Source organism: Pseudonaja textilis, chromosome 5, assembly GCF_049901715.1.
Source record: "Pseudonaja textilis isolate UNSWEBS1 chromosome 5, rPseTex1.2, whole genome shotgun sequence".
NCBI lineage: Eukaryota > Metazoa > Chordata > Lepidosauria > Squamata > Elapidae > Pseudonaja > Pseudonaja textilis.
In genome coordinates, this window is record NC_141994.1 from 46,084,101 (window position 1) to 46,302,716 (window position 218,616).

At 37.3% G+C, this 218,616-nt stretch overlaps 6 protein-coding genes and 1 long non-coding RNA gene across 25 annotated transcripts in view; 3 read left to right on the forward strand and 4 right to left on the reverse strand.

Moving 5' to 3' along the window:
* Positions 1-6,862, forward strand: part of TOB2 (transducer of ERBB2, 2) — a 13,312-nt gene extending 6,450 nt beyond the window's left edge. For all 6 annotated transcript variants that reach the window (XM_087934736.1, XM_087934739.1, XM_087934737.1 and 3 more), the window contains one exon: positions 2,498-6,862. In XM_087934736.1, coding sequence (XP_087790862.1) covers positions 2,584-3,603 — 1,020 coding nt within the window. In that variant the 5' untranslated portion in view covers positions 2,498-2,583 and the 3' untranslated portion in view covers positions 3,604-6,862. The remainder of the gene's footprint in view (positions 1-2,497) is intronic.
* Positions 6,863-13,103: 6,241 nt separating this feature from the next.
* Positions 13,104-57,860, reverse strand: TEF (TEF transcription factor, PAR bZIP family member). Of its 4 annotated transcripts, none has more exons than XM_087934743.1 (5): positions 57,579-57,848; positions 45,538-45,858; positions 44,723-44,946; positions 42,593-42,804; positions 13,104-14,555 (listed from the first exon to the last, which is right to left on the reverse strand). In XM_087934743.1, the coding sequence occupies exons 1-5, from the start codon at positions 57,676-57,678 to the stop codon at positions 14,498-14,500; spliced, it is 915 nt and encodes a 304-aa protein (XP_087790869.1). In that variant the 5' UTR covers positions 57,679-57,848; the 3' UTR covers positions 13,104-14,497. The 4 variants fall into 4 exon arrangements, with proteins under 4 accessions (XP_087790869.1, XP_026552812.2, XP_026552821.1 ...); XM_026697027.2 differs by lacking the exon at positions 57,579-57,848 and adding an exon at positions 47,515-47,908; XM_026697036.2 differs by lacking the exon at positions 13,104-14,555 and adding an exon at positions 38,277-40,919 and having other exon boundaries at positions 57,579-57,860.
* An 18,913-nt stretch (positions 57,861-76,773) lies between these two features.
* Positions 76,774-127,621, reverse strand: ZC3H7B (zinc finger CCCH-type containing 7B). 7 transcript variants are annotated; one of them, XM_087934750.1, is made up of 23 exons: positions 127,512-127,621; positions 117,812-117,871; positions 116,971-117,004; positions 114,384-114,581; positions 109,444-109,602; positions 104,612-104,692; positions 104,280-104,336; positions 102,153-102,189; positions 101,192-101,451; positions 99,190-99,538; positions 98,183-98,241; positions 97,171-97,336; positions 96,933-97,094; positions 95,211-95,416; positions 93,691-93,791; positions 92,629-92,810; positions 91,441-91,526; positions 86,870-87,003; positions 86,378-86,483; positions 81,669-81,777; positions 80,613-80,743; positions 79,419-79,582; positions 76,774-78,618 (listed from the first exon to the last, which is right to left on the reverse strand). In XM_087934750.1, the coding sequence occupies exons 2-23, from the start codon at positions 117,862-117,864 to the stop codon at positions 78,426-78,428; spliced, it is 3,027 nt and encodes a 1,008-aa protein (XP_087790876.1). In that variant the 5' UTR covers positions 117,865-117,871; positions 127,512-127,621; the 3' UTR covers positions 76,774-78,425. The 7 variants fall into 7 exon arrangements, with proteins under 7 accessions (XP_087790876.1, XP_087790870.1, XP_087790872.1 ...); XM_087934744.1 differs by lacking the exon at positions 127,512-127,621 and adding an exon at positions 127,409-127,475; XM_087934746.1 differs by lacking the exon at positions 127,512-127,621 and adding an exon at positions 127,409-127,474 and having other exon boundaries at positions 101,192-101,307.
* On the forward strand, positions 127,611-146,115 carry RANGAP1 (Ran GTPase activating protein 1). 4 transcript variants are annotated; one of them, XM_026696918.2, is made up of 16 exons: positions 127,611-127,712; positions 129,994-130,149; positions 130,699-130,826; positions 131,317-131,376; positions 132,260-132,439; positions 132,888-133,022; positions 134,352-134,510; positions 135,015-135,128; positions 136,392-136,491; positions 137,328-137,412; positions 138,465-138,639; positions 139,756-139,875; positions 140,959-141,061; positions 141,655-141,743; positions 143,347-143,468; positions 145,332-146,115. In XM_026696918.2, the coding sequence occupies exons 2-16, from the start codon at positions 130,038-130,040 to the stop codon at positions 145,399-145,401; spliced, it is 1,752 nt and encodes a 583-aa protein (XP_026552703.1). In that variant the 5' UTR covers positions 127,611-127,712; positions 129,994-130,037; the 3' UTR covers positions 145,402-146,115. The 4 variants fall into 4 exon arrangements, with proteins under 4 accessions (XP_026552703.1, XP_087790878.1, XP_087790877.1 ...); XM_087934752.1 differs by having other exon boundaries at positions 137,328-137,407; positions 138,472-138,639; XM_087934751.1 differs by lacking the exon at positions 127,611-127,712 and adding an exon at positions 127,716-128,222.
* Positions 146,116-156,754: 10,639 nt separating this feature from the next.
* CHADL (chondroadherin like) lies at positions 156,755-163,456 on the forward strand. Its single transcript, XM_026703458.2, is given in 7 exon segments — positions 156,755-156,997; positions 157,270-157,344; positions 157,346-157,506; positions 157,508-157,668; positions 157,671-158,873; positions 158,983-159,109; positions 163,279-163,456. Coding segments are annotated over 7 exon segments (2,097 nt in total). The 5' UTR covers positions 156,755-156,805.
* Positions 163,457-163,833: 377 nt separating this feature from the next.
* Positions 163,834-164,752, reverse strand: LOC148125631 (uncharacterized). The gene is made up of 2 exons (XR_015743872.1): positions 164,643-164,752; positions 163,834-164,019 (listed from the first exon to the last, which is right to left on the reverse strand). It is a non-coding gene; the product is annotated as an uncharacterized LOC148125631 (long non-coding RNA).
* Positions 164,753-165,369: 617 nt separating this feature from the next.
* L3MBTL2 (L3MBTL histone methyl-lysine binding protein 2) lies at positions 165,370-212,802 on the reverse strand. 2 transcript variants are annotated; one of them, XM_026696894.2, is made up of 17 exons: positions 212,643-212,802; positions 196,261-196,519; positions 193,721-193,854; positions 191,974-192,097; positions 190,474-190,553; positions 189,910-190,027; positions 185,367-185,501; positions 184,344-184,432; positions 181,856-182,087; positions 181,245-181,321; positions 179,720-179,824; positions 178,771-178,918; positions 175,742-175,824; positions 174,862-175,096; positions 170,893-170,958; positions 167,744-167,935; positions 165,370-166,767 (listed from the first exon to the last, which is right to left on the reverse strand). In XM_026696894.2, exons 1-17 carry the CDS (start codon positions 212,661-212,663, stop codon positions 166,388-166,390), a joined length of 2,478 nt encoding a protein of 825 aa, XP_026552679.1. In that variant the 5' UTR covers positions 212,664-212,802; the 3' UTR covers positions 165,370-166,387. The 2 variants fall into 2 exon arrangements, with proteins under 2 accessions (XP_026552679.1, XP_087790879.1); XM_087934753.1 differs by having other exon boundaries at positions 175,742-175,848.
* Positions 212,803-218,616: the final 5,814 nt, after the last annotated feature.

Below are 218,616 nucleotides of genomic sequence, written 5' to 3' on the forward strand. Positions count from 1 at the left end.
TCTGGGGAACAGGCGGGCCAGTCCATAGCATCAATGCCTTCATCTTACAGGAACTGCTGACACATTCCAGCCACATGAGGTCCAGCATTGTCTTGCATTAGGAGGAACCCAGGGCCAACTGCACTAGCATATGGTCTTACAAGTGGTCTGAGGATCTCATCTCAGTACCTCATGACAATCAGGCTACCATTGGCGAGCACATGGAGGGCTGTGCGGCCCCCTAAAGAAATGCCACCCCACCATTACTGACCCACTGCCAAACCGGTCATGCTGGAGGATGTTGCAGGCAGCAGAACATTCTCCACGGCGTCTCCAAACCCTGTCACATCTGTCACGTGTTCAGTGTGAACCTGCTTTCATCTGTGAAGAGCACAGGGCACCAGTGGCGAATTTACCAATCTTGGTGTTCTTTGGCAAATGCCAAACATCCTGCATAGTGTTGGGCTGTAAGCACAACGCCCACCTGTGGACGTCAGGCCCTCATACCACCCTCATGGAGTCTGTTTCTGACCGTTTGAGCAGCCACATGCACATTTGTGGCCCGCTGGAGGTCATTTTGCAGGGCTCTGGCAGTGCTCCTCTTGTCCCTCCCTCCTTGCACAAAGGCGGAGGTAGCGGTCCTGATGCTGGGTTGTTGCCCTCCTACGGCCTCCTCCACGTCTCCTGATGTACTGGCCTGTCTCCTGGTAGCGCCTCCATGCTCTGGACAGTACGTTGACAGACACAGCAAACCTTGCCACAGCTCGCATTGATGTGCCATCCTGGATGAGCTGTACTACCTGAGCCACTTGTGTGGGTTGTAGACTCCGTCTCATGCTGCCACTAGAATGAAAGCACCGCCAGCATTCAAAAGTGACCAAACCATCAGCCAGAAAGCATAGGAACTGAGAAGTGGTCTGTGGTCACCACCTGCAGAACCACTCCTTTATTGGGGATGTCTTGCTAACTGCCTCTGCTTTCCACCTGTTGTCTATTCCATTTGCACAACAGCATGTGAAATTGATTGTCAATCAGTGTTGCTACCTAAGTGGACAGTTTGATTTCACAGAAGTGTGATTGACTTGGAGTTGCATAGTGTTGTTTAAGTGTTCCCTTTATTTTTTTGAGCAGTGTATATCATTTGTATCTGTACAGAACATACTGTTCCAATGTTAAATACCGTGAGTGTCTGAAGATACCAAGTTGATAGATAGACAGACGAGTGGGGAGCGCAGTGTGTCGGTGTAATCATTTGGTGTTGTGACATACAAGTTTAATGTTTAGATCGATTGATGCGGTCATTGGGTGTCATGTGACACAAGTTTAATGTTTTATTGTTGTTATAAAACAAAAATGTTTCCATGCTATTTTGAAGAAAAAGAAATTGGGTAACAACTTTACAAAATGAAATTAAGCAGTTCAGAATTTATATTTCTTATTTCCCTAACTGCTCATCTCTTAGACAAGCTCAGGGCAGTGTACAATGTAATAAATAAACGCAGACCAAATATAGCATGTATATAGACTAAGATACATATTTTTTGGAAGCAATAATAGTACTCAGATCCAGATTGAGTTATTTATTTATAAGATTTATATGGCCGCCCATTCACTCTTAATGACTCTGGGCGGTTTACAAATAACAGTGATTACATGACTAGAGCTATAGTTTTCAGATCAGGAGAAACAGTATTCCCAATTCTTTTCTGTGCAAATCAGCTCTTACCTGGAAAACTTGCATTTAGTTTTTGAAGCTGCATTTTAAGAAGTACACAGATAAACTGGAATGTGTTCAAATGAAGTAAAACAATACAATTAATGTGGAAAACGAGTCATCAAAATTATGACACAGGTTTAGCCAGTGGATCATAGATTTGAATTAAATCACTTAAAAATGCTCTTTTCAGTATAGTAACATTATATATCCACACATGCATATGTAAATATATAATTTGCATCTATATAATGTGCAGGCACTATAAAGCTTTACTGAGTATAATGTGCTATGTTAAAAGACATGACAATATTGTACATTATAATCAGCACATTTTATTCTTTTCCAGATACCCTGGCTTTCAAAATCTCAGATAAATAACACTTGGCACATGAGAAAAAGTAACCTGAATTTTTTTATTAATTTTGGAGACAGCCCAATAGAAAAAAGAAATGTAGTGCCAGTTTATACACTCAAGACAGTAATGCCTATTTTCTGATTTCTAAATCACTTTTATGTCCCAGTTCACAAAATCCATAAAATTATTTAAACAAAGTTGTATATTTTGATTGAAAAATCAATTTCTTAATATCATGATATCATTCTTAATATAATATCAATATAATATCATGTATGAACTTGAAATCCCATGTAAGAACCATAACAATAGCTCTGAAATTACATACCATTTAAGACATAGCAATTGCTTTAGCTAATTTTTGAATGGTTTTAAAACGGAACTATTGCTCTAATAATATTAAATATACCATACTTAGTCCTTTTCTTCCTTTTCTCTTTTTCCAGGATTGTTTGGCGCCAAAATCCATTTATGGTTGTATCCTTTGTCTATTTTTAATATACTGCCCTAATTTGCTTGCTGTAAAGGGAGTATGCATCTGGAGATCAAAGTTGCTCTGAACTTCATCATCTCATATCTGTACAACAAGCTTCCACGGAGGCGAGCTGACCTGTTTGGTGAAGAGCTAGAGAGGCTGCTGAAAAAGAAATATGAAGGTCACTGGTATCCAGAGAAACCTCTGAAAGGTTCTGGCTACCGTTGTGTTCACATTGGAGAAACTGTAGACCCCGTAGTGGAAATGGCAGCCAAGCGGAGTGGACTTGCTGTAGAGGATGTGCGAGCCAATGTCCCTGAAGAACTCAGCGTTTGGATTGATCCCTTTGAGGTCTCTTACCAAATTGGTGAGAAAGGGTCAGTCAAGGTCCTTTATCTAGATGACAGCGAGGGCTGCAGTGCAGCGGAGTTGGACAAGGAGATCAAGAGCAGTTTCAATCCTGATGCACAAGTGTTTGTACCTATTGGAAGCCAGGACAATTCCTTGTCTAATTCTCCATCACCATCTTTTGGTCAGTCACCTAGCCCTACATTCATCCCACGATCTGCTCAACCAATTACTTTTACCACTGCTACATTTGCTGCCACAAAGTTTGGCTCAACTAAGATGAAGAAAGGTGGAGGAGCTGGAGCAAGCACCAATGGTACAGGGGTTCCACAGCAGCCACAACGTTTGGTCCGTTCACCCACCAATAGCTTGCTGAAGCACAAAGGCCTTTCCCTGTCTATGCATTCTCTGAACTTCATCGGGGGCAGCCCAGCCCCTCAGTCTCAACTCTCTCCCAATGCCAAGGAGTTTGTTTACAATGGTGGATCACCAGGAGCCAGCAGCCTCTTCTTCGATAGTGCAGCCACTGAAAACCAGGCTGGTGCCATTCCTCCGGCATCACAATTCAGCGCCAGTAGTGGCAGCAGCTTTGACATGGCTCAGGTTTTTGGTGGAAGCACCAACAGCCTTTTTCTGGAGAAGACACCCTTTGTGGAAGGACTCAGCTACAATCTGAATGCCATGCAGTATCCCAATCAGTCGTTCCAGCCAGTGGTTTTGGCCAACTGACCATCCTATGAGTATTCTGGGGAAAACCACTTCCAAAAAAAAAAAAAAAATCCTGAGAGAAAATAATTAAGAAATATTTGAAATCTTATAAATATAACTTCTTGGAAAGAGATGAACCTTAACTTGTTGTGTCATGCCAGGGAGCGCTGCTGAAGCACTGATTCTTTTTAAAACTTGTATTCTGTGCTCTTTCCTACCTATTGTATGTTCAATGAAAGAGGCTATCCTTGGCCCAGCAGTGGTTGGAACCAGAGTTACTTTATTTAATCTCCCATGCTGCTTATTGAAACTGGTCCTCAAATATGCTTGCTGTAAGGATGGCCTTGTTCAGGTGCTGTCATGTTCTTCATACCCAGATGTCTTGAATTTTCTCTGTTTTTCAGGTGGCCTAGGGTAGGGATGGGGAATGATTAAATACCTCTGGTTGTGTAACATCTCAAGCAGTTCCCAGGGAGACTTTTGGTTTGTTTTCATACATACATACATACACGTGTGTGTGTGTGTGTGTGTGTGTGTGTATGAGAGACATAGATGGTGGGTTAAATTAGTTAAATTTCTTAGAACTCTCCGATTTTATAATCCTAGAGCAGAAAACAAAGTTTCTCTTATGCTAACTGGTGATGACAGGGTTTTGTAGTGAAAATATTATTTCCCTGGAAATTCTTCTTATCTAGAGGATAATGTGACATCTGGGACAGTATTTTGCCTCATGCTTCCTATAAGCCTCTTTTCTTCTCTAGTCTTAAAAGCTAGATTGTGGTGGTTTTAGGGAAGTTCAGTCCTGTTTGCTAATAATATGACAAATAGAACTCTTATGAAAATTCTTCTGACCTGCAAAAAAGAATTATCCTTGTATATTGCACTCATTCAAGAGTAAAGGTGAATGTTGTTTTTTTTGGTGTTTGTGCCTGAGCAACATCTGTTGATGTTTCTCTGGGTTAATCAGTTGGAAATTTTGCCAGGTTCTATGCTCTTCTGATTAGTAGCTGATCATTTAGTTACTAGTTCTCATGGAAAACATGGTTCTCCTACTTTCAAATATTATAAGCACTACTTTTGACAGGGATGAAGGAGTTATTGTGTAGGCAATTCTCTGAAGGAATGGTTAGAGAGTTTGCACTTTGAATTTCACATCTCCTAGGACTTTTGACCAAAAATGTTACATTTTTCATTAGAAAGGAATCAGGTATTCTTGTATAGAAGAGTACCTCACATACCTGTTCCAGCTTGAAGTTGTTCCATCTTAAGGCTCTGCATCAGGGATGAAGTGGGCTTGCCATAGAATATCCAAGTGATTTGAATGTGAAGAAAACGTTCACTGATAGAAATATAAAGTCTGTCATTATTGTTGGTGAGCTAGCAATCCCAATCCGTATTTCTCCTTTTTTCAACGGGAGAGGATGGCAGGAAGAAATAGACGATAGTGGCCTTCTAATGTTGGTTTTTTTGCAAACTAATTGACAGAATTTGCCTTAGATAGGAAACCTTCCCCATCTATGCCTTATGGAATGATTATGAGTCCCAGAATTTACCTGGCTATGGTAATAAGCAATCTTTTTAAGGAGTTAAATGAGTGAGCAGTGAAGATAGGAAGAGGAAACTGGCTGTGGAATCCTATTTAGGCAGTTTTACATCCTCCATTTTATGCTCTCTTCTATAGCTCAGTTTGGGTTGTATTAAATCTTGCTTCTGCAATTTCTCTGGCAAAGTCTTGTCAAATGAATAAGCTAAAATATGTTCTTCTAGAGCTTGACTTTTTAAGTTTCCCTTCCCCCACTCCCTCAACCTAAATTAAGGGTTCCTTGCTAGAATATATATGAGCCTTAACTTCCAGATGCACCTATCTTCCAGAGAAGGGTAACTATTTTTAATGTGTTCAGTATCATGGGTGTAGTTATGGGAAATGTTTCCTACCTAGGCACATTGTGGGATATGTAGGATATTTTAATATTCCCCTAAAGTGAGACCTTTCTTTGTTTCCTCCCCGTTCATGGGATGAGGAAAGAAGACACTAAAAGTATATTGAGCACTCTGCCTGTTTTCTGATGCACTTAGTGGATGAAGAGGGAAAGTACACAGAAATGGAAAGGCAAAACTGCATAGGGCTGAAACTTAAAACCTGAACAAGACTGACAAACTGTTCAGCTTTCCCCTTGTTCATGCTTTCCCCTTAAAGCACCACTGCCACCCACTTGCCCCTGTGGAGTGTATTGTAATGTAGACTGCCTAGTTATTACACTGGACTTGAACCACATCTTCCTCCCTGATAGAGACTATCCACCCAGCCTAATCTCCTCTGTTAATTTATTCCTGTAGCAGAGAAAGATGCATACCCTTCTAAGGCTTAGAATAATAGGGAGGAAGTCTCACTTAGCACCTGCAATTTGCGATGTTTGACACTGCTTTATTATACCTATTGCTTTTGGGAAAGAAGTCTACATGCACAAGGAAGAAGGGGGAAGGGACCAACCTCTATTTCTAAAGGAACACTTAATGAACACATAACTGTGCTTCAGAAGCATTTCCAGTGCTGACAACAATAAAACTCACGGCCTCTTTTTTGGTCTTGTCTCAAGAGTTAGATGTTTGGCTTCAATTTTACTTTTAAGACCTGCACTAATTTACCTGGTTTCATAGGAAGAAAAAAGAATTTTTTTTTATTTTTATTTTTATGGGTTTGTGTTAATTTTTTGTTGTCTGTTTATATTGAATAATTTGCTACATTTGTAAAATGTAAGAGGTATATATAATATATGTATATTTCTAACGTACAAAATGAAACTTTTCTTTTCAAAATTTTTTCTTAGAGGAGAGAAAAATATTTTTTCAGGAAAATTTTAAAAAAGTAGTGAAAGCTCCTTTTTCCCTTGCTTCCCTCCTTCCTGACCCTTTTTGAAGAGTGAATCAACAACATGTGATCTAAAGTGGACAGATGAACACAAAGAGGACATAATTATGTATGTTTTTTAATGCAGAGGTCCATGCTGTTCTTGTTCGTCTCTTTGGTTTTCTTGTTTTTGTTTTGTTTTTTACAGGCAGAGGGCCATTGAGTAGGGATTCAGAGGGGGTGGGGTTCTTTTTTTCTCTAGCAAAGAAGGAATACAATCAGCGTTTTGTATTCAGAATGTTGTGCAATATTTTGGAACAGGACATTGGCATGTCTAAAGATATAGTTAAAACAACAAAGGTTGATCAAATCTGTACAGTTTCTATTGTTCCAGATTTTTTTAAGTTTGTATTAAAAGCATGATACATAATAGCTTCTTGTCCTGTTGTTTGTACAAGCACATAATGTTTAAGGATGAAGAACAAAACTTTCTTTTTGGATTTGAAAATAGACATGATTCCACATAGTACTGTGGTATACAGGATTGCGGAAAGCCTGGAGGAAAAAAAATTGGCTCTTTCTCTGGGATGTTCCCCAGAATAAATGAGGTCTAGTTTTAATATCCCCAAATTGGGCTTGTTTCTGTTAATTAGGATAAAATCAATAAGTCTGAAGTAAAACTAATTTATGACAATTTAAAGTTTTACAATTGCATAGTTTATAAAAGGTCGTCAAAACGTATACATAACCTATATTTGTCTCAAATATGTCTTTTTTAACAGCAACGCTTTGTTTATATGCAACTACGCTCCACCAAGTTCAGCAGAGTAAAAATTCACACTTTGTGTGTTTTCATGTGATCTTTTATAAAGAGTTCATTATGTTGTTGAAAGCTTTGTTCTCTGGACCAGATTTTCTTTTTTAAGATTTCTCCACTTAACATTGTGGTACTTTTACTTGCCACATTAAAACTATCCTGTTACGAGAGTAGAATGAAAACCTTAATTCTGTCCTATGCCAGGATATACTTTTTCCCTATGGAGGACCACTAGAAGATGAATAGTGGGCATGGATATCCCCAAACACATGGGGATATCTTCCTGGCTTGACACACACTTTTTTTCTTTGACAGTCTTCTCCCATGCAGTAGGTTACTGAACAAGATAGTTCAGTACTTACTGGTTACATAACATCTTACTGAACAGAGTAGGTCTTGGGCAAATTCAGCTACAGCAAAGTGATGCCTGGTGTAGCCTGATGCTGCATAATCTGGGGCTTCGTAGGTAACAATTCATAAATTCAGCCTGGAAATTTGGCAGGGTTGTCCCACAAGCAATCTGGCTCCTGACCACTTGTGATTTCTGAGTTATCTCCAAGAATGCATTCTAATGTTCTTTGGGAATTTCTTTCTCCCAAGACAGGTTATGGAATGGTATAGACATCAATTCTGATGGATGCTCTTAGTAAGGAAGGACCTTCAAAGTCTGCTACTGGAATAGATAATAGTATAATCAAGTCAATGCCATTGCTTCTCAGGACAGCAATAACTTTTTTTAAAAAAAGGCAATTGATGTGGCAGCATTCAGCCTATAAAATATTAGGTAAATTGAAATAGGTAGACTGCTGAAGATATCAATTTAAATTTTTAATTAACATGACAGGTTTAGCAGAGGTTGCATTTCCCACATAGGGAAACAAATATCAAATACCTAACATAGTTTATAATTGGACAAGTATGTTTCTATATGCGTATTTAAGGAATTTTTACTTCACTATTGGGGCACTGGCCTCAGGAAGGATCTCATCAGTATCATTTTGATTAGCGCAATATGCTCTTCTAGGGTCAGTTGATTTTGATTGCTAGCATCTCATTTTTCTTCTGCCTGATATATAGTATCCTCCTCAGTTCCAGCTTTTGTAATTCAATCAGCATCTTCAGAAGTGTACATCTTATTGGCTTCTATGCTTTTATGAAATAATTGCTACATTTTATGCCTTTCGTGGGGAGCAGAGATTGACATTCTTACTTCTGTGCAGGATCCACATTCTGTAACCTCCTTCTCTAAGGTGCAGCATGTTATCTTCTGCCTTAACTCTACCCGATTGTTCAGAAGTTAAAGAATGGGGGGAAAAGGACATCTGGCTCTGCTGTTTTCCCCATTTTTGTGCTACTTCAGAAAAAAAACCCTATCCAGTTCCAACTTTAAAGAAAGGTATTAAAAAACTTCCACAGCAAGAAACAAAATCCTTAACATTTAGGCTTGCTTTTTATATTGAAATCATTGTTTTCTACAGCAATCTCTCCCACACAGGTTTTTTTTTTTTTGCATGTGTGCAGACTCATACATAGGTATGTGTAAATAAAATAGTCCCTAGGCACAGAGCCGTTTATACAAGTTTCTAAATAAACCAAAGAATTATAATTCCATCTAGCTCCATATTTTTTTTTTTTAGACTAGGAGTGTCAAACTTATGGCATCATGGTATTGTCTCGTGATGTATCGGGAGGTTTTTTCCCCTTTGCTAAACCGGCCATGGCCAGCCAGCACATGATTTATTCGGCTCACCGGCCAGGTATTTGACAGCCCTATTCTAGACTAACTACATCCAATTTACCAATCTACATTCCAGGTATGGGGTGGCTGTCCTAACATGGCAGAAGCCAATCGGGAATTATTTCCCTCTGCTGTGATGGAAGATACAGAATAAAAGTCAAGCAAGCCACCTTTTTAAAGTCCCCCTGAGTGACAGAACAACTGACTACTTCTGATTTGTGATGGCTGTCCAGAGTTTGAATTTCTGGGTTTTCTTCATTGCATCTTTTCTCTTAGAGTGTCTTTCATACGTGACTGAGCACATTTTCTCTTACGTTACAACCCCACCACCACCACTTAAAACCCAGGGAGAAAAAAAGCATTTGCTTACTGCATGAAATTAGGGCTGGCTCTTTTTGAATCCTAGCAAAAAAAACAAAAAGTATAACAATACGCTTTAAGAAAAGGGAAGACAGAGCAATTCCCCTCCCCCTCTAATATCGGATTCCAGCACATCAACTTTTCAGTGGTGCATTACTAGCACTGCCGGTAATGTCCTTCAGAATGTAAACATTTGTTTTCAGGAATTGCCCAAGGAAATTATTAATATGTTGCTTAAATGCATAACTAGGTAATGGGTTCTATCATCTCTATTGGGACTAGCATTTCTCCAATGCCTACAGCAGTGTGTCAAACTCGAAGTGCGCAGGCCAGATCCATCCCGTAGGGTGCTTAGATCTGGCCCACGAGGCTGACCTGGAAACAGCAAATGATCTACCCGCGGTGCCTCTGCTAGCAAAAACAGAAGGGACAGGAAAGGAGAAAGGGAAAGAGAAAAGACAGAAAAAAAGAAGGAAACGTGGGAAGAGAGCAAGGAAGGAAAAAGAAGGAAAGGGAAAGGAAGGAAAATGGAGAATGAAGAGGGAAGGAAGGAAGATTATAATGATAGTGAGGAAGGGTCTTGGGAAAGTCCTGCATTGGCATTTGGCCAGCACAGTGCCCCCAACACGAGTCCCATGCCACGTCCACCCCAGCCATGCTCACCATGGCCACGCCCATCTCCCTGCCCTCCAAGGTCAAACACAACCTTGATGTGGCCATCAGTGGAATAGAGTTCAACACCCCTGGTCTACAGTATTCAAAGGCTGCTTGATGTTCCTCCTCCCACTTAGCTGGTTGGGGTTTTTAACTTTTAATGGAAAAGTTAATGGCTGTTCTGCTGTTGTCAGGATAAACGTTTATGAAAATATCTCACCATTCCTAGAGATGATTCCACCTGCCTCTGTCTTGGAAATTGGCTATTTCACTTGTCTACCTTGTGACATGACTGCTTAAAGTCAGATTGATAGTTCTTGGCCTTAATAATCCACCTGTCTCATGCATTGCAACACTCCCTTGAGAAGTTTAATATGTTCCTTCCGTGTAATTGGAAAAAATGGCCATAACATCAATTTATGGAACTATAAAGTCCTCTAGGCCAGGGTTCCCCAAACTCCTGGGCCATAGCCCACTACCAGGCCTTGAGCCCCTGGAAATTAGGCCACGGAATTGGCAGGTGAGTGCATGTGCATGTGTGCACATTCCTACTTGCACATCCCCACTTGCAGGAGTTCACATGGAACATTCCCACTTGCATGAGCTCATGCAGAACCATCCCCACCCCCAAACAATCCGCAAAGCCAGAAAGTTTGGGGAACTCTGCTCTAGCCCCCTGAGAATTTGATTTACAGCCTTTGGAAGATGACAGTTAAAGATCTTTAACCTCGAAAATAAAATATTAATGTTGTATAGACCTTGTGGAGTGATTCTGGTAGAAGATTTCCGGATCTTGTTATTTCAGGAACACCAGTCAGTTCTAATATAGCAATAAACTCTCCCCTTTTCAACTGCTCCAAAAATTTACCCATCTGAGACATCAAACAGGTCTCTGGAATTTCTTGTTTAATTCTGTATACTCTCTCCACCAACCTTGTTTGTGGGAATCATGACTAACTTCCAAGGTTTCTGAAAAAGTTTTATGATTCCTAAGAGGCTGGGCAGCTCATTGGCTTAATAGATGCCAAGAGAACGTCTATTTTCAGATGGTTCAAGTTCTACTACCACATGATGGAGTCAGCTCCTGTCACTTGCCTCATCTCCTGCCAATCTAGCAGTTTGAATGCATGTAAAATGCAAGTAGATAAGTAGGTACTACTTCAGTGGGAAAAGCTGGCAGTGTTTGGTGTTTCACCATAAGCTCTGTGCTGTGCTATGACATCATGCTGGCCGTATGACTACAAGATTGTTTTTGGACAACACTGGCTCAATGGCTTACAGAAATGGAGATGAGCACCACCCCCTGAAGTTGGCTAAAACTAATGGAGTAAAACTTGCAGGGACACCTTTACCTTTATCTTATTATTCCCATCCTTAACATCTCTCTAGTTTCCTCTTCCATGATTTTGTGCCAAAAGTTGAGCACTTTATAAAGTCCCTGGAAAGTGTGGATATTTCACCTGTTTCAATAGCTTAGCTGAGTTCTAAGTTGCAAACTGGTAGCATACTTGCTCAGTCTTGACTCTCTGCTTCACTATTAGAATAAAGCACCATGAAATGTCTTCCATCCTTCTCATTTGATAGTCTCCAAACAGTGGTATCTCTCTTTGCCTTTAGTTCAATGTATGTAAAACATATGGGACAGACTCTAAAACAAATGTTGTACCTGGGATTTCAACTAAATAGACCCCAGTTGTTCTTAGACATGGTACAGCTGTGCTGTTTGTCCTGTTCATGTTGGGAGCCCAATACTTAAAAGTTTTCTCCCATAAGTAACAGATCTGTAATAGTCATAGAGAGTGCTAAACAATAAACAATGATTTGTAAACACTCAATGAGCCTGATAGGACATTTTCTGATCAACACATTTTATTAAAAAGCATACACATGTTGAGTTACAAGTATAATTCATATAACCTTATTCCTTTTAATTCAATGTGTTGAAATACGCTTGCATAATCCTTATCACAAAACACATTGAACCATTAACTGATTAGCCTTGCATAACATACTAAATAAGAGACAATAAAGTTGTAGCCTAACATGCTGTGCAACTCCAGTCAGTAGGGTGTGTGGGACTGGTGAACCTAGTAATCGTTCATCAGCATTTTCTGAATTAGGCATTTATCTTGAGGAAACTAAGCTGAGCTCTCAGTCCTTCTGCATACAAATTCACATCTGATTACTCATGTTTTTATTTCTGCATCCTACTTTAGGTAGAATAATATTTAGCTGTTGGGAATGGTAACACTTACCAATCTACTGAAAATCACTTGAGAGTCATATCAGAAAATCACAGTCTGTAGCTTTCTAAAACAGCATATGGAACTTATCTGAAATTAGAAATGGCTTCCAAAAGATGTATCAATCTTTGTGGATGGACTTCGCTGCTACACTGGATACAGAATAGAATGGTAGGGGAAGTGTTAGTCAACAGAGCTGTAGTTTTAAATGTTTATTTGTTCTGTTTTGCTGTCCTATATAGCACTAAGGTGGCTGGCCAGCATCGGTCACTTAAATTAGTTGTTCTGCTCCTACTATTTCACTCATCAATATTTTTAAAAATGCAGGTACATTGAGGATTCACTCACAAAACAAATGAGAAAGCTGTGTTCCAGCATACATAATAAATGGTTCATGCTCATTTTGACCCTCCATCAGCAGACTTGCAGGAATTCTATTCTCTCTCCACCTCATTAAAAGGCATGCCTCAAGAATTCAGTGCCTAAAAATGTTTTTAGTTTTCTTTTTCACACCACCATAACAATATAGGAATGTAATAACTCTAATATTGCACTTCTAACCAAATAAAACCAGAATAATTTATAAGTGAGACACAATTAAACATAGGTCACAGTACTAAAATGCTGATTCTTTTTATCTGCAGAGGTCACTGATTTTAAAAAGATCAAAGTAGTTGAAAAACAAAACATTGTATTTTTTGGCTAAAATAATTTATTTATTTTATTGGCTAAAATAATAATTTATTTCAAAGTTATGGATAAAGAAAAAAACTGAACACACACAGAAATTTTGCATCTAATTACACTACTGATGTAACACAGTTAAAACAGGTTTTGTTTTGATTGTTCTATTTTTGAAGATGGAAGTGTAGCATCACCATTTTTGGGCTAGCTCAATAAGTAGTTTGAGGTTGTTTTTTTGTATATATATGATTGTTTTGGGAATAGACAGCATTTCAGGATAACTTCAGTGGATAGCTTGTGTTAAACTCAATAATTATAATAGTTTTGAAGCAGAAGGCCTTAAATTACTGAAGATGAAGATATTGAATATTTTTGATATTAGATATATTGTCAATAGGAGCAGTCCTTAATAAGGAAAACCACTGATTGTAATCAAATGGGGACAGATTGATGCAGCTCAGTATAATTTATAACAGCATGTTATCTGCATCATGGATTGCTCAAAGTTACTATATTTTCCTGTATATCCTAAAGGTGCTTCCATATGTGACCTATTTTTTTTCATATTATACCATCATGCAAAATGTGCTTATCCAAATAATCTAAAATCTGAATATAACATAGTAATGTTTCAATATAGGTATATTCAAGCTTACATATACAGACATAAATCCTTAGTTATGTATTATTGGAATGAAAGGAAGGAAAATAATACCTCTTTGGTATTACCCCTATGCATGATCTCCCCTACCATAATTTCATTCCACTAAGCAGAGGTAGCATAAGTCCAGTAGATAATATTTTTATTGTATGTTTTTAGCCTTAAATATTTGTCTTAGTTTCCTAGTCAAATATTTAAGTTAATCTTACTAAATGCAAATAGTGAATTGTGCTTAGATCATTATTTTATGGGACGGATACCATGTTACTGCTAGATTTTTTTTTTATATTTAGCCAATTGTAGGAGTTTAGGCTTAAACCTAATGACCCCGGATATTTACATTATCACAAATATACGTCATGCAGGAAGGCAATAGTGCAGATAAAAAATAAGGGGGTATTATATACAAAATAAATATTGGGATACACAGGCTTCGGTTAAAATGCTTAGCAAAGCATTTTTAAATCATTTCTTCTTCAAGCTATGCTTGTTTTGTACTTCTTACCTATAATCTAGAGGACAATAGTAATTTAATATCTCTTTCTCCATAACATGCTCTTTCATTTGTCATCCAACTGCAAAGTTTTTTTTTAATGAGAAAAACAATTGGTGACTGGACAGAAGGCCTTTTCAAGCTTTGGTTGGGTTTACATACAAGTTAGAATGTAACCATTGTCATTTATTCTTTTGATTTTTAACTTGCACATCAAAATAGCATAGTCAGAAAACTATGAATAAAAATGAAAGATGACTTGAAATGCCTGTCAACCTTTGGAATATCTTGTGGTTTCTCATCTAAGTATTAAGCAGATTCAGAATAATAGAAGGAACCTTGGAGGTCTTCTAGTGAGTCCAACTCTTGTTCAAGGAGAAGATCCTATTCCATTATAAATGGCTGTCCAATGTCTTCTTAAAAATCTCCAGCACCCACAACATCTGAGGGCAAGCTATTCCCTTGATTGGTTGTTCTAAAAAAGAAAAGAAAAGAAAAGGACCTATACATTGACTACAGAGCTGATTGTATCAAAAGTAAGTCACACAACCCACAACTCCGCATCCAACCCCACCCCATCCAATCCAACATCACTCAAAACTAGGCATGCACGCCCCTAACTACCTCTATTCCGACCACAACTGGCCTTAAATGCAAGCTACTCAATGCAAGAAGCCTTGTAAATAAAATAGCTGAATTCCTCCTCTTACTAAATACAGCTAAATCCGACATTATATTTGTCTGTGAAACATGGCTCAATGCATCTCTCCCTGACTCCATTACCACAGTAAGAGACTATCATGTTTACTGATCAGATCGTGAAATCCATAGAGGAGGTGGTGTTGCTATCTTCTATAAAAAGTCCCTACATCTAAAAAACATCCAAGTTACCCAGGAGCTTGCTATTCCAGAGACCATCGTCTGTGAACTGTCCTTAAATATCACATTTCGGTTCTTACTATGTTACAGAGCCCCTGATTATGACATCTAATGCAAACAAGCTAAATACACTACTAACATGGGCAGCATCCTGCCCACACGCTTTTATCTTTCCTGGTGACTTCAATCTACCTCATATTAACTGGACCCTTAATGAATGTACCGACAACACTAGATTTAACAACTACCTCGATCTCATCTTCTGCAATAGTTTGAATTCAATTTACGGAATACAAATTAAAGAACCCTTTTCCAACAGTGACCACAACATGATTGACTTTTGTCTCAACATACGTCCACACAAAAATCATCACAATGATGGAATTCCCAATTATAACTTCAAAAAAGGTAACTACGATCTTATAAACAACGATTTCTCATCCCTTGATTGGCAATTTCTATTCTCTGGATGCAATACTGTAGAAGACCATTACAACATATTTTTACTTGAAGTCAAAAGAGTCATCAAACTATATGTACCATTAACAACTCCCAAAACCAAAAAAAACCAAATTACCCAAAACAATAAGGAAGCTTCAATCCAAAAAGAAATCACTTTGGCGGAAAAACAAATCTGGTCACATTGCCAACTTCAAAAGCCGATACAAAAATTTATGCCACCAGATAAAAACTGAATGCACCAATTATCACATTAAACAAGAAGAAAACCTTCTACACACCAATTCCACCGACACTTTCTACAATTTTATAAACAACAAACTAAAAGACTCAAGGGCCATCCCACCCCTGAAAGGACCTAATGGTAAAGACTGCAACAACGACACTATTAAAGCCAACCTCTTTAACACATTCTTTGGCTCAGTATTTGTAAACAGCAATGGATCATGCCCAGTATTTTCTAGTCGAATCACAGACAAATACAATGATCTAATACATATCGATTTTACAGAAGACATGGTTGAAAAAGCACTACGCAATCAAAAAACCATCTCTATCTATTGGACCAGATTAAATATATGCCTACTTCTTAAAAAAGCTACCCACTGCCATAGCCGAACCTCTAAGCATAAACTTTGAAAAATCTTTCAGGACCAACTCCTTGACAAAACTATGGTCACAAGCCATGGTCATCCCCATCTTCAAAAAGGGAGACCCCAGCCTAGTTGAAAATTACAGACCAATCTCTTTATGCTGTGTCACCTGTAAAGTCATGGAATCAATTATTAAACAATCCATCATAGTCCACTTAGAAACAAACCAAACAATTTGGTTTTAGGAAAAAAACTATCATGTAATCTGCAACTCTTACACTGCAAAAACATATGGACTATACAACTCAATCAGGGCAAAGCAATAGACACAATCTACATAGACTTCTGTAAAGCCTTTGATTCAGTGGTACATGACAAACTACTCCTAAAACTAAAATCTTACAGTGTCTCTGGACAGCTGCATAACTGGATAGAAGCATTCCTGTCAAACAGACAACAAATGGTCAAAATTGGGAGCGTCCTATCAAATTCTGTACCTGTCAACAGTGGGGTCCCCCAAGGCAGTGTTCATACTCTACATAAATGACCTCTGTGATCATATCAAGAGCAACTGCGTTCTCTTCGCTGATGATGTAAAAGTATTCAACACCACAGACACTACTACCCTTCAAAAAGATCTTGACTATGTATCAGAATGGTCAAGCAAATGGCAACTTCAAATCTCAGCAAATAAATGCTCTGTCCTACATATTGGCAAAAAAAATCAGAAAATAAAATACAGGCTGAATAGTCAAGACCTTGTTGAGGATCCAAACTCTGTCAAAGATCTTGGAGTACTCATCTCAAATGACCTAAGTGCTAGAGCCCACTGTAACTATATAGCCAAAAAGGCATTAAGAGTTGTTAACCTAATCTTACGTAGCTTTTTCTCTGGTAATATTACACTAATAACTAGAGCATACAAAACATACAAAACACCAATACTCAAATATAGCTCATCAGTCTGGAACCCACATTGCGTATCTGATATTAACATAGTTGAGAAAGTCCAGAAATATTTCACAAGAAGAGTTCTCCACTCCTCTACTCATTGCAGAATACCTTATGCCACCAGACTCGAAATTCTAGACCTAGAAAATCTAGAACTACACCGCCTTCAGTCCGATCTAAGAATAGTATATAAAATCATACATTGCAATGTCCTATCAATGAATACTTCAGCTTCAACCATAACTACACTAGAGCAAACAATAGATACAAACTCAAGGTTAATCGCACCAAACTTGATTGCAGGAAATAAGACTTCAGCAACAGAGTGGTCAATGTTTGGAATACTCTACCTGACTCTGTGTTTTTTTCCCCCCAATCCCAAAAACTTTAACCTTAGACTGTCTACTATTGACCTCACCCCTTTCCTAAGAGGTCTGTAGGAGGCGTGCATAAGCGCACCAACGTGCCTACTGTCCCTGTCCTATTGTTTCTTTTATATATTTTTTTAATTTTTCTTAAATGAATCCATGTATTCTTAACTATGTTTTTACTTATACCTATTATCTTGTAAGCAATTCACAAATAAAATAATAATAAAATAAATAAATAATTGTAAGGAAATTTCTTATTTCTAGGTTGGATCTTTCCTTGATTAGTTTCCATCCATTGCTTTTTATCTTGCTTTCAACCGCTATGGAAAATAAAGTTGAATCCCTCTTGTTTGTGGCAGCCCCTTAGATATTAGAAGACTGCTATCATGTCACCCTTAGTTCTTCTTTCATTAGACGAGATATACCCAGTTCCTGCACCTGTTCTTCATAAGTTTTAATCTCCAGTCCCCTAATTGTTTTTGTTGCTCTTCTCCGTACTCTTTCCAGAGTCTCAACATATTTTTTATATCATGGCAATCAAAACTGTATGCAATATTCCAAGTGTGGTTTTACCAAGGCATTTAAAGCAGTACTAACACTTCACATGATCTTGACTCTATCCCTTTGTTGATGCAGCCTAGGACAGCATTGTTGTTTTTTTGGTGGCTACAGGACATTGCTAGTTCAAATTTAGGTGATTGTTCAGCGGAAGTCACAAATCCCTCTCAGAATCTGTTGTTAAGCCAGCTACCACTAATTCTATACTATGCATTTGGGGTTATTTTGCCTGTGTAAAACCTTAGTTTCTCATCATTTAATTTCATTTTGTTGGATAGGGTCCAATGTACAAATCTCTTTAAGATCCTTTTGGATCTTGAGCCTACCTTCTGGAGTGATGGCTATTCTTACCAGCTTGGTGTTGTCTGCAGTTTTGATGAGTTCCCCTTCTTTCCTCTCATCTAAATAATGTATGAAGATGTTAAAGACAATTGGACCTTTCTTTCTGCACCAACTCAGAAAGCTCAAACTGCCCAAGGAGCTGCTGATACAGTTCTACAGAGGAATTATTGAGTCTATCATCTGCACCTCTATAACTGTCTGGTTTGGTTCTGCAACCCAACAAGACAGACTCCAGAGAGTAATTAGGACTGCAGAAAAAACAATTACTACCAACCTGCCTTCAATTGAGGACCTGTATACTGCATGAGTCAAAAAGAGGGCTGTGAAAATATTTACAGACCCCCTCACATCCTGGACATAAACTATTTCAACTCCTACCCAGAGGTGGTATTCAGCAGGTTCTGACAGGTTCTGGAGAACCGGTAGCATTAATTTTGAATAGTTCGGAGAACCAGCAAATACCACTTCTGACTGGCCTCGCCCCCATCTCTTCTCTGCCTCCTGAGTCCCAGCTGATTGGCTGGTTCTTCTTTGGTTGCCCTGTACAGGAGACCGGAGCTGGAAAGCAGATTAGTGGGGTGGGGAGGGAATGGGGACTTTGCAGTATCTTTCCCCGGCCATGCCCACCAACCACACCCACCAAGCCACGCCATGCCCACCAAGTCACACCTACAGAACCTGTAATAAATTTTTTTTAATCCCACCACTGTTCCTACCCTCAAAACGACTCTATAGAGCACTGCATATCAGAACAACTAGACACAAGGACGTTTTTCCTGAACGTTATCACTCTGCTAAACAAATAATTCCTTCAACATTGTCCAACTATTTACAAAGTCTGCACTACTATTACTGTTAACCTTCTCATCACTCCTTATCACCCATCCCCTCCCACTTGTGACTGTATGACTGTAACTTTGTCGCTTGTATCCTTACGATTTATATTGACTGATTTAACTGCTTATTGTACCCCATGACTATTATTAAATGTTGTACCTGATGACTTGACAAATGTATCTTTTCTTTTATGTACATTGAAAGCATTTGCACCAAGACAAATTTCTTGTGTGTCCAATCACACTTGGCCAATAAAGAATTCTATTCTATTCTATTCTAAGACAGAATCTTGAAGTACTCCACTGTATACTTCCCTCCATGTAGATGCAGTTCTGTTAAGGACATGTTGTGTGCGATTGATTATCTAGTTATTAATCCATCTGCTGGTGATGCTGTTTAACCCATATTTTTTCTGTCTTTGTACAACAGTCAACTTATAGAGGTTGTGGGTTCTCTGTTCTTGGACATTTTTAAGAAAAGACTGGGCAGCCACCTGTCATGGATAGTTTAAAAATTTTCCTGCATATTCCAGAAGGAAGAGCTAGATAATCCTTGTAGTTCCAAATTGATTATGAGTTACAACCATCAATGCCACCACAAAATTAGAATTGTGAAAAGGCATTTGCTGATGCTTCAATATTTCAAAGGATAGACCTGGTAACTAAGATAAACAATGGTAATATGATATTAGAGGCATTTTACTTTTCTACAAATTATGTAATTTTGAGTGAAGGATCATAAATGCACAGGAACTGCTTTTAATGCCATCCTTCTTTGTTTCAAAAAACTTACCAGAGATTGTGCTAACAAAAAAACACCCGACAACAAAACCCAGAAAATATTTTTCAGTTTATGTGCATATCCTGATCTGACCATAAACCAGAAGAGTTTCTTCCTCTCATAATTTGTTTTAAGGCCTGTACCACAGCCTGGAACATAAGCAGAGTGCCATTCCCCTCTTGCTGACTTCCATGCACTTGGGATTGAAGGGTAATGCTTTGGAATTGTATGACATAAATTAATAATTTAGTATAAAGCTACATAATGTGTTTTCTGATTCTCAGGAGTACCTGTACTATGCGTTAAAGAAACTATACTGGTACCAGGGACAGTTTATAGACAGAGGAAGGTGCGCCATTTAGTGGAAATATGGAGGCAGTAAAGCTGAGGGAATGGGGTAAAATGAGGAAGAGTCCAAAGACAATTGGTACAAGTGAGCTGGCTCCAGTGGTGAGACAGTTATTTTCCCCATTAAAAACAAAGAAAATTTTGCAAGCACAAGGGACCAAGCAGCCACTTTGTGCAGCTTTTATTCTATTTGGAACAGACCTATAAATAGAGTCCTCTATTTTGGCCTGCTTGACGTCACACTTCAAAACTCTCTGCTAGTCTCCAGAATCTGCAGCAGGAAGAATCCTGAGCTGCATGAAGGAAGAGAGGAAGAAGTCCTTTCTCTCTACAGCTGATTTTTTTATTGGTCTTTCTTTGAAGCATACTGCTGTTTGTTATTTTTCAAGTGCAACTGCTGAAGATTCTAAATAGAATGACTCCATAAATAGGCTACTGATATTTATAAACAATCTAGTAATTTTAGCAAGGAAGAGAGTTTGAAGGTTAACAAAGCCTGGTTTTCAGCTCTAACATCAAAATAAAACAACCCTTAACAAAACAGCATGTAGATAGAATCAGTTGCCAGCCACAGCTGCTGGCAAAATGTCAGGGTACCAGATAAAGAGAACCAGCCTATTAACTCAGAAGCTCATAACTCCATACTGTTGTACTGGATTGATGCTGACTGTGAAAGCCTTCACCAATATAATCTGAAGTATATTCGTGTTAAATAAACATATATAAGAAACCCAAGGTAGATCCAAAAGGGTGCATTCTGAATGCAAACTACTTTGAAACTGCAATTATACACAGATTGTGTATAAGAAATGCAGATTGTTAAGAAATGCAGATTCAGAAGCTTTCTGACCTAGGATATCAGATGGGAGTTGTGAAATAAATAGCTTGAGAAGTCTTCAATTAGTTATGGATAAGGGCATATAAAGATCTCCTGTATTTATAATGTCAGCAGGAAGAGGAGTCTGACTTTCACTGTTATGAGGCCAGCTGAGGTTAATTTTTGTTTTCATATTGTAGTCTGAGACAATTCCATGGGCAGGAAGGAAAAGGGATTTTTTTGCCTTAGTAAAATTGACTGATGGGAATAGAATTTTCTATTTTTTCTTGCAATTGACAACAGAGTTCTAAGTTCAGCATATTATTATCTTACTTTTCAACCTATCCATCAGACATTTTAGTAAGTTGCATGTTCATATACACTGTAAACTAGATAGCTTGTTAATATAAACTACAAACTTGTTTCAGCTCCTTCACCCTCTTTAGCTTTGCAGAACAAGCAAAATCAAAACCGTACATTCAGTTTTATGCAAAAGTTTAGATTAGGGTGTACAAATTGCATGCTTCAGTGAACCTCTGAATGAAAGGAAGCTATCACAATCTCTTCATGGTACAAAATTAAAAATATTTTTCTGTAGATCTAAAAGCATAACGACTATTTATGTGCAGCCTGCTAGAGTTTTGCAAGCTGCAGCAGTTTAAGAAAAGCTGATAAAGGACAACCTTTGCTCTTTTCCTTTCTTCTGACTTTAATGAATGAGATGTCTTTCAAATGAAATGAAATGATACAAAATGATGCAAAAGTAAACCACCTTGTCCTTTCCATTAAAAAAGTGGTTTAATATTTTTTTCCCTTATTTCAAATGGCTTTATTTATAACGTTTCAAGTGTAGAACCTAGTATAGGATCATCCAAGGACCATGGTGTATGCAAACCACACTTCTACAGGTCAAGAGAAAATATCTTCCATGGATCCTAAGGCAGGAGTCCAGCTTAGCTATAGAGCAGCTTATTTAGTCCATTTGGCTCAATCTTTTCAACTTGTCTTCCCTCTCTTGCTTAGGAGATGGGACCCATAGCATTCCCTACCTCCCTGCTCTGATGGGTTGGGTTTAATTAGGAAAATACAGCTCTTCAAATAGCCTGGTGCCAAGCCATGAAGGGCTTTGAAAGTAACAACCAGTACCTTGAATTGGATCTGGAAGGAAGTCAGCAGCCAATGAAACACCCACAGGAGAGTTAACACATGAGCAAATCTGGGCCTGCACAAAACCAGCAGTCTGCCTCATATTGAACTAATTGAAACCTCCAGATACTTTTTAAGGACAGCCCCATTGCAATAGTCAAAATGAGAGGTGACATGGGTGTGGCTAGGTGTGAGCAGGAATTGGTGGTCCAGGAAAGGGTGTAAACTTTGTACAACCTGAAATTGTGAAAAGGCCCCCCTGGCCATGTCTGCTACCTGTTCCTCCTGTGATCTGACCATGACAGGGGGACCAAAGATAGGGCCATCAATTCCATGTCACATTGTCACTGCTTCGACAAGAACACCAAAACAGGTGTGTGACCACTATTCCTAATTGGGTCATGGTCAGGCACATAGAAGTCACTGTGTCCATGAAATCCTGACCTACCTTCCACCCCCATGAATGGAAGACTGAGGGCCCTCAGAACAATAAGCCTGGGGAACACCACTGTAAATCCTGCAGTGAGTTCAAGGAATCCGGGTAGGGAAGCTGCCACTGATCCCTCAAGCCCAACAATAGAAAAAGGATCTCACAACCAAGCACTTGTGGATCCTTGCTCTGGAGGCTGCCAAAGATACTCTGATGACAACAACCGTACCCTCTCCCTGGCCATGTAGTCTAGGTTGGTGCCATACTTGATAATCAGCTGGGCCCATTTCTGAGAGAGCAATGCTTCCTTCCAGGCCCAGCCAGATCTTAGTGATAAAAGAAATATTGTTCTTACCACTCTATGCATCTGATAAGCTGCAGCTCACAGAAGCTTATGCTTTGTAATAAAATTTGTTAGTTGAAAAGGCTGCTACCACACTCCTTATTTTTGGCCACCATGGACTGACATGACCCTTTTTTTCCTGCAATGCCCATAATATATAACAAAGCATTTTAGTACATGTAGTTATGTTTCTCATAGTCTGATTGTCATTCAAATTTACCAAAAGTCATTCCTGACTTTTCTGTGTCCCACTCAAAGGAAAACTCTTGCACATGATTCAAAATTTTTTAAAAATGGAAAGAAGCAAAAAAAGAGAGGAAATAATAAAACGCTAAACACATAAGCTGAGGAAGCCTTCTGTGGGTAACTGTCTCCCTCGCCATTAAGGTATCTTCTTGGAAATTAGATCATTCTTACTAGAAATGCTTTATGAACAATTAACAACCAAGATACTGAGAATGTTATTTATAAATCCAGCGAGGCAAAGATATTCCTGAGGGACTAAAAATTCCACCTCATCCCAGTTCTCTTCTCTTGGGTCTCATCAAAGCTCTCTCTGAGGCAATTGTGTCAGCCAAGCGAACTCTGCTGCTTACAGCAAAACCTAGTTGCTTGTAATACATGTAAGGTCATTTTTTGAAAATTAATGGGAACATGCTAGGTGGAAAATGGTCTGTACAACATCTTGGGGCAATTTGATTCATTAAGTTATAAAGACAATCCTCAACAACAACAAAAACTAGCCTTAACTTTACAGAATTGGTTTCTCCAATTTAGTACCCCCAGGTACATTGAGGCTAACTTCTCAAAATATTGATGTTCTATGTTTTAATTTTATGTTAATTTTAAGCCATTCTCAAAAAAAGTGATATAAACTGAAATAATGCTAAATAAATAACTCATAATTTCAGAGGGAGAGGTCCCACAATCAATGCACCTTCCTGTAAATAAAAAAAAGGGGGGGGGAGAGAATGGTTAAGGGGAAATAAATTGCATAGCTACTCTTGGCCCTTTAACGTAGGAGCAAAGAGAATAGGACCTCTCCCTATAATTAGCTCTTCCTCTTCCTCCTCCTCTTCCTCCTCCTCCTTTGTGCAAAGAAAGACCAATTTCATACAATGGAATTTTATTTTTTAAAAGTAAAGAAAAATATTTTACAACATAGCTTTTAATTTTAAATAGTGAGATGGAAAACAATCAATGACTGAGGGAATAAAAATATCAGGCTGCTCAAATTTACAGACAGCATTCGGAAGAATTTCCAAATAAAAATAAACAAAGGTTAACAAAAAATATACAACAAAACCAAAGGTTCTGAGCAGATCTCAATATGGCATAACAACTTTGATCTAAAGAGGTGCCAGTCTATATTAAATCCACAAGGACTGACCATGCAACAAGAAAAATAATTACCAGAGAGTTAAATACATAGAAAAAGAAACAAAATTTAATGCAAATGCTTACTCTTCCAGAGAACAGACAACCCTTAGAACAGATGTAACTTCTATGCTGGTTTGTTATCTGGAAAATTCTCCCTGAAAATTATAATGTACTGTATATCAAGTTTGGAGAGAAATCTTAGCTCTTTCTTTACAGTCTTAAATTCTGGATTCTCAATTTATGAATCACAATCTGATTTAAGCTGAATCATGACAATAGTAATATTTGTACTATATATCTACTTGATAAACAGTTAAGAAGTAGGCATCCTCACTCCTGTTTGGATTAAAAGCTGGATCAAAAGAATGAAAAGATTGAAATTAGTACTATATTTAATACTAATCTCTCTAAATTAAAAGCCATCATAAATTTCTGCATAACTGCTTAGAATAAAAAGGCCCAGCTTAACACTATGATCTGATTTTCAATCTGCCCAGTATCCCAACCCTGCAGTAGGATGATTAGCAGGGGATAGCAAAAAGAAGAAGAAGGAATATATAGACATTACAGAAGTCAGAATTAAGATACACAGAAGAAACCACTCTTTACTTCATCACAGAGATACTATGAACCCGAAAACAATTCCACATATTTAATATATACCCAAATATCAGAAAATCCTTCTTGTTTTTTCTTACAAAGACATCCATTTTACAAAGATAGGTTTATTTTGAGAAAATACCAGCCCTTGATCATATAGCTACTTCCTAAGTTAAACCCAAACTAATCTTTGGTTCTTTGTCGTGGTGTGATTTCCCCACTACAACGTTTCTAACCAGAAAGCTTAGTTCTGACTTTGTGTTTTCATACACTACATCTACTACATCCATTCTCTCAAACAATTTTGTTTTACTGCCAGTCCATCCAAGCACATTTCACAGCTGCCACTTTTAGATGCAGGAAAGCAGACACTGATGCTTCACACTCATGCTGGGGTCCTATCAGCCTTTTAGAAACAGAACTCTCGTATCCCTGCTTCTTTATTCCAAAGCTGACACGATGCTCAAGTGGGAATCAGGATGGAACAGGAAAACCTACACACATTGAGTGAAAGAACCATAGCAATCTAAGAAAGATGAAAGAGACAGAGACAGACATTACTAAAACTCTCTTTCCCAAACTTTTTAACTGGGCAAAACAGTGCACCATAGGACAAAACCAGAGGTGGTATTCAGCAGGTTCTGACCAGTTCTGGAGAACCGGTAGCAGAAATTTTGAGTAGTTTGGAGAACCGGCAAATTCCACCTCTGACTGGCCTCGTCCCCATCAATTATCTGCCTCCCAAGTCCCAGCTGATCGGCTGGCTCTTCTTTTGTTGCCCTGCACAGGAGAACGGAGGTGGAAAGCAGGTTAGTGGGGTGCGGAGGGAATGGGATTTTGCAGTATATCCTTTCCCTGCCACGCCCACCAAGCCATGCCCACTAAGCCACGCCCACAGAACCGATAGTAAAACTTTTTGAATCCCACCACTGGACAAAACATTTTGAACCAAGGTACTTCCTATGAGCTAACTTACAGAACATGTTCAAAATCCAGGACCCATAACTCCCATGGAACTGAAATATAAAACATGTTATGACATAAAAATTATCATAAAACAATATAGGACATGATACAAAATGTCATAAAAGATTTCCTGAAGTTTGAGTGCTGTACTGTTCAACAGGGGCTATTTTCAACGCAAATACATCTTTTGATTGTATCCCAACTTTTCCAGGGAAGGAATACATTAGAAGTTATGTCATTGTTAAAGGCATTGAGAAATTGGCTTTGTGATTGAGATGCCTGTGCCTTTGTAAGAATGTGTCCTTTAACATTTTAATGATTGTTGCCAGATTCTTATGGGGTCATGTAGAGAGCATGGCTGGCTCTACAGGCAAAAGAGCAAATACAAATCCTAAGTATTTGTCTGAGCGAATCTTGTCAGCTTTGACTTGCCTAATTGTATTGCTTATTTGGAGTCTCTTTGTTTATGAATAGATTGGCTCAGTCTTTCTGAATGGATACAAAATCTCAATTTTCTCTTCAAGCTTCTGCTTGAGGCTGATTCCTATGACAGGAAGATTGGGACTGCTTTCTGCCTTTGTTAAGATTTTTTTTCTCCTCTTTTCATTTAGGCAAAATACTCTATCCTGCCACTTTTTAATATTAAGAATAAATAATATTTGAATCTGGGGAGGGGCTTCCTACACATGCTCATTAATCATATTAATTTCCACTTGTAAATGGATATCATTATAAGTAGATGACCATGCTTAAATATAGAAATGGGGCCTACTGTTTCCTAGGGTCTTGGTGCACTGCAGGGAGTCTTTCTAAAAGTATAATTTTACTATAAAAATAACAAATAATAGTTGGTGATTATTGATTTAACTATATTTAATTTGATGTTATGTTAATTAATAACATTGAAATCAAAATTTAGCTTTTATTCTCGCTGTACTCACATTTTAAAAATTAAGCACATTACTAAAGTATAACCCTTTAGATCGGTGAAATCTCCCATGTAAAGCCTGTTAGAAAAGAAACCTTTAAAATAAGTAAAATATGTAAATGAACAACTACAAGAAAAAGATGAGAATCTAATTTTTTAAAAGCATACCAAATTACTACAAGTGGGGTGGGTGCAAGTGTATCTTTTCCCATAATGATCAAACACACAGTAGTTTTGAAATGTGGTACACGTAGTTTAAAAAGGAGGAAATTGCCCAGCATATTTACTGAACATATCAGCCCACCCTTTTTCATCCTGATTAAAAAATGAAGAATATTGGAAAGATAATCCTATCTGTTGTTCTTTAAACAAGCAACTATCTCTGTTGCTCAGTGACAACAGGAACACTGTTGGAAACTTGAAGGACCAGGTTGAGAACAGACCTACCTAGACAAAATATCTGCGTGGTTGCTGAGTTTTGATGTGAAGACATCATCATTATCATCTTATCATCTCTTTGCTACCCTAAAGTATGCTGTTAGGAAACACAGTTGTAGCCAAAGTTTGTATTGCTTCTTAGTGAAAATTGATACAAAATGCTGTATAAAGAGCTGAGAGATAATATTTCTAAAGAAAATAAATATTATTCTGGATAAATCAGTGCAAATCAGGTTTGAAAAATTGTCTCTGAATTTAAATCATTAGGGCAATAAATCACCTAACATAATATATCCATATGTTTTTCAATGTCAGTAAGAATGTATTATAGAACTATATTTCCCCATATTCTTTTTTCTGCCATTTATCGTAGCATCTTAATAATGGTGTCTATAAAAAGCAATGAGATGTAAATGCTTTACAGTAAAAACAGCACTGGCAGAAAAATAAAAAACCAAAAGTTTTATTATTGATTAAAAGTAATCAATCTTAAAAAAACAAAGCTGAATAGCCAATGAATTACAATACCTAAAAATATATAAAGAGAGCATTCCAGGGAAAATATTCCAGAGTTGGAATCTATATCCAAAAAAGGGCTCCACATGATAAAGATTTATTATATGGGTAGTTTTTTAAATGCTTTTTATTTTAAGGGCTTTTTGTGTCATTAGCTTTTATCCTGTTTTATTTTATCCTATTTTAATAATAAGCAGTTTGGAAATACCTTAAAGAATAGATAATTGTCTTATAATGCCTATAAACAGTCTGCATAAGTCTGCCAGGGCTAGTGCCAGTTAAGAATTTCTCGGTTAATTCTAAATCAATTAACACTGATAAGACCCCTCAAAGGTAACATATATAAAACATTGCAAAAATCTTATCTTCTCTTTATTCTAATGCAAAAGGGATCCATTATGGCCAAGCTACATCTGTTTCAAAAGAGCCACTGTAGCAGGTAGTATATACAGAGATTAAATACAATGAATGCTACAAGTATCACAAGGTATTTTCGACCCGTAAGGAAACTAGAATAATTGGTACTCCTGAATAAGAGCCTAATCCTTTAATTTCTAATCTTGTTGACATTTAAATATTCTATGGATATAATTACTCCTTCTCCTTAATTGGTATTTGGGCTGCGCTGGAGCCTTGGGGCTTCAGAAGAATTCCTGTTGTAATCCAGTGCAGTTTAAGGTACTTTTGATATATAGTACAACTTATGAACCAACATGGTTTTTTTTTCCCAGTTAAAGTAAAAAAAAAAGCACCGTCCAAAATCAGCTCTTTATATAGTCAATACTATGGCATAATACAAAAATGATGGGAAGTAACATTTTGTACAAAGATGTGATTCCTGTCTTGTGACATGAGAATGAAAAAGATAACCCTGTGAAGCTGTCATACAGCTATAAACAGAATTTAGTAAAAGATAGGAGGAGCAGATCGGAAATGAAAGTGGTGGATTATAATAAGCAAGGCCAGGCAGCTTGATCTCCAGATGCTATAGAATCGTGATGGTGAACCAATGGCATGTGGAGAAGTTGCCCAAAAGAGCTCCACTGAGCATGCATGCATGCCGCCTGGCCACCAGCTGATTGTTGGGTGCGCATGCGTGAGGGGCAGGGGTGTGCAGATGTACATGCATGCGCAGACGTGCACGGCACATGCGGGGGTCACGCACGCATGCACAAGGGGCATGGGGGGGTCCGCATGCATTGTCTTGTGGGTGCTGGCACGCAAGCACAAGTGCAATTTTCGGCACATGATCCCAAAAAGATTAGCCACCACTGCTATAGAATATAACTATAGTATGAATTAACGCTGCATGTTATTTGATATTTTCAGAGTTCATAATCCAACATTTCTGGAGGATATCAGGCTACCATTGGAACCTTTTGTACTGGAAAGGATTAGACTAACATTAGCAACTAGAGAGCAAGAAGAAAAAGAGTATTATAAGATATGGGATTTGTTCTACCAATGGCTAGATAGAAAAGTAGGAAATCGAAGTATAATACAATAGCAATGATATGTTACAACTATTTTGGAATAAATTACAAATGAACAAAAATTAGTAAGAATTGAGATTTGCTCTAAAGGATAATATGGATTTGAAACTAAAGTCTGAGGATGGTGTAACAATAATATAATATGATATGGAAAGTTGATTAATGTTATATGAATGTAAATCTAAGAGGAAAAGACTATAGATATTGTGCACAAGAAATATGCACCAACTGACACACTGTATAACTAAAAGAAGGTTTTATTTGTTGCTTTGTTTATGTTTGTTGTTTAAAAAATTTAAAAATTGTTAAAAATAAAAAAACTTTTTATAAAAAAAAAGAACAGGTATACAATCTGTTATAAACCCATTTTGTTTTCTCACAATAGCCAAGGTAAAGATAAATGAAGACGCTTAGAAAATGTGTATCTGTTTCTTTACTGACAATCCTCAGGCTCTTAAGATATCACATTTTTTCTCTGAGGGCTCTATCCTGTTCCCCAAAGAGATATGACCTAACAGAATACAGGTCACCTTGAGAGCCCTTTTTTTTCCTTGTAAATCAAAGCATTTTTCATGTATTCACTTTCCTCAAAGCTGTTCATTTATCCAAATAAAACTCACCAAGAATGTGTAGTTTGCCAGAATCTTGGCCTGATAATGTAGCCAATCAGGCTGTTGGTTTGAGCCCCGAGCTTGGCAATTTGATTGCAAATGTTTCATCATCATTCGTGGAGACATAGTCAATGCCATATGTAGCCAATGTCGCCAAACTGCATTTAGGCTGGATTGATGGCACCAAATAAAGCAACTTGCTTATCTCATGTCCTCCTAAATTTCATATGTATAACTTTGGTTTCCTGAATTCCACAGGGTATCTCATTTAAATCTAAAGCAATAAGGAACACAAATGTTAAACAGGAGAGGTTTTACTGGACAGTCCCATCTTTCTTTAAAGCAGGGGACTCCAACCTTGGCACCTTTAAGACTTGTGGACCAACTCCCAGAGCTCTGCTGACTGAGGATCTCTGGGGGTTGAAGTCCACAAGTCTTAAAATTTCCAAGGTTGGAGATCCCTGCTTTAAAGGATAGTTCCACCCTTCTCCACATAGAAGCTACAGATAGAAGGCATAAGGGACAATCTTTTCTGCCACACACACCCAGCCTTGGCATCAAATTGCCACGGCTGAGTAGAAGCAGAATATGCAGAAACAAGTGATAGGCATTGGAGAAGAAGTTCACTCAGTATCTTTTGGCAACTTTGGGAGCTACACTTTAGCACTGAAAAACACTTGACATGTTGCTTTTCAGCTTGGTTGAGGGGCTTTGGCAAACCTTGGGAGGCAGTTCTTTTCATCTTCGCTTTTAGCTGTGAGGGGCGAGGATACAGTCTCCAATCCTGAGGAACAGAGCCATTTGACAAGAGACCTGGTAGATAAAAAGAATCTCTCCCATAATATTCTGCAGATGGAAATCTGATAGGTAAATGTATGTAAATAAATGTTAATATTTAAATGTAATATTAACTTTTAACAGGGCTGTGGGTGCGGGGGAAGAAACTTTGCCCTCAAATGGCAGTGAGAAAGCTGGCTGGATGTGGCAGGTCTCTGAGCCAAAAGATTGCTCAATCCTGATGCGTATAAGGGAAAAATAGAAAGAAGTGGACTCTCCAATTTCCAGAAACAGAATGGCTCTGGAGGACAATGGCCAGGGACTGGAGGAAGGCAGCAGCTTAAAGTGACCAATAGGAGTTGACAAATCCCATCCTCTTACCTGCATCACCAATGACATCATCTGTGAGGCATCCTAAATTGGATTAGGTCCATGGCAAACGTTGTGTCAGGAGGAGAGGGAGAATAATAATTGAAAGCTGAAACTGCAAAAGAGGACTTGAAGCTGATTCTGCTAAGGACTATGGATGAGAAGAGGCAAAGCCATCCAGACATGTCACAGGAAAATATTTACTGGAGCATCTTTATGCAGTGATTAGGGGGAAACACAAGGATGAACACTTGTTTTGTTGCAATATTGCCATCTAGTGTCAGGCTATTAGAAATAAAAAAGGGCACATATTATTCATGTTCATTTCATTTGTATAGAACTGAAAGTACGGATTAAATGATTTTACAAGAGGAGAAATGTGTATATGTGGAGGTGGAGGGAGAACAGAGTCCTTCCTTGTCTTATCTATCTGTACTGTAGCTCATAAGAAAAACTCTGTGCCTGGAAAATGATTCTACTGTAGGTGCTCAAGGGTAAAAATGGCCAAAGGCTAATTATCTTTAAAAAAAATAGCAGGGGAAACAGATTCAAGTCAGGCAAAGGAGTGAGCCTGTGTGTTTCCTCAGGCTGGTTATTCTATTTATTTTCTATCCCAATTTTCTACCTGAAAAGCACCTAAAATGTATAGCAAATACAAGCATGTAAATAAAAAATAATTCAAATTCTTACTATTTGCAACTTGGCAGGTATAGTTAAAGGAAGGTTTTAATTGCTTTCCTGGGGATGGATAAAGTAGGGGTGTAATAATCTTAGTTGGGAATAGTGTATGAAAAGCTTGTCCGAGCCCTTTCATGCCAATCTTATTGCCTTATCAATGCCACCCTGAAATAGACAGAATTGTCCCTCAAATAATTAGGCCCCAAAGAATAAATTTCCATTGTTATTTACTGCATTATTATTCTTAACACAGAATACCATAAAACTGTTTTAAGAATTGCATTATTATTCGTTATATAGAATCTCATAAAATTATCAAAGTCAATGCTTTTTCCTCAAAATCACAAGTCGTAAGTGTTCGTTGTCTTTGAACTTTAATTGCATTAAAGAGTATTTGGAAGCACTATGAGTAGCTGAAATTGTCCACAACTGACAGCCACATAAATCATAAATATGTTCAATTCTTGAGAGAAAATATCTTGTGTAAAGATATCGGATCACACCTTGATAACCATGCCGGAACTACTGCCAGTACCTTTACTCTGAAACTCCCATCTACCCACTCAATTGCACAAGCTTAGCTTTCCGGGCAAGTCTCCTTTCAGAAAAGGAGAAATCTGCAAGGACAACTCTTTAAAAACCATTTTCTAGAGCTCTTTTTTTTTAAGGTAACAAATAAAAGTGTTGTTATTTCTATGAAGGAATGAAGATGAACAATTCTAGTAAATTCTAAACAAGAACTGCTTTGGTCCTATTGTTTGAGGTAGCTTACAGTTTTATTGGAAACTCACCAAATAATTATCATAATGAAAATTGACTCTTGGTATTCTCTCCTGCTTCAAGAGCAGTTGGACATTTAGCCTTCTCTTTGCAGACACATACAGTTCTCGATTTACATGACTGGCATCCAAGTTCCTTCATATTTTAAACAATTTTGTTTGATACTTAAGATTAATGCACTATTGATTACTGATACTTTAGAGAAAGTGAATAAATCCTTCATAATCAGAAACTGTATAATTTATACAAAATATTAATATACTATTTTCTACATTGTTTTAAATGATGATTCAAATATGAAATATTTGTTGTAAATTGCTTCAGTATTTGAGAGAGGGGCATAAACTGCAGCATTGTGCATCTGTGCTGTTCACATGTTTCAAGGAGAGTATTGGATTTTTTAAAATTCCCAGGAGTAGTAGTTATTGTGCTTATATTTCTTGTGTACTCATGCTATATATAAATGTGAAGAAAGGCAAAATGAATGAAATCTTTGTATCATAGCCTACTTAAAATTCTAGCAACAGATCAAAACATTACTTTCAGTTGGTGGATTAGGCATACTACATATTGGTAGTCACAATATTTAAATTTAGTAGAATATACTTTTAGTTTATTTTTTTGAGAAGGAAAAATATACTGACATAATTCAATACAATCAAAATGTTACATTTTAAACAAAAACATTACAAAAAACACTTTAGCAGAGACTTTAATATATTCAGAAAATCCAGCCCTATTTCACACTCAGAAAATTCATAATCTTAATTGCATCCTTTAAAAAAGAAACAAATAAAAATGGATATCATATATACTTTGATCACTGAAATGTTACTTCCTTTCCAGAACAGTTTAAATCAGAGGTAGGCAATCTATATTTTCTACATAATTAAACATTTCCATAATCAAAATCTCTATGTATAGTGTTATGATTTATGAGAATTATATTACCTGAATGATATTAGACTGCCTACCTATGCTTTAAACTTTTTCACTTGCCATTCATTAAGCTTTTGCATATTTTGTTTAAAAAAATAGGATTAGACTATTTGCAGAAATAACAAATATAGCAAGATATAATTTATCTCAGCTTTTTAATGGTAATAATCTTGTTGTGGTGCTTTTATTCAGAATTCAATGTTTACATACGCATGTAAATATATATATATATATATATATATATATATATATATATATATGGATATATATGGATATATATGGATATATATATGGATATACATACATATATATACATATATATATACATACATACAGAAATTGCTCTTCATTCACTACAAACTAGACATACGAAAGAGAAATGCAGATGTTGAAAGTATACAGCAACACAAGTACACAATTTTAATATTAAAATTATTCATTTTTATAGTTTGTCTAATTTCCCCCTGATGATACATGGGACTAAACATATTCTATTAGAAAATAGGAAGAATTTAAACTAAATGAATTAAAAAAACAACATCCTCTACCCACGATACATAATTTCATGTTATTACATTAAAGATAGCTGATTACTAGCAACATTGTGAAATTTTGAAATTTCCTTAAAAACTTCTTACCTCCACTAAATTGTTTTTTTTTATTGTTCTTTCAAATCATGGAGTTTGCATGCAACTGTTTTCAGTACAAAATATTAATGTAGGACAAACTGAGTTTTCAAATCTATATTATATTCTGCCCAAGTTTCCAAAATAGTCAATTAGGTGGTAAAGCATTTTGAAATACTATTCTGCCATGAAAAATCGGGCAACTTTTCCATTTATTAAAATGTGATCAGAGCAGGAATATAAGTGCCCAAAATGCGAGGCATAAGTCCAATTTCTTATACTTAAATGTTAGCAATTTAATTCAAGATATAATACATGGTAATTTGCTGCATATTGATGAAAGGTGCAAATTAAGGCAAAATGCAGAGGTTCTTTGATTTTGAAATCACCATATATGTTTGTCAATGAGATTTAATATGTGAGAAAACTGCCAGTTAACTTTTGCTCTCAAACGAGTTTGCTTTCAGTACTATGTTACTATGAATAAATTCAGTAATCAAAGAAATAACTTTCATCACAATTCTTAACCCTAGAGATTTAATTAAATGTTTTTAAATAAAGAGCATTACAATCCAAACTCAACATTTAATTTTGTTTTGATATTTAACGTGTAAAAAAATTACCTTAAGCCATGCTACATTAAAACTTATTACACAAGTTTGCAGAGATTGTAATGGAAGCACCTATTACTCCATGAGGACTGAGATTTAATATTAAAGTGTATTTACATATTTGTAATACAAATGCAATATTCCAATAATGTTAATTAACCACCATATTTCCGACACTAATATAACATTCATTTTTGGCTATTTTGAAATCTACTAAGTGTTTTTTCAATTAAGGTTTCAAAGCTCAAGTAAATGATCCCAGTTCAGCCAAAATAAAGTAAAATAAAGCTACCTTTCTTCCAGCTTCATTTGTCTTATTTATGAATTTAGATAAGATTCATAATTAATAAAGCCGCATAGCAAGAAAGATGTACCTAATAGACCAAACATGGAAGGAAATAGTGTCTTTTTTGTTATTGGATTCTAAATGTTCACAAGAAATATGATAAAAAAATTTAAACTTTCGCATCAAAAGCCATAAATGAATCCAAACTAATAAAATTAGGATTCCTAAGAATGGCTATAGCATGTTAACATACCTATGTTCTCATTTTTATCGTTTGTTATCTGTTTCACCTATGACTACACATAAACATAATTTTTACGATGCATTTATATTGCAAAGGAAAGGAGGCAGAAACATGAAGGATGTCCATGCCTCACAAAGTCATTTAGGCTATGAGCGCCTATTCCATTAAAATTACCTGAAATTTTATTAATTTCAGTAATCTCTTAACTGCATTTGACATTATGATGTTGGTATTTTTAAGATACTACAGGTCTCAACATCTGCAGATAAAAACATTTCTTCAGCAACCATTTAAAATTACAATGGCACTGAATGCAAGAGCACATGACCCATGCCTGAAGTTATATAACCGTTGAAGTGCCCCCATGGTCATAAGGTCAAAGTTTGGGTCTTTTGCAGTCCAGCCACACTTACGACTGCAGGGGCGCTGCAACTACCAGCAAGCACTTCTCTCTTCTCCCTTTAGGCCCACTGCCGCCCTGTTTCGCTGCCTTGGCTGATCTTCACCACCATCTTCTTGCTCCTACTGCTCAGGAGGCATGCCTGGCCTCACTGCTGGGCCATATGGGGCTAATTTTGTGCTGCAAAAAAGAAAGGGAAGCAGAAAGCACCTTTGTCTAGAGCTCAAAGCCAGCCCCAATCCTGCCCACAGCTCTATGAAACTGAGCTGTAAGACAAAAAGGTGTCGTTTGTTTTCTTTTTCTCAGTGCAAAGCAAACCCCAAGTGCTCCTAAATGGGGCTGGAGCTGACTTTGTGCTGGGAAAAAATGCTTTCACCTTTTTTTTTCTTTTTTCCCTGTGCAATACCATCTCCCAAATAGCTTCTGGGATGAGAATTCAGAAGCGTCTCTGCTCTGGGGTTGAAAACCCTGCCTGGATTTTGACACAGACGATTTTCAGCTCCACTACAGAACATTTTGGAGGAGGGATTCCAAAAGATCGCGAGACTAGCGCTAGCTTGGAAAACAGCACGAGGAAGCCTCTGTAAGAAGGCTGCATCTCACATAAGGTGGGCACACCTGTCAGCATCTGGAGGAAAAATGGCAAAGGTAAGTGGGGCACTTTGCATGCACTGGTGGGCTATATGGGCAATAAGGCTTCCCAAATCTCACGGCTTTGCCTGGGCTTGTGGGCCAGGTGAGTAGTGAGGTTTTCATGGATGGCTGCCACTCAGTGTCACTGCTGCACCCCCCCAAACTCATGGTTTGCCTGGGCCTCGCAGGGTTTCCTCACAGGGTTTCCAAGGCAACCTGCATTCCTTACCTGGGAGTGATTAACAACTGCAACTGGGAATGCTAGCATCTCAGTCATTGAGCAAAGCTGTCATGCTTAATGACAGCTGCATTCAATGACCAAAATTCCAATTGTGGTTGTAAGTCAAGGGTTACCTGTATGGGGAATGCCAGAAGCTTCTATGCCTACAAGTGCAGACCTCTGACTGTTGATAAATGTTTGATTGATAGTTGTGGATGCAGAGCTAAGAAGCAATTTTGTATCTTTCTTCTACTTTCTGCTTTAGGCAAACTGCTTGTATAACTTGTCTTTAGAGTTACGACTAGAACAGGGAATAAAAAAATCATCATTAAGTGATACACTCATTAAGAGATGTATCATGTGACTGCACCTGATTTTACAACCTTTGTTGCTGTGGTTGTTAAAGCAAGACAACACGTGACTGTGACTTGTGACCTTTCCTGCTGGTTTCCCCAATGACTTTCCTTATCAGAAGTCAGCTGGAAGGGATCACATGACTTTGGGATGCCATGAATGTTGAAAGTGTGACACAGTTGCCAAGCACCCTGGATTGCAATCATATGACTAAGGGAACAATTGTTAAGTGCAGGGACCAGTCATAAGTCACTTTTTTCAATTGCAATTTTAAATGAATGGTCATGTCAAAGACTACCTGTACTGTAATTAAAAACTGTAAAGGATTTGGATGTAAATGCATTTCACTTGTGCATTGAAGAAAAGAACTGTTAAAATGCAATTTGATTTGATTAATTTGAAGCTAAAATTTGGGGATTGTATATCAAAAACAAGCAAACAAAGGAAAAATATTATGAGTATTAAAGTGCAGCATCAGTTACTTTTGGTTATTCAAAAAATATTTTTCTAAAAATTTCAAAATATATTTGCAAGCTTTCCTGCTCATTCTCTTCCACTTTCTACATCTAAATATTTGATTATTCCAGACAGCAAAATACAATATAGCTCAAAATGGACATGGAAAAATGCCAATAAATATATACTGTACTTTTAAAAAGCTACCGATTTCGCTGATTTTTTGCAATCATACAAAATGTCAACAAAGATAGCATAGATTAAATATCAAAGCTTCGAGAAGCTTCAGAATTCACTATAAGATAAATGTCTCATCAACTATTTCTTGAATCAATTATACCAAACTGAGAGACTATCAAAATTTTACACAAAATCTGTACAGAGATCACAGAAAACTGCAAAATCTCCTTTAAGACAAACCAAAGTAGAAGGTTCACACAAATATTCAATATTTTTTTTAAAAAAAAAATACTATGCTATGCCTTCTCAAAAGAATTATTTAGGAATATTAGTTTATAATTTTTAAAAATGTTAAAATAGGTATATGGATAAAATTGAATTAAAAGGGATATGTTATTCTCCACTGTTATGAGATACCGCTTGATGGTATCAAATTATTATTATGTATCTGGTTGTCATTGAAATGATAAATATAGACAAAATGGTAAAATATTGTTTTTGAATTGATACTGAATGTAAAAAAGCAAAGGGAAACCAATGGCTAAACTGGCTAAATAAAATGACTAAAACTCCCAGTATCACTAAACCTCTTTTTTCAAGAAACTCAAATATTTGGTAGCTGGTATTTAGCAAAGAGTGCAAATTTTTTTTATCTGTAATGGCAATGTTTTATATAGAAAGAACCCTATGACATACGTTGTTTTAAATATTTTTAAAATATTTTCTTCTTACAGTGTTTCATTTGAAATCATAAAGGAAAACTGAGGAAAAAAGATAATGCATGGCAGGCATGGTAAACTCTAAAAACACCCATTTCCTACCAAACAAGTAAAACAACGCTAGTAGACTTTTCTCTCTATTTTGTGAATTCAAATTTATTTAAGAAATGTTTTGCAATTTTGTCTAGAATGCCATGAAAATCACTTATTCCTATATTATTTCATGAATTTTTCACCCCAGTACTTAGAATAAATTTCATAACATGTGGCTATTCAGTGGCAGGTGAATAAAACCTGAATACCCATATAAAACTCATTGTTGCCTACAAATTTTTCCTATTGTCTACCGTAGATCATACCAGTTTGTAAAGGAACTGGTAACAAAAGAGTTTTCACATCTGCTATACTGGCTTCATTTTCCATTACTTATTTGGATATATAATACTAAGAATTACATCAAATGAAGAATATATTTCTCTGCCACAGTGGAATTACCAAGAAACAGTTACAAAAGATGGTGGGCCTATTTGTGCTTATAATCTATACCTTTTCTCTTAATTTACTTTCTCTTCATTTTCCTAAATTTGTTTTTGAATTGGGATAATGTCATTTCTAACAAAATTCAGAAATGTTATATAATTTCACATAATTTTGTAGTTAAATATAAAGTGATTATAAGACTTCCAAGCAACTAACAAGCAAGTCAAATACTGCAATTTTCCTGCTGTATAGATACTTTTATAGCATGGTATTCAAACATAGTATGTTACACTACTGAAGGCTTATATGTGCAGGCCATAAACAATTAATAGTATTTCTGCTACTGAAGATTTTTAGTGACATAAATATATACAATATCATTTGACATATTCCTACAGCCTTTGCTAGATTGTATTATATTGTTCATTCATGAAATCTTCACAAACTATAGCCAAAGAATGTAATGAATATCTTAACACATAGATTATTATAAGCTGCATTTGTATGATAGTAAGTAAAGTTATTAGAAATCTGGCACCAAATGCAAGTTATAAGAATTTGCAGCACAGTCTTTAGAAAAGCATGAGATAAGATTGATATTATGATTACTTGGTTCTAATTTATATAAATTTTCTCAGATTTTTACAGTCCACTTTCATAGAATTTGAAACAGCATCTTTATTTTCTTACTAATTGGAAACAATCAAACCTGCATTTTAGGAAAGACGTTCTAGCCTACCTTGGTTGTCCTGGAAAGCTAAGCAGGATCTTGTTAGGATCAGAACTGCAAATTACCAAGGAATACGAAGTCTAAGCTAGCCTGAGAAGTAGAAAAAATATTCTGTATTGCTACCATGAAAACTGTGGATATGTCCATGAAATCGCCAGGAGGTGGGCTCAATCTGAATAAGCTTTTACTTTACCTTTTGAAATATACTAGAAACAGCAATGTTCATCTCTTATATGCTTTTTAAATAACTTAAACTGAGTGATCACCATTAATAAATCCAACTATGTATTATTTTGACATACCACAACTTAATGTAGATTACAACTCTAATTTCCACAGAGTTGTAATTCCCATATCATCATTCGACGTTTGCTATGTGGTTTATCAACTATTTCTACAACTTCACAGGCATGTGTCAGAATTACATTTCATTATTCTGTATGATATTATTATAATTCTAAATTAAACTTTTATGAAGGTCACAAATTCTTTAGGAAATATAAAGAAAGATGACAAGTAATTCCATTATTATTATTATTATTATTATTTGCAGTTCAGAAATCCAAAAAACTACTTCTCCTTTGATGAGCTAGTACAAACTGATTCACTGAATAAAGAAAATTAGACACTGAGTTCTCATCTCTCTCCATCTCCATTTAAAATAGAGAAAACGTGGACCAAAATTATTGCATCTTGCATCTTTTAATCTGTCCTTTATTAATTATAATACTAGTTTTTTTATTAAATAGCTATAAGCTAAAAGTATGTTTAGAAAAACAAGGACAAACTGCACTACATTTATTACAAAGAGCATACTGTGAAAATGCATCAGCTCATCAGCACAATAATCTCACAAGAGTGTAATCAGATGTCAGGAAGGAAAAATGCTAACTTAGAAACCATGGGATGCTTGCACAAATCTATCTTATCTCTCCTATCCGCGGCTCTCATGATTGAAAGAAGACCTAATGTCAATGTTTATGAATGACAAAAACAGCTACCAACATTTGATAATATGCAGTGCATTTCAGGTGCTTGTTTTTTTCACTGATTGGATATTGATATTGGATATATTCTGGTCCATTTCTTATATTTTCTGTTTCAACAGTATTATTACTTAGCAATGTTTAGAGGCAATATCAATACCCCTTTTCTAGACTAAAACAGAATGTTCAATTTTTTTAATTTAGTGAAGTGATTTTCAATTAAAACTTGTTCTTTCCTCCTAAGAGTTACCTTGCAAAGCTATGGCTTGCTCAGGCTATTTTCCGAATCACAAGCACCATATGTGGTTGAAAAGAAATAAACAATGTACTGCAAATTGCCTCAACAAGGAAAAGAGCAGTACAAAGGGAAGTGTAGAACTAGAGACCTTCGTCTTTTCATCATGCTCAGCCCTTAGGTAGTTCAAGGAGATACTTGCAGGGAAGCAGTCATCAGATGATTTTTTTGTAGAATACCTCATATGTCTCACTGTTCACTTTGATGGCAGGTGGTTTCATATGTAGTTTTTAGTTTCTTTGTGATTTTAAGAGTCTTTAAAGATGCATCATTCGGAATCGGATAAGTCACTTTAAACAAAGCAAAGCAAGAATATGACTATTTATAAGACAGTACTTTGTTACATTGCACTTCCAGTGATGTCACCTACTATTTTATAGTATCTTTTCATTTATTGAAGGAATTTTAAACTAACAATGAAGTGCAACCAATTGCACCAAGAAAAAGATAATAAAAAAGAACAATTTCTCATAATTGCATAAAATCAAACATTCACTTCTATTGAGGAACAGTATTAAAATTTAAAATAATTGTTGATCCATATCTGACACTAGCTATTGGTATGAGAATTGTAGATTTTTCTATGAAACAGACTGAAAAATAATACGTACATCAGAAGATAACCACTGGCACATGCAGATTAGATTATTCTAAAATAAAGGTAATAACCCAAACATTATCTTTCATTATGTCTAAAAGCCAATTCAAACATTTAGCTTCCTTCTCTCCTTGATGCTGCATTATAAAGAGGAACTCTAAAAAAGGGGTTGCTTTTTAATAAATACAATTATATCTATATTTGCTATACAGGTAGTCCTCAACTTACAACCACAATTGAGCCCAAAATTTATGTTGCTGAGAAGTTTGTTAAGTGAGTTTTGCCCCATTTTATGACTTTTCTTGCCAGTTGTTAAGTGAATTGCTGCAGTTGTTAAATTAATAACATGGTTGTAAAGTGAATCTGGTTTTCATATTGACTGTCTGAAGATCGCAAAAAGGGATTACTATCAAACTACTTGCAAGAAGGTGGAACTTTTTCTTATATTGAACAATAAACCCTTTGTAAAGAATCGCTTTAAAAGATTTAAAATAATTTCTATACTCGTGCTACTTTCACAGTATAGTTTACAAATCATTATCTTTTTAAACTTTTAATTAAAGTAACAAAACTGAACTCTTTGAAAAATGAAGTAAGTATTTTTGCTATATCATATGTATCTGGTATTCAAGAGCCTTGGAATCATATATCCATCATTTATGTTACCTTAAAAAAACTAGCACAAATGGATAAGAGGTAATTATTGTGAGTTGAGATAAATATCCAGGTTTTCCAACTTCCAAAGGTACTTTTAATATCCAAAATAAAATCTCAATAGCATTGTTCCTATAGAGCAGGGATCTTTCAAACTTGACAGCTTTAAGACTTGTGGACTTCAACTCCAGTCATGTTAGCTCAGGAATTCTGGGAGTAAACTATAGAGACTAAAAATAAATAACTTGGGTCTGAAATATATACTTTCCTCAATATAGTATTAGAAATTGTGTTAATTATTTCAGATTGCTTTATACTTCTTTTGTTAATGAATAAGGGAACAATTCTCACGCATCATTTATTCCACATTAAACAATATGTTATAAAGCAAAATAAAATAACTGTTGCATTAAGTATTTTCTTTCCAATACCAGAATCAGTTTAGCAAACGCAGACAAGCTTGATTCATCAAATTAGCCTGTTTTATTACAAATGTCAAGCTCTGTAAATGTGTTGCTGTTTAAAAATATTAAAAGTGACATATTACAAAATGACATATTCCAACACAAAAATAAAATCTGATCAAGTTGTGTTAGCAGATGCATAGATTTGGTTAAATTACAACAAAAGTGTCTTATTATTTCTATAAATCTTTATAGAAAACTAAATAATTCACAGGACTAAACACAGTAAGGGAAAGAGTTTGCTTACAAGGATCCATATCTGCTCTCATATTTAGAGACAATAGTCTTGCATTTTCCCACTTCCTTCCGTAGTTCTGCAACTTCGGTCCTCAAGGCTGTGTTCTCCTTCTCCAGAAAAGCAGCTCGGATTGTGATCTGATTCTCTTTTAGGCGCCGAGCATCCCGAGATCGCTTGGCTGCCACATTGTTTTTCTTTCGCCTTGTCCAATATTTTTCATCCTATGTGGAAACAATCAGGTTGACAGTTTAGTATTTAGCAGATATTTCATTGATTTGTAATTTATTATTTTGTTTTTCTTATGACCAAATATGACTGGACTTTTTGCAAATTACTACCCACAGTTGTTGTTATCCATGCTAGAGTAACCTTCAGATTAGGCTACCACAATGAAGTGCAGAAAGCTACATACAAGTGAAGATTACTCAGAAATATGGTCCAGAATATTATGATGTAACTGATATGGAAAAATGGGAATAGGAACTGACTAAAAATACTATGGTTGACCATAAGTAGTCAGGCAAAAATACCACACCAATTTTTAAATTAAAATGAAAGTTTTAATTTTCTGACTACCTTTCAACTAATGGCAACTTTTGTTCATCTACATGAGAAGACACTAATTCTAGTATAGCATCACAATGCTCTCAAAGTCAATTTATAAATCAACTGAATTGAATTGATAAAAATCAGATTGTGCCTTTATTTGATTTTTATCCCACCTTTATTACTTTATAAGTAACTCAAGGCAGTGAACCTAACCAGTGTGCCTTCCTCCTTCTGTTTTTCTCACAACAACCCAGTGAGGTGGATTGGACTGAGGAAGAGTGACTGGCCCAAAGTCACCTATCTCATTCCTAAGATGGGAATAGAACTTGTACCTCCTGGTTTCCAAGCCAGCACTGTAACCACAATACCAAACTAGTTCTTGCCTTTTAATTCCATCAAGGACCTTTATGAAGGTGAATTTAATTTCTGATTAAATATCTAGCTACTGGTAAAGCTTAGATATACAAATTGAATATTGTCCTTAATTTGGGAAAGGAACAGTCACTTCCCTCAAAGAGGTTGGCTTTCATATTGATTCATTCAATAAACTGGTAAGCTTTGCTTAGAACAGAGAAGAAAGAAGAAAAGCAAAAGGAACAAGATGGATTCTATGAATTTCTAAGCAAGAAACCCACATGATTTTTCTTCATCTTGTCCACAAGTTTATTCACTAAAACCCAAAAACTTATTCAGAGGTAATACTCAGTGGAGAATCAGCTTGATGCAGTAATTAAAAGTACTGGGTTAGAAACCGGGAGACTGGTCCTGTCTTAGACATAAGTGCAACTAGGTGACTCTGGGTCACTCTGTCTCAGCCCAAGGAAAAAGACAACTGGAAACTTGCAAAAATTGTTGCAAAGGAAACTGCTAGAACTCATTCATGTAGGTGCTAAGAGTCAAAACAAACTTGGGTAGGTAAGTAAATAAATACATTAACTAGGTTGACTGCATTGATTTTAATTCATTTTTGTATCAAAAGATTTAGCTTAATTAATATAAGGAAGTTTTCATTATAATCTTCCCTATATACACTATACATCTTGTGCTTCAGGTTGTATACAAGATTGGTAAACCTTTTATAGTTGTGGAAATTACTATTCTTTTTTTATTTTTCCAGACCCATCCCCCCCCCTCTATTTTCTTGAAGCTGAACTGCAGCAGAAAATCCTGGATAGAAAAGCAAAGAATTCTTCAGAAGGATAGATCAAGGGACAACAGGAGGTTCAGCTTGACTAGTTGCAGTTTATAATAATTATCTTTTACTGGGGAAGCCTTAGAAAATGTTTTATATTATTCTCCTTCTGGATTTCAACAATCTGAAACAAATGAAACAAAGTATCCTTGAGTAAATCCTAGCAATGTTATTAAATTACACTCTGGGGACAAGAAGATGGTAAATTGCCATTCCTCAAGAAATTCACACTAAATCCACCAGAATTTTACAACAAAGAATCTGCTGATGAAAAAGACTCAATTGTGGGAAACTCCAGTGGCATACTTGAAAATGTACTTTGCAGCCAACAAACATGATTTCAAATACTTCTGAAATGCGATCACCCATCTACACAACAACAGAATAAACAGAATTACCTTTTGATTTTCTGGGACAAAGACTTTCTTGGCTTTTTTAATCATAGGCTGTGGTTTCAAGTCCTCTTCAGCAAACTTGTGCTTTCTAGGATTAAAGAGCTCTCCACCAGGCACACTGGACAGCACTAAATCAGCAGGGTCAGGGTTGAAATTCACATCAACCTCAACACAATCTGGATCAACAGGGCTAGGAGTCAATCTTTCCTCCTCACCTGGAGAAGACTCTGAAAAAAGGAAGACAAATTTAATAGTGAGCAGCATGAAGAAGATAACTACTATTAAACAGAAATATTAAAAGGGCCCCTTATTCAATGTATCATAAGTAGGAAAGAAGGAAACTGGTAAAATATTTTCCTCTCCTTCACTATTCAGTCTGAAACCCAGTGATAAAAGCCTTTAATATAGCAGCATATAAGGCAACATATATTAATACTAATCAAACAAGACAGATTTGACAATCGTTCTTCATTCTACATTCTTCACTTATTTGAATTAAAACAATATATTGCCAGCAAAAAGTAGCATACATAGTGCTACCACTTGTTTACATAATATTAATAGAATCAATAATGGGAACCAGTGAAATATTAGTTGTTCTTCCTTGTAACTTGCTGTGAATTTATGTGTTGTTAGATTGTGTATTACTGACCTTCCCATTTCTAAATTCAGGTTTAATTTTGCATGACAAGCAAATTGCTCATTCTAACCATTTCATTATTTTTCTGATTTCTGCATTGCAATTAAACTAAGAACCCAGTTAGGCAATGTGGGCAACCTTTTTTTTGTACAGCATCCTTTATAACCCCTTAACATACCTGAATTTTTGGTAGTTTCTGATAGATTGAAAACCACTGTGGAAGATGATGCAGATGGAGTGGTAGCAACAGTGGCAGATTCTTTTCCTTCCAGTTCAGCCACAGGCAGGAGGGGATTCTGATTCAGATCTAGATGAGCAGGACTGGAAGGGATTCCATTTTCCAACAGAAATTCATCAAGATCCATATACTCCAGATGAAAAGACTCCCCATCATAAGGAATAGTTTTATCCCAAATGGGAGGCATGAGGGAGGCAGAGACTGCCATTGTACTTGCAGCTGCTGCTTCATCTTCTTCAAGTTTTTCCTTCTTCTCTTTATCTAGAAGAAAATAGAATGATATTAGTCTAATGCAGAACTATATTTAACCATTTCTTTTTATATGATGATCCAAGAACTGGAACCATTTGCTGTATCAATCTTACAGATGAGAGCACCTTGCTGACCATGGCCAATTCCCCCAAAAGATAGTAGACTCTGTACTGGTGCCAAAACAACTTACATGGAGATTAGCCAATTTGAACTTGCTGAAGGAATCTGATCAGTCACCTTTGAGTATATGAACCAACAGAAAATAAAGTTGAAAAAATTTTCTATATTAAATAGCTCATTTAATATATATCCCTTTCACATGCAAATAATATAATAATGTATGAAATATGTGATAAAATGTTCATTTCTAAGTACTAATTTTAAGATGTAAAAATACAAAGATGCATAAAAGTTGCAAATCAGTACCAAAGGTCAGTTATCCCTCTGTGTTCAACTAATTGTATTCTTAGTTAAGTAGATATAGGATTGGCTCAATAAAAAAAGGCATATCTTAATTTAACAGAATATTTTTTCTGCATTATTAGCCCCAGAATTTAGTTCTTAATACGCTATAATAGCAAGAGCACTTAGACTTATATACCACTTTATAGTGCTTTATAGCCTGTCTAAGAGGTTTACAGAGTCAGCATAATACCCCCAACAATTTGGGTCCTCATTTTACCCACCACGAAAGGATGGGAGGCTGAGCCAACCTTGAGACTGGTGAAGCTTGGGAAAATGTAAAATAAACTATAAATGTTAAGATATTAATTCAAAAGAATATGAATTTCAAAAATGTAATCTTATTTCAAACACATATATCAAAACAGAAATGAGCAATAAGATAAAACATTATATTTTCAATATCAAATCCACAATGCTGCTGTTTTTTTAGAAGAGGGTATCAGAGCTACTTTCATATAAATGAATATTTAAAACAAAGATTTGGTTATTGATGAACAAAATGTTGACAATTAAATCACCCACTAACGTTTGCTGCTGAGTTTAGCTATTACTTACTACTTTCTTCTCTTGGTTAAAAAAAAAGACTAATTCAAAGCATTTAAAAAGAAAATACATGTTAGCATGCAAAAGTCAGCAAAGCACTCCCCTGACAGATAAGGGAAAGAGATATATGACACTACACATCCAGAATCAAAGAGAAAGAAATCCCCTTCCACACGTACGTGTGTGTGTGTGTGTGTGTGTGTGTGTGTTTTCGCGCCTATACTTTGCTGTGGGTAAAGTGCAACAGTCGATCCGGCGCCTGAAATCCAACTGCTTCCCCAAAGGAAGATGCTCTATGTGCCGATCGTCCTATTCGCTGTTATCACAAGGAAGCCCCGCTCCGTTAAGAGGAGATTACTTCCAAGAAAACAATTCACGGACTCGCCGCCTTACGCGCTGAGAGCTTCAAAAACAGCTCCGGGTAAACGGCAATAAGCGCCGGGGGCTGCGGGTACCGGGCGATGAAGGGCTCCGCGGCAACAACCAGGAGCAACCCCAGCGCCCGCCAGGCCACACGGCAAAATGGATGCGACGTGCCCGTCCGAACTGAGGCACTAGCCGCCGCCGCAATTCCCTCCCCACCGCCTCCCTCCCGTCCATCGCGCATTTCCTTCTGCGGAGGCAGAGTCCAACCCGAGACGCTCCCGCCACCCTCACCCAGGGGTGCGTCCCGCGGAGGATTTTCCATCAGTCTCTTCAGCACCAAAGGAAAAGCGCCCGTCGGGCCCCGTTCTTGCTGCACGGCTCCCGCGGTCCCCGCCGCCGCCGCCGCCGCCGCTGCTGCTACCTCCTGAGGCGCGGCACGGCTGGACATGCTATTGATGCGTAGGGGGCCGACCAGCGGACCTCGAGCCCCCCTCCAGAGGCCCAGAGGGAAGAAGGAGGCGAGAAGCGACGCCAGCGGAACGGGCGCCGCGGAAAAGAAAAAAATAATTAAATCTACCGTTGCCCCCCCCTCGAAGCTAAGGAGAGCGCATGCGCCACTTCCCTCGGCGCGCCTCCGTCGGCCCTGGAGACATTTATTGTTCATGACCGCCTTTAAGTTGCTCGTGCGCTGATTGGCTGGGCCCGGCGACAGACGAAACTGGCTTGGTCCCGCAGCCACTCCGCGAGAAGCTTGAACGGAGGCCTGGCACGTGCCGCGGAGCGAGGAGCGTTCCGCGAGAATGTGGGCGCCGCCCCTTTCCCTCCGCTGGCGTCAGTAGCTCCACCGAGACTCCCATCGTTTAAAACGCGGCGAGCGCCTCCAGCGCTAAACCTCAAATGACCTCAGAGCCAACCATCGGAGAAACAGCGGCAAGGCGGAGCTGTTGATCTGCAAGGAACTCTGAGGCGGGGCGAAGTGGGAAAAGGAGCAGATAGACTTTCATACTTCAGCGGTTGTCAGGACGCTCCGTAGGCCTCCGCTTCAAAAGCAAAGCCAGGCGTGGAAAAGCCCGGGGTGAAGGAGAGAGGAAGGCGCTGGTTGAGCAGGCTATTCCAACCTGTGACCCGCCAGTTGGGTTCTAATATATTTCTTCATCTGGGGTGGTCAAAAGCCGTGATTGGCTGGCAATTAAAATTAATTAAAATTAAGAGTTGTTAACCTAATCCTACGTAGCTTTTTCTGGTAATATCACACTACTAACTAGAGCATACAAAACATTTGCTAGACCAATACTTGAATACAGCTCATCAGTCTGGAACCGACATTACGTATCTGATACTAACACAGTAGAGAAAGTCCAGAAATATTTCACAAGAAGAGTTCTCCACTGCTCTACTTGTTGCAGAATACCTTATGCCACCAGGCTTGAAATTCTAGACCTAGAAAACCTACAACTACGCCGCCTTTGGTCTGATCTAAATGTATAGTACACTGCTCAAAAAAATAAAGGGAAGACTTAAACAACACTATGTAACTCGATTTTAACTTTGATTTCACTTCTGTGAAATCAAACTGTCCACTTAGGTAGCAACACTGATTGACAATAAATTTCACATGCTGTTGTGCAAATGGAATAGACAACAGGTGGAAAGCAGGGGCAGTTAGCAAGACATCCCCAATAAAGGAGTGGTTCTGCAGGTGGTGACCACAGACCACTTCTCAGTTCCTATGCTTTCTGGCTGATCATTTGGTCACTTTTGAATGCTGGCGGTGCTGTCACTCTAGTGGTAACATGAGACGGAGTCTACAACCCACACAAGTGGCTCAGGTAGTGCAGCTCATCCAGGATGGCACATCAATGCGAGCTATGGCAAGGTTTCCTGTGTCTGTCAACGTAGTGTCCAGAGCATGGAGGTGCTACCAGGAGACAGGCCAGTACATCAGGAGATGTGGAGGAGGCCGTACAAAGGCAACAACCCAGCATCAGAACCGCTACCTGCACCTTTGTGCAAGGAGGGACAGGAGGAGCACTGCCAGAGCCCTGCAACATGACCTCCAGCGGGCCACAAATGTGCATGTGGCTGCTCAAATGGTCAGAAACAGACTCCATGAGGGTGGTATGAGGGCCCGATGTCCACAGGTGGGGGTTGTGCTTACAGCCCAACACCATGCAGGATGTTTGGCATTTTCTGGAGAACACCAAGATTGGCAAATTTGCCACTGGTGCCCTGTGCTCTTCACAGATGAAAGCAGGTTCACACTGAACACATGTGACAGACGTGACAGGGTCTGGAGACGCCGTAGAGAATGTTCTGCTGCCTGCAACATTCTCCAGCATGACCGGTTTGGCAGTGGATCAATAATGGTGTGGCATGGCATTTCTTTAGGGGGCCGCACAGCCCTCCATGTGCTTGCCAGAGGTAGCCTGACTGCCATTAGGTACTGAGATGAGATCCTCAGACCCCCTGTGAGACCATATGCTGGTGCGGTTGGCCCTGGGTTCCTCCTAATGCATGACAATGCTAGACCTCATGTGGCTAGAGTATGTCAGCAGTTCCTGCAAGATGAAGGCATTGATGCTATGGACTGGCCCGCCCATTTCCCAGACCTGAATCCAATTGAGCACATCTGGGACACCATGTCTCGCTCCATCCACCAACGCCACGTTGCACTACAGACTGTCTAGGAGTTAAGGGATGCTTTAGTCCAGGTGTGGGAGGAGATTCCTCAGGAGACCATCCGCCACCTCATCAGGAGCATGCCTAGGCGTTGTAGGGAGGTCATATAGGCACGTGGAGGCCACACACACTACTGAGCCTCATTTTGACTTGTTTTAAGGACATTACATCAAAGTTGGATAAGCCTGTAGTGTTTTTTTCTACATTAATTTTGAGTGTAACTCCAAATCCAGACCTCCATGGGTTGCTAAATTTGACTTCCATTGATAATTTTTGTGTGATTTTGTTGTCAGCACATTCAACTATGTAATGAACAAAGTATTTAATAAGACTATTTCATTCATTCAGATCTAGGATGTTTTATTTTTGTGTTCCCTTTATTTTTTTGAGCAATGCATATAAAATCACACATTGCAATGTCCTACCTGTCAATGAATACTTCAGCTTCAACCATAACAATACAAGAGCACACAATAGATACAAACTCAAGGTAAACCGCACCAAATTTGATTGCAGGAAATACGACTTCAGCAACAGAGTGGTCAATGTCTGGAATACTCTACCTAATTCTGTGATTTCTTCCCCAAACCCCAAAAACTTTAACCTTAGACTGTCTACTATTGACCTCACCCCTTTCCTAAGAGGTCTGTAGGGGGCGTGCCTAAGCGCACCAACGTGCCTACCATCCCTGTCCTATTGTTTCTTTTTATTTTTCTTATATGTATCCATTTCATGTATTCATAACTGTTTATACTTATACCTGTTATCTTATAATCACTTGACAAAATAAAATAATTTTTTTAAAAATGAAGTTGATCTGTGAATATTACAGTAGATAGAATCCTTCTGCTTATATTCCTTCCAGCTTAGGCTAACAAGAAAAACCCCAGGGTGGTTTGTGTTGTGTGTGATCAACAAATTGTATTCAGCCATGTTTTTTTCTTGTTAATGACACACACACACACACACACACACACACACACACACGTTTTAGCAGAATTGTCTTCCTAAACTTGTACACGGTGCCATTTTTTCCTTTCCAATCCTTTTGAAGCTTGTTTATCTATATTGGTCTCAGCAGATGGCAGTGTGCGACCAGCCTTGTCAAAATTCAGAGGCTGAGCAGGGTCAGTCAGGTTCACATTTGGATGGGCTTCTGGGGACCCCAGGGCTCTAGAACATTACAGAAGAAAGCAATTGCAATCCTCTTCTGTATTGCTGTTAAAATCCTTCTCCATCCTTAATAGATGTGTCAATAAAGACAACACCAACTGAATTTGGCATACAGGAGACCATGCCGTATGTTTTCCCTTTCTATGTCAGAGCCAACCTTATTATTAGGCAGGATGAGGTGGCTAGGTCAGGCAAGTGGTCTGCCCATAGGCCCAGTGAAGATGCTATGCCTTTGAACACATCAAAAGAATGCTCTGTTGGCCATCCAACTGACTTAGTAAATGGGCTAGGAGGGAAAACACGGTCTTATCCTTCAAACAGCAAAATATCTTGAGCAACTGTACACTCTTGGGATGGAACCTTCAAAAAATAGTGAAAATAATGAAATACAAAAGAAAAGGGCCTGCATATGCACTCACACCAGTTACCCTTTCACTGATTGTTCTTGTCTTTCTTATTGCCCATTTTGAATATAATTTCCTTGGGAACAAAAAGCGGTCAATTTCCCTAGATTGATAAATGTTGCAGAAACAGTAATTCATTGACATGTGATTGTTTAAAATGCTCTTTTAAATAAATATTAAACATTACAGGTCACAGCAAGTAACTGAGCTATAGGATCAAATCTGGCTAGTCCTTGAAAAGCAAGTCACCAGGAAATTATCATATGATAAACTGGAACTTGAAAAAAACATTCCAAAAGAAGATAATTACATACTCTTTCTATATTATTGCCAAGAAAAATATGTGTGGTCACTAGGAATTAAATTCAGTTTAAGGGAAATTTTAAAATTAAATATTACAAGTGAGCAGAACATTCCATTATTTTAGCACATGGGTTATTTTGATTGGCATTAGTATTCATATTCTCTTACCCTACTATAATAATTCAACAAGTATTAATAAAGCTTTTAAAGAAACTGAGAGGCAGACTAGTTTTCTAGAATACTAGTCAAGTCAGCACAAAACAATCTATACTAATTCATTTTGATTTTAATTCCTTTTGATGTAAGCTTCAGGCTTGCCTTGACTGCACTGATTGGAATCTTTTCTAAGATACATCTGCAGACTTGGATGAACTCACAGATACTGTAATATCATATGTCAGTTTTTGTGAAGACCTATGTGTGCCAACCAGAAACCTGCAAATATATACTAACAAGAAGCCTTGGTTTACAGCTAAACTTAAGCAGCTATGTGGTGCCAAAGAAGAAGCCTAGAGAATGCTTCCTATAGCAGGGATCTCCAACCCTGGCAACTTTAAGACTTGTGGGAATTCTGGGAGTTGAAGTCCACAAGTCTTAAAGTTGCCCTCTCCTATAGGCTATATAGGCTATATTCTAAAGGAAGGTGATAGAATGCTGTACAATCAGGCTAGAAACCAGAAGTGGTATTCAGCAGGTTCTGACCAGTTCTGGAGAACTGGTAGTGGAAATTTTGAATAGTTCGGAGAACTGGCAAATACCACCTCTGACTGAAGATTTTACAGTATCCTTCCGCTGCCACACCCACCAAGCCACACCCATAGAACCGGTAGTAAAAAAATTTGAATCTCACCACTGCTAGAAACGTATTAACAAGGGAGATCAGAGCAGCAAAAAGAAGCTACTCTGAAAAGCTAAGGAATCAATTTCTCAAAAAATGAAACAGCAAACGTGGAAAACTCTTAAAAATATCACTGGTTACAGCAAACGTCCTTCCCATGCTAAAGGAAATCAACAAGTGACAGATGACCTGAATATGTTTTACTGAAGGTTTGAGAGGAAACTACTGCCATCTATTCCATAATTCCCATCTCAGATACACCAACAACAGTCAAGCTTTCTACAAACTAACCTATCTCCTTGTACTTATGACTATAACCTTGTTGCTTGTATTTTTACGATTATATTGTTTTATTTAGTTTCCTAGTATGATTTTGATTGCTTATTTAATATCCTATGACTATCATTGTGTTGTATCTTATTATTCTGGATGAATTTATTTTTTATGTACACTGAGAGCTTATGAACCAAAGACAAATTCCTTATGTGTCCAATCACACTTGGCCAATAAAGAATTCTATTTTTTTATAATTAATTCCAACATCAGCTGTTTCCATATTTTTGAAAAATTCATCTGCATATTGCATGTTCAGTCCCACTGAAAACTCTTTCTTGTCAGATAATAATAGTAACACCACCTCCAACAATACTTTTAAAAACTTATCTAGAGCCTATGTAAACAAAATTAAACTTTCTCTGAGCAAGAAATTTGGATCTCAGAATAATACAATTAGTCATAAGATTTCTAAATATAGAAATATATCCTCAGCAGAAAAATGACATGATAATCAAAATATGTGCCTTCTTGAGATTTTGGCTGAAACTGTTATTATTACTATACAGATGACACCCAATTTTTATTTATTTATTTATTTATTTATTTATTTATTTATGTCAATTGCTTACAAGATAATAGGTATAAGTAAAAACATAGTTATGAATACATGGATACATATAAGAAAAATAAACAAAAATAAAAGAAACGATAGGACAGGAATGGCAGGCACGTTGGTGCACTTATGCATGCCCCCTACAGACCTCTTAGGAAAGGGGTGAGGTCAATAGTCTAAGGTTAAAGTTGTTTAACTTTAACCTGTTAGTCTTAACAAACAAACAAAAAAGCCTAGAAGTTATAGGCCCGGCATATTTATAGCCTATATCTTCCAAGTTACTTTAACCAGACTATTTATTGTGAGGGATTGAAATGAGGAGTCCTTGGTTCTCTTTCAGGTTGGTTTTCTTGCAGACATTTCATTACATTGATGCTACCTAATTTGGGTAATGAAATATTTGCATGAACACAACCAGGCTCAACCCATCAAGGGCTCCTCATTGCAACCATGAACTACAGAAATTCTCCTCTAATGGTACTATGTGTTGTGCTTGAGAGAATGACCTGGTTAATCTCAGTTTGAAAGATGAAGGGTACAAGACCAGAGAAGCAATTTTCTCCATTATTGCCCTGATCTACTGGATTAAAATGCTTATCCCCTCCCCAAGATATCTAGTTGGCTTCAGTCTCTACTTGAGTCATCTTTTGGAAAGCTGTCAAAACCTAGCTGTTCTGACAAGTCTTTGGAGATCAATATCTGTTCTTTGCCTGCCATCTGTTTGGCAGTACTGTATGCTATCTTAAATTTACATTGTTTTAATGAATGTTACATTTTGGCTCTACGGTTTTATTACTGAAAACAGGTTTTAAGATATTTTCAATTATGGTAGTATACATACAAATTAAGGAAGGCAGAGATGACAGATGATAGATAGATAGATAGATAGATAGATAGATAGATAGATAGATAGATAGATAGATAGATAATAGACAGACAGAGAGAGACATGGAATCAATGACAACCTGAATTTGAGCCAAAGGAATCTTAATATATCTAGGAAATTTTATATGATGGTCTTATATGATCTGATTTATGTTAACTGTCTAGTTCAGGCAGGGTTGGGATTCAACCGGTGTTACTACTGGTTCAGTGACTATGTTTTGCGTGTGCATGCATGCTTTGCACACGCACACGCATGATGTACGCTGTGCGCACATGTAAAAAACCTTAGGCTGTGCTGCCCAGATAGCTGAAAAATGCTGTGCACAGGTGTGCAGCATTTGAAAAGCCACTTTTTTCCTGCTTTTTCAACCTCAGCTGTGCCGCACAAAGCAGCTGAGGTTGAAAAAGCAGGAAATAAAGGACAGGTAAGAGCCCAGGCGCAGTAGGACAAACAGCAGCAAACAGAGAACCAGTTCAGTGTCTGCTGCTCTTCAGAGCTATCTGTTCTATAGAGCTAGGCAGAACCGGTAGCATCCCACCCCTGGGTCCAGGGTCACAGTATTAGGAAGTAGGGTGTTTCTTGACTTTATTTTTAAATGAAATATGTAAATAGTTATAGAATAGAATAGAATACTTTATTGGCCAAGTGTGATTGGACACAAAAGGAATTTGTCTTGGTGTAAATACTCTCAGTATACATAAAGAAAGGGTACATGCGTTAAGAATCAAGAATCATAACGCACAACACTTAATGATAATCATAGGGTACAATCAATAATCAAATCATACTAGGAAACAGTCAATATAAATCGTACTGATACAAGCAACAAAGTTACAGTCCTACAATCACAAGTGGGAGGGGATGGGTGATAAAGAGTGATGAGAAGATTAACAGTGATAGTAGTGTACACTTTGTAAATAGTTGAACAGTGTTGAGGGAATTATTTATTTAGCAGAGTGATGGCTTTCGGGGGAAAAAACTGTTCTTGTGTCTAGTTGTTCTGGTGTGCAGTGCTCTATAGCGTCGTTTTGAGGGAAGGAGTTGAAACAGTTTATGTCCGGGATGTGAGGGGTCTGTAAATATTTTCATAGCCCTCTTTATGACTTGTGCAGTATACAGGTCCTCAATTGAAGGCAGAATTCTATTCTATTCTATTCTATTCTATTCTATTCTATTCTATTCTATTCTATTCTATTCTATTCAAGTGTCACCATAAATTTTTCTTTCCCCTTTGTATCCATCCCCTTTTAATCCTTCCTGCTTCTATCTCAGATTTCTGATTTCCCTTCTCTTCATATGTTTCTGTCACTCCCAATTTTTTTTTTCATCTCCTACAGCTTTCTAGACGTTCACTTCTCTTTTTACTTTGCCAGTCGCCATCTTTTCTCTTCCATATTTTATTTTGTAATATAACAATATAGTTCATTTTTGTATGCAAGCAATTCATATACATACACACAGGTAGTTTGAAAGAGAAAATGGATCCTTTTGTGTGAATAATTGATATAAAACAGAATTGCATTTCCACTTGGTGTCCCTTGAATCCAAGGACAAAGATAATCACTGCTTTCCCCTGTGATCTGAATAGTTGAACAAATTCCCAATAAAAATATTTGGAATTCATCCAAGATATAAGAAATAATCAAAAATGGCTCATAAGCACATGAACCTTATGTGCTGCAGACTTTCTCAAGGCAAAGAAAAAAAAAACAGGTAATCTCACTGACTGAAAGAAAAAGCAGAAACCTATTATGCACTTATAAAACTGTAATAGTAGTAACAGGAAAATGAAAAAAAGTTCAAAGAATTTACCCAACACGACAATCTTAATAACTTTGACGATCTTAGGGAACAAGACTTTTGTGGATATTCTCAACTAAGCAATTTATCTACACATCAAGCACTCTCTAAAGCTTAATCAGAATAGTTAAATAAATATCAAATATAGAAAAATTCTATATAGCAGGGGACAATAATGCACAGTGCCCCAGAGTACTGGACAAAAATGTCCAGTGCAAAAGAAACCTCTTTCTTGCATGCATAGTTTAATTGTTCCCATAGGTATTACACGTGCCATGTTAGCTTTATTTCTCACCTGCCAATAAAAGCAGCTCTATTATTAGAAGCTGAGGGGTGATTATCTTAGAAAGAGGCCTTGATATGAAAATATATTTGAATGGAATAGCCAGGATCCCAAAGCATCATATTCAGTACGTCAGTAAAGATGAAAATTATTTCTTTATGAGATAGGATGACCACCCTTAAAGAGTGCTGCCATGGCATCATAATCTGAAAATGAAATTTCAAATAGTCTAAATAGATACTTTTAGAGTTCTCACAATTTCCCTAATCCCTGATTCCATAGGATAAATTCCTTCAGATCTATTTTACCAGAGAACAGATACTTGGTTTCATGTAACAGTCAGGACAGACTGTTCTGCAAGGAAGAAAACAGACTTATCATGATTAAATATATATATATGCAAAGGGATCCCTAAACAATAACTATTGCCCATTTCTTCTGTTTTCATCATGACATAAAATATCCATTCAATGTCATCAGCCTCATATTGAAAAAGAGGTGGAGACTGGAGCAATCTCTTTCAATATTTCTGTTACATTGTTATGGAGTATTCTTATTCAAATTCAGTACCTTAAATTTATAACTAGCTTAGACAAGTATTAGCCCGGTATTCAGGAATGCAGGAAGTGAGCAAAATTGTTACTGTACCCTCATCAGAAAAAGAGAACTTCCATAAATGAACGAGTGTTTCAAAACTTGTAACTCTCACCAGAAATTCATTGTTATAACACTTTTAAAGAAAGTTTCTCTGGAAAAGAGAATAGAAAAAGAGAGTAGCTGAACTGCTCTCAAAGTACATAGCAAGCCTGAGGATTGAAATAGGTCAGCAGCGGCCCACAATCCTGCACCTCGCCGTCTTCCTCTCCACCCTTTCTTACATCTTTTTCGACTCCTATCCCGCTCCCCAGGCTCCCTAGACCTTATATTGCTGTTAAACTGCATATTACGCCTCGCATCACCTGCCGTTTCCCTGATCGCGGGAAATTCCCGAATTGTCAGGCGCTCAAACTATCGTAACAGAAATCAGATACAATTCACCCCTTCCCTCCTTACAGCCTCGAGAACAGTTAGGCGTGGGGTTGGAGGTGTCTTTTTCCTACCTTTCAGAGCGCCCGTCCAGGGTAAATGGTATTCCAGAAGCGATTTCAGGACCTCGGGTAAGTCCACAGGACCGGCCCCGCTATTGTGGTAGCTAGTCATGGCCAATCGCGGGACCGGCGGGAGAGGGAAGAATTGCCTGAAAGGACCCCCGGGTTGCTGACTGAGCCCCTGAATGCAAAGAACTTTTTTTTTTAACCTGTAACAAAAGTAACTCGAAAGCTTGAGCTATCTTTAACTACATTGCTAAAATCTGTAATCTGAAAATGAGGGAGGAGTTTGAGAAAGGGAAAGCCAATCAGAGGTGAAGCAGCATTCTTTCACCGAATTTCAACCCCCCCTCCTTTTAATCAATCGGCCAATGATAAAAGAGGATTGGCTGAGCCGCCTGAGCTGCTTTATAAGGCCCGCCTCAGCCAATCAGAATACAAAGAATTGGGACAGTTACCTAACTAAGGAGTGGAAACCGTTTGGTCGTAAGAAAGGCATTATACCAAGCGCGAGAGGACAAGCAACGTTAGCAAATGAAGATCTGAAAGGATAATAAGCTTATTGCAATAGATCGATGAATCAAATCTGAGGTCCAGCCTCTTTTATAATAAAATCAGTGCTGGCAAACAAAGAATATTAATGTATTAATATAAAAGCCCAATTTCTTTGAGGCTCTGAAAAGGCTTTAGTAATTACTGACCAGCCAGTGTATTTTTAGTTTATCTCACAACATTAAAAAAAAATCAGCTACTTTGTGGGAAGATCATAACTTGAAAGATCAATATTTGGAGTCTAAAATTAGACAATTCTGAATACGAAAAGTAACATTTTGTTATAATCTGTTGCTGAATAAGTCAGTACTTATTACACAGTGGTGGGTTTCAAAAAAATTTACTACCAGTTCTGTGGGCCTGGTGTGGCTTGATGGGCATGGCAGGGGAAGGTTACTGCAAAATCCCATTCCCTCCCCACCCCACTAACCTGTTTTCCAGCTCCGTTCTCCTGTGCAGGGCAACAAAAGAAGCTGGGGACTCGGGAGGCAGAGAATAGATGGGGGCAGGGCCAGTCAGAGATGGTATTTGCCGGTTCTTCGAACTACTCAAAATTTCCTCTACCGTTTCTCCAGAACTGATTAGAATGTGATGAATACCATCTCTACTTTTACAGTACCTATTACAGACTGATACAATAGAAGACACAGGTATTTGGGGAGATGCTGAATGCCCCACAGAGTATTCTAACTAGATTGGTCTGCCTGCTGTTTAATATATTTGGTTATTATTGTTGTTGTTGTTATATGCTTATGGTTCATTGCACAGTCAGCCAGATTCAGACTGGATTTGGCATTTTTGTCTACCTATCAAGTCCTTTCCAAAGATCAGGGATAGGCAGATGTAAAAGTTTGATGGTGTTACAAATATTGTTGCAGGATGTTATTATTATTTTTTGTGCTAACTGTGGATATATTAAATTGTTTTTGATAGCATGTCAAACATTTGTAGTTGAATAAATAAATAGTAAAATAAGGATACAGCAGTACTAAGTTTCAAATGGATTAACACAAATTGATTACTTCCAGACCAGTTTGTATTTTGGAAACCTAACTGAAAGTCAAATCAACCAAACTGACCAGTCACATGTAAATACAGGGACCTTGGGATGCATCACATAACATTATAATGGTTTATAGACAGTACTTATTCCAGGCAAAATGTCCTATCACATATCCCCAAGGGAATATTTCAGTTATCCGCAATTTCATTACTCACACTGTACAAGTTGTTTTTTAATCAATAGTTGTTATTTGAATATTTCATTTTTTTAATCATGGTAGCTAAAGATGGGCTAGAATTATTTTCTTCCTAAGGCTTTACATATTTATCTAATATTTGTCTAATATTTATCTAATATTTGAATGTTTGTGCACTTTAATGTTCATTAACAGAATGTACATAAAGAATATCCACAGAAATAAAAGAAATTATTATATAACAGCATTTTTAAACATAGAGAACAATTAAATACAATACAAATGTCAGAAAGGAGGGAGGAAAAAAACTGATAGTCACATCCAAGAACATCCATGGGTTAACTTGGCTATGACATCACTTCTTATTGAAAAGCTGGGTAGCAATCCATTGCTTCACAGAAATCATGTCTGTTGGGAAAGGGTTTGATGACCCTGCACAATGCATGCAGAAACAAAACCACAAAAATCCCACAATTACATTAATCTTTCTGAACTGGCATACATTCTGATTAATCCATTGGTGAAATTGACTGTGCTAAAGTTGGATGAGTGCACAAAATAATTAATAATTTCCAGCTAAGAGAGAAAAGTAAGCTGTATCCAATTGCAACTATTTGTGTTGGTGGGCATGAGCCTGATATCCTTCATTAGAATCAGAGAATCATAGAGCTGAAAGTAACCTTGGTGGTCATCTAGTCCAGAGGTCCCCAACCTTTATTGCTTGGTGGCCCAGCAGAGGGGAGAAGGGAATTGGCCAGTGCAAGCGGTGCGCTAGTGTGTGCATGTATGCACATGCCGGTCTGCCAGTCATGGGAGTCAAGCTGCATGCCACCAGCCTGCACGTTGCATGTGCTAGCCCACCACTTGCGTAGCCCACTTCCGAACCAGCCACAGTCTGGAAGTGAGCCACAGCCCAGGGGTTAGGGACCCCTGTTCTAGTCCAGCCTCTGCTCAAGGCAGGAGTCCTTATATCATCCCAGACAAATGGCTGTCCTCCTTCAAAACTTCCAGTGATTGAGTACCCAAACCTGTGGGAGGCAAGCTGTTCCATTGACTAATCATTCTCACTGTCAGAAAATTCCTCCTTATTTCCAGGTTGGATCTCCTTCTGACAAGCAAGGTTCCACCCATTGTTTCTTGTCCTACCCTCAGGTACTACGTAGAATAAAACAACCCTTCTTCCCTGTGACTATTCTTCAAATATTGGAAGATTGCTATCATGTCTCCCCTAAGACTTCACTTCATTAGGCTAAGCACGTCTAGTTCCCGTAGCTGTTTAACCTCCAGATCTTTGTTGCTCTTCTCTGATTTTTTTCTAGGAACTCAGCATCTTTTTTTGTATCATGGAAACCAGGCCCATGGACACAATATTCAAAACGTGGCCTCTTTAGTGCAATATAGAGCAGTACTATAACTTCCTGTGATCTTGATGTTATTACCCTTTTGATGCAGCCTAGGACTGCATTTACTTTTTTTTAGCAGCTGCAGCATACTGCTGACTCATATTTAAATGATGGTCCACTAGGACACCTAAATGCCTCTCACGGGCACTAATATTGATCCAGGTGCTGACTATCATATACTTGTGTATTTGGTTTCTCCTGCCTAATTGCAGGATCTTAACCTTTTCAGACTGAACTGCATTCTGTTGGATAGGGTCCAATGGTTAAGTCTGTCAAGATACTTCTGAATTTGTAATTCTCTCCAGCTTGGAGTCACCCACAAATTTGATGAGTACCCCTTCAATCTCCTCATATAAGTTATTTGTGGAAAATATTGAACAGCACTGCACCCAAGACTCTTCAATGTCTTCATTAATGACATAGATGAGGGAGTAGAAGGGGAACTTACCAAACTTGCAGATGACATTAAGCTGGCAGGAATGGCTGATACCCAAGAAGATAGGCTCAAGATCAAGATGGATCTCAACAGACTTGAACACTGGACCCTATCTAACAAAATTAAATTCAATGTAGAGAAAAGTGAAGTCTTACACTTAGGTAAGAAAAACCAAAAGTACACATATAGACTGGGTGAAACCAGGCTTAATAGCAGTAACTGTGAGAGCGATCTTGGAGTCTTAGTGGACAGCCTGCTAAATATGAGCCAGCAGTGTGCAGCAGCCACCCAAAAAGCTAATGTAATCCTAAATTGCATTAACAGAGGGATACAATCGAGATCAAGTGAGATACTAATACCACTCTATAAAGCCTTAGTAAGACCACACCTAGAGTACTGCATCCAGTTTTGGTCACCACACTATAAAAAGATGTTAAGACTCTAGAAAGAGTACAGAGAAGAGCAACCAGGATGGTTAGGGGACTGGAGACTAAAACATATGAAGAACGGTTACAGGAACTTGAGTGTCTGCCACAAGGAGGAAGGGGTCAAGCTATTTTCTAAAGCACCTGAAGGCCAGACAAGGAATAATGAATGGCAACTGAACAAGGAGAGATTTAACCTGGAAATAAGGAGAAACTTTCTGACAGTGAGAACAATCAACCAATGGAATAGCTTGCCCTCGGAAGTTGTGGGAGCGCCATCACATGAGACTTTCAAGAAGAGATTGCACTTCCATCTGCCAGAAATGGTGTAGGGTCTCCTGCTTGGGCAGGCTGTGTGTGGACTAGATGACCTACAAGGTCCCTTCCAACTCTGATTTTCTGTTATCTGGTAATCACTCCACTGCATATTTTCCTCCACATAGCGCTAGTTCCATTGAGGGCTACACACTGAGTATTGTTGATCAGCCAACTGCAAATCCATCTGGTGGTGATACTGTCTATCCCACATTGTTCTATCTTATCAAGAAGTATGATAAGTTGTGGTTTACTTTATCAAATGCCATACTGAAGTCTAAATATATTATATCCATAGCATTGTCTTGGTCCATTAATTTCTTTATCATAACCTGTTTTTACAAACTGATGCGAGCTTCTAGTAATCACCTACTGCTTGATTATCTTCCAGATGTTCTAGGTATTGATATCAGGCTTGATTGATATGTAGTTTCCTGGTTCCTCTTTTGCCATTTCTTGAAGATTGGCATCACATCAGCTCTTTTCTAGTCCTCTGATGTTGCCCCATGTTCCAGGAGTTCCTCAGTCCCCTAGGTTTTAAGCCATCTGGTCCCGGATTTTTGAACTCATCCAAAGTAGATAGGTATTCTCAGTAGTGTATTAACCATTAAGCAGACTAAGCACGTGCTTAGGGCACCAGGCCCAAAGGGGGCACCACAAAAACTTTTATGTAGCCTAAGCTTGGCTTCATTTGTACAGTATCTGCAAAGGAGAGGGGCACCAAGATTTGTCAGTGTTTAGGGCATCAATGAGCCTTAATCTGCCACTGGGTATTCTCTTACCAATTGCTTGCCTATCTTGACTGGCATTCCTGTTCTATCTCCCATGGGACTGCTTTTTGATAAGCTAAATTATTTTTTCATTTTGCACGGGCAAGAGGGTTAGATTTTTCATGCACTGCAGAGTTTGTTTTGCAGTTGATGTCAAGGTAGTTAAAGCCCCCCATTACTATAGAGGCTTATTTCTTGCACAGAGCTAACTGATTAGCAAAAAGTTAGTATATTTCCTTGGCTTGGATGGATAGCTTGTAGTTCCTTCACACCTATAGCAATTTCCCCTTTTAACTGAAGGTTAGTTTAGAAGCTAATCAAGCAAATAATTTATAACAATCCATCTTTCCTGTTAAAATAATTTCTATATTATTTCACCCAACATATGGTCTTTGAAACTCTGGAGGAGGTAAAACCAGCCTTACAGACATATCCAAAGAACCTTATCATTAATATCTAATCTTGCATTGAAGTGTTCTGCCAAAATCCATTTATCATTAGGGAATTAATTAATTGTTCTCACTGATTTGGAATAATAGCTATCCACATGTAGAGAGATAAGCATTTATTAATTTAAAAAACTGATTCTTTATCTGCTAATTAATAGCAATAGTCTCTTGGTCATAGATTACAAGAATAAAAGTGGTTGAGCATAATTTGACAGAAATTAAGATGCTGTGGTAGATTAATTTAGAATAATTTAATAATTTAGAATAATTTAGTAGTAGACAAACTACTCCTAAAACTAAAATCTTATGGTATCTCTGGACATCTGCATAACTGGATAGAAGCATTCCTGTCAAACAGACAACAAATGGTCAAAATTGGGAGTGTCCTAACAAATTCTGTACCTGTCAACAGTGGTGTCCCCCAAGGCAGTGTTCTAGGACCAACTCTCTTCATACTCTACATAAATGACCTCTGTGATCATATTAAGAGTAACTGCATTCTCTTCACTGATGATGTGAAGCTATTCAACACCACAGACAATACTGCTACTCTTCAAAAAGACCTTGACTATGTATCAGAATGGTCAAACAAATGGCACCTTCAAATCTCAACAAATAAGTGCTCTGTCTTACATATTGGCAAAATAACCTTGTTGAGGATGCAAACTCTGTCAAGGACCTTGGAGTACTCATCTCTAATGATCTAAGTGCTAGAGCCCACTGTAACTTACATAGCCAAAAAGGCATTAAGAGTTGTTAACCTAACCCTACATAGCTTTTTCTCTGGTAATATCACACTACCAACAAGAGCATACAAAACATTTGCTAGACCAATACTTGAATACAGCTCATCAGTTTGGAACCCACATTAAATATCTGATATTAACACAGTTGAGAAAGTCCAGAAATATTTCACAAGAAAAGTTCTTCACTCCTCTAATCATTGCAGAATACCTTATGCCACCAGACACGAAATGCTAGACCTAGAAAACCTAGAACTATGCCACCTTTGGTCCAATCTAAGTATAGTATATAAAATAATACATTACAATGTCCTACCTGTCAATGAATACTTCAGCTTCAACCATAACAATACAAGAGCACACAATAGATAGCACACAATAGATATAAAGTCAAGGTTAATCGCACCAAACTTGATTGCAGGAACTACGACCTCAGCAACAGAGTGGTCAATGTCTGGAATACTCTACCTGACTCTGTGGTTTCTTCCCCAAACCCCAAAAACTTTAACCTTAGACTGTCTACTATTGACCTCACCCCTTTCCTAAGAGGTCTGTAGGGGGCGTGCATAAGCACACAAACGTGCCTCCCGTCCCTGTCCTATTGTTTCTTTTTATGTTTCTTATATGTATCCATTTCATGTATTCATAATTATGTTTATACTTAAACCTATTATCTTGTAAGTGAATGACAAATCAAATAAATAAATAAATAAATAAGTATGTAAATAAATAAATAAATAATATCTAATAGATCCTGGGGACAAGAAGAAGGGAGCAAGACTGTTCTTGGAGGAGTAAGATCAATACAGAAAATATTATTTAGTTTAGGAAGGAAATGTGAGAAAAAGACATAACCCTACCTTAGTTACACTTAATATAAGTTGATCTGGAGAACTGCTTTGCCAGGGTTTCAAGTTTCGGTTACATGCCCCTACTAGTAGTAATAAAGATCATCCAGAAATCTAAGTGGTTTTTGTTTCCTGAATTGCCAGTCTCAAAGCACTTGACATTAATATTGAAAGCTTCCAAAGTAACAAGATAATTATTTTGTGTCTTACACCTTCAGATAATAGGCCTTAGATATCTTCATATTCAAAGAGTTTTATTATAACCTTCTTCATAATAGTTCTCTCAATCATTCCTTGTGGGGTTTAGTTTACAGCCCCTTTATTGTCATAATTTTCCTCTGAAACTCTTACAATTTCTCTGAATGTTTCTTGAAACGTAATGACTGGACACATTACTTGATACAGGCTATGACTAACAAAACAATGACACAACTATTGGTATTACTTTCAATTACAAGGATGTTCTCCTTCTATTAATACAATCTGATACCTTGTTTACCATTTTGGAAGATTCATATTCAGCTAGTAATCAATTAATAGCTTCATATGTTTATGAATTGATGTGGTTAATGTGCTTGAGTTCTAGTAGCAGTTACCAAGAGGAACAGTTTATGCCTGATTATTTTTGGCATGGCATGGTTTTAACTGGTTTCATCGTTTTATGGATATGGATATGGAAGTAAATCTTAAACTAAACCACCAGAGTGGTTTATAATTCCATGTAGAATTAATGGTATCTTAAATTCACAAATAAATAAATACTAATACTAAATCAGGCACATTGTGTTTCATGTCTATGCATTTTTATTTTTTTCTTAAGCGAAGCACTTTGCATGTGATTCTTTAAAAATTCATTATACAATTTTCAAGTCACTTCTCTAACCCTCAGGCTCATTTAGAACTTTGATTTATTTTTTAAAGTATTAATTGTGCTGCAATTTAAAAAAAAATATCAAAGTTTTTATCGTCAGAATAAAATGAAAAGAGAAGGAAAAAAGAATAAATGGAAGATCCAAAAAATAATTTATATAAGTTTTTACAAAATTTAAAAAGAAAAAGTAAAAACATTTCACTGTTATTAACATTGAATTGGAATAGCTATAATCATTTGCTTGGCATTTTAAGAACTATTAGAAATCAAAACTAGCAAAACTAGCCATGTTTACTTTTATAATCAACTTAATAAAACATAAGAATTAATAGGAATTTCTAATTAATCTGAAGTAACCCATATAAGTTGATCAAAAATTTTAAATTTTTGTTAAAAGAAACCTGAAATTTTAAATTGGCAGAAATCTCTGTCTAGTATTATGGTCCATAAATAATTTTGAATTTAAGTTAGTATCAGGTTTATCTTTTTAATCATCAAATTATTTTTACACTGATAGCACATTCCCCAAATTTAATCTGCCAGCCCTTTAATGAAGAAATTGAATATAAGTAATTTGAATGAATAAAAAGCTTTTAATACTTAAAGAGAAAAATAACTGCCATGAAGAGGAAATAATTGCTCAAAATTTGCTTCATCCTTTGGTGAATTATCTTCTAGCTGTGTTACACTGCCACAGACTTGAAATACTGTAATTATCTGAATTATTATTACATTTCTACCAGGATTTTGAATATGTATTATCCATTTTAGCAATCAATACTGGACTAATATATTAATGAAAAACATGCCAGTTTTCTCTGAATGGATTTGATATTTATCTTCTTTTGATATTCCCATTTACCTCAATAGTCCTGTAAAATTTCTAATTCATTTAATGATGCAATCTTTGATTAGCTGAATTTCTTAATCACATTTCATAGAACCTTATCACAATATATACTGTATAACCTAATGTTACAGATGATCCAATCTGTAATCCAGTTCAAAATTATTTTAAATTGTTTAGCTTAAAATTTCATATAGTAAATAGATTTTGTTCTGCATCTTATAGAATTTTGAGTTTGATCTTCAGTATTTTATCTGAACAAATAAACTTATTGTCTTTGTCATTCATTAACAATGTTTTCTTCCATTCTTATTGGGGCCATTTGATTATAGAAATAATGCTTGCTAAGATAATTCATTTTTACTATTGATATTTTTTCTAACCTTTTCCATCATATCAGCCATTATATTTTTCCAGATTGATGATGATGATGATGATAATGATGATGATGATAGGTGAATAAAAATGCTAGATTCAGTCTAAACATCTGGCTGATTATGTGATGAGCCATAATAAAAGTTAAATAATAGTGAAGTCCTAAACTAAAGTTGAATCTGTTACCGGAACCTATCACAAGACTGAAACCAGTCTTGAGACTGGATGAAACCCCTTACCACTATAGACTGGGTGGGAGAGAATTCACCGATTGTGGTGAGAGACAAGAATAATAACTAAATAAGTCTTTTTTTGTTTTTTGTAAATTTTATTTGAGTTTTCACAAAAAAAAATACAAATAAAACATCTTTTTTGAAAGTAGCGTAATCCCGGATTACATTTCTTCGTACAGACACAAATTCAGTTTCATGCTTGTTTTTAAGTTCTATTCCATATCTTATTACTGTTTTTCATTTTCTGCATAGCTTCTCCCCTCTTTTAATTTTCTCAATTTTATTTTAATTATCTTATCTCAATTCAAATCATTATATTTATATTTTTTGTCTGTCCTGTTTCAATTATCTATTATCTTTTCTCATTAAACAAAGTTTCTCCTGTAGTTACTGACTGGAGTATGACACCTTTATATCTTTTAAGTTTATCCATTTAACTCTTATTTAGGCTTCAATATATAACCTAAAGTTATAACATTCAATATAATACATAACTTCCATTTGGATTCTGCTTGGTACATTCTTAAAATACACACTATATTCTTAAAAAAATAAAAAAAAATAAATATATGTAATTAAAACAACACATTCCATTCCAATTCAATTCTATCATTAATGTTAATATTAATTAAAATCTTAACTTCTTTAACATTACTTTTCAATTAAATATCATACTTCTATGGGAACAATTATAAGCTTTCCATAATTAATTCCCACCCTTCACTTATATTTTATAAAACATTAACTAATTAAAATGTTCCCGTCCCTTCCTAATTCAATTTTCTCATTTATTTTATTTCACATTTTATTAACAAATATTTCACTAAATTACACTAACTTTTTTATCCTTCATTTTAATCATACATTGTTTCCAATTTTATAAAGTTATTTCTATTACTAATATAACAATACAATCTTATGTACCTTTACAGAATCCCTTTTTCAGTTAAATTTTCACCCATTATCTTGAAATAGGTCCTGTTTCTCTATATCTTGTTACGGTCCTCTGTAACTTCTTTTCCTTTCCTTCTTCCCTCTCTTCTTCTCTCTCCCCTTTTTACCCCCTTGTCTCTCTACTTCTGTTTCTCTCTTCTGTATTCCACTCTTCTATTGCTTTCCAGCATTATACTTATTTTTTGAATTATTTTTCTTTTCTTTGGTTGTTTTTTTAAGTCTTAAATTCTCCATTCTCTTTCCCCGTTTCCTTTTTCTTCCGCACATAGAATTACTTGTTCATTAAAGATAGCTTCTTCTTTGTCCCAGTCTTCTTGTTTTGCAGACATTTCTTGTTGTTTCTCATAGTTCCAAATCTCCATTTCTAAGAATTGAAAAACGAAGCCAAAAGAACCCCTCCCTTCTTGTGCATCTTTTTTATACTTTTTAAGTTCCATTTTCAATTCATCCAGAAGTAGTGCTTGTATAAATTTTTAAACAACCACCCAATTAATTTTAGCCATTCAAATGCAATAACCAAAGATCACCAAGTAATCCAAATACAAGCAAGCTGTTTCTTTTTGCTCTTTTTTTTTTCACTTTCTCTTCCTGGGGTTCTACTGTTTAGTTACAAAGTTTCAGTTAAAATGTATCTTTTAGAAGTCTTGTTGAAGTTTTACTGTAGATTCTTTTTAATTCCAGGAAGTGTCCTCCCTCTTTCCCGATCCTGCCCTTTTATTTCTTTTTCTCTCCCTTCCCACTTATGAAAAAAATTTTTGGTGTCTAGAAATCTTTATTATCCCTTTGACATTTTGTTTTATTTTCAGCTTAATTGCCTGTTGATGTCAAAGCGGATTTTTCCGATTTCTTATTTAAGTTCTTAGTTGTCAGTATAGGGAAAGGGAGAGAAGAAAAAAAACCCAAACCTTTCCCTTTTCACTTTCCTTTGCTGCTTCCGACTCTTCTTCGGGAGCGATGTTATTTTTTCTAAGTTTAAATTCCAGGGTACCTTAGTTGTTGCTTTTGCAATTTAACCCAATCAGCCAAAACTTTCACTTCTTATCTTCCTCCTGCACATTCTTTTCCGGTCAAGTTCTTCTTTGAGGTGGCCATTTCTGACCACCACTGCAACCGCCTTCAGGAAAGGGAGTAATGGCCAGCTGAGGAGGAGAGATGAGGCTCTCTTCAACCCTCCTGGCAGTCTCTCCCCTCTTCACAACCTCTACAGAGTGTCTTAGCCCCGAAACCAGCCGGCTCGGGGCGCTCCAGCGGCAAGCCCAGACCGAAACCACGCACGATCGCGGATTTCTGTCTGTTGCCGAAGGAACTCAAACCGGAAGCTCAATAACTAAATAAGTCTTGCATTATGCTTTCAAACAGAAAAATACATTAGGAAATGTATTTTTCATTACAGAAATATCTGTAGCTCTAAATTTAGTCTTGCTGTCAGAATTATGGCTCTATTCCAAAAGTTATCTTAGTATACAATAAACATTGATCACTTAAACCTACTAATTTTAACTATTTTTGTCTCTGAATTTTAAAATGGACAATGCTTTGTAGTTGAAAATACCATTTAGAATTACAGACAAAACATCTTAAGTAGGTTGCAATCTCATCCTGAGTTTGCATGCAAGTTACTCAGAATCAATGCAAACAAGCCTGAGCTTCTCCTTGGCATCTCTCCTCTAAGTCTTTTCCATAATCTTTCTTTAGCCTGGAGGCCTTATGTATAAAATCACTGCCCTACCTCTCTTATTCCTTTCACATTTGTGGGTGTGCCACTTCAAAATAGCCTTGCTTCAAAAATGAAGAAATATATTGTCTCCAGAGAATAAACAAAAGAACTGCCCAGTTGTTCCTACAATGGCTAAATATATGATTATTTAATTGATATATCGCAGAGACAAGAGAGAGGGACAGAAACAATTACTAGGGTGGTGGTGAGGAGAGAGGTTCTTAATGAAAGATATTGAAAAACTAAGGCTGTCTTTTGAAGAAGACTAGACTTGTTCTATAGCAGAGTACCTGTGATGAAATATTTATCACAACCAGGCTATCCCAAGCTCAAGGAATTTTAATTTTTCCCAAACTCTTTTGTAAAATACAGTGACAATAAAAATAACCTAGGTGACTATGGGAACAAAACAGAAAAAAAGAGAAAGTTCCTAATTTTAAAAAGATTCTATTGCTATTATAACAGTCAAGTAATTTTGAAAAAAAGAATTGAATTTTATAAGATATGAAACAATAATTTATGTACTTCCAAATATATTTAGAATACCTTTATGTAGCCAAATCTGATATTTGGCATCAGGTGGCAGGCCAGACCTGATCTCTATTAACGTTTGTTTAAATAAACACATTTCTTTTTGTAGAAAATGTGAAGTGGGATTGACTCAAAGCATACTGACTTGCTTAAGCTAGCACCAAATGTTTGTGTCTGAATAGAGATTTAAACTTGGATTTTTATTTCTCATGTATTTAAAACTATATTTTATCTTTGCACTCACTAGAATGATTGCCAATTTTTTCTGAGTGTGTTTTGCATGATATACAAGTAGTCCTTGACTTACAACCACAATTGAGCTCATTTCTGTTGCTAAGTGAAACATTTGTTAAGTGAGTTTTGTCCCATTTTATGACCTTTCTTGCCACAGTTGTTAAGCGAATCACTGCAGTTCTTAAGTTAGTAACAGGGTTCCCCACTGACTTTGCTTGTCAGGTCAAAAAAATGTGATCATATGATACCAGGACTCTGCAGCCATGATAAATACGAGTCAGTTGCCAAACATCTGTATTTTGATCATGTGACCATGGGGATACTACAACAGTCATAAGTGTGAAAACAGTCATAAGTCACTTTTTTCAGTGCCATTGTAACTTTAAATGGTCACTAAATGAACTGAGCTATTTTTGAGCAGATAGATGTTAAGGTTAGAAAAAAAGCAAAATTATTACCAAAGTCACATAACAAAGGGAAGCTAGTGGTAACATTTTGCATTAAATAAAAATAAAAAACAGACAGCAAGAGACTCTGAGAGTGTTAACCAGCATGAAAACTATTGTTTTATAAATCTAAAACGCAACTGAAAGAAAAAAGAAAGTACAGCTGCTAGAGACTTGGATACATTGCCAAATATGATACTTCATTATTAAATTAAGCAATTGGATCAGGTTAGAAATACATAGTTGCCTGCCAATTAATTTAGAGACTGAAAAGCACAAAAACATACATTTTCTCATGGAGCTTTTACACAGTTCCATCATCTATCTGCCAGTTGTGACCTCTTCTGGAATGGAAGGGTTTGCTCATGGCCACTCATGCTTTAGTTAGTTGGACTACAATAGTGATACTGTGTGCTGCATACAGGGCTGCCCTTGAGAAGCATTTGGAAGCTACCTTTAGACCAAAAGAAAGCACGTCTTCTTTGTTCCAGCCTTCCTCCCTGGAACAGTGTCTACCCTCAAACACATTTGAATGGTCTTCCCCTAAGCGGCATTAGTGTAACTCAGAGGTCTCCAAACTTGGCAACTTTAAGACATGTGGACTTCAATTCCCAGAATACCTCAGCCAGCCATGCTGGTTGGAGAATTCTGGGAGTTGAAGTCCACAAGTTTCAAAGTTGCCAAGTTTGGAGGTCCCTGGTGTAGCTGTCCATACAACTAGAAGATTAAGTAAGATTAAGTTCTTCTACTAGCAAAAAAAAAAAAAAAAAGTGGGGTGGGTGGGAGAGAAGAGATTGCAATTAGCTCCGAGTCTTATACTGTGATTTGTATGGTTTGATTTTTCAGTTGTATTTTACTTTGATCTGAATTACAAAGGGAGAACTGAATGTTGCTCACAACCAATTACGACTAGAGTAACATATAAACCCTGTAAGTCAATAAATCCTTTTGTATGGATAAAACGTCCCTTGGATCTCTGACTGATGATAGTTCATTTTCATGATTACTTTTTGCAGCTGACTGAGAAGCCTTATGTCATGAGGGAAGAGCATGTGGCAGCATGAGACTTCTCAGCAAGGCTTGGCAATGTGGCTACTGACTAAGACTGGATTGTTTATCTTCCACTTCAATACTCTTTTCTGAGTGGGATGTGAGGAATGCGATTGCATGATTGTTGCAAGTACCCTTCAGCAGTACATGTGACAAGTAATCAACAAGCATCACTTCCCATATCTGTATCAGTGTAACCCTGTAATTTCCCTTCTTGAAAGAGGAAGAATTTTTGAAAGCCTTGTACATCTGGACAGAGAGGCTAATGGAGTTGGTGAGATGGCAACATTGATTGCTCTGATCAAACAAAAGACGTTGTCTAGCTTTGGAAACCACTTGTGGATTTTTTTTGCTTGAAACTGAAAGAAATTAAATTTTAACTTTGGGATTTGATGATTAGAATTGTTCATGATTATTGAAGAAAGAGGTGTTATGGTTAATTTTAGAGGAAAACGTTACTGTATTTCGTATTTGCATCTATATTAAAAAAAGTTGGAAATTTCTTTTTGATTGCCCCCACACTGCACTCCCAATCTAGTTTTCCACGAGCTTCCCATTTTTTTCTTAATTTTTTCTTTATCTTCTTGTTTGTATTTCATCTGTTGAAATTTAATAAAATATTTATGAAAAACATACACGTCTTGTACTTCTTCCACTTCAGCAATGGACTAAATGGATTATATCCATATCTGATGGTTGAAAGAAACAGGGGTCCTTCCCTCCCACCCTATTATAATATCACTCAATCTCTCCACTGTTAACCAAATACTCATCACTCTTCTTTCAGACATAAAAAATGAAATTGAGAAAGAACATTTTATATTGTCAGTTGTCATTGAGGGAGGGGATTAAGAACGAAAAATGGGGGTGGGGGTGTTGCAAAAAAATTAAAGGTAAATAAATGCAGCACTGGCCATCTTTATATCCTAGTTAGGTTACATCTGCTCATATTTCATATTATTTAATACATGTAAGGTTCGTGCCTGCTTTTATGGTCGCTTAGCAAGGGAGCAATCCTCCTTCTTTATCCAGATTTGGGTTCAGCATTAGTTGCGGGCAGATAAGACTCGCATTTCTCTTGCTGTTCAACATTGTGATCAATGCAGTCATATGAAAAATTTTCGCTACTCACTTATGGGGTCAAATTTGGACCAGATGAATTCATCACAGATCTAATGTTTGCTGAAGGCAGCATGACTTTGGCAGACAGTGAAAGAGAGGACTGTGACACCCTACTTAAAATAAATAAAATAAAAACAACCACCACTTATCCAATGGCTTAATCATCAATATCAACAAGACCAAAATAATCGCAACTGAAATCTCTTGGACAACCGTCTACTTTGATGGAGTTAGGCTTGAAGAAGTTCAACTATTTCAATAATGGCTAAATTATCCAGGAACAACAATCAAAATAAAAAGCTGCCTCAGCTTTCAGAACAAAAAAACAGCGGAAATACTGCAATTAAAATGTGTATCAGTAATTAAGATTCTCAATGCTGTTATCTGATGAAGAATATTACTAGAGAGTCCTTGTCCCTTGTATTCTTCTTTCAGAGATAATTCCTTACTAGATTCCTCAATGCTTTCAACAATGACAGAATTTCTAATGTACTGCTTTCTCTGTAAACATTGGGATATATTCAGATATGTTTCTGCCTTGGAAATAGCCTATGTTGGAACTGTATATCACAAACACCGGTACAGGTATAATATTTTATTACATTTTGTATTATGTCATAAACTGTTTTCTAGTAAATTTTATCATAAAATATTTTATAAAATTTGCCCAGTTTCAATTCAATTGGAATTATGAGTTCTGAATTTTGAACACATTCCATAAGTTTCACGCTACCCTTGAATAGCATTCGGAAATTACAACTGGTGCAGAGTATAGGTAATTCTTGGGACGCCTAGAGTGGCCCATGTTACACTATTGCTCTGCAGGCTGTATTGGTTGCCAGTTTGCTTCTGGGTGCAATTCAGTATGTTGGTTATCACCTTTAAAGCCATGCATGGCATGGACCAAGGTTACTTGAGGAACCATCTCACCCCCATGGGACTGGCCCACCCACCCCACTGGCAGAGGGGGCATGCCGCGGGCCCCATCAATCAGAGAATTTTGGCTGGCAAGGTCCAGAAGATCCTTCTCTACCATGGTTCCTGTCTTTGGAACATCCTAACCCCCTAAGGTGAAAGTGGCTTCCACCTTTCCAAACTTCCGTAAGGCTCTGAAGACCGGGCTTTGCTAGTCTATTTCCCCAAAAATAAGACCGGGTCTTATTTTCTTTTGGGTTCCAAAATAAGCACTAGGGCTTATTTTTCAGTTGTGTCTCCCCACCCCCACCCCATGTACAGGAGGCCCACTTCTGCTATGTTCAATAAGAAGAGACGGAGGGCAAAGTTAATATTTTTACTTGAAGGGTAACATCAGTATACAAAGCACAGGATGATGGTTTAAAGTGCACACTTTTATTTTCTATTACAAAGGCTAAAAGAAACAAATTTATTAACAAGAATGTTATTTGGACATCTATAGTATTATTTGATTACTGGACTTTGTGAAAGATATTATTACTCTTTAATAGTAAAGTGTGGTATTCTTAAAATATATTAATAGATATTTTGAAGGACTCTCGAGCTTATTACAAACCCAGCTTAGAAATAAAGCATCTCTCTTCATTCGCTTTCCTCTATTGTCACATTTCTAAGGGACAATCTGGTAAAAAGCTTGGTTAACCAGCATCCCATTCAAATTTATCTAGCTCCATTTTTAGGTCAAGGAAAGGAGCATATCAGCTTTTTTTTTTCTCCTGGCATCTTCTATGAAATCACTTTTATATATAGAATAGGACATTCCAAGATTTCAGAAGCACATTTTGTATTTATTAATAAATACAATAAATTCCATCATTCTCAAATCCTTTCCTTGTCAATCTATCAAATGTTAGTTAATTATAGCCTGTTTTATAGCTTTAATTCAGCTGTTCAAAGTACTGGATTTAAATGCTGCAGGATATAGCAAGATGTAATAATAGCAGAAACTGATGATCCCTGTCACCTCTGAGTTGACAAAAGAAAAGGAAACAAAATGTCAAAGGAGAACCCCTACTCCTGTCTGGTATCTCCTTCCTCAAAACAATAAACAGATTTTACTTCCTCATTAGCTGAATATTTACTTCGGTGAATAAGATTTACAGGCTTTTACAAAACAGTACATTTGTGACTGATGGGGATAATAATGCTCTACTGAATCCCAGATAAATATTCATCCTCTCCCCAACTTCTTTCTTTCAATGAGAGATGCTATATTCCTTGACTTGAGTCCTTTTCCTTAACTCTCAATAAAGATTCCTTATACCACACACATATATATTATATAAAGTGATATATTTAATACCTGTGTATATATGTCTTATGAAAGGAGTACATATATACACACTAGAACAAGTCTGGTAACAAAATACTGCAACACCACATACCAGATTATCATATCAGGAAATAAAATGAAAATTTCCACTGCAATGCCCGGAATACGTGCACCCACCGTGCTCTAACATTATAATCCACAAGCCTTTTTTCCCTCCAGCACAGCTGTACTGAAGAAGGTATAAAAAGGCTACAACTAATTTTAATTACTTTTTCAGGAAACATATTATTTAGCTCTATAATCTAAATAAATGCACATATCTTGGGTTGACACAGTATATGGTTATATTTCTAGATTCAACAGACAGTTTAGTATGTTAAGCATCCCATCTTTTCTTTACCTCCATTTTTCTTTACCTCATTTTCAACAAATTGAACAGATAATAGTGTATTGTGTAACATACTCAACACATCTATGCATGGGAAGAAGGAATGCATCTAGCTCATTTAATTGCAACTGGAGTCCTGTGACTTCATTTAATCCAGAAACAATAATTAAGACTACAGTATTTAATTAGTGAGGCAAGAGACAAAAATGTACTCTTTTTATAAAAATAACGTCTAGGATAATGGAAAGCGTATAACAGAATCTGAAAAGTCTTGTTGCAAGTTCTATAACAATCAAACTGAGGAGAGGCTGGTTTAGACAATTTTTAACCCTGATGTGTATGGGTTCCACAACAGGATGACAATTTGAGAATTTAAGTACTTCAAAACGATTTAGAAATACAAAGATTCTCTACCCCATACACAAATTTCCCTGCTCAGGCACCCTCTAGATGAACAATTTATTTCATTGAAGGTCAGCACAGTCAATTACCATGTTCAGTATTTATGATGGAGGTAGCAATTTAACACATTTGGAGGGCATCAGGTGCATGATGCTAAGATATTCTTCTTCAAAATTTAGAAAAAAGCATCCAAACTTTTTTCAGGAAAGGCTGATCTTTACATCATAAAAATAAACCCCAAATACTTGCTTTTATTAAGGGAACAGATTATTTTAGACCAAAATTTGTGATGGGTGGAAATGAGTAATTAAAGTTATCAGACAAGTGTGAGTTAATAATCCATCTATGTAATTAATAGCAGAAAAAGAGACTGACATGTTCTTCCTACTAACTGCATTTCCTTTATAATTATTATACATTTTATAATTATAATTTTTCTTCTTCATATGAATAAGGGTAGATCATCTTGACTGATATTACTTCAAAAGAAGAAAGTATAACATTCTATAGCATTCACACTTAAGAGATAAGCATTTTGTAAGCAAGCCCATAGATTCTAGATAGATATCTTTACATGAAACCTTGACATCCAGGTTACACCATGCCTTCATCCACTTTGCAAAAGTATAAAAGCCAATTTTGTAGCACCATATATCCAAAACATACATGTACTTCCCTATCAGACCAATAAAGATAATTGCACTAAAAATGCTGGGTTTTTTTTGGTTACAGTTGCAAAATCCATACACTGTGAATCATTTGTTTCCTCCTATCACATCAAACAATGTAACTTTTTTTCCTACAATCTGTTATAATAATTATGTGAAATGTTACTATCATATTTTTCTGACTTTATTACTCAATTGACCACTAAGTTAGTAGAACTTAATTCCTAGTAAAGATGCTTTAAATTACAGCCTCTTGAAGTTCTTTTCACATATACATTAAATATTGGAAATTTAATGTAAGGAAATTTTCTTGTTCGTATTTAAGAAAAGGGAAAGAAAGTTAATGTTCTAGTCTTATATTTAACTTCTATTGGTTTGAGATACAAAACATTCAATTGCAAGTCTCTTATTTGCAATTTAAACACATGAATTTTTATAATTTATTTTGAAAATGTTTAATTTCTTTTCCTCCTTGAAATCAAAATTATCAAGATACTTTTATAATTAGTGCTAAATTATTAATGCCAAAGAAAGTTTACAAACCTGATTCTTTGGCACATTCAGATTTATAAAATCCACTCCTGGATAACAAACTAAATCCTTTCATCTCATTTCCATCATTACTGTTTTTTCACAGCTACCAGAACTGTACCTACTAAAGACAAGACTATATGTATAGTGGGTAACTATTCTTTTTCAACAAGCAGGTTCTCTGCAGAAACCCAAACATATTAACATGTTCCTGAACATGAAAATTCTCAGATATCTTTAAAGTTCTCTCTAAAGAAGCAAAAATTAACGGTTGTGATTGCTGACATATCTTCAGAAATAAAAGTTATCTTTGACTTATGTATATTCATACAAGGCCTAAATCAATCAAATATCTATTGTATTTTCAATAATCTTTAATATGAAAAAAACTAATTGCTTCCAAAGGCAGCCAATGGCCTTTCTAATGTCATGTGACAGGATTAAAATTCTTTGCTTTCATCTGTGATGGAATTCTGGCTATAAGGAGAAAAAGACATAATGTATTCTTTACTAGTATTTCTTTAATTACCACTTAGTAGTATTAAATAGTAAATACTTTACTACTATTATTTAAAAGCAACCACCAGAATAATCTGAACGTTTTAGAACCAGATTGAAGTGGGGGAAGCTTATATCTTATTCATATTTAACATTTTGTATTGTTAATTTCAACACTATGGTTTGTGACCAGAAAGACCCAACACAAATGTTTAGCTTGAACAAAACCCTGAATCTTTGACATATCTCCTTGCTCTATGCTTGCTTCTGTAATACCACAATATCCCATCAAAAATTAAATGCTCAAAATAAGAATCTGGTTGGAAAATTAAAAAAAGAAAAAAATCTTCTCTTTTATGAAAGAAAAAGAGAAAAGGAAGCTGGTAATTGACCAAAAAAAAATTGGAAAACGAAATGATAGAAGCATTGTGTCCACTGGCTACGGATGATTCAATCCTTAATTTCTTTCAACACTAGTGAATCATTTTGATTATCTTAAAATCAAAGCCACGGTATTGGAACAATTTTCAGGCTCTTTGTAACCGCCCAAGCTTTATCTTGCTCCAGTTCTGAAAAGTCTGCTCATTTCCACCACAACCCAGAATTATATACTATCACGTAATAGAAAGCTGTATTTGCCAAAGTCATCATCTCGAGGGCACAACAGCATATCTTTTCGAGCTTTGGCCAGTTTCTGCTTCATTACTTCCCTCCGATCAAGCCATTCTGTCAACTCATCTTGTCCATGAGCAAAGTTACATTTCTCTCCTTCAGGACAGCCTTTTGTTTTCTGGAACCTGTAGGAGGGCAGTACACAATTGTCAATATTTTAAATAGGAATTTCTCTTCTTTAATTTTCTAGTATTTGAACTCAGAAAGTTAATTTTAAATTACAGAAAGATCTTTCTCTAAAGTCTCAGGGCCCACACATGAAAGGGACAGATGTTTCAGCAAACAATCCAGGTTCTAGCACATGGGAATCTAGATCAGTTAACAAAATGTTCTGCTGACAAAGTGGCTACTTTCAAATGAACCACATGAAAACTGGTATAATCAATTATGAAGATTAACTATAGAATCAATATTAGAAGAGAGAAACTATAAATCAAGATTTTAAGAGCTTCTGAAATCATCAGCCCAGTGGTAAACACAGTTCCTATATCTATTGTAAGAATATAAGGTACTAATTTGCTTTAAAAACACTATTTCTTTCGTTGGTAAACAAGGACATGAGTATATTATATCTGAATGCATATTTAATCCTATCTTTGCAAGAAAAATTCTGCATTTAAGTTAACGTTTCTCAACCTTGGCATACAACCATAAAATCTTGTATGGATTTCAACTCCCAGAATTCCCTAGCCAGCATACTGGGGAATTCTGGGGGTTGCCATCCATATATCTTTAAATTGCCAAGACTGAGAAATACTGATTTAAAGACTTATCTGCAGCCATGAAAGATATCTCAATGTGAGTCACAGACTTAGCGGAGATAATTTCCTTTAAACTGTAGTTAAACTACAGCAAAACATTCACATACTCCCTCTACTCTGCAGGAGTACATGACCTAAAAAAGGGAAAATATTATGGGTTGTACCTTTCACACAGCCGGAACTCTCCCATTGGGAAACGGTAATTCCAGCAGCTAGAATCATTGTCAGATGTAAAGACTTTCTCTTTATGCTTCTCAGACTGGATGTGCTGCTGCCACTGTTTCTTACTGTTGCTGTTCTTCCCACAAAGCCAGCAATGGTAACCCATCTAGCCAGCAGAAAAACAAGAGAACACAGTCCTATGCCTTTACTAGGTTGCACTGATAACTGCTCTAAAAATGGCTGATGAGTCCTTTAATGTTGAATAAAACTACTTTTCCATGGCTAAATCCATTGTTCTTTTGAGGATTCATATTGATTTGTTAACAGAACTATCAACAAAAGATTTTCTACCATTAAAATAGTCAAGTTTCCTAGGGATTGAAAAATACTTAGGAGCCCAAGATAATGATTCTGCCAAAAGTGGCACATATTTTTCTGTTTCCAGTTGGTTACTTGACAGAGCAAGACCTGCTGGATGGATCACCAAAAGTATGAATTATTAAGTATTTTCTAGGTTCATGCTGCAATTGATATGTTGATTGATGGAACAGGGAGGATTTGTTCTGCAAAAAAAAATCCTACGAGTGTGATCCTCATCTAAATATAATCAATAAATGTAGAATGACCTAACTCTGTATCTTACTGGTGAACAAATCTTATGTTAGTAAAATGTATATACTGAATGGCTTCTGAGATCTCCAGAGCTTCTTAGGAAAACATGTAATTTATTAAGGGGCCATCAGCCTTCTATTCCAGCATAAACAATCATTCTAGCTGTGATAATGCATAATGTGACAGTCTAAACTTCCTTCCCTGTGTAATGAGATCAGAGCATCATTATCTCCAGCAGAGCACATGGGGAAGAGCCATGATTTAAAGCAAGAGTATACAAGATAGGGAGGATTTTTTTCTTCGCATTGCTTTCATAAGTTGATGAGCTGACAACCACCTCATCACATCATCAAGTAGCTGTGTGTGGGCGTTAGAGATAATGAGAACGGCTCTTGGGGATGACGCTTGTGATGTGCCATCTTATTTTGCAAAATGATGGCAAAACCAGCAGCAGCTGAACATGTATAAAGCTTCCCTGAAGATGCAAATTGCTGACATGGTTTTCCTTTTGTAGCACTTTTATCATAAAAATATTCATGTGCAAAATAAAAATAAGTATCGCATTATCTAGAATATGGCACTACCATATCCGCATAGTCAGTGGGCATCTGGATCTGCTTTTCTCCTTCTCGTGATGTTAGAGGTGTTCCCTCTCCAGGCTTTCCAGGGTTGTGCTTTTTCAGCCACATGTCGTAAGTCTGCTGCATATCCAAAACTGCAACAATACACCAGATGGATCAGCTAAAGAGACTTTTGCATCCTACCAACACAATAGTTCTAAACAGGAATGTTTGGCTGCCAACATCAAAAGCTTTTTATTACCAAGTCAGATCTTACTCAATTTCACACAGCACTCTTCAAGAGGTCGGACAAACAGCCTTCCTCGGCCCTGCTTCAGGATTCCAGGGACTGAACTTTGGATCTTTTCCATGCAAGGTACGCATGCTGTCATTCAGCTACAGTATCTGAAGACTGGCCTAGAATAGGTGCCGGTCTAGTATATTTGATCAATGAAGTAGAAGGAGTGTAGCTCCTTTTGAACATTGAAACCTGCTGCTATGAAACAGTTGCACAATTCAGCCCAGATCCTGCTTCAACCAAGCCCTTTTCAGGTCCTGGATCTGGCCTAATCCCCATATCATGGGACATTTTCAAAGGCAGCCACTATTGAAAAGGTAGAGCTATCTTTCCTTTTCATTACATTGCCAACTTCCACTCTAATGTAATGAAGTTCAAATACCTTTCATTAATATCAGTGGAAGCTAATTTAAAACTGCATTGTAGCACCTGGACATTTTCAAGAGGGTATTTATTCTGGTGATAATCATGAATTCAGGAAACCAGAATCTGCATATTCATTCCAAAACATAAATCCCCAACTTGAGATTATAATGACTTACTAAATACTTAATATTCATATAATGTTAAATCTTAGTTAAACTTTGTCAGCTTGCACACTATATTTTACCAGAAGCCAGTTATATTGACACTGAGCGTTTCTTATTGTCAGTGAGTACTTGGAGATGGGGACGAGAGGGAGAAACCAGAAGGCAGGCAGGCAGACAGGCAAACAAACACATGAATAAATCTGTAGCTCCAAAAAATATATGTAAAGATACATATTTAAATATTCCACTCACTCTTATTTTCTTTCATGAAGGTCCACATCTCTCTCTCTTCAGGGCTATGGGCAAAGGAGCAATTTCCAACATACTGGCATTTCCTACCATTTTGGGCATGAATACAGAGCTGGGAAGAGACAGCAAAATTTATAGCCTTCAGAAATTTCTCTCTCATGAGAATTAAGCTGGCAAAAATCAAATAAGGAAAAGATATGCCAAGTTTTATGAATTCATTACACATTCAGTATTGCTTCTATGGGGGCAACCTACTACCCATATATAGTTTCTTGGAGGAGTGCAAGGTACAAGTTTCAAAGCTGCTGCTACTCTGTTTGCCACTTTGAACAAGAGTCACTGGAAAACACAACAAACGGCATCAGCATCCCATTTCCCATTAGATTACTGTACATTACATTCAGCTCTCCAACTGCTTGCTTATGCAGGCAGGTAGGAGATTTAACAATCTCAACACCTCTTCCTTTTTCCCGCCTACATACTTGTAGATGAATGCAAGAGAAGAATAATGTTCTTCAGCACACCGGATGGGAAAATGTAAGCTTCCTCAGCCCTATGTACTGCGGTGATGGAAGCACATTTTCATGCCAGAAAAGAGGGGGGAAAGGTGATAAAAGTAATACCCTTGGTCATATGCATAGCCAGTTATTGCAAATCTTCAAGATGGCATCTAGAAAATCTCATGCGGAAGTATTTCTGCACCATGTGCTAAAATTCTCTTATTTTCCTGAGGTTGGTTTTTGTTAAGGGCTTTTAGCTGGAGGCTTTACCACATGGAGTACACATATTCAATGTGTGCCTGATATCCACATGCCTCAGGTCTCAGCCAATCTCAACATTCTGATCATTAACAGATACAAAAGATATACAGGTAGTCCTCAACTTACAACTACAATTGAGCCTAAAATTTCTGTTGCTAAGTGAGACATTTGTTAAGTGAGTTTTGCCCCATTTTATGACTTCTCTTGCCGTAGTTATTAAGTGAATCACTGTAGTTCTTAAGTTAGTAACAAGGTTGTTAAGTGAATCTGCCTTCTCCACTGACTTTGCTTATCAAAAGGTCGCAAAAGGGGATCACATGACCTCGGGATGCTGTAAACATCATAAATATGAGCCAGCTGTCAAGCACCTGAATTCTGATCACTACCAAGGAGATGCTGCAATGGTCGTGTGAAAAATGGTCATAAGTCACTTTTTTCAGTGCCGTTGTAACTGTGAATGGTTACGAAGCCAACTGTTGTTAAGTTGTGGGCTACCTGTACAGGGAATAACAGGATTAATATGGCACAAAGTGTGCAAAAAAACCTATTATAGTGCAGAATACAATGGCATACTCCCTGCATTATAAAGGAGCCTCTGTGGCGCAGTGGTTAGAGGGCAGTACTGCAAGCTACTTCTGCAGCTGGCTGCCTACAATTTGGCAGATCGAATCCCACCAGGCTCAAGGTTGACTCAGCCTTCCATCCTTCCGGGGTGGGTAAAATGAGGACCCAGATTGTTGGGGCCAATATGCTGACTCTGTAAATTGCTTAGAGAGGGCTGTAAAACATTGTAAAGTGGTATATAAGTCTAAGTGGTTTTGCTATTATAGGGCTTGAATCTATGGACAGTTTCCTGCCTTCTTCTCTTCCAGAGTAACAGAACCACATTCTACCTTCAAAAATATGCAAGAATGACTCTCAAGGATGAAGGCAAATATACCTGTCCCAGGATAATGCTGTAGGATCCAAACAGAGTCAGTCATTGGGAACAGAGGTTTAGTTTTCCAAATTTTCAGACTCATGCTAGACCCCATCCACAGGGAACTTCTCTCTCTCAGAATATGTCAAAGAAGTTCCCTAAAGTTTGGCACAAGTCTGAAAGCTCAGAATACTGGTGGCCGACCCAGATTGGATCCTGCAGGGATGACTCTTTTCTTTATAAGTTGTTAGAAATAAATAATATGCAGCAGTCTCCAGAACAATCGATATCACTAAGCTCTTCTCTTTTTCTCCATAGCATCTGCTTTTCCTTTATCTCTGGCTATGCAGATCACCTGTTTGCCTTTACCTTTCCTTGAGTCGTCTTCTGCTTAAAGAAAGCCAAAATAAGGGAAACTTGCTTGTCCTTTAAGCTCCATTGCCTTATAGCCATGACAAATCCCTTTTCCTGTCTCCTGAAAGTTTGCTATCTCTGAAGGCCATGCCTCCATCAATGTGTCACTCTCCCACCCCACTTGAGGCTTTCAAGAAGAGACTGGACTGCCCTTTGTCAGAAATGGTGTAGGGTCTCCCGCTTGGCCAGTGGGTTGGACTAGATGACCTGCAAGGTCCCTTCCAACTCTGATTATCTGATAAAATCTCACCGGCAATGCAAAGCTGGATCTGTCATGCAGATGCTTGAAACCAGCAGTATGACAGTTATAATCTTCAGTTTCACCTATAAGATTAACATAGGGATCTGGCTGGCCACTACAGAGATATTAAACTAATTTGGCAACATTTTTCTTATATTAATTAGATAATATTTCTATGGTCCTGCATTGCCTCAACATTATGTTCCCCTTACGCAGTACTCAATCATCTAGGTAAGGTCTTCAAACTTTAATGTTTTACCCTCCTTTCCATATATTATCTTTAAAATGAAACAGAAAAAAACCTGATCAGGGTATTTCAGGGTGTGGATCTATTGTATCAGCCTCAAAATGCTATGGTCATTGTTTAAGAAAAAACATCCATGACAAAGTTTAGATAAAGGTTCTGAAGGCCCATTTGCCAACTCTCTTGTCATATCAGAAAGTAGCTCTGTACCAAATCACATCTCTCTTCAGGAAATGGATACCAATAAGGCTAGATTCCCAAAGCGGATCTAATCCAGCCTCATATACCAGTCCTACCTTTTGAGAATTGCATCTACAGCTGAGAAGAATAAGTAACAAGCCATTGTCACTTAACATCTGTTGTATTGAAACTTGCCATTACATAACAGCTTCTTAATTCGCTTAAGTGCTTCTTTTCCCTTAAAATTAAATTAATGCTCACTAAAATAAATATTCAAAATGCAGAGTTGCCACGTCATCTCCAAGCAATCATATTATTTATTTTCCAAGGCAAGGAAGACACTATTTTGATTGGAACATGAAATACGACTATGAAACCTTGCAAAAAACACAGTTGTGTAGTATGAAGGTGAAGGTTTTAAGCCCAAATGGTTCCTATGTTTTTAGAAAGCTTTTTACATAAGTTTTCATATAAGTTTTAGACTTCATGGATTGGATACAACTCCTCAGCAGAAATTACTTGATCAATTAACAATGAATATATACTACATAAGGACATTGTCTCTGATTAATATATAGTACATAAGCTGCAGCTTTGCAGCTATTCCAAAATAAAATGCATCTTCTGATTGCTTTTTCAAATTCAGAAAACCTTATGTGGCATAGAATCCAGACATGTTAAGGGCTAACTTCTTTTACATAAGCCAGCCAAATTTTTAAGATCAATCTCAGAGATCTTTTTCCAAGTCCCACTGCAACTAACATGAGTTGGGCAGATAGATAGTGCCTGGAGATAGGATATTCAGAAATGGCATCCTGACTTTGGAATTCTCTCCCCAGAGATTCCCTTAAAGTTTGACCTCTTTGGGCACAAAATGTAATCACACATCCTAAGAGAACTTGAAGAAAGATTTCTGTGAAAAAAATCTTTTACAGTTCTTTAAAGACCATGCCCTATATTGGAGTTTCCAATTTCCATTCTATAATTAAAACCATTCATGTATATTAGAAGAATGATCTGTTTATATCTCCCTCCCTTGTTCTTACTCATCACTCACATATGCAAACAAAATATATTGGCTTTTTGTTCAAAGGAAAGAGGCAGACATTCCAATTAGAAACAGATTGAGCTGATATTTCCAAAAATACCAAAAAATCTGCACATAATTCTACCAATCAACAAAGACACAATTAGGTGGAATAACATTTCCTTTCATACCAGACTTAAATTTTGTGATTTTTTTTTCCCAAAGAAAATAGAGCATATTAGAATTCTCGGGAAGCATTTGCTCAAGGATATACATAAAGTTTATGCAAATACATATCTCACTGCATGCATCAACGTGTACTTTTTCATCTATTTATATAAAATGTTATTTCTAGTCCTATTCGCCTTCAAAAAAGTGATCCCCAAAGGCAATAGTTTCAATTGTGACTGTGTTGTTTTCATTTTTAAGTGTTGTATTTATTTTTTTAAACTTCCTTTTAAAACAAATGTTTGACTAACTATTCAGCTTTTCAAATGACAGAATACGTTACATCTTTTCTAGAAGAATATCAAGCTTTTTATACCTGTTGCTCTACCTATAGTCTGCATAAAAGAAAGAAAGAAATGTAAGATATATTTGTCACTTTTGGAACCAAACAATTCCGAAACACTACAATCAAAGTGAGTTGAATGCATATGTCAATAGGTATCAAATATTCACTCAATATTGAATGGCAGATACCTTTGAATTTCACTACTGACTACTGAGCATCTCCTTCACCATATGAGCTCTTGCTCCCATTTTCCTGCATGGAGACCCTCAAGCAATAGCAATAGCGTTTAGACTTATTTACCACTTTACAGTGCTTACAGCACTGTACAATCTGGGTCCTCATTTTACCAACCTCGGCAGGATGGAAGGCAAGATAGGATAGGCAGTGTTGTGCAAAGGAGAGCATTACTTACATCATATTGCTGAGGGAAATTGCGGATAGACGGCAGGGGTCGAACAGATACCCACTTTTTTTTTGCTTTGGACATCACTAGCAGGACACGGCGCTCCTTGGTCCAACTGGAGGAAGCATGTTGCAAAAAAATAGGCAGGCAAAAAACAAATGCTATAAAAACACATCACAATAATGGAACATTAAAAATGATAATTCTTACTAAGTTCAGTTTTCATGGCAACCAAGGAAGGGTCCAAACAGATGAACCATAACCATAATCCCACCAAGGAAAAAGCTATGACAATGGAACGTGCATTTTTCATCAATATTAACTGAGAAACAAAACTGCAGGAGCACATAAGCTGTCAGCAGCATATCTAGTCATGAATATTTATAGACTGCACTAAAAATAAAACTGATCAGTTATTTCAATACAAGATACCAAAATAATCACAGGAGGAAGTTCTACATCACAGGGAGAAGAGGAAACAGATAAGGGAAAGATGCCTACCAATGGTGTGCTTTGGCACTACAGTATTTGAGGTCTTTGTCTGGTTCCACAACTTGTCCATTTCTCCAACATTGGCCACACACAAATTTCATCTGGAGGTCAAAAGTATTGGAAATGGGAGTTCTGACAGATGCCTAAAATCAGGAAGGAGAAAACGAAGTTAACAGTGAAACCTGTGCTGTGTTCTAAGATATATTATTTTATGGAAAAAGCAAACAACAAAACACAGCTATAAAAACATCCAATAAGATAAGAATCCTTGTTGCTAATTTCCCATCATCGCCAAATGAGAAGCTGAAAGAGACTGTACATATAGGACTGAAAATAAACATTCACAGTATCATGTACTGTGTATGTGCGCACGCACACACACACACGCACATACAAAGCAAAGCTATTCTCTTTAGGATACTTAATGCACAAAATGCTCTTTGTATCAATAGCATTTCCTGACACAAGAGGTCTCTTTTTTTGTTTTTTAAATTTTTATTGAAAATTAGATTTTAAAAACATTGAATGTGGTGATCTTTTTGACATATATATCTCAGTCTTTTCATTGTTATATGAGCGAAATATCATTAAACAGTATAAACATTTATATAAATATATACAGCTATATATTTACATTGTAATCTTTGTATCAATTTCTATCTTAGATATTATGTTGCAATATAATCTTAAATTCTATTTCACATTTTTAGACTTCCTTCCATATCCCTCCATTTATATTTCCCATATTGCATAGAATTCTGAAGTGTCTCACTCCTTCAGTTCTAACGTCATACTATTTAACTCAGCGCACTGAAATTTTTTTTTCTATTATTGCTTCATCGTTTGGTATTCCTCTTAACTTCCATGTTTGGGTAATTGATAATCTTGCAGCTGTAATAACATGAATGATTAGGTATGTATCTGCTTTTCTGAAATTCTCATTTATTCTTCCCAATAAAAACATTTCTGGTATATAATTTATTTTTAGGTCCAACATTTCTTCTAACCATTGCCATATTTTGTGCCAAAATTCTTGTATTTTCTTGCATCCCATCACATGTGATAATAGGTGCCCCATTCTTTCAGACATTTCCAGCATATAGGCTATACATTTTGGCTAACCTGGTAGGTGGAAGATGCCATCTATAAAACATCTTGAACAGGCTTTGTTTGCACGATGTGGCTAATGTAATCTTTTTATTCCGATCCCAAATTTGCTGCCATTGATCCAAATTTATGTTATGGCCGAAATTTCTAGCCCAAGTTAACATTGGTTCTTTCACTTGCTCCTCATACATCTTATAATCTAATAAAGTTATACAATTTCTTTATTTGTTTCTTCTCTGATCCTAATAATATTTTATCTAGTATTGTATTTTGATAATTTATTCCCCATTCTTTTTTATCCCTTTCATATCTGGATTGTACTTGGAGATATGCCCACCATTCCAACGTTAAGCCCTGCTGGTTAAGTTCCAGTCTTTGTTTTAATCTTCCTTCATCTGTTAGGATATCTTTATATGTGATTGCCTTTTTCTGGTTGTAGAGATTCGGATATGATATAGTTTCTAAGGGGGAAAGCCAACTTGGAATTTCCATATAGTTTTGCGATCTTATTTTATTCCAAACTGAGATTAAGGCTTCTCTGATTTTATGTCTCAAAAAATATTGGTGTGTCATATGTCTACTGGGCACAGATATGCATGCCAGCTTTGTTATAGATCGTGCCCTTCTAAAAGTAAGTGTTTTATTTTCCAAGTTTATTCTATCCTTAATCCATGTTAAAGCGGCCGCTTGATAATACAGTTCCCAATACGGAAAACCTAATCCCCCTCTTTCTTTTGCATCTTGTAAATGTTTTAATTTGATTCTTGGTCTTTTACCCTGTCACACAAAATTTAACATTATTTTATTCAGATCTTTAAAGAATTTTTTTCCTAATTTAATAGGTATATTTTGGAATAAAAACAAAATTTTGGGTACTATGTTCATTTTAATTGCTGAAATTCTGCCTATTAATGATAGTTGAAGATTATTCCAATTTTCTAAATCTGTTTTAATTTGTCTCAATAGATTCTCATAATTATCCTCCTTAATTGTTGAACAGTGTGCCAAAATATTAATTCCTAGGTATTTTATTTTTTGTACTATTTGAATATCTAATAGCTTAACAAGGTTTTCTCTTTGTTTGCTGGTCATATTCTTAGTTATGATTTTTGTTTTTTCTTTATTTATTTTCAAACCAGCTACTTCTCTGTATTCTTCAAGTTTTTCTAATAATATCGGATCTGTTTGTTCAGGGTCTTCCAAGAAAAATACTAAGTCATCGGCATATGCTTGTAATTTAAAATTTTCTTTTTTAATTTCCAATCTTTTGATCTGTGCTTCTTGCCTAATTATTCTCGTTAGAACCTCTAATGTATATATGAATAGTAACAGGGACAGAGGGCAGCTGTGATGACCCAGAGCATAACACAAACATAACAAAATCCAAAACATAAATAAATGTCCTTTAATGCCTCCAACTTGGCCCCACTGTTCAATAATTCTCAGTTGGAGATAAAACGTACTCAAAAATAGTCTTCAAAGGAAAACAATACAGTCCGAATTTAATGAGCAGATAGAGGGGAAATAAAAAAACCAAACTACAATGACGAAATTTCACAATGGACCAGGATAAGTAATTACCAAATTCAAGGAGATAACAAGGCAGAGTTTGTTGGAAGGACGCCAACCAAGATAACTTCAGCCCAAAATAACACACGCTTTGTTTCTGGCAACGCTGTGTTATCGTCTCTCTTATATACTAGTCTCCCCAGCTGCAACCAATGAGGAGAATCATGGCTGCTTCCTCTCTCATAAGCCAAGTTGTTGCCTTCTCCGTTCCTCCCTGTGTGTCCTAGGATGCATAGGGGATGGCCTGGTTCTTCCTCTGACTGCCCAGCCAGCCTCTGCCCTTCTCTAGCCTCCTCCTCAGCCTCCGGAGCCATACTTCCACTCCCTGTCAGCTGTTCCTCCTCTACCTCAGAGCCCGACTCTACCAAGGACATGACAGCAGCCTTGTCTTGTACCTTTTTGTATGTAGACATTATTTGACAATTCTCCATTTATTATTATTTTTGCTTCTTGTTGTATATATATTAACATAATTATCTTTAAAAACTTTTCACCAATATCCATGTGTTTTAACTGTTTCATTAGAAAGGGCCAATTTATGTTGTCGAAGGCTTTCTGGGCATCTAGAAATAATAAGGCTGCCTGTCGATTGTTATGTTCTTCATAGAATTCAAGAGCGTCTAAGACTATTCTCACAATATATTTTGTTTGTCTATTTGGGAGGAAGCCATTTGAATCACTATGTATGAATTCATTTAAATAATTTTTAAATCTTTCAACAATAATTATTGAAAATATTTTATAATCTGTATTTAAGAGAGATATTGGCCTGTAATTTTGAATTCTTGTCTGGTCTGTACCTTTCTTTTTATTCAACACTATATTGGCCTAGAAGATGTAAGCTTTCTAGAGAGATATGAGGCAGCTTTATTTAGATATAAGGACATATAAAGTTCTTGTAATCTTCTCCTGTCTTTGTTTTAGCCAATCTCCATCAGAATTTGCCAATGTACTCCCACTGATGACTATTTTCAGATACGCTTATTTGCAAGAAATTCTCAAAGCACAACAACTAACACATGACTAGCAGTTGAAGGGAAGCTAACCACAAGGAACATTTGTTGAAAATACATCCAGAAATTATTTTCAGAATTAATCCAGTTTTTGAAAACATGCATTGTGTGCTGCTACCTCATATAAAAAGCAGAAAAAAAGCAGAGTTGTCCAAGACAAGCTTTTTCTCTCACTCCAATTCTGAAGACAACTTTTTCAACACCTTTTGGAAGAACACATTCCCACACACTAGATAAGGGCAGGGCCCTCTCTACTAGGGATCAGAAAGTACTTGAAACTCCAGGCCTGCAGTTAATGTATTCCTGTTTTTGCCGGGGGGGGGGGGTATTGGGTTTTATATCAGATGACAAATAGAATCTCTAATACAAGCACTTCTCACCTATCACTTGAGTTACAAACTAAGCAATCTGTGAAGATGGTTCAGAATTTTAGTTAATCCAAAAGAGGCTCTATCTCAGTTATGGGATTGATTACTACAATTGTGTCATCCTAAAAATTCTTTTTCAGCCATACTGGTTGCCATTCCATTTCCAGATCAAATTCAAACAGTGATTAATGTTAAACTCTTGGTTGGCTTGGAGCCAGATTACATAAAATATTTTTTGTCCCTTACTTGAATAGCGTAAGGGGAAGGGACTACTCAGTTGGAACACCTTTCCACAGGGAATACCCTGATACTTCCTTTAGGCACCACATATACACTACTGTTCCCTGAAGTACTTTAGATTTTGATAGTTTATTTTTAAGCTTTCACTAGAATAATGTCTTTTACATAGGCTTCTTATATTTTTATGTCCTGACTATTTTATTCATTTAAAACTTTTAACTTCTTTAATTTATTCATGTAATTCTGCTTTATATGAGGATTAAAATATAACTAGATAGGTTACCATATTGTTGTTTGCTTTGCCAGCATGCGCCTCCATTTGCTGCCAAAATTTTTTAGATTCTTGTACAATATCTTCATGGGTCATTCCTAGGATGACAAAAGCAGCTCCAGAGATTTAACAGAATATTATAACATAGTAAAAACTCTCTCATTGCTTTGTCCTATCAGTGAGGAAGCAAGTATTTCTGAGATACTCCTTTTCCTGAATTTAATCAGAATCCACTGTATATTTGCAAATATTGAAGAAAGTGACACTTCATAGTAACAAAATGTTCAGAAGTGTACGTAAAAGGTTGTACAATATATCTTCCACCTAAAATTTAAAAATAAACATTTAATATTGGAATTATTGCCCTTAGCGAGTAACTGGATGAGCATTGTCTCACTATAGTAAAGGATGCTAACAATTCAGTTCAAACGAATTCCCCAAACACATTCTACAATGTTCTACAGAAGACACAAATTAGTCAAGGATTATGTTTATTATTACTTATAATAATTGTTCTAAAGTCCTACTACTTTTGTGTGCAAATTCAAGAACTGAAATAAAGTCTACCTTCCCTTTTACTACATACACAAATTCATTCAAAGCCACTGTCTGCAACTGTTGATTTCTACATCCAGAGAGGACTGGATGGAATACTAAAGGTTTGCACTCTTCATTCAACAATGGCCAAAATATTGTGTGTTCAAGGCTACAAACCTAGGGTGAGGAAAATGGTTCTGTTACTTATTCATTTCTGCACAATTGTTGCAAAAGGGTTATTGCAAGGCACACAAGCCAAATGTCCCAAACACAGTCTTACTCTCAGCCTTCCCTCTTGATCTTCGATCCCCAGTTATTCTCATCAGGGACCCAATTTAGAGCAAATACTTTTTGCAAAGTTTGCAATATTCATAACTAAAACTCTTCCTTCAAATCCTCCTCATTATATAATCATGCATGTAGGACATTAATTAAGGTTGCCCCATTGGACCCAATCAATTTTGCTAGAGGAAACAGGCAGTTCTATAACCAAGAGTATTATACATATAATTTTTACAACATATTTTATTTTATTTTATTTTTCCTTTCTTCAATTTCCAGATGACATTCTCAGTGGGAGCTCAGAGAAACAGTGCACACATTGAAGCCTGAAACTAACCTCCCTGCAGTCCTCTACACAGTCCCAAGCAAGTGACTACTTACCAGAATACTGCTGCAGCAGCCAAACTTTAAGCTCTATAAAGCTATGAGCAAAATGGCAACTATCTTCACGTAAGCAGCCATAACGCACTTCATGCCTGCAGACATCAAACTGAAAATGCTCCTGAAACTGGCGGATTTTAGAGTATTTTAGAGAGGTGGAACGAACAATGTGAACCAGACACCTGCAAAAAGAGAGATTCTTTCATGTTAATCTTCATTAAAAAGACAGTTACTAAGAACAATGGTAGACTGAGACAAAACCAGCCATTTTTCAGTTTGTATCTTTCACTCATCAGATACTTATGGTGGGCATAGTGATGGATGAGTAGGTTAATTCAATCTTAATAGCTATCATCCAGATGCTGTGAATTGACTCTTGCTCCCTACGCCATCTCTTCAGAAATTAATTCCTTGTATACATCTTTAAACCAGGTTATATTATACTTGTATTTGTATTAAGTTCTCCAAGTGTTATGATTGGTATTAGCATAATAACATTTACATTATTAATACAAAGAAAAAAGATGCTTTAAATGTTGGCCTGGTACCTCTCAACTCCACTCCCAGCCCTGTAATTGCCGGTTTTGTTTCAATTATATTATACATCGAGACTTATTTTTTTAGAGTTGCTGTTGGTTTTACTCCCTTAAACAAAAAGACAATTTAAACTACAAATTATTTGTTTCAGGGTACTAAAAAATAGATGGTGAGAAAATGCTCTGGAAGCAAATGAAATACATCTTAATAAGTTAGTAAGATGCTTAAGGATTAGTAGCCTCCTGGAAACAGCATTTCAGCCGAATCAAAACTGTTTAGTGTGATGATTAAAATAGGCATAGCTGTATGGAGCTACTTCAAACTACCAGCTAGTAATGAGAGCAGCTCAATATAACCATTGAATAATGCCTGTGGGATCAGGAATGAGTAATCTTTTCAACATTCCTACAAAGTAGCATAACACGGTTCTTTTTATAGAAGAAATATAATTGTGACTTTGTGGCTCAGTTTGCCTTTTATAAATAGTTACATATTACTGGCTGAAGACAGGTCCAAACCACTTACTTATTATCATAAAAACTATGTTTTGCAGCTAGGTTGGAGCACACTGCTGGAGAGTCCTTGAGCCCTTTGCTGATTATTCGAGGTTTGCTATCAAAGCAGATCTGCAAACACACACACACATATATATAAATATAATAAAGTAATATAAGTAAATATAATGTATATATAAAAATAGCAGTTTAGACTTATTTGCTCTGACATTTATAAGAAAGACAATGACATTTTCTTTCAATATACTTCCATTTCTGCCTACAAGAATATACATTTCCCTCCAATTCTTGATTATAGATTATTTTACATACAAAAATTTACACTTGGAAGCTCCAGCTCAGAATCAGAGTCACTCGTCATTGACAGTAGATTCTGCTCAGCATCTCTGAGAGATGTCTACCTTCTACTTACTTGAACACATCCAAAAGGAAATTTCATCCCTTCTCTCTTTTCTAAGTCAAAATTTGCTTTTCTATCACTTTAGTCTATTATTTTATATTTTGAATTCCAGAATAATTTATACATGTCTTGACCCTTTTTGTATGTGACCTCTTTTAAGATATTTGAAGAGCACCCCCTGATCCTTTTCCACATTTCTCTTTCCAAGGTTAAGCATTCTGAATTCTTACTCTTTTCATATGTCTTATAAGCTTTTGTTCTTTCTCATTGCTGCTATCTGAACCTCTCCCGTTTTGTCTAAATCCTTTAAAATGCAATAACTAGAATTATCATAATACAGGAGGTAAGGTTTGATGAATACCAAATAGCAGAACCATTTATTACTTTGGAAATTGGGGCTTCAGGAATTTTTCAAAAGTACTATTACTAACCCAAATATCCTTTTTTTATACTGATACATTTTTTTTATTTTCTAAGCAAAATACTTTGCATTTGATTCTACCAAATATCATTATTTTAAATCAATTTATCTATTATTTTGATTGTTATTCCTATCTTCTCAGTATTAGCTATATCCTTTCTAATTGTGTCATCTGCAAACATGATAGCTCAAAACAGCTTCACAATAAAAAAACAACAAGTCTTATGAAGCCAAATATAACACTCAATTTCAAGGCATTATTTGTTTGGGATTTAGTAATGTGTTACGTGTGTTGTGAAAATACAGCTATATCACGTAGTATGTTTTTCCAACCGGTTTATTCAGCAAGCTGTAATTTATTGCAATGCATGAACTACTTAATGATTCTCTGACCAATTACTTAAAAAACAAATACATGCTTGTTCCATGTGGAAACTAAAAAAGTTTTCAACTGATTGCTTTTCTAGGCTGCCCATAAACTTTTATGGAAAGAAATAACGTCACTCATTCTCATATCAGCATTTTCTGTTCGTAGCTCAATTGATATGTGACAGTGAGTGAGTTTGTGATGATTATCTTCAAAACCCAAATGTCGAAAACTAGCATTGGACAGTTTTCCTATGATGTGATCCAGCAAACAAATAGTAAAGGGACAGTGGACAATATCATGAAAATACAATCTTGCAGGCCTGCATTGCCTATTTCATACCTCACAAAGAAAGGTGAATATGCCCTGGTGTTCTTTCAAGATCTTGGTAATAGTCAGGCTACCTCGCTTGATCCCACCCAGGGGATCAAACAAGAGGTCACGATTGAGTGTCCCCTTTCGCTCCTCTGTCCACACATCGATCTCCTCCTGGTGATACGCGAAGGTGCAGTTATCCCCATACTTACAATCCTGCTTGTTAAGCATATCTACAAAGCAACAAACATCAGAACACCATACATGGAGTGGATGCTAGAATCAGAACTCTTGCTACCCCTTATACTGTTTCCTTCTCTCCCTCCCAAGCTTCACAAATAGATAAAGAGAAATTGAAAAGTTCATGAACGAGGACCCTGATGAAATTTACTGAAGATATTACTACAGATAATCCTCAATTTACGATCACAACTGGGCCCAGAATTTCTATCGTTAAGCAAGATAGATGTCATAGTTGTTAAGTGAATCATTGCAGTTGTTATTAACATGGTTCTTAAGTGAATCTGGCTTCCGCATTGACTTTGCTTGATCACATGATAATGGGAATGCTGCAAGTCATAAGTTTGTAAAATGGTCATGTCTTTTTTTTTCAATGTCGTTGTAACTTTGGATGGTCACTAAACAAATGGTTGTAAGTCGAGGTCTACCTGTATTCAGTTTGATTAAGCAAGAACGGATTTAATGGTAACAGAGCCTGCCCTACACTGAGACATACTAATTGGCTGCTTCAGGCAAATGTAGATCTCATATCAACCACAGGAATAAACCTTTGTTCTCCTGGAACTCAATCTTGCACTGAGTAGCTGCTAACAGCAGAAGCTGACTTCACCCATGCAGAGAAGCTGTTTCACTGCAAACAAGAAATACATTTTATACAAACAGATGATCTGTACAGTAGAACTAGTTGGGTCTAATGATTAAGGCACCAGACTAGAAACTGGAAGACCATGCGTTCAAATCCGATCTTAGCCATGAAACACAGCTGGGTGACCTTGGGTTGGTCATTTTCTCTCAGCTCAACCCGCCTCACAGGGCTGTTGCTGTGGAGGCAAATAGGAAGAGGGAGGGATATTGTGTTTTCCACCTTGAGTTATTTGTAAAAATATTAAAGGCAGGATACAAATAAATAAATTCAAAATACCACAGAACACAGAAATCAAGTCCTAAACATATGTGTCAGACCTTAGGGTTTAAATCCTAATACTTTTCCTCTCATCTTTTGAGTCAGACTTTTGGTCGTTCTTTTCCTAGTCTTTTGATTGGGAGGTCCCTGTTCAACACTTACAATGGTTCTGTCAGACCTAAGAATTATTGGTTTCCACTTCACCAATGTCAGTCCTTGCATCATCATGCAAGGGCAACAAAGTATTGACTATTTATTATTGTTTGCATTTACTTTCAGTGGGAAGAAAATCTCACCATGATCATTAGATGAACGGTCAGTTGAATATTTCCCAAATGTTCTCATTATGCATGTTTCAATTTTACCACTAGCATGAATATTTTTTTTGCTTTCAAATTTAAGTTTTAAATGTTTTAATACCTGGAAATTTTAAGGGAGTTTTATAAATTCTCTACAATCAGTAAACATAGTGATTAAGTAAGTAGACAAGAATTAACAATGTTGACTGTTAATTCCCCACATTCTTCAGCCCACCCTGTACAGAACTTTTCTTCCTTCATGAAACAGTCTTCATTTTATTACATTTCCCTCTTTCTTCAATTCACCTTTGCATAGATAATAGGATCCCACAAAGTTTGTCTTGGTTGGACGTGGGCGAATTCTCTTCCAGGTTTTATCTTCTGATACACGACGCCTGCCCAGCAGTATATCTCGCTTGCACTTATGTTCCATGCCTTCTCGATAAGTATAATCACCAGCTTTGGGACCTATAAAAGAGGACAATATTAACAAGAGTCCAATTTTGCTAAATATTTGAGGCCATCTTCATCATAAGCAGATGACCTGTTTTGGGATAGCAGATGTGACAGGCCTGTTTGAAGATGTGAGTGGACGCCAAGGGATTCTTCACAAGCAGAGTTGTGTTGGACATCACCAATTCTGGCTGAGACATAAGCAGCTCTACAACTTTGGGTACTGGGGTGTAGGTGCTTGGCCCAGTTTGGTTTGCCTGAAAAAGACAATAAAATAAGCTTCCTTAGAGATCAGCAACATCTACTACATTTACCATTCCTCAGAATTCTTCATTTTTCAAATGAACAAAAATATAGGTAATCTTTGACTTACGATTGCAATTGAACCCAAAATTTCTGTTGCTAAACAAGACAGTTAAGTTTTGCCTCAATTTACACCTTTCTTGCCATGGTTATTAAGTGAATCACAGCAGTTGTTGTTAGTAACACGATTAAGTGAATCTATCTTCCCCATTCAATTTGCTTGTCAGAATGTCATAAAATGTGATCACATGGCCCTGAGACACTGCAACCTTAATATGAACCAGTTGCCAAGCATCTGAATTTTGATCATATGACCACAGGGATGCTGCAACGATTGTAAGTGTGAAAAATTGTTATAAGTCGTTTTTTCAATGCTGTTGTAACTTCAAATGGTTAGTAAATGAACTGTTGTAAGTCAAAGACTGCCTGTAGCAATAATGAGCAACTTAACCTGCTTCATTTTCAACATGTAGTATGTCACAAAAAAGGAGCTTTTATTTATTATGAAAGTATTAGCAACTACTAAGTAGCAAGAGATATACATTCCCCTTCTGCAAGGTTTCGAAGTTCATTTGTTTAGTCATAAAATGGTTTAGACCCAAAAGGAAATTGTTCCTTTACTGAGCCAATGTCAAATCACTCAAGACAATTTATGATCATTCCAACACATTTTGAATAGATTGGGAAGTGACTTAAAAAAATGGAAGTATAGCAATATTTTGCTAATCAAATTGAGGACCTGGATATAAACAGTTAATAGGCATTTCTCTTCTTCTCAATTAAGTTAAAAGGTTACTCACCAATGGTAGTGACTTTTGAATTCCAGCAGGTTGGTGTGGTTCTTGGGTGCTGGTTTCTTCTAAAGAGTGGGAGGAAAAAAAAACAATTTAAGATTTATGTGAATGTCAATTATGCAATGTCCTATTAATTATGGAAGCAGTACTACACACAAGCCCTTTCTTTGTACTTCTCAAATTTCACATATTTTAGGGCTGAAATCCAATTCTGGAATCCAACAGCATGAAACTAGAAGGGACCACAATGAAAAGAATGCAATGACTTTCATATCCAAGTCCAAAAAGTGAATGGCAGGAAATCTATTTCCACGTAACAGTGGGGGTAGGAGTTGTAATATTTAAATTTTCTCACATACAATGGGGTGGACTGTTAGAATCATCAATGGCTTATCTTCATTATTAGGCTTTCTTTTATCTGACAGAAGAACAATTTATTTATCCAAGTTTTGGCCTTGATTCTTCTACTGTTGGTGGCTCAGTTCTATAGAGAAATTTATTGCCATGCTTTGAGTGAAACTGCTGAACAACAACTAGCATTCTAGTCAGCATGGTCAATGGCAAACAATCCTGGGAGATACAGCCTGCCTTAAATATTAATGTTTCCAGGACAATTCATTCCTGCTATAAACCATGCATTTTTTTCAGATTTGTCTATAAATATAAAGCAAGGGTTCCAAACCCCCAATCCTCAGCCCATTGGGAACTGGGTTGTGCAGCAGCAGGCAGGCATGAAGCTCCATTTGTCTTACCTCAGAGGTCTCCAACCCTGGTCTGTGGAACTGGTGGGCAAGTGCTGCACTTGTGAAAGCAGTGTGTGAACGCACACTAAACCCTCTTCCCCTCTCCCCCCACACCCCCGCACGCTGGTCCACAAAGCCAGAAAGGTAGGAGACCTCTGCCATACATGAATTCAGAGTTTCCTGGTTTCTAGGCAAGCACTTTAATCACTACACCGAACTGGCTTTTCCTGTGTCACAAGCTAACATTACTTAAATAGTCTCCATACCTACCAACAATAAAGGTATCTAAAGCATCCAATGATCCCCTGCTGGTTCCAAAAGCATCTAACATATCCAGCCGAGACTCTGTGTAAGGGAGCAGATCTAGTGAATCCAGGGAATCCAAAGGAGACATGCCACTGCCCCCCACTGGTGCTTCAAAGGTATCCAAAACAGATGAAGAAGAGAGTTGCTTTGTAGCCTCCATCACTAGGCCAAAGGAAGCAGGTGGCAGCGGGGTGGAGACTGGAATGTTAGTGGTCACCACAGGAGGAAGAAGTGGAGTACCCCCTGGAAACACAGGGATGAGCTGGGGCACCTCACTCGGCAGATTGGTAGGAATGGCACCACGGACAAGAGACTTTGGGGAAAAATAAAATGTGTTATGATTAAAGGGAAGAAGTAAAAACATTGTTTCAAACTTTCCTACTCCACTTTTCCAGACACACTGAACATTATGACAGATTCACCTCTACATACCATCTCTGTGAAGCAAGATAAGATGTAGCCAGATAGACAAAATGTCACAGGGAACCAGTTTGCTCTAAAATTAGTCCACATATTACTTTTTCCAATGTGGCAGGAACATCAAGCACTGACTAAGCAAATGCTTCTGAAATGCTATTTAAGACTTAGGGTGTGCAACCAACACTTTGGACTCAAGGCAAAAGCATGTTTCAGAATATATGAGCATAACCTGCTTGTAACTCCTTATCCAGCCGTATCTTTTTCTAAGGATGGAGAAACAACTATGAAGGGTTGTTATTCAATTTAAAAAAGTGCAGCTGCTTTTAAGAATTGCAGACTAATGCTACATTCATGATCCTGCACAGTCTGAAATCTCTTTTGTCTCTGAATACAAAGTGCAGTTCTACAAAAGGTTATGCTTATACTGGCATTAATTTTAACCATGATTAAAGCTAACTAGGTATTCAGAGCAACCTTGAAATAAGTAGCATAACTGAACAAAGGGAACCAAGTACACAATAGCCCAACTATCCCAGTGGGAACAGAGCTCTGGAAAATCATAGTAAAGCAAGCAAAAGACCAGCAGAAAAATAATTAGCCTGAACATTTATCCAACCAGTAAGCTACTCCAGATCATTTTTATAAGAACTGCAATAGCCTGGAGACAGATCAGCTCTAATGAAGAAGTATGTAAGGAAAAGAATCACTATTATGGCTGCCTTTTTGGCTATGAGACAAAAACTGTTGAGATTGAGCTCCAAAAGACTTAGCTAACTAACCTATTACATTTGTCCAAAGTTTACTGCTTTTAATAATGGCTGAGATGCCTTAGGGACCGAAACATGCAATTTGTGTATGCAAATGGAGGTGCGCTCTATCATTAAGTGATTATTTTCCCTATCCCAGACATCAGAGCTCCCCTTTAAATACAATTTGGGAAATGGGGAAAATGTTACGAGGAAGCCCTAGTAACCTTTAACCAGCTATGTCCATTCTTTTACAGTCTCATGAATGACACTGCATTGCAGCTCAGGGACTTCTTACAAGAGCCACAGCATGCCAAAAAGCTCCTTTGTGCTTCCTGGGTGGGGCTAGTTAGCACTGTGCTGCTGAGACTTCCCAGGGTGTGGCAGCCAAGAAGCATATTCTTTCCCCAGCCTCTCACACCCTCTTTCTCAGGTCTCGCTGAGGTTGTACCAGTTAGCGATAGAAGCTCTGGGGCCAATTGTGATCATAAGATTAATTGTATACTCAAAAAAGTGGGAGCTAAGGAGAGGAACTATATAATCTTAAAAGTCTTCAATTGTTTATCCTTTTTAGACTATTGCAAATATTAAGATTGTAGTAGTTCTTTCTCTGAGATAACAAACAATTCATTACATAACACATATCACAAATGTCCTTCATTACTTAGAAGGGAGAAGTTTAAAAAGCAGTGATGGAGGGTTGAGCATGGAATGTACTAAATAAACCCTGTAATTATTAAGATGAAGAGGTAAGAGAGCAGTGACTGAAACAGAGGAGCATCTACAAAAGTCACTCTTACTAGCGGGTACTGGGATCCATCTGCAATAGAATCCAGGAATGAGTCTAGTTCATCTCCAAGAACTTCTCCTTCTGTGAAGTCGTCTACATTGTCAGACTCTGGTATAGATGCCACATCTGTAGAAGGGAGCAGGTTAGTTGCAGGGAGTGATGTTGGCAGGCTTTTCGTATCCAAGTCAATTGATGGAAAGGCATTGGCTTCGTTGGCAGTGACAGAAGGAACACTAGGAGTGACGATGCACTGAAGGACCACAGAGCTATCTGGAAGATGACGTATGGGATTACAGCTAACGGTTACCCTTACATGCATTGCATTCAAGAGAGAAAATACAAAGCAAGTGTAAAATAGTAATATATTTGCATATCTTAGCATTGACTATTCGGAGTAGTAGCTCTCTCCAGAGTCTGAGAGAGAGATGCTTGTATCATCTTTTTTAAAAAAAGCCAAAGAGCCCAGAGTCAGAACACAGAACATTCTGAATGCAGAGTATTTCCTCTACTGCTCAACTAATAATCTCTCTCATCCTCAAAACAAGCTGTTCATCTTTGTGAAAAGATTCTTCATTAGCCTATTTGCTAGAATTATACTCTTAGAAACTGCCTCACAACGTCCAATTCAAACACACTTTTCAGAATTACAAACCATTCTTATATGGATGTGATCAGGGTGGTCAGATGTTTCTAGCAGTGGCTTTATCATTGTCACTATTCACATTTATAAACTTCAGCCTGTATTGGTTGCATCAGTGAGAACAATTGAAAGAACTGCGTTGACTTCTCAAAAAGAAAGGATTTGTCTTTTCCCAGGTATTTCCTGCTATTCCTGTTAGATGCCTTAGTGACAAATTAAACTGACAACCAAATATTTTGAAGATTTATTTCTGAAAGTATAACCTCTTGTTCTGTTTGAGGATGGTGGTGGGAATAACTATGAATTGAAGAAGCATAAATGCATTCATTACCTGTTTCAATGTCATCTATAGAGCCTAATCCATTGGTCTGCAACAGGAAAAAAAATAATCAATTCTGTTGATCAAATTCAGTTTCTTTTTCCAATTTTTACAAAGAACTAATCTAGATCTATAGAAATGCAAAATTGGATGCCCTATGAAAAATACTTCAGAATGAGAATTGTACCATTGTGATTGGCTGCATCTTATGCTAATTAATAATTCTGCAGAACTGATTTTTTTTATTGTAATAATAGTCAGCTGTCACCATTCCATGTAACCACCTTCTTCTGAAAATAGCAATAATTACTTACTCTTAACCTCTCTGGAGGAAGTTTATATGTCCACCTAATAGATGTGGGCTTTCATAGGTTCTTAACACTTGAATTATGTTTGCTGAGATATATCCTTTGTTATCTTTTCATTTCGATTACCCACAAAAAAATTATTTTGTTTTTAATATATGAGGCTGCCAACTTTCAAATAGGGCAGGGCTGTATGCTTTCAATCACTGACATTTAGGTCACTCTCAGCCCTAGGAAGAAGGCAGTAGCCAATCAACTCTGAAAATATTACCTAGAAAACCACAGGAATTTGTTCTGACTGTCACCAGTAGTCAATAATTCTTAGAAAGCAGAAAATCTTTTCTCTCTTACAAAATTTATTTCTCTCTCAAAGAAAAGAACAGCCAAACACTAATTGTATGCTTTTATGCTAAAAGGGCAAAGATTACACTACATAAATTATTTAATTATTTCCATTTTTAACCCTAATTTACCAGAAACGACAATCACATGGAAGGCCCCTCTCTTTTACACATTAATATTATGGGAATGAACACGTTCTGGAAGACTGGTGGCAGTGAAATCTACCAAGCTACTACCCAAGGGACAATAGATAGAGCCATGTTGTATAAACTAAGTGGGTTTTTAAAAAGCCAGATCTGAAACTTCCACCTTTTCAAGGTAAGCTTATTGTTACAAAGTTAAGTCTATTTTACTATTTCATTTTATCCAGCTTTCATTTAGGACAGCAGATACTCAGTTCTCAAAGATTTCCCATTTGCATCTCAATTAAACTCAAATCTATTTAACTGCTATTCATGTATTCTAGACTTTGCCTTGAAAACAAGCCTTTAGTAATCATAACAAATTCTCATTAAAAACAATAGAATTCTTCCCAATTTACTCTATTGCTGTAAGATCTACAGGTAGTCCTCAACTTATGACCACACATGGGACCAGAACTTCAGTTGCTAAGTAATGCAGTCATTCCGCAAGTCACTTCTGATCTACACCCTTTTTTTTGTTATGGTTGTTAATCAAATCACCATGGTCATTATGTGAATCTGGCTTCTCTCAATGTATTTGTTTGCTGTAAGCCCCCTGGAAAGGTTGCAATTCACAATCATGTTACCCTAGGACACCTGAATTTTGGTCATGTGACCACAGGGTTGTTGTGACAGTTGTTAAGTGCAAGGATGAGTCATAAGTCACTTTTTCAGTGCCAGCTGAATGGTCATAAGTCAAGAACTCCCTACAGTAAACAAGAACTGTACTTGGGCCTGAAGCTTTAGTTATTTTTAGTGAAAAAGTTTTATTTATCATTTTAGTGAAAAGCAAAAAGCCAGCTCTTACAAGGATTTTTTTTGTTCAAATCATATAAGACAGAGTTAATCTTATAAAGACTGAGATGGTGTTATCCATCTCTTAAATATCTTTACTTTTAATAACTTTAAAAAATTTAAAAATCTTCAGAAATTATTTAGAAAATTAAAATGCAGATATACACAGTTATATATATTTGGTTGAGTTTCCTTGAGACTACTTTTAAAATGAGTGGATGTAATTGTTTTAAATAAAAAAAATAAACATAGCTCACTCTCCCTCTGAGATTTTTGTCCACAAGGATGTCTGGAAATTTTGGCTAGCTGCATAGTTATAAATGGGGAACATTAAGATGCTCATCAGGTGGATGGTGCAGCACTTCATAAACACAACATTTTGCTATAGCTACCTCTTGCCCTTTTTAAACCACATTTTAAAGAACTTTACATAACAAATTATGTTCACATAAGCAGGAAAACATGTTATCCATTACATCAATTCTATTGAAACTGTTTAAACAATAAAGATATACCTGATTTGGTAAGGCAGATGTCAGGCCATTACTCAGTACAGAAAATGTTTCTGAATCCTGATGCAAAGAGAGAGGAAGTAGCAGACATTTAAGACACTTAAAAGAATAAGTGACACATTTTCAAAGAAAGATCACCTTTAAGAAGGAAAAACTATATAATATATACAGATAGTCTAGTTTGGCTGTACCCATAAATAATGCCGACAAACCAAATACTTTCAGCTAATATTGGACTATGTAGGTATAAAATGATATAAAAGATTCAAGCTCCAGGATTGGAGGGAAAATAAAGTATGTGTACTGTCCTGAGAAGTAGGATGCAAATATCATACCTGAGGCCTCTTATATGCTTTCCGGACTCTTAATCCTAACTTCTGTGCAAGGTCCTGACCCAACTGGACCACACTTTCATCCTTCAGTAGAGAAAACAATTACAGATTACAGATAGTCCTCAACTTGCAATTATTCGTTTTGCAACTAAAATTACAAGGGCATCAGCTTACAACCAGTAAGTGACTTGGACCAGTCCTCATAACCATCGCAGCATTTCTAAGGATGTGTGATCAAATTTCAGGTGCTTGGCAAGCAGCATATATTCACAATGACTGAAGTGTCCTGTGGTTATATTATTGCCATTTGCAACTTTACCAGTAAGGTTTCGACAAAGAGAGTCAACAGAGGACGGGAGAGCTGGATTTGGTTAACAAATGCATTATTCACTTAACAACCATAGCAAAATAGGTGTGACTTATTAGCTGCCTTGCTTAGCAGTGAAATTCTGATCCCAATGGTGGTTGTAAGTTGAGGATTACCATTATTTCCAGATATGGTGGTCACAGATAATACGAAACTGATGTCATCTATTTTATTGGCAGTGAAAAGTACAAAAAGTAAATAATTTAATCTTGTATTATTTGCAATAATTATGATTGTTTTTTTTAAACAAAGCCCATAGCATACACAGTGAAACAAGTTTTACCTAATTTTGAATTGTTCTATCCTTTGTTCTTTTAATTCAACTGAACTTTTAGGTAGCTCCTATTAACATTTTTTATCACCATAAAAAAAACCTTTGCATTCTTATGAAATGAATTTCTGACACACTGTAAAATTAATTAGAAATTGTAATAGGTACAAAAGTTATAATGCTTGAAAAAGCACTATGCAATCTAAAACCACCTCTATCTATTGGACTGTACGGAATATGTGCCTACTTCTTAAAAAAGCTATCCACTGCCATAGCAGAACCTCTAAGCATAATCTTTGAAAAATCTTTCAGGACCAGCTCCTTGCCTAACCTATGGTCACAAGCCACGGTCATCCCCATCTTCAAAAAGGGAGACCCCAGCCTAGTTGAAAATTACAGACCAATCTCTTTATGCTGCGTCAGCTGTAAAGTCATGGAATCAATTATTAACCAATCCATTATCCTCCACTTAGAGACAAACAACCTACTTTCCAATAAACAATTTGGTTTCAGAAAAAAACTATCATGTAATCTGCAACTCTTACATTGCAAAAACATATGGACTACACAACTCGATCAGGGCAAAACAATAGACGCAATCTACAGACTTCTGTAAAGCTTTTGACTCAGTGGTACATGACAAACTACTCCTATAACTAAAATCTTATGGTATCTCTGGACAACTGAACAACTGGATAGAAGCATTCCAGTCAAACAGACAACAAGTGATCAAAATTGGGAGTGTCCTATCAAATTCTGTACCTGTCAATAGTGGTGTCCTCCAAGGCAGTGTTCTAGGACCAACTCTCTTCATACTCTACATAAATGACCACTGTGATCATATTAAGAGCAACTGCGTTTTCTTCGCTGATGATGTAAAGCTGTTCAATACCACAGACAATACTGCTACCCTTCAAAAAGATCTTGACTATGTATCAGAATGGTCAAACAAATGGCAACAACTTCAAATCTCAACAAATAAAAGCTCTGTCTTACATATTGGCAAAAAAAAACCAGAAAATAAAATACAAGCTGAATAGTCAAGACCTTGTTGATGATCCAAGCTCTGTAAAGGACCTTGGAATACTCATCTCTAATGATCTAAGTGCTAGAGTCCACTGTAACTACATAGCTAAAAAGGCATTAAGAGTTTTAGCCTAATCCTACATAGCTTTTTCTCTGGTAGTATCACACTACTAACTAGAGCATACGAAACATTTGCTAGACCAATACTCGAATACAGCTCATCAGTTTGGAACCCACATTACGCATCTGATATTAGCACAGTTGAGAAAGTCCAGAAATATTTTACAAGAAGAGTTCTCCACTCCTCTAATCGTTGCAGAATACCTTATGCCACCAGACACGAAATGCTAGACCTAGAAAACCTAGAACTACGCAGCCTTTGGTCCGATCTAAGTATAGAATATAAAGTCATACACTGCAATGTCCTACCTGTCAATGAATACTTCAGCTTCAACCAAAATAATACAAGAGCACACAATAGATACAAACTCAAGGTTAATCGCACGAAACTTCATTGCAGGAAATACGACTTCAGCAACAGAGTGGTCAATGTCTGGAATACTCTACCTGACTCTGTGGTTTCTTCCCCAAACCCCAAAACTTTAACCTTAGACTTTCTACTATTGACCTCACCCCTTTCCTAAGAGGTCTGTAGGGGTGTGCATAAGCGCACCAATGTGCCTACTGTCCCTGTCCTATTGTTTCTTTTATTTTTCTTATATGTACCCATTTCATGTATTCATAACTATGTATATACTTATACCTATTATCTTGTAAGCGATTGACAAATCAAATAAATAAATAAATAAAGTATGTCATCAACAGATTTTTTTTTGCTCCAAATATTTCATTATCTGAAAACCATCCCAGATCCTGTTAGACCCTTACAATTTGCCTACTGAGCAAATAGATCGGCAGATGATGCTGTTTATATGGCTTTTCACAACATCATATAGCATCTTGAATTTCCAAAGACCTATGTAAGGGTCCACTTTGTAGACTTCAGCTCAGCATTTAATACCATCATTCCAGACATTCTTTTAACTAAACTAAATCAGCTAGCTGTACCTGACCACACTTGTAAATGGATCATAAGCTTCCTAACAGATAGGAAGCAGCAAAGTAAAAGTACTGTTAAAGTACTGAAGTTTTCAGATAATACAACAGTGATTGGTCTCATTCCAGACAATGATGAATCTGCATACAGACACGGGTTGTTGTTGTTGTTGTTGAACAACTAGCCTAGTGGTGTGACTGGAACAATCTTGAACTAAACATACTCAAAACCGTAGAAACGGTGGTAGATTTTAGGAGAAAACCTCCTATACTACTGCCTCTTACAATACCTGACAACACAGTATCAACAGTAGAGACCTTCAAGTTTCTAGGTTCTACCATATCTCAAAACTTAAAATGGACATCATCAAAAAAGCACAACAAAGAATGTTCTTTCTGCACCAACTCAGAAAGCTCAAACTGGCCAAGGAGCTGCTGATTCAGTTTTACAGAAGAATTATTGAGTCTGTCATCTGCACCTTTATTAACTGTCTGGTTTGGTTTTGCAAGCAAACAAGACAGACACAGACTTCAACGGATAATTAGAGCTACAGAAAAAACAATTGCTACCAACCAACCTACCTTCAATTAAGGACCTGTATATACTGCACAAGCCAAAAAGAGGGCTATTGAAAATATCTACAGTCCCCTCACATCCTGGACAAAAATTGTTTCTCATCCTTCCTATTACCTATCTCCTTCCACTTATGACTATAACCTTTTTGCTTGTATCTCTATGATTTATATTGTTTCATTTGTTTCCGAGTATGATTTGACTGCTTATTTATTACTAACCTATGATTATCAGTGTGTTGTATCTTATGATTCTTGATGAATGTATTTTTTTTCTTCTTATATACACTGGGAGCATATGCACCAAAGACAAATTCCTTGTGTGTCAAATCACACTTTGCAATAAAGAATTCTATTCTATTCTATTCTATTCTATTCTATTCTATTCTATTCTATTCTATTCTATTCTATTCTATTCTATTCTATTCTAATTTCATTATCAATATAGAGTGTAATTGTAATAACAGAGTTTATTCATTGGAACCAGATTTCAGACTTTTTAAAATTTAATACTGCAGGCATAAAAGATATAACATTGTTATAAATATTTACAATACATTTGCTAACGCAACAGTAATTGGGACCAGAAACTCCATTGCTAAGTAATGCAGTTACATGGCATGATGTTTCATAACTGCAGTTCCAGCAGTCCCAGTCGCCATCATTTGGTGAAGACTACCCAGATGTAGCATAAGTGGGGACCTTACAATCTCCTGCCAACTTCCCCACTGACTTTGCTTATTGGCAGCTGGCAGTGAAGGCTACAAATCATGATCACATTACCACTGAACAAAAACATATCAAAGTTCTAGCTGTTGCAGTGCATCAGCAGTCTTGTGAACAAAGTTCAAACACTTGATAAACAATGCGCACTTGTGACTGCTTGCAGCATCCTACAGTCCTGTGATAGCCATTGCCAACATTCTGGTTTTCCGCAATAAAAGTCAATGGGGAAGGCAGAGGAAATATTACCAGTCACTCAGGTAAGTCTTCCCACCAGCCTTTCACATTCACATACTGCCACCCTTCTTCCCTCTGCACCCACTTGTGCCCTCCTTCTCTAGTCTCCCTGTGTTCATGCATAGGCACCCACCCACCAGTGACCTCCATCTGCCTCCACAGGCTCATACATAAGACATGGGGCCACCAGCACCTTCCTTCCCTATGGCTCCCTGCATTTGCATACAGGCACATGCCCCACACCCTCTTTCCCAGCCTCTCTGAGTTCACCCAGCCTGACTGGGCCTACCCTCCCACACTCCTTGTCTGAGACTCCCTCCCTCCTTCTCACTTAATGACCCATATGTTTTTTGGTTACAACGACAAATGAGATGACCCAGAGTGTCACTGTTAGTGAGGCAGTCACATGATATTGTGCTTTACAACCACATCACTCAGTAATGGCAATTCTGGTCGTAAACGCTGTTGAAACTAAAGGACTACCTGTAAAATATGCTATAATCATTTTAGTCATTTAAAACATTCACCTGTTTTTCTATTAATAATACAAAATTATTTAGAAAAGAGGAAATTACTACTTACATGTGGGAGTGAGAGCAAACAGCGGCTGTTACATTCATAAGCTTCCTTGTGTCTTCCTAGCTCACTTAAGCAGTGGGCCTTCCGAAAGAGAGCACGGATGTTCTCCTTGTTGAATCCCAGAGCCTTCTCACTATCTTCTAAAGCTTTTTCATATAAACCCTTTTAGATAATTAATAAATGTGATCATGAGAACTTTAACACAAACAGAACTCTCATACCCACCCAAAAAAGTGAATTAATTCACTATTCTTATGGACTCTTGGTAAGGGGAAAAAGGAGCAAAGAAAATCCTAAATAGATGAGGGTTCTATCAGAAGCATCTAACAATATGGCTTTCAGGTAGGGAACTCCCGGCTGATGTCACAGTGAGACTGGACACAAAGAGTGGGTTTCCGCGCTCCCATGCCAAATTCTCCCCGTTGGTAGGCTCCAAAAGAAGCCAAAGCCGCCCTGTAGGGGAGGCAAAGCAAAGAGGGGCGGCCTAGGAGACCACAGAGAGTTGCAACTCTTCTGCTGGACCCAAGGTTTTCCTTCCCTCTCAGCCACGATGAGGAGAAGAGGCAGTCTAAAGATGGCTGCCACAAAGTTGGGGCAGCCAAGGAACACCTAAGACTGGTGCTGGAGTGGAGTTAGTGAACAGTGTCTGCAACTGGGTGAGATGATTCTTTTCTATTTAAAACTCAACCCCAAAAGGAAAAAAATCCAGGAAAAGAGAGGCTCACAACTATTTGCTAAAAGCAGTGACCAAGCACTTTGAGAAAAACTTCAGAATTGAAAGAAAAAAATCAAGGGGAGAAAAGCCAAAAAAAAAAAAAAACCTGTTAAAAGTACAGAAAATTGGACTTTTAAACTGAGCAGGTGTTGTTTTGGAAAGGCTTTTAAAAAATATTGGAATTAAAACTAAAAAACTAACTTTGTTTCTAAATGTTGACTTATTATTTGACTAAACCTAGTTAACATTGAAATCTAAACTGAGAGTGCCATCTGCTGATGAAAGGAAAGTATAACATATTCTTAAATCCTAGAAAATTTTGACAAGGATATGTTTTATGCATCTAGGACATGGCTACGGGAGATTTAAATAAGATAATAAGGAAGATATCTTCATTAAAGACATCCCTGAATGGCATAATACAAGACTGAATGCATAAAGGGGATTTAAGGAGGTTCTGGAAAGCTTCTGGGACTTTCTAAAGGAACAGATTGATTAACTATGGAATACAAAATTTGTGAACATTGAATTTTTTTGGGGGGAGTAACTTTAATCTTGAATATATGGTTTTTGGATCACTGGACAAGAGCAGGACTTATTAAAATAAGACAAGATGCTCCATCAGGAGGAATTAAGTGGAACTTGGGAAGAAATGTCATCAATGTTTCAAAGCATCAAGGACATTCTGATAAGAAACCACAAGGAGATTAAGAGCTTAATGCACGGCATAGACAAAAAACTGGTAGATATTATACAATGGACAATGGTGACCAAGACGCCCAGGAAAAGGAGGAAGGAGGAATTGAAAGAGCAGATGAAAAAGCAGAACAGATTAACCAGCAAACAAAACAAGACGATAAGGAGACAATAACAAAAACAACTATGACTGATGAAATAAACCAGGAGGAAAACATTTTAAGAGATTTAAAAAGATAGGGGCATGGGTAGATATTTTAAAAGCTAGACAATGGAAAAGGGCAGAGATGGGAGAAATGTTTAAAATGAATAGTCAAGACGTAGATGCAGATAGGAATAAAGATCCAAGAGAGAATACGGGAGGCAAGTTAAAAAATGAACAATTAAAGCTTTAAAGCAAAAAAGAGATGACGGATAGAAAGGATTTGTTTTTAAATATAATGGTGAAATGATTAAAAGTTAGAATAGGGTTAGAAATAAGACAGGGGGATATTAGTATACACATTTTTATACAATAAGACAAAACTAATGATAAAGAGAAGATTAGAAATTGAATGATGGTATTATTATGTATGTTTAAACAATATTGTGTTTGGCATTGGAATAACTTATTGAAATATTGAATAACTAAATAATGAAACTATAATTTAATACAAATATGTGTATTAACACTAGCACTACATAAGCTTGAGTAATGTAAATATGATTAATATCGCTATTTTTATTTGTACTAAAATGTATGACACCCAGGTGCCACACTGTTCACACATTGATGTGGATATATTACAAAATAAAATAAAAAACTTGAAACCAGGTAATAGACAGTAATTGATAGTATGTCTATGGAGATTCTCAGTCATCTAGGTCATGGTTTTCCCAAAGGTGCTTTTTCAAGAGGCAACTGGACTTTCTTGTTTTTCTTTGAAGACGTTTCATATCTCATTTTTCAGCTCTGACTGGATAGTGGAGAATGGAAGGATTTATATTCCTTGCAGATAGCTGGTCATTTGCATTCTTTTAGAAAGTAGATTTTTTTCTAGAAATCCATTCTTATTCCTGCACCATTTGATGGGTGTTCATCCCAAAGTACATAGCTAAATATCAATGGAGATTCTCAGTCATCCAGGTCATGGTTGTCCCATTGCCTCCTGAAAAACACCTTTGGGACAGCCATGACCTGGAAGACTGAGAACTCCATAGACATTTAGCTAGGCACTTTGGGATGAACATCCTTCAAATCGTGCGGGAGTATGAACAGATTTCCAGAAAAATTGCAGACTGCAGGTACCATTTGTGCTTCAGTTTGAGAGATGCAAACAACACCAACTCATCCCAACAGCCTGTGCCTGTCTTCAACAGGAAAGGGACACAGGGCAGAAAACATCCTACAGCCAAGAAGGCTCCACACCCATTTGCACTACTCAGGTGACCCTGAGGACATAGATAAAGTTCCAAGTGACCTCAAGGTCTCTCTAAAAGAATGCACATGACAGCTGTCTGCAATGAATATAAATCCTTCCATTCCCCACTATCCTGTCAGAGCTGAAGAGTTTCGTGGATGAGAAGTGAAAAGTCTTCAAAGAAAACAAGAAAGCCCAGTTGCCTCCTGGAAAAGCAGCTGGAAATTTATACCAGCTATTAGAATGAATTTGAATAATTATTTTGCTTATTAATAGTAAATAATTTATAAGATAAAACTGTATGGCTATCCAATAGTATGCTTATTAACAGTTAAGTAATAATGAAGGAGGGAAACATTTCAATTGTTCTCAAAGATTGATAGATATTGAAAAGAAACGTGAAAGATTTACAAGGTTCATACCAGTACTAGAATGATTTTGAATAACTATTTTGTTTACTAATGTTGTTTTTGCTATGTTTTTAGAATTTTTCTTTTTACATTTTCAAGGGGAAGTACCAAGCAGAGTCTGAATGATGAGATCTACATGATATAAAATAGGTATTAGAAATTTGAATGTTATAATTTGGAATGCACAAATTCAATGTTTAATGAGATTTCATATGACAATAACAAAGGTGTTGCACTTCGATTGGCAATCATAGGGGGATTTTTGCTTCTTAAGAATGTTGGAAGAGAACATATGAAATTGCAAACAAGACAGACGAAAGTATAAGTACAATGAATAAAAAGATATAGAAATTTAGATAAAAGAAATACAATAGAATAAGAAGAAAATGAGATAACCATTAAAGAAAATTAAGAGAAGTAAAGGGAGAAATAGTGAGAAGTTGGAAAAAGAGTAATAAGATATGAAGTTGAATACATAAGATGAATATGCATATAAAATTGTGTCTGTATGGAAATATGATAACCCGGAACGATGCTGTACTCAAATAAGATGTTTTATTTGTTTTGTTAAAACTCAATAAAACTTTATTAAATAAAAAAAGAAAAGCAGCTTTGGCATAGTAGCTGTATATTTCTCTCACAAACACAGTACAGTACATGTAAGTATATGTAGTCCTCGACTGATGACAACTGAGCCCAAAATTGCTGTTGGTAAGCGAGACAATTGCAAAGTGAGTTTTGTGCTATTTTATTACCTTTCTTGCCACAGTTGTTAAGTGAATCACTGCAGTTGTTAAGTTAGAAACTTGGTCATTAAGTAAATCTGGCTTCCCCATTTACTTTGCTGGTCAGAAGGTTGCAATAGGTGAACACATGACACGGCATGACACTGTTCATAAATAAGAACCAGTGGCCAAACATCCAAATTTTGATTATGTGATCATGGGGATGCTGTAACAGTTAAGTGTAAAAAATGGTCAAAAGCCACTTTTTTTGATTGCCATTATTAACTTCAAATGATCACTAAATAAATGGTTGTAAGTCGAGGTCTGTATAGACCTTTCATCTTACAAAGACCCAAGAGAAAAATTAACGATGTCACCTTGCCATTTGCTTTGATCAAATTATCTTCCTCTTTGCTTTCAAGTTTTGTGGCTTTGACTATAAATGTGCAAAAGTGGCCTCCCCTTCTTCTATCTTCTAAAGGTCCAAATCATGCATGCACTAATTTTCTCTGTGACATTCTATGGATGTGAAAGTTGGATTTATCAAGTTATTAAGTACCCCTTGCTTACCGACCACTCATTCAGTGACCACTTGATGTACATAATTTGTCCTCAAAATTACAGCTTCTGCAGCTTCCCTGTGGTCATGTGATTACACTTTGGACGCTTGTTAATGGGTACACATTTGCAATGTTTGCAGAGTCTCAGGGTCACCTGATTGCCATTTGCAATCTTCACTGTTTCTGATAAGCAGAGTCAATGGGGAAATCGAGAGTAAGTCACAAATCAGTCACTTGATACTGCACTTAATGATCCCCAGTGATTCACTTAATAACCACAACTAGAACTGACAAACTGATGTTGTATGTCAGGTGCAGTCACATGACATTTTATTTTATAATGGTGTTGCTTAGTATCAGAGTTGATGGTTCCAATTGCAGTCAGTAAGCCACAAGTATCTGTGACATAGATATATGACAGTCAAAGGGGTACTCACCATAGCAAAATAGCAGGCAGCTCGATTGACATGTAGTTTGCATAAAAGATCCGCAGGAATGTTCACTTCATCTGAAGCTGCATATTCAGACACATTCAACCCTTCAACATACTGCACCAGTGCCAACTTATAATCCTTCTCTCTGAATAAATCATTGCCCTCTGCAAGTAAGTTTTGCACCAATTTTTGTAAAAAAGCCTACAGAGAAGAATGTGAAGAGTAGGACTCAAAACTTAATAATTACTTTCAATTTTCACTTATGGTTCCCTCCACAACATTTTAACATATTATTCTTTGGAGTAATGGCTCAATAGCACTAAATAATAAATTATACTATTGAAGTCTGTTGTAGATCTATCTTCTTTTTGTAACATGATGCTCTTTTTACACAATAAAGACCAGATGTAACAAATCCTAATTTTTAATATGGCACACTACTGCTATTAAAATCATTTCATAAACCATCTACATCCTGAGAGATATGATTAGACAGAAATCACTTTGGTTGTTCAAAAAGCCTCTTGATTTTTTTTTTTAAACATGGTAAAGTGGTTGAAAACTAGTTGATATACATGTCACTTGAACCTCAGGGCCATTAGGAAAATGGGTTCCTCTAACAAATTTCTGACTTAAAAACTGGAGTATTTTGCTTGACTGATTGAAGCACCGAGCAGTCTCCATACTGCATATCGGGGTGTCAAACTCAAGTCATCACGGTGGCGTCACATGACATATTGGGACTTTTTCTCCCTTCGCTAAACCAGGCGTGGGCATGGCCAACATGTGATGCATCCAGCCTGTGGGCCTTGAGCTTGACAGCCCTGCTGCAGATACTGGGTTTCAATTATTCTTCACGTTTTATAAAAGGATGAGGACAGTGCTTAAGAGAAAGGAAGAAAAACAAGGAAGGGGCAGGAATACATAGGGTCTGCCTAACAATATCCAAACAGAAGGCTCAGGTGAAACCATCTTCTCTGCATTGAGCATTCAGCTTATAACATATACTGAACTCAATGTTTTCTTCAACCGATAGGAACTTGTTTGCTTTAGTTGATGGATTTGATTTTTCAAAATACTGGCTGTTTGATAGTTGTCTTATTTTCCAAATATAATAGTCTTACCCAGTGACCCCCAACCTTTTGAGCACCAGGGACCAGTTCCATGGAGAGAGGTTTTTCCATGGACTGGAGGGGGTCTTGTTTCATCTGCTGCCCACCGATGGGGCTTCACTTGTTTCCATGGCCCAGTTTCTGGCATGTTACAGACCAGTGCCGGTCCATGGACTGGGGGTTAACCCTAATCCTACAACCATTTGAAGTTACGATGGTGTTGAACAAATCGTAGTTATGACAAATTCTTGGAACTCCAGCTGTCCTAGCATTACTTCATCCCACATCGTAATCTGGTGCTTGGCAATCAGCTTGCACTTACCACCATGGTTACAACCACCATCATTTGTGACCTTCCCTGCTGGATTGCTGTCACTTTAAAACCATATCACTTTGTAATGGAAATTCCAGTCCCAACTGCCATTCTAAGTCGAGGGTTGCTTGTATTTAAAGTGGCATCATTGGTTTAAAAATGGAAATTCTCATTAAAATCATCCAATAGAAGATAATATGTATAGCTCAGGGATGAATCAAGCAGAAAATCTAATCAAGAAGCCACACTGGCAGGGCAAGCTACTGTATATAAGCACGGAACAAACCTGACACTCACTAGCATTGAAGTTATTTAATCAGGTAACAAAACACTGCAAGCAAACAACTAAGATCAAACAGCACGAAAGATTCCACATTAAAACCATCTTCATTCTGATCTTTTTCATTTCAGGGATGGGCACAATAATTGCTACATTCTAAATTGCTGACTTTGAATAGGAAGATCCAAAGCTTCCTTTTCTATTTTTCCTACTAGGCTGAATGAAAAAAATCCTTGTCAGAAAAGTTAACAATTCTCAGTTCAGGTAAGCCAGAGGATCCAATCCAGTTAATAATAACTTAACCCAAACAGCAAGCAATTCTTAGTATCGGCCTCTATATTTTAATGCTTCTTCCTGAGAGGTCTATACAGTCTTTTCTCTGCTGTATTTCCAAAAATGCATAAACTTTTCTTCAGCGGGGCCATCTCATTACTGATCCTACACTTCATATCTGCTTCACTACTGTGTATTTTTTTGTTCTGCAGTTAAGATAGTTGTGTTTAACAATATATTTTAATTCATTGTTATTTCTGTAGATGTTGTAATAATGAGTAAGCCTGAATAAAATATTTATAATAAATAAAATATACAAACATGGTCTCCTGTAAAAATAAAGTGCAAGGCCAGTTTGGAGATTATTTTTATGATAATCAAAAGCTGCAAAATGTTATAAATAAACACAACTTTCCTTAGTGAAACACTGCTGAAGATTCAAATAGAGCTGAGGATTGCTGATTTTTCCATATAAAACTATGCTCACCTAACCACTCTAGAAAACTAATACTACTCTTCTGTTCCCCAACATTATCTATGACAACAGGTTAAGTTGAATTTACATAATACCATTAAATACTTTAAAATAAGAATGTGAAATCTTAAAATTACCTCATAATCTTCTTGGCTTAAAGGTAATGTAGACCTAGAATGAAGAATAAATGAAACAGTTAAGAAAGAATAAAACAGTCATGAAATGTGTACATCGATCTAACATGCATAAAGACATGTATATTACATGTATAATTTAATCAGAGATAGGAAATTTCCACAGTAAAATAGATATCCCAGTTTTCCAGAAGGACAGTATTATTAGGTACCAACATTATAGGCTGACTGATACATTGGTGTTTGTCTAGAACTTTGAGCAATTTTAATAGGAAAAAAATTCAGTAAACTCTCCCCAAATGGAAGAAGGAAAATTTGTGGCTAGTATCCATGGCCCACATGTATAGGAAAGTTTGTACGACAAAGTTCAACTCCTCTGGAAAATTATAGTCATATAAAGCTGAAGCCAACAAAAATTAAATATAAGCCTTAAACTCTCAATTTATTTGATAACTTTTCTACAAAGTCAATCAATAGAATAAATCAGCAGAAGAATATCACCTCAAATTTACAAATTGAATTAACAAAAGATAAATAAAAATCTAAGAAATAATATTCTTCCTTGGTCTCAGACATTCTCCTTTAGAAGTATGTTAATTAAAATACATTGATGGAAGTCTAATATTTCTAGGTTCCAAATTCCACAAGAGTAATATGTTTAAATTAGATCGTATAGATCCAACAAGTAACTTCTTGGGCACTACCATATTTCTACACTGATGCAACCATAATAGAATTGTAATTTGATTCTTGTTTGGATATTTGCTGATATGTTGAGCAAAGTAGAATGTTATATTACAAATAAGTGAAAACAGAAACACCACCACAAAATATGGTTACTTACTGGATGAACTGAAGACCTTTCTCTATCTCTTCTTTTCTTTTTTGTCTTTCCATTGCATCACTACAATAGTAAAAAGAATGTTTTAATATTTTACAGTTGTACAAATCTATTCAGTTCAAATTTTAACATGGACACAACGCTATTATATTTCTTTCCCAAATACGATAGTATTTAATATTTTCTTTCCATCCTCAAATAAAAAATGTAAGCACTTAGCAATATATTATCTGTAAATTGTGAGTAAATAAATTCCAACAACTTCCCTTCCTAAAAATACAGAAAAAGCTTATTTTATTATGCTTACTTCATTATGCTTCTCAAAAGTTTATATAAGATTTCTAAGGAGCAGAGGAATAGAAAGAAAAAAATTCAATAACTTTTAACCTTTCTCAACACCCTGGAAATCCTTGGAATTATTCTAAAGACTCTATATGACTTTAAGAGAAATTTACATGTAAGACAAATTTTTAAGTAATTGTAGTGACGATTAAGGAAGTATGAAATCTATTGGTGAGCAGACTACAGGTAGTCTTCCACTTATGACCACAATTGTGCTCCAAATTTCTGTTGCTAAGCAAGACAGTTATTAAGATAATTTTGCCTCACTTAATGGCCTTTCTTGTCATAGTTAAGTGAATCACTGCAATTGTTTAGTAACATGGTTGTTAAGTGAATCTGGTTTCTCCATTGACTTTGTCAGAAGGCCGCAAATAAAACAGAATGGAGTTGGGACCTTGGAGGTCTTCTAGTCCAACCCCCAGCTCAGGCAAAAAATCCTATACTATTTCAGACAAATGGTTGTCCAATCTCTTCTTTAAAACTTCCAATATTAGAGCATTCACAAATTCTGGAGGCAGATTGTTCCATTGATTAATTGTTCTGTCAGGAAATTTTTCCTTTGTTCTAGGTTGCTTTTCTCCTTCATTAGCTTCTTGTCCTGCTTTCAGGTACTTTGGTTACTAGCTTGACTCTATCTTCTTTGTGGTAGCCCCTGAGATATTGGAACACAGCTATTATGTCACCCCACCCCCCGTCCTTCTTTTCATTAAACTAGACATATCCAATTCCAGCATCTTTAGGTTTTAGCCTCTAGTCCCCTAATCATCTTTGATCATCTTCTCTGCACTCTTTCTAGAGTCTCAACATCTTTTTTACATTGTGGCAATCAAAACTGGATGCCGTATTTCAAGTGTGGCCTTACCAAGGCATTATAAAGTGGGATTAACACTTGACATGACCTTGGTTCTATGTATCCCTGTGTTGGCTTATTTGGCAGCTGCAGCACACTGCTGGCTCATATTTAAGTGATTGTCCACTAGGACTCCAAGATCCCTCTCACAGTTACTACTATTGAGTCAGGTACCACCTACACTATACCTGTGCATTTGGTTTTTCTTGTCTAAATGTAAAACCTTACTTTTCCCATTACTGAATTACATTTTGTTGGATAGGGCCCAATATACAAGTCTTTTGAGATCCTTCTGAATCTTGAGCCTATCTTCTGGAGTGTTGGCTATTCCTGCCAATTTGGTGTTGTCTGCAAATTTGATGAGTTTTCCATCTATACCTTCATCCAAATTATTGATGAAGATGTTGGAAGAGCACAGAGCCTTGGAGTAGCCCATTACATTGATAGCAATCAACAGACCTGTGCATTGTACAAGTTTACTGCTAGATCTCAATTTACAAATATTCTTTTAGTGACTGTTTGAAGTTACAATACTGAAAAAAGTGATCGGACAGGTTTTCACACAATTGTTGCAGCCATATCCCAATGGTCATTTGAACAAAATTCAGACACTTGGCAATTGGGTATGTACAGTATATATGATGGTTGCAGTGTCCTGGGGCCAGATTAATTTAATAACCATGTTATTAGCCTAACAACTGCAGTGATTCACTTAACAGCTGTGGCAAGAAAGATTGTGAAATAGAGCAAAACTCAATAAGCATCTTGTTTAGCAATGGAAATTTTGGACTCAAGTCGAGGACTACCTGTACAGTCTATTGTTCAAATTTTAAAAAGGTTATATCTTTGCTGCATCCCAACTGGCTTTTAATGATACAGTCCATTAATTAAAGCTATGTGCTTGAAAAATATTGTCAATGTTGTTTTTTAAAAAATATTTAAAATCCTACTCTCAGCCCAGAAGCCATTTGTAAGCTGGAGCCATTTTGGGAGCATCTTCAGGGCTACCACAGCAAGGCCGCTGTGAGAACCTAAAGTGGGAGATAGAGATAACTGGAGATATGTAGACAAAACAACATTCTTTCATGTGGGAGCCAAGGTCACTCTACCAGGTGTTGGAGAGGCATGAACCAATACCAGCCAGGATAGTGTCTGTGTCCTGGTTGGATCATGTGACAGACGTGTGACCTGAGGGAAAGAACTCTGGGGTTTTGGGTGGGGAAAACCTTGAGTCCTTCAGAGTTGGGTTTTCCCCAGACGTGCCAATATGACATGCCTAATAAATCTATACTTTGAGGAACATGTTTGCCTTAGAATTTTGATTCTGTTAGATGTGTTAACTGGAACCCTGACACTCAGAATGGTACCTTTCTACATGGTACCTTGTAAATAAAATATTTGTGTGGGTGTGTAAGATGTTTGCAAAGTAAACAAAAGTAAACTTTTATAGTACAACAAGGAGCAGAAAAATAGAGGAAAAAAATTTTCAGAAGAAAAATCAGAATATAGTACAGAACTACCAGCTGAGTTTCTGATATTTCAAATTATAAAAATAGGAAAATCTATTCTTAATTGCCTTTGCTGCACTATAAATTCTGAATGTTTCAATTACTCAGTTTTAAGTACAGGTTTGAAATCCTTACATAGCAGCTAATTCAAAGCACAGAACCAAATTACACATTTAACAGATTAACAGAAGGGAAGGGACCTTGTAGGTCATCTAGCCCAAACCACCAGCACCACCCCCAAACAGGAGACTCACACTATTTCTGACAAATGGCAGTCCAATCTCTTCTTTAAAGCCTCCAGTGATGAAGCTCATTTGAACCATCCCTTCCTGTTCATCTTAATATTTTCTAACTATTATGTAAGAATGTTCTAATTTTGCCATACTATCCTTACCTATATTCAGCTTAATACTGTTATTAACTGCTTACATTAAATGCAAAGTATAATAATTGCCTTTATTACACCCTATCTGCTTTTCCACCTTTCCTGAATTCTTTTAATGTAAGCTTTAATGTAAGACTTTTAGACCAAAGGCCTATTTGCCATTTTTATAAGGTACTTACACTTTTTAGCTACACTTTTTAAAATCTGAAATTTACCAATCTGCAATTTAAAAAGCACTGGGCTAAGAAAAATATTTCTATACAATAACTATGTTTGTATGCTATGTTCATTAATTCAACATTCAAATATAATTTGCAAATTATATTTATATTCTTTCTCTTTGCATGCACATATACCTCACATGGAGACAGAAGTGGGGAAAGATCAGGTTGAAAACCCTGAAAACTATATGGATGGATGATTAGTTTGCCTAATTCCCATTTTTTAGCAATTTTAAGAATCTTAATTGCACATTAGAAAGATTAGAGGTTTTTTTTTCAAATTTGGAGATTACTAAACTCCTAATAACAAACAATGGCAAGCCACATATGCTCTACAAGTCACAAATCACCTACCCCTCCAATATAATATTAAAGATGATACAGATGGTTAGCATTGTTTTGAAAAGTTGTGAAAAGTAGTGTAACTTTTTTATTCAAATATTTTTGACAAAATATGACAAACTTTCACAATTTAGGCAAAGTTTACTTAAAATGAGCAAAAAACAGAATAATATAGATATCCCAAAGGCTTAAACAAACACTAGCCATACACTACTATAATATATCCCACCAACCTGGAAGTTATAATGCCTAATTTTGTTCCTGGCACTCACTCACTTTCCCCTAGTCATGCAGAATAAAATGCTGCATTCTCAGTAGCAATTTAAACACATTTGACATTCTACTATGCATTTTCCATAACATAACTTGCTTAACCTAATAAATTAATGCAACACGCACACATTTATGAGTGAATTGTAGTTTGTTATATTAACAAATATTAGGAAGCCTTTGGTATTCAGATTACAGCACAATATGTACAGTAACTGTTTTTCATTTTACATTACTTGGCTTCTTCAAACCGTTGTTCTTACTTTGCCCTCATTAAAAAACACGATTTTTAGTTCAAATTCCGCTGGAATAAAACCGTCCTACCCCTATTAATCCAAGGCCTCCAAGCCGCGGCCTCGCTTAGTTAAAGCGAACCGGCATTAGATATCTCTCTATGGCGGAAGTAAATGGAAAAGACCCACGGTATTATTACAGGCACTCTCTTTTCAAACTCATAGCAAGCTGTCACGGTTATTTCCAAACTAAAATAGCCCCAAGACGGGAGAAAGATGTTTGTGACATATAGAAAAAGATTTATACACTACACAGGAAACCATTTCCATGCTGTTACACGGCTAACTTTGCCAGATCCAGCAGAAGTAAAAGCTATCTTTAAGCAGGACCCACTCATACGCGTTGACAGTTTTTCTTTCACTGAAATTGCAGGTAATTAATGTTTTTAGTAAAAAAAAAAATCCACTCGCCCAACCGGGTAGAAATAGGAGGTCCCGATCGCTCCAAAAGGGTACTGGGTCCGCCATTCACTCCCAAATTCCTGCCAGCTCTCCCATCTCGCTCGGGAAAAATCGTCTTTACCAATTTGCTCCCAGCTGTGCTTTTAAAGAAAGACCGAGGCTTTTTGATTGGGGAAGATTTGGCTACATTTGCAATTACGATGTTTGTCACTGTTCTGCGAATCTATGTAATATTGCTGGAGGGGGCATTTCTCACATCTTTCTCCCTCCATCCTTTTTTTTAATTTCCTTACCAAAGAAAAAAATTAACCTACTCACCCCTTCTGCTTGGAAATTTTCACTATGGTTACTTGCCTTGATTAATGGTATGGTAGTACTAGAGGTATTATAAATAATTAGTCACTAATTAGTCATTGCAGAAGGCAGCATTCTGATCCTAGAGCAGCTTCTGCTGCTGCCCCTGCTGTTCCCTCCATGTGCCTCTTCGTCTTTTTTACTTTCATTTCCAGGTCTCCCTAACACAGCCTTACCAGCCAGGCAAAATGCTTCCTTGGGATCCCTCCAGGTCCTAACGACCACCTGTTCCTCACCATAGGTACTCGATATACCCACCCACAGAGTACAACAGTATTAAAAAAAAATTCTAAAGCCTCCTTCAAATTGAACTTGACTCCAGCAACCCAGCTAATAAATCTATTACTGTATTTATTCCCAGACTTTTGAAATATCACACTTAAAACATAGGAAATGAAAATATGTAGTGCTGGATTTCCAAAAAAAACAAAAACACAGAAGATATATATTGGGGGGGCGGGGATGGGAGAAACAGATCAATGGAATAAGCTAATTAATTCAGTGAGATTTCCCAGTAAACCAGCCTGCAATTCTATGCTACTTACTTTCAGGCATATACATTTGGAAGAATGCTTTTAATGTCAGATGCAGCTTTTCAAGGCAAGAGCCTCCCAAGCTGACAGACACCAATTTATAATACTGTCATCTAAACTGCAATATGCAATAAAAAGTTGCAGAACAATGTTCTGTCAATTATAGGAGAAAGGTGACTTAAACTAAGTGACCCAAATTAAAACTGAAGTTTGAACTAATCAGAATAAATCCTGGGGTCAAAGTGGGTAGTTTACTGAAGACACAATGTATGGCAACTAGGAAAAAAAAAGTAAGTTCCATGTTAGAGATGAATAGCAGGACAAGAAACAAAGATGCTGCCATTATAACATCCATGGTACATCTGCATCTGAAGTACAGTTTATATCACCATCTTTGGAAGGAATAACAGAGTGAGAAAGATCAGAACATAATTGAATTATTAGAAGGCTTGGCTATTTTCTGTTCAAGAAAATATCAGGATGCTTAGGACTCTTTAACTTGAAAAATTCATGACAATAGACATGAATTGTTTAAAATCATACCCAGAGAATATGAACAGGAAGTTTTTCTCCCTTACTCAAAATACTAAGATACCCAGTAATTGAAAGGAGACTTTGTGTAAATAAAAGAAGCAGTTCTTCACTTACCATATAATTAACCTGTGGAATTAATTACAAAAAATATAGTGATGTGGCTACTAATTTGGATAGCTTTAATGGATAACTTTATGGAGGTCAAATCTATCCAGGGCCATTAATCTTGAAAATTATGTAAGTAGGAGCAACATAATTCCATACACTTGTAGGGGAACAATGACAGAAAAACTATGGCTGTTTTCTGCTTGTGAGTACTGTAATAGGAACTGGTTCGCCATTGTGAAAAACAAAATGTTTTTGAGTCTGTGTGATGTTCTTAAGTTCAAAGGCCATCTTTGTGTAATTATGGTTTGTGACCATCTCTCTTGCATAAGATAAAATAAGTAACAGAAGTGCATCAAGATGTGATAACTTTTCAATTTATAGTCCGGTTGTGTATTTAAAAAAAACTAAAATCTGCAATGGTGAACTTGTGGAATTCAGAAAACTTTAATAATATGGAGCAGTGCCGTTTTAAAAATTTGGATTTCTTCCTTTTTTACTTGGACCAAAATATAGCTACCCACTCCTTTTGAAATGGCTAATACATATGAAATTATCTCTTTAGCCAAAGGTCTTGAAGAATTCATCAAGAACGTTCTTTCTCTCCTACTTTTGCTATTTGAGATATTGCCATAACTATTGGCTTGGAAAATATTCTTACAGTAATTACTGTGAGCTGTTATTATATGTCAATAATGATTGAAAAGTACATGCATATACCAAACAGTTTTGTATTTGTTAATTTACATATCAGGTTATTCAGTTCATTGGAGTAAGATTGTTATATTTCTTTTAGGTTCTAACATATGAACATTTATAAAATGTGGGATTTTACTTGTTGAATTTTTTTTAGACAATTATAATATTAATACTGTTATATTGCTATTATTGCTGTTATTTTAATAAAATTAAGTAATTATTCCAAGGAAACATTTTTATGGAGGTAAATGTATTCTACTTTCCTTCTCAAATAAAAATAGAGTTAAATAATTATTAAAATTATGTGGAATTTATGGGACAAAATAACATTAGCATAAGATTTATACATTTATTTAACACAATTTTCCATGTTAAAATTATTATTTTAAGCAAATAAACATTAAGAAATTTTCTATAGGACGACAGAACCCATTAAATTTATCTAAGCTAAAATATGGGTGTTATATGACAGGATTTAATAATTAACAGGATAACAGCTGGAAAGGAGGTTTTCTAGTCCAACTCCCTGCTCAATCAGGAGATACCATCCAGTCTCTTCTAAAAAGCCTGCAATGATGGAATACCCACAACTTCTGAAGGCAAGCTGTTCCAATTCTGTCCATATACAACAGCATTTTATTTTTTTTCAATTAAGAAATGTGTGGGTAAGAATTTTGAATAATACAAGTTATATTTTATGTTATTAAGATGCAACTAATTCACAAAAGGTTTTCTTATCCTTAGCTGGACAGAGAACTGGATGAAATCTTCACAATTTTGAAATGTAAAATGGATGAGGAGGACACATTTTCTGATAAAATAGTTCAGTGAGATATTCCAAGATGAATGTATAGACTGGCTGATGTAATGAAAATGAGAAAATAGCAAAGAGATGCAGAAAAGTCTTTTCAGTTGTCTAATGCTTATTTGGATTTCTGCAACTCATATAAAGGTAACTTTCCTGCCATGGCCTTGTGGCCATCATAACTATATGCTGAGGTGCACGGAATACTGTAACCTTCCCACGGAATACCATAACCTTTGCATGCTTCCTAACTTCTAGGTTGGCAGGAGCTGGTGGGGCAGGTTATGGAAGCTTACCCTATTGTGCAGTGCTGGGGTTTCCAACCTGGGCTGCCAGGTTACCAGCTGACAAGCTCACTGTTTTTAACTATTGAACCATAATGCTCCCATGCAGCTCATATATTATAGCACTAAATGACAATGATGCTGCACTTGGATATCAATAATCCAACAGAACACAATATATGTTCAAGGATACTCGGCAAATGATATGAACACACTCAAAATTTTGTTTTGTAGAATCTCACAAACCCTGCTCTATATAGTTGTCTTTCAGAACAACTGTAATAGATGCACCTCCAAACTGAGTGATGCATTTCAGTAGGATTTTTAGGCAGATAATGCAGACTAATGAGCAAGGGATGACAGGTAGAAAATGGCATTTTACAATGGCTTGAAACTATATACAGTTCCTGGTTGAATTTATGAAGCTGTCTTTGTATCTCTCCTGAGATATATATGAAACGTTTATGTCCTCACCTAACTCAGTCTGCAGGTCTGGTATTTACCATTGGTCACTCATAAAAATATTGACCAGCTCTGATTCTCCTTACTTGGAAGCCCAAATGGGATTGGACAGCTCGATGATACACTGGCAACTTTCTTGCTCTTCTCAGTCTATTCACTTTTCCAGTACTCTTCCACCTTCCAGTACTTTTTTTTTTTAACTGGCCACACTTTTATATTCAACCTATATTTATTCATTACCTATTGTTAACTATATAATAAAGTAATTGTTTGGTATGGTATTCTAGATAGATATATATTTATTGCAGTGACTGACCAACGGATTAAACAGTTGCCTTCCTAAATGAATAAAAGAGTAAAAGAAATAGAACACAAGAAGCCATGGTTGGGAAAAGAAAACTATTGTATTCAACTTCATTTCTCCTTTCATACCCGACTCTCATAGAACAAATGGGCAGAAAAATCTTACACAGACATTTCTGTTTCATTCCTTGAAATAGACCACGTTCTATCCATTGCTTTCTAATTCTGTGCATCGAGATAAGCAAATTTATTTTACTTCCTCTAGTTTTACATCATTTATGTATAGCTTGTATTATTCATCACTCTATTTTCCCTGTCAAACATAAAATTACTTTATTCTTCAATGCAGTTTTTCACAATCATATTCCTCACTGTTCAAACCTTCACTGCAAATAATTTTGGTTCACCGCTAAGAACACATTATTGTCTGCACCCAGAAGATATTGTACACACATTTGTCTCTAATCATTTTTCCATTGCATATTCTTTTTCCTTGCTCACTGCTCAACCATTCTTTAAACATTCTATTAACTAACACAAATGCTTTACTTCAATCTTAAACTGTTCTTATTTTTCACACTCCATTAAATATAATCTGTAATTTAAAGTATTTAGGAAATTTCAACGAATGTCCTTACTTTCTCACAACACGTTTCAAAATTCATCGAATATTTTTAATGATTGCATATAAGCAGTAAGAATGTAATGAATTTGCAGACATAGAAATCATATTACATATTACACAGATGGAGATATGCCAGAGAACAGATAACTTTTCACAAAAACTACTTTGCTAACCCAACTCTCTTCTAGACACATTTATCTCACTGTTTCTAGCAACAAACTGCTCCATGAAAGAAAAATACCAGCATCTCCCAATACACCTTATGTAAAAACAAACAAACTACAATTCCCAGGATACTCTGCGGTGCCGAGCGAGTGGGCAAGCTGCATTGTGCAACATAAAATTATGACCTCTTTTCACCATCACCGCCCTTTCGCTACAATTACCTCAGAGTCGTTGCAAGGAAGGAGGAGCGTAAAGAGGCCAAGAAAGCCGCCCCGAGCAAACGCAAGCGGCCACGGAGCGAATCACAACCCGGGAAACAAAACTGCCGGCTTTCAAATCCTCCGCCTCCCTCAACGCCATCATCTTGGGTGGCTGCGGTGGCCGGAGTGGCTTCAACGTGACAGCGAGAACCGACGCGCCAGGTAGGCGCCGCAGGGCGGACAGTTGATTAGCCTGATTTATTCGAGGTCGTTAGTAAGTTGAGGGAAGGTTCGCTCCTCCTCCTCCTCTCTCCTCCTCCTCAGCGGTTCTGATTACGCCTGCCGGGACACTGAAGGAGCCGTATTTTGGGGGAGGAGGAAGGCGCTACTGTCTTGCTTCCTGGGCTGCACATGTTAGGGGTATGCACACGTGTAGACGTGTCGCTGGTGAATGGGGTTGCGAACGAAAAGCACTATCGGGCAATTGGACGTGACTGCCTGTCAAAACCTCTTTCACACCGATGGGTTTTCCTGCCAAAACCTGCTTGTTCTCGCCCCTGTGTGACGTCATGCCCTCGTTGCTCTTTACGAGTGAGGCCAGATTAGATTGGGTTATGTAAATTCTGAGCGCACGTCTGAACTGGGGCTTTCAGGAGGAGGAGTTCGGTAACCGAGTGCGTTTTCATCTCTGTCGCTATTGTGTTTACGTTGTTGGATTTTGCTTATAGAACGGTGAGGGGAAAACATTGATCTGGTTTGCGATTAATTAGCAAAATTATAACGTGTACCTGTATGAAATGCATAAGGAGTTCTGTCACGTTGAAGAATAATAAGGATAGAGCAACCAAGAGTTCTCTATCTAGCCCCTTTTGGGTTTTTCCTAAAAAAAGATCGCATTCTTTAGCTGACCTCTAAAAAAATATTTTGTTCCAGAAGTGGAAAAGAACTGATGGCAAAACATCAAAAAAGGAAACTTTCTAAAATACAGATTAATACTGCCAGGTTACTACAATCCGAAAGATTTGTGTTGGTCAGAAGATACAGATGACATTAGTAAGGAAAACATAGAAATAGAAAATAACTTATATTTTTTCCCAAAATAATAGGAAAATTAAGGTCCTTAGTAGTATAACTAGTTGTTGTGGAGAAAATAAGAACAGAAAGAAGTATTAGATATGTTTGCTGCATTGAATTACTTATAAAAAAATAAAGGGATAAAATCTAATAAATAACAAAAGTATTGCAATGTCTGTGGTTTGTTCCTTTGTTACTATTCAGTCACTCTTTTATATTTATGTAATGGCAAATAAGGCAGTGTTATAAAATACAGGTACTCCTGGACTTAATGACCTCAATTTAGCCCAAAATTTCTGTTGCTAAATGATATATTAAGTGAGTTTTGCCCCATTTTACAACTTTCTTGCCACAGTTGTTCAGTGAATCACTGCAGTTGTTAAGTTACTAACAGTTGTTAAGTGAATCTGGCTTCCCAATTGATTGTGCTTGTCCAAAGGTCACAAAGGGGGATCATATGATCCCAGGACACTGCAACCATCATAAATGAATCAATCACCAAACATCTAAATTTTAATCATGTAACCATGGGGATGCTGCAATGGTCATAAGTGTGAAAAACACTCATAAATCACTTTTTCAGTGTGGTACAAACTGCTACTAAACAAATGGTTGTAATGTAGCTCTGTCAGTGCTATGTTCAGTTCTTTGGAGGTTCACCTGTGGCTGGAACAGAACAGTTGGGAATTAGAATATATGGCTAGGAAATGCTTTTTTATTGAAAAAAAAGAAGGCTGATAGGAAATCTATTGACAGTTAAATTTACTTTTTATTCTCATGAATCATTTGTTGCTCAGGTTTGTATATAAAATAGGATGGACAGAAACTAGAAATAAGAAAATTAATTTTTATGAAATGAAAACAGAATTTACTTTTTTAAGAAAGGTGGATCTGGACTTTCTGGATGATGACCTTGGCTATCCAACTAATTTGTTTGAAGCCTTCCTTGCCTTAGTGCATCCTCTGCCCTGCACTATCCATCCTTGCTTGAAATGTGTTAATTCTAATTTATGCAGAAGCAGGTTGGTAGCATTTGCTATAAAATGATGCTAGGTAACATGTTACGATAAGCTGAGTAATATTTGGGTGAAATGACCTAGCTGGTTTTGTCAGAATAGAGCAAACATTGCTGTCTTCACAGCAAACTTTCAGCCTAGTTCAGTGGCATATTATCATGCAAGGTAATTAGAAATTATTAGTCTAGTACACTTGACAGTTTTATAGATTACTACAAGAACAGTTGCTCTTCACTTTCTTTTTCTGAGGTAGCAAAAGATTCAATAACTATGAAGCCATAGAGCCAATACAATAACAATCTGTAGTTTCCTCTTGTTATTCTTTCTGTACCAAAAGAAGAGAACAGGAGAGGGAGTCAAAGAGGCTAATTTTTATCTCTCACATACTTAGTTATTTCTCTCCTCTTTTCCAGCATCTTTCCCATCTGATATTGGCAACCGTTGGCACAGTTAAAAAATGGCATCAGAAGATATAACTAAGCTTGCAGAATCACTTGCTAAAACCCAAGTGGGTGGAGGGCTGCTGAGCTTTAAAGGCAAAAGTCTGAAACTCAATACTGCAGAAGATGGTAAGAGGATATGCTGTTGCTGTTGATTATGAGTGTTTCATTGAGTAGATGTATTATTTTTGCAGAGCTCATTTATATAAAATAAAAGCATATATTATAATACCCCCAAATAGGCTGAATCCTAAATCGGTGGTCCCCAAACTTTGTGGCCAGACCCAGCTGACAGGGGAGAGGAGAACTGGGCCTTGCGAGCACATATGTGTCGGCTCGCTGCTTGGATGAGTTGAGCTGCACGCCTGTGTGTGCCCGCCCACCTTTCATGCGGCTCAGTTTGAAATAGGCCACGACCTGGTAGTGGGCTGCTGCCTAACTGTCTACATGACTTCTAGAGATTGATTACAGATCTGATGGTGGATAACTATATGAATAACGTGAAACAGCAATCAGGAATCTGTTATTTTGCTTTAAGTCATCTTGGTAAAGAGTGCAAAATTTTGAAAAGAAAGGAAAGCATGATTGGTGGAGAGGCAATAGGACTTGAGATGGAATTATAATGAGGATAAATGTAGTTTGGGTTAGAGTTCAAAAATATTCTGCCTCTCTCTGCAGCTGAAGATGTGATCAAAGAGATTGAAGAGTTTGATGGACTAGAAGCCCTGCGTTTGGAAGGAAATACTGTGGGAGTTGAAGCAGCAAAAGTCATTGCCAAGGCACTGGAGAAGAAATCTCAGCTCAAGGTGAGATTTTGATGTCTGATTATTCTGTATAACGATGGAATTGTACTTTAAATTTATTATAACTTTGACGATGTGTTTGAAGAATATTTCGGATGACAAGCATAAGAAACATTTTATAGGATCTTAATTATTTTCACATTCTGAATAACATTAACCCTCAACCTTGCATACTTTGTCATATATCTCTCATACCCGCTACTTTATGTCGTAGAAATATTATGTTTTGGAGGATTAGTGTTCAATCCTTCTCTGAAATTAGCTTCAACTCTTGATAAAATAAAGTAAATTGGTATTACATATTTGAGCAAACAGGGTAAATAAATAAATGCACTCTTTGGAGCTTGGTTATTATGTTATTATGGAACTTGGTTATTATTCACATACAGTAATTTTTGCAATTATGCATATTGTTCACTAAGGACATCATAGAGAAATAAACTATTATGTATCTTCTATGATTTTTACCAATGTTTATAATATATTATTCTAGAGGTGTCATTGGAGTGATATGTTCACTGGGAGACTGAGATCTGAGATTCCCCCTGCTTTGGTACGTGAAATATGTAACTGTTAACTATTATTAACATGAGATTTTTCTAATGTTACAGTGTGGGAGTATCATCTGAGGTTAGTGATCAAAATGACAGCAGTATGCTGATTTTTTTTTACAGAGCTTTAGATGGAAGCAAGGACCAATCAAAAGAACATCTGGAGACTAATGACAAATCAGTAATATACAGTAGTATATATAAGAACCTGTGAAAAAATCTCAGGTTCAGTTCTTTATTGTTATTTCCAGTTAAGACATTTCTCAATAGAAAGGCAAAGAAGATCATTGGCTGACACTGCTGCTAATCAGAGTAGGTCATGCTAAGGTAAACAAATAGCAGTCTAATTCAGTTCAAGGCAGTGTCACAGGTCATACTTTTAAGAAATATTGTTGTAGACTGAAGGAATTGCCTTCTTTCACTAAGTTAAGGAAATAAGTGAATATATGTTTTAAATTAAAACTGAAGTAGGTTGTCATGGATGTGTGTGAGAGAAAGGCTGAACTTACAGCATTATAGTAAGTTGTGATTTGTTATTCCATATTTTTTAAATTTTGCCTTCAGCTCAGCTGCTGATAAGTGAAGTCATTCACAAATCCAGTCTATTTTTAGGAATGGTTACTCAAATGAAAGTTCATTTGGAGCTTATTCCTGTATAAAAATACCTAAGATAATTTACTAGCAGTTTTTTTCTCTTTATCGCATACTATATATGAGTTTATGAGTCTTATGTGAAAAGTTTAGGGATACTCTACAAAGTATGTTCCATTTTTCATAAATTGAAATGATACATCATGAAGCAAAAAAAAAAATAGTATCGGCTTTGAACAAAATATTTTTCTTCTGTAAAAGGAGGATTTTGTTCTACCTTTTATCATTTGTCAGATTTCTCTTGGAGAAGCCCTCATTTCTGCTGGCTGCCAACTTGTGGAGTTGGATCTGAGTGATAATGCCTTTGGACCAGATGGAGTCAGTGGATTTGAGGCATTGTTGAAGAGCCCTACCTGTTTTACTCTGCAGGAACTCAAGCTAAACAACTGTGGCATGGGTATTGGTGGTGGCAAGGTAAAAAGCATTTCCTGGATCTTTCTGAAGTAGAGAGTAGAATGATTTCCAGCTTCCCTTGTGATTTGTTTCTACACACATGATGTATTGCTATAGATTGTTGTCTTAGGATGCCTCCCAAATTGATGGGGAAGTCAACATCATTTACTCTAATGAAAAATATGGTGGCTTATTCTTGGTCTGCCCTAGAATGTTCTAAAGGAACTCTAGTTAAGAGATAAAGAATCTGCCACCCTGTATCCCACAGAGAAATCTAAGTTGAGTACATGCATTCATGCCAATTTCATGACCAAAATTACTCTTTTTTATGTTACAATTGGAAATGTTACTAATGCACAAAGTTACTAGCGGAGTGTCCATTATCGTGTATATAAAACTGCAATTTAAATAATTTGTTCCATGTAGGCATAATGAATTGACATCTTAGCAAACATTGTTTTTTCTTAAGATCTTAGCAGAAGCTCTGAAAGAATGTCACAGGAAATCAACTGCTCAAGGCAAGCCATTGGCTCTGAAAGTATTTATGGCTGGCAGGAACCGTCTGGAAAATGATGGTGCAACTGCTCTAGCTGAGGCATTCACAGTGAGTATAAGAATTAGAGTAGTATCCCATTAAACAGTTACGTGTAATTGGCAAATAGGAAGGGAAAATCTGAGCTTTGGTCAGATGTGTTATAAAAACATGAATATTCTTTTTATCCAATTCTGATTTGTTGTACATTGTGTTCTTACTAGCTGATGGCTATTGGTGCTACTGATGGCTGCTGCTGATGGCTTTTGTAATAGTAGTCAATTTCTTCAGAGAAACAGCCACTTCCTGAATGTGTTTGAAGGATTCAACAAATTGAGACATCATATTAATAAAACAGTACCATCATTGCAGTATAGATTGATCATTGTAGTGCAACAAGTTCGGCCCAGCTGCCCTACATAAATAGAAAGCCATTGTTCTGTGTCATATTTCAACTTACCGATAGTCCCTTGGTTCCAACCATTTGTTCAGCAACTATTCAAAGATTATGACAGCATTTAACAAATGGTACATATGATCAATCCTAGCGTTCTGGCCATTGCAGCATCTCCATAGTCACCTGATTGCAATTTTTATGTTTCCTGCCAACTTCTCATAAGTAAAGTCATTGGGAAAAATTGCAGGAAATTCAAAGTTGTGATCATGTGAGGTCCTCATTTAATGACCTGCATAGTTCTGAGGTCATGTTGGCAACTGGGATTGTCCAAATTGCTGTAGCTAAGCAATGTCGTGATGTCACACTTTACAACTTCATTGCTAATCGGCAGAAATTCTGATCCCAACTGCCATTGTAACCTACTAGTAGTTGTATTCAAGCAATTGTAGGGGAAATGTAATACCGGTAGAAAGATAAAAGTGACCCTAGTAAATGTTGTCTTAATACATTTTGTTGGGACATATGGTCTTTAGACTGTTTTAGATTCTTATTTTATGGGCACATGAACTTCTGAGATAGATTGACAAATTGAGCTTTACAACAAAAGGGTCCTTGAAACTTTAAAATCACTTTTGGTAAATAGGGTCCTCAATTGATAAATCTGAGTGTATTTAAGAAGTAGGGCTGAGTATACAAAGATGTCTAACCTATCATTTTTGTTGTAAGTAACGTTATACAAGGTACATGAGAAAAAGAAGCTAAATGTTGTACTTAATGTTTTTGAAAATAATTTTATTCAAAATACCATGCATTGCACTCCATTTGGTGAATCTCTACGTGGTAGTAGTAGCAAACCCTAGGGCTTGAAATAGCTTCTACACTCTGCTATTTTAGATTAAAATAAGTGATATTTGCCTTCTTGTGTATGAAGAGTTTAAGTTATTAGGAAAAAAATATTTTACTTCTGTTTGAACAATGGCCTTCTGTGCTATCTTGATCCTCAGGTTATTGGGACTTTGGAAGACGTTCATATGCCACAGAATGGAATTAACCATCCAGGAATTACAGCCTTAGCTGAGGCCTTTGCTGTCAATCCCTTGCTGAGAGTGATAAATTTGAATGATAACACTTTCACTGAGAAGGGAGCTGTGGCTATGGCAGAAGTAAGCACTTTTCAATAATTTTGTCTTACATTTTATATTAATACTGATTTCCACATTAATAATGATTTGGATTCAAATCTAGAACAGCAGTTGTGAAGTAAAATGGATTAATTATTTAAAGAAGAGAAAACAATCTGAATTTTTTGCCAGTGTACATTAAGTTTGCTTATATGTTAATGCATGTGAGATAGTAATTGGTGGGGTGGTAGAGGTTGGGAATTTGCTAATGTAAAATACAACATTGACATCCCTGGGAAGAATTCAAAATGGTATTAGAGAAATTCATGAAGAGTAAGGGTACCATTTTATCTATAATAGCAGTGTGCCTCTAAATTTCTGGCAGAACCTAGATGAGTAATCTCACATGCACACGGGAATTGTTTATGAGCTTCTCTGAAATGATGGGTGCAACAGGTCTGATTCAGTACAGCTCTCTTATATTTTTAAAAGAAAGCACTTCTGTCAAGGTTGAACAGTCTGCATTGTTTTCTTTATTTTATTCAGACCCTTAAGAAACTCCGTCAAGTGGAAACAATCAACTTTGGGGATTGCCTAGTGCGTTCACAAGGCGCTATTGCTATTGCTGAAGCTGTTAGTGAAGGCCTTCATAAACTAAAGGTATTGACCAGCCATACTTTAATCCTATTTTGTATATTGCTATGTATGCGATGAGACAAACTAAATTATGGCTGACATGAAGATGCTTATTGGGTAAGTGGTGTGGTGGTCTAGAGGTGGAGTTCTTGCCTCACAATCAGGAGGCTGTGAGTTCAGTCATCGGTAGAGGCAGATATTTCTTTCTCTGGGCATAATGAGAATATATCTGTGGCAAAATCTCTGCATTGGTGACAGGAAGGGCATCTGGCCAGTAAACACTCAGCTCCATTCAGTTATCCCGACTCCACCCCTCAAGGGATTATGGGGTCGTTAAAAGAAAAAAAAATAATATGAGGATTTATTGAGGATCTTTAGTTGTGCTCAGCAGACAGTGAAGAAAAATAAAGAATAATCCTTCTCTGAAGCTGTAGCCCCGACTATTGCAGTGGAACCAGTTAATTTCCTAAATTTGTTTGGCTAGGGCAGGACCAGAGCATAACTTCTGCTTCTGTAAGTAAAAGTTTTGGTATTAGAGATCATATAAATATGAAATACATACAGATTTGCATTTTAAGAAACTACTTGGAGAACACTGGTTTTTAAATCTTAAAATTATGTTACCATCCACCTTACAGCTAAAGATAGTCATGAGTTGGAAGTCAAATTAAAAACACCAAGAACATTTCAGTTTTGTCAAGCTACATGATGAAGTTAGAGAGTCGTGTATATTTGGTTTAAGATAAATGTAAATTTTGTTTATATTAAATTGGAATGAAGGCCCACATATTATTCTAAAATGTGGATGGGTAACTTCTTAAATCCTAAAGTTGAATAATTTGCCGGGCTAGGGTAGCATATTTATATGCATATATCAGAGCCTCAACAATTCACAGTAAGCATTGTGAACCACAGATTGTTTAATTTTCTGTCATAAAAACAACAGGAAAAAAATACATTTCCTGATAGCTAGTGAGAAGAATGGGGTTCCCGGCAGCCACGGTTTATGTGTCACATATCATCCAGGAACGTAATCTATTCATCCATGAACTTAAAAAGCAGTGAATCAAAAATGAAATCAACCCAAGCTGTCAATTAAGCATTAACTGCAATCTTCAGAAATAATTATTTATAATCCAGGCACCTTGTCACTGCCCCTGTTGTTTCTGAATTGTTTTTTAGGACTCTGGATGGTATGAATTATAGATGCCATGAGCCCACTTAAAAATATTTCGTGTATTCTTCCTAAACCAAGTATTCTTATGAACTTTACTTTCTGCTTTCTAGGAACTCAACTTAGCCTTCTGTGAGATTAAGATAGATGCTGCCCTTAGAATTGCTGAGGCTACTGAGGACAAATCAGAGCTGGAGAAGTTAGATCTCAATGGTACTGTATGTGATTGTGCTATGATTGATAATGCTGTTTATCGTTCCTAAAATCTGCAACCAAACTGTTGAGTTAATGTGTACATTAATCTAAATTCCCTTCTCTTTCTCAAGTTCATTCCCTTTCAATTAGCTTTCCACAGATTTTCAGTTCATTATCTATTCCCTATCTTCTTTTTACCAATTGACATTGGATGATGCCTGGTCTTCTAGTTTCCTCAACTCTGCAATCTCAGTAATAATGGACCCCAGGATTCACTGTAGTTTTTAAGATTATGCAAATCTTATTGCTAGGTAAATTTACTGACTTTTTCAGAAGCTGGATAGGCAACAGTTTTAATTTGATACCTATATTTTGTGGGCACTTACAGTGTTTGTGCAAACCCAAGCATAGCCCAGAATAAGTTTATTTTCTGCAGCCAAACATCATGATGAATAGATTCCTATGGGTGTTAAGGGTCAGAGGCCTTGAGTTTTAAAAACCTTTGTAGGTGTGTTAAACACACCAGAAAACATTCACATCTTTTGGTTTTTAATCTGAGTATTGGTAGGAAACCATACATATGCCATCTTGGCAGCATAGACTCTGGAGATCGAAAGATGTGACGTGCAAGGACGAGTAGGCCACAAATTGCCCATCCTATCTGAGTCAATTGATTTCAAAGACTTTACAGTGATCATCTTTAATTGCAGTATAGCATTTTTTATGCAGATATGATATTAAAGCTGGTGGTTTTATCCAGTTCTCCACATAGGAACATAGAGCTTTTCAAACTATCCTTTAAAAATATATACTTCTCCTTATCCTTGTCATTGTTGCTTTTATCCTTGTCATAGGCAATTGCTTTGGAGAAGAAGGCTGTGAACAGCTCCAGGAAATCCTTGAAGGCTTCAACATGGGAGAGGTCCTAGGCTCCCTGAGGTAAGATACTAATGGAGCCTCCAATAATTGGCTATTTCAATTTCTAAATTATTTTTAATGTGTGAAATAGGCACTTATTCAGCATCAATTAAGTTCAGTGTACACTAACACTTTGTTAATTTGATAAATTTCACTGCAGAACTCATTATTAAACCAGAAAATAGTATTTTTAATTGCCCTGGATGTTTGGTTCTTAGATATATGTATTATATACACAGCCTTGAAATGATTTGTTTAATATAATGGATATTCATGGCTGCAAGACTCATTTAAGAGCCTTTCAGCAAAACCTCAGTAGCAAAAATGAAAGTATACTGTGCAGCTGTTGTGTAATTTGGTTTAAGGTTAATTTGTACTGTGGCTTCGGCAGAAGTGGAGAAATACATATGCATGTTGTTGTAATTGTTCTTCTGCCTTTTCTCCAGCCTTCAAGGTGCAGGCAGTCTGAGCTATGATCCAGGGCTGTTGGAAACCATTTTGTTCCAACTGCTGCCACAATTCTTTCCAATTTGCACTAAAAAAAATTGAGCTTGGGAAATAAAAAAAAACCTGTTGTGTTTCACCTCCCCCTCCCTCCCTCCCTGCCAAATTCTTGAATTGGAACAGTCAAAATCTTGTCTTTTTTTCAAAGATTTGATATTTGACAAGTTGCATTTATTATCTTTGATTCTTCCATTTATTTCTAAAAATTATTGTTATTCTTGAACTAGGTCTACTAGATTTTGTGTTACAAAAATCTGGAGGACTAGGTGGCAACAAATGCAGAAAATTCAAATTCATTGCTCCTAACTAGGATCAGCTAGATTTTTGCAGCTAAGACTTAGTATTTCTATTACCCACACTAGGAGGAGTTGGGTTAGATTTAATATCATATCTTGTTATGAATATGGATATGACCTTGTGGACAATATGGTTACTTACTGTATTTTGGATATCCAATTTTTTATTCATATGTGTTTACAATTTTATAATGATGAATACAAGCTGGCTAGAAATAAATGTCTGCATATGTCTCCCAATAGTATGATAATTATATTCTTGTATTCATTTAGTGATGACGATGGAGAGGATGATGGAGAGGAGGAGGAGGAGGAGGAGGAAGAGGAAGAAGAAGAGGAGGAGGAGGAGGAAGAGGAAGAAGAAGAGGAAGAAGAGCCACTTCAGGTGCAGGATAGGGGGCAGGAAGAACAAGAACCCCTTACACCTAAAAAAATCTTAGAGGAACATGTAGGTATAAGCATACCTTTCCTCTTTTAAACAAGAACAACAGCTGCTGCAGTTGATATGCCTGGTGGTATCAGTTGGAAAGCTGTTGTAGCTATTTATTGTCCGTTTTTGCTTATATAAAATTATTTAACAAACTAAAGTAATACATTGCTAGACAAATTTATCAGTTTTATAGCTGCTGACTTTTTCAAATAATTATCCTTAAGGAATTAAGTGTACCTGCCTAATGAAAACAAATGCATACACCTACTCCTGTTTAATATTCCTTTGCTGCTTTTCCCCTTGAAACTTAACATTTTAAAATGTACACTTCCAAATTATTGTTTCCAAAATACTGTAGACAAAAATAAAATTTACAAATTATTTATTCACTTGAATACATTTCATGTTTTTTCCTGTTAAGACACTTGGCTACAGTGTTTTGTAAGTATGTAAAATTAATATGATGTACATTTAAATTTCCTGGTAAATGTAGCCATATATACTAGATTCCTGCAAACGTTCCTGGAGTGTATTCCTGAATTCATATCCAGGCCAAGCTGGCTGTTTGGTTTTAAAACTGCCTGCATATTTTAAGTTACAGAAATGACCTATTGCTGTTTTAGGAGTACAGACAAAAAGCAAACAGAATTTAGAGATGGGGGACAAGAAGAGAAAAAGTAGCAACTGACAATTCAACAGAATAAAACAGGAAAAGGAAGCATAATTATATCAAAATCTAAAGGAAAGTGACTAGCTGAACAACTTTTCTGTAATAAAGCAGAGAAAAGAGGCAGCTGGTCATATCATTTGCTGTACAAAGTTATTGTTAAATAAAACTAGTGAATGAGCAAAAGATTATATTTCTCATCTAATATATTATATTAGCAGAAATAAAAGAGATGACAATATCAGTATAAAAATCAGACCACAAGATTAAAATTCTTATCATCTTGGAGTGGTGACAACAAGATCAAAGGATATTTATCTCCCAATAAACTTGGAAGAAGCTATACTACTTCTGCCTAAATGAATCCACGTTACTGCATTACCCATTCCATCATTTCTCATCTGCTACACAGCTTCTATTTTTTCTGTATTTTCTGGAAAAATATTAATTTTCAGGATTTCTTCCAGGATTCTACACCATTATCCTCTCCTCTTCCTCCTGTTGATGTTGGCACCTTTCTAGCTTTCCCATCGCCAGAGAAATTGTTGCGCCTTGGCCCCAAGTGTTCGGCTTTGATAATGCAACAGGTAAACATTGCTAATATTTTACAAAACACACTTTTCTGGGCACCGTGCCTAGTTGCTCAGTAGTTCTGTTCTTATTGACTGGTGTCTCCTCTCTTCTACTTTACCCATTGCTTTACTTGGAAACTTACCAAATATTAGAATTCTAATGTGTATTAAACCCAATATCACATAGCAACTTTGCAAGCTATTTAAATTAGTTAAAATTGTTATTTCTTTGGAGAAATAAGAAATGGTAGGGCTATGCAGCACTTTAGATCTGACTTCAGAAAGGTCATCAAGGCATGCCCTGGGTATTTGGAAAAACATGCAGTTGGTCTATGGAATTGTGTGCCAATGTTCTGTTTATAGGTCTCTGCCTACTTAAACACTGCTTTAGAATCAAGTCAACGTATGGCACGCATGCCACAAGTGGCTCGCAGAACCTTCTCTGCGGGCACGCCAGCCATCGCCCCAGCCCAGCTCCACCACACATTTGTGCGTGCCTCCCGCCAGCCAGCTGGTCTTCAGGTCACTGCTGTGCGTGAGTGGGGACAGGGCCTTCCCCAATCTCCGCAGTTTTCCCCTCAGCACACCCTAGCTTTCTCCCCCTAGCATGCCCTAGCTTTCGCCTGCATTTCTGCTTCCTGTGCCTTCCTCAATCTCCGCAGTTTCTCCCCACAGTGTGCCCTAGCTTTCTCCTCCATTTCAGCCGCCCGTGCCTTCCCCAATCTCTGCAGGTGTCTCTCCATGGCAGAAATGGAGGAGAAAACTAGGGCGCACTGGGGGAAGAAACTGCAGAGATCACGAGGTCCCCCCCCGTGCCCTATTTTGGGCCTGAAAAGCTGCCTGCACCAACCCGGAAGCCAAAATGGGACCGGGGGACACATGCACGGGGGTAGCTCTCACTGCATTTTGGGGCACGCGCACATGCATTCACGTGTGCTTTGGGCACTCTGCACCAAAAAGGTTAACCATCACTGACCTAGTTCTATTGCAGAACAGTTTTTATGAGGTTGAGATGCCATAAGTAATAGCACAGGCCACCTGTTCTCTTTCTAGTGATAAACTATTGTAGCAAGTTTAACTTTGATATATTTCTTTTAGACAGACACATCTGACACAGAGAAAGTTGTTACTGTTTTCCTTAAGATCTCTTCTGTCTTCAAAGATGAGACAGTAGTAAAAACAGCAGTGTGTGAAACAACAGGTATGTCCTTTTTTAAAGGTTTTAATCAGTACAATGTTGATGAGGGAGTGTCAAACTCACGATGTCATGGTGGCCTCATGAGATATCAGGACTTTTCCCCCCTTCACTAAACTGGGTATGGGCATGGCCAGTGCACGATGCATCTGGCCTGCTGGCTTGGAGTTTGACAGCCCTGATATAAGCAGATCCATGTCTGTAAAATCTATTAGATAAAGTTGCCATCAAATTCTTAATAACCTCTCTTTTTTGACAATTTCTACTATCCTGTAGCTCAGGAGATCAAATGTATGGAGATTGGGCCAGACATTAGTTTTTTGAATGTTCCTTTTTATGTACTATTTTACAAAAGAGGTCAATTTAAAATTAGTTTGTCTTATTTCTGTTTAAAAAATGCTGCCTTTCACTATAGGAACTTAATTCATGCTTTTTTCCTTTAGGTTTATTTTTAAATATTTGAAATTGTTAGCTAAGACTATGATGCTAAATGTGTTGTCTTTCCTTAGACTACAGGACATAGGCAGTAGATCAAAATCAAATAATATTTCCCCAAGGATTGGGGTTTCCATGTTTCTAATACAGTTGGATTTTTTTAGATGCTTTGATGAGAGAAGCTTTTTCATCAGCTAACTTCAATTCGGATGCTTTCATAACAAGCCTTTTGATTCACATGGGATTGCTAAAGGTAAGTAGGCAGAGACAGGTGATTTTTGATAGCTATCAGGTCTGACTGTATATTTTCTATTCCAAAACGCTCCGTAGGTGAATACCAGGTATGATGGCACATGTAATAAATTACAGAATGATAGAGTTGGAAGGGATCTTGGAACTTCATGCAACCATTGTAAATACATGCCAGTTGAAAAGTACCCAAAGGTTTTAATGGGAGCGGAGGAGAAATTAATTAAAAATTTCTGTAATTATCTATTGACTGTTAGAATGGAAGAGGAGCAAGTAAAAGAAACCATGATAACATGGGCTAAAAATTTTGGGTATTCTATAGAATTGGACAAATGGCAAAAGTTGTGGGATACAAATTATAAATTGACCATATCCACTGCATATAAAGAAAACCTATACAAAATGTTTTGTAGATGGCACTTTCCTCCAGCAAGATTAGCTAGAATATTTAAGAATATGTCTGCCAAGTGTTGGAAGTGCAACCACATCCTGGGCTCATACTACCATATGTGGACATGCCTGAAAGCCAAAAAAAACCTCGACTAAAGTACATACCTGGATAGAAAAAATGATAAAGGAACGTATAGATTTAAAATTGGTAATATTTCTGTTTGTCATAATACCAGAAAAATACAGTAAAAGGAATGTATATTTAATAGAACATGTGTTAACAGTGGCCAGAATCGTGTTTGCACAACATTGGAAATGCGAGGAGAACCCTACAGAACAAAAGATAATAACAAAAATCTTAGAATGTGCAGAAATGAATAAACTAACACTTGAAATTAAAGAAAAGGAAAACACCAAGTATTTTGAGATATGGGATCTGTTCTATCGATGGTTAAATAAGAGAAACAGAAGTTAGAATTTGTAAAATCACAAGAGAAATAAATTACTTTCATTATTAGGGTTGTTTGTTGTAACATATTAATTTTGATTAGTATTAATAATATGTATTAATATTATGAGGGAAAAGCACTGTTATTACGAGATTACTACTAGAGAATATCTATTACTTTGATGAGTATTACTCAAAAGAATTGTAAACAGACAACACGGTGTTTATACGGATATTCAATATGTTGCTCTTTCTATTTATATGAAAAGATTTTAAAAAAATTAAAAAGTACCCAAAGCTTGATCATGTGACTGTGGGGATAAATCAACACTCATAAGTATAAGGATGGCTCATATGTCACTTTTTTTCAGTGCCCTTGTAACTGAACGGTCATTCAATAAAATAGTTGTATGTTGAGGTCCATTTGTATTTATATTTGGAAAGACAAAGATTGGTATGTTGGTATGTTCAAGCAATAATTTAATGCAAAATTCTATCTTCTATCAATCTTTATGAAAATGGAATAAATATGATGGCATCACACCACACCTTTCTGGGAGGCAAAAAAATAAAGGAATATGGGGATATTCCAGTTCAGAGTCTGAGTTTAGAAAGGTTGCTGAAGGATTGCTGGAATGGTTGCAGAATGGAACAAAATGGATTCTGTGTGGTTGTGGGAGGTGGTGGGGACAATACTGTGTAAATGTTGCTGGTCCCCCTAAATATAGTAACTTTCCTTTTAATCTTCCTTTTTCCTTTTACCTTTCAGAGTGAAGAGAAGATCAGGGCTGTTCCGAGCCTTTATGGCCCTCTGATGACACTGAACCATATGGTCCAGCAGGATTATTTTCCCAAGTCCCTTGCCCCTATTCTCCTGGCCTTTGTTACAAAGTGAGTATTGTGATCTCAGTGGAAAGATTAGCAATACACTGGGGGGAGGGGGGGAAGGGGGGGAATCCAATACGTTCACATGAATTAGTGTTCCTGAACCTATTGATGAGTAAAGGTAATGGGCAATATTGACACTGTCAAAGAATTGTGCTTTTATAGGAACTGCACTTGTTCCCAAGGATTGTCTAAATGTTATTATTTGTTAAATTCTCTGTGACTTAGGATCAGACTTGGGGGCTATATCTACAAGAACACTTTTCCCATTTAGAGTCTGCCTGCTGAAACCAACCACATACAAAAGCCTGCCAAGGGGCTCTACCTATGAAAAGGTGAAGTGGGAGGGCTTTTACTATGTAGGGCTTCCCCTCCTGTGGAATAACTTCTTCCCCACAGTGGGACTGTTTCCATGGCCTTCCAAAGACTTGTAAAAACATGGCTTTCCAAGAGGAACATTTACGAGTAGTGTTTGTCGTATTTTGTGCTGTTTTTTTAAGATGATGCTATTGATTTATTGTGATATTAATGTTTATTACTATATTACTTTAATAGTATACTTATTGGAGCCTTCAGAATTAAGCAGTATAAAATATATATAAATAAAAACAGTTTTGGGTTTTAGAAGTAAATATTGCTTGATGTTTTACTGGGAAGATCCTTTACAATAGAAGGAAATCTACAAAATTATAAACTTGTATAATCAGGCTATAGAAATAGCTAATTTGTTAAATTTTGGCGTACTCTACTGTAGTAACTGTTCTGTTTAATTAAAATTAACACACTTCTATATTTAAGATACTAATCAAATCAAATCTTTATTACAATTATATGCCAATTAAATTCTCTAATTTTTCTTCAGATCGTATCAATCTTTGGCCTTAACTATAATAAATAAAAAAACTGGATACAATATGGCATTTTTACATTAAGTTGTTAACAGATAGTCCTCGACCTATGACTGCAATCGAGTCCAAAATTTCTATTGCTAAGCAAGACAGTTGCTAAGTTATTTTTGCCCCAATTTATGACTTCTCTTACCACGGTTATTAAGTGAATCACTGTTGTAAAAAGTTAGTAAGATGATTGTTAAGTGAATCTGGCTTCTCCATTAACACTGCTTGTCAGAAGGTTGCAAAGGGTGATCACATGATCCTGGTACATTGCAACTGTCATCAATACATGCTAGTTGCCAAGCAACTGAATTTTAATCACATGACAGTCATAAGTCACTTTTTCAGTGCCATTGAAATGAATGGTTGTAAGTCAAGGACTACCTATGCTTCTCTTTTACACTATGTGCTGAATATATATTCTATGATCCTACATTTTCTTTTCAATCCAAAAGTAGATAGAAAAAGTGAAAAATCTTCCAGTGAAATATTGAGGAGGGTTTCTTGATTGATGCAGAAAAAATATTGAAAATTTTATTTTCCTTAATAATCTATAATGTAGATTATTTCTAATGTGAAATTAATTGAACAGTATTATTAGTCTCTGCTTGTATAATAGATGCTACTTGAAATATGAATGCATTGGATATATTTTCTTTTGCTATAAATTCTTACTTTTGCTGCACAAATTTGATATTGCACTTCATATCAACATTTTAAACTCTCAGCATTTTTCCTGTCCAGAGCAGCCTTCCCATGTAAAGTAGAAAATAAGTACACTGTTTCCCTTGATGTTATAAAATCTTCAATATTTCTTTTTAAAAATATTTGATAATTGTCTATGAAAAGTTTCAGAATTCTTCTTGGGCAGAATGACAGTTTGTACTCTGTCTTTAAGTATCTGTTGACTCAATGCAGTTTAAGAAATTTTGAAGAAAAAGTTTTCCCCCTCATCATTTCCATTCTATCTCCATAGGCCTAACCGTGCTTTGGATTCCTGCTCTTTTGCTCGACACTCACTATTACAGACTCTCCACCAGCTGTAACATACAGGCCAGGGTGCTCTCTCTCACCCAAAGACGATCAGGAGAACATGTTGAGATGGAGAGCAAAGGCTTCAGAACCTTCAGGGGAAAATACGCCTACTTGGTCACTGCGACATAGGATGTCTGGCTGCATTTCTACTATTACAAACTTAGAGGAACTTTGCCATGTACTTTTTATGTTGCCGTTTGTTGTTCTTCAGCTGTCTGTTTCCAAAATGAACTCTGCCTTCCCAGGAATCTTTTTCCTTTCTTCAGTATTTTTGTTTTGTTTTTCTCTCTTGGTTTTGTCTCAGATTACTTTTTTTTTAATCTGGGACTTCTGTTTCTCATTCGTTGTTCTCAAGGTTAAGAACTTACCTAAGATCTCCAGATATATTTCTTGGACTACTCTTAGGAGATAACAGCAAAGGTCTGAAGCTTCCTTGCAAGTGCATTATGCTATGAACCTAGTGGGGAGATTGTTTTCCTCCAGATATAGGCCATCACAAGACATAAAACAATATTACTATTTTTATTACTTCTTGCTCTTTTAGTTTCAAGCTATTCTGTGGTAATGTAATATACTTTTTGACCAAGAATATTTATGTGGAATCCTTCATCATTACTCATTGGCATTTCCACTGATTACTGGTGGCCTGCAAATGACTGTTAGTGATAACTGCCTTACAAATATAAATTAAAATAGTAGTTCAGAATAAACGTAATCAATTTTGACTGGCCTTGGGTTTTATTTCCCACTCTTTTTCTTCCTGGTCCTTTTCAAATGGGAAAAAAAAAGGTGAAGATGAAGAAGAGATATTCTATTTTTCTGTTGTGCTAGTTAATACAGGTGGTCCTCAACTTAACAACTGTTCATTTAGTGACCATTAGAAGTGACAATGGTACAAAAAATTTATGAACATTTATGAACATTTTTCACACTTATGACCATTGCAGCATCCCCCTGGTCCCATAATTTACATTCAGATGCTTGACAACTGACTCGCGTGTATGACATTTGCAGTGTCCCAGGGTCATGTAATCACCTTTTGCAAACTTCTGATAAACAGAGTCAACGGGGAAACCAGGTTCACTTAATATCCTTTTATCTAATTTAACAACTGCAATGATTCAATTAACAAATGTGACAAAAGTGGTAAAATGGCATAAATTCACTTAACGAATTTCTCACTTTGGGATAAATTGTGGTAATAAGTCAAGGATTTCTTGTACCTGTAAGTCTAATAAGCTCCTATTATCCTCCATTGACTTTTCCTTTTTATATTACAAAATCATAGTATTTCCCCACTTGTGTTCTTCTATTTTATGAGTTGTTTCAAAGCCTGATCAGGGAAGATCATTTTGCAAATTGTCCTTGATTAATGGGTGTTTACTTGCTTATTAAAATTAAAAGACAAATCTCTAAGCAAATTTCCATGAAAACAATAAAATTAGTCCGTTTTTGGTCATTTCTTGAAAACTTGCACATTGTCCTGTTCTGACTAGGCTATCTGAATAAGTATTTGGAAGTAAGGTATTGTACTTCCATAAATGATGTTTACTGGTGTATATACTATACTGCAAATACTAATTTTTCAAAATGCTCTAATTTTTTCCCTTTCCATTTGTATTTTTTCTCGTTACAGAAAATGGTTGTTTTTCAGTTGGTGTTTACATTTGGTTTCCTACCTAGATGGCAGTAACTAGTCAGCTATAGTCAACCTTGAAAAAGCTAAGTGAGATTCTGAGTACTTAAATGGAAGTCTACCAGGATAATTCCAGAGGTTTAGGCTAGACAAATAGATTGAAAAGAAAACAGCAATGGCATTTTTCTATTATTACCCATCTACAATAAACTTAGCTTTTGATGGACACATTAAATTATTCACTGATTGTTACAATCAACAAACTTTGTTCTATTCAAGTAATATGACAGCTTCTTTCCCTCTCCCATCCATATTTAGATCAGATACCATATTTAGATATTTAGATCTAAATATTTAGATCTCTCACCCATTTTAGATCAGACAGAATTGAAGAGACATCAGGTAAAACAAAGGGTGGAGGATTATGTTTATATATCAACAACAGCTGGTCTCAGGATATAACTATAATATATAAATTCTGTGATTAAAATTTAGAGTCTTTACATATCAATTGCAAGCCATTTTATTCTCCATGTGAGTTCTCATTTCTCCTAATAGCTGTGTATGTTCCTCCACAAGCTTGTATAAACAAGGTATGAACTCTAGCTGATCAAATTATGGAGGCTGAAGCCAAACACCCATATTCCCTTCCCATCATTTTAGGAGATTTCAATCAAATAAATATAAGGAAAGAGCTCCCAAAATATTTCCAGCATGTAGATTGTCCCACCAGAGGCAAAAATACTTTAGATCACTGCTACACAACAGTAAAAGATACTTATAGGTCTTTACCACAAGCAGCTGTGGGACACTGATGACTGCATGATTCACCTTGCACCTGCCTACAGACAATGACTTAAAACCATGAAACCAATTAAATCAGTGAGGACTTGGTCGGATGAGGCAAAGCTGAAGCTCCAGGCCTGCCTTGATTGCACTGATTGGAATGTTTTTGAAGATACCTCTGCAGACCTAGATGAGCTCACAGATACTGCAACATCATATGTCAGCTTCTGTGAAGACTTATGTGTACCAACAAGGAACCTGCAAATATATAGTAACAATAAACCTTGGTTCACAGCTAAACTTAAGCAGCTACGTCATCCCAAAAAGGAAGCCTACAGAAAAGGTGACGAGTGCCATGTAATTAGGCCAGAAACATATTAACAAGAGATCAGAGTAGCAAAAAGAAGCGACTCTGAAAAGTTAAGGAATCAGTTCTCAACAAATGAACCAGCAAACGTGGAAAACTCTTAAAAACCTCACTGGCTACAGCAAACCTTCCCAGGCAGAAGGAAATCAACAACTAGCAGATGACCTGAGTGTGTTTTACTGCAGGTTTGAAAGGAAACTACAGCCACCTATCTCCACAACCCCCATCTCAAACAAAGACGAATCCTCATACAGACAGTCGGCTGTACAACTTGCCTCCTGGTGTAACCGGAACAATCTGGAACTGAACACACTCAAAACCATAGAAATGGTGGTAGACTTTAGAAGAAACCCTCCCATACTACCACCTCTTACAATACCAGGCAACACAGTATCAATGGTAGAGACCTTCACATTTCTAGATTCTATTATATCACATGACCTAAAATGGACACCTAACATCAAAAACGTCATCAAAAAAGCACAACAAAGAATGTTCTTTCTGCGCCAACTCAGAAAGCTCAAACTGCCCAAGGAGCTGCTGATAAGTTCTACAGAGAAATTATTGAGTCTATCATCTGCACTTCTATAACTGTCTGGTTGGGTTCTGCAACCCAACAGGACAGACACAGAGTTCAGAGGATAATTAGGGCTGCAGAAAAAACAATTACTACCCACCTGCCTTCAGTTGAGGACCTGTATACTGCACGAGTCAAAAAGAGGGCTGTGAAAATATTTACAGACCCCTCACAACCCGGACATAAACTGATTCGACTCCTTCCCTCAAAACGACGCTATAGAGCACTGCACACCAGAACAACTAGACACAAGAACAGTTTTTTCTCAAACGCCATCACTCTGCTAAACAAATAATTCTCTCAATACTGTCCAACTATTTACAAAGACTGCACTACTATTACTATTAATCTTCTCATCACTCCTTATCACCCATCCCCTCCCACTTGTGACTGTATGACTGTAACTTTGTCGCTTATGTCCTTACGATCTATATTGACTGTTTCCTAGTATGATTTGATTGCTTATTGTACCCTATGACTATCATTAAGTGTATGTGCCTTATGTTGTACCTTGACTCTTGACGAATGTATCTTTTCTTTGATGTATACTGAGAGCATTTGCACCAAGACAAATTCCTTGTGGGTCCAATCACACTTGGCCAATAAAAAAATTCCAATTCTAATCCTAATTAAACAGTTCATAAATAGAAGTTAATAACACGGTTGTTACTAACCTCCAACGACGTCCAAGGTCCCTTCCATCTCATGTTACTCTGTTAAAGTCAATGGGGAAACCAGTTCTGACCCAAACCTTGTTCCAAGGAAACAAACACGAAACAGAGGTAACAGCAAAACCTTTTAATGATTCTTTACGAATTTTGTTCCTTTTCAGTTAAAAGACTGTTTCAAATTAATTATCTTTGATAAGAACGAGCCTTGTCAAGGTTGTGCACGGCTGCCAAGAACACTAGATAAAGTTACTAAGAAATATTTCAAACACAAAGAGTTTCCAAATAACAACCAAAATATTCTGAACATCCACAAGGCTTGAGTGTAAAAACTTTTTTGCTTCCTGCAAAGAACTCTGGTTTCTCAGCTAGCTTTTATCTCTTGAGGGAGGGGCAGCCTTACTCCCAAATCGCCTGTGCTGCTGCAGCTGCTCTTTCCTTCAAGCAGCCTTGTGCGCATGCGCACTGGGCATAGACTCTTCGGGAACTTCTTTATCACTGCTGCCAGCCTCCACAATCTCTGAAGGCAACATTCCACTCCCTGATGGTCCTGGCTCCATCCCTGCCTCACACGCAGGCCCATCATCTGAGTCCTCGCTCTCCAAGTCCTCAGCCGTCAGCACCTGCTGCCGGCGAACCACAACAAAACCAGATTCACTTAAACATATTACTAGCTTAAAAACTGCAGTGATTCACTTAACAACTGTGAAAGGACGTAGAATGGAACAAAAATAACAAATGTCTCAGTGAGCAAAATACATTTTGGCTCAATTGTGGTTGTAAGTCGAGGACTAACTGTACTTGGTATATTTGGGCTGCATTTCAAGCAACAGAGCCATTACTTTTAGATCACCTACATTCCAGTTTACTCAATGTACTGGATCTGCTTCAATAACAGTTCCATGTTTTCATATACTTCTTTCATGTGTGCCACATAGTCGACAGGTACTGAACGTTGTATATTGTCATTGTGTAGTGCAGAGGTCTCCAAACTTGGCAACTTTAAGACTTGTGGACTTCAACTCCCAGCATTCTCCAGCCAACTATGCTGGCTGGAGAATGCTGGGAGTTGAAGTCCACAAGTCTTAAAATTGCCAAATTTGGCCCCTGGTGTAATGAGACAGCCTTGAGGGTTAACAATGATGAAGCAGTAAAGAGATGCCATTCTAGTGGGTCATGCTCATAATGCAAAGCTGTGGAAAAAAATGTCAGTACAGAAAACAAAATTGTCAACCTTGCGCAAATAAATTTGTTAAATCATCTTGGCAGTTTCATAAGACATATATTTCGTATCTGGTTGATAACAAATCCCACCTTTGTAGTTCGAACCCAGGAGTTTTGCTTTAGAATCATTTAATTTTGAATGAGTTATGAGATGAGGGTCACCAGTTCATAATCCAAATCACTATAACTGTCTGTGCCTGGCTGGTGCATTGCAGCATCTGTAAGCTCCCTTGTCTCTGGTGGCTTCGGTAGTGACAAATTGTCATGTGGAACTGATCTCATGGCAGATTGGGATATTTAACTGATTTCAGATTTTTATCAGAGAAACCCGCAACTTTAGTCAGGAGTAAGTCTATCATATTATCATTTTGTTCCCACCATATCATCAGGACAGCAAAGACGCATTGACTTCCAAGTTCCTCTAAGCCAAGCGCTAAGTCTGAACAACATATCTTGCGCAACAAATAAGAGGAGCCCAGACCTTTTCTTAATTACCATTCTTACAACCCAACTTCATATGCTTTCTTAAGTTTATTCATGATGCATGTTTGAGGATTAACCATGTACTTGCTACATACGTAGCAGAACGTATCATGGCTCTTCCAACATTAGCAAGACATTTCTGCTGTCACCAATCATCCTACAGCAAATCTATAACTGGGTTACTTGTTATTTAAATTATATGTACATTGGCAATGCTATGCCTTGAAACAATCACCAAAATACATGGAAAACTGATATCAACAAAATGAATAGCATTTGTTCATGTGAGTTGCTTTCCAGGACCCATCCTACCTAAGCATGCCTAGGCATGTCTGAATTTTACTTGTTTCACAAATTTATACAACATGCCTTGAATGCATATGTGCAGTATGTGTATCTGCAACACAAGGCTTCCTATAATGCAAGCAAATTTAGTAAACTTAAAAGATAAGAAACTGCAAAACCAGATTTCTATAAAAAGGTATGTGACAGGTTAAAATTACAGGATATTTTAATAGAATAGAATAGAATAGAATAGAATAGAATAGAATACTTTATTGGCCAAGTATGGTTGGACATACAAGGAATTTGTCTTGGTGCAAATACTCTCAGCCAAAAAATCTATAAGATACACTCAAAAATGTTTAGGAAGCAAAATCTTTGTTGTCTTGTGTTAATTGTTGTTGGTGTTATTCTTTGGTTTTGATCAAATTATTTTTTATTATTTTTATTGTTTAATCCTTGTAATGTGTGATGCTAGATGCCAGAATTGTAGCTTGCATTCAATTTGATAATTAAAAACAATATACAGGCAGTCCTTGACTTACAACAGTTTATTTAGTGACCAAAGTTATGACACTGAAAAAAAGTGACATATGTTCTTTTCTAACATATCTCCATGGGGAGCATCAAAATTGTGATCAAAATTTCAGGTGCTTGGCAACTGGTTCATATTTATGAGGGTTGTAGTTTCCCTTAAACAACCTGACAAGGAAAGTCAATGGGGAAGCCAGATTCACTTAACAACTATTATTAACAACGGCAGTGATTCACTTAACTGTGGCAAGAAAAGTCATAAAATGGGGCAAAATTTACTTAACTGTCTTATTTAGTAATAGAAATTTTGGGCTCAGTTGTCCTAAGTTGTACTGAATATAACAAAGACTTGAAAAACTGATGAATTCTCCTGTCTTTTATAGTAAAACAAAAATAGGAAAAATAAATTAGTTAAGGAAACATGAATGGTAAATTAAAAATAACTTTTATCAAGCAGAAGACACTTCAAGGTACTCATACCCTTTGAATTGAAAAGAACCACCTATAACTGCATTTCCCCCAAAAATACTGCTCTGCAGAAATTTTTATCTATTAAGCAACAATCATGTAGGAACACCCAGCATAACAATACTTCAAATCCAGATAACTTCCTGAAAGACCTCCGCTTTCCAACAGCCTATTGTAGCTCTACCGCAATAAAAATTATTTATTTTTATTTATTTGTCAATTGTTTACGAGATAATAAGTAAAAGTGTATACATAATTATGAATACATGAAATGAGTACATATAAGAAAAATAAAAGAAAAATAAAAGAAACAATAGGACAGGGACGGTAGGCACGTTGGTGCGCTTATGCACGCCCCCTACAGACCTCTTAGCCACAAATAAAATTCTCCCTGGCACAATCCATATAAGATCCATAAGCTTCACTGCCATCCTGTAAAAAACGGGGAGAAGCTTTGCTATGAGGGGGGCAACATTCAGCAGATCATTTTGTGATGGTGAATAGCAATTTCATATCAAACTAAAATACCAAATGTAATATCATGACGAAGAGGTGAAAAGTTGTCACAGTTGTCCTGCAAAGTATATCAATCAAACCTTAAAATTAAGGACAAACATCTGCATAGACAAGGACTTTGGCGCAATGTATGATGGGTATGCAAATTAAGCCACCTTTTCTAATTTTCCACGTACACGGTCATCTGTCACGTGATACTTCTGTTTGTCTCCGAAGCTAGGATCTCATGTTCCTAGCTCAGGAAGTAGTTTAGAGGCAGGATGGGGGAAGGGAGGAGGTTTGCTGGAAAGGAGCTTCATCTGTCAAGTTCTTTTACTGAAAAACTAGAAAATCTAGGCATGGCAATAGTAGATCGCGTTTATTTAGTTCAATTTCTATCAATTTAGTCTAATCTTAATCATTTTTAATGCACAAATGAAAATAATATTGGAGGATTTGCTCATGAATATGGCTCCCCCCCCCCCAAATAAATGGGGCTGTTAAAACGAAAATCAGTCCAAAATTTCAAAAACTGTTTATGAACATAAAAAGGAATTATGTCTTGTTGAATATTTATTCAGGCACATAGTTATACTGTGTTATACTGTGTTATACTGTGAAGTTATATTCTTCGCATGGATTTATTTACTTTCAATGTGAACAATTCATAATTATGTTTTCAATGTATGTGTAAAGTAACATTTACTGCTAACTGGAATTGTGTAACTTTCTTTTCCTATTTGCCTAGTTTTCTGAATTACTTAGGCTTTTGTCTATAGGGATTCTTTAATAATTTTTATTTGATTCATTTTCCTATGTAAGTTTGTTTTCTGGCTGACCTGATGTTCCCCTTGGGCTTTTCCTGTTTTTTGTGACACTACTGCCTTCGTGAAATTCCCTTTCCACACTTCTATGAATGACAGCCTGAAAGATTCTAACATAATTGTGCCATTTTCATAATTGCACAGATATCAAAGTAAACTGTTGACGTGTATTGGAGGGAGGAAAAAATATTCTTGCTGAACAAGAGCTCATTCAGCTCTGCTAATGCTCCAGGAAAGTTCACATAACTTTAGGAGCTAGTAGGGAAGAGCTTTTGATGCAGCATTTTCTTTATTTTAACCTTATCTTTAAAGGCTTTAACCTAGTGGAACAAAGGTAAGTTAGGAAAAAGTAAATAAAATGGCCTCTTTGGAGGAAAAACTATTAAATGCTGTTTAGGATTATTTAAATTCCTAAAAGGCACAAGTTTTACAGAGTTGCAGTTCACTTCATCAGATACGTAAGTGACTACATCGATGTAAGATTTAAATCTGGGTGAAGCTGCGGGGAAGCTAGGATGTTTGTAGTTATGCAGTTTACATATGAGACAGATTACAAGTAACAAAAACATTGTATTTGTTGAGATCTTCTGAGATTGCCTTTTTGATGTGAGTTCAGCAATCACTTCATTAATGGTGCTGTTAAAGTCCATTTTTTTTCCAAAACCCACATTCTGAGGTCTTCCATGCATTGTCCTGGAAGTTGCAGTGCTCTTATATTACTTTGCCCATGTTTTGAATCCTGATATCAAACTTGTGTTCATTGATCTTGTTTGTCTTGCTGATCCTACGTAGCACTCAAAGGGACATTGCTGGTGGATGATAGCATATATCACATTAAAGGAAGACCATGAGAAGTTACCTATAACTTTGTGTATCTACTTTTTGGGAACTATAATAGTGCTATTGGTATAGATGGGAGCAAAGAAGACAGTTGTTGCAAGATCTGATTCCTATGTTAGCATTGATCCTGCTGTGAGCCTTGTGAGAATCTGCATCAATTTGTGGTTGATTGTATGCAAGTGTAGGCCTGCCATCCAAGATCTGAGAAAGTGCACTGCCATTGTCCAATCTAAAGAGTTGCTTATTAAGAATATAGAGTATATCCACCTGTATTACATTACCTCCTGTAAGGTAAAGGAGATGCTGGAAACATATTTTTCTTGTTTTGAAAAAAGGGGTAAAAGCTGATGTTGATTCATAGAACCCCGGAAGCTCAGGAGAGTTAATTTAGGTACTAGTCAATTTGAGACAGAAATAATAAGCAGTGATTGATTGACTGATATTCTTTCCATTCAGCTACTACTGGCTAACTCAATTGACAAATTATTGGTTGATTGGTGGATGTTGGCATATAATATACTGGGGTCACTCACTGTGGTTATAGAGTAAATAAATATAATGTGCTAGGCTTGTGCATTATAGGAAACTTATTTGATGGCCAGGGCATCAATACTTACAGGTTACTAGTTGAATCTATGATGCAGAATGGGTCAAACAAGGATATGGATGACTAGCATTGATGATAGTCTGTAGAGATTCTCAATCATACAGGTCATTCATCCAATATCTTTGGGATAACACTGATGATATTACCTAGAGACCTTGTTGATGATCCAAACTCTGTCAAGGATCTTGGAGTACTCATCTCAAATGACCTCAGTGCTAGAGCCCACTGTAACTACATAGCCAAAAAGGCATTAAGAGTTGTTAACCTAATTTTACGTACCTTTTTCTCTGGTAATATTACACTAATAACTAGAGTATACAAAACATTTTCTGGACCAATACTCGAATACAGCTTATCAGTGTGGAACCCACATTACGTATCTGATATTAACACAGTTGAGAAAGTCCAGAAATATTTCGCAAGAAAAGTTCTCCACTCCTCTACTCATTGCAGAATACCTTATGCCACCAGACTCTAAATTCTAGACCTAGAAAACCTAGAACTATGCCACCTTCGGTCCGATCTAAGTATAGTATATAAAATCATACATTGCAATGTCCTACCTGTCAATGAATACTTCAACTTCAACCATAACAACACAAGAGCAAACAATAGATAAAAACTCAAGGTTAATCGCAACTTGATTGCAGGAAATACAACTTCAGCAACAGAGTGGCCAATGTCTGGAATACTCTACCTGACTCTGGTTTCTTCCCCAAACCCAAACACTGTCTACTGTTGACCTCATCCCTTTCCTAAGAGGTCTGTAGGGGGTGTGCATAAGCGCACCAATGTGCCTACGTCCCTGTCCCACTGTTTCTTTTATATATATATATATTTATTTTTCTTATATGTATCCATGTATTCATAACTATGTTTTTACTTATACCTATCATCTTGTAAGCAATTGACAAATAAAAATAAATAAAATCGTTTGGGTAATAAAACCTCTGCAACAAAAAAAACTAAGCTCAAGCACTAAGGGCCCCTGATATGCATTTTTCCCTTGATTTCAGTAAAGGAGGAGTTGTTGTTTTGCTATTTAGCATTTCCTAATTTTGGATGGCAGGAAACTGTAACATCTAATTGTTAGTAGTGGGGGAAAAACACCTGCTTACCCATGCCTGTGTGGAATCTTAGTCTGTTAAATAAACTACAATTGGCTAGATTCCTAGAACACTCCAAACCAAAATCAAGCTACACATATTATACTGAAACACAGTTAATAGAACTTATAGGGAAAAAACAGAACTCCCAAAATTCCTTGCAACAAAAGATATGGTCATTTAGAATGTAACTCTGTCTTTCTTTTTCTTTTGACCATTGGCCTTTAATTATCACCATTGCTTTTATGTTTGCCAATTTTGCTTATAATTTAAGGCAAAAATGTGGGAAATTTGAAAAATACTTTTTCAGTGGTAACAAGGAATCAACGTATTGATATTAAAATAGCAGCTAATACAGATGCGAGAAAAGCTGTTTGTTACCTGATTTTGCTTTTTTCTATCGCTTATGTATTCCCTTTTTCACAGTTCTTCGAACTGCTGTTCTGTGTGTGTAGAAAGCAAATTTAAGTTTGCTATTGCTCAACCTTGTATGTAGGGAAAAACCTGTATGTGGTCCAATGAACAGCTTTCTTTTCCCAGGTCTTTTGCTTTCCAGGATGTGGACTTCTGCCAAGTTTCTCCTGATCGCCTTGATTACAGAAAGTCTGATTGCTGATCACTGCCCACAAATCTGTACCTGTGATAGCATCAAGCATCAAGTCATTTACTTAGACAGGAATCTGACTAAGCTGCCTGTTAATATCCCTCAGGTGAGTCTATGGCACCAAACGGAACAATTACTTCAATCTATTTTGCAATTGCTTTGTATTAGTTGGTTTGTCTGCTTCCAAAATCTATTAAGATTTAAACAATTTTTAATTCTAATATCCAGCAACTACCTGGCAATGTGATTAATTACAAACCATTTTAAAAAATGATCTATCTCATAGCAGTCTCAGTGAGTGACAGCATAATTTCCTGATTTTCCATTAAAAACAAAACTTTGAGGAACAACTATGATGGGCCAAAACTAAATCCGCAGATTACTAAAAAGTTGGCTCTTCAAGATAACAAAATTATAGTGATTCCTTTAGGAACCTTTTTGTCCATTCCATTTGAACCTTCACCTCACCCATTTGAACCTTCGGAGATGCAAGATAAAAAACATTGAGGAAGGAACTTTCAAGGGATTAGGACAGCTAGTTTACCTCAATCTGGCTTCTAACAATATAGCCTTCATCGATCAAAAATCCTTAGATGGCCTCTCTTCCCTCCATCAACATTTTAGAAAATAATCATATTGAAGAAATAAAGCCAGGAGATTTTGGACAACTTGGATTCCTTCATTTATTGAATCTGGCCAAAAACTTATTGGTTTACCTGCTAGATATGGTTTTCCAGGGACTTCAGATGTTCAAGTGGATCAATTTGTCCCATAATTCACTTTTGGTGGATTACCAACACTCAGAAATCTAAGTCTACACCACAATGAATTGCAGTTCTTTCCCACTGAGGCATTGTCTAGACTATCTGGCATAAATCGGCTGGATTTAGGACACAATCCCATCACTTACATTGATGAGGAGGCCATTGAAATAACTAATCTCAAATAGCTTTACTTGGATAACATGGCCCTTCAGGAGATCTCAGACAGAGCTTTTGTCAGGAGCCCCTTACTCCACACTCTTGACTTGCACGACAACCAGATTTTGGTATTGCAGCCCCTGGTAGAAATGGTCTGCCATAAAAGAATAAACTTAACAGGCAACTCTATGCTTTGTACCTGCTACATGCGTCCCCTCAAAGAGTGGGCTGACAAGGCAAAAATACATATTGACATAGTATGTTCTGGTCCTCCGGCCTTTCAGACTTTAGAAGAGGAGCTGCTTCCAACAATAATCAGCAGAAAGCCAGAGGAGGGTGCTGTAAAATGTCCAAAAGAATGTATTTGCTTATTAGATTACCAGCATGGGAAGTGTGATAACAAAAATCTCTTGCATATACCCAAAGGATTTCCTAGCGACACTCAACTTCTGGACTTGCAACACAATGAGCTCCGTTCCATACTAAATGGTTCCTTCCTTGGCTTGAAAAACCTGACCTCACTTCACCTGCAGAACTGTAAGATTAAAGTGCTACAGCCTGGTGCTTTTCGGGATCTAAGAACACTCATCTATCTTTATCTGCCTAATAATGATATATCTTCCATTGGTGCTGGTATTTTCAGAGACACCACCCAACTTGCTTATCTTTTTCTATATTACAACAAATTCACTCAAATGCCCAGGGATGACTTCAGGTACTTGCTCAACCTCTTCGCTTTCCACTTGCAACACAATTCAATCAGTCAGCTGTCTGATAGCGCTCTGGCTGGGATGAAACAACTACGCTGTCTTTACTTAACAGGAAATCATATTATATACCTGTCTCCTAAGGCTCTGAAGCAGGCCAAGATGCTGGAGAAACTGCATCTAGACAAGAATTCTTTGCAAGAAATTTCCACTGAGGCCCTTACAGGATTGTCTATACTCAATGAACTGAAATTGTCTAAGAATCCTATAAAATACATTGGAAACGGTGCTTTCCTTTCAATTGTGAGATCTCTGCAGCACTTGTATCTGGATAACATGGTCCTTGAACAACTAAGTTAGAAATTGGATAGCTGCAAACTATAATGACGTTGCCATCATCATCACAAATATATGCCTCTGCAGCTATAGTTTGTTTAATGTTATATATTATTTCAAAAACCCAGAGGATGAAATCAGTTTCCCCAAAGTACAGCCTCATAAATATGGAAATAAAATCCAAAAACGGATACATTTAATTAGAATTTCCAGAAAAGAAATACAGGAAATAAAATCTCCAGCCAACAATTATTGGTAATATTCTGTGGACTTTTATTTTAAAGTAGTTCCCTTACCTGGATCTGTTTCATTGCAACCTGAAAGCTGCTCTTATATTTATAATAGATATAGGATGAAAAATACTTCGTGAGTTTGCCATTGCTGAATATGCTGTAGAACAATGGTTCCCAAACTTTTTCAGTCCACCGCCCCCTTGCTGCTACAAATTCATCCTCGGTGCCCCCCACCCAGGGGTGGGATTCAAATTTCTGTGGGTGTGCCCTAATTTGAGGTGTGGCTTGCTGGTCACATGACTGGGTGGTGTGGCTTGCTGGTCATGTGACTGGGTAGGTGTGGCCAGGTGACTGGCAAACCAAATACAAGTGGTCCTCACTTAATGGCCGGTTGTTTAGCAAGTGTCCTAATTTATGACTGGCCTCCCCAGAGCTATTTGACCTGTTTTTGGAGTTTTGACAGCTTTAGATCAGGGGTCTAAATCCCACCCCTGCCTGTGTGTGTGAGAGAGAGAGGGAAAGAGAGAGGTTGGATCAGATCTCTCTCTCTCTCTCCCACCAACGCCAGAAAGCCACCGTCAGTCAAAATTCATATTAGTGTCTCTGGGATTTAAAATTATGACTTTGGTGGTCCCTGTGGTCCAAAAGTTTGGTGACCTCTGATCTAAAGGGATGAGTCTGAGAGAGGGAAAGAGAGAGAGAAAAGAAAGAAAGAAAGAAAGAAAGAAAGAAAGAAAGAAAGAAAGAAAGAAAGAAAGAAAGAAAGAAAGAAAGAAAGAAAGAAAGAAAGAAAGAAAGAGAAAAGAGAGGAAGAAAAAGGAAAGAAAGAAAAAGGGACAAAGAAGTGGGGAATGAAAGGAAGGGACAGAAAGAAAAAGAAATAAAGAAGGAGGGAGAGAGGGAGGAGAAAGATAATGAGATATCTATTCTAGTCCAATCACCTGCTCCAGCAGGGTTAGAAGGGTGTGTGTGTGTGTGTGTCCTCCTTGTAATTTACCAGTACATTTTGGTTTTGCCTTCTTCAGAATTGGCACTGTAATACATTGGGGCAAAGTAATTTTTAGGGTGGAGATCTGGTCCAATGGATCCTGTTTAAAGCCTCAACAAAATGTGAGAGCTTCCTGATAGTCTTGATCATGTTTCGTCCACAAAACCTTTAACAGAAGCCAAAGATGTTTCAGTGTGGAAAAGGGCCTCAGTCTAAACTAGGCCTCATTTCAATCTGATGCATCAGGTCTCTCTCTCTCTTTCTCTCTCTCTCTCTCTCACTCCCTCTCTCCTTCCCTCCCTCCCTCTCAGACTGGCTTTGCTCTACTTTCCCGATGTGCCTGCGGGTCCTGCGCTTCAAACATGGAAGAATGGATGGATAGATAGAGAGAGAGAGAGAGACAGGCAGGCAGGCAGGTAGGTAGGCAGGAAGGCAGGCAGGCAAACAGACAGAGCTTTTGGATGGATGGATGGGATGGATGGATGGATGGACAGACAGACAAATGGAACGACATGGATGGACAGACAGACAGACAAACAGACAGAATGTGACAGTGGCAGCATGTTGGGAAAGTGGTGGCGGTGGCTTTTCCCAATGTGCTGCTGCATTGGAGGCGCCGGCTCCAGAGCGGTGCTAGTCAATGGGTGAACCTGCAGGGCTGGCCGGCGCCTCGAATTGCCCCCCTGACACCTCTTAGCGTCCCCAAGGGGGCTGGCAGAGGGGCGCTAAGGGGTGGCAGGGGGGCATTCGAGGCGCCAGCTGGCTCTGTAGATTCATCCGTTGACTAGCACCGCTCTGGAGCCGGCGCCTCAATGGGTGAACCTGCAGGGCTGGCCGGTGCCTCAAACGCCCCCCTGCTGCCTTAGCACCCCTCTGCTGGCCTGCTTGGGAACGCTAAGAGGTGGCAGGGGAGCGGCACATTGAATGCGGCCGCGGCGGCATGTAACGTGCCACCACTTCCACACTTGAGGCTCTGGAACGGTGCTACAGTCAATGAGTGAACCTGCAGGGCCAGCGCCTCGAAAACCCCTTTGCCGCCTCTTAGCACCCCCCTGCCGGCCACCTTGCCTCTTAGCGCCCCCCTAAAGCATCCTACTGCCCCCCAGGGGGCGGTACCACCCACTTTGGGAATCACTACTGTAAAACAAAGGAAAGATGTTGACCGTTTGAAAGCCCTCTTTGCTATGCAGCTGATAATGGACTATTGCCTACACTTTCTTTGCAGAAAGTTGCACCTTCAGTTCTTTGTATTTTCAGAGAGGGCTGGAAATAATTTATACAGTATTTCAGACTCCATCCTCACAAAAAATTATTCCATCTACATTGTTGTTGGTCCTGTGCTTTTCCTCTTTCCTTCCACGTTTCCCAATATTATAGACTTTTCAAAATACAAGGTCTCTGCATAATCAGAATACGGTAATTTCAGCCTGATACAGATAATCAGAGTTGGAAGGGACCTTGTTGGTCATCTTGTCCAACCCCCCGCCCAAGCGGGAGACCCTACACCATTTCTGACAAACGGCAGTCCAATCTGTTCTTGAAAGTCTCAACTGATGGCACTCCCACAACTTCCAAGGGCAAGCTGTTCTTTTGGTTGATTGTTCTCACTGTCCCTATTAAGGTCAGCAAGGGCACTGTATCTGTTATGCTGGGACACAGCAAAAGTTTTGTGTTTATGTTCTACAGCTCTCACCCTACCAGATCCCACGGTTGTCCATACTGCCCTTTTCCTGTAGGATCTTTGTAGTAGTGGGGGCTGGTAGCATGGCAACTCAATAGGTGGCCGGATTGGGCACCTAATTTCAGATTAGAGATTCTAGATAGGTAATCTGTCCATGTAGACTGGTAATTTTTTTACAAAGAGGACAGTATCCATGTTTCAAAAGAGTACTGCGAAAGACAGCTGTAAAACAAGTATTACACTGAGCTAAGCCAGTCATTTTGAAATAAAATAAAATCACAATCTCAAGGGCACTTACTCTAAATGTCTTATTGGTATTCTTGGTTTATAGTTATATCTTTCTCCTTTCTATTCACCCTCTGCTTCCTTCACAAGCAGCCAGCAGCTCCTCCCACAACCTCTGGGAATTTGAAATGCAATGGAAGCAATTCAAACTGCCTCTCTTTTTTCTACTCACCCTCTGCTTTCATTGATCATTGTGCCTTAGGTAAGAACTCTGGATTGATTTGTTTGTTGTCTTGGCTATTCATGGTATTATCAGGAGTTTTATACCGTGTTTCTCATATAATAAGGCCGGGTCTTATTTTTTTTGAGCCCCGAAAAAATGGCTAGGCCATCTTTTTGGGGGTGACTTAATTCCCGCACCTTGCATCTTTGGATGGGCGGGTGGCAACGGCTTGGATGTTGACCTCGGCGTTGGTGGGGCACTTTGTATCAGGGTCAACACAGGCAGCACCATATCTGGATGTGCAACAAAAGTACTTCCTAACAGCAAGCCCCCCCATTTCGCATGTTTTAATATAGGCCTTAATTTGGGGGGAGGGGCTTAATTTCATTTCATGCCTATAAAACATGCTGGGACTTCCTATTGGGGGAGGCCGTATTGTTGGAGAAACAGGGTAGTTAAAATATTTTTTCTAACTTGCTTCTTCAAAACTCACTTTTGCTTTCTCTGAATATCACAGGGGAAAAACATTACCTGCATGATTCTGATATTTTGAGTTATAGACCATTTATGACAGTGGTGGCTAAGCTTTTTGGGTTCCTGCACCAAAAATTGTGCGCTCGCATGCCAGTGGGAGAAGAAATGGAACAGCAAATCAAACTACAAATATGCATCGATCACTTCTTGTTAGCAACTGACTTCTGATTTACTTTTCTCAGAGAAGGAATTACAGATCTTACATGCTAAAATGTTAGCCTAGGCTAAACTTTGATTGCCAAATAGTGATTATACAAGCTCATATAATTGATGGATGAACCTTCTGTTGTAAAGCTGATCAACTATATTTCACATTTTTCCTAGAAAACAGTAATCCCGTACTGAGAATATATTTGGAAACATCATGAACAAGCAGCATTTTTCCTGCTCCCATTTTCACAAATGAACAGATTCTTAATATCTCAAATGTGAAACCATACAAAAAATGCCCACAACCCCCTCCCCCTGCAAAAACTCCACCATTAAATAGATTCAGATCTGGTGAAATTATAAGGTTTCTTCTTTTCCTGTATTTTCCAGGTGGCTTGATAACTTGAATCTGAGAGTAGGGGCTACTTGTGGCTCTCCACCAAATGTATATAGCCAAAAAGTGAAGCTTGTCACCATCTTCCAAAGTTTCCCAGGGTGGAATATACAGAAGGTCAAACAAGCCAGCTTAACTGTATCTGAAATCAGGGATGGGACTCGCTCCAAATGAGGGATGCAGGTGCCGAGTTCAGGAGTGAAGGAAAACAAGAAAAGTAAAGCATGAATGAGAAGTCCCTTGATATAAACATACTTTCAGTTTCTCATAACGATAAGAAATTTGAAAAGGAAGACCTTGGTATATGCTTTTATCTGTTGATCTACATTATTTGTCTAGTTACAATGATCAATCCGTAATGTGAAAAACAAAGTACATTCAAAATTATGCATAATATAGTTATTGTCTATAAACTATTATAATTTGGAAAATATGTACATTTATTTTCCTTTATATACAGTATTTAGCTACAGTAATTGTAGGGCAATACAAATTGACCAGTCCATTTGGAAAGCAAGATTTAAACATGTTTTCCATATGTTTGCTTTAAAAAAAAAACCTGATTTAACAATTAAAATTGTGAAGTTTGTGCTGTATTTATACTGTTTCTGAATTGTGCCTTGTTCTCCAAGTGGGTACCAATTAGATATGTTGAGACTACAACTCCCAAAATTCCTAGCAAGCACAGAAACTGATTCTTTTCGGTGTAGAAGAATGATGCTTTGGGTAAATCTATGCTGTTGTGGCTCCGGGCTTGGATTCAGCTCCTGTGATTGATATGAGTTCAAGTGAAGAGGTTATGTCAGAACAATATGAACCAGCCTGGCTTACTGATTGGACTGATAACCAGGATGAGGAGATGGACGTGACAAAGGACGACAGACCTGATGTATTAGAATTGTCAGGACCTTTGACCTCCTCTGGTTCCTTATCTGATCAACAGCCGGGAATGGCTGACAGGGAAGTTTTGAGAGAGTCTTCTAGTGGAGATGAGAACTTGGAAAATTTGTGGTTAAATGTAAAAAATAGAAGACGGTTGAAAAGGCAAAATCAGCTGGAGCAAATGAGAAGGGCAAGTCAGTAAATTAGCACGTTGCCTTAATGAGTATAAAAGGACACAGCTGGGCTGGTGCATTTCGCCAGGAACAAAATGACTATTTGAGTGAGGACGTTACAGCAAAGAGCTCTGAGGTTGAGGATTTATTGCCAGGACTGGTTTGCCGGACAGAGTAAAGATTTATGCTGTGGTTTCTGCCAGCCGTTATCTTGTAAGACTTCTTTCCGTTTGATTTAATTGTGAAATGGCTGCTTTCTGTTTTGTTCGTTTGAATTTCGAAGGGGAGTCATAACACTATGCTACAACCGAATTGGAATGTTACCTATTGCTCTGGTCACAACACTACAAATATCATATTGCAAAGCTGAAATAATACAGGAAAAGGCAAGCAATATTATCAAAGGGCTAGAGCAGGGGTCCCCAACCACCGGGCCGCGGACCGGTACCGGTCCATGGAACATTTCCTACCGGGCCGCCGGTTTGCTGGGCGCCACCATCTTGTTTGATGAGAAAGTGCTTCCGGGTGAGCTTTTCCGGTTGGAAAGGGGCGTTTGGGTCCTGAAGGAATCCTCGTGCCTTAGTTTCATCGAAGTGGGGGGGCTTCGAACGAAATGAAGGCATGAGAATTCTTTCAGCACCCAAGGCAAGGCGAGCCGAGCGACCGTCCTGAAGCCGTCCCGAAGTGAAGCCCATCGACAAAGGTACAAAGGAGGAGTTGAAGGTGGCGGGGAGAAGCAGGGGACGGCTGGCTGGCCGGTCGCTCAGCTTGCCTTGCCTTGTCATGCATGCTGATGCCGGTACCGGGCCGCAGATCATTTTGTGATGCCGGTACCGGGCCGTGGCACAAAAAAGGTTGGGGGCCACTGGGCTAGAGCACAGAGTGGTGAAACTAAAATTATGGCCTTGTAAAAACTCTTCCAAACAATTTGAGGCATCATAGAACTTCTTCTGTTGACAGTCGTTAAGATCTCCCCATTTTGTCTTGGGAAACTCTCCTCCATTCAGGAAATAAAAAACACTGCCTCAAATATTTATGAGTTGATGAGTATTTATGACTCATTCAATTATACAGTAGGATTTTAAATTTTTTTGTAGTTATATAAATTATTTGTACATGTTCCCAAATACTTTCAGAATTTATGCTGCTGTTGACATTTCAGGCTTAAGGATGTAAAATGATTGACTTCTTATTTTTTCTCCTTTCACAATTAAATGTACGGCCGGCTTGTTAGAACAATTCATTTCTTGGCACTTGTATATCAAAGCTGTGATAACACATTTCAATGAATGTTACTGGTAGTATCATCACCTTTTGAATGATACCCATCTTATCTAGTGTCCTTATCAGATGTAAAGTGGGTCTACTGGGTTGGGGCTTATAGATGTGCATGCTTAAACTGTCTTCTGTTTGAGTTCTAGGTAAATTTGCCCACGGCTAATCTGGTCATAAGAGACCATTGCTGTATCCTGCTATTTCAACTGTTGAAACAATAAATCAGTTATTGAATCTTGATACTTTTTAGAGTTTTCCACTACACAATCCTGCCCCTGAATGGGATTAGTGGTTCTTTTCCCCAGAGATAGACATTGTGAACTATGTGGCCCCTTTCGTATTAAATATACATTGCTGGAAAAATGCCCTATCATAGTAAGGCACTGAGCTCCTCAGCTTTCTTACCCATTTTCCTCATCTGTTATTTATTTCAGCAGAAAACTTTTCTTGAGTACCAGCCCAATAACTTGCTTCGAAGGCAGTCCATGGTTGACTGAAATAGTGATGATTACCATGGTCAGATAAATTTCAAATGCATGTCACTGCCTTTCCACAGAGTTTTATAATGCAGAAATTCATTCATAGTAGTATGCAGAGCAGCATTGTAGACCTGCCTTTTTGCATGATGGATAGAATATATGTTCTAATAATTGTTTCATAGGCCGATCACATCACAAAAAAAGCTAGAGTACAGTCAAAGAGGTCAGCAATTCACCTTCCTTGATTCGTGAAGGAGTGCTGTGCAGAATCATTGATATTTATGCTGCTTGACCTTCTAGTCCACATCCTCATCTTTTAAACAGCTAATGAGCACTGGGCTCACGGTTGCTTCTGTTTTCATGTCCCCCTCTTTTAAGCAGGCAATTGCAATAGAGTTTGTTGGGGTTACTGGTTCCTTAACTCCATCCTTTAAGCAGCAATGTGTATCAAGGCTTGTTGCAGCTTCAACATCCATGCTGCCATCCTGCTCATCTGCTATAGAGATTTCTGGGGATTCTAGTTCCATGCCTTCATCCTTTAGGCAGCCAATTATCACAGAGTGTGCTGGAGCTTCTTGATCCATGTCCTCATCCTTCACTGGCACTGAATGTTCTGGAGTTTCAAGCCTCACCTTTGGGTCTTCAAGCACTTCTTTCACTTGCACAGCAACAAAGGCTAGGAAACACAGAAAAGGCCACTGTTCAATTACAGAATAAAAATCTAAAAGGTCTTACACGTGAGCAAAATGCTAGTGATAACCTATATTCCTAAAAAGAATAGTCACTGTTCACATATGGATAAGGAAAATTAAAAACCAAACAAAAATATTTCTAGATTCACATTTTATTGTTTATCAATTTATCCAGAGAAACAAAATTATAGATCGTGCCATGAGTAACTCCCCACAAGATTTCAATATTTTCTTCAAAAAGTTTTAGCAAACTGCTGCTTTTAAAATAATACTGTCTATTTTCAAAGTCTACATTGAAAGTTTTATTTTTTTTTTGCAATTGTATTTTTGCAACAGTGCAGGTTTCAAAATTTTCCACATATAAGGAAATCAAGGTAAATCTTTAAAGTGAAGGCATTTTGGAGTTATTACTGACAGTCATAAAAGAAGTCACTATCGACTGCTCTTCATTTTATGATCTCTTTTGTGGTAGTTATTAAGTGAATGCTGTAGTCATTAAGCTAACATTGCAATTGTTAAGGAAGCCCATTCTTTGCTATGGGGCATTTTTTTTGCAGTAAACTGGAAGTAAACAGCAATTTCTGGCAAAAGTATTGTAAATCATGGTCATGTGACCACAGGGTCCTGCAAATGGCCATAAATGTGGGTTGGTTGCTGATCACCCAAAATGCAGTCACATGATCAATGGGCAGGGTGGATATCATAACTTTGAATCTAGGTTGTAAATCCCATTTTCAGGGCCTGTAGTAATTTTGAAGTTACCAAGTGATCGATCATAAATTGAGAACTATCTATATTATGGTAGCTCTTACAAGTTACATTGCAAACCTGTCCATGAAAATCTTCCCAAAATGCAGTTAAGCAGGTTAAAATGTGCATGTTAGCAAATTTCTTAAGACTACGCTCTTCCTGCTCATGTTTACAAATTGGAGAAATGAAGCACTATATCCTTTTCCTTACTTTCAGGCAGTACTTTTGAAGAAATCTTGGATTTAGCTTGTCTTGCCTCCATTTTTGAAACAGTTGGTGTTCCCTCCTTTGATTTTGAAGTAGGCAGCTTTTTGGTAACTTTTTTTTCTTCCTTTGTTTTCGGAGTGATCACTTTCTTAGCTGCCTCCTTGATGGAGCGGGCTTTAGCAGTCATCTTTTTTCCTTAGCAAATGGAATAAAAACAGTCATATATCTACCTCACAACTCTGCCAAAGGCCTCATAGCAGCTCACTTGTATCCGGGCTGTACAATTATATACAGGGTGAAGATACTTATATCCATTTTTTTTCTTTTGAGAAAAAGTTTTATTGATTTTAACAACAAATAAAAACACATAAAATATAAAACATAAAAACATCATCCTCCTTCATGAATTTACAGACAGTGTATTGGTTGGTTTACCACTTTTTTGTGTGCATCCATTTCATGGTCTCCATTGTAGTTATATTACGTAATAGCTCATATTATCAATCAATAATTATATAGCCTGATATCATTATTAAACAATCATTTGACTATAATTTTATTAATTCATACTTTGACAAGATAACTATAATTTACTTAATTTATTTTATAACAAATCATAAAGTCATACCAAGTCTATCTTAATAAAGTTTTATAAAGATAGTATCAAAGAAAAAATATATACTTCTGAATATATACTTCTTTTTTTCTTTTTTTTTCATCAATTTTTTTCTGTAAAACATCTGCACATAAAACATGGATGTTTTTCATGGCTAACTAATGTACAATTTTGGGGAAAAATATTAAGCAAACAATGTGAAGTGATCCCAAAAATGCAGCTGAAATGATACATATGAGATCCTGGCTGATTACCTCAATAAGGATTAATAATCTAAACTCAGCTATGAGACCAATGAAGCAGGTGTATTAAGGCAATCATACATCCAAACTGATCTCATTGATACAAATCTTATTAAAGGTCATTTTAAAATTATAATTACTAGAAACTGACACATACTGTATATTTAATATACCTGCCTGGGTAACTCAACAGAAGCATCAATATTATCAACTGCCTTGGAGATGTCTCTTAACATTTGGGTACAAGGTCCTTCCAACTTGTTTGTTTGTTCATAAATTTCTATGCATCCATTTCCCCTACAACAAGGTGACTCTGGGTAGCTTAGTTAAAACGCTTCTTCAGTGGGAGCAACCTGAGGCTTTAAGCATGTAAAACTAGTGCACATTATAATAGTAAAACAGTAATTATCATTTACACCTATAAGGATCCGGACTTAATCTGTGGCAGCTACAGCTATAAGAAATAAGGTTCTTTCTTCTAGATATCATTCCCGGCCGACACTTTGTATGCTGATGGGGAGGGATAGAGACAAATTAACTAGTTAGCCATGACATAGGATACACATGCCACAAGGTGCAAGCAAAGACCATCAGAAAATTAAGCATGAAAGAGTCATAGTAAAGCATTCTGTGAATGTTATCAGACTGCAGAGAAAAGCTTGATAATTTTATGCTCATTGATATGTGGTTGTTAAGCAATTAGCATGCTCTTGCAGAACAAAAATGCTTTCAATCTTGAATGCATATTTCCCACCTAACCAAGCTATACATAGTATCAATTTAGCAACAAAGTTTTAGCAGACCTCAATTAATATATAATTTGATATTGTCTATCAAATAGCAAAGCTGGTATAACAACTGTAGCGGAAGGGATAAATTATTATATGACAGGCAATTTGTGACTTAAACATTTCTCAGTCTAATTACAAAAAGAATCCTGATGAATAGCATAAGAAAATGCTTCACACTAAGTCTGACATTAAGTTCAGAATCAGTAGTGGGACCAATGCATAGCATTTTGGATGGTACTTAATTTTTTTCAGCATCTCTCTCCATTGTTCATGGTAAGTTAGGAATTGTGGTTTAGCAATATCTGCATGAGAACAGGTATGGTTCAGGTACCCTGAGTTCTTTTCCAGAATTTCTTACAGAAAATTTCCTATCAGTTGGATATATCAAAGTTTCAACATGAAGTCTTTGCCTGCAAAACATGTACATCTCTCACTGCCTCCCTACGAATGGGGAAAATGTAAAACCCCTTTACACACATAGTCCTTCCAATTTGGAATTTGATTCAGAAAATCATTAAGAAGGTTTGCAAAAACATATAAAGACTGTGCCTCATGGCTGAGTTCAAGTGATATTCATCAATCCTTCAACCCCTCCATTTACAATCCTTAACCTGCGACAGAAATAATAGCAACAAGTGGGAATGTCCATACTTGTGATTTACTGGGTAAGTTAAATATAGGGACTGGTAGCTTTTAACTATAACAGGTATAGACTGGGGATGAGATAAAGGCAACATCATGAGGACATGGCAGAAAAAAGGCATGTTTTGGCTTAGTTAGGTTATTAGCCTGGATAAAATAAACCTTTGATCTAATAGACTTTGGTTTATCTTACTTTAGATTTGATAGACAAATCTGGATCCATAGTGTGGATTCAAACAGCAGACTAGGCACTAGATGGCACAACTGCCTGGTGCCCAGTTCACTGCTCATGTCTACCACCAATTCCTCTGAGTCCTGGACTGGGTGAGTCCATATAACTAGGGGAACTTTCTGGTACTGGTACCCCCCAGATTTTGTTCCTTAATCCCCATGTGGCCTTTTAGCTTTAGTTTTTTAAGTGCTTTGACTTGAATTGCTTGCAGTTGTTGAATTTGCCATCAATTTCAGCATAGTACTTATGTAGCTTGCACTGCCTATTGCTCCATAGCAGTTCAAATTCCTTTTCTTCTCACGTTTGATTATTTCTGGGCTTGAAAACCCTTCTTGCCTTTTAATAGACACTGGACTTTAATGCATGCCCCTTTTCCTCTTTAGTTTACAAGGCTTCACCATAATTGCAAGGCATTGCATCCCAGATCCTGCTAAATACCTCCTGACTGACTGATGTTGCAATGAATATCACACAGAGAGAAACTGACCCAGGGAAACATTCCATCTTATTTATCTTGAGGTAGATTCTTGTTTTTCCTTTCAGTCCCTGCTCTATTCAGCAGAACAAATTAACCAATTTTGCCTTGTTATTAAGATGAAACAGAGATACTTGGTGAACGTGCTTCTTACTTTTCTTTCCATATGGTTTTCTCTTTTTTTTTGAAACCTCCTTGGCAAATGCAGGCGATTCAGGTTCTATTATCAAGAGAAGAAGAAATCCAGAATGATATGTTGCACAGGATGCAAGATGCAAGAAGCAGCAACTAAATATAAAGACATAGCTACCACTTGTATCACTAGGATCAGGCCCCAACTTAATGGGTTTGGAACTTGTTGTGTAAGAACTTAATAGCTTGTGGGAGAAGAATAGGAACAGGCTTCTGTATTATTTTGTGCCATAGCCCAGAGTTGCTTCCCTTGTGTATTTTCATTCTGAAATCTGGTATACTAAATTTGATTTTAATATCTCTCTCTCTCCGTCTCCCCCTCCCTCTCTCTTCCCCCTCCTTCCTCTCTGTTAAAAATTAGTTTAAAAGGCAAAAGGAGGGCAGTGGTGGGATTCAATTTTTTTTTACTACTGGTTCTGTGAGCATGGCTTGGCTTGGCTTGGCAGGTGTGGTTTGGTGGGTGTGGCTTGGTGGGCATGGCAGAGGAAGGATACTGTAAAAACTCCATTCCCTCCCACTCCAGGGGGAAGGCTACTGCAAAATCCCATTCCCTCCCCACCCCATTAACCTGCTTTCCAGCTCCATTCTCCTATGCAGGGCAACAAAAGAAGACCCAGCCAATCAGCTGTGACTTGGGAGGCAGAGAATAGATGGGGCGGGGCCAGTCAAAGGTGGTATTTGCTGGTTCTCCAAACTACACAAAAGTTCCTCTACGGGTTCTCCAGAAGTGGTCAGAACCTGCTGAATACCACCTCTGGCTCTCATGGTGCAACCAGCCCCATGGCTGCATATTCCTCTGGGTCCCCCATGCAAGGCTGTAGAGCCATGTTTTAAGTCCTTTTTGGAAGGCTGGGAGAGTGGGGGCCTGCCTTACCTCCAGAGGTAGCATATTCCTCAGGGTGATATTCTGCCAGTTGGAATTCTTTAACTGACAGGATCTATAACATATCTTTCCTCTCTGACTGGGTAGAATGGGCTGATGTAATGGAATGAAAACAATTCCATAGGTAGCCTGGCTCCATGTCATGTACACATCATGTAGGGCTTTATAGGTCACAACCACTCACTTGAATTGGACCCAGAAACAAATTGGCACCCAATAGTTTGCGGAGCAAAGGTGTTTTTCTTCTTTGAATAGCTAAAATTTTTCATGTGGCTGTATTCTGCACCAGTTGAAGCTTCTAGATATTTTTCAACGGTAACTCTCTGTAGAGTGCATTGCTATAGTCCAGACAGGAGATGACCAGGTCATGAGTGACTGAATAGAGAGTCTCCCCATCCAGGAAAGGGTGCAAGTGTTGCATAACATGAAATTCAGCAAAGGCCCTCTGTGCCATAGGTGCCTCTTGCTCTTTGAATGAGCCATGAGTCAAGAAGAGCCCCCAGGTTACTCACCTGGTCTGTCTGGGGTAGTATAACCCCATTCAAGATCAAAGATTATAAACTCCTGGATACAGAGGGGCCCTCCCACAGCTACTCTGTCACACTAGGATTCAGCTGAAGTCTACTGTTGCACCCAGGATGGAGATGTATAACTGGATATCATCGGTATAATAGTGATACCTCATCCTGTGGCAATGGATGATCTCACCAAGCGGTTTCATGCAGATGTTAAAAAAGAGCAAAGACAGCACTGAACTCTGTAGCACTCCACAGAGCAGAGGCCATGAGTGGACAGTTCTTCCTCTCTCTATTAACACTGACTGGGACTGGCTTTGGTGGAAGGAGGTAAACCAGCACAAAAATGTACCACCCACCCCAATTCTCTATGTTATCCCAAAACATGGTCAATGGTATCAAAAGCTGCCAAGAGGTCAAGAAGAACAAGGATGAATGCACCGCCTCCACCCCACTCCTGCCAGAGATCATTCATGAGTGGAACTGAATGCTGTTATGGCCCTGTATGATCCACAATGAAACCTGATTGAAAAGGGTCCAATTAATCTATTAATTTATTCTATGATTCTCTGGAGTTGCAATGCCATGTTTTCTGAGCCACCTTCCCTAAAAGGGGAGATGGGAGACTGAGGAAAGTTATCCAAAACGATAGAGTTCAATGATGGCGTCTTGAGTAGGGGCATATTAGTACTTCTTTAAAAGGAACCTGAAACAAACACATACACCCGAACAAGGATGAATTCACCATTGCTTCGACCCAGGGGTGGGATTCTACCAGTTCGCACCTGTTCACTAGAACCGGTTGTTAACATTCTAAGCAGTTTGGAGAACCGGTTGTTAGAAGAAATTACTGGCCTAATCCTGTAAGGAAGGCAGGAAGGAAACATTTTGGTGTTGCTTACAGAAACGTCTCTGGAGTTTTTTTTCCCCTCCTTTGCTGGTATTTTGCTTGTGTGGAGTGACCATTCAAAGTTACAGTGGCACTGAAAAAAGTGACTTATGACCATTTTTCACACTTACGACTGTTGCAGCATCCCCACAGTCATGAGAGGCTAGGCGAGGAGATGCGCCCCTCGATGTGAGTGATATTGAGTTGGCCACGCCCAGCCAATAACATGACCACCAAGCCATGTCCACCAACAGCCACGCCCACAGAACCAGTTGTTAAAAAATTTGAATCCCACCCCCGCTTGGACCCATCCACATCTCACCCACACACCCACAGGCAGCCTTAACTAGCCAAGAGGGGCCTGAATCTAATGCACAGGTGGTGGCATTTACATTTTGTAGGGAGCCTATCTACTTTCTCAGGTCCAACAAAATCAAGCCATTCCCAGATAACTGGGTAAGTCCACTCCTCTGGCATTTCTACAGAACTTGCGCTATGCTTGCTATCCAACTGGGAACAGATCTGACCAATTTTGTCCTCCAAATGCATGGGAAATTCCTCCACACTGCCCTGTAGATGGGCCTCTGGACTTCCCTTCCTGAGGAGAGTCCAGGTGACCCTAAACAGGACCACTGGGCAGTATTCTGTGGATGTAATAAGATTTCTTCTGAAGTATTTATAGAGAATAGTAAACAGTCTAAGGAAAAAGTCAGCAGTTTCCATTAAATTACCATTTGAGCATCAGGATGCAAAAGCACATATTGCTCTCAACCTCTCTTGTAGTACAACCAGAGTCCATTGTATTTTTCTACAAACACTGCTTAAATTTAAAAATTATGCACAAAATTATTCCACTTTCTGGAATGTGGAGAATGCCAAATTCTTTATCAGATACTTGCATCTAACTTATTTTAGACTGGAAAGTTAATAACTGATGAAAATTGATGTCCAGGTACCAACTTGTAAGGAATCAAAGAGATATAAGATTCAACAGGATAAATCCCTGCTGATTTTACAGGACAGCACCGCTTTGAACTGTTACCCAGAAGCCCCAAAACCATGAGACTCTACCACTCTACTTGTAGGACATGACACCATCCTACTTGAATGCACAGCGGTAACTAATGACATACAAAAATTAAAGAAAAAAAATAGTATTGTAGAGCCCAGAATTCCAATATTCTATTAATATTGTCCATCACAGTAAAAGTAGTTTTCGCCTCCTTGGAGTTGATTTCTTGGTCTGGTCTACCTAGTTGAACGGACACAAATGACTGAAGGTGAAACAGGCACCCTCCCCTTAGCAGGTTGTCTGGACAGCCTCCTGGCCCTACTAAATGTAGCTCCACTGGGGAGAGAACACACTGCCATTTTTATTATGTTTGGGAAATGACATTGGATCCAAAGCCCTGGCATACATGGCGAAATAGGGATGGTGCAGCAGAGTTTATGGATTAAAATGTTAAGGATCCACCCCACCCCAAGGGAAGCTCCTATTAAAATGATTGCCAACATCAGCTCCTCTTAAACTACCTCTTTGGCCCTCACTATGGATCAAAGTTTTTACAAAGAGTAAGAATATGGTTTGGGTTGGGCTGAAGCTTTTCTCTCCTGTCCAGTAGTGCAACTATTTATTTTTCTCACCTGTAGTCACTGGTGGCTGCAGCTGGTAACCTATCAATTCACACCAACCCACAGGATAAATATCTGGCGATTCACAGTCTACCCACTGGTCATATTCACTGTCCCAGCCATCAAAGTGAATTCTGAGGAGACGATGGACTATCCTTTTTACTGTTGCCACACAGATAAGTCTTGGCTCCATCAGGTCTACTGCTTCTATTTTAGCACCCACTTTGAACCCATGATTTGGGCAATCCTAAAAAGAAAAAAGCAAATACATAATACATGTTATACTTTATTTAAATCTGGCAATCTGAATCCTTGTGAAAATGTTTCTATATTAAATTTTATTGTGAGAATTTTTCAAGAGATTTGGAAAGTATAAAATGGTTTAGGCACAAAATAGTCAATGAATCAAAGGAAGAATTAAAATGCAAATATAGGCACGCACTAATTCCAGAGCTCAAGTTTAAACAGAAAACATTTTGATCATGAAGTAGTTGTATCTATCTAGATCCTATAGAGCAGGGGTGTCACTTGCGTCATCACGGCATTGTCATGTGATATATCGTGACATTTTCCCCCTTCACTAAACTGGGCATGGGCATGGCCAGCACATGACACATCTGGCCCACGGGCCACGAGTTTGACAGCCCTGCTATAGACGCTCATTCGTGACAGAATATGAATTATATTTTGTATTTAATTGATTACTATTGATTTCACTTTTCTTCACAAGGACTAGTACTGTGAATTAAAATGGAATCCAGCATGAAAAAAAGAAAGAAGTGGGATGAGGGGATGGGATGTTACACAAATTTTTCTATTAAATATTATCTGCTATTTATCAGGATAGAGACTGATTTGTTTTTATCACCTTTCCTCTGAACACGGTACTCACCACATTGAAAAGACGTGCAGGTGCTGATTTTGACTTAGTCTTGTCTAGATAGCTTGCCCAACTGAAGATTTTAGCATCATATCCTAAAACATGAAATTGGGAGTTTTCTGACATGAGAAAGAAGATGGAACAACTAATACCACCAAAAACAAAATAAGATGGACATTATAAGAAGACATAGTGGCAACCTTCAAGATTAATGCTTCATCCTCATACACAATCTGTTGGAATATCCAACACACAATCTGTTGGAATATAGAGTAAACTGTTTTTGTAAAATACATATTTGTTGTGGCTCCGGGCTTGGATTCAGCTCCTGTGATTGATATGAGTTCAAGTGAAGAGGTCATCGCAGACAAATATGAGCCGGCCTGGCTTACTGATTGGACTGATAACCAGGATGAGGAGATGGACGTGACAAAGGACGACAGACCTGATGTATTAGAATTGTCAGGACCTTTGACCTCCTCTGATTCCTTATCTGATCAACAGCCGGGAATGGCTGACAGGGAAGTTTTGAGAGAGTCTTCTAGTGGAGATGAGAACTTGGAAAATTTGTGGTTAAATGTAAAAAATAGAAGACGGTTGAAAAGGCAAAATCAGCTGGAGCGAATGAGAAGAGCAAGTCAGTAAATTAGCATGTTGCCTCAATGAGTATAAAAGGACACAGCTGGGCTGGTACATTTTGCCAGGAACAAAATAACTATTTGAGTGAAGACGTTACAGCAAGAAGCTCTGAGGCTGGAGATTTATTGCCAGGACTGGTTTGCCCGACAGAGTAAAGATTTATGCTGTGGTTTCTGCCAGCCGTTATCTTGTAAGACTTCTTTCCATTTGATTTAATTGTGAAACGGCTGCTTTCTGTTTTGTTCGTTTGAATTTCGAAGGGGAGTCATAACACATATTAGCAATAATAATTGTGGAATTTATTATATGGAACCCTAAGATCGAGAACTTTGATATTTTTAGCTCTAGATGGGGTGGAACTGCCCAGATGGATCAGTCCACAACTTGAGGGTTCTTCTGGACTCACAAATCCTGTTAAAAGAGCAGGTGCAGTCACACCTAGGACTTGTAACTATACAACTTCAGATTGTGCACCAGTTGCGGCATCACCTGGATCAGGAATCCCTGCACTCAGTTATTCATCTCATGTTTGCAATGCTCACTACATGGGGTTACCCTTGAACAGCATTCGGAAGCTGCAGCTGGTGCAGAATGTGGTAGTATGGGCAATTTTGGGGGTCCCAAGAGTGGCCCATTTAATATCCTTGTCCGCAAGCTACACTGACTGCTGGTTTGTTTCTGGGTGCAATTCAAGATGTTGGTAATCACTTTTAAAGCCCTTTGTAGCATGGGTTGAAGCTATTTGCTGGGATGTGTCATCCCAATGGGTTTGCCCCACCCCACCTGTGCCAGCAGAGGAGGCATGCTGTGGGTCCCATTGGACTGGGTATTCTGGTGGATGGTGTCTAGGAGGAGAGCCTTCTATGCCATTGTGCCTGCCCTTTGGAATATCTTGCTCCTTGGGATGAGATTGGTTCTAATCCTCCTGACTTTCCGCAAGAGCTTAAAGATCTGGCTGTGCCAGTTGGCTTAGGGCAGGGGTCTGCAACCTGCAGCTCTGGAGCCACATGCGGCTCTTTCAGCCCTCTGCTGCGACTCCCCTGTTGGCTGATCCCACCACTGGCTGGTCCCTCCCTTTCCCTTCTCATCCTCGCCTGGCCTGTCAAGGTAAAGGTGATGGTGGGGGATGGAGACTCACTCCATATTCCAGAGCAGGAGGTGACTGGATGGGAGGGAGTGATGTTGAGATGGCCACGCCCACCCAGTTACACTAGTTGTTAAATTATTGGCTCCCAGTGTTTTCTTTTCTGTGGGAAACGTGTCCAAATGGTTCTTTGAGTGTTTAAGGTTGCAGACCCCTGGCTTAGGGATCCAATAGGGGGATGTGGACAGATTAATAATGGATCGCACCTACCCCCTGCCCACTCATTCTACTCCCTCATTCCCCATCCTTTAGGTAGGGTTCAGTATTTAACTTTTTATTGTGTATAAATTTTGTATTATTTTCTCTTTTTAATATTGGAAAGTTCCCAGAGTTACCTTGTGCTAAGATGGATAGTCAATAAATTTAATAAAGTTTAAAGAAATAAATTATTTTATTTATAAATAATTTCATAAAATATTCTAATATGTGAAATTTTCCATTTAAAATATTATAATTTTAAATAATAAATAATAATTTAAAAGAGCAAAGAGAAATATTACTATGAACATAAGTATTTATATAACCATCTCCAATAAAAAAGTGGTGAAAAGAAAAAAAAGAAAATTTCTTCTTCAGAACAACCAGAGGACAGACAGGAAGAGGATTCTGACCAAACCTGACCTTCCAAGAGGGAAGGACAGGAGCAGCTCATCATATTCTGTTTTTAATGCAAAAAGGAGAAAACCCCAAATAAAATGTGAAACAGCCTTGTCTAATCTTCTGCTATTCAAATAAGTTGGGACTCTAATTCTGCCATGAAAAACACTAGGTTAAGACAGGCTGGTCCAATGTGACAAGGATTTTTCCTGGTGGTTCGTTTCAAAAAAATTTTATCATCGGTTTGGTTGGTGTGGCTTGGTGGGTGTGCTTTGCACGTGCACACACACTTTGCATGTGCATATGTGCCAAATGTGCATTTTGCGCATGCATGGAGGCTTTCCAACTCACCTCCTGCAATCCTGCCCTCTCCCTGGTGCTTCAGCAGCTGCCGTGCAGCAATCTGCTTGCCACGCAAAGCAGCTGCGCTTCAAAAGCAGGACATAAAGGTTAGTATGGGAGCCCGGGTGGGCAGGTGGGCCCAACTGCAGAGTGTTGGAGTGAACAGGTTTGGTCTCTGCTGCTCACTGCCGCTACCGGCTCGGCAGAACTGGGCCAAACCAGTAGAATATCACCACTGGGTCCCGTTCCCCCCTCAAACTATCTTGTAAAAAGGAACTGTGCTGATTTTGCCATAGAAGCAAACTAAGAAAAAGCGAACCTTTTGGTGGAGTCAGCTCTATATTGTTGTTCTTACAGAAGCCAGCAGGGAAAATGGAATGTAGGGACCCATGATAGCAGAACCATTCAGACTCACTTTCAGAAGCGGTGCCATCAATGCCAAGCATAAGATAACCATCTAAAAGGACCTAAAGACATTAGATAAAGACATACTTTATGGTAGCAATTCCCAACCTCACCAAAGTCAAATGAAATCTGAAGCAGACATATAATTGGAAAGGCCAAAGCTAGATAGCTTACCATGTGATCCCATTTATTTTATAGAAATGGATTCTTCACTTTTCTTCCCCTCTCCCTCTCCCTCTCCCTCTCTCTGACACACACACACACACACACACACACACACACACAAAATCCTGGACTTCTAAATACCTATTAAAATGTGTCTAAAATTCACTGCAAAAACAAGACAAGTTAGTTCTCATGGGGTGAGTTCAACAATCTCAGCACCCCTTTTTACATCCCCCAAAGTCTCCTGTCTCAGTTTTGCTTGATTTACTAACTGCAGTTACATTTTAGTTACTTACACATGTCAAGGGGCAAAGTCTGGTGCACCCTAAAGTTTAAATAACCAGAGTTATATTGCATTTGTTCTACTGAATTATAAATTGGAAGTCTAATAATGCAACCAGAAAGAAGGCTCAAGAGCTATCAATAAAAAGCCATAGTGGAGTTAATCCATTTTTTATTCATTCAAGTATATTTTTTTCCAGAAATGAAAAAAGCAGAAAAAGCTATATGACAACATAGGAGGAAGGTCAGTCTTTCTTTCTCTCCCAGGTAAAATATAAGGATAACCTATATCTCAATAATGCTGATTAGCTAGTAAAAGCTTTATCAGCAAGCACGTAATTCCCAATTCCATCAGGACCAAGGATAGCAAGAGGAATATTTGTATTACAACAGTCACTTTTGCTTCTTCACAATACCTTACAGATGGTAGCCACACAAATGTTGCCAGGATTCAGAGGATCAATAGCTTCCAATTTCATGCCTTCCTCAAACCAGCCGCCTGCTGGATAGACAGCAAGTACCTATAATAGATGATAGAAGAAAGTGATAAATGGAAATCAAAGATGTGAATGTCTATAGGAAGATGCTGAGATTAGTGGACTCATCAACAACTCAGTCCAATGGGGCAAAGCCTTACGTTTTAATTGCTTTTCAAATAAAGCTTACTGATTATCTTTGATCAAGCTGCTCCCTTATCATTCTGACTTCTTAGATATTAGATGAGAGTGATCACTTTAATATCACAATACAGTGCAAGAGCCTACAGAATAAACATGCAAAAGCTTGAATAATTTCAGCTGGAAATATATATAAAAACACACATCTAGTTCACATTTTCTATCACTCGTCATGTTTCTATTTGGATCTGAAGTTGGCACATAAAAAGAAGGGCTCTTACTGAGGATGATTAGGAAGGAATATTGTCTCAGTTCCTGAGATGTTAAATTCTAACCACATTTTCTTCTGTTATCCCAAGCCATGTTGGGTTACTCTGGCTGTGGCTAATGAGAATTTCAACAGTATATCAAGATGGGTTATTCATACCCTAAATAGTATGCTAGGAACTGCAAAAGTGGGATAGAATTATATAAAGTTATTTTAAAAATGGGTGGGGATGAAAATGAAATCTCAGTGAATTATCATTTTTTACAATTAATGTAAAGATTTAATACACAATATGATCTCATCTCCTTATACTCCCTTTTTATGACCCTGTAATCCTTTAATTCGGGGTAGAGTCAGGGTGACTGGATGGAGTTAAGTGTTTACTTAAGGCCCTTTGTGACGCCACATGGAGTTTGCAGCAGATTATTTTTTCTTGGCCCCCTAGGAGAGAAATATCTGCCGCTACCTAGGATTGAACTCTCAACCTTCCAAGTGGGAGGTGAGTGTCTTCATCACTAGAGCACCACACCACTCGATGAGCACATCTACTTATATCTCAATTATTTCCCAAATTTAAATCTCTCTCTCCCCCCCTCCCCCTCCCTCCCTCCCTCCCTCTCTCTCTCCTCAGATATGGGAGAAGTTGGAAAGAAGCATGATGGTATGAATATTTGATAATGATGGGAAAATAATCAGCTGTGCAGAAGGGTGTTGAGGGTTGCACTTGATCTGGGAGGCCACCCTCAGGCCTGGAGAAGCAGAGGAAGGCTGGCTTAGTCTTAGAATGATTCTTTTTTTAATCATTAGAAGCCAGTTCTGTCTCTCTCTGGAAAAAGTTTATTCTGTTTAGTCTTCCCTTTAGCTCCCAGAGATTAATTTCTTTACCCCTACATCAGCCAAATTCTTACACTGTGTTTCTTAGACATTACCAAATCCACCTCCCTGTACTGCATAAGAAAGATTTCAATAGTTTCACAGAATATATCCAAATTACATTTTTAAAATTCTTTTTAGCCAACTCTTCAAGACAGCACTATGAACCAGACTCTTTCCTACCTTTTTGAAGAGATATGGAACAGCATCGCAGTATATCTTCCGGAAGGTAGGATGGTTTGCCATATCATTATTATTTTCTTCCATTAGGAAAGACATATAAAGACAACAGTGAGAATTGAGGGGGAGGGAATTTCTAGCTATTCATAATCTTTAAAAGGGAAAAATAGTACAGTACAATCAGACATTAGCAATCTTACATTATTTCTAATTTCAAAATAATGCAATAAATGTGTGTGTGTGTATATAATATATTAATTTATTAAATTAAAAATAATACAATAATTTATTAAATTAATATATTAATTTATAGTAAATTTATTTTTAAAAATAAATTTACACACACACACACACACACACACACACACACACACACACACACACACTTACATATATATGTACTTTGGTTGTCTGTCTGTCTGTCTATCTGAAAAGGTTGGAAACTATTGTTTTAGGACAAAATCCAGTGAGCCAAAGTAGGTAAGAATTGTCTGGTTTGCTCACAAGTACTAAGAAAGGATTGCCACTGCTATCTAATGGGTAAATATAAACTTCTGGCTTTAATCCCTGAAAATCCTGACTGATTGCTGTTTGCATCCAATATGAAAACTCACCTGTCTTTTTTATGCTATGGCCAACCCTTCTGGACCAGCCTATTGGATGGATTAGAGGACTCCACATATGGCACCAGAAATCATCATCGCTGTCTCCATCCTCATAGAGAAGCCTCAGCCGGCCACCAATTACAGTATCCACAATGGCCATTCGTGTTTGGGAAATGCAGGCCTTGTTCACTACTTCTACCCTCATGCCTTGGCGGAAAGGATACTTCATGCTCTCAGTCATCTGAGTAAACCAGAAAGTGGACATGGAGGTGGATGATCTATTATTTTCTTTGGGAAACCCCACAACTCCAGAACCAAAACCAGGGTTTTAAAAAATTAATTTCCATTAAAGGACTTAAAACCTCACCACTCTGCAAAATGGAAACACTGGCACATTACTGTATCCCAAAACCAAGATCTAACCTAGTCATTTACAAAAAGTACATATTGTGAAGTTATGCCACCATCTTCTATTTCTTCAGAGTAAACACATAGGGAAGTGATCTGGAATAGAACCACTGGATGCGGAAAGTAGAAAACTTAATTTTTTTCCCTTAGGCTTATGGGTTAGCCATTCGTTTTCAGCTGCAATTATTTTAAAAAACAGCAGAAGAAAAGAAATGTTATTAAATAATGGGAGTAAAAGTGGAATTAAAGTTTCCCCTTCATGTATACAATAGTCAGGATTCAGGATTAGATCACAGTGTAATCTGAAAAAGTAAATACGGTTGGGTAGCAGTACTATTCATATTTTATGGATTGAGTTATTTAGTAATAATCTGCAAATCAGGAAGTGCTGCAATAACTATCATGAGCTCCCTAAACAGTTTGTTGCCAGCTGGTTTCACTATTTCTGCACTGAATTGAGATTATGGGATAATAATGACATACTTGCAACTTCGTTTAAATTCTTCATAGGCGGGGCAGAATTTACTGTTTTCCCCCCAGCATTAAGACCAATTCTGCTTTATTTTACTCTAGAATTTCTCAACTACTAATAGGGCTATGAAAGTATAGTTATCTTAATATATAAGAGAAATAACATAAAGAAAAATTGTTGTCCTCCTATCTCTTCTCAATGAATAATAACATTATTTAATATCAGTAGAGAACACAAACTGATTTAATTGATAGCTATACTATACTGAAATAAAACTTTTTGAGCAGTAAGTCCTTAAAATGATCATATCTTATTTTCAACTGAGAAACTTAAACACAAAAATTCTTCCTTAAATTCAGCATTTCATTACTTCATATTGATTACAAAGAAATGACTTTTTTGGAGGGGTAAAATATACTTTCACAAGGATCACCAGCAGGGGAAAATTTCTTGTTCCTGCAGCAAATGCAGCAAGGTAGCAAAACGACAGATAGAGGTTTTGTTATAGTGACCATATGCCCTTTATTATAAAGGATAATCCTTTATTTCAGAAATCTGGTCTTTAGGTTTATTTTTCAAAAACTCACTTTTATCCTTTATTTTGATCATTAACGTTCACTGTACAAATAGTACAACTTAATGCACAATCTTTCACACTGATGTGAAAAATATGGAAACTGAATTGTCTTTTAAAAATAAATTTACGTATACTGTTTGATTTAATATATGTTTTATTAGAATAAGTGCCCTTTTTTGAAGGCTGGGGTTTGAGCAAATGCTGCTGATTGTTGAGGCTTGCTACCCTGCAAGGCAGGATGCAAAGTGGCCAAAAATGGCAGCGGGGGGGAAATATAGGCAGATGGGGGAAGTTGCAGCACTCCTGTGTTCATAAGGGCCGGCAGTTTGATGGAATGCAGTGGGCTGGATTCACAAGAGGAAGGGGTGCATTCCAGAGGAGTAAAAGACAACTCAGTTCAAATATCTTGTGTGAGTGAAAAAGAGTGAAGACAGCCCCTTTCTAATGGTTCCCACCGTATCCGTTTCATGTAAGTAGTAGTCTGCTTCAGTTTGGCAAGATTCTGTCTACAGATGTAGAACAATAAAGAAATCTGTTTGGAAGAGATTTCTTGATTTTTTGAGTTTGACAGGTGGGTTGCCAAGCCTTCAAATTTTGGTCACATGACTGTATTGCACTAGCAATAGTATATACTGTATTGCACTGCTATAACTTGGCCCCAGCCTCCCTCACCAAAAAGAAAAAAGTTCATTTTTTTCACCATTGTCATAATTTCAACAGCTGAATGAATGAATAGTCATAAATCAAGGATTTTCTGTATTCAGAGTGCATGAACTTCAGAGACTAAAGACATGTTTTAACTACTAGATGCATAAGATATTCATAAAAATTTTAATTATGATATGCTACACTTAAACAATATTAAAATACATACTACATTAGACTGGTCTTCTTTCACCACTATGTTGGTTTTATAAATCTTCTCTCCAAGTATTCTATGAAGCATTAGCTCTGGGAATTAAGTTACTTGCCACTTATACCTTATTTGAATGAACTACTGGAAAACTAGATTAGTTGAATAATTTTGTAGTTGTCCTTACCTTTAAATGGAAATCAACTGGGATTGTCCGAGCCCCCACCAATTTTTTCATAAGGTACCCTCTCCAGTTTGTAAACTTTGAATGGATAGCTGTATAGAAAGATTTAAGAAAGTCAGTGCAATATGCCTTTTGTATCTGTGGAAGTACATAGAACTGAATCAAGCTCCTTCTTAGTTAGATTCTTTTTGGTTATATTTGCCCTGTTGAACATTTTTCTGGAATCAGTACAGAAAGCGATGAACAGAGGGTCTAAAAATAATGATTAAGCATCAACACCTTGCTGTACTCAATTTTCCAAGAATGGTATTATCTCTCTAAACAGATAATTGTTTCAATCTTAATATATACTGTATTGCAAAGTATTATATACTGTCACTTTTCCCCATTGTGCTAGTTAAGTGGAAAAACAGATCAAGCAAGAAGGTGCTTCAAATTTTTTATATTTATTTGGTAGAATTTTCACAAAGCATAGGAGGGATTAAAGTATCAAGAGAAATGTTAGCAGTATTACTGCATTGTTTGATGATCAAAACACCATATAAATCAATCTTCTTAAAACCACTGCTTTCCACATGTGCTGAATTACAACTCCTGTAATATCCAGACAAAATTAAGTTGTTGTTCAACATATTCAGAAAGCACCTTCAAATGACTCTAAAAATGAAAATGGAACAGTATTGTAAAAATATAAATTGTTAGTTAAAACAAATAGCTATAAAAGAAGTATTGGAAAAGGTTTGGATGAGATAATGGTATTGAACAGATTTCAGTAAGTGTACAGGCCAAGAAAATTTCCATGCTATCTACACAACCTCCATATCCATTTTTTTGTCTTTCCCTTAAATTCTCCAGAGAACATGCAACTTAAATATTCTACGTTGATGCTTTCAATTTGCCTAATTTGTTCCACAGTAGTATAAATCGCTAGCATAAATACATATAAAGTAACTTTCTTAGATAAGAGAAGAAAAGGAAATTGTCATTTGTAAAGTTCTACAGCTGACCAAGAATTAAGATACTTACTTTGGGGTGGCACCAGAATTTTGCTGTTAATGGCACACCAACCAACCGGATGCACTTCCATAGTACCTAAGTTGACCCAGAAGTCATGACTAGAATCATTTTCAAAGCCTTCATAACGCAGCAGTGCCTTGTAACCTGCCAAAATTGAAGTTTTGAAAACAGGAACAGAACAATCCTCACCCTCAAAAATACAGATTATTGTCTTTGGAGATTCCAGGGTGTATCTGGAATTCTCAGGAATTACTAGCAACAAAATATTGATATAGGCTTTCATGGCTAGTATCTGTTGGATATTGTTGGGTTTTGGGGTTTAGTGACCATGGTCTAGAGTAGTGGTGTCAAACTCAAGGACCACAGGCCAGATTCAGTCTGCAATCTGGCCTGCATGGCCATCCTGGAAAATGTAAGGGGCCGGCCTGCATCTCTTTGGCCCAGCCCATGCCATCTCAGCATGCATGCGTGCCTACAGGCCCAGTTTTCTTTTCTTTTTTAAAATAAATTTTATTAAGTTTTCAAATTTTAAAAAACATAAAATAAAACTTTATACATTGTTATCAACATCAGGACATCTTTTGTATCTCCTCACATTTTTCAGTATATGTATTTACTTATTCCTTTACCATTACATCTTACTCTTGCTATAAATCAATATCTTTTATCCTTACACATCAATCTTCTCTATGGTATATTTACATATTCCCTAATTCTTTTCCTAATTGCCATTTTATTTTATTTTTCTAAACCACTCATACCAGGCATACCAGGCCCTATAGTAAATTAAATCTTCTCTGTCATTTATTTTCATCATTAGCCTGTCCATCTCTATACAATCTTTTTTTTTTTTATAACCATGCCTTTTTCTTTCCAGAGTTGTGCGTACGAAATCCTTGCAGCTGTTAACAGGCCCAGTTTTCTGTCGCCATGTGCAGGGCAACTAAAGTAGTCTGTGAGACTAATGTAAAAAAAATAGTTCAGACCTTCAAACCCTGCGAGATATTTTTTTTTTCATGGGAAGTTGAAAGGTCTGAATTTTTTTTTAACCCTAATCTCACAGACTACTTTAGTTGCCCTGCATGTGGCAGTGGCGAACGGAACTGGAAAGAGGTTAGTGAGGGGATGTGGCTGCCCTGGGGAAGGGGGAGAAGGGATGGCATTGGCGGCCTGGCTGAAGGGCGCTCAGGTAAGCCAGGGCAGGGTGGGTGGGACAGCTCCACATCTGCTGCCTTGCTTCGTCCTCCACCCCGCCCACCTCCCTTTGTTCTTAGTTCTTAGCCACTTCTTCTCCTTGCTTGCCACAGTAACAGAGCAGAAGGCTGAGCAACACACTGGTGCGGTGGCCACAAAGTGAGGCCGTGGAGGACAAAGCAAGGTGGGGAGTGCGAATGTGCCCCCCATGCCCTGCACCGGCTTACCTGAGTGCCCCGTTGGCCCAGACACTCAAGCACCACAACTGCCACCAAAGTAAACCAGAAAGAGAGAAAGAGAGCTCTCCAATCTATACACATTGTCCTATCAATGTAGCTATCATTAAATCTTAAACAATGATAATTTACCAGTTGTTCCTCCATTCATTCAGGTTGTATGCACCATTAGAGCACAGAGCTCCCACCAGTTATGGAAACAATTAAATATCCAATGAACTTTATCTTTTGAAATAGTTTGATGAACAACTTTTATAGTTTTCCTGTATCTAATCACCAGTGCTAACTGTCAACTCATAAAACAGTTTGTATACACATTTTATAATTGTCAACAGAAAGAAGTGGGGGGAGTTTCAAAGAGCAGGCAGCAGTATGGAATCAAAAGTACATTCCATTCATATTTTCTTCAGAGACTGATTAGATGGCTGAAGCTTCTGTCCCTCAAAAATTTAATTGGAAGCATGATTGATGACTCTTGGCTATGGACATGTTTTGTTGGATGATACACCCAGAAGGATGGGGGGGGGGAAGCAGGATCAAGGGTGACAGTGAATTACGTATCTCAGAGTTGGCTATGCCCAGGCTAATGTTGGAATGTTAATTTCTAATAAATCCTTTTTAGTTTTGGGAGTGTGGCTCGAGGCTCATGATTTAATTGAGTAACTGCTGGAATCCTGACACTAACTTCACTATTCAATCTGAAATTCTAATAGGTATAGATTATGAGATGTCAGTTCAGTACTGTTTTTCAGTTCTTAGTTAACTATCTTCTGCTAACAGCCTGATCTTGGAAACATGGGAAAGTTCATCAAAACTTTTTTGGCTGAAGCTTTACAAGGAATGGAATAAGGCAGATTCATAATACATACTACATAGCAGAGAATGTACAAAAGTTCTGGCTGAGGGGTTGTCACAAAATTATGTGAATTGTTTCTTTTTCAAGATTAATTGGGAATTTCTTAGAAGTCCTGAATTTTTTAAATTTGGGATAGGGATATGAAGGCAGAGGTTAAACTAATGCTTAGACCAGATCTAGTATCACTGGATAAAAATTGTAGATGTTCAGGTTGCTGACTCCCATTTTAAAACCAAGACAATATACAGATTTTACAACAATATTAAAAAAAATGGTAAAGCCTCCTTCAAATTGAACGACTCCACTAACAAATCAACCCACCAACCAACCCCCCTGCCATGGAAAAGTCATTGATGGAAGACTAAGCTTCCGATGGCAGCATCCCAGTTTCTAGTTATGCCTACATTTTCATTTAGCAGGTTATCATTCCAAGAAAAAGAGGAAAAGATTCTTTGGAAAGTGTCTATTTTTAAACCAAACTGTGAGAATGAATGGATGAAAAAGTGTGTTTATAGTAGAAGTATAAGTGGATTATTTATTTATTTATAACATTTATATAACTGCCCATCTTATAATCAACTGTGGAATATTGACTTGTCTAACCTGATGATCTGGTAGATATCATTAATGTGTTGGTTAGATAGTGTCACAAAAAACACACTAACAGATTTCCGGTTTGAGCTTCTTCGGCGACAGACTGAAATCTGCGATTGTGCGCAGTTTTGATCTGTGCTCACCACTGGAGCACCTCGAGCTGGATGGTTTCAGGGCTAAGCCACCCCGTAGAGGTGGTGAAGAGGGGGGAGACTCCCAGCTGGGGTGGAGAGATGCGACTCTCCTCGACCCTGCTGGCAGTCTTACTCCCTTTCCCGAAGGCAGTTGCAGCGGTGGTCAGAAATGGCCACCTCAAAGAAGAACTCAACTGGAAAAGAATGTGCAGGAGCAAGATAAGAAGAGAAAGTTTTAGCTGACCGGGTTGAACTGGAAAAACAACCATACAAGGTACCCTGGAATTTGAATTATAAAGAACAACATTGTTCCCAAAGAAGACTTTGAAGTGGCGAATGAGAGAGGGAGGGAAAGGATTTGGGGTTTTTTTTTCTTTTCTTCCCTATATTGACAACTAAGAGATTTAAGCAAGAAACCGGCAAAAATCCACTTTGACATTAACAGGTATTTAAGCTGAAAATAAAATGTCAAAGGGGTAATAAAGATTTCTGGATTCTCAAAAACTTTTAAAAGGAAAAAAACAAAAGGGTGGAATCTGGAAAAATGGAGAAGACCACCTGGAAGTGAAAGGAATTAACAGTGAAACTTTAACAAGATTCCTAAAAGGTACATTTTAACTGAAACTTTGCAACAAGAAGGAAGAGAAAGTGGAAAAAAGAAGCAAGAAAAAACAGCTTTGGATTATTTGGATTACTTGGTGATTTTTGGATTTTTGGCTATTGGATTTAAAGGACTAAAGTTAATCGGGTGGTTGTTTAAATTTTTTTAAAATGGTATCACAGCTGGCAGAATTCGACTGGAAGTTATGTGTTATATTGAATGTTATAATTGTAAAGGAATAAATTGAAGTTTAAATAAGAGCTGAATTGATAAAAATTAAAAGATACAAAGGTGTCATACTCCAATTAGTAACTACAGGGATAATTTTGTTTAATGAGAAAAGAAAATATGAAATTGAAACAGGACAGACAAAAGTATAAATATGATGACTAGAAAGGCATTGAAACTTAGAAAAAGATATATATAATTGAATTTAGAAAGGAATGAGATAATTAAAAGTAAGATTGAGAAAACTAAGGGAAGGGAAAATTATTGAGAAAATGTTAAAATAGTAATAAGATATGGAATAGAACACAAAGATGAATATGAAATTGAATTTGTCTCTGTATGTTAAAGTGATAACCCAGGACCATGCTATTCTAAAAAAAAAAGAAATTTTACTTGTATTATGTTTTGTGAAAACCCAAATAAAATCTTTATAAAAAAGAAAAACACACTAACATACAACTGAAGACAGCCATTTAGGCCATCATGTCTAATTACCTGCCAGGTGTAGGAAGCTAAAACAAAGAATTTGCAACGTGTTTTGTTTCCAACTTCCATTTGAATATATCTAATGAGGGCAAGGCACCACTTCTGGGTAACTAGTTTAACACTTTATCTTGTTTATATCAACTTTTTGGATAGAAGTAGTACACATTTTAAAAAATTAATGAAAATTCATAATCTTTTCTATGTTCCTCCTCAAAGAATCTACCTGCAATCTTAACAACAGAAGCAATCCAATACACACGACTGGGAAGCACAGCATCACTGTTCAATACTTCAACCTTCAGCCCTTTTATCACATCTTCCCATTGATCATAAAGGGGAACCTGCAAATAGAATGGGAGTGGAAGCAAGATAAGATAACTGATGGCAAAGCAGGGAAGAGAAAAATATATATGTTCATTTGTGTTTGTATGTATCTATGTTGGTGTATGCACATGTAATGTAATGTAATGTGATGTGGTGTAATGTGTATCTTAGATATCCATTTTTCCCTCTGTCCCATAGCTACACATATCTGGATATAACTGATTGCCAAATACACCTTCATTTTCTCATCCTTGCTCTAGAGCAGGGGGGTCAAACTCACGGGCCAGATGCATCATGTGCTGGCCACTCCCACACCCAGTTTAGTGAAGGGGGAAAAAGTTGCAACACATTGCATGACCACAATGTGTCATCGCCAGTTTGACACCCCTGCTCTAGAGGAATGGACTATCTCCCATGACTTCCCACAATGTAACACACTTGTTGAAAAAAACAGAGTACTCACATGTTTGAAACTGCTAACAGGTGCAGCTTTATATTCATGATCCTCAAGATATGTTCCCCAGTCAAAGCCTACAATGAGAGCTAGGAATGCAAAATAAGAGATATCAGGTTCTCTAAGTATAGAGAAACCTAAGGATGGAAAACAGATGCAGCACAACAGATAAACAAAAAGATTTGGCAATAAAGTTCATAGACACAGCTTTATGCTCCATAAAAGCAAGCAGGTGCTCAAATTACAGACACTAACTCCAATCCTAACTATTTTCAAATGTTTAAAAAGATTCTAAAAAAGAAAACTGCTGGGTCTGTTTCTCCCATCAAACAATCACACACATGTAAGTAAACGATTAGAAGAGGTTCTCTACTCCAACTTCATTGCTCCAAAAATAGACCCACACAGCAAATGTACATATACTATGCATCCAAGACATTTGTGCTCCACTCTCAAAGAACATACAAACATGAGATCAGTAAACCAAGGTAATCTCTCTCATGCAGGGAAACATCAATAATTGCTGAAATAAATATCAAAAAAACCTGCAATGTAATTCAAAGTTTTTTAAGTCCAATCCTGAAGGACGAATTTCTTCCCTATATAAACTTATCTTGAAATACTCAAACAGGGTATAGACTGAGAGAATGAGAGAAGGTAGAGTTGAACACGTTAGAAAGTTTGTTAACTATATTCAGTTTGAAATAATCTAAAAACAAAAAGGAGTTGGTGATTCTTCTATCCAGTCATTTGTTTCATATTGTGTTTAATTTTGATGACATATCCATGTTTCCTCTTTACTTAGCCTATACTCCTCATCTAAGGTTGGGATTCTACCAGTTCGGACCGGTTCTATAGACGTTTCTTTAGAGGTCCTATAGAACCAGTTGTTACGATTCTGTGTAGTTTGCAAATCATGCCACTGGCTGGCCCCTCCCCTCCCCACCTGCCCCTCCCTGCCCTGCCCAGTCACTCCTTATCTCGCATGCATGCCATCCAACTTGCCTGCATTTTGGCCTTCATCTAATTTTTGGTAAGTTGCTATTTTTCCTTTTTTCCCCTGACAATCAGTTGTCCTGACTATAAGCTGTGCCCCGCAATTTAGATTAGCTAGAAAGCGGGAAATTGTTGGATTTCTTGCTTTCTAGCTAATCTAAATCGCTGTTGTACTGCTTTGCCTTTGCCCAGGAGGCTTCCCTGAGGCCCAGTCAAGGGTGGTATTCAGGGGGTTGTGGGCGGAGGGGGGGAGAAAAGTGGCCTGAGAGCAGAGTTGAACATTCCTTAGGACTGAAGCTTCTATTTTTCAGCACAGACTCAGGCAGCAGATTGCAGAAAGGTAGATCTGTGAGTGAATCTGTGATTCTGCAAGCAACTCAATCTGCCTGCCTGCTTTGCCTGATTTTGGGTAAAAGTTGCTCAACCATTAGTATTTTGCAAGAACTCTGATGAATGCTTATTTATTTTGGAGTAATTGCAATCTTAGTTCCTCCAACTGCTGATCTCACTTACCATCTTGACCTGTTGATGTTCCATCTGCCAGTTGCCCTGTCCCCTGAATGTGGAGAAATGCTCCAATTTTAGCAGACCAGGCGGCTTTGTGCAGGACTTTAGCTTTTTTTGTTGGAGGTTTACCCTGTGTATCAAAACAAGACATACACACGCACAAAAGAACATGTAGATTTCCAGTTCTTCCTTAGGACTTTATCCAGTAAAGATATCAAATCAAAAGAACCATTTCTTAAAGAGTAATTCTTTGCTATATTGTAAATATCTCATCATGAACATTTATGTTTTATTTTGGCTTAGTGTGTGATATAATTTGTTATGTTCATTTAATGAAACAGAGTTAGCAAACAATGGTTTAGAACAATATGTGGATTCAGTCTTGTTATAGGTTTCTAAAGTTATAAGTCACTTTATTAGAAGTATTTGATAAGATGAACCAGGGAAGTAGAATTCCTATGAGCTAGGGCTTTAATAGATCTGGCAATGTTGTTTCTGCCCATGAGAAGTTAATATTACAATAACTTTGCAAATTGTATAAAGCTCCCGGGAGCTCTTAGGCAATAAAATGTATACAATACAGATCTTATTACATTTATAAGAGGAAGAACAGCACTTGTTTTTCCTACTCATGACTCAGAAAGGGTGGCAAGATTTTATAGTTAGCAAGAGAAAAAAAAGTTGAGTCCTCTTCTTCAACAACTCATATCATTACACAGAAAACTGTATTAATAACAGTAGAACAATTATTCATGATTATACTTTTATATGATCCTTCTAGCAAGAAAAAATGCTTCTCATATCTATATGGCAATTCTTGAGTTATACAATGCAATTAAAACTGTCCTCTTACAAATTATAGATTCATTATTTTCCTACTAACTTTATCATCTCTTTCAAATGCTAATGTAAGTGAAATGTGTATATTACATCCATTCTCTATTCTAATTTTAAAATAAAACAAATGAGACTGCATATATATATATATAGCATTTCTAACATGGGTATGAGTCAAATAAACAAATATGGATTGATTATGGATTACTGTTATGCCCCTATATTTGTTTAGTCAAATTGGCATAGAGATTACTCCTAGTTTCCCCAATGCTGCTCAGATAACAAAAAACAGATTTTATAAATTTATCTATTAAAGAATGAACAAGTTCAGAAAAAACAAGTTCCATATGATATAAAATATGAATCTGTAGTAATAGGGCAGCTCTTCTATATGAAATTAGCACTGATACATATGAGGGTATAATTGTGAAGGGAGATCAAGTGTTTTTCAGCCTTAACTTCCCTGTATCTAACAAAATATACTCTCAGTTATTTATAAGAATCAAGTGTGGCCTTTTATTGTGCATTTGTTGGCATTTGAAGGAGAACACTGCTGAGGATAATAGTTATTCTGTTTCAGATCTAACCTTAGCATTTTGTTCCCTTAGTGGCCAATCAGAGGCCAATAGGACATGGTCATAATAGTTTTCACTCATACACTCATGGAATTTCTCATAGAGAAATATTGTTTATGTTTCATAAGTTATAGATAGCTATTACAACTAGTAACCATTGGTAGCCTTATTCTCCATGAATTTATTGAATCTCCTTTAGTGCCTCCCAAATTGGTGGCACTAAACTATCCAAATAAACTATCCAAATAAAGTTAGCGTTTGCAGAAAAAAGCACTTTCCAATGTTTTCCTTATATTTAGTGGTATCTAATTTAGTGGTCCTACTAAGAGGCTATTGATCACCTGCAGCCTTGCCAGAATGCTAGCCTTCTTGGAATTTGAGGAGTAACTCCTGGAGCACGAGACACTGCAGAAACGTTTGGTCTTGGAGAAGAAGGTATCTTTTGTGCCCACAATACCACACATTTCACAGACAGCTGAGAAAACAGAAATACAGTAAGATTCAATGGCAGGAAATTAGTTTAATCAAGAAAAAACAAGGCTACATTCTGGGAATATTAAAATAAATTAATGACAATATCCTTCACAAAGCTATGAAAAACATACACATTATAACACATAATTTCCATTATTTTAATTAGGCCTAATACTACTATTAAGTAGGATTAAAAACTGAGGTAAATAACATGGAGGAAAATAAAAGTTTCTGCTCTTATTGCTAATAAAAACCACACTAGTATGAATTAGCAATGAGGCCATTTTTATCATAAAAGCTTCTCAAAAACATTCCACCTCATTTCAAAAAATTCTACATAATGTTGTTCCAATAAGACACTAGCTTATGAATATTTACTCTGAAGATAACCAATTCAAAAATGCTAAGTAGAGCATCCTTTGTGGGGAGTTAAACTTAGATGCATCGTTGATATTCAAATTGCAACCTAGTGAATCAGGAAATGTTTCTATGACCACCCACTCTACCTTTAAAAAGTGGGGATTAACTAAGTGCAGGATTTTGCATTAACTGGATGTATGATGATGAGTCCAGCTCTATACCACTAGCATTAAGTTGCTTTTTTGGGAACTACAGATTGTGAGAAACTGTTAGATATAATGCAATAAATGCTCTAGTCCATATATGTATAATTTAAAGTAAAGATTTGAGTAGAATTTAATCTAACTGCTTATATATCAGAATTTTTAATCAGATTGCTCTACTCCCCAGAATATGGATCTCAATAAATACACTTCGCTAACGTCATAACACTAAAAAGTTCATATGCACAGTATCAATTTCAGTTATTATAAAATAGTTACGCAAACAGCACATATTACATAATTGCATAGAAATCCTCTTCTGTATACAATTTTCCATAAAATACTTGTGCCAATGTTTTCTAAACAAAAATACAAACTATATATTTATGTATATATTATCTCCTACATGAATAGAGCAGAGCAGCCACATTCTCTTATCTCTGTCCTTCCTCTTTTGACACAGAAGGTATTTCCCTAAATAGAAAATAATGCCAATGGAAAAAGTGAGGAATCCAAGTGCTAGTAAAACAATTTTATGGTAGTTGTTCCTGAACATTTTAGAAATGAATTATTAATTCAAGGACACTTTAAAGACTACAAATATTAGTATATAAAATGATACATAATATCTAGTCATTTCAATTAAACTGTTTCAATACCCTGAACAGCCATGGCTGGACTGTGGCCATTGGACTTGCTATAAATATATACATAAAAGGACTTTTTTCACCAATCCTGCAAATGGACAGAGGTAACTCCTGAAAATGTTCACTACTTCTACTAGCATTCATGTTGTATATGCCATACAGGATCTCTATCCTAAAACATATATGGGGACAACTAGGATTAGGATTAGAAAATGCTTAGGCCAGCGGTCACCATCCTTTACAGCTTGGCCGCCCAGCGGGAGGGGAGAGAAGAACTGGCCCGCCACATGTGCAAATTCAGTTGTGCACATGCGCGTGTGCATCAGTCAGCTGCTCACACGGCCCTGTTCCAAATAGGCCACAGCCCAGGGATTAGGGTCCCCTGACTTAGGCAATATAAGAAAGTCCAGAATAAGATCCCCTTAAAAAAAACACTTTTAAATAAGAAACACTGCATCTCAGATTAGTTTGTTTAGGTCTTAGAACACCAATGAGGTGAAAATGAGACTGTTTTACTATTAAAAAAGTGTTTGTTTCTAAATAGTTTCATACTTAATGGAAACTTTCAGTGTCTACTTTTGTTTACATTTAGAGTGGGTCTTTCCCTTTAAGAACGCTGCCCTCCAAATTCTTTTCCACTATAAATTACAGTAACTGTTCTTAATCTCATTTAGTTTTGTACAGTATAGTAAACAATCAGTTTACAGACATTTTAGAAGGAAAAACAATTTTAGTGCCTCATTTTGACTTTGTGGAAGCCCTTTTCACTGTGTTTATATGCATTGGAAGTAAATTCATGCAATGTGTTTTAGGAATGTTCATGTTTATTACAGATACTTGTTTTTGTGCCTCTTGTATTCTTGTTTGTGGTAATTAAGCTGAACAGAAACATAACAATTTTTAGTAATATTGTTTTTTTTTTGTCTGTTTTAAAACATTTGTAGCAAACTGTCCTTTTTTCTGTGTTGGTTTTTTGGGATGCCCTTGAAAGAAATGAAAGGAATTCATTTCTGAAATGCATCAGCCTTGGTAAAATCATTTTTACAGGAATGTGGAACTTTTTCCTCTTTTTCCCCTTAATGGAAAAATATTTTTAACTCATTCTCTATCATCAGTTTTCATCTGCATTGAACAAGAGAGCTGCTTCAAGTCCCATGAGACGAACCCTTCCATAGGAACAGAAGAGAATTATGGTACCTGGCTCAGATCCATTATCATCTGGCATGTGGATGCTGGGGGTCTGGATCTGTGAAGGGGATGGAGGCACTTCCCCAACTTCATGATCTGCTACTTCATTCTCACTCGAATCATCTAGATAGGAAGTGCTGCTACTTTCATCACTGCTGCTATATTGTGGAAAGCTATCATAATCCCCATACAAATCAAAGTCATCTGCCTCTTCTTCCTCAGCCATCTGATCCAAAGATGAAGACTTGCAGTGGATTGGATATTCCAACTATCACAAAACAGACAAGAGTATCACAAATAATTCATAGGGTAGGATAGATTAGAGGAGGTTAAAGGAGTCCCTGTGTATTTTATTCCACTAGTTGTTGCTGATTGTAGAAGAACAGTACAGTCTCAACATTAATTTCCAGTGTTGGGTATTCACTTTTCATTAACCAGCTATATATTAAATATATCCCAAATGGATATTTTCTAACTAACATAGGGTGAGGAGAGGGAGAAATTAGTATATTTCAGTAGTGCACCTAATAAATTTGAAACTCCAAGTGGATCATTCTTTCATTCACTCATACACAAAAACATAAATACACATATCATATTATAAAATTACTTTCAATTGATAATCATGACATGAAATAAAGAAAAATAGTGTACAGAAAAGTAGACAGTGAAAATATTATTTTATTAAACTTTATATATCATCCCAATAAAGTAATAGCAGAAATTGGTCAAGAAAACGATTAGGAGGATCAAGAATTGGTTAGCGTCAGGTGAAAATGAACTGTATGGTTTTTCTTGAAACATCTGAATGGCCCACATCCACTCATTGCCAAGCAGTTTAACAACATATTGCAAAGAGATGACACCAAAATTGGTTAATATCTGGCAAAACTTAACTGATAATGAAAGATTGAACAAAAGAGGCAATACTGGGCAACTACAAACCAATTATCTGCTTATTAACAATGTTCAACTAACTGATATTATAGCTGATACAGTCCAATAGCATCTAATTGTAAACAAGCTCTTTCCATCTGAGCAGAAAGGAAATTGCTCAAACATCAAAGGAAAAAAATATCAGCTCCTAATTGACAAGATGATTTTGGAAAACTGCAGGAGAAGGAAAACCAACTTGAATGAAGCATTGTTGGATTACAAGAAGGCATTTGCCTGCCTGAAATGAGTAGATAATGATTAGGTTAGATAATTATGATTATCTATGATTAGTCAATCATGGGCCTAAAAATAACAGAAGCTAGTAGAAACATCAGAAGCTTTGTGCAAAGATCAATGGCACAAAGGAAGACATAATTGCTAATCAATGTTTCTAGATCGGGATAGGTTAGTATCAAGAGAGGAATCTTTCTGGAAATGGAGAAATTCCCTAAGCTTGAATTGAAAGAATGGTTAGTAAATTAAAAGAAAATCAGATATATAAATTGAAACACTAGAAAAACAAGATAAAGAATATAACACAACTAAAAATGTTTTATCAGATATTAAATTAAATTGATTGAATTTAATACAATTAGACAAATGGATAAAAATGGGGAAAAGATTTGAGGAGAAAGACAGTTAACGAAATTTGAAATGATTATATAAGAATGTGAAGTGAATGAAGAATATATAGGTAAAGGAAGAATTGGGAAAATATATAAAATATTAACTGAATTAGAAGATCAGGCAAAAGGTTTAAAATTAATCTGGGAATCAGATTTAGGAGAAATATAAGATAATGATTGGAAAAATATTTGGAATAGAAGAGTATATAAGAATAGGTCAGTTAGAGTTAAGGAAAATGGATACAAAGTGATATGGAGGTGGTACCTAATATCACATAAATTAAAACAAATAGATGTTAAATATGCAAATATTTGTTGGAGGTGTGAGAAAGAGGTTGGAACATCTAAACATATGTGGTGAGATTGTGATAGTGCACAAAAATATGGGATATGGTGTTTAGAGAAATTTGAACACTTTTGAATATAAATTTAGATACGTCACCGAGGATTGCATTATTGTTGCTGGTGGAAAAACAGGATATAAATGAAGCAAAAAAGGAATTGATTGTAAACTTGATAATGGCAGCTAGATTAGTGATGGCTAAATATTGGGGACAAAATTGGGATATTCAAAGAAATGAGTGGTATAATGAAATATGGAGTATGGCAACAAATGATAAATTAACAACAGAAATCAAATTTTAAAAAGGGATAATTAAAGTAAACAATTATAATGAAATATGGTGAGATTTTATAAAAACAGTGTTGGTGGAAAGCAAAGGGAATAAACCTCTTCAAGAATATATGTTGTTTTAGAGGGGATAAGGGCACAATTGGAATATATTGTATATCTTTTAGTTGTTATAGAAGAAAAAATATAAGTAAAATGCATTCGGGGGGGTGAGGGTGCACTGTAATATTTGTATTTTTTTCCTTTTTTGTATCTAGAATTATATGTATTATGTTTGTATTATTTGTATTCAGAATAAGAAATATTAAAAGACAAGAATCTTTCAAGAAGACTCACCATTACTGTTTGTTGTTGAAGAGGAATCAGTGCAATAGTACTGAATTAGTCAGACCATGGCTATCAAACATCAAAATTCTCTATCAAGCTATCATGCCACCTATGCCTACCTGAAGCAGTATGGAAAAACACCATCTGAAATATAATCACTGCTCAACACTCTCTATAAATACAACCGAGATACTGCAATGGAGTTTGGACTGGAAAAATATGCCATCCTCACCATCAATAGTTTTAACTATATAGAAAAATAGTTATAGTTAAAACTGAAGGAGTCAAGATGCTCTATGAAAAAAGTCTAGATGAAGACATTCACTACAAATACTGCAACATCCTTCAAGCTGACAACATAAGCACATAGAAGGCAAGAAAAAGGTTGGAAGACAGTGAGAGTAAAGAAGATCTTAAAGTCTAAAATGTACGTTATTTCATAATAACTATGGAAAAGTGTGGAATTAAATTGAAAAAGAGTTTGGAATAGTTATAAAGAAAAAAAGGATAAGAATAAAAAATGGTTACTAACGCAGAATGCTAGCATATAGCCCAAATCTGCCAAGAAGAAGTCAGGAAAGTTAAGGCTTAGAATGACTTAATACTTGCAACAAATGTCAAAAATAATAATAAAAAAGTTCCTTTCAACAAGAAAAAAGTCAAGGAAACAATCAGTCCAGTAATGGGAGAAGACGGTGAGGAAGTGTCTAACTGTCAAACTGTCTACCGTGGACCTCTCTCCATTCTTAAGAGACCCTTAAAGCGGGAGTGAATATGCGTACCAACATGCCTTCTCCCCCGTCTTACTGTCCCCATTTATTTGTATTCACTTTCTTTGTTTAGGTTTATGAACATACCTGTACTTGTTATCTTGTACATGTTTGACAAATAAACAAACAAATAAAGTGACGGAAGTGAGCTGCAAAGAATTCTTTCTTTGCACCAGTTTTCATGCAAAAGGAAAAAAAATAGCCCAAACTTACCAAAAACAGAACCATAAAAGGTAGACTAGGGATACAAATTAAAATAGACAAGAAAATTACAAGAGAACATGTGTCCACTCTAGGTGAGTTCAGATTATCAGGACCAGATGGATTGCACCCCAGAGTTCTGAAGGAGTTGGCAAACATAATCTTGGAACCATAGAACCATATCTTTCAAAGAACCTGGAACACCAGGGAACTACCAGAGGACTGGAAAATAACTGATGTGGTTCCTGTCTTCAAAAAAAGGAAAAATGGATCTAGGAATGGGTGTTGGTTTATCTGAACACCTGTTCTCCTTGTAAGCAAGACAGGTCAAGAATGGGTGTTGCTCTTGTCCTAGCTGCTTGGACTGAGTCTGTCTAAAAGGCTTATTAGCCTAGCTCCACCCACTTTGGGTAGCTCCTCCCAGCTTTCTGCGAAGTCATCATGACAGACAGGACTGCCTCTGAGAAAAACAAAATCAAAAGAGACTGTTATCGGTTCCCCTTCCCATAGGCCCCTGGAAGGACCAGTTCCATCAGGGCGGGGCTGACCTGTCTTGCCTACAAGGAGAACAGGTGTTCAGGTAAACCAACACCCATTCTCCCTTGTAAGGCTGCAACAGGTCAGGAGTGGGACACACCAAAGCTGGGTTGTCATCAGGAGGGTTAAGACTGGTCCTGGTCCCCACATTCCATGACTACTTGTTGCAGGATCCGTCTGCCAACGCCGCATCTGCTGAAGCAAAGGTGTCCAGCTAGTTGTGGTGAATGAAAGGCGATGGGGACGTCCACGTGGATGCTTTGCAAACCTCTTCCACTGATGTTTGTGTTGCCCAGGCTGGTTGTCGCAGTGCTGCGAGTGGAGTGCGCTGTAATGCCTCTGGGTACCAGGAGGGACCGACTTGATAAGCCCTGGCTATACATGCCTTGATCTACCTGCTGACTGTGGAAGGAGTCACCCAGCGAGGAAGGTTGGAAGGAACAAAAAAGGGATTCCGTCCTACGGAATTCAGATGTCCGTTTAATGTATACCTTCAGAGCCCTGCGCACATCCAAGGTGTGCCAAGCCTCTTCCAAATCATGGACTGGATGGGGACAAAAATCTGGAAGAACCAGCTCTTGAGACCTGTGGAACAAAGTATTGATCTTGGGGATAAATGCCAGGTCCAACTGCAAAACTACCTGAAGAGGGTGTAAGATACAGAGATCAGGGCGAACTGAGAGGGTGACCAACTTCGAAACTCTTCTGGCTGAAGTGACTGCCACCAAGAAGGCCACTTTCAGGGTAAGAAGGTGCAGACTAGCCTGGCGAAGAGGCTCAAATGGAGCCTTCGTAAGGGACTGCAAAACCCTGGACAGATCCCATGTTGGGTATCTGTGAACCACTGGAGGACAAAGGTTGGCCACCCCTCTGAGAAACCTACAGACTGTAGGATGCCGAGTTAAGGTTTCCATTTTGCCACAAGTCAACACCGAAGAAATAGCTGCCACCTGCCAGAGAAGGGTGTTGGGGAACAGGCCTCTATCCAGACCTGCCTGTAAAAATTCCAAAACGTTTGGCACAGAGGCCAAACAGGGGTAAGGGTTGAATGTTAGCTAGAAAAAGCTTGTCATGTAGCATCATAGATACAGATGGTCTCCTGAATGGTCCTGATTACTTTGTTGGAGAGATGGGCACGTTTTAGCATGCCCCACTCAATCGCCAAACTGTCAGATGTAGCCACTGGGGCTCCAGATGACTCAGGAACTCCTGAAGGAGAGAGACTTCAGAAATTCGCCAAGGCTGGGCAACTGAGAGACCCATTAAATTAGCAAACCAAGGGTGCCGGGACCAATAAGGGGCCACTAATACCACTTCAAATTTTTTGAACCACAGTCGCTAGTAAAGGCAATGGAGAGAAAGAGTACAACAAATCCAGAGGCCAAAGGCATTGGTCCCCTCCGCCCCAGGGGTGGCAAATCTCATAAAGAATCTGGGTAACTGGGCATTGAGAGGAATAGTAAATAAATCTACTACAGAGCCCAAACCTCTGAGTAATCTGAGTAAATAGCGAAGGATGCAGGCTCTGTTCCGTGTGGTCTATGGTAGCTCGACTAAGCCAGTCTGCCTGTACATTATCCGAGCCAGAGATATGTTCAGCTTGGATGGAAGAAGATGCCGCTCTGCCCCTCTGCCCAAATCCTCCACTTCTGCTATAAGGGATTTGGACCTGGTGCCCCCCTGTCTGTTAATATGGGCTTTTGTGGCCAGATTGTCAGTCATGACAAGAACATGAGTGCCAGAGACCAGATGTGAAAGGGCTAAATGAACCATTCTTAGCTCCAACCAATTAATGTTATGAACCTGTTCCTCAGCAGACCATAAGCCTTGGGTCATGTGGGACTCAAGGTGAGCTCCCCAACCTGATAAAGAGGCATCAAACGTGAGGATGAACCTGTCTTCCAATCTGAAGGACTGGCCCTTGGAGATGACACTGGAGAGCCACCAATGAAAGGAAAGTAATACTTGCTTGAGCAACCTCACCTTTATTAAAGAATGACTCTTACCAGTCTTCTGATGAGGCAATAAAAACCACTGAAGGGCCCTGGCATGAAGCCTGGCCCAGGGAACAATACCAATGCAAGAAATCATCTTACCAACAGTTGGGAGAGATGAGCTAGAGGAATAGAACCCCTACTATGAAACCTCTTGGCCAACCCCTGCAGGCTATCCTGCCTTTCTTGAGAAAGGATAACCTGACACACTCCCGTGTCAATGATGGCCCCCAAATGAAGTAGATGAGTTGACAGAGTGAATTGGCTCTTTTTAATGTTAATAGAGAAACCAAGATCCTGCAGCACTGAGATAGTGGCCTCCAAGTCCCACTGAGCCCTTTGAAAAGAAGAAGACAGTATCAAAATGTCATCTAAATAACATAGCAGTCGCACCGAAAGGAACTAAGATGCGCTGCTAGGGGAGCCAAACTTTGGTGAAAACTCTAGGGGTGGAAGATAAACCAAAGGGGAGAGCTCTATATTGATAGTGTTGTCCCTGATAACAAAACCTTAAGAACTTCCCATGGGAGAAACAGATGTGAATGTGTAAGTAAGCTTCCATCAGATCAATGGACATGAGGAAGTCCCCCTGCCTAACGCCCTCCAGAATGGTCAGAATGCATTTTAAAACACCTGTAAACAATAAACTTATTGAGTGGTTTCAGGTCAAGAATTGTTCTCCACCCCTTCTGGAGTAAAACCCCGTCCTGTTGGTTCAGAGGGACCTTTTGGATGGCTCTGAGTTCCAGCATGTGCTGGATAGCTGAGTCCATGAGCCTTCTTCTCCCTAAATCCCTAGAAACCAGGCAGGAGATGAAAAACCTCAGAAGAGTGGAGTAGAACTCAAGTGAAAGACCCGATCTCACAGTGTTTAACACCCAGGCATCAGAAGTAATCTCTCCCCATTTGTCGGCAAACCACACTAAGCGACCTCCAATGGGCAATGCTAGTGTTGGCAATGGTACAGGTGACTTCCTCCTCCTCGAAAGGGCTGTTTGGCCTGTCTGCCCTTACCTGAACAATCTGAAGGAGACTTAGGACACTGGTAAGGGGCCTTGGCTGGGCGCTGGAACTGGATTCCCCTCTAAACGAAGTGTGCCTGAAGTATGGAGCAGGCCGGTGTTCTGCTCTCTTGACCAGGGATGGAAGAACCTTCCTCTTATCTTTGGTTTTGACCAGGAATGGTTCCAAGGCTTGTCTCCTTGAACTGGAGTAAAGGCCAGCTTCCACTTCCTTCTTCATCAGCCTGCCAATTGCACAACCAGCACATGCGTCTGGCCACCACAGAAGAAGCAATAGCTTTGGTGGCAAACCTAGCCCCATGAAGGGTGTCATCAGCCGTGAACTCTGTTGCAGCCACAATTTTATTGAGGTCCTGATGGGCCCGGATATCTGTAGTTGGGATCCTGTCCTGCAATTGTTTAAGCCATTTAAGTGACGTTCTGATGAAGAACGAAGCTGCAGTAGAAGCTTTGACTGCCCAGGCAGCCGTGTGGTGAGTCCTTTGGAGTGATTGCTCAATTCACTTTTCCTCTGCCTTGAGGACCTCATCTGATCCGAAGGGGCTGAAGAGGTGGAGGCCAAAGTTGCTTCCGGTGCATCCACTGAGGGCACCTGAAGGGTCTTGGTGAGCTCGGGGCCAACATTGAAGAACCTGTGGTCTGAAGACAGGGGATTGGGCCCTGAGGCAGGTGACTCCAGCTGTTTTCGAACTTTCAGAAAGAGCCTGGGAGATGGAACCACTTCCTTCCTCACCTCTGGTTCATTGAAGAGGATATCCGACTCCACAGGAGGCTGGGCAGCTGCTTCTTCATCATCTGCATCCCTCAGGTTGGCCATGTTTCTTGCTTTGTACACCAAGGGAAAGAATAGGGCATGCTTAAAACACCCCGTGAACACTGGAATCTCATGGGAAGGCCCTTCATCTTCTGACATATCAGATTCCCTCTTATCAGGTCCACCATCCAGGGCTTGCTCAGCAGCAACTGCAGAAACATAGGCTGAAGCAGAAACAAAAATTGGTTCCTGAACCAGGGACTTTCTCTTTGAAATCTCAAAAGCTGCCGAAGAATGTCGGGCAAATCTCTGCATACCTTCAAAGATACCCTTCCTGATGGCCTTGTCAATCAAGAGTTGCAAGTTGACTGGGACATCTGGGTCAGAAGGCTCAGCAGGTCTTTGTCCTGCTGCAGCAGGGGTAAAGGAGGCTCCCACCCTAGGCCTACTGCACACATGCTCCTGCCAAGGTACAGCCCTGACTCCACCATGGGTGTCACCTTGATGACTTCCCTCCTCTGAGAGATGAGGGGAGGCCTGTCTTCCGGCTGCATCTGGGGACCAAGTTTGGAAAATGGCCCTGGAGGAAGGTCCAAGTTCCTCAAGATCCACCTCAAAGGTCCAAGTTCCTGAAGATCCATGCAGAGCAGGAGAAGAGTCTCTTTCTGGAGATCTGCTTGTAGAGCTTTTTGTACCTTAGCAATATGCTTCTCTAAAGCCTGATGGTGCCTGGAAGCATCTCTCTCCTCCGCCTTAAAGGCCTTCATAGCAGGCTGCTTTCCTTTGTTACTTGAAGCAGCAGGAGCTGCCCTGTGAGATTTAGCTGCACTAGGTGTTCTGGTGTCCCTAGGGGCTTCAGCCATATTAAAAGCAGAAAGGCCTTTTCTGGGCTGAAATCCTATGCAAGGAGGAGAAACACAGGAAGGGATTTATATATGAACTTCAGGGGAAATCTTCCTTCCAATCCCCGACCTCCAACAACCACTCTTCTTCAGCCCTATGCAATCTTCAGTAGGATGTTTTAACACTTCTTACTGGGACTCATACCATCCTGGGCTTAATAAGGCTATCAAATATAGACCAGGCCCAGCCTGGAGCCTGGAGGCACTTGTCTACTTCAGGACAGGGAAACCAATCCCCCACCGGGATTAAAATTGATTTAAAAATGCCTACCCGTCAGTGTCTTCTGGCCAGCAACATCAAGAGACCAGTGGCTTAGTGCTGGCAAGGTGCAGGGGTGGTTGGAGGAGCAGGCCGAGCCTCTTCAAAATGGTCACCTCTAACCTGGGAAGTCTTCAAAATGGCCACCCGGTCATGAGGTCTTCCAAAATGGCCGCTTCTGGCCATGAGGCTCCCTGCTTCACCAGGGAGCCCTGAGGAGAGAGCCTTGGTCTTTCACTTGCCCCTGGATGGCAGGGGCAGCTTCTGGGAAGGCCACTTGAAGCACGGCTTCCTTCTTTGCCGTGGAGGCTCCAAAATGGCCCTGCGGCTTTGTTAGAGAGGGCAGAAGCCCCCGCCCTCGAAAATGGCTGTCTGGTAGAATGACGGCCTCCCCTTTGCCACGGAGGACCACAAACAGCCCCACAGCCATCTGCAGGCTGCTCCAAACCCCCAGAGTAGCTGTCAGCTGTTGCGCAGCTCCAAAAAACCAGCTGAGAAGTAGAGCCACAAAGATTCAAAAAGCACACTTTTCAAGGCTTTTTTTCTATTGAATAAAGGAAGGCTGCCTTTGGAAAACCAAAGGCAGGAGAGGCAGTGACTTGCGTCCATCCTGGATGAGGACTGAGTCAAAAGCTGGGATGAGTGGGTGGAGTTAGGCTAATAAAACTTTTAGACAGACTCAGTCCAAGCATATAGGACAAGAGCAACACTCCTTACAAGGGAGAAATTACAGACCAATTAGCCTGACATCAATACCTGGGAAGATCCTGGAAATCAAACAACAGATCTATGAACACCTAGAAGCAAGCAAAATTATAACCAGAAGCCAAACATGGATTTATCAAAAGCAGATCATGCCAAACAAAACTTAGTCCATCTTTGACAAAGTGGCTAAATTAGTAGACCAGTGAAATGCTGTGGACATAGTGTACTTGGAATTCAGTAAGGCATCTAACAAAGTAGACCACAATTTACGTCTTAGTAAATTAGAAAATGTGGGGTAGACAGCATCACCACTAGATGGCTTTGTAACTGGCTGACAAACCCCACTCAACATGCAATCTTTAATGGAACTACATGGAGGGAAGTAAGCAGCGAGGTACTCCAAGGTTCTGTTTTAGGTCCAATACTCTTCATAAATGATTTAGATGAGGGAATAAAGGGGGAATTCATCAAATTTGCAGATGACAACAACCTGGCAGAAATAGCCAACACCTCAGAAAATAGGGTCACGATCCAAAAGGAACTTGAGAGACTTGAAAACTGTGCCCCATCTAACAAAATGTCATTAGATACAATTAGATACAAGTTACTGCAAGATGCTAAGGAAAGAGGGGGTTTGGGTTTCCCAGATTTGAAATTGTATTTTGATGCATGCTGGTTAAAAGAGTGGGTGAACCTCCAGGCTACTTGATTTAGAGGGTTATAAAGTTTTGGATAGCATGGTTATCTATGGTACAACAAAATAACGTCAACTTTGATTTCAATAATAATGTGCCATAGACGTGCCATATTAAGTTTGGAATAAATATAAAATAAGTTCTCCTCAAAGTTGCTTCTTTGGGTGTCTCCTCAGGAAGCTTCTTTTTTAAAGAAAAGAAATGGTGGTGAAGCCAGACTGGTGGACCTATGGTAAAATAAAATCTTTCAATTCTAGTGACCCTACCCTAAAATTGAGGGAAGAGCTTGAATTAGAATGCCTCATTTGCCATTGGTTTACATATGAACAACTGAAAGAAAGATTTAAACTATTATAGATAAAAAGAGTTATGGATTTGATTTCATTAAAAATGAATTGGAAATCTTACTGTGTGGTAGTGATGAACATAATATTGCTAAGATTTATAAAATGTTACTGAAACTGAATTTGGAAAGAGAACATGTAAAACATTGTATGATTCAGTAAGCAAGGAACTTTGGATGTAATGTGATATTTGAACAATGAGAAAATACGTGGACAAAATTTTTAAAATTCACACTGTACTATAATTTAAAATAATTGTTTTATAAGATGATGTATCACTGGTATTTAACACAAGATAAGTTATCTAAATGTATCCAATGAATTTTGGAAATGTGAAAGTAAAGAATTATTATTTATGGTGGACATGTGATAAAGCCAAGAAATTTTGGAGTAAGATTCATATTTTAATACAGAGAATTCTTAATATGAAGATACGGATGAAACCAGAAACTTTTCGGGTTAATGGAAAAAAGCTTGGGGCGAAAAATGGAACTTTGATCTTATATATATATGATGACAGCAGCAAAACTACTCTATGCACAAGAATGGAAGGACATTTTGATTCCCAGCATGGACAAATGACTACAGAAGTTGATGGAGTTGGCAGAGATGGCTAAAATTGACTGTTTGAAAAGAATATAAGTACTTTTGTTGCTAGATGGCAACCGCTTCTAGACTTTGTGCTTGAGTTGGAAAAAAAACGAAACTTTGATTTTGGTTTTTATTGATTAGATTGATTTGTTGTTATAGAAATGGCTGGTTTTATTATTATGGAAAAATAAAAAAGTTGAACTTCAATGTTTATGCTTTAGTCTACTGCAACAAAGGGAGTTGGAAGGCAATGCCTTTTTTTTCTTTTCCGCACTGTGTCCTCTTTTTGCTTTTGTATTTTTGTATTTTTATTCTTTTAATCTAATAAAATGTTTAAAGACGGAAACAAAATGTCAGTCCTTCCATCCTCCCCAACATCACAACTGATGAAGCTTCTTGGATGAGAGGGAAACATCTTGTTCTTCTTCCCCAAGGGAAAAAAAAACAGTCCAGTTGCCTTTTCAAAAAGCACCTTTGAGACAACTATGATCTGGATGATTGAGAATCATAGACATTAAGGGTGACAAACATAAAGACAATTTAGGGAATAACTTTTAGAACAGAACAGAATAATAGAGTTGGAAGGGATCTTGAAGATCTTCTAATCCAACCCCCTGCACAAGCAGGAGACCTATGCTGTAATTGTATGTATTCATATTTGACTATTATTTATTTGACTATACATATGTATATTATATATTAATATAGATAGATAGATAGATATAGATATAGATATAGATATATAGATGCAGGTCTTGGTGTGTTCGGGTCTTTTCCCATGTAAGATTGAGAGTATCTTGGCAATGTTTCAACGAGGTCCCACTCGCTATCTTTAGGCTGGTGCTTTTGGCTTCAAGCTTGTGTGAGCAAAGCGTGATCGGAGCTGCCGTCTCCCTATATATACTGGTGGGGAGGTTGGCTGTGTTGTCATTTCTTGATTGGTTGATGGAGTTGATATTTTCAGATTGGCTGGCTTTTTCTTAAGAACATGTGTGGCTGAGGTACAAGCTCTGTGTCTATCAGCCTCCAGTGTTGTAACAACCTGGGTAATGGGCTGTGTGATAAACTTCTGAGTTCTATTGTTGTGACATCCTGGGTCTTGTGCTGTAATCTCCTGGGTCATTGGCTGTGTTGTAACATCCTGAGGTTTTGTGGTGTAACCTCTTGATTTCCGTGATGTGATATCCTGAGTGGGTGGCTGTGATGTGACGTTCCTGGTTTTGGTTTGGATCCAAGTTTGAGGCCTGGCTATGTGTTTATGGCATGCGTCAGTTGGCTTGATTTGGGGGTTGGGGTGTGTGGCAGCTAGTGATGCAGCCGTGGTCTGGTTTCTGGACGATGGTTGCCTTTTGTGTATGGGGTGGGTTTGGGTTTGAGTCTGGTGAGGGAGATTGGTGGTGGAGTCATGTGTTGTTTTGGGTCCGGTGTTGGTTTTTGTGGCTGGGACTCATTTGTTGATAAGGGCTAGTATATAAAGGGAGATAGCAGCTCTGATCACGCTTTGCTCGCACAAGCACGAAGCCAAAAGTACCAGCCTGAAGATGGCAAGTGGGACCTCATTGAAACGTTGCCAAGATACTCTCAATCTTACACGGGAAAAGACCCGAACACGCCAAGACCTACATACCTGTACCCATGAAAATCTATGAATATATATATTAAAATTAAAATTAAGATAGTATATTATGCATATAGGTTGTTTAGAATGTTGTGTGTTAGTATTTTATATTTTAAATATTGGTATTACTCAGAGAACGGTTGTATTAGTCTCTGTACTAAAAGTAAGAGAGCACTCTTGCTATATATTTATGTTTTTTTAAAAAATAAAATTTGTAACTGTAACTTCTATTATCACATTGATTTTATAGAAATTAAGAAAGATTCACATGAATAAATATGCCATAAAATCTTTGAGGTTTCAATTTTAGTTCGTAGAATTTTCTCAATATTTTGATGTATTACTTTCCAGTAATACTTAGTTGTTGCAAGAGCACCATATGTGATATTTTTTTCTCATTGCAGCATTTCTAACATTTATTATTGATTTTATTAATGATTTATATACCACATATAAAATATTTAATACCAATCTTCCTTTTAAAAAATGCTATGATCAGCATTTCTACTGAGAGACCTCCAGAAGATACCCCACATTTCCAGGGGCAAATTAGCTAGTAACACTATGCAATGTTTGGATTTGTTTGGAAAAGCTTTGGAACCTATGGAAGTATGAACATAGCAACTCATTGTACGGTAACAGCTGTAAACAGATATTGCTGCTTTAATGAGTTGCAAACAGATCCAAAACACATTCATTCCAAAACATCACTTCTCAAAAACTTTCACAGTCCTAAAAAATAGATGCATTTTTAGAAGACTGTTTACACAGTCCATTCTGTTCCTCTGTATAAAAAGTCTTTTTCATCATAGCCATGAAAACACAATTCCCTTTAAGTAGGAATCCTATACAGGATTCAGGCAATTGAATAAAAGCAATTCTGCAGTATTTTGAGTAATCAGAACATTATGTGACTTTTCTTTTGCTATTCTTTCTAGAACTGTACCTACTTAATAAGTCATCAGTACAACACAGAAAACCAGAAATAAGTTCAGTCATAGTTTGCATGCTGGTAACAAAGGCTAATCTTGGGATAGATTCAGTAAGGATATTAACTTTGTTTCTAACTTTGTTTCTTCAAAGCAAGAATGAATATTCTTATATTTGTCTAAGTCATAATATGATTTGTTTAGTTTGCCATAACTTGTAAATCACAAGGTATGACTTTGGGTATTTTATGAACTTAACCAATTATGATGTGCTCCAATAAATAAGCATGATTAAACCGGACTAAAGAAACCATACTTTAACCTAGTCATAGTCACAAATGTGCTTAGTTTGTTTGTATACGTAAATGCAATTTAAATTTCTAAACAGCAGGTAATGTAAGTTCTGTCTTAAAGTTATTATTGGATTACCCAGAACTATCAATTCTGTAGTTTCAGAATATTAAGCTATCAAACAGGCATGGACACTAATAACATTTACTGAAATTTTCAGAGTACTAATAAAAAATGTACGGCTATAGTGTATAGCAATCAGTTAAATGGTCTTAATTTTTTCAATAGAACATTGCTATTGAAGTCTCCTAGATAGGGGCAACTGTATCTTTTAATACATACTTTCAATTTCTAGCAGAGTCTTTTGAAAAGACTTTGTAACTGGCTCCAGGAATACAAATTTATCAATTGATCAGAATGAGACCAATTTTTTCTTAACATTTAATGTATCCTTACAACAGAATTGAATTTCTTACTTCTTATGAATGTGAGACTATGTAACAAATTATAGAAGCACAGAAGTCATAAATAAGAGAGTTTATATTTTAGGATCAAGAAGAATGCTAGAGGTACTGTAATAGATTTATTGTTATGGTCAGCAACCAGCTAAAGTAAAAATGTGCAACCCAGATTAAAATTTGTATGTAAATAAAATAGTATATAGTAAGCATTCTCTGCTGATGAACTGATGTAAATTCTGTAAAACTGACAGAATTAGAAGCCAATCTTATTAGTTCAATAATAAATGTGAGTTTCTCCATTCCCAGGATTGTGCAATGTCTCAACAATTAAGATACTGGGCTTGTCAGCTGGAACGTAAAGGATATCCCAGGTTCAAGAACTAAATGCCATGCATTGGGGTGAGTGACTGTTCTTGCCCCAACTCTTGCCAACCTAGCAATTCAAAAGCAGGCAAACATGAGTAGATAAACAGGTTCCACTTACATGGGAAGATAACAGTGCTCTGTGACATCATGATGGCTACATGACTAGAAACATCTTCAGGTAGCACTGGCACAATGACCTTGAAAAGGAGATGAGCACCACCCCTAAAGCTGGCTATGACTAGCAGACTAAAATCTGCAGGGATTCCTTTACCTTTTTTACCTATCTCCACACCCACTCCACTGAACTATTGAAGGCACTGTTTTAATAAGGTGGGGCTCCCTGTGAGGAGGTGACATTATTATATGTGGTTCATTGATTCTATCCCATCAGCTAAACAAACAAGAATATTTGCAATGAGAATGCTTTAATTTTTCTCCTTCAGTAGCAGCAATATGGCATTAAAATGAAGTAGAGATTCCCCATGAAACTGGCAATATTATTACATGTGGGCCATTGATTCTATCTCACTTTAAGATGTATGGACTCCAGTTCTCAGAATTCCCCTGCTAGCATGGTAGCTGGAGAATTTTGAAAGTTGAAGTCTATCATATATTAAAGTTGCGAAGTTTGAAAATCACTATTCTACAATGAGTAATAATACTTTATTTGCAGGCACAGACCAAAACACAAGTACAACAAAAGAAGAACATGGGAAAATTAATCATGAACAATTGGTTCTAGAATTAAACTGATAATACTGAATTCATACAGCTCCATCCTGACCTATTTCAATGAAATCTCAAGGCTTGTGTCCTCTAGATTAGGGGTCTCCAACCTTGGCAACTTTAAGATGCGTGGATTTCAACTCCCAGAATTCAACTCTTAAAAGTTGCCAAGGTTGGAGACCCCTGCCTAGATTATTTATGTGATGCTTTGCTTTTTGTGTGGCAGATTGCAGTAGCCTATAAATTTTATAAATGTACCAGCAAGCAAGGGGCAGGCAGGAGTGTGGCAATTCCTGGCACCTCCAGTCGCCGAGTAAAGCAAACGTGCATTCCGATCTTTTGGGAGTTCAGTATATATTGCATGATGGACAACTGGTAATCCTGAGATAAATATCTTGTAACTAAATGTCAGGTTGCTTGCGACAGATTAACGGAAAACAAATGTAAATATTTAACAATAAGCCAGTTTCAAGAAGCTCCTGAGGATTATTGCGGAAAAAGGGACCTAGGAATCTCTACTTTGAGGGACCTACTTTCTACTGTCAGGAAAAAGAAAAAAAAACATAGGAAGCACAGATGGGGTAAATAGATCACTCAGGGAAGACGCTCTTCCTTCCCGATTACTCAAAGCGAAACTCCCCTGTAACTTTTAGCGCCGAAAGTCTCTCCGAGCTTGGAGGACACAAGTCGACTAAATATACTTTACCTCGCCTTCCTCCCGGTCCATGGCTTCCGCCGCACGCCAATAACCCCAAGCCCCTATCCGGAGCAGCAAGAGACTGCCCAGGGGGCACCGCTTTTCCCTTCAGGCGCAAACAGCAGAGCAGCCTCCCAGCCCTTGACGTGCCTCGAGCGCACGCGTTTGCAGCGGCACCAATGAAGAGAAAGGATCGACAGCGGCAGGAAAACAACCTTAAAGACGACTACCAATCGCAACCTTCCTTCTGCCCCAAGGAACACTGGGAACTAAAGTCCTTAAAGTGTCAGTTCTCTGTGGAGAATTGTGCCCTGCTGCTCCCATTTTTCTATTCGATATCGCAGCCTGCCTATTATAGCACTATTGGATTAATACTTCAAAGGGTTTCCGAATTGGGGAAGTGCTCTGTTTTCTCCCAAGAGGAAAAGAGCGGGTGACACTCTGTCAGTGCTTCAGCCCAAATATCTTAAGGGTTGGTCCGAAGCTGTAAAGGAAACAAAGCGTCTCTTTTCGCCAGCCATCTGTCAATCGGGCCTAGACACAGGCAGCCATATTTCCCATTTGCTATCACTTATCTTTGAGCATTAAGAAGGCATAGCTCTTTTCTCATTCTTTCCTCTCATTCTTTCCTTGGATATGGCTAATCACTGCTTAAGGTGCCATCTATTCCTCCTTTTGAATACTTGCTTAGAAATAAATTCCACTAAGTAGGACATTTATGCATAAATCTTTTTAACTGTTTTGCAGTTACTTTTACCAGTAATTCTATGGACTGAAACTTAAGAATGTTAAGTTTCTATCCCTGCTTCTTTTAGATGGTTTCATATTTCAAAATGCGGAATGAAGATCTTACTGTACTGCTTTGAACCCACAATTTCTGTCCTGATGTCCTGCCCTAAATTTTGCCCTCCAGATCTGTTCAATTATAATATTCACCACTCTGACAAAAAAACAAACCCAATTTATTAGGATTAGGAACCCATTAGAAGTGTAGCTATTTCAAGGACTAGTCAATAAGAGGAACATCTGTAATATTCAAAATCACTGTTATTTCCCTTGATTCTCTTTGGCTAAGAATTTTGTAATCTTCCTCTTTGGCTTAGATTTTTGTAATCTTCCTGTAGTCTTTTGTTCTCCAATAGCTAATATTTTCATCGTGTGGGACTTTTTGTTTTCTGATTGGAATTCCCCAAGTCTCATTTTTCTCATTCTCCTACATATTCTTGGGGCATTTCAATAGTTACCAGCTTCACCCCAAAAACTTCAGAAACATTTTTACACCATTTTAGCTATGTCCTCACTATTATTCTAATGACTTCCAGATAATAAATGGAAGATGCAAAAAAATTTCCAGTGTTTATTAGCTCTTTTTCCCTAGTAGAGGGATAATTTTCCCTCAATTTAAAAAGTGGTCCAAATTTTGGCAAGGCAAATGGAGAAACTTTCCCCAGACCTTAAAACCCCAACTTGATAAAGTAATTTCTTCCTGGATTGCCATTTTATTATTTTCTGGTTATTGTTCTGTGGTTTTGTATACTTTCTGTTTCTGTGGAAATATCTGTAAATTGTCCAGAGTCACTTAGATGAAGTTGGTGGCCACATAAATATTTAAATAAATAAGGACAATAAAGGAGAATATTTGTAGCTCAGGGTTGAAATGACGGATCCTTAGTGCTCTCTGGGCTTGCTTGTTCTCTTGCATTACTCTAACTAACTAAGGACAAAGCAAGAATTCCTGTTAGTAATCGTATTGCCATTTTTTTTTGTTCCAACATTAGCTCTGGAATTGTTTTTGCTCGTTCCTCCTGCATTGCAAATGACCTAAAATTTAATCAACAACAGCAGAATCCCAGGACTATGGGAACATAGCAGCACAATTCCAGTTTCTGCTGTATATACATGATGCATCTAGAAGGACCCTACAAATGTTCTTCACCTGATATATAACAACTTTTTGTATCACTTTGCACCAAGGACATATTTTTCTACTCTGGAAGTAATTTTCAATCCATGTAGTGCAGCATTTCTAAATGTTTTTTTTTTTTACAAACTACCTTGAAAACTTTGCCTCCTTGCCTTTCTATTTTGGCAAGCATTCCGGGAAGGTAATCATTTCATTTTAAAAAAATGGTAAAACAGATGCATCTTAACAACCTCTATCTTAACAGCCCAGACAGAATTATATTGGGACAATCATTTAGACAGGCCAAAATAGTTTAGGGTTTAAAGATCAGTATCAATATAATAACTTGTGCCTGGGGAAAAAGAATTAATGCAGATTATTGCTATATCCTATTATTTTTGTTCCCTGTATAAGTAGCAGGCTAGCTGCTGTTCATGCCAATTGCAACGTCTGGGTATATTGCAGGAATCAAGATAGTATGTAACAAGATGTGAAACACTCAAATTTAAGATAACATATTGCATACTATCTTAAAACTCTGCCATAAGCTTCACATGGTTGTTAAAAAGCACGGGAAACAAGATGGAACTTTGTAGGATATCACAGATCAATGGCCTAAGGGTCCAAACAGAAATCACTTGACATTAACATCACCTGACAGATTGGAATCACTATGAAACATCATTTTCAAGGCCAGATCTTGCCAAATGCTTCAGGACACCATGGGCTGATATGTCTACAGTATTTCTTCCAAACACTCATTACATAATATCACTATCCATTACACTGAATCTTTATCTTGCACTCCTTTGTCCCAATAATCATCAAATAATGTGAAGTCTATATGATAAACATTGCAACCTTGTTTTCTATTTTTTCTTGCATGACTGATCACTTGCTTTAAATATAGCAGCATCCTCTCACTTTTCACTTTCTTGCCTTGTTAAATTCACCTAAGTAGAGAACTCTCTTACCAAAAGTACAAAGGCTGTTCTGTTTTCTAGTTTAATCTTCAGGGCAGAAAACTATCTTATTTTTTAGGTAATCATTACATTATTGATAACATCATATACAAAATAAATGTTACAGCCAATAAAATTTGTAGTAAACTGTAGTAGAAAAGCAAACATAAGAGAATGTTATAACTGAAACAAACTAAAACATCAATGTATATAAGGAAAAAAAGCACCATATATTAGTAGCATGAGAGGCTCCATTAAGAGATACAACTATACATTTTGAAGATAAATGCAATATTGTCTTAATTCAGATCTCTGATTTCTTATGACTAATCTGACTGATTTCACTTGGCAGTAAAGATTTGCTGTAATCATATAACTGTAAAGTTGGAATAAATGCAAAAGTATCATCTACTCTGCAAGGTTATTTAGGCTTTAATTGAAGTTTGTAAAGTGGAATTATTACATGAAGCTGTACATGATATAAAAGGATATATTATCTTCAGCTAAATCAGACTATATATTTATTAAATTTATTTACTCCCCATCTCTCTGCAAGGGTAGCTATATTTAATATTTGGCATCTTTATTTCTATTAAGTGCTTTCTGCAAATATAGTAATTTTCAAACTACTTCAGAAACAGTTTTAGGGTAAAATATTAAAAGTGCTTCTTCACAAGTAAGGAAAAATTTGTAATCTTTACAATGGACTTGCTGACGCTTCCATCTCTAAGGCAGGAAATTTTTAGATACATAGCTTTTGCCAATGATGCTGTTGTTAGGTCCTAAGTATCAGGACAGGTTTAAAATAAGATCTTATACGCTTGATAGGCTACTTTAGGGATCAAGGGGATAGTTGGAGACATATAGAAAGTGGCAGCAACCTCATGGAATTTTAACATACTCATGCGCTATATTTTCAGAAACTGAAAGATAATTTAAAAAGAATTCTTGGGCTGCTGCAAGGTAACATTGTCTTCACATTGTTTTGATCTAATCCCTAATCTACTTTGTAATAGTGAATATGGTATAGGGAAAAGGAACACAGTCACACATATTATGAGAAGCATATGCTACAATATACAGCAATGTTAAAATATGGATATAATTGTAACTTCTTTGTTCAGCACTCAGGAGCACCAAATCAGAATAAAGTCAAAATTTTTATACTATCTAGCCTGTTTTCCTTCTTTCACATGTTACTTCTTAACATAAATGTTATCCAAGTTACTACAGTAAGAAATCCTGATTTCTCCTCTTTATGCACAACTATATAAAATGATTGCATAACTGAAGTGCAGAATAATATACCCCTTCTTGAAGAGACAGCCAAAACCTACCAAAGGGATGCTTAATTCAAATTTTTCATGGAAGTGATTATGATTATTAGGTCTTTTAAATTCAATTCAATTTTTCTCTGAAAATTATTTATATACAAAGGATAGCAGATTATATATAAAAACAAAACAAAAATGGTTCTCATCTAGCCTCATTTTAAAATTCAAATAAAGAGGCAGCAGATTTATAGCTAATAGGAGCTATTAGCCAAGATCTACCAAATGGAATGTTCTGTTGAAATTATATAAACTCTTCCTTTTGGGAATAAATTTTGAGTAGCCAAAAATAATCAGTCTTTTCATACAAAATTTTAAATATTAGCTGCATCACAAGCCCAGGGAAAGCAATCTATTGCTTCTGTAATTGGGAATACATGTAAGTCACTGCAAGTTCCTCAAAGATCTACCAGTACATATAAAGGACAATCCAAAAATCAGGCCCGTAGATTATTATAGTACATTAAATATTCAAACTGGTTGCCAGATGACATATGATCTTGGAGGACTCCCAAGTACTTCAACATTTTCACTGGGGGAAAAACAACACTCATCTATGAGGTCTGACTTTCGATACACCCTGTTAATCCTCTTCCATTCTTATTCCACTGTTAATAAAAACTATGAAGACTTGGTACTTTAACAAGGCTTTTGGCATACCTTTCACTTCATTGCACTTGCCATCTTTTTAGTATTGTAAATTTTAGTTTGATTATGGAGAGTTGCTCAGAGTCTTTGAGAATCAGGTGGCATCCAAGTTTAAAACTTCATAATAACCTACTTTTTGCTAGCTTGTCAGATGTCAAAATGCCAAAGATGTTTTACCAATATGGTGGTAATATTATCATTGATTTTGCAGAAGAGTGGGGGGATATAGTAGTTCTCCTATCTTTAGAAACAATTAGTTCTTTAGGAACAACTTAATGGTTATACATTGTCATGATACAATGATATACAAATCAGAATTCAGTTGATTTAGTTTTCACCAAGAGTAATAAACCTTTAGGAATTCAAATGGCAAGAAAAACCAAAAGTACCTATACAGACTGGGTGAAACCAGGCTCAATAGCAGTAACTGTGAGAGGGATCTTGGAGTCTTAGTGGACAGCCTGCTAAATATGAGCCAGCAGTGTGCAGCAGCTGCCAAAAAAGCTAATGCAATTCTAAATTGCATTGAGGGATACAATCAAGATCAAGGGAGGTACTAATACCACTCTGTAAAGCCTTAGTAAGACCACACCTAGAGTACTGCATCCAGTTTTGTTCACCACATTACAAAAAAGATGTTGAGACTCTAGAAAAAGTACAGAGAAGACCAACCAGGATAATTAGGGGACCGGAGACGAAAACATATAAAGAACAGTTACAGGAACTGGGCTTGGCTGGTCTAGTAAAGAGAAGGTCCAGGGGAGACATGAAAGCAGTCTTCCAATATTTGAGGGGCTGCCACAGAGAGGAAGAGATCAAGCTATTTTCTAAAGTGCCTGTAGGCCAGACAAGGAATAACGGATGGAAACTGAACAAGGAGAGATTTAACCTGGAAATAAGGAGAAACTTTTTGACAGTGAGAATAATCAACCAATGGAACACCTTGCTCTTGGAAGTTGTGGGAGCACCATCACTTGAGACTTTCAGAGTATGTTCTCAAGAAACCACATCTAGTTATTTGGCAGAGTCAATTTTTATGCATACCAACAAAGTCCAAATTCCATAATGGCAGGTTATTTCCAACTCTTCCTTCCAGTACTTGATATATTCTATTTCTACCTCAATGTGTCAGAGCAATT

Excerpts from the sequence above, each read along its gene's own strand:
- RANGAP1 (XM_026696918.2), top strand. The coding sequence starts at position 130,038 with ATGGCATCAGAAGATATAACTAAGCTTGCAGAATCACTTGCTAAAACC. Across the intron at positions 132,440-132,887 it reads TGGGTATTGGTGGTGGCAAG|ATCTTAGCAGAAGCTCTGAA; the intron begins GTAAAAAGCATT and ends TTTTTTCTTAAG. Across the intron at positions 138,640-139,755 it reads AAAAAATCTTAGAGGAACAT|GATTCTACACCATTATCCTC; the intron begins GTAGGTATAAGC and ends GATTTCTTCCAG.
- L3MBTL2 (XM_087934753.1), bottom strand. The coding sequence starts at position 212,663 with ATGGACCGGGAGGAAGGCGAG. Across the intron at positions 192,098-193,720 it reads GCATTCTGGCAAGGCTGCAG|GGTAAACCTCCAACAAAAAA; the intron begins GTGATCAATAGC and ends TTTGATACACAG. Across the intron at positions 190,554-191,973 it reads AACATCAACAGGTCAAGATG|CTCTCATTGTAGGCTTTGAC; the intron begins GTAAGTGAGATC and ends TTGCATTCCTAG.
- ZC3H7B (XM_087934744.1), bottom strand. The coding sequence starts at position 127,464 with ATGTTGCACAATGCAGCTTGCCCACTCGCTCGGCACCGCAGAGTATCC. Across the intron at positions 99,539-101,191 it reads ATGGATCCCAGTACCCGCTA|TCTCTTGTCCGTGGTGCCAT; the intron begins GTAAGAGTGACT and ends TTTTCCCCAAAG. Across the intron at positions 81,778-86,377 it reads ATTTCCCTCAGCAATATGAT|CTCTGTATTCATGCCCAAAA; the intron begins GTAAGTAATGCT and ends GTCTCTTCCCAG.
- TEF (XM_026697027.2), bottom strand. The coding sequence starts at position 47,887 with ATGAACAATAAATGTCTCCAGGGCCGACGGAGGCGCGCCGAGGGAAGT. Across the intron at positions 42,805-44,722 it reads TTGTCCCAGAAAATCAAAAG|GATGAAAAATATTGGACAAG; the intron begins GTAATTCTGTTT and ends GTTTCCACATAG. Across the intron at positions 14,556-42,592 it reads GAGAGCAGATATGGATCCTT|AACAACCAATCAAGGGAATA; the intron begins GTAAGCAAACTC and ends TTTCTTTTTTAG.